Below are 223,620 nucleotides of genomic sequence, written 5' to 3' on the forward strand. Positions count from 1 at the left end.
CCGGTGATGACATGCTAATTACCTATGCGCGGAGGGCGGGGCGAAACAGTCTGGCCCCGCCCCTGCTTAATGAGGGGGCGGGGTAAAGCAACTCTCGCGAGATCTCGATGCGCAAAACATAACGACGGGAATTACCATCCGTCGAATCCCGGAGATCTCGCGAGATCTCAGGGCGCCCGCTGGTCTGAGGGGTCGGGTGGCTCGAAGTCCCGCGAGATCTCGGGAGGCCGCGCGCCTGAGGGGCAATGGCCGCCCTTGTGGCCGTGGGGGGAAGCGGCGAGGAGCCGCCTCAGGAGCCGCTCTGTGCCCTCCGGCCTCTCCCCAACAATCGCACCATGGGCGTGTCTCCCAGGGCAGCCCCACCGCCCTCAGTCACACCTCCAGCCGCGCTGGGGCCAGGGACCAGCTGTAGCACTGTATCATTAAGACAACACAAGGGCAGCGGGCAGGGCAGAAAGTCGGAGAAAATCCTTCAAAATAATGGATGCGGGAACTCGCGTGCACTTAGGCTCACTGGCACAAATCTCCTCAAAAGTAGGGTTGATTGCACTGAGACAAGGTATGTTTATTTGGAGTGGCTACAACGAGCGGGACGGAACAAAAAAACCACTTTTCCCTCACAGATTTCACGCTGCTCCCCAGCCCAGGTACACGTCAAACTCATTTCACTTTGCTCACAGGAGAGAAACACACTTTATAGGACAAGGCTTATAGACCTAATTCTGTAAGCCAACACATAATTGTTATTTTCTAAAATAGAAATCCTCCTAGACTAAACAAGCATTTAAATGATTTCTTGGGAAGAAATAAGCTTATTTATCAGATGGAGATGTAAAGATCACACCCCTCTCCTATGGGTGACTGCACCCACATAATACCCAAAAAGTACCCAAAGTAACCACCCATCTTGTTAGTGCTCAGCCAGCTGTATTTGGTATCTTAAAAAGAATAAAGCCAAGTAGGTTTGTTTCTTTTTTTTTTTTTTTAACCAAAGCTCCTTTAAACACCTAAAAAATAGCTCTTAACGCAGAGTTACATATCTTTGCATACTAAACTTCATGTGCTGAGCTTTCCTTTGCGTGCCATGAAGCTGCTGCGTTGTTATTTTCAAAGGAGGAAAAGGTGGAGAAGGTTGCTGGTCTTTAGGAGTTTTTCTGTGGGATTTTGATTGTCACCTAAAGGGAAGAAAAAAATAAAAGAAGAGTTACAAGTTTGGGGTCCAGGATATCCCAGTCAGGGACAGGTTTGGAGACTGGGAAAGCTGGAGGAGAGGGGGAGCTCAAGGTTTGGGTCACAGTTTTGCCCCAGTTCAGTTTGAACTCTCAGCCCAGCCCACACCAATGGCACAAAGATGATCTGGGGTTGGGAAGGCTTTGGATCCAGGGCTACTCACGTTTTTCACCTCCACATAAGCCTCCAGGCCGTACTCTCCCAGCTCCCGCCCGTTCCCAGAGGCTTTGTAGCCCCCAAAGGGAGCCTGGGCACCAAACACATCATAGCAGTTTATCCTGGAATGGAAAGTGAGGATGAAAACACCTGGAGCTCAGGGAAGAGCCCCCCTGGCAGCACAGGGATCCCTGAGCTGTTCTGAGGGGGATTTCTGGGCAGGATTCCTGTATTTGTCCCGACAGGATGAATGGACACTGGGATTTAGCAGGCAGGACACAGAACATCATGGAATCCACCCCCATCTCTCGTTATCCCAGGGCCAAGTGTCCACTTTGCCCCCCTCAGCTGTGACTTCCAGGGATCCAGGGGCAGCCACAGCTTCTCTGGGCACCCTGTGCCAGGCCCTCCCCACCCTCCCAGGGAGGAATTCCTTCCCAATATCCCATCTAACCCTGGAATGGGAAGCCATTCCTCCTTGTCCTGTCCCTCCGTCCCTTGTCCCAAGTCCCTCTCCAGCTCTCTTGGAGCCCCTTTAGGCACTGGAAGGGGCTCGAAGGTTTCCTTGGAGCCTTCTCCAGGTGAACGCTCCCAGAAAACCACTCTCATAGGAGAGATGCTCCACCCTAAATAAATTAATATATATATTAAAAAATACACCTAAACTTCACCAAGTCCCCGTTACACCCGAAGGTCTGACATCACACTGAGCAAAGCACAGGCAAGATTAAGCCCAAAGGAAAGACAGGCTACCACAGAACAAGCCCAGAGAGGCAGGGCAGTGCCCAGGGAAGCCCCCAGCAGCTGGGGGAGGCACTGAGGGCTCACCAGACTGTGCCAGCCCGCAGGCTCTGCGACACAAAGTTGGCTTTGTCCAGGTCCTTGGTGAACACGGCGGCTGCCAGCCCGTACTTGGAGTCGTTGGCTCTCTCGATCACCTCCTCGATGGTTTTGAACTTCAGGACCTGCATGACCGGCCCGAAAATCTGCAAAATCCAAGCAGAGCATGGGAAAATCTCTGTGAGATTTTTTTTTTCTCCCTCACAGGGAGGCCGTGGGTGATGTGGGGCTGTGTTTGTGTGTGCTGAAAGTCTCACAGGATGTCAAATTCAGCGTCACTTCCCCTGTTATAAAGGGTGTAACCAGAAGGGAAGATAATGTAACAGTGAGAAACCTCGAATTTCACAAGTCCTGAACAGCCAATGCTTGTAAACACCTGGGGGTTTTGTGCATCAAGAGAGGGCAAAATGGGAAGGGGCCGGCCAGGACATGCTGCAGGACTCACCTCCTCCCTGGCAATGGTCATGTTGTCCTGCACATCCCCAAAGACAGTGGGCTGGATGAAGTAGCCCCTGTCTGCAGCGGGGTTGCCACCACACAGCAGCTTGGCTCCCTCCCGCTGCCCGGCGCTGATGTAGCCCAGGATCTTCTTGAACTGCTCCTCATCCACCTAAAAAAAGCCAGGAGGGGACACAAGTCAGCTCCACCTGAGAAAAGATTCCACTCCCACCTGCTGAGCTCCAGCAATTCCTTCTTTCAACAGGCTGCCAAGCAGTCTCCAAAGGGAAACGATCATTTTTAAGTGCCAGCATCAAGCTTTGGAATCATCCAAATGGTTAATTAACTCCTCCCTGGTGCACCAGTGATAATGGGCACAGCTCCAATTAGGTTAATCAATAGACCCAAGGATACTCCCATTCACAATGACTCAAGATTGGGACTGTTATAACAGCTCAGGGCATTTCCTGCCCTTACCTGAGGCCCCTGCTCAGTTTTGAAGTCAAAGGGGTTTCCAACCACCCTGGCCTTGGCCTTCTCCACACTCCGCTCCACAAACTCGTTGTAAATGTCCTCCTGCACGTAGGTCCTGGACCCAGCACAGCAGCACTGCCCTTGGTTGAAGAACAGGGCAAAGTGGGCTTGATCCACAGCCCAGTCCACTGGGAAGAGGGAGAGAAAACAAATAAACAAATAAACCCAATCAGAGCCTGTGATTTCTTTAGGACAGTTATCACAGAGACTGCTGGGGATACAAAGTCCTTTCAGTTGACAGCATTTTGCCATGGGTTGGTAGGGCAGGGGTTACAGACTTAATTCTTTATTAAAGCACCCCAGACTAGAGAAGAATATCTAACCTGAGGCAGGTTACAGTTCTCACTGGAAATTATCAGGTATTAAGAATGAATCTTCTTCCTTAGCTGCCATATAAAAGCATATGTTGGCTCATCAAGGCCAAAAATGAGTTTATATGCAAGGGATGAGGGAAGCAGGACTTCATAGAAGAAAAAAGTGGTGTGCTCCAAGAGAAGTGAAAAAAACTGGAGCAAGGACTGAAGCTTTTTTTTTCTTTTACTAACTGAACTACCCAGCACTGGGAAAAGAACTGGGAGTGGAGGAGTTCTGATACACAAATGCAGCAGCTACAGAGTGGTGATGTCAGGGCTAGAGCCTCACACAGGGAGAACCTTTCCCCTTCAGCTCTGCTTGGAAGAAGCCAAGGTAAAAGGCACAGATCAAACATTGCCCAGCAGCTACTCACTGTCTGCATCAGACATGATGATATTTGGGCTCTTCCCTCCAAGCTCCAGGGTCACCCTCTTGAGGTTACTCTCTGCTGCAGCCTTTTGGATCAGGTGTCCAACCTGCAGGGAGAGCAGAGCAGGTGTTGGAATTAACACCCGCACCAGCAAGAGGGCTCTGGGTTTACACCTCAGTCAGCATTTAATGTTAATCCTCTCATTGTCAGGGCTTTGAGTCTGCCCAGAGTTTCACTCCAATAAGAAGCAGCTCAAGGGAAACAATAGGAAATATTCTAAAGAATCCAGTCAGAACAAAAGAGTCTTAGGTAATGCAAATGCACATCTCACACCCTGGAATCAGCTTTAAATGAGGTGTGGAAGGCAAAAGCACCTGCAGTATTTCATCCAGCCATGAGATACTCTGTGGTCCCAAGGGCTGAGGGTGCAGGTGCTCCCTTACCTCGGTGGAGCCGGTGAAGGCCACTTTGTCAATGTCCATGTGGGAGGAGATGGCAGCTCCTGCCGTGGGCCCATAGCCAGGGATGATGTTCACCACGCCCGGGGGGAATCCAGCCTGGCAATTCCCAGCAGGACACAGCAGCGTTATTCCTTCTGCAAACCAAGGCTTTCACTCCCCTCCTCTGTTTGTGACACTCAGGAGACCTCCCACCAGCAACAACCTTTACTCCTTCGAGTTCTCCTTTGATTTCCCAGGGCTTTATTTTAATGCTGTTTGCAATAACCAGGACAATTCCTCTTCTCACCCCACGTCCCAAGCACAATTTGAAGGCGTATACACACATATAAATACAGATATATGTTCTCTTTCTGATCACCCTGAAGTTCATTATCTAATCAAACCTCAAAGAGTCCTTCCCTAATCAAGACTTGCATTGTCTCCACACACATTTACATGAAGAAGGGTTTTGTTGTTTTTTTTTTTTTTGCTAAATCAGCTGCTGAGAGACCCAGGACAACCCAGCCTTCCCTGCTCCTGTCTCCAGCAGTGATGGAATCCTGGCCTTGTCCTCACCTCTTTGATCAGATTGGCCACGTAGAGAGCACTCAGGGGGGTTTGCTCTGCCACTTTCATCACAACCACATTCCCAGTGGCCAGGGCAGGCCCCAGTTTCCATGCCTGCATCAACAGTGGGAAGTTCCACTGAAAAACAAGGAGGGATTTGCTGGCGTGAACTTGAAAGTTTCTGATTAGTCAGTTACTTAACAGTGAGCTCCACTCAAATCAGCACTTGGGGAAGAGCCTTGGATTCTTTCTCATCACACAAAATTTTGGGGGTTGAGTCTAGGTAGTAGTTTAAACTTAAATGGGCTTAAAGCCCGCCCCCCCCCTTTTTTTTCCCCCAATCAGCAGGTATGAAGTAAACCTTACTCAGAGCCCGTGAAATCAACAGGCAGCTCTGCACTGCCAGAGTGAAGTAAGAGCCCTCCCAGCTGGTGCAAGCCCAGCTCTGTTTACCCCGGGAGGAAGAAGTGGTTGGGAAGGGAGGGGAACTTAAACTGTAACACTGAATTCTTGCAGTGCTGCAGGAACTGCTGTTACATTTTACTCACCGGGATGATTTGTCCACAGACTCCCACCGGCTCGTGTCTTGTGTAGCAGAAGAAGTCTCCATCTAACGGGATGGTTTTGCCATGGAATTTATCAGACCAGCCTGCAAAGTATCTGGAAACAATAACAATTTGGTTACTGGAATCGCTGGAATTAAAATAACAAGTCTGCTGCCAACAGAAAATGAGAGGCTTTCTCTTTTTCAGTCACTTCAGACACAACTCAGTGCAGGTATTTCCCAAACAGGTGATTTAAAGAATGGACAGTAAACAGAAATATAAACCCTATGTGTCTGCCACTGCAATTTCTATGCAGCAACAGATCACCACCATTTGTGTGACCTCGGGAGGTCAGCAAAAAATAAACCCAAAGCGTCTGATATGAAACCATCAGCCAGATCCAGATCCCACAGCACCTGAACCTGCAGAGATTCAGTACCACGGGCCAGCCGTGGCCTCCAAACCCACCTGAGACATTTGACCACCATGTCCAAATCCACCAGGTAGGAGATGGCGTAGGGCTTGCCATTATCCAGAGTTTCCAGGGCCTGCAAAAGACACTGAGGTTTCCAAAAGAGCCAGGGGGAAGTCACGTGTACAGCCCTGAGTCAGTTCTCAGTTTGCAGCCTGCATCGGTCCTGCTTGTCTGCATTTTGCTCCCAGCTTCCCCAAAGTCCTTCCCCGCCCTTTGTGAGTCTGTCCCCAGTCTGAGCTGGGGATGAAGCCCAAAGGACACAAGCCCCCCGTGGTTCCCAGTCCGGCACTCACGGCCAGGTAGGCGCGGTCCCTCTCGATCAGGTCAGCCAGACGGTTCAGCAGCTTCCCCCGGTGAGATGCATCCATCCTCCTCCAGGGAGAGCCCAGCTGGAATGCTGCCTTGGCTGCCTTGACCGCCTTGTCCACATCTGCCTGCGGGGGAGCCCAGGCAAAGGGTGAGAGAGGAGCAACCAGCCCCCACTCCCTCTCTGCAAACAACAAAAGCTCTCCCTGCTCTCCAGGAGAAATCAGCCTGCAGCCAGGCAGCACAAGAGGCTGCTCCTGCCAGGTTTTTGAGGGAAGAACCTGCAGCCTTGGCAGCTGCCCCGCTCCAAGGCACTCCTCAGTCCCAGGGCAGGGGAGCACATGGGTACAGCCCTGGGCCACCTTCCCCATGAGCACCAACCTCAGCACAAACACTGCGAGGACACAGCTTTCCCACCCAGGCTGCATCCCTGAGGAGGAAGGAGCAGAAATGGCAGTGGAGCAGATGGGTGCAGCAGCTGTGCAGCCACAACCTCTGCCTGTGCTCACCCTCTGTTTGTTCCAGCTACACAGAGTGCAAATTTCATCAGGTTATTTGTGCAATGTCACCTGCTGGGTTAATATTTGCATCCTAGAACAAGGCATGGAAAAAGCTCTGGAAGTCTACTTTTGGCACTTTTTCAGGGTCCAGTCTAAAGGAGTTTTTTCCTTGATCAGCGGTCTCTGATCCATGATTTTGTCCTGTCAGGGCATTTGCTGGTTCTTACTTGGTTCTCTGTCCTGGCTTGCTGCAATGGTTTCGCCAGGACAAGCCAGGCTGCCCCAGAGAAGCAAACAACAAAGGGTTTCCCTCACTCACTTCTCCCTTGGGGAACACACACAAGTTTCCAGACTGTAGGAAAAACCCAAAATTGCTGAGAGACACCACCTCAGTTCGGCCACAGACTCCCAGGAGGGCCTTGCATAAGGCAGGTGATGATTACGTGACTTTATCCCCCACCATTTTTTTTTATTAAAAGCGGTAGTCAAGGAAGGACACAAGCAGCACTTGCTGTGGTATTTGCATAGATCAGACACTGCTGCAAACACGGAGCTGCCCAGGTGAGACACGGGGTGGTGTCTTCCTCTGCAACCCCTCTGGACCTGCTCCCATGGAGAACAAACCCATCTCATCCCCACGGCACTTACCTTATCGCCCTCAGCCACCTGGCAGATGACTTCTCCCGTGGCTGGGTTGATGGTAGGGAAGGTTTTCTTGCTGATTGCATCGTGCCATTCGTTATTTATGAAAATCTGCAAGGAAAAAGCCAAGCAGGGCTGAGCCTTCAAGCCAGATCCCAGGGAAATCAGGGGGAGCTTTGGTTCTTTGATGGCATCTGAGGAGCCTGCTTAATTAAAAGGGCTTAACTTGACTTGTGTGGGCTCCAAACCTGCAGTAATATGAAGGAGACACTTTAGCCTAAAAGCACACAACACAGCCTCAAGTGAATAAAAGAATTCACAGCTCAGCAAACAGCACATGAACTGGAAAAGGTTCCCACCTGGGTAGGTCCCTGCAAAAGCTGGAAGCCTGGCTGGAGCTGTGCAGGGACACTGGGAAGCTTGGGAGACCAAAGAGCGGGAAAATGCTTTAGGCATGGACAGTACAGTGAGTTGATTTTGTCCACAGCACCAGAACTTTTACAGCATTTCTTATGAGTCTTAAGGGTCTTTTCCAATCTAAATGATTCTATTATTTCCCAAATTAACCGATTTTAGGTTCAACATGCGCCAGAACCAGCCGCTAACGGCAGCTTTTTTCACCAACTTTTTCTTTCTAAGGGTAATTTTTTTTTCAGATCTGTGGCAAGAGAATGGGAGTGCAAAGATCGCTGTGCTCGCCAAGAACTTGCAGAACGCTCAGACAACCACCAAGAGCCTGGATACGGCCACCGGGGAAGGAGTGGCCGGGTGCCTTGGAACGCTGCCTTCCACCAGCACCTCGCACAGGTGATCCCACAGGATTTTCCTGGAACAAGGGTCTGGTCTCTGCAGATAACCAGCCAAGCACCTCCCCCTCCCTTCCCCAAAGTTTTTTCCTTAGGCTGCTCGCAGCGATGCGGGGTCGCTGAACCCACCGAGGGGAAAGGGGACAGAGCCCAGTGGCGATGGGACACACACCCTGTGCCCCGCACTGGCGGCTGCACCCAGGGCTGCTCTTTTCCAAGGCTCTGGGCCCAAACCCCCGGCTGGTGTGGGCTCAGCCTCGCCCCAGACCGGCCCAGCCCCGCACCGGGCTCGATCGGCGGACACGGGAGCCCCGAACCCCCCGGCGCAGCGCGGCTGCCCCGGGCTCCCGGCGCGGCCCTACCTTGTTATAGGCGATGTCGGGACGAGGGTTGGGCGCCGGGATGGGGGAGGCGGCGGCGGCCGAGAAGGGAGCCCGGAGCAGGGCCGGGCAGAGCCGGGAGCCGCGCACCACCGCCCGCAACATGCTGAGCTCAGCTGGGCCGGGCCGGGCCGGGCCCCGCAGCTCGGGCCAGCCCCGCTCCGCCCTCCCCGCCCGCCCCGGCACCGCTCGGCACCGCCCACCTCGGCTCGGTTTGGCTCGGCTCGGTGCCGCTCTCAGCAGCACGGCACCAGTGGAACCTGCTTGGCGTCCTTGGTTGGTATGGAATAGGCTCGATCCAGCTCGGTTCGAGCAGCACGGTTTGGCTTAGCTCGGCTCAGCACGGTCCCGTTCGGATCAGCTTGGTGTGGCTCAGCTGGGCTCGGCACAGCTCAGCACCGTTCGGGTCGCTTCAGCTCAGTTCAGTTCAAATCAGGCTTGGTTTGGTGCCTCATCCGTGTCCAGCACGGGCACTGACTGTCCCTGTTCCTGTCCTGGTCCCTGTCCCGCCTCTGGTGTCTCCCGGTCCATGCCCAGGGAACTTTGTGCCTAATTGCAGGCAACAACCAGGGAAAAAGAGAGAAAAAACCCCAGAAACATCTCCACTGAGCTGGTTACTTTTGCGAGAAGGTGATGAGGGAGAATTGGGAGACCTGGACTCGCGGTTGCACGGATGTGGCACCATTACCGTCCACCCAGGCACCCAAAAAACCCTCCCGTGTGTAGGGGCAGTGGAACAAAGCCAGGGAAGTGCTTTCACAACAGGGAGTTTCTGGGTGAATGCAAATGAGAGGCTTTGTGAAATCGCTCCCAACAATGGCTAAAGGGCTTTTTTTTTTCTGGTTTGTTTTACATGCCTTGTGCAACTTCAGCGTATCCAAGAGCAGACTCACGTGCAGGGAACAGAGGTGTGCTCGGGTTATCTTCACCATCACTAAGGAAGCCACAGACCAAAAATAAAAAGAGTTTTTAAGCTCTAAAAAGAAAAAAAAGACCTGTGGTATTACCCCGTGCAAGAGACTCAGTGAGAGGTCTGTGAAGGATGAGAGGGATGGCTCTGGTTTACTAAAGGGGACAGAAAAATTTTAGAATATGTGAGGTCAGGAATAGTTTCACATGCTGTCCTGGACGATCCAGGTCGCTGGAAGTCTCTCTGGAGGTTCCTGGATTTGCACTTTCCGGGCATTTCTCTCAGCAGAGGGGAGGATCAGCCCAGTTGTGCAGGGAGGGACAGCACAGCCCAGAGAAGGCAAAACGCCTGCCCGAGGTTATCCTGCAGGACACGGATTAGGCCGTGTGTTCCCCGGATCAGCTGAAAAGAAATCCTCTTGTGCTGGATCTCAGCCTCCCTCATCCTTGTCCGCCCGTATCCCTTGAGGGGTGACGGATTCCCGGCCAGTGGCTCCCGGGCAGCCCTTTAGAAAGTGGCACTTGGCAGGACCTCTTGTTCCGACGTGTTCTCCCTCCTGTCACAGCCCTGCGCGTGTTAAACCACCAGTGCGAGATGCCAGACCTGTTCTACCTGCAGAGATGTGCCCGTGTCTCCCAGAGGGAGCGGCTCAAGGCATCCCCAGGGCACAGAGCTGAGCTCCAGCTCGGGGCTAAGTCCTCTCCGTGCCTTCTGCTGATCCCGGCATGGACAACGCATGACACGGAGCACTAATCCTGGGTTAATAAAGCTTTTGGTTCTCTCGAGCAGCCCCTTCCCTCCCCTGGGGCTTGGAGGCAGATCCAGCAGCACTAAAAACCTTCGGTGCAGACCCGGCTCTCAGCCCCCTGAGCCCGCCTGAAGGAGGTGGGAGGTGCAGGAGTCAGGCGCCTGCTGGGAAACCATCCCAAATGCCTGGCCTGGACAGATACGGGCTCAGCTCCCTCCCCCTTCCACAGCAGAGCCAAATGCCTGAGGGTGAGGTGGAATTTCACCCTGGAGCTTGGGAGAATCCAAGGCTCAGGTTACCGGCTTCCCTGCAGCCTCACGGTCCTTGTGCTGAGAGCCAGCACGGCTCCCCAGGGCTCTTCGCAGCGCCCCGTGTGCCCCTGAGGGCTGGGAGGTGGTGGCCACCCTGGGCAGATGGGCTGTGGGGCTGCACCCACCCCGGAGGAGCGGGAGAATCCAAAGAACCGTACCCATTACTTTAATATTTAATTAATACAACATATAAATTGTTCATGCTCATGAAGTTAGCAGGGTTGTTCGCACAGCTCTCCCCTTGCTCTGGCCTCTGTAAAGCACTGAAAGCTCCCATTGATCCAGTCTGCGTCCTCCATGGTCCTCAAAGAGACCCCACCACACTCACGGGACCATGGAGTCCTCCCAGTTTCTCCCAGCTCCACAGGGCAGGCCCTGCCTCAGCTGCAGAGTGTCCCCTGAATCCAGAGACTTCGAGGACTGGATTCAGTTCCTTCCACCACCAAAGACTCTTCCAGCATCTGCAAGTTGCTGGAGGTTGTGCTGAAGAAAAGAGATGTGCTGAAGGAGGAGAGACATGCTGGTCCATTCTCTTTATTCCCAAAACCAAGCCTTGCACCCCCAGCCAGGTCACTCCCAACCAACTCTCCCTGCTGCAGTTGTGACTTCCTGCAGCCTCATGATCTAAGGATGGACTTTGCCCCTCATATTGAGCCAGGTAATAAAAGCACTGAGCACAGATAGCTCCAAACACCACTGGAATTGAGAAGCTCACAGGCTGCCCTTAGCACGGTCTGTCCCATGCCAGAGTGGCTGGTTTGAGTCCCCATCTGAGGTTTCCCAGTGCTGCAGCTCCTGGCTCAGCTCTGGTTTGGAGAGTCCTGTCCTATGAACCCCTCGGGATCCTCAGCCAGACGTGGAGCTCAGGTCCAATGGAAGTCTGGGCTGGGATCTGCATTGTGGAGATGTTTTTCTCCAGAGACCTGTGGGAGAGAGAGAGCAGAGCCCATGTGGGCACAGAGAGGGCTGCAGGACCAGGGCAGGATGGCAGCAATGTCCCAGAGCCTTCCAAATGCCCTGGGGAACCCGGTGCTGGGGAAACACCCTCACTGGGGACCCCACAGCAGGCAGGAAAAATCACCCCTCCTGCTCACAGGCCCCAGACTGCAGGGGGGTGGAGGAGGCCCCAGAAGGGAGGGGTCTCAGTGTTGCTCTTTTTGGGTCAGGGAAGGCTGAAGCCTCAGGAACCTGCTCACCTTGGTGCCCTGATCCATGGCAGCCATCAGTGCCACTGCCTTGGTCCTGGCACTTTCTGCCTGAGGGAAGAGGATGAGACACATCAGATGGTCAGGTGGCCCTGGCGCTGCCCCTCTGACAGCCAGCCACAGCTCTGAAGGGGAAACTGAGCTTCCCTCTCCTCCTCTGGAGAGGATCTCCCAGGAGAGCTGCAGGGACAGGCAGCCTTTGGGATCAGTGTGTGAAGTCCGCTGGCTCCTGGTGTGGGATGAAGCAGGATCAGCTGAGATCCTGCCCTGCTCGGCCAGGAATGCCTCAGCCAAGGGCATCTGGCTGCCAGGCTCCCAGGGATGAACCGCTCCCTGGCAGTGCCAGCTGGCACGGGGCAGCCTTGCCCTTGCCCTTGGCTGTGCCCAGCTCTGGAGCACTGTGGCAGTTCCAGGCTGGGAATATTTGGCTGTGTAACAGCCCTCTGCATTATCTTGCTGTTGCAGGCAGCAAAACTCCTCCCCTGGCTTTCACAACAGACTTCCACAGCAAAGGCTGACAGTTGCAGGGATGATGCCAAGGGAAAGAGCAGTGGGATGGATGTGGAGGTGACAGGGATGAGGGGGCTCTGTGCTGCCACACACCAGGAGCAGCACCTCCACAAGCCCAAGGCATGGAGTAGCAAGGGTGTGGCAATCCTGATGTTTGGAGACTTGGCAAAGATGAAGGTTTCGAGGAAGGGCAAGGAGATCTGCTCATCTCAGCACCTCCAAATTCCCCACAGCTGCTGCTTCCCTGCCCTTTCTACCTTCTCAGTGGATCAGCTGCCAAGTGCCCTGACATGCTGGCATTTGCTGGTTTCTGCCAGAGCGCAAGGAAACACTTTGGAAGGGCACCTGGATATTTTTTCTGGCAGCTGAAAGGAGGTTAAGTAACCCACTAGAACCTGATAATGCCACTAGAATAATTGAGAATATAATCTTGGTAGCAGCCCAAGGGTGGAGCTGTTTGCTTCCACTCACACTGTGAATGGAAGCTGGGGGGGTGCAAGCAGCTCCCTGCCCTGTCTGAGGAACCTCCCAAGGGAGCAGCAGAAGGACACTGTGAAGGGAATTAACTCAGCCTTTCCCAGAGGGAAACAGGAGTGAGGCTTCCCTGGACAGGGACAAGTAAGGAACAACTATTTCTTCCTGGACTGGCAGAGTTGAAAAGGCCAAGCCCAGCCAAGCTCTGGGGACACCATCAGCACAGATGGCAGGATCTTGGGGGAGCAACCACGGCTGGACTGGTGCTAATCTGCTCCTCTTGGAAGGGAGTGCCAGCTTCCAAAATCACTGTTTCCTAGGATACAACCTCTGTTACAGCCATGTGAACCCAGCCCTTTTCCTCCAAGCCACTGGGCTCCAGGAGTGCCAAGTGTCTGACACGATCAGGGGCGCCACAATCCCCACCCTGGGGCAGGCGCAGCAAAGCAGCTTCAGCACAGATGTCTCACCTGCAGTTCTGGCAGAGGACGTGGAGTCCCTCTGGAATGGGAACTCGGAAAGCCCCATTGGACGCCCATGTGTTCCATCATGCTGCAAGGACCCTGGGCCATCCCCAGCAGGCTGCTGGGGGGAGTGCCCAGGGGGGCTGTGGGCACAGGGGCTGCCCCAGGCCGTGCCCGGGTGCTGTAACTCCTGCTCGGGAACGGCCCTCGCCCGGCCCAGGTGCTGCAATGTCGTGCGAGCAGCTTTCTTGGGGGGAGGCTCTCAAACACACGGAATCCTTCTTTGATGGCAAAATCCCAAGCCAGCTCAGCCACAAGCTCTGTGTCCTTGGGGCTGCTGCCACCTGGAGCTGGCCTCCCTGGGGACAAAAGAACAGGACACTTGTTTGGAAGAGCCTGTGTTACATAGTCACATCACAAACAGCATCAGTCCTCCTTTGGGCCAGCCCAGCAGGACTCGGGGAAACTCCTCTCTCAGGGATGTCAAAATAACATCAGATTTCATTCTGATAGAGGCTCCCAGGCCACACCTGCCGTGTGCAGACAAACAGCACCGAGAGTTCCCACCACCTCCCTGTGAGTCCCTTGGCAAGGGCCGGTGCTGAGCTGGAAGGTCTGAGAGCTCCATCTGTAGGACACAGCTCCGGGCTCCCAACTTTGGCCTCTGCTCAGTTCTCCCAGGAAAGGAAAGAGCCCACAGCACAAACAGCAGGCAGGACCAGGCTGTGCTGGAGCAGGGAGGCAGCTCTGTGCCCATGGCTGTGCCCTGGCCTGGTGGGGCTCCTCACCTGCCAGGGAGCCACGGTGACGTCCCTGCAGCACCACAGCCAGGCGGAAAAAGGCAAAGGCCAGGTAGAAATTCCAATTCTCCGGGCGCTCCACTCCCATGAGGCCACAGTACATCTGGGAATACTCCTCTGCTGTGGGAATTCCCAGGTGTCCCAAGTCACACTTCCTCAAGCCTGAAAGATGGGAAGAGGTAACAATAAGCCAGCTGACAGCAGCTCAGAGCTCCCTAGGGATGGTGTGAGCTTTGTGGCACAGCCAGGCACTTCCATGGAGACACCTGCACCCTCTAGGACCTGCATGGCTGCTGAGCTGGCTCCTTCTAGAACTCTGGGGTTTGGCACCAGCCTGTGCCCCAAAATGCACATGGGGCAGTTCTCCTGGTTAGGGTGAAACTGTGACTGACAGAGATCTCTCCTAAATGACGGAACCTCTCCGTTTAAGCCTATATTTAGTGCACAAACCACTCCTGATCTGCTTCACAACTTTCCCACCCAAAAGAGAGGGGAAAATAATGCAAACCCAGAGCCCTTTCCATCTGCACTGAGCCCCACTGCCAGCTGAGCTGCTTGGGCAGGAGCTGATCTGTTCTGAACTCTGGTTCCTCTGCGTGTGCCAAAGGTGACTGTGCCCCCTCTGTACCTCTGCGAGCACCAAAGTGGGCTGGCAGGAAGAAGCTCATACAGTTATTCGCCAAATCACACATGGGATCTCCTAGAGTGGCAAACTTCCAGCCCAGCACAGCAAGGACTTCTGGCCTGTCTGGATGAAAGACCAGCTGGTCCATCCTGTATCAGAGGGAAAAAGAGATCAGAAAAGTCTCCAGAGGAGGGAAATGTCCCAGTGCTCAGCAGCAGTAGGTGCTGCTTTCAGTGCTCTCCACTCTCTTCAAAAATTGCCGAGTCCTTTGGAAGGCAGCACAAAAGTGAAACATTAATTTCTGCAAGCAGAGGATGGAGGTTACTCAATATTGAACTCCCTGGTTAATAACGGACTAAACTGTGCTTTGGAGAATGAAACCAAGTTAGTCAGAGCCTCAGATCAGCAGCAGATGCTACTGGACAGGGTAACCAGAAAGTGAAGCAGGCAAGTCTTTGTCCAGGGATCTCCAGCTCATTTCAAAGGCACAGCCCTCACCAGTGTGAGCCCCATGAGAGACCAGGAGCCCACCGGGGAGCAACCAGAGCAGGCAGTGATCCTGCCAGAGTGCAGAGAGCTCCTGGAACCTCGGGAAAGGAGCCTTGGTCCAGAGCTGGCACTGCAGCCCCACAGCCCTGGCAGGATCCAGGAGCTGAGCTCTAGCAGCACAGAAGCACCAGTGTCCCTCCCCTCTGTCCCAGCCAACCCACTCCTGCAGGACTTCACCTAGAACACTGTCAGGTTTCCACCCAAACTCCTCCAGCACCCAATACCACTGGCAAGAAGCACCAGGGCTGATTCCTGAGTATTGCAGGGAGAGCTGATGATCCTCCAGTGTCAGACCAGCATTTGCAGCTGCTGGATGAAGAAACTCAATCTCATTCTGTGGCGATGCTGACCCTCACCCAAAACTCAGCTTTTGGGCTGCTTTGAAGCTGCTGGCCCAGCCCAATCAGCACCTTTTGGAGTTTGTGGGTCATTTCACACTCAGTCTTTGTTTCCTGCCTGGGATGTGCTCCAGGGCAGTACCTGAAATCACCGTGCACCACTGTTGTCTTCTGGGATTCAGGAAAATGCAGAGGCAGCCACTGGATGAGCCTCTCCATCGCTGGGATAAGGTGAGTTTCCACAGCTCGATACTGCTTTGTCCAGGTCTCAACCTGCTGCTGGATGTAGTTTCCTGGAACAGAGGAACGGAGACTCCCAGGGAAAGGTACAAAAAGGCTCCAAAAGGGAGACAGAAAATGTAAAACAGTCAAGCAGATCTCAGTCCAGAGCCCTGATTTAAGCTCCAAGAATTTAATTGCAACTTTCAGGGGTCTCATACATTCTTAACTGGGCACTGGATTTAATATTCAAGTGGAAATAATCCAGTCCTGGACAAAAATGTAACTTCTCCACCAGCACCAGGAAGCTGAGCTATCTCTGCAGAGGGACAGGAGGGGATACTTGGGGATGTTTGGTCAGAGATGGCAGCAAAGAATTTACTCCTGTACCCACAGTGGGCAGAGATGGCAACAAACACAGAAGGAAGCTCTGGGAGGTAGGAAAACTTTGGGAACTCATGGGAAAACTGGATTTGAAGAGCTCTTCACACCCTCCCACCACACCTGGAGATTCTGGACTGCTCACCTTCACTTTCCCACCTGTCCCAGTTTTGGTTCATCCTGCCTATCCCTTGAAATGCTGACACACAGGAGAAGAAAGGATCCAGAGGCTCCTCTCACCGTGCTCCCCAAGGTCCTGCAGCTTGGCAGCTCCGAGGTCCAGGCTGTGGATCCTGGCCAGGACGTTTGCCATGGCCCCATACCAGGCCCTGCGCCGGCACGGCGGCACCGCGGGCAGCGACACGGCATGGTGGATGTGGCCAGCACAGTGCTCCAGCAGGTAGAAAGGAGTGCCAAGGATGCTGGGGAACCAAACTGGGGTCAGTGGGGATGGATTCAAGCCTGCTACCACCCCTCAAATCTCAGCTGCACCTTGGATGTGCCCCTCAGGCCTCACCTGCGTGGGGAGGTGAAGGGCAGCCCCAGCAGCACTTGGTGCTCAGTGGAGCTCAGCTCAGGCTGCCTGTGGCACATGGCTGTGGCATGCTCAGCCCTGGCCCCTCCAGCCCCAGGAAGCTGAGCTTGGAGCCAGGCTCCAGCTGTACCCCTGCCCCCTGCAGTGGGTGTGAGCTGGGCTGTCAGTGGGCACACAGAGACTGATTCCTGCAGGAGCAGAGATCTGAGCAGGCTGCAGGCCTGAGGGGTGTCCCGTCATAGATCTGCTGCTGTCATTGCTGTCTGAGGTCTAGCAGTTGGAAAAATCCTTTCTTTATTGCAAACCTGAGCACTCTGAGTCAGCGGGAAGCCCTACAATATTGCTTTAGAGCTGCTTTTCAAAGAGAGCTTTTGGATTAATTGCTAAAATGGGACACACCTAAACCAAGCCAAATAAAAGTGATTCTGTCCTTTGAACTTGTAGAGGCTGCTCCAGCCCCACACTGCACAGATGGTCATTAGATCAGAGCACTTTGTGAGCTCTGCTTCCTTCTCTCCTCATCTTTGGGAGAACCTGGCTGCAGCTGTCAAGCACAGAGTGAAAGCTGAGGGACAGGATTACCTTCTGTCCTCGCAGAGAGCAAGCACAGGGGGCACAGGAACACCAGCCTCAGCCAGAGCCTTCAGGACCCTGCCAGAGAGGGAGAGAGGCACAAGGGCATCAGTCCTGGAACTGCAGTGTTGGAGGCAGACACCCCACATCACTGTGCTCAGTTTTAAATACACTAAAATAATGTGGCTGGGGGAGGTGAAAGGAGCACACCCACATCCTCCCATGGCTCGGAGCTCCCAGACCTATCCCACACTCTGGAAAACAAGGGGAGGTCATAAATGATCCTCCTCCTGCTCCTCTGCTGCTGAGGCAGCTCCTCTGGCACAGCAAAGTGCGGCAGCACCCCTCTCACCTGTATTCCCTTGGGACAGAAAGGCCCGAGGGGCCATCGGGAGCCTCCTCCTCCTTCTTCAGCACCAGCAAATGACCTCCAAACTTCACCAAATAGCTCCGGGTGGAGTCTCCGTGGTCAAACTGCCGTAACTCCAGTGGGGCTGGGAGTTGGGAGCAGAGGGTCAGCACTTCTCCAGGTTTTCCATCCCCTTCCTGCACCTGGGGCTGAGATCTCACTCTGTCCCAAACCCCAGGGAACATGGCAGTAGCTCACAGAACAGGAATATTCCTGGCATCTCTTGGGCAACTTTTGCTCAACCCCTCCCAAAATGAGGAAGTCCTAAAATGTTGTTTCTTATTTCTAGAAAAGTGATGGATCACTGCAACTGGAATGGCTGTGCTGTTTGCTTGGAGACTATGAGCCTGTCCTTAATATTATTTTTCAATCCCTATGTCATATGGAAAAAGCCAATAGCTCCAGAATACCCAGGTTTTCTGATGGAAGGGCCAAACCCACTGCAATACCTGTTGTGTGGGCACCAAGAACATCTGCAAGGTACTTTTGCAGACGATCCTTTGGGATTTCCATGCCTGGTCTCACTGAACGAGTATAGGGAACAAACCCTCTCAAAGGGAACCCCAGATGGGTTTCCAGCTCCTTGAGTGCTGCTTCTGGATCATCAACCTGAAAGCAGGAGGGAGAGAGCAGCACTGGGTGACAGCCAGAAGACAAAATTTCCTGGGAAAGAGCCTGGTTGGGATGCATTTATCTGTGAGTCCATCAGCACTGATCCACTGACACACAGGAATTCATGGATCATTCCCTGCCAACACAGAGCTTCCCACCTTTACTCTGCCCTGGAAAGACCTGTGATGGTGGCACAGGCACTATGAGCTTGGGCTGGGATAAGAGCTGGAATTCCCTGTGTGCAGTCCAGGGGAGTGGAGGTCACTCCTCCCACCAGTGCCACTCCTGTTCTTTCTCCAGTGGTCCCCAAAACAAAACCCCTGTGCTCACTGACCCCAAAGCCTGGGGCTAACCTGTCAGTCCCCAGATGACTCATCCATGAGTCCTCAGACCTTCTGAGAATTCATTAACTGGGGCTCATTTTCTGGTGCAGTTTCTCAGCCATAAGGATGGGGCTGTTTCTCCAATAGGGAACAGAAGAACAGGAAGGAGAAGACCCTGAGGTTACAGGGGTTTGGAGCCACGAATGAAACAGCCCAGAGCAGACTTTGCCAGTTATCCCTGCTTTAACCCCAGCACATCCTGCAGGGACAAGCACAGGCTGGCACAAAGAGCTTGGCAAGAGTCGGCCACTGCCACTTGAACGTCCTGAGCCATTCAAACCAAACAGCTTCTGGATCCCAAATCCATCCCCAAATCCCACCCTGGCTGTGTCACTTTGTACCTTCACTGTTTTCATGCCAAGCAGGGCTGCTGCCCTCAGGTTCTGGCTGCTGCTGTCCAGCAGGATGGATTGCTGGGGCTGGACACCCAGGCGCTCCAAGCACAGCTTGTAGATCCCAGGATCTGGCCTGGGCATCCCTTCCTGGTGTGATTCAACCACCTACAGCAACAACAGATGGATTATGCATGAGCCTGCTGTGACCACAAACATCTGGGCAGTGCTGGAAATGGAGGTGAGAGGGTGGGAAAGAGACTGGTGTAATTAACATGAGAAATAAAGGATGTGGAGCTGGGTCTGCCATGGTTCCAGGGACTGCGTGGGCGCCAACTGCTTTGGCCGTGGCTCCTCAGCTCAAATCAGGCAAACAGGATCAGCCAGTCCTTGGATGGAAGATATCCAATGAGATGTCCCAGTGTGGGAGACTCACTGGGTGTCCCAGACCAATTGTTCAGTGCTGTCCGAGGAAGCCTTGGATGGCAGCACCTTCCAAAGGCTCTGGAAAAGCAGCGTCCTGACCACTGCACCCACCAGCCACCCCAAAGCCATCTCCACAGCAGCTGTGTTGACCTTAACCATCCACCTAAAATCTGGACCAAAAAAGCATTGACTCAGTGTCTGAACACTCCCACTGCCCTCACAGCCATGAACAATCCCAGCAGCCATTCCCCTGCTCTGGTAACACTCCAGGAACAGCAATGAATCTATTGGATGGATAATGGAAACCCACATTCAATTATCTTTCCCCCACTAATTGCTGTGCAGGGCTCTTGCTCCTGTTCCAGGACACACCAGAGAGGCCGTGGGTATTGGAGCCTTGAGGTTCCCGGCTAATCTGTGTCATCTCTGCAAAGGTGAAGTGTGTGGGGAAAGGAGACTCTGCTGGGAGAGGAGCATCTCCTCTCATCTCACACAGGTCAGCATGCTGGAGTAGTGGGGATTTTTGTATTACAGGGGGTGCATGGACTCTTGGAAGAGTCCTAACTCTTTTAAAGCTATTTTTTGTTTGTTTTTAAAGCAGGCAGGGCACTGAATAATAACATTTATTTCTAGTCTGGTGCTCCAGCTTCCAAGTCCTTTATCTCCATCGCTGCCTGTGCCTGTTACACAGAGACTCGTGGTTGTGTGGGCACTTTGCAGTGGATCTGCAAATGTCACTCAGCCCCTCTCCAAGTGCCTACAAGGAATTGTGTCAGGAAATGTTTTCCCAGGCTGATGTCAACCAAACTGTGCTGCTGCTCGTCTGCTACCTGCACTTAAACAATTTCAGTTGCTGCTTTCACAGGTGGAGGAACAGAACCCCATTTGGGATCCATCCAGACTCACCACATCAAAGTGCTGTTGGTCCAGGGGCAGGAACCTTCCTCCATCCCCCAGGCACAAGCTGTGGCTCAGCAGAGCTGTCTTAAGCCCCTCTGCCCGGATACACTGAGCTGCTTCTGCCATTATGGGGAGCTGTTTTATCACCTCATTTCGGATTAAATCCCAGAGAAAGGAGTGCACTGGAACACGGACATTGGCCTGAGAAACACAGAAACCCCAAGAATTATAATGGGCCAGAAATGGGCTGAAAATAAGAGTGGCTGGGTAGGTAGGTTGTCTGATCATCCTATCTTGCTGTCCTGCTGCTTCTGCAGCAGAAGGTGGGCAGGGAATCTCTCAGCTGAACTGCTTTGCCCAAATAAACAAATGTTCTCACATTCCTAATTCTACAGCAGAGATAAAGGGCTGATTTGGGGAAAGAGAATTCACTGGGGCTGTGCCTGCCATGGGATCAAGGCAGGTTAGAGACAGATACTGACAGCTCAGCAGGCAGGAAAGGAATCTGCATTTTAGACTGAGATGTTTAGAAAGGACTTTATTCCAATAGGAAATTCAGGAAAATTAATCTGCCTGCCCTGCTCAGGAACCAGGATAATGGTGAAAATCTGCTCTGCTCTGACAGCAGTGCTTCCTAGATGCAAAATCCAGACCCTTCAACCAAAGAACTTCTTTTTAAAGCTCCTCTTTCCTCACTGGACCTGTTTCCATGCAGTCAGGAAGCACAAGGAGAGCAGGGGGGAGTTGGCTTACAATCTCAAAGCACTGCTGTCCCAATTCCTGCAGGAACTCCACAGCTGTCAGCTCTCCTCTGGAATACTGGAGAGAGAGGCTGTTCTCCCCTTCAGACAGTGCAGCTCGCTGGATGGTGCCGGCTGGAATGCAGCTCCGGGCCTCCCAGTCTGCATGGAGAACAGGAGGGAAGCCAGGAAAGAGCATCCGCAGAACTGGGAAATCAGCTTGGAATCACTCTGAGGTCAATACACGGCCCAGCACTGTGAGAGTGATGTGCTGGACTGCGGTGATGGACCCAGGACAGAGGGAAGAGTTTGGGCATTCCGGGAACTGCAGCCCCTCATCCCTGTTTTCAGTGTGGAGGATTCCTAAAGCTGCTGCAGGACTGCACCAGCCTTGGGTGGGATCAGGTGGTGGCACTACAGGACAGTTTTGTTACCAGAGGGGTTCAGGGTGGTCATTGTTACTTCTGTGACTTTTGATGGCACAACAGGTCCCACCATCACAAGTTCTTGGGCCTCTCACCAGAACCAGAGACAGCTGAAAGAGGCACCTGAAATTTATTTTCCCTCCATGCCCAGGAGCTCTGGTGACCAGGGATCAGATCCAGAGAACGGCTGGAGCTGTGCCAGGGCTCAGTTGGGCTGAAATACCAGGGAAAGGTTCTTCCCCCAGAGGGTGCTGGGCACAGCCCAGGCTCCCCAGGGAATGGGCACGGCCCTGAGGCTGCCAGAGCTCCAGGAGCATTTGGACACCACTGCCAGGGACAGGGCAAGGATTGCTGGGGTGTCTGTGCAGGGCCAGGAGCTGGACTGATGATCCTCGTGGGTCCCTCCCAGCTCAGGACATTCTGTGGGATCGGGAATGGGAATACACACCTGTGGCTGTCCTGTGAGGGGCTGGGAGCAGCACCCCGCTCTCCTCAAAGATCACGGCTTTGTAAGAGAACCCTCGGCATTGCTGCTGGATCAGCAGCAGCCGCCGGATCCCGGCACACAGAAGGTTCTGGGCACGGGCAGCGCTCCTCAGGTACATGCTGGGAACCACGGGAGGGGCCAGGGAAACTCACACCTCAGCCAGGGAGAGAGGCTGGAGCACAGCTGTGGAATTACAGGGGGAAATGTTTATTTACGCCCACAGAATCATGGAATTGTTAATGTTGGAGAAGACCTCCAAGATCATCAAGTCCAAGCTCTCCAGATCCACCAAACCCTAGGGCCAAGGGCCACCTCTGCTCATGCTCTGAACACTTCCAGGGATGGTGACTCCACCCTGGGCAGCCACTGGAGTGTCCCAGCAAAACCAGGGACCCCTGAATGGGGCTTTACACGGGGCCCACATCCCTTCAGGTGTTGGGGACAATGGGATCACTCATCACTAACACACACTAATTACTGCTCATAATCAGGGACAGCAGCCATGTGAGGGTCGGGCTCTTCTCCCAGAGAACAAGGGACACAACAAGGTGAAAAGGCCTCAAGGTGTGCCAGGGGAGGTCCAGGCTGGACATCAGGAGGAATTCCTTCATGGAAAGGGTGGTCAGGGATTGGAACTGCCCAGGGAGGTGGTGGAGTCCCCACCCCTGGAGGTGTCCAAGGAGGTGACAAGGCGGGGATGGCTCAGGGGCTGGACTCGATGATGCCGGGCTCTCTCCCCCTCAGAGACCGCGGGCCCCTCACACCCCCCGGCCCGGCCGGGGGCAAGGCTCCCGCTCTCGCGAGAACCTACCTCGAGCTCTCGCGAGAAGCAGCGGCCGCCCCTCGCAGCCCCCCGCGCGCTACCGCCGCCGCCGCCGCGCCGCCTGCTACGTCACCGCGCCGTGACGTCACGGGGTCAGAGGGGAAAGGTGCGGGAGGCGGAAGCGGCGCCGGTCCCGGTCCCGGTCGGCGGCGGCCCCGCGGAGCTCATGAGCGTGTCCCTGGTCGTGATCCGGCTGGAGCTGGCCGGGACCTCCCCGCTGCCCGCGGGCTTCGCCTACAGCGCGGCCGGTGGGTTCCCCCCGCCGGAGGCACGGGCGGGGCGCGGGGCAGCGCGGCCGGGCCCGCTCCGCACCGCGCAGCTGCCGGCGGGGGCCGTCCCGGTGCTGCCGGTGCCGGGGTTCCGCGCCCCGCGCCAACGCCCGCTTTGTCCCCGCAGCTCCGGACATGGCAGCGGAGAGCACCGGCGCGGTCCCCGCCGCCGTGCCCGCCTGCCTGGAGGGGAAGGGCCCCGGGGAGCGGGCGGCCATCCTGCACCAGCACCTGGGCCGCAGGGAGATGACCGACGTGATCATCGAGACCATCCAGCCGCGGGCAGGTACCGGCCGGCGGCGGCGGCGGTTTGGGGTCGCCGGTGGCCGCCCCGGGGTGGGGACGTTGTCCCGGTGCCGTCACCGGCCAGGCGGGGCGGGGGTGCGGGTGCTGTGCGGTTTGCGAGTCCGGAGGCGGCCCTGCAGTTCGGAAAACAAGCAGAGAAGCTGAGGAATGTGAGTTGGGATGCGGGTGGCAGAGCTGGTTATTCCTGGTGTGCGCCTCCCACTGAGCTCATCCCGAGGGGCGGCCCCGATCTCTGGGAGCAGGGACAGGACCCAGGGAAGGGCTGGAGCTGTGTCAGGGGGGGATTGAGCTGGATCTAGGGAAAAGGCTCTTCCTCAGAGGGTGCTGGGCACTGACCAGGGAATGGTCCCGGCCCCGAGGCTGCCAGAGCTCCAGGAGAGTTTGGACAGGCTGGGATCGTTGGGGGTCTGTGCAGGGCCAGGAGCTGCCCCGGGTGATCCTCGTGGTCCCTTCCCCTCAGTAATGGGGAAACTTTGCCTTTGTGAAAGATGAAGCCAAAGCTGCCATGGAAGGAAGAAAATCATCGGAGGCTGCTTCAGCTGAGGACAAAACTAAGCAGGAGGATCAAAGCAAGGAGTGTGAGGCTGCTCCAGACTCGCCTTCCAAACAGCTCCCAGACCAGATTTCCTTCTTCAGCGGGAACCCCTCGGTTGAAATCGTTCATGGAATTATGCACCTGTACAAAACAAAGTAAGAACTCCTGGTTAATGGTGGCTCAGGTGGGAATGGCAGGGTGAGTTGGCCACCCTGGGGCTGTGGCTCCTAAGTGGGGACAAACAGGAAGGGTGACTCGCTCCTGGGAATGCAGAGAGTGACTGATGTTAGTGGTGGAGCTTGGGGCTGGCCTGGCTCCCTCAGCTGTTGGTGACACCTGTGACAGCTGTGTGTGACACTGGGGGTGCTGAGGGCTTGTGAGAGTGCAAGACAAACACGGATTCAAAAAAAAGACATTTGAAAGCAGCTTTCCGAAGGATCCCCCAATTAAATCCTGATCTTTGTGGCCTTGGTGACAAGCCTGGGGAGCTGTGTGAGGCAGGAGGTCTCATCCTGTATTCCACAGGGGTTACAATTCCACACCACTCCCCTACAATTGTGTGAGAATTCCCGTTTCAGGTCTTCCCAAAAGCCACCAGGAGCCACCAGACGGGCACTGGGAATAGTAACAAACATTGCTCAGTTGTTCTGGGAATAGTGCTGCACATCTGGGGCTTGCCAACTTCAGCTGTTTTTACAGCAAAACAGCTGTCAAACCATTCCTGGCAATCCCGTTGTTCTTGGAGCTGCCCAGGTTAATCCTTGGCTGAAGGATGCCTGTTTGTGGTCACTCACCGTGACAAAAGAGGGTTAAAGTCTGACAGCAGAGTTGCTGTGACTGCGTGGTTGGGGCTGCGTGTCCAGCTGCGTCCTGCTGTCCTCCTGTGGGAGCCGAGGCGCAGCTGTGTCCCTGCTGTGTCCCCAGCAAGATGACGTCCCTGAAGGAGGACGTGCGGCGCAGTGCCATGCTCTGCATCCTCACCGTCCCCGCCACCATGACCAGCCACGACCTCATGAAGTTTGTGGCCTCCTTCTACGAGGTGATCGAGCACATGAAGATCATCAGAGACTCCACCCCAAACCAGTACATGGTGCTCATCAAGTTCAGCTCCCAGGTGAGATGCTTCCAGCCTTCCTTGGCCACAGGAATGTCACACAGAGTCACTCTTCAGGAGGGTTGGGTGGCTTCACTCGGCAGCCCTGAGACCCTTGGAGAAACAGCCCTGTCCTCTTTCCCAGAAAATTCCCAGGGCTGCTGAGGTTAGTCCCACACCTGGAAGCAGTGGATGCCATGTTCTGGGGGTCCTTTTCTTTTGGCAAGATATTTTTTTTAAAAATTAGTCCATTTTCAGAGTTCTCTGCTATCTCTCAGCTTGTTCAGAGTCTTGTGCTGTGCTGAACAGAAGAGACCCAGCCAGGGGAGCTCCCATTGTTTTAAGGAAGACTTTTCCTGCTTTTCTGAGGAGCTGGGTTGTCTCACAGCCGCTACCAGTGTGGAAAGGACAGAGCCCCTCAATCTGAGAGCCAGATAACACAGTTTGCTCCTTTAGGCCCCTCAGACTGGGCAGCTTTAAATTCCTTCCTCAGGTTCCTGTGTGGACCCTTTCACTTGGACATCCTCTTCTCTCAGCTGCACAGGATTTTTTTAGGGGGGGTCAGGGAGAGATTTCCCCCAGCTGTGAATTCTGCTTGAGAGATTTCTCCAAGCTCTTTGTGCAGATGGAGGATTTGTGTGAGTTTTGTGTTAATGCAGTTGTTACAAAGATGGTTTTATATCTCTCATTGCATTAAATTACTCAGGCAGATATTTAGTGCTAAACCGGTATTGCAGCAAACTAATAGCCTTGCAACAAATCCCTAAACTTTTGCTCAATTCACGCTGAAGTTCCTGTTTCTCAGGCAGTTCCCTGAAGCTCTGTTGACCCCTAATGGCTGTGCCTGCAGGTAGCAAAACAGATCTCCAGGTTCTTTATGCTCCTGCCTGGAATCACCAGGAGAATGAGAATGTGGCATTCAGCTGATTGCCTCAGTCCAGTGTGGTGCTTGTGGAGAAAGAGTTTGGGAAGCTCCTGAGGGAAAAGGGACAATGGGTTTGGGTCAGTTCTGCCTCTTTTGCCCTGGAAAGTGCCTGGACTGTGAGTGGTGAGTGGATTCTCTCCCACAGTTCAACTGCTGCTCCTGTCCCTGACACCAGCCTGCAATGTGCCCCTCTTACATTTGTGTAACCCAAATTTGCTTTGCTAATGCACTGAAATAGCTGACAAAGGGTGAAACAGGTGCTGAAGGGGAGTCCCCAGTTCCTGCTGAATGCTCCAATGTCAGTGTGCTGTCACTGCCCTGAACTTCACTTGTGTCTTCCAGAGATGGTGCCAAACCCGGCGCCAAAATGCAGAGCCTGGAGCTGGCTGAACCCCCTCCTCTGGTGTTCCAGGGAGGCCATGGGAGGTTTCCCCTCCTCTCCCTTGGTTGGATGAGCTGGGATTTCTCTGTTTTTAACCAGTTTCCCCTGCTCTGTGCTCAGGCTGATGCAGACAGTTTCTACATGGCCTGCAATGGGCGGCAGTTCAACTCCATCGAGGAGGACGTTTGCCAGCTCGTCTATGTGGAAAGGGCTGAAGTCTTCAAGTCAGAAGATGTAAGTTTGGGTTGTTTTTTATTTTTTTTTCCCCTGCACTTCAGAAGGTTTTAACAGGATTATCTGGAGAATTTAGCAGCAAAAAAACCTTAACACATCATCCCCAACTCCATTTCATATTCCAGTGGTCCTTGGAAGAGTTTGTGTGGTGACTCCATGGATTTTGTGAGCTAAACCTGCCTTGGGTTGTAATTTAGGGAGTTCACAGAGCACACTGGGGCTGGTTGCAGGTGCAGCCCCTTCACTGAGCCCTGGCTGTGGCCCTTGGAATGTTGGGGATCACTTTTTTATCTTTGCAATAAATTCCCAACCACTGTGAGGCCTCACAGCGTTCCTGTGTCAGTTGAACCCTGGTGCCAGCAGTGATGGGAAGTTGGAGTTAATTGCTGGTGATGGGAAGGTGCTGAGCAGTTTCTCTGTGCCTGATGCTTGCAGGGGGCCAGCCTGCCCGTGATGGACCTGACGGAGCTGCCCAAGTGCACCGTGTGCCTGGAGAGGATGGATGAGTCTGTGAACGGGATCCTCACCACGCTGTGCAACCACAGCTTCCACAGCCAGTGCCTGCAGCGCTGGGAGGACACCACGTGAGAGCCTGGGCTTTATTTCCACCTCTGAGGCCCTGCTTGGAGCGCTGGGGGTTGTGCTGACAAAGCTCTGCTCGTCACTGTGGGGGCAGGAATTTACTGCAAGTCCTAATGCTCAGGTTTTTTTCCCATTAAGGGGCTCCCAGAGAGAAATCTCCCCGCCAAAAGTAATTGAACAATGATTCCCCAGGGCCTCGCTGCTGAGGCAGGGAGGCAGTTGTGGAGGAATGCTGATTATTTCAAAATACTCCAGGAGAAAAGTGCTGGGCTAAACAGGCCTGGCTGCACACACAGCCCTGCTTCACTCAGCCTTGGCAGCTCGGCCAGGCCTTTCCTTGGCACTGCAGATGGATCTGCTCCTGCCTGGAGCTGAGGGGCCTTGTGGGGAGCCCTGCAGCCTTCTCTCCTGCCTGGATGCTGGGAGGGGAGGAAGAGGAGGTGTGCAGGGGCACGCTGGGAAGGGGAAGGCAGGGGAAGAAGGGGTGATGACAAGATGGCTCAGTAGATCAGGCAGGGGAGGCTCCTGTTGTTCCAGGTGAGTGATGGGGACTCGTGTCCCTGGCACAGGGAGACCCTCCATGGCACCGGGCAGGCTGGACCTGTGTCTGTCCTTAGAGCAGCTGTTCTTGCTGCCATTGACCCTTTCCTCTTGGTGCTCCCAGCTTCCCAAATCCCTGTGGAGTGGGATTTGGGTGTGCCTGGAGCCCTCAAGTGCTGCTGTCAGCTGGGTGTGTTTGCCATTCCTCTGGACACTTTGCTGCACCTCAGGCAGGCACAGATACTGCAGCAGGAGGCTGCAGATCCTCCCTGTGGCTGCTCCATCCCTGCTATCCCAGTTCCTGGATTGTCTGATGGAATGTGAGGAAGACTGTAGCTCTCTGTGATCTGCCACTCCTAAGTGTAACAACCCAGTGAGATGAATCAGATTTGGAGCTGTGCAGACTGATGGGCTGCTTTGCTCCATAAATCCAAGCCAGTGGAAATTTGGGGCAGTGGAGCATAGCCAGCACAGGAGAGAGATCCCAGATAGCCCTAAAATATGGAATGTACAATTTTAGCAGAATTTATGCTCCCAGTCTGAAGAAATGACAGAGACAAACCCCTTTTCTCCTTGCTCACGCACCACGGAGGCTGCAGGTGCCTGAATTTGTCTAGGAACTGACTGCAGCCCAGTTGTCTCTTCCCTGGGAGATTTCTGGGGCTTGCCCAGCAGCTAATGAAAAATACATAAACAGTCCTGGCAGCAGCCTCAGTTATCCATTCCTGAGCTGAGCTGCTGCTGCTCCAGGGCTGGACACAGCTTCCTTCTGGTCTGGGGTGTTCTGTCCCTGTGGCAGCACCAAGGGAGTTCCAGAAGAGAGGAAAGATGTGGGTCTTTGGTAGATCCAGAAGGGATTCCTGCTACTGATTCTTTTAGGGAACAGTTACAGGATGTTCATCCTGGGAAAGCTGAGATTGAATCCTTTGGGTTGGGATGGGATTGAAGCATCTCCTCAGGATTGTTTTAAGGACTCAGGGGTGTTTGCAGAGTGTCACTTGGCTGCCCCCAGCAGTGTGTAGTTCCAATGCCCTTCCTCAGTGTGTAGCTTCTGTGTAAACCCCTTGGACTGCAGCAACACCAGATCCAGGTGAAATGGCTTTGGGAGAACTGTTCTCTGTTCAGTCACCAGCTTAAAACCATAACTTTGTGTGGAATGAATTCAGGTGGGGTCAATGTGAGCTGATGGGTGATACAGGGAACATCCTGCAGGCGTTTCTCTGGAGCTCTCTGGCTCTCTTTTCGATGACTGGGATGTGAAGTTGTTGATCCTTGTGTCTCATGGCATTCTTGTTGCCCTCCAGGTGCCCTGTGTGCAGGTACTGCCAGACTCCAGAGCCCGTGGAAGAGAACAAGTGTTTTGAGTGTGGAGTTCAAGAAGTAAGTAGGTGGGTGGATGGTGAGATCTGGCCTAGATCTGACTGCACAGCTGCTTGGGTTGCTTTGGGGCTTAATTCTCAGGCTGATTTTGGGCTGGTTTTACCAGCCAGTGGGGTATCAGCTTTCAATTTGAGTTGCATCCGTGCTGGGAAGGGATGTTACCTCACGGGTTTCCTGTTCTGACAAACCTCTGCAATTCTTAGAAAGAACTGTGTGACAGCAGGGGGCTAAAGCAGCCTGATGGTGGTGGCCCTTCCAGTCTGTGCCCTCCAGAGCTTGCTGAGATCCCTCATTCCTTAGCCAAGGCCACTCTCCCATCCGGGTGGGATTCATCCAGCCCCTGCAGGGCTGTAACAGCCTTTGATGGGCAGGGCGAGTGGGAAAGCAAACAGTGCTCGTTCCCCAGGGTGTGCCTGGCGTGGGTCAGGCTGTCTCTGGGTGCTGCCGCCCCCCAGATCAGAGGTGCCTTTGCGTTGCAGAACCTGTGGATCTGTCTGATCTGCGGGCACATCGGCTGCGGGCGCTACGTCAGCCGCCACGCCTACAAGCACTTTGAGGAGACGCAGCACACGTACGCCATGCAGCTCACCAACCACCGCGTCTGGGACTACGCCGGGGGTGAGCCTGGGGCGCCCTCCGGGGCTGGGCATGGACCAGGTGGTGTCTGGGCTAATCCCTGACTTTGGGAAGCAGCCACCTCTGCTCTAACGGTGGCTTCCTGGTGCTGGAGGAGGGAGAAGGTGACTCTGTCACGAACCAGGGTGGTCCCACGGTGTCCCTGGAATGTTTGTTACTCCGTTTCCATCCATCCATGTTACTCCTTTCCCAATTTGCCCTTTTCCATCCTTTTTCCATGTCCCAGAAGGTGGCTGGGAGGAATCTGCTAAAGAACAAATCCACGTGGTGTTGGCTTTGTGCCTTGCCGAGGGGCAGGGTCCGGGTGATTTAATCCGTGATCGGGGTTCCTCAGATCTGATTTTCTGGATTTTCTCTCCCCAGACAACTACGTCCATCGGCTGGTGGCAAGCAAAACTGATGGCAAGCTAGTTCAGTATGAGTGTGAGGGGGATATGTGCCAGGAGGAGAAAATTGATGCCTTACAATTAGAGGTAAATATTTTCACTTTTTGGAATCTGTGTTGTGGAAGTGTTTCCAACCCCGCCAGGACCACGGTTCAATCCCGTCAGCTGAGGCAGCAGATCTGCTCCCAGCCTGGAGGAAATTGTCTCCAGGCAGGAGCAGGATGGGTTTACTGCTTTTTTTTCCTCTTTAATTTTTTTTTTTAAGCCTCTCCCTGGCTCTGCAGAGCCGATGCAGCGCAGTGAGCTGGCTGCAGTGTCTTCCTGTGGTCACTGGTGATTGAAGAGGAGCTGCTTGTGCTGCTGCAAACAGGGGGCACTGGAGGGAGAAGGGGGTCTGAGTCCCTCCCCAGACCCTTCCTAGTGGATCTGTGGCTTGGGTTCAGAGGCAGGATCTGTGTGGAACTGTCAGTTTGGGTAGTTTTGCTCCCAAATCGAACGAGGATGCAGGAATCCACAGCTGTGGGCTCACCTTGGCGAGCACAGAGAGCTGACCGTGTGATGCCAGCTCTATTCTGTTCCCTTCCCTTGAACAGATAATGATTTATTTACTTTTTGTACCTGTTGCCCAGCTTCTCTCGTAACTAAAGGAGAGGAGCTTGAAATCCCTGCTTCACTGAGCAGCCACTGCAGCACGATTTCAGCCGCATTAGACACGAGGGTTTGTGAGGAGGAACAGCCCACAGAGACCAGACTGGAGGAGCTCATTGCTCACATAAATATTTGGTTGCTTTTCAGTGAATTTTCTGAATAACACTTAGATGTTAAACCAGCTAATTTTAACCCTTTTTTTTTTGTGAGGTTGTTGCTTAAAGCATGTAAGATCTCTCTTTCTTATGAGATTGAAAGATTGAAGACAGAATGCATTTGGCAGAGTGTTTTGGCACTCAGAAATTACTGAGAGTGATCAAGGCTCTGTGCATGTTTAATTCTCTAGTGAATGCCTAATTTGATGCTTATTAGCCTGATGAAAAGGAGCAATCACCTTTTTCAACCTTCTCATGACTCATTTGCAGAACTAAAAAGGAAAAGAAAGGGATGTAGGGCACAGATCCTTGCCATACATGTTGGAGAAGAGTAATTGGGAATAGTTATGGAGAGCTAAGAGTGCTTTCCCAGAAATCTTTCAGGAAAGCTGGATATGTGCATTGATCCTACTGCACTGGAGTTTGGGTTGTGTTGGGGAACTCTTCCCCTCAGCCTTTGGAATCTCAGACTCTCAGGACAGGGATGGATGATGCTTCATTTTCCTGTAGACATTTATTGCTATTCCCATGAAAAATCTGTCACCTCCTTAAAAAGTTCTTGGCTTGATACTTTTACTTCATTGATCCTTGTGATGTAAAGGCTTTTCTTCATTTCAAAAAACCCCAAAATCATTTGTGAAATCAAACTGGTGAAAGCCATCAGCTGGATCTGCAGCTGGGATGTGTGTCCAGAACCTCCTGATTTCATCTGGTTAAATTGACTTGTGGATTGGAACCCTTGGGGCTCCTTAACCGGCAGGGCCACCCTGACTGCTGCGTGTCTGTGTGTTTGTAGTATTCCTATTTGCTGACGAGCCAGCTGGAATCCCAGCGGATCTATTGGGAAAACAAGATTGTCCGGATCGAGAAGGACACAGCTGAAGAGGTGAGCTCTGCCCTGGGCCCGTGGGAAGGGTCCTGGCCCTGTTAAATGGGAGAAGAAGGAGCTGCTGGATCTCTGGCTCAGCCTGGATGCCACCTGCCGCAGCCTGCTCCGCTCCCAGCTGGGAGAATTGGCTCCAAGATGGATCTGTCCCTTATCTGGCTGCTCCCAGGGAGCAATTTGCTGCTCAGTGGTGCAGAAGCAGGTAGATTGCCACAGAGATTGCAGCTTGATTTAAATGTGCTGCCAGGAAAATGCAGCAGTGGTGGAAGGCAGCGTGTGGTGCTGCAGGATCCCGGAGCCATCCGTCTCTCCGACACGGATCTCCTGGGAATGTTGGTGGAGCAGAGACAATATGACTTTAATTTGCTCGGCTGCAGAAGGTGGAACTGTCTCTCTGCTCCAAATGCATATTGATTTGCCCTTTCTTTTTGATCCCCTCTCTCTCCTCATCACCCTTTGGGAAAAGTTCAGAGTCTCCTCCTATAAAGCATCCTGCAGGCAGGACTGCTTCAAAATGTCACCAGGAAAAATCCAGGGAGGATATTCTACTGCTTTTTCATTCTACATAGATCCTTTCAACCAGGTTTAAAGTGAGTCAGGATTTAGAATTAAGACCTTAACTTTCTTCAGGACTTCTAATTAACCATTTAAGTGTCTGCAATTAAGCAAAAAGAGAAATTGTGGCCGTTGAAATGGTCGTCATTGACCTTGTCCTAAAGAACAGTCCCAGGAATCTTACGGAGAGCCCTATAAAAGGAAAATATATATCAAAAATCATCTTGCAAGTGGCCAGGAGACACAATCCTCAAAGCAGCTTTAAAATCAAATCACTCTGATCCCTGCTCCAAGCATGGTTTCACGTTTAAAGATCCCAATAATTTTATCCATGGCACTTACTCCATGTAAGCCTTGTCTGGATCGGTGCCACCATGCAGTGTATTCCATTATCAGTGCTCAGGGAAGTAGCCTGAGCTCAGGGAAGTAGCCTGATTAACCGTCAGTTGCACAAACATTCCCAGATTAGGACTGGAAGGCTTCACACCTGCTCTGCATCCATGTGTGCTGACACTGACATTTGTCCAGACTGCTCCTCCAGGAAAGTGTTTTCCATTACTTTCCTGTCCCACTCCATGTGAGAGTGCTGGAGGCACCAACAGAAGGGCAACGAGAATTCCTAAATTTCCTGTAAATCTCATGCTGGAGGTTTGACACCTGGAAGAGAGGTTGGCTTTCTCCAGGAGCAGCAGCTGGAATGGGGCAGCAGAGGGAAGAGGAAGGCCATGGCCAGGGTGTGTTTGTGTTTGTGTGAGGGAGATATTGGTGTCAGTGGGTCAGTGCCTTATGGCAGCACTGCTGAGTCAGCCCCTGTTCATCTTCACACTCATTCTCTGAGGTTTAGCTCAAAATGAGCAAAAACCCGGCCTTGTAACGCCTCGAGGTAGAAATCTGAGTCTGCTGCTGGATCCAGAACCACGAGAGAGTGGCCGAAGGAATGCTGGATGCAGGCAGGAAGAAGTTAAAGAGCTGTTGCAGCTTTTGGCAGTGCCTGGCACGGATCTGCAGCCGGAGTTGCTGTTCTGTGGGAGCAGCTTCCACGGCAACGTGGCTCCTTGTCTGGGATCTGAGGGTGACATGGGGGGTCCTCACCAGAACAAAGCCTTGGCTCCAAGCTTTCCTTACCTGGGCAGAGGAATTGGTCAAAGTCTAGGAACGCTTTTGGAAAACCGAGTGTCCTGACGAAAGGGCAGCGGACTTTGAGCTGTTCTGTTGGAAATGCCCCTGTGTTTGTTTTTACAGATTAACAACATGAAGACCAAATTTAAAGAGACCATTGAGAAGTGTGACAGTCTGGAACAGCGGCTCAATGACTTGCTCAAAGAAAAGCAGTCAGTGGAGAGGAAGTGGGTACCGCTGCCAGGTTCAGTTCCATGCAGCCATTAAAACACCGTGCACTGACATCCAAAAAGAAAAAAAAAAAAAAAAACCCCTGCTATTCCTGGGCAATTTTCAGCTGTTTAAGCTGCAATACTGAGAACATGGCTTGCTTTAAAAAAAGCTCTGATTTCTGTAGGTGTTCACAAATGGGAAGTGTCTGAGTGAGCACAGCTTTGGGGCCCTGAGCTCCAAAACACGCTCTGCATGTTTAGCATTCAGGGATCCTCCTTCTCTCTGCTCTGAGGGAAATGCCAGCCTGTTCTGCCCTTGGTGGGTGCATCCAAAGGGCTGAAAGGCAGCTCAGCAGAAGCATCACCCAGCACAGAGGAACATACAGATCTTGGGTAGTGCCTGAAGGAAAGATGTCAAGCCTGGGAATTGTGGATCCATGCAATCCTTAGGTGGGACTGTGTCCCTGTTCCTCCCGGCCCATGGCCTGGAGGAGGGAGCACAGGCACTGAGCTCCTTGCAGCTCCCCTTCCTGAGTGAAAAAAGGCAGAGGAAGGTGTCAGCAAAGCGCCAGGGCAAAAGCAGAGTTTTTGGGAGCAGGAAGCCCTGTGTGTGAATCACAAGGCTGTAACCCTTGTGGGAGCATCTTCCTTCTCAATGAAATGGTATTTTGTGTGTCTTGGAGCGTGGCAAGAGGCCCCTGACTGCCCTCAGCTCTCTCAGGGTCCCCTGTAATCCCTGTGCCCTTTTTGGCACTCATTCCAAAAGCTGCAGGTGCGTGTCCAAGGTCAGTTCCATCTCCCGGGCACATCCTGCCTGTTGCCTGTGCTGTTGGCATCTGGCATGAGATGGAATTGCCTGACCTGAGGGGGATTTCAAGTTCTTGTATTGCCTCCCCTTGTCCGTCTATGCTGGAAAACCACATTCCAGGTGGGGTTGGTGGGCTGGGGGTCAGTTATCCAGTGAAAAGGCTGTGTTTGGTCTGGGTGGGCAGTGCTGCTGTTCCTGACTCGTGCTTCTCTCTCCAAGGTGTTCCCAGCTGAACAACAAAGTGGCAAAACTCTCCAACGAGCTGAAGGAGGAGCAGGAACTGAACAAGTGCTTGCGAGCAAACCAGGCCTTGCTGCAGAACAAACTGAAGGAGGAGGAGAGGGTGCTAAAGGAAACCTGTGAGCAGAAAGACCTGCAGATCTCCGAGATCCAGGAGCAGCTGAGGGATGTCATGTTCTACCTGGAGACACAACAGAAAATCAACCACCTCCCAGCTGAGACGCGCCAGGAGATTCAGGAAGGACAGATCAACATTGCAGTGGCGTCTTCTGCCAGCTCCTCCACGGCAGGCACGGGCAAACCTTCCTCCAGGAGAGGCCGTGGCAAGAGAGGAAAATGAGAAGAGGAATTCTCTGCTCCCACCCTGGAACTGGCCGTGCCAGCAGCAGGCCAGGCTCACCTCGGGACTCGGGCTGGAAACACCCAGCTCACTAAAAGCTCAGCTAGAAATTGTCTCCAGAGCTGCTCATAAAACTGGCTGCCAGTCAGTGGAGGTGTCTGTGGTATTTAAAAGCATTTCACTGCACTCTTTAGCTGTTTTTAGGCAGATCTTGGTGACCATTTTGCCTTCCCTCCTTTTCAGAGCCCCTCCTGTCATGCATTTGACTTTCTTGGAGAGTGTTTTTGGGGTGGGGGAGGGTGTCCATGTCCAACATCCCATTCCCTGCGGGGATGCTGTAGAGTAGGCTCAGCCCAGTGTGTAAGGCTTCTCCAGTTCTCCTCCTGGATTAAAAGTATTCTCAATTAAGAACTTATTTAATAAACAGTGTAAATTAGGTTATATACATCTCCTTTTTTGTGTGTGCAGTCCTGACACATTGCAGAACTGCCTGTGCAGGAGTAGAACTGTAGTTTGGAAAGAAAAAGGAGTGAGGTGTGGAAAATAAACCATCTTAGTGGTGTAAGAAACCAGGCAAGTCCTAAAGGCCAATGGTCTGGAAATTTCAAGGCTTTAAGGGGCTTTGCTCTGATCTCTCTTCATTTTAAAGGTGGCCTTTGAGAGGCCAGTGGTTGCTGTGCTGCCTGTGGGGCAGAAAGGGTGGAAGTTTTGTGTTCTGGATGCTTTTTAATGTGGGGTTATTTTATAGGTATTTCTACAAATTCAGTGGAGTCATCTGTGAGTTAGGGAACACATTCCCAGCATTCCGGTGCTCCTGGAGCAGGGTGCTGTGTCCCTGGCCAGAGCTGCACTGGGAGTGTTGGTGTAAGCTCCGGAACTGTTCTCCTCTGAGCCAGGTGAGGAGAGGGACAAGCTCAGCCTTTTCCAAACTCCTTCCACATTCCCGGAGCTGTCAGTGTCCCTGTACTGGATCCTCACCAGGAGCTGCAGCTCTTGGTTCCAGTTCCTGTGCTCACCAAAACGTGGCACTATCCACAGCCTCAGCTGGCAAAGCTTCCATGTGACTTGCCCCAAAGGGACACAGGTCCTGGAAGGGAATTTTGTGCACAAATCTGCTTTGGTTTGGCTTTTTTGTTGGTTTTCAGTTAGGATCTAAGACTCGATGCTCTGGGGTGGGAGGTTTTCCCCTGGAGAAGCGACTGTCCTGGTTGCTGTTGTACTCAGAATCAGAGCATTTAAAGGCTGATCACCTGTTAAAAATGGCAGGGGAGTCCTCAGTTGTCTTTCCAGGCCACAGGATCATCGTGGTCCTTGTTGGAACAATCATTACCTTAGTTTTGGAACACTGATACAGCTCAGGCTGAGCAGGTCCAGCCTGGAACACAGGCATGAAACAGCCAGTCCTTTATTGCTAGAAGTTGTTCTTTTTTTGGCCCATTGAAAGGGACAAGTCCCAGTCCCTGGAATGAGCCCGGGAAGGCGGGTGGTTCTCATCCCCTCCCTGGCTGCGTGGACAGAGAGAGTTGAACTTCCTCACTGGAATTACAGGGCTGTTAGTGCAATCTGGGCATCCCCTGTTTGGCTTTGGAGATCTGCCCCCACCACCTGGAATTTGGACCTTTTCTGACTTTGTAGCAGGAATGTACACTCACTTTCCCAGTGTGTGGATTGTACTACCAGGCCTTTGCCTTCTGTAAATGACTCTAAGGACCTCGAGATGTACAGCACGGCTTGCTCTCCTAGAGAAACTATTTTATTTAAGATATATTTTTACACCATTAAGATCCTCTGACCTTTTGCTGAAGGCTTGCTTTGTGTAGAACACTAAAGATGCTGTACTGTATCTTGGAATTCATTTTCAAAAAATGTGATGGAAAATTAAACCAGTGTGCAGTTCTTTCTCTGTGTATGTTCCACTGGAGGGGAGGGAGGAGGTTATTTTGGAAGTCTGATTGTTCTTAACTCAAAGGCAAAGCTGTCCAAATGAGCTCTTGGTCTTCTTTGGGCTGGGGATGTTGGGCTCAGCTGAGCTGATAGGAGCAGATAAGGCTGGGCAGTTATCTCTGGGCAGCTTGTGCAGAAAAAACAAGAATTGTAGAATGCTTTGCATTAAACCAAATAACTCTCAGTCCTCGAGTCCCCTTCAGCTTTTCCTGAAATCATCCCAGGTGAGCAGAGAACCTGCAGTGTCTGTCAGGGTGTTTATTTGCTGCTGTAGATCATGGAGCTCCCCCAGGCTTCCCTCCCTTGGGAGACTTCCCACAAGGAAATGGGGCTTGTGGTGAAGGGAAAGGTCCCAGCTCAGGCCGGTCTGTGACTTTTCCTTACCCCTCATCCGGACCCACAAGTGCCTGGAAAAAGCTTTGGCCCTGTGGGACCTCAGCCTGCGGTCAAGTTTGGACATCAGCAAGTGGAGCAGCAGGTCAGGCCTGGCTGTGACTCACTGTCCCCACAGCAGGAGGCTGCAGCAGTGCTGGACAGCTGAGATTGGCCGAGCTCCTGCTGTGGTTACAACCCTTGAAATAGACTTTTTTTTAAATTTGGAAATCCTGAAAGGAACACACCTTTCCCCAGCTGAGCAGCACGGGGGTTTGCTGGCTGTGCTGGGTGGTCTCCCAGGGAGCTGTAGGACACAGCCTGCCTTGGCACTTGCCACATGGGCTCCGAGGAACAACGGGGAGATATTCCTGCAGGAGCAAGAAATGAAGGACCTGCTCTCCCCAAAGCACTGCTAGTGGCCAGCACCTGCTGCGAACTTCACTGGATCCTGCTGTTCCCTCTGGAAAAGGTCACTGCTTCACCTCCTGGCAGGCAGGGAGCAGGACGGTGACCAGGAGCCTCTGCTGTCACCGCCGTGGGGACAGCACACCCAGCTGCCCGAGAGAGGAGGTGGGCAGGGGCTGCAGCAGAGGCTGTGGGGCTGCGGTGGTCAGGGAGAAGCCCGGCTGGAGCGGGGTCCCAGCCAGCAGCCGCACGGAGCTTGGCAGAGTCTGGAGGATGCTGCGATGATTCACTCCAGCAGCTGCTCCCCAGCGAGTGCAGGGAGAGGCGGCTCCGCCGGCTGAGGGAAAGGCAGGCACAGAGGGCTCTGCTCCCCTGCTTGGGAGGGAAGTTTTGGGCAGCTGGGGGTGAGCTGGAGCCCAGGGCTGGACTGTCACTGCTCCATGACGGGAATGTTCCAGCAGAGCCGTGGCAAAGCTGGATTGGCGGTTTGGGGTGACACATCTGATATTCTTGTTTCTGGTTTCAGGGTCTCGTTCATTTTTTGTGCCTTGGGAAGAACCTGTCCCTTAATACCAATTAATCCCCTCCATGTCACTGTTCTGCAGAGAAGCCAAAGTCCTGCGTGAGGTGACATCTCTGGCTCGTGCCCAAGGAAAACTTCTCACAGTGCTGTGAGCAGAGTGGACATTGAGTCCCCTCGAGGCACAGATCCACAGGTGTCCAAGCTGGAGCCCCCCACGGCCATGCCCTCCAAGGGGCTACTCTGCTGTCCCACCACCTGCTCTCTGCTCCCTTCACCTTTCCCCTGAAGCCAAATTCCCTAAGGCCCACTGGAAAATTCCTGCCTTGATCTGCACCAACTGACTTGTCTGTTCTCGCTTGAGCTCTGAGAAATTCACATCCATTTCACCAAAACCTCCTACCCCACACCTTTTTTTTTTTTTAACATAAATGGACATTTTGGTTTAACAATTGTGTTTTAAAGGCAAACTCATCCAGCTGCTCCAACGGAGATCCCACACCAGTACAGACAGTGGTGTTTGGGGTGTGTTTTGCAGCACAGGAGGGATATTTGTGTATTCCTCCTCCAACCTGAATTCCTGCACACATTTCCCAAGGGTTCACCCCAGAATCTGAGGAGCAACAGTAAAATAGGGACAGGTTTTCTGGGAGCAGGAAGCAATCGGAGATATTTGCTTTCATTCCAAGTGGAAGCCCCACACCTACGGCTTCCTGCCCCTGCACCACCCCTGAGCAAACATTATTTATAGCAGCAAGAGCAGTTATAGCTTTGCCCCTTCTTGACCTGGAAGTAATTGGTTAATTGAGTTAGACAACAAACCTCAACACACTCGCATGGTTTCCTTCCACCTTCTCCCAGGGAGCTGGAGAGTCAAACTCCTTCCATCCCAAGCTGGTTAAAAACATCAAACACCTCCGGGAGAACAATGTTTACTTCCTCACCAGGAAACTGGACCCTGTTGAACATTCTTCAGGGCCAACAGCTCCTCCAAAGCTGCTGCACCTGAGGGCTTGCTGCCTTGCTGGAGCTGGAGCTGGGGTAGGTGGGGGCTCTTTGGGGAGGGTTTCCTGGGCTGTGTTGAGGTTGGGAAGCTGTGCAAAGCTTTGCTGCTGCTGCTGCTGGCAGCTGAGTTCACCAGGAAACTGAGATTTTGGTCTTTGCAGGTTCAGTAACGTGCTGATCTGGTGGTTGGAGAGGTTTTCTGGGTTTGTAGACCTGAGGGCAGTGGGTGAGGATGAGCTGTGTTAAGCAGCTGTGTTTGTTCCCTGCCTGAGATCCTGGGCTGTGCTGATTTTTCCTGGAGACAGGCTGCAATGAGCTGGTTTCTTTCCCAGTTTTCTGCGTCCCTATGTGGTGGCAATGGCCTTGGAGGACAATGTCAGTGTGGGACAAACCTTGGTCTTCTGAATGCAAAGACAATGGGTTTGATAACAATTTACAGGCCACTGCCTTCCAGTCTCCTTGTCCCTCATTTATGCATTATTTGTGATATTTATCAGTCCCCACTGATGTGGGACATGGGACATTCTTTGGGGAAGAAGAGCTTCTTGCAATGTACAGCAGAGGGGTTTAAGCAGGTGAAGGAAACCCACCTGGGCGGGTTCCTTTTTGAGGTGCTGGGAGACCCCCACTTACAGGTGTGAATGAGATCCAAAGCAGCTTCATAATCTGTGTGTCAGAGTTCTGTAAAACAAAACCAAACCCACAATAAATCCTTTTAGCATCTACACCAGGACTAGATCTCCCAGAACAATTCCTCTGCGCTACTGGGAATCTTAGCCCAAGCAGAACTAACTGAGGCTGGAGAAACTCCTGGTGCTGTTGGCTGGAGTCCATGGTCTGTGTGGAGTCCCAGTTGCAAAACCTTCTGTCAGGGCTGGAGGAGCTGAGTGGGAGATGTGGTCAAGCGAGATGGGTGAGCTGGAGCTCTCCACAGGAGACAGAGATGCTGCTGCAGCTGGAGGCCCCGTGCTGATGGAGAGGATGGTCTTGTCCAAGCACAGCTGTGCCAAGAGTTTCCTTCTGCAAGTACAGGAGTTGCACAAGGAGCAAAGAGGACTTTCCCCAAGCAATTCTCCTTGACAGCTTTCAAATGTGCTCTGGCTTCTGGTGAAGAAGAAATCCCAGCTGCATTCTGCTTGTGCAGTGAAGGAGCACCAAGAGCCAGGTGCTGCCCTGGGATCTGAGAGCTCCTGGCCTCCAAACCCTTCCTGAAAAAAAAACCCTCACTTTCATCACAAGGAGCCAAACACCTTCTCCTCCTTCCAAAAAAATCAATGTGGAGGGATGATCAATGGTGTAAAAGCTGAGGCTTACGTGGGAATGCAGGCAACACTCTGCAATCACAGCGTTTTCCTCTGCAGTGATCGAGTCAAACTGCAGCAGCAGCTAAGAGGATTAGATATTTTTGATCATATTTGCAGCTGTGCTTGCTGTAACTGAGAGGAGAAATCCAAATGTCTCGCCTTGGGAAGTGACTGAGGGCCTGGAAGGGAGTGCTCCCTCGGGACCCTGCAGCCAGGGTGTGCTCAGACCCTGCTGCTTCCCAGGGGCACGAGGAGCTGTCATTCCTGCAGCTGGAATTGTGGGACTTGGCTCCCTCAAAGATCCAGGCTCCAGTGGAAACCTCCCTGTGAGCCAGCCTGGATGCAGGGCTCTGAGCTGCAATGGTGGCTCCAAAATCTCAGAAGGCTGAGGTTTCCCAGGGTGCCACAGCTTAAACAAGGAATGCTGTGGAAGCCGTGCCAGGTTCAGAGCCAGAGGTGAGAGGGGAGATCCCTCCCTGGACATCACCAAGGATTTCCAGCACTGCAGTGTTAAGTAAGGAAAACTAATTCCACTGTGCAGTTAAATTTCAGCATTTAATTCTCACACATTCAGCACTGTTGGAGTCCAAATAAAAATACCTGATTGTTCCCTCCAAACCCATCCCTGCAGAGATGCTGGAGATGCACTGCCAGCACTGCAGTAGGAAGCTCCTGTTTTTCCCAAGGGACACTTCCAATAGGCCCTTGGTGCCCAGGGTGGGCTCAGGGGGAGTATGGAATCCATTCATCCCTTTTTCCATTCTTAAATAAAAATGAGGCCAAGGAAGAAGGCATCACTCTTTGAGCCATGTGGTTGCTGAAGAGCTTGGCCCTGCTCACAGAAGCTTCCTGGGCTTTCCCTTCTCCATGGATGGAGCCTTGGATGATGCCCCCGTCCAGGAGAGGCAGGTTCCTCCTGAAGCCAAAACCCCAGATCTGAGTCCCAGGTGAGACATCCCAGAGGAGGGGAAAGTTTCACGTCTCACTTCCAATTTGCCCGATGGTTTTAGCACAGTGAACAGGGGAAAGAGCACCAGAGGTAACAAATTCAACCTTTTCCAAACACAGTCATGTGGTTGTCATCTGCCAAAAACATAAACCACAATAATAATCCTAAATTTGTCCTTTGAATGTACCTGTGCCTGCTCTGTAGTAGTTTCCTTCTAATCCCCAGGGATTAATCCTGAAGTGCATTGAAACATCTGAGGTGAAGGGCTACAGTGGAAATTCCTTGCAGGCTGGTAATAACAACTGAAAGCTGCTCTGTGAAGCAAACCTGAGGCTGACTTGGTTTTTAATGGACATCTGTCTGTAGGGGGAAAAAATGCCATGGCAACTGGCTTTCTTGTTGGCACGGCAGCCTCAGCAAAGGGCTGGGGAGAGGATGGGTATGGGAGGGTCTGTGTGGCTGTGCTGGGAAACCTGGAGGTACAGCTCGGCCAGGCTGGGAGGCAAAGGTTGTTTATGCTCTGTGAGCACCAGATCTTGAGGGATTTAACAGCTAAATCTTGGCATAACGATTGCCTTGTGTGCTGCTGCTGCTGCTTAGCAGGAGCCAGCCTGGGTTCCCCCCTCCCTTTCCTAAAAATGTGAAATCTGAAGGCGTAAAGCACCTGGTTGGCGATTTCTTGGCGCTTTGCTGGGCAGAGTTGCTGTCTCCCAGCTTGCAGCTCTGTCCCAACAATTGCTGCAGAGTCATGGCTTTGTCAGATGGATCCTGGAGCTTTGCTGGGTGAGGAAGGAAATGCCCTTGTTGTGTCTAAGGCCTGTGGAAATTGAGAGCAAGGGTCATTCAAGTGTTGATTATGGGTGCACAAGCTCTGGCACTTCCATGCCACCCTCCAGAGCTCCGTGGACATCAGCATTTCCCTTCATCTCCTGCTGGTTGCAGGAGAAGCAGCTGGATGCATGGCCCAGCAGGGACATCCATCATCCATGCCCTGGCTGCACTGAGCTGCAGGGCTGAGAATTGGGAAGAAATGGCAATAAAACTGGAAGTGCAGATCAAAAACTGCATCTGATGGGGGCTGGTCTCTGCCAGGAGCTGAGCTGTGAATTTGGGAGCTGGAGGCAAGGGGAAGATCAGTGTGGTGAGGGGGGAAAGGCAGAGGTGGCAGCAGCTGTCCCACGTGGTTGGTTTGCAATTTGGGGTTTGGTTTTGCGGTTGTACCAATTCTGGCCTGGCCAGGGGTGTGTCATCAGTCAGAACTGAGGGCAGCTTTGCTGACGAGCTACATCGTATCTCTCCGGGAAGTGCCGGCTGTCACAGCACCTGATTTGTTCTCTTAATATCCTTCCAATTGTTTGGAGATCGCCGTGCTCTCAGCACTGTCCACAAAGCTTTACCCTCCCAGAGGAGGGGTGGGGAAAATGGCACTGAAGAGCTGAAGTCTTCAGGGAAGAGAAAACACGTGTGTGTGTGGAAAAGCTCAGTTCTCTGAGCTTCTCCAGCTGCTGATTTTGCCTAAAGCAAACCCCAGTGCCCGTGCTGCTGTCCCCGTGTACCCAGGCGGTTTTTGTCTCGCTCGATGCTGTTGAGGATCACCCTGGGTAGCTCAGGGAAGGGAGCAGAAGACGAGCAGCAGGTTAGATCAAGGAAATGTTACATCACACGGCACTTCCTGCTAAGTGCTGCTATTATCAGCCTCATTCATCTCCACATGCAAATACAGCCTGCACATGTAGTCACACATCTGGATGGAAATAGCAGTCCTGGAAAGGAGCAGCTCTAACCTGGATCGTGGACAGGAGAGGCAAAAGGGAACGTGATTCTCCATTAGGAATTGTTTCTTTCTTTCTTGACTAAATCCTGAATTTTTCTCCAGCTAAATCACCACATCCACTGTTGGCTGTTCTTTGTCACAACGTCAGTGACATCCAAAATGTCAGCTATAAATGGTGGGGAAGAGAAAAAGAAAAAAAAGCATATTCAGGGAGAATTAAAGGGAATGATGTGTCTTAACAGCAGTATAACCCCATCACACTGGGAATTTGGGGAGTTCACTGCAGACACAGGAAGAGCAGCGTCCCCGGAGAAGCTGGCTGCCACTGGAAACCACCCTGCAGCTTCTCTGGTGGTCGTTGCTGAGCTATTTTAAATGATCACTTCTATATTTACTTTTAATCTGCTTTTTTATAAAGATGCTCAACAAAGAAAAAAGGGAGGGCACAACAAAAGCCAAACAGAGCTTAACAAAACAAAGAATACATTGAAGGGGAAAACAAGTCAAACTGCAACTGCTCTTGAGTCATTACTGAGGATGTGAACACCACCCTACTCATACCCTGCTTTCTGAGCACATAATGCCACCCTAAAATTGCACTTTAGTGTGCCCATGTCATGTCTTAGAAACTGTCACTGCCTGTGGCACTTGTTTCTGTATTTTTTGACATTCTTGACTATCAAGGGCTCCATCTTTGCCCCACAGCCCCTTCAAACTGCTGCAGGTGCTTTAATGGCTCTTAACCCTCAGCCACAGAAAGAGTCACAAACTGCTGTGAGCTGTGAACATTCCAGGCTGGAAAAGCACTGAAGTGATGTCCTCTAAAAACCCCACGTTAAGTGACCTGGATGAGCTATACTGGGTCTCTTATCAGACTTCCTTGTGCTTTTTATTAACAACTTCCTTTTCAAAGTTGCTTAAGGCTCAGGACTAACCAAAAGCTGTAGCACCCTAAAGAGGTTGGTTGACAGAATCATGGAATATCCCGACGCATAAGGATCATGCAGCCCAACTTCTGGCCCTGATCAGACCCTTCAACATCTTTGTAGCCTTTTTTGGCCACTCTTTAACAGTTCTACATATTTCTTATATTTTTATATATTATTATATACTACTATTACAACTATTATTATTGTTGTTATTATCACTACTACTGTATTGTTATACATTGTCTTATATTGGTAAAGTGATTTTCCATGCTAGTGGGCTTTACACAAATATATATAAAGGATTTTTCTTAGCTTCTCTGAGGGATTTATTTATCCCATCACATATAGTGAACCAGATTTGTGCTCTTACAGTAGATGCTCCCAAAATCGGTGCCAGTGGTAACCCTTGGCTCTGCCGGTGCTGATGTCTCCCACAGAAACCCCTGGGCTTCAGAAATCCTCAGTGTCTTTCTCACTCAGTTCCGTGGCTGTGAAATAGTGAAGCATCTTGTGAGTTCACTAAAAGGATCAAAAAACGTAATTTCCTTTAATCACCAGCTCAGTTTAGAGTAGTTTCAATGGGAAAATTCTTCATGCTGAGCCCATTTTGGTTAGGATCTGTCATTCAGCTCATAAAGCGTTAACCACAGGGTTACTTGGGCCTGTGAGGTAAAACAAAACAATGAGTTTAAAAGGTAAAATGTAAGGAAAATGCTAATTTAAGAAAGCTGTTCAGTATTTGTTATCTTTTTACCATTGTGTGCTGCCGCCCACAACTCTTCCAACTGCATGGGAAAGCTGTTGCTTTAGGAGCAAGGTGTATAAATAATGCCTGCCTAAGAGCACTGCTCCTTTTTATTCCATTGGAATCCTGTGGGATTTCTAGAGCATTTCTATGAATAGATTAAACTCTGAGCATTTCGAGTAACCATGGCTATAAATCAATTTAGCTCTTGGTTTTCAAGTTGCATCTGCTCTTACTAATCCTGTATGTGTTTTTTTGTGTTTTTTTTGTGTTTTTTTTTTTTTTTTTTTTTTTTTTTTAATAGGACAGACCAGGCTTTATTTTTGTGTATGGGTTTTGGTTCGGTGAAATTCCCACTCTGCACCAAGCAGGCTCCACACACAGCCAGTGCACCCTGGATTTCTGCAGGGAGCCTGGTGATGGTGGACAGGTAACACGGGAGTGAGGGGAGAACTGGCATCTTGAGCTTAAATATTCCATCCACCAGCGCAATGCAAATTTACATTTCTTTACTACGAGGGGAAGCCCTAACTGCTCCGAAATGTGTAAGATGGAGGGGCACTGCAGGGGAAGCAGCCATCCTCCGGCCCCATCTTGCTTTCCCCCAGGAGCAGGGATGTGTTTGGCAGCGATGGCTCGGGATCTCTGCCGATCAGAGCGGCCGCCGCTCCGCAGCTCGGCAGGGCCCGGCGTCCTCCACCGGCCTTTCGCAGCCGGCCGGGGCTCGGCCATTTTTCCTCCATTTCGTTGTCTCTCGACGCTCGGTTTCTTTTGAACGATGTGCTGCGGTCCGAACCCGCCGCCCTCCCACTGCCGCTCGCTGGGGCCCGGGGAGGGGCGAGCGCGGCCGGGCCCCGCCAGGCCGCGGCCTGCGGGCCCTCAGCGCGGGGAACGCCGCCCGCGGGAGCCGAGCGGGGCCGCCCCGCCCGGTGTCACCGGCGGGCGCGGAGGGGGCCGAGAGGGCGAGGGGACTCTCCCGACCCTGCCGGGGCCTCACGGCCGGGCCGGGCGGGCGCTGCCGCCGTCCCGCGCCGCCGCCGCCTCACGTGTCCCCCCCCCTCCCTCCCCGCCCCTTCACCCGCCGCAGCACCGCCGCCGCGCCCTCCGACTTCCCGTAAAGAGTCCGCGCCGCCGCCCGCCCCGAGCCCGCCGCCGCAGCCCCGCCGCGCCCCGCCGGCCCCGCGGGGGTGCCCCGAGCCCGCGGGCGTGGCCGCCGCGGCCCCCGGCCCCGCCGCTGCCCTCACCCCGCGGCGCGGCCCGGCCGCCGCCCGCCCCCCCCCGCGGATCCCTCCGCGCCGCGCTCCGCTCCCTCCGCCCCGCTCGCACTGTTTGGGAGCAACCGGCCGAGCCAGCGGCGCCCCGGCCCCGCCAGCGCAGCGCGGACCGGCCGAGCGCACCCAGCCCGGCGCGACCCCCGGCGCTCTCCCTCTCCCTCCTCGCCATGTCCCTCAAGCAAGCGGCGGCGGCGGCGCAGCCCGCCGGCAACAACCGCAAGCCCCCCGGCGGCGGCGGCCCCGGCCTCCCGTCAGCCGCGGGGAGGCAGAACATGGGCAGGTGGGTGCGCAGTGCCGCGGGACCGGCCCCGGCTCCGACCCCGGGCCCGGCGCGGGCGCCGCTCGCCCGCCCCCGCCGCCCCCCTCCCCCCCGCCCTCGCCCCGCACCGGCCTCCATGGGCGGCGGCGGCGGCGGCGGCGGCGGCCGGGGAGGGGGGGGCGCGGGGCCCGCAGCATGGCGGGGCCGGGGCGGGGGCCGCGATGGCGGCGGGCGCGGCGCTGGCGGCCCCGCCGAGGGGGTTCCGCAGTGCCGGGGCGAGGCCGGGCCGCGGCCGGTGCCCTTCAGGCGCGGGGAGGGCACGGCGCGGAGGCTCCATTTCGGCCCCCCGCGGGGCCCGGGGCGGGGGGCGCCGCTTCCCCCGGGCCGACGTGACCCGCCTGCTGAGGAGGGAGCGGGGGGAGCGGGGGGCGCGGGCCGCACGTGTCGGGGCCGGCGCGGGAAGGGCCGCGAGCGATGGCGGCGGGGCCGGGGGGCGGCCCGGGCGGGGAAGGGGGCGGCGATCCGGCCCCGCGATGGCGGCGCAGCGCCCTCGGCTCACCCGGGGGTGGGGGGTGGGGGGGGGTGGTGGTGGTGGTGTGGGGGGGGGATTTTATTTATTTATTTGGTTAAATATCTAAGGGGTCGTTATTATTTTTAATATTTTTTTAAAAATATTTTTATCCGGATTTTTTTTTCTTTTTCTTTTTCTTTTTTTTTTTTAATAATGGAAATCGCAATAAAATTCTCGCGGGAAGGCGGGCCGCGCCGCGCCGCTGGATGGTGGCTCCAAGCGCGGCCTCGCTTTCTCGCAGATTTTTGGGGCAGGAATCTTGCAGAGGCTGAGCCCTCTCTCTCCTCGCCTCTCCCCCGCCCCACGCTCGCTGCCTCTGGAAGATTGATCCCCGCTCCTGCTCTCAGATCGTTAGCTACGCAAATCCACTCGTATTTTCTTCCCCCTTTCTTTCCCTCAAATAATAAACTCTGTAGTGCTGTGAATTTTTCCGGGGCTGTGGGGCTCACAACAAACGATGAGAGCAGGACGGTAACTGTTCTGAAGGTCACAGTCGCTCAGAGCAGTTTCATTTCGGGTTTTATTCATCTTCCTCTTCAACTGGACGTTTATTCCCACTCCGTTTTGTGCACTGGCAATAAAACAGAATTTACAGTGGCCCCATTGTTGGACATCACTGGAAATAGGGTTTTACTTTGTTCCTAGCCAGTGCAACTGGAAGCGGAAGAGCTTTGGAAGGGTTCAAAAGGACAAAAAAAATAACAACAACAATACCTCAGCAGCTCAGAGCACCGATTTAATAGTTTTTACATATGGCATTAGGTGGGATGTCATGTTTACTGGGCTCCGTCCCTGCCAACACACAGTGGCACTGTAGAGGTTAACGTGAAGGGCAACAAAACCTCCAACTTATTTTTTGAAATTCAGCCTGATGGCAAGCACTTGCCTCCATAGATTTGGGCATGAGAGCTTCAAATTCTCTCCCAAGTTTAAGATTAAAGCCACTGGATTTCTCCTATCAGTGTTGCCCTTTTGGGTCTATTGGATAAATTCTACTTCAGAACTCCTTAGGGAGTTCTGGTGGGGCTGCTGAACAACTGCTGTGTTCCCTCAGAGGTGTTCATGCTCTTTCTTTCTTAATTTTTCAAGTTATTTCTGAATGGAGGGTCTGTAAAACCACAGTCCCAGGCCTACTGGTGCCCCATGGAACACCTTCAGAGAACCTCCCCTATGGCTGTCCTTGGTCTTTTGGGGTGGGCAAATTCCAAGATGATTCATGCTGTAAATCTGACCATGTGAATGAACAACTGAGTGGCCTTTCTGTTCAGAAAAATGAAAATTTAGGTGGCCTGCATCTTGGTATCAATTTGATGCACTATGTTCTTTAATAAAAACTTGAACATCTCCAATTTATGCCAAGCTTTCTGGCCAGCAGCTCCTTTCCCTGCAGCACTAACATTCCCATGCAGAAAAAAAATTAAAAATGTTACTTTTCATGGCTAAGTTGCTCTTAAAAGCTTAGTTAGGGCAGAGAACTCTTTGATAATTACCTGTCCTGGGCCTAATTCTCTGCTGTGGGTTTGTTACTGGAAGAATTGGGCTGAGCACTTGTCCTTCTACCCCTGATCACAAGGGAAGGGTCAGCTCTGCTCACTGCCTTGCTCTCCACGGCTTCGTGCTGGTGCACATCTGTATTTCAGATTAGAGAAGGTAAAATCCTGCGTGAACAACCAGGACGCTCCAGTGGTTTTCACTCTACTATTAATTGCTTTTAGACAAAGGGAAAAAATCAGCAATGAAGGCATCCTTGAAGGTGTTCGAGATAAAAAAGGAGGATTAATACCTTTGTTATACAGAGGCCCCAAGTGAAGTGCTGTGTTTGTTTAATGTGCGCTGTGGCAGATGGGTTTGGGCTGCAGGGGAGATGCCAATAGCACAGCGAGCTGTAATTAGGAAAAATGTAGACTTGGTTCACAAACTTGCTCCCTGTACCATCAGAACATTATCTAACATTACTTTCTGTGTTTTGAGTGGAGTTTTGCTGTTATGCAAGCAGAGGAGGGTCAGCTGTCCTCTGGCTGCAAGTTGCATCTATCCCAGCCTTCCTCCATCTCTTCATCCTTTTTTTTTTGTTGTTGTTGTTAATTTTCTCCCATTGTTATTTTATCTGAAGGCAAAACAGAGTCGGGGTTTGGATGTTTCTTGTCTTGTTACAATTGTGGCAGGAGGGTTTTTTTCATTTTGGTAACTTGCTTGCCTAACTGAGCTTGGGGGTCCTGTAAGAATACATTGAGTTACTGTCCCTTAAAGGGGCTTTTTCCCCTCAAAAAGTTACAACTGAAACCACCCCCATGGTTCAGTCTCAAAAGCAAACGACACAAACTTCTTGCCTCCTTTTATTTGCCTTCTTCCTTGACATCCCTTTCTTGAGAGCCTAGCTGAAGGCTTAAGGATGGCGACCATCCTGTTCAGAGGGAAGTGAAGGGGAATGTTGAGTGCCAAGGTGCTGGAATTGAAGGGCAGTGACTGTTCTGGAGGTCTGATCACACGTGCCAGTCAGAGATTTTTCTAGCTGGCTCTGACATCTTTGTGTGGGTTTTAGTGCAACTGTGCTAAACTGCTGAGCAGAATGACTGCTTCACCTGCAGGCCTCTTTCCTTATCACTGTGAATCCACTTCAGGGTAGTGTTATATCCCTGGTTTTGAGTAACTTTTAATTTAACAACTGATTCATAGCAATGTCTGGGAAGGTTCTTCAATGACTAAGCCCATCAGCAGGTTCCAGGTGTGCACTGGGGCCAGACTCGAGTCGGGTTGTTACATACCCAGATGCTGTAGAAGATGTCACCTTGTGTGGTGACAGGAATCGACATTATTGATGCCCATATTGGGGGAAAAAACTACAGAAAATAAAGCTGCAGGACTTCTTGCATAATCTTCATTTGACACCTTCGATTCATTTGACTTTATAGAGCCGAACACTGCGCTGAAATAAAACCTTGCACTTCAGATTTCACCCTTAGAAGAAAAGCTTTGCCAGCTCTCTACGCTGAAGTTCTTTGGAGTACCCTGTAAATTTGTTTCCCAAGCTGCAACAATGTCAGTCAGTGCTCCAGAGACATCCATTCACCCTCTTTAAATTCGAGTCTTTGTAGCTGCATTTCTGCTCCAGACATTAATTGCAGGGTGGCTGCGTTTATTTTCTTAGTTTCAAAGTGAAGATGCTGCTGGAGAGAAAACTGGAGACTTTCTTTCCCATCCAGGAACAATTTTGTTTCCCTTGCATTAACTGGGAAAATACAAATGTGTGACCTTGTTTTGCTTATACAAAAGCTCTACTTGGCATGTAAACATTAAGGAGGGAGGTGAGGGATGCTAAGGAAATACTCATAAAAATAGAAAAAAATGTGCAAGTTGCTGCTGGGAAAAAACATTTATAGTGCAGCTTTTGGGCCTTGCTGGAGACTTTGCCTCTTGGGGTGTAAGTGCTGGACCCAAGGAGTTTGCACTAAGTGTAATCACTCAGTTGTTACTTTGTCCTGAGTTTGTGACTTTGCTACCCCAAAGCAAAGGGTTTCGAGCTTGGATTTGCCAGGCTGTCCTGCCTTCACCCAGGTTTACCTTTAACCACATATCTGCAATGCAAAATGGATTTTTTTTATTATTATTATTATTATTTTGCCATATTTACCCTAATGAAAATGGGGTTTTGGGTAGCATTGCCAAATTGCTACTGAGCCTTCCTAGATGCCCCCACCTCCATTTCTTTGTGTTATTCTCCTGTTCCAGGTTATGTTGAACATCTGGCAAAACCCCATCTACCTTTTGCTTTTGTAAAGATCCTGAGTTGTTTTTTTTCTTTTTCATATGTTGCATCAAAGATGTGCCAAATGATAGTTCAGACTTGAGTCTTCACCTATTGGAATGTGAAACTCAAGTTAATGGCCCTGGTTTTAGCAGAAGATACAGTTTTGGCTAAATTGTTGCACTGGTAGGATTGGTAAATATATTTCTTTTTTCATCTTGGTGAATGTGTTTTGTTTGGTTTTTTTCCAGTGGTTTGTGATTAACAGTTGTAGCTGGAAAACAAGAGGTCAGATCTGTAAAGAGACCTGATAGATCAGAGAATTTCTGCTTTAATTCTTGGCTGATGTAGAGCTTGGGACTTCTTGCTGATGTGGATGTGCACAATCAGTTTGTTTCTTGGGAGAGATGTGGGCAGGAAGAGTGAATTTGGAAACGTGGTAAGAGATGGAAAATCTGGAACACTTGGGTTGATGCTTGGAGGGAATACTCCAAACTTTCTGCCCAGTGAAGCAACCCAGTTATTTCAGGTCTAAGAATACTTTGTCGCTAAAACTGGGAGTGGTTTCCCTTGCAAAGACACGAAACTCTTTCACTTTTGATCCATAGCTGATGAGGAAGGAGGATCTTCTAAAATCTATGAGAGCAGCAGACGGAACTGGTGAAATTGTTTGACTTTGGCCAAGTTCCGTGAGCGACCGTGGTGGTCACATTTTTGGTTGTAGTAGAAGGACAAATCAAACTGGGCTGTGCCTCCTCTGTGGGGGTTCCACATCTGGTGAAATGACTTTCAGAAAGAGGAGGGTCTGAATATTACGCAAAAATGCTGTTCCAGGTTCACAAGGCTTCAGTTCTCTCGGAGGCCATTTAACAAATTCGATAAATGGTGAGATTTGCTCCAGAGCAAGTCTGATACTGTGAAGCTGCCCTATGGAAAGTTAAGGCTGATGGGTAGTTAAATAAAGGTTATTTGCATTAGAGGGTTTTTTTGATGAGATTAACACTCTGCAATAGCCTGAAAATGCCTGCTGGGCACCCCAAATCTGCAGCTCTGCCATCAGCCAATGCCCCCAGCATGTGTGATGCTCTGAGACCACAGTTCTGTTGCAGAAGCTTGTTGGAAATGAGTCAGGTGATAGTTTAGTGGCTTTTCATTTTTTTTCCTCATTAAGGCCTTTCATGGCTCTCTGATGGCTTTGCTTATTTCGGCAGAATTTATTGAAGGGTTGTTTATGTTCACTGAGAGAAGTTCCTTTGATTTTTTGACTACCCTGTGAGCTCTCTTTTATAAAGGCCTGTTATTTGTGGGTGGGGGGGGTAAGTTGTATTCAGACCCACCTTGGTGTTTTTAAAAGCCTTTAAATGCAGTTGGCATCTACTGAAGATGTTCAGGAGCTCTGAGCAGCCTGGTTTAGAGGGAGGTGTCCCTGCCCATGGGATGAGGATGGATCTTTAAGGTCCTTTCCAACCCCAGCCATTCCATGGTTCTGTGACATCCAGTTGGATTTAGATTTCAGTGTTGTTTTTAGGTAATAGCAGGCATGATTCTTCAGGTGTCTTTATTGAAATGGTTGTGTGTCAGTAAGGTGAGTCTATTTTAAAAATTGAGGGTTTTTTTAATAGAACAGAAGGTTTATTTTTGCCTCACATTACAGTGAGCGCTCCTGAAGTCATAACACAAATCTAAATCACTATGAGGAGTATTTGAAACTAGGACTTCTTGGTACAAGGGAGGAGCTTGGAATTAAGACACAGCAGTGGAGTTGAAGAATTGGAGCTGTTGGGGACTTTTTTAGCTGCAGGGGTGCTTTGGGGCTCAGGTGCCTGGGGTGAGGGCTCAGACTGACCCTTCTCAGTGTGCGGGGTGTTCTGAGCATCCCCAGGTGTCCTGGGTGCTACACAGTGACACACTGGCATTAGGAGGAGATGGTGTTTTTGGGGCAGTGGACAAGAATTACTGGGTTTGCAGGGTTGTGAGAGCAGTTAGAAATAAGCTCTGTAGTTAGAGCCCCACAGTCACATCTGGGTGGCCCAAATCTGACACTGTGACAACATTTGGAACCTCCTGGCTCAAGGAAAGGAGCCTCTGCTGTGTAGGGCTTGAGCCTGATCTGGGTCCTGGTTTTGTGTGCCATAAAGTTTTGGAATTTGCTTTAGTTGCAGGATTGTTCTTTTATTCTTACTCTGATTTTATAAGCTTAGTATTTTCTTCATTTTGTCCTTTAATTTCTCAGAGGTGACCCTCTGCCTGCTGATGGCACTCTGTAGATCAGCAGGTTGGAGATAACCCCAGTGGGTCCTTGTTAGGCTCTGCTCTCTGGGAATGCTGCTTTTCCCGACCCCATTCTCAACTCTGAATTAAGATGGGTTTGGAATTCTTGCTTGGTAGGAAATACAGCAGTTTTTTAATCATAAACCGTGTGTGTGTTTAATTGCAGAGGCCGCAGCAGTGGCAAAGGACCACCTCAGCCTACGGTGAGTTTGTGTTTCCTCCTCTTTGTGCCAGTGCAGAGCAGGAGGAAACAACTTACAAGAATGGCAGATACTGGAATATTCTCTCCATTTTTTTCCTTGGGATACCATGGTGGGTGGATACTTTAGAGTGAGATACAATTTTCTAAAGAGTAGCATCTCACATTCATTTCAGTCTCCTGGGAGAATGAGGAGAGGAAGGTTCACTTAAACTTTTGACTGCACTAATATAAATATTCTGCATTTTCTTGCAATTACAGCTGTAAATATAAATAACATTTAACTTAAGGCAGTGCTTTTTGAATTAGTTCCTATCTGAAAATTCTGACATTGGCTTCACCCTTAAACAGATGACAGTTAAGGCAGCATTTAATGAAATAAAAATAACCACTTTGTTTAGCTTTACTGTAAAATTGCTGAAGCATTATTCTCAGTAGCCCCAACATGCAGCTTCAGTTGTTCTCAAGGCTGTGTGTTGTTGGAGTATAGACGTGGCTTGACTTGCAGAACGTCATTTTATCAGAGCTAAATACATGGATCTCGATTGAAAGAGTGAATCTTTGAACTTCACTAATCAAATATTTGCCAATTTGTTGCTGGCCTGGTTTTCAAAGATGCCTATTTTTGGGGAGTGGAGCAGAAGCAGAAAGATTTAAAAGGGCTGCAGTTTGCTTACATAAATGTTTATTGAAGATACCAAGACACTTGAGGAAAACTAAAGAAGCTTTGAGGAAAACTGGTGGAAAAGATCATAGGCAAACACGAAACATCCCCAAATACTGGTCTCTAAGTGCTGGGTGCTGAGTGCTGAGCACAGGAGTGTCCCTGAACTTGTCCGTTCAGCTCAGGAAAGTGGCTGACAGTTGAAATTATGTTTTTAGTTGAAAATCTGAGAATGTGGTGAGACCCCATGAGCTGTTGTAGCATCTCTTATGAAGAGATACCAGGTATTGCAACGAAACACCTGCAGTGAGGTGAACGTGTCCTCCAGCAGCCTGGGGACACCTGCCCAGCTCTCCCAGTCAGGATTGCAGGTCCTGGTGCTGCACTGAGTTACTTTGGACTAAATTAATGACAGGGTTAGGGGCAATTTAGCACTCCACAATTTGATGGCTTTAGCTCCTGTTAATGTGTGTAATCAGGGCTGGGAGATGAAAGGATGAGGTTGAGCAGGCCTGAAAACACCTTTTTGCTTCTGCAGCACTGCAAGTGCCTTATTCTCTTGATGGTTCTTAAAACCAGCAGGGCTTTTTTTTTTTTTTCTGTTTAAAAAGAAAGCCCTGCTGACATCCCTTAAATCTGTGCATATCAGCTGCACCCAGCCAGCCAGAGAATTTCCTAAATGGATTGACATTAGGGGCTCTCCTGGGATTTTTAGCTTCTTTGGGAGGGTTTTAGATCTTTAACTGGTCTGAGAAAAGTCAGGGGCCCCCTGAAAATCTCCCCTGGCATGTTTAATATTAATATTTAATGACAAACATTCCATGTGTCTTGCCTGAGTAAGACTTTTACCCAGTGTTTCTGAGATTTTCTATGTACTGGTGAAAGCCTGGGTTGGGTTTTGGAATTTCAATATTGATGATGGCTTTCTTATTTTTCAGATTTCTTTTGATGGCATCTATGCAAACATGAGAATGGTTCACATACTCACATCAGTTGTTGTAAGTCTTCATATTTGGAAGAATGGCTCCTATAGTGACAGGGAATTGTTAACTAATTCACTAATTGTAATATAAAGGAGGGAATATTAAGCTTTAAACATTTTTTTGCCAAGGCTGAGCTTTAAAGGCTCACAGAAATTTTTGGGCTTGGAACGGTTTAGTTCACAGAGGTACAGCAGATTTCTTAGGTGCACTGGTTGTATTTTGAATTTCCTGTCTTTAGAGAGGTTCTGGATAAATAAAATGAGTCCGTGTGCAGGGATTAGAAACCTTTCTCCCAAGATTTTTGGGGAAGCCCTGACATGGCAAAATGAAGTAAGGCAGACTGTCCCACATCTGCTTGAGGCCAGGATAAGCTTTTATCCTTATTTGTACCCACACAGGCACAGATTTGGGGTTTGCACAAAACCTTCTTTGTGTGTTTTAACTGGTCAAGAGTCTTGTGAGAACCAAATATTCTCCAGTGAATATCTTAAATCCCTTCAGAACTGCCCATACACACCCAGCTATTTGAATTTGCAGAGCACAGCAGTGTAATTATAAACGGGCAGATGCTGAATGAGGAGATTGGGCTAAAAATTGAGCTGTATTTTTATACTTTGGACCTATGCAAAAGCACATGTTTGAGAAAATCACTGTAATGTCATTTGTCACGTTGGTAGAAAGTTATAATTTTGTTTTTCTTGCATTCTAGGGATCCAAATGTGAAGTACAGGTGAAAAATGGTGGTATATATGAAGGAGTTTTTAAAACCTACAGTCCTAAGGTAATTTCTTACATTTTGACTCTTTCCCATTTTGAAAATTCCTAATACCGAATCACCAACATTTGATTAAAATTCGAATATTTGCTGTGAATTATTTTTACTGTTTGTGCCTAGATTTACACGAGCAGACTGTAGATACCTAGTTTTTTGCAAATATGTGAAATTTTGGAGGGGATGACCGTGCAGTGAAGCAGTGCCTTGTGTTTGTATCTCCCACAGTGTGATTTAGTGGTTGATGCTGCTCATCGGAAAACTGCAGAATCCAGTTTGGGGCCAAAACGGGAGGACATCCTAGAGAGTATCTTGTTCAAGTCTTCAGACTTTGTTATGGTGCATTTTAAGGATATGGATACCAATTATGCCAGAAGAGGTATATTTGTTTTAATTTTTTTTTTTTAACGTTTTAAGATTATAATTCGAGGTTTTTCGAAGTAGATGCTTTAGGATCCAAATGCTGAAGTTCCTATTTGGATTCGTAGTTCTTCAAGAGTGCAAAATTTTAGCACCTTGGGAAATCAGAAATGTATAAATTAAAAAAATTTTTGAGTAGCTGGTTTAGTGTCTGGAAAGCAAAGCCTTAGCGTTTTTCCAGAATATTTTATAGATTCTATGGGAGGCAGACACATTTTTTGTAAATGTCTTTCTAAATTTCTCTGTTAAGTGTTGTACAAGAGTCATTGAATACAGAAACACTTTGGAAAAAAATTATTTCTCAGAGTCGAGCTATATAGAGTCTATACTGAGGTAACTTCTGTGTCTAAGCATGCATTCATAGAAATATTCTATAAATACTCCTGTAAACAAAGCTAAAAATTCTTTGAAAATCCTCTGTTTGTGTTTTCATTTCTCCTTTAATTCTTGTAGACCTTTAGGTAAAGCTCTTCAAAATACAGAGAGGTGACAGACAAGTCTTAAAATCTTGAAGACATTGAAACTGTTCAAATTAAACAAATCTCCGGGCAGTCTTCTTATTTTTAATGTCTGACCTCCAAGCCCCTGATTACTTTTCTGGAACCTAAGAGCTCATGAGTCAGTTCTATTCCTTTGCAGATTTCTCTGGTTTTGGGCAGCAAATCTCCAGAATCTTTATGCTTAATGTTGCTGATTTGCTGGGATATGGAATAAAAGGAAATACACAGGTTGTTATGCCACGGGGTGAAATTGTCACAGTGTACATTTACAGGTTTGATTAACAACTATCACAGGAGCTCGGTGGTTATTGGAACACAGGTTTTATTCCCATTAGCAGGGGACTTAGAGATGTGTAGGGACCTGAGGACATTTAATGAGAATTTCTCTCTTTACCTTGTACCTGTGGATGTTCTTGCCTGATTTAAAGCTGCAGAACGAGAGGTTTGTTGTTTCAAGGAATTTTTGCTTTTCCCAGATGATGATGCATAATGTCAGAGCAAATGCAGCATTGAAATGCAGATAAGTTCCAGGTTCTGGATGGGACTTGGAATTTAAATTACATGAGAGCTGTTTTATAATGGCTTTGGTATGAGCACCACTTTAATGTAAATGCAAACTGGGCTCTCCCTCACCCAATCTTTATAGATTTTGAGCTGACTGAATGAGGAATATACTACTGCTTCTAGGAATAATTGCTCAATGGACATTTTCTAGAGGGAAATGACTGTTTCAGGTTGAGCAGTCCCTCAGTTCACTTTATTAGGTGGAATGACTGAGTCTAAATCTCTTAAATACTGGAGAGCTGAAATAAAGCCATAAAGACTTGGAGCAAGATAAACTGGAAGGCTGCAGAACTTGATAGCTCAGAGTGGGTGAATTAATCTGCTTTCCATTTTGTCTCAAAAATACATTATCTGGAAATGACACTTGAAAGTGTAACTCAGTCTCTGATCACACCTTCAAATTAGAGCAATGAGGGACTTTCCACTTCCTGGGAAATGAAATAAGCAAGGATTCAAAAGGCTGGAAGTTTATGAATGTGCATGGAGGAACTGCTGGCCTTTTATTCCTGTAAATAAACCCAAATCTTCGTGGTACTGGATGATTTAGAGTGAAAACTGACTCTGAACTCCTGCCTCAGGAGTTGGTGCTCCTTGTTTGGGGAATTGTCCCTCCTTGGTGCTCTGGTTACACTTACCTAGGAACAGAGACTTTTAAATTGTCTAACCCTCAATGGTTTTTGGCTTTCACAGATAAGTGAGGAGAATTTGGAAATACTTGATTGGAAAGGCTTTAAAATCATAATTAAATAAAAGGGTTTTTCATGAGCGCTCCATTGGGAGGCTTACCTGGAGTAGGGATGTTGGGATCTGATGATCCTTGTGGGTCCCTTCCAACTCAGAATATTCTGTGATTGTCTCTGTGTAGTTTCTTGCCCTGTAGGAGACTTCCGGACTTTTGTGGAGCCCTTGAACTAAATTAATTTCTGCAGAAGATCCTGCTTTGAAAGTTTTAATGCATCCTGGTCTCCCAGTTCAGTATAAGTATCCATGGATTTCATTCTGGCATTTGGTCCCTGCTGGGCTGGAGGATGTGGGCAAATGGGCTCCTGGCTGTGGGTCTGGATCTTCTGCTCCATCCTCAGGTTTGAGTAGCAGAGATGTTCTCTGCATTGTGGGAAAAAGTGACTGGAAGAGGAATGGGAAAGAGCAGCAGGCGGGGAGAAAGGGAACGGAATGGAAGAAAAGAAAGAAGAAGGAAAATAGAGTTGTGTGCGGAAAGCCTCTGCCAGAGCCTGCCAGGCAGCTCCCAGTGCTGCTATCACAGCCCTGCAGCTTTGGGGCAGGGAGCTGATAACCCACCCAGAGAGTTCAGGGGAGGAGGGAACACCAGTGCAGGCCTGGGGGGTGGAACTGGGAGCAGCACACGTGGGTTTGTGCCAAGCATGACACTGCACCTTCAGAGGCATCCAGGGAGAAAGCCTGGGGTCTGCCCAGATTGCAGAAATTGGGAGGTTTGGGAGAAAATGGGTAGGCCTGTGCAGACAGGGGTGTTGCGGCTGTGAATGTTCAAAAAATCAATGTGTCCCTGCTTCCTGGGCTCAATTTGCAGCTCTGTCAGTCTGCACAGACCTTGCAGCTCCTGGAGGTGCTTGTTTGGCTTCCAGAGGAATGGGAGGGAGTCACCTGAGGGTCTTTCTCTGCAGAATTGAGGTTTGCTGCAGTACGGGCAGGCTGATGAATGAAACATACCCTGCAAAACTCAGGTGAAGCTGTATTGCAGCCATCATCCCCCTTTCAGACTGTTCTGTCTGCTTTTAAAGAGGGACTGACACTGATTTCTCTATGTGCAGTGGAAATCAGCTGCTAAAAACCCACTCTCAGTGCAGACTGAAATCCTTGGCGGTACATTAATATTATCACATCTTTTTGCCTCACCTTTGAGTGCTGAGATCTTGCTGCTGCCGGGTGATTTGGGCTCCTGATTGATGCAGGAGGTTCTCTTTCTCCTGATTCTACACAAGAAGTGTTTCCTGGAGCCCTGAACGCTGGTCAGTCCACAGAGCTGGTTTGCATGGGATTCAAATTTCAGTAAGGCTTTGGAGTTGCCTTCTTGGCTTCTCGTTAAAGACAAGACAATTCAAACATCATAACTTACTGGTAAAGTAAAAGACTCCTGCAATGTTTTTATTGTTCTTTGGCACGCTGAGGAAAATCCTACAAATCCAATGAAAAGAAAGGCAGAGGAGAATTGGCTATTTGAGTTTTTCCTTGAATTAGCTCTGAGAGTGGCATCCTTCCAGAGAAAGTGTTGCAAGGGGAATAGCAGAAGGCATCTTATGAACAAAGGAAGGAAATGTTGGCTTTGCAGAGCCGGTGGTAACTGGTTTTAATGTTTCAAATCAGTAGGAAGCAGTTACAAAACAAATCAGAGTTCACTGTTGAAACCTTTAAGGTGAAGCCTCAGTTTACTTTGACTTGATCAAAGCTTCAGTCAGTGGCATCAGCACCTTTGGCACGTAACACTGATTGGTTTAATGGCATTTCAACTGCAGACTGGCACTTAATTGCACATTTGTGCTCTTCACCAAAATCTGTTTGTGAAAACAAGCATGTTAGACATTGAAATTAATTAAACCCGAGCTCTTAATTGCTCTGTTCTGGCACTTTTTTCTTTAACTCATTTAGTAGCGCACACTTGAAGAATTTGCCCCAGCTGAGTTTTTCACAGAATGTGTCTTTTTAATTTGTCTTAATATGAATTTCCATTGCATAGAGTTCTACTTGGGATTTTTTTTTTCCATTCATGAAAAATGATTTCATCATTTTTTACCAGGCTTTAAAAGGAGGTCTTTGACACCCAACTCCTCTGCTTAGGAGATGTCACATTAAGCAGGTACAGAGGCAGTGGGGGCTAATTGAGTGTTACAGCCTCAGCCCCTTGTTTCACCAGGTTCCATTTGATCTTTAACTCGGGTTTTACCATGTAGAAAAGGGATTGATTAAAAATTTGGCCGTGTCAAGGTGTCATGTGAATTGCTTGTTCAACAGCTCAGAGATAAGAGGCACCAGATAAGGGGGAAGCTGAGCCTGTGCAGTGTCTTGTCAGTTGTTGCTCTGCCACTCAGCACTTGTAGCAGCAGCTCATGCTTTACCTTCTACTTTATTAATCATCTTAAGAGCAACATTTTTGGTTTGGAAGCTGTTACTTTTAGAGCTTTTTACATTCATTCTCAGTTTTGTTGCTGATTAGTTTTGGTAGAAGCTTTGCTGGGTTTTTAGTTTTGCTCTCCTGAGTGCCTGCCCTGCTGTTTGTTCCAGGGAAATACTGATCTGTGCCTTGAGGTACCATCCTGCTGCATTTAAACTTTGCCTGGATGCTCTTGAGACCACATTGTCTGGCTGGGAGTGCCTTTGTAGCTTGAATTTCTCCTGTCTTTGGATTTTCTTTGAGTTGTAGAGGTTAAACAGGCACAGTCTCTACTTGTGACTTTAATTGTAAAATGGGAGAGGAACGCAGAGCAGTGGAGCTTCTTGTGCCCTGTGATATTCTGGGTTTACTGAGAAACTCAGCAGTGACTGCACACATCCTACTGAGACCTGTAGCACTTGCTGATAGTGGAGTTTTTGTTTTGACTTGGGTGTTTTTTCCATCTGTATCATTACAATAACAGCGCTTCTGAATGTTTATCTGGCTGTTTAAATAAGAAAATTAGTGGGTTGAGTAGATGAGTCTTGTTAAGCTGGTATTTTATTCACAGTATCCAAAATGGCACAATTGTGTGGAGTTTGCCTGGAGGAATTTAATAGAAATTAAGGAAACACCCTTCTGAATACACAGATTGCCTTCATCAGGTGCTGCCATCAGGCTCCTCATTCATATTTATCTAATCTCACTGGAGAGGAGCTCCCTCCATTCCCAGAGATGCAGAAACAAATTTCAGCTTCCTAAAAGACATAAACAGCTTCCAGCTTGGATTTGGTGTAAGATGTCCAATCTGAGCAGAAAGAAAACATGGAATTAACGATGTTTGAGGCACTGGTTTATCTGAGTTAAGCCATGGGGTATTGATAAGGTAAACACAGAGTTTCCATTCTTAAAAATTCTTACAAATGTGCTCTTGAGCTACTACTTAACTATGGGTTGTAGCACTGTGTTCCTGTGTAGTTTCAGATGACATTTGAACACATCTCTATAGTATATATTAAAATGAAGTCCATTTTTAAAGCTGTTTCTGTGAGCATTTCATGGGCTAGTGCTGGTTGTTATTAGAGACACCAAGCACAGTGAAGTTTTCTCCAATATATGTGCAGAATTTCACTGAGATTGGGTAAAACAGGAATAATAAGCAGTGTCAGCAGTCTCTCTTTAAAACATCTTCAGTGATTGTGTAAAAGCTGTTACATCAGTGGCCAACTTCATATGTTGGGAATTCTTTTCATAATAGCTTTAAAGTTCATTTTATTTTTTTTTTAGGCAGATTTTTAGATCTTGCCAGAAGTTAATTTAGGCCACGTTTTTCCTTATCTGGCACTGCCTGGTGGTTTGATTTCATCTTTTCTAAAGGTCTGAAATGTTTGCTCCTTATTTTATCAGTAGAACGATGATAGGAAATTCTGGATTGAAGACTTATTTATTTTAGGCTGATTTATTTATTTATGAGCTTATGACAAGCTTATTTGATTTTTTTAAAGTCCTGTATGTAGTTCTGAGATCTGGTTGCTTATAAAAACAAAAGCTTGGCTTCCTCGGTGAATGGCTTTAGAAATATTTTTACAATAATACTCTGGTGTGATTCCTTCTTAAGTCTGGCTTGAATGAAACACGAACAAATCAAAATACATGTTTGGGATCTTCATTTTTTTGATGTTTTTATAATTTTTATAAACAATAGAAGAACCTTACTGGTTATTTATTCTCTTACGTTGTTGAGAACAAAAAGTAGAGAGTTCCTGGATTTTTCTGTGTGATTTGGATAAGCTGCTGCTTGGAAAAACTCTGGCAGGAGAGGAGACCCCTTTGTTCATGTCACAGGAAATGGGAGCACCAAGCTGATGGATAATTGCTTCTGAGGAGTTGTGGAAATAGAAGAAATTCGGATATTTGAAAGGAAAATTGTATTTTGCTCATTTAGGGAGTTGCTTTCCTGCTTTTTTTGCTATTTGCACACCACTGTGGTGTGCAGTTGTGTGGGCTGGTTGGAAAAGAATTTTATACAAGTCTTGGGTTTTGTAGAGGAATAAGGATCCTTGTGTTGTCTTTTTTCTCCCCCAAATATAGATGTAATTGTAGAAAACATTTTGAAATAAGCAAAAATAACTCGTATTTTCTGATACGGGAGAAGTTAGTCTGTACTTTGATAGTTACTTTAAGTCTGGAGCGGGAACCTTTCTGGTGTCCAGCAGCTCCAGGAGAAGGGGAATGATGATATTGTGCCTGTGATTCAGCTGCATTTGGGCTGCTCCTCAGATAAGAACCAGTGTGCCAACTTACCCAAACTGGTCTCACTGGTCCCATCCCTCCCCACTCTTGTTGCAGATGCTTTTACTGATTCAGCCATCAGTGCTAAAGTTAATGGAGAACACAAGGAAAAGGATCTGGAACCATGGGATGGAGGAGAGAACACGGCTTCCGAGGAGCTGGAGGCGCTGGAGACCGATGTCGTAAGTGATGCTTTTTATCATCTCTGCTCATCAGTAGAAAATGAGCTGTTTCCCTGGACATGCCTTGAAATAATTCCTTAATTTCAGTCCAGTAATGAACTTTGGAGGAGCAAAATTGCTGTCCTGCATTGTGCTGGTGGGTGTTCAGCCTTTGCCAGCAGCTGCCGCAGCCCTTTAGAACGATCTGACTGAGAATAGCTGCCTTTCAAATGGCACTTTTGGTAAATTCTGATCAATGGCAGCTGCTGTGGTGAGAGCTGTGTTGGACTCCTGGAGCCAAAAAGCAGCTTTTGTTAAGGACTCCAAATCCAGCAATGCCCCAAAGTGATTGATGTTTAATCAGAGCATTCCTGTCTGACTGTCATTGCACTTGGAAATTATGGGGAGATTGTGCCCAGCTAAGTGTCCCTGGGCTGCAGATGGAGGGAATTGATGGAAGCCTGACCCAAGCACAGGAACAGTCTCAGATTATGAATCATTAGATGAAGAATATGGCCTCAAATGCCATGTCCTCATATATCACAGCTTTTCCTCAAGCAGAAATTCTTGTAGCCAGGTATTCAACCTGCAGTAGTGTTCAAGGAGATATTATTACTGATTAGAGCATATTAACTCTGGGTAGAACAATTCTCCTGTCAGTTTTGGTGTCCATGCTGTAGAGCTGAGATTTATTGGTGTACCCAAATATTCTCAGTGCCTTTATAAAATATTCAAACCATTTATTGTTGTGCTTGAGTGCTGTGATAGCAGTTTTACTAAAGTGAGGGAATTGTGCAGATCAACAGGAGTCTTCTGCCTGTGGCACCTCTCAGGTGATCCATCAGTGCATTTGAAAAGTTTCACAAGTGTTAATTTACACTTTTTGGAAAAGACAAAAAAGATGTTAATGTATGTATGTCTTGCTAGCCAGTAGTCTTCTAGTACAGAGTGAGCATGTACTTAAAAACTCATAAAAACAATACAAAGACTCACAAGAAACAAAAATAAAAGGGATTTTGAAGGTAGAATCTGTGCAGCTGATGAACAGAGCTCCCTGAAATAAACTGTGGCATTAATAACTTTGTTATCTGGACAGTGAATTCATAGGCCCAGGAAAAAGGGCAGAAGGTTTAACTTCTGCCATCGGCCCTTAATTTGAAGGGAATGTGTTTCCAGTGTCATTTTGAAAAACAAGCATCATTTTCTTCTAGTCTAATGGATGGGATCCCAATGACATGTTTCGTTACAATGAAGAAAATTATGGTGTAGTGTCAACTTATGACAGCAGTTTATCTTCTTATACGTAAGTTCCGAAATATTTTGTTATTAGATTTGTATTGAATGTTCTCCCTGGTTTGACAAACTTTATATTCTGCAGCTCTTTTTTGCGTAGTTCCCGAAGTTGTGGAATCGAATAACTGCAAAAGCAATGAATGAATGGTGCCTAAGAAACCTTGCCAGCTTTCTGTGAATAGTTAGATGTAGAAATCTTTATATATTCCCTTAAATGGGCACAGCTCATTCCCATTGCAGAGTTTTCTGAATTTAGCCATGCAATAAGGCTTGTTTCTTGCAGAAACTTCCAGGAATAGGGTGGAAAGCTGTGAATTAGTCTGTATGTAGCTTCTATACCTATAGCTTTTGTTTAACCTAGCAGAGCAGTTTGGCTAAATCCTGATTTTATTGAGACAATTGATCTGGAAGATACTGGAATGCTGAAAAGCTGCTGATAACCAGGGTGGGGGTTGCGTGTGGGGATGGCTTGTTTAGCAGACTTGTGCAGCTCCAAACTGAAGTTCTAGTTAAATATAATAACAACTGGAATATAGAAGTAGTATAAAGGCTGCTCTGGCTACTCTGGCAGTGATTTATTCCCCGGGGTCTGCAGCTATAATGTTCACTGCAACTGCAACACAAATGGACTGCAGATGTTCACAGCCATTGTGAAATGGCTTCAGTATTTCCCCACTCTTTTAACCCCCAAAGCAGAAACTTATTTTTTTGGAGTATCAAGGAATCACAGGGAATATTTTGATTATTTTCTGTGTGTGTGTATGTGCACTTGTCTGCAGGTCTCTGGTTCAACAATCTGATTCCTCTGTTTTGTGCGATTGGACCTGTAACATGGTGATAATCAAAGTGTCCTAATCGGCTTATGTTTGAATCCTGGGGAAGCAGTTCTTTCCTTCCCTTCACTGCTCTAAGTACTTTTTGTACTTTTGAACTTTAGTCTTCCATCTTTCTGCTTTCTGGATATTAATGGAAGCAGATTAAAAACATGAAGGTGGCTTTAAATTAATTCCATTTTTTTCACCCCCCTCTAGTCAAGCAACTTGCTTTGCATATCAGTCTGCTAAACTGGGAAGCTCCTTTCCTGATTTTCCAACTCTGGGATGAGCAGCAGTGTAGTTAAATGCTTAGATATGCACCTGAAGGATTGTAAAGGATTTATTGTTTCATTGTTTTCTCTTCCTAGAGCTAAGCAGTAGCAGGTATAGTTTGTCAAACTGCATCAAGGTACAAGTTTGTGTTCCAGCAAATGTATTGATCATCTCCAGGGTTCTGAACAATGTCATCCTGTCCATCCCCACTCTCTCATCTTTAATGGCCTGTTAGAAAACATGAGATCATTCCCTGCCTCTGTAGGTTGCCATACATCCCTTCATTTTTTGCACTCACTTTAAATAAATGAGGATTATTGGCTGTTCTCCTTCATTGTGTTACTAACAGAGGGGCCTGGGACCAGGTTTGCATTCACGTAAATCTTATTTGAACCAAAGCTTTATGCTGAGGGGTTTTATTGAATATTCTTGCAGTTACCATTGATAAGGCCAGTAAATGTTTAGACTGGCTGAAAATGTGGGGAAAAACTTGTGCTGCAGTAGCTGAGTGCTGGCTTGGAATTTGGCAAAGCCACTTGTTTTCCTTGTTCTGCCACCAACCCTTGAGCAACTTTGCATAAATTATTTTATACCTGGCTTGTATCTCCACCTACTTTCTTTGGTTTTCTACTTTATATTATTCAAAATATGGGCAATAATGGTTCTATAATGCCCAGCAGAGCATGGGCCAAGCCTCAGCTCTGTTCCCTATTTTTATGTAACTGATTCTGAAGGTTGGTGGACTTGAAGTTATAGTCAGGGGGAAAAAATTGTTTTTTAAAACCTGACATAAAAATTACGACAGGTAAACCCCAAAAATGGGTGGCAGAAGAAGGTGCAAGGTATGATCCCATCCTTGGTTGGGTTTTTTTCAGTGTTTTAGTGCTCATGTATTGAATTTTGACTTGGTGGCTTTCCTAAGGGATGATTTTTGCAATATTCCACTGCCTGCCTTAGAGAGAGACATGGAATGGATGGGAGTGATGTCCTGGCACTCACAGATGAGACAGGAATTTCTGGTCCTGTGCTCTGAAGTGTTCCATCCATCCTTTCTGCAGCTCTTCCTAGCTGGGGGAGCTGAAATTCTATGGCTGGAATTAGCAAAGGATTAAGGATGTCACTTTCTAATTTCAGTAGGATTGTGTCTGCTGGCAATGTGCAAATTGCTAAAAAAAATTGAAATTTGGGCTCTTGGAGTAGTTTCCTATGTAACCAGCAGTTTGAGGCTTTTTATGCCTGATGTTCTCAACCATGTTAAAAGTTGGAGCCTTTGCACAGCTTTAGGGACTGGGGATTTTACAAATCCTCTGGAAGAGTTCTGCACTCTGACCTCAGCTCTCTAGGCAGGTAAATGACCCTGAATTTGTCTATAATATCAAACCACTCCAGAAATTTTGTATTAAAAAAAAGACAGCAAGTCTACTGGCTTAGAAGCAAGATTTATTTTTTTTCTTCACTCTGACTCGGTTAGAACTAACACTGTGTGATTTTTGTAGCTCCTTTGTGCTTTTGAATGCATTTCAGAGATTCTTTTCCTTTCCATTGTCTTTTTAGGGTGCCATTAGAAAGAGATAATTCAGAAGAGTTTTTAAAACGGGAAGCCAGAGCAACTCAATTAGCAGAGGAAATTGAATCAAGTGCCCAATACAAAGCTCGGGTTGCCTTGGAAAATGATGAAAGGACAGAAGAAGAAAAATATACTGCTGTTCAGAGAAATGCTAATGAAAGAGAAGGACATGGTGTGAACACTAGGTACTTGAGTACACTATGAATAGTATTTTTATTTAAATTATGGAGGTATTTTGGTACTGTAGCGGTTTGCTCATTGATACTGGGCTTTTTCAGCGGGCCTGATTAGGTTTGGAACCTTGTGTAAACAATCCTGTGCTGGTTTTGGCACTCAGGCTGACTTGGACACCTCTGCCTGGCCTTGTATTATCTCTGTAGTGAAACAAACTTCCCCATTCTGACCTGTCACCGTGGTGAATTCGTCCCAAATTACAGGAAAGGGCAGCGGTTTCGGTGTGTCCTGGAAAATTTCAGGCATTACTGCTAAATCCTTCAGTGCCTGTGGGCTCATAAAGTGGACTGTGTGGCCACTCTCAAAAGCCAATTCATAAGGTGACTGTTGGGTCAACATCTGATACTATTTAGACTTTTCTCCTTGGCTTGATGGGAGAAAAAGAGGTAAAATGGGGGTGCTTTTTGTTGCCTCTCAGTTGTGTCTCATCACTGATAGAAGTTTGCTGTGTTTCAGAGAAAATAAATACATTCCACCTGGACAGAGGAACAGAGATGTCCTGTCCTGGGGAAGTGGAAGACAAAACTCACCGAGGATGGGCCAGTCTGGATCAGGCCCACCAATCTCAAGGTCTGGATCCCACACTTCAGAATTCAGCCCTAACTCTGGAGCAGATCAAAGAGTAGTTAACGGAGGCAAGTATCTGAAATCTGAATGAACGTACCTCATAACACTGCAGATAATTACCTCACTGTGCTGAAATGGTGTGGGATTGGGCTGTGTGTTCCATAAACCAGGTTAGCATTCATCATTTAACACAGAGGATGTGAGCTGGATTTGGGCTTAGCTTACAGAGGAGCACTCATTGCGCTGCGCTGCCTGTGGCTTTGCAGAGCAGAAATGACATTTGTTTTCCTCCTCAAACACCTCTGTCTTAGATGATGGTGCGCTGTGTGGATTTAAAGATGAAAAACTGCATCAGCACTGCAAAGCTCTGTGTGGAGGAGCAGCAGTGCTGACACCTGGTGAAAGGCAGTGGCAGGAGGAAGCTTCCCTTCCTTTCTGGAAAAGAATAAAGCCACTTGCTGATTTTATGAAAATGAGAGGGGGGGGGAAACAAGAACAATGTTAGAGAAAAGGAATCCAAAGCCTTCCCCTCCAAATGGGTATTTGAGTATTTTCTGCTGGACACATGGGTAGTATTTCTAACCAGGCATCAGTAGACACTGCATGGCAGGAATTGGTGTCCCAGAAGCCAAACGCCATTTCTGGAGATGGATTTCAGCAGTGGCCTGTCCTCAAGGCATTCTTTTCAGAATTTAAAAATACTATTATAATAAATTTCTATGAATAAATGAAAAATGTGTAATACTCAAGTGATCTATCTGGAGAGGAAGTCTGAGAAGCATCTAAAGGTAAGTGAGACTTCCTTTCTAAAGCCAGAGTCAGCTCTATAAAGGATGGACAAACTGAGCCTTGCCCAAACAACGCTAACCTTGAAATTTGTCTGTAGTATTTGTGGTTTCTCTCACCCTATTACTCTGCTGAATCAACATCATAGGCCTAAAATATTCAGAATGGCTTGTAAATTCAATTAATTCTGCTTTGGAAACCATGAGCCCTACATCCTAGATTAAAATCCTCCATTAATACCTCAGATAAGTGATAAAGGCATAAATGTCAGGATTCAGACACTGAACACCGCTGGTTTTTGTAAAGATCCAGCTCCTAGATGGATATTTACTCATCATTTGGTTTGAAAGTAGCAGTTTGTGTGGTCAGTACTGTTTGTGAACAGCTGTTTGAGAACCTCTGGTAGCTCTGTTAAGGACCTTGTGGAGTGCTGGGTGCTGTGGAGCATTGGTATGCCAGGCTAACAGATCAAACTTTACTGTCTATTCCTTAGTAGTGTTTGTAGATCCTAATTAACCCTTTGGGGAGCCTGTGACATTCACAACTTCAATTTGACCCAAAACCAAGGCAAACCCAACCCTCCAGAGACTTTTATCTCCTCAATTACCTCCTCGATCCGTCCCCAAAGGGTTAAACCGTGGAAAAAAACAAAAAACAAACAAAAAAAAAAATCATTTTGTCATATTTTACTTTTTTTTCTGTTGACCTCCCCTTACCCCCCTCCCTCCCCTCCCCTACCCCCCACCCCACCCCCCATAATTTTTTTCTTTAGTTTTTATACTTTCCTTCATATCATTTGTTCTGTCAGGTGTTCCCTGGCCATCGCCTTGCCCATCTCCTTCCTCTCGCCCACCTTCTCGCTACCAGTCAGGTCCCAACTCTCTTCCACCTCGGGCAGCCACCCCTACACGGCCGCCCTCCAGGCCCCCCTCGCGGCCCTCCAGGCCCCCGTCTCACCCCTCTGCTCATGGTTCTCCAGCTCCTGTCTCTACTATGCCTAAACGCATGTCTTCAGAAGGTACAATATACCAGATTTGTTCATGTTTTTTTTTTTTTTTTTTGTTTCGTTTTCGTCTTTGTTTAACTCCTCCGTGAGTTTTTTTCTGAGTTATTGACCAGTTGTTTTGGTTTTTTTTTTTTTAATTTTGTTGTCGTCGTCGTTGTTTTTTTTTTTTTCCTCTTCATTACTTAACCTGTAATTTGTGTTTAACTTTAGTTTATCAGACTATTTCTATTAACCTTTTTTTTTTTTTTGTTTCGTTTAGTTGGTTTGGTTGGTGGTTTGTTGGTTTTTTTTGGTTTTTTTTGTTTTGTTTGAAGAGCTTTACAAAAACGAAAGAAAGCTGTGAAATTTCCCGAGTTTGGTATGAAATTAAACTCAGCTTTGTAAACGCTGCTCAGTGTCTTAAATTAACCAACAGCAACATGCAGGACCTGATAACTTTAGAGAGCATTTTTAGGACTATAAATTTATATAAAATACTAATTTTAACACAGTTGCTCCAAAAAAACCATAACTAAATCATTGAATCACCTCTCGTAAAGCAACCAATGACAATAATGATAATAAAAATGCTGTATTCAGAGAAGTAAACTGTGGAGTGGGGTAGGATGAGCCATTTCAAAGGTGAATTTGCAGGAAATTTTTATTCAGAACACTAAATCAGCTCCCTTGCAGTCAATAATATGCAGAGAAAGGCTGACCTGTGAGTCTTTGGTAGCTGTATGCAGAATTATCCCAACTAAATTTTTCCTGGGAGGGTACAGTAAGGACCATGGTTTAGAATTTTTGTTTTGAGTGCACACTTAAACCCTGCACAGCATGGTGTAGCAAACCTAGAAAATGCAAAGTGGTTGTGCTGAGCTCCCTGAAAACTTGCAGTGGGTGCTGTAGCTGGCTCCACTGGAGCCGTGGGAGAGAGAGGAATGATCTCTCAGACCGAGCAGGAGCGCTGGGAAATGCTCCTGACCAAAAAGTGGGTGGTAGCCACATCTGTCTGGCCTGCTGTCCATTTATTTGGGGTTTTTGGGGTTTTTTTCTGAAGTAAGGAACTGAGAATCTACCTGCAAACTGAATTATTTCTTAGCGCTTGTGGTTGGTTTGTGAGGCATGCAGTGAACTGCTGCTTACTGCAACGTTTAATTCCTACTGCCGCAAGATTATTCCTGGGAAATGTGTGTTCTTTAAAATAATCACCTGTGTGAAATTTGCATTGAAGTGGGCTTCAGATGGTTAAAACAGAGGCTGACATTTAAAGATTTATGTAACCAGGAGAGCTGCTTGGTATTTTAGAAGTTTTTTTCTGAAACATAAAAGCCATTATCTGAACCTGACCTTGTTACTGACCTACGTTAAAAATGAACTGCCATCAGCCAGATTCTGTTCACACACGGTTTTTTTCTTTTTGAAGTATCAACATTTGAATCTAATCCTGTGAAGAAAATGTTTATTAGGATGTAAGAACTGTATTGCTGCTTAGTTTTGAGCATAACTGTGGTGTGGCAGCTGTACAGGCTGTGCAGGATTCCTGTATTCACTTATGACTTTGGCTTGTGGTGTTAAACATGCATGACTTGAACCTTGGGATAACAATCCCTTGTTTAGTTGCAATTTTTGCTGACTTGTAAATGAATTGTGACCTGCTGCAGGCAATTCAGCCTCGCTGCAGAGAATGCTCTGCTGAAATTCCCCAAGAGCATTGGTCAGCCAGTGGTGACTATAAATGGTTGGGATCACTGACCACCTGACAAAAGCGCTGGGAATTTTTTTATTTTTCTGGAAGAATGTTTGATAGCCTGGAACTGGGCTTATCCAGGGGCAGCTGCACCACTGACCTTTATGGCTTGGCTTGTACCTGGCAGTGGTGGATGCTTGCATTGAAATATTTTAAATCCAGACCTTGCACACCTAGTTCAGTGCTGATAAAGCCTCTGAATACCCAGCAGCTGCCCTGGGGAGGTGATGATTCTTGGCAGCCTGGCTGGACCAATGACTCGGCCTTTTTAGGATATCAATGCCAATTGCTTGATTTTATTGCTGCTTTATTGAGAATGTTAAGATTTAAATGCAGTTTTAAGAAGAGACGTTCGGGTTTTTCCGTGGTGGACGTCAAGCACTTATTGTGTGGGGTTGTCTTTTTTTCCTCAGGGCCTCCACGGATGTCTCCAAAGGCTCAACGGCACCCTCGAGGTCACAGAGTCTCTACTGGTAGGGGTACAATTTCAAGTGGCTTAGAATTTGTATCTCATAATGCACCTGGGGAAGCATCTACTGCTGCAGTGGCACGAGGCAGCCCTTCAGGTGGGACGTGGTCATCAGTTGTCAGTGGGGGTAGGTAAAGCTTGGCTTATTGCAGATGGCTTGCCAGGGGGATCCTTAGAGTGGGAATGCTCAGCAGAATCCTGCCTTTCCAGGCAATTCAGGCTCTCTGAATAATCAAATACTGGGCTAAGGTTGGAGTGGGAGAAGGATGTTCCCAGATAGCTGAGTGAGAGTTGGTGCAGTATTGTCCTAACTGTAGAGTCAGGTGCTGTGTGAAGGGAAAGGAAGGGAAAGTGTAGGAATTAGTTGTTGGAAAGATTCATTTTTTAGGGCATTTATTGGAGGAGTCAGGAGGAGTTAGAGATTTGCCACTGCATCCCTGAGTTTGGTTATGGCAGCGTGGCTGGATTGTGGTTTACAAATGAAGGAGGTGTTTGGGTAGAGGGAGGTTGGTGTTAAAAGATTAAATAATACTCCAGTTAAGTTGGATGTATTTCTCCTTTAAAATTTACATGGATTTTAAGTGGTGATGTTGTTCTTGGCTACTGCAGGAGCATTTCTAGTGAGTGTCTTCTTAATCAGTTAATATATATTTTTTAATATTTGACTTAAAAGTTAAAACTCAGTCTTGTGCCACAGGTCTAGTCTGGAGCTCTTGAGTTGAGGCCATGTTCTGGTGGGCTGTCAGCAGCTGGGTGTTTCCTTGAGGGCAAGAAAACAACAGTTTGATCCTTTTTAGGTACCTTTTGGGTATTTTCTTGCAGTGCAGAATTCTAGAGGAGCGTAGTGGGAACACATTTCTCAGAAAGAAGGTGTAAATTAGACCCACATTGATTTGTTGCCTTGTGAAAAAAAAACCTTCAACTTTTCTGTTGTGGCATTATTTGTGATTCACCTTCCCTGTTTATGTATTATTAACAAATATATGTAATATATTAATATATATTATATATTAATATGCAAGTAGGATTGTTAAACCACGTACCTGCCTTTCTGCTCACTCACTGGGAGTTAAAATGTAACAAAAAACACAAGTGGGATGAGCAGGAAGCAGGAGCTTCAACAACTTACTGTTCAAAGAATACACAACTCTCCTTGCTGCTTTAGCACAGGGGCAAAAAATATGCCTAAAAGCACTCTTTTTTTCAATAGGCTGTGTTGTTTTTCTTCCAGCTGGCAAACCTCCAAAAGAGGACACTGTAAAATGGATGTGTCTTTTCAGCCCTCTTAAAAAATATTTTACATCTGTTTGTGTGGAGACCTGACCACCTTTTGTGTTCTGCCTGAAACTGGGTTAATGTGAGCTGTTGTAGTTGTACTACTGGGGATTTGGGGAAGCATTTTGCAGATTCTTGCTGGGATTAGAGGGCAGTGCTAAATTTTGGGGGACAATCTGCAGAGAAATCACCCCATTATCTGAAATGCTGCGTTGTAAAGAACTAGGAGATGTGCCTGAAAGGTAAACGGGTTTTCAGTTACTACCTAATGCCTCACAAAGTGGTTTCAAAGCATGTTTTTAGCCATTTTAAAGCTAAAGCAAACTGCTGAGCAGATGGGGAAGCTCATCCTATAACTGCTTTTTCCTGTTTGTTTCTAGTTCCGAGATTATCCCCTAAAACACACAGGCCTAGGTCTCCAAGGCAGAGCAGCACTCCCATGGGACCAGCTCTGCCTTCTCCTCAGCCTGGTACTATTCCCACTGAATCTGTTGCCATGCCTGTTCCAGCTGCCTCTCCTACACCTGCCAGCCCTGCATCCAACAGAGCAGTCACCCCTTCCAATGAAGGTAAGTGGCCCTCACTACCTTACAAATGCTCCTTTTCCCTAATTCCTGACAAGGAATGTGCCCAGGCAAGAGCAGAGCTGCTTGCTGAGTGATGGGAAATCTTGGGATGCATTTAATTCTGCTGTGAGTTCCCATTTCTCCAGCTTTAATCTAAGGTTGGACTCAGAGAGGCTTTTTTTAAGGGCCTAATTTCTTGTGCCCTTAAGGAACATGGGTTTATAGGTGTCTGACTTAATTGAGGGTTTCTTTTTCCAAACCGAGTTTTTGCCTCTTTTCTATGTTAAAGAAACCCAGGCCACTGGCTTCAAGGAACTATTTTGAACACAGCAAAAGGAGTGGGGAAAAAAAAAACCATTCAGGAGCACAGTCAAATGTCTTAAGGACTCTCAAATCTTTGTAGCATTCTCTGCGAAGAGCTTGGACTGCTGCAAGTAATTGACTCCAAGTTTATAGTTTGTTCAGCCTTGTTAAGGTTTGTGTATGATGAGAGGGATGAGTTTAATTGTGGTTTTTTTTCATTTGACAGTAACAGTAGGATGGGGAGGGAGGGAAGATGATCCTCCAGGCACCGACTGGGTAGCAGGAAATGTCTAACTTAAAAGGTTTTTCAAGCTAAAAATGGTTAAATCTTTCTCCTGTTTCTCTCTTGCCTTCTGTCTTTGGTCAACTGGGGTTGTGTATAAGAGAATAACTTTGGCAATTTCTTTTCCAGCTAAAGATACAAGGCTTCAGGACCAGAGGCAAAATTCTGCGACTGGAAACAAGGAGAATATAAAGCCAAGTGAGACTTCTCCTAGTTTTTCTAAACCTGAAAACAAAGGTTTGTATCCAAAGCTTTCACGTACTCGAGTGATGTAGGAATTGTGCACACTAAACCTGCTGTCCTGGCTGCTTTAGTTGGCATTTTGAGGAAGGCTTGGAGGCAGTCTGGTGTTCTCCAGTGAAATTTGGTCCTGCAGTTGTGAAGTGGCACTTTGAAATGTTGTTTGTGACTCATTCCATCAACACCAAATGTAGAGATGCTCGTGTGGATGGTGTGATTTCACTTGGTTTTTTTCCTTTTTTTCCCCCCCCCTTCTTTCTTTCCCCTGCTCACAGAGCTGCTTTTTAGCTGCCTTTGGACTGAATGTGTTTCTGCTTAGAGCTGTGCTCACAATACTTCTGAGCATCATGGTCAGCAGAGCTTTTCTAACTGTGCTTTTTCCTGTTATGCCTTACATTTCTTTGTCTCTGTGGCGCTGTTTGTTCATTCAGTTCTCAAAAAAGAAAAATCTTTTCATGTTGTTAAACCGAGAACCGGATTCATTTGCTCTCTCATTGGAGAGACCTTTAGGATGAGTCCAACAATAAAGCTCACCTGGATCAGTGTTTCTCCTTCACTTGCTGTGTTTTGAGATGCTGGCACAGGCTGGGTTGGGGGTTTTGTTGCATGTTCTTTGTGTTCAGTGAATTCTGCAGTCCCTGCACCTCGGGGCTTCTGCCTTGGTGTGGTGCATCAGAACTAAAGATAAATCAGTTATGTAATGCTCTGCTTTCACAGAGGCTTTCTGTGTGCTCATACACGTAGGTCATGGAATTGTACCAAATTAAAACCCAAAATAAGGCACTGGGTTTCATTTTTATATCTGCAAAACCGTTTTCTTTCTGCAAAACTAGTAATGTGTATAAAACTCGTATTAGAAATGCTTGGACAATGTTGATCTTGTATTTGGCAGGTGTCTCTCCAATTGTTTCAGAGCATAGAAAACAGATTGATGATTTAAAGAAATTTAAGAATGACTTTAGGGTAAGTTTCTCTCTGTTAATGGTGTTGTCATTCTCACGTGCATCCAGATTATTTTAATGAATTGAACACACTGCATATGTTGACAGGTCTTTATACTTTCGCTTAATTTATGAAAATATCTGTAAGAATTCACGTTAGGTTTTGTAAAATCAATGCTGACTCTTGTTTGTACAATTGCTTAGTGCACAAAGATGTGAATATTGACTGTACACTGAAAGCAGGACTTGAAACCTGTTTGATCATTAGGCACGAATAATTATCTCGCACTCCATATGGAGGAGCTGTTGCAAAATTAAATGAAGAGTTTTGCGGAGGAAAATTGAAGATGAATTCATATTACTTATTTCCTGGTCATGAGGGTTTATTAAATCAGGTTAGCTTTTCAAGTGGTGCTGTTAAATCACTCAGGGGATGAGTCCAGAGGGTTGTCTGAAGCTTTCCTGTCACTCCCTAATCAACATACAGGTCACTTGAGTGGCTGAATAGCTCCTTACACAGTGCCAGCTTAAACACTCTCAGTGCCCATGGATTTCTTTCCTAGTAGAAATGGAAATGGGTGTTTTAAAAGGTCATTTCCAGATGATTGTGGATTGTGGGACTGCGTTTTACTCTGTGTGTGTGACAGCGTTAGATGGTCTCTCCTGAGTTTTGTATCAATTTACTGAATATATCCCTTGGGTTTTTTTCAGTTACAGTCCAGTTCCTCTTCAGATGCAGTGGATCAGCTGCTAAACAAAACCCGAGAAGGTGAAAAATCAAGAGATGTAGTTAAAGAAAAGACAGAATCCACCCCTAAAGAATCTATCATAGAAGCTGGCAGTAACACCAACTCCAATGGTGGCAGTAGCAAACCCAACAGTCCCAGTATTTCTCCTTCCATGAGTAACAGCTCTGAGCAAAAGCGAGGGCCTGAGGTGACCTCCCAAGGTGTACAGACATCCGGGCCTGGAAGTAAGCAAGACAAAGAGGATAAAGAGGAGAAGAAGGATACTTCTGAGTGAGTAATTACGCCTTTTGGAATAAGCACATCTTTACGAACATCAGGCCTTATGTAGAAGTCATGGCTGGGTGACACATTCCTGGCTCTAAGTGCTGTTACACAGGAGGAACAACAGGGGAAGGGACTGCCCTGGAAGTCATCTCCTGGCTCAGTGCAGAGCTCTGGTCCTGTTGATGCCTAGTTCACATCTAAAAGCTTATTTCAGTGTTTTCCTGGCTCACATGGGCTGTGGTATCGATTGGAAAACTTTTGTAGTAGGAGTCCCTCAATGAGAGGAACTCGATGAGAGTGGATTTTTGCATGCCATGAGGTGTTTGACTTCTCAGAAATCTGGCTCACAGATGGAAATGAGGTGTTTCTGAAATTATTAATTGCAGATACTCCCGTGAAAGAATAATGCCCAACTTAATTTTTTGTTCTTTACGTTTAGGCAAGTTAGAAAATCAACACTTAATCCTAATGCTAAAGAGTTCAACCCTCGATCTTTTGCTCAAGTAAGTGCTTTGCTGCTGTTTAACAGTGCCTTTGAGTAGATCTTTATAAGCCAACTTTTTCCTTGGAGGATGCTCAAACTAACCCTGCCATATCCATTGCTCACCTCTGTTTGTAGCCGAAACCTTCTACTACACCAACCTCCCCTCGTCCTCAAGCTCAGCCCAGCCCCTCCATGGTGGGGCATCAGCAGCCAACCCCCGTGTACACTCAGCCTGTTTGTTTTGCACCAAATATGATGTACCCGGTTCCAGTGAGTCCAGGCGTGCAGGTAAAGTGCTGCAAACTCCTCAACACTTCACAGAGATCCTCAGGAAGCTGAGCAGATTTAGGAATCATAGAGTGGGTTGGGTTGGGAAGGACCTTAAAGATCAGCTTGTTGCAGCTTGGGAACTCTGAGTTAAAACAGTGAAGTAGTACAGCTTGTATTGCTCCCTGTAAATATAAATCACCTTGTTGTTAAGTTTTGACTGTGTAAATACTGACTTTTCCCAGTGCTCCCTCAGTCTGGATGTTCAAATAATCCCAAACGCTTGTAAATGCCAGCAGCCCACATTTATTGTGGATCCATGCAGGTTTCCTCCCAGTCCTCCAAGCATAGTCTCACTCTCTGCAACCATTCCTTTGTTTCCAGCTGTGTTCTTCTGCTTTTTGGTTGTTGCAGGGATCACTGGGTTTTCAAATCTAGCTCCATTATCATAGAATCCTGGAATATCCTGAATTGGAAGGGACCCACAAGGATTTTCAGCCCAACCCCTGTCCCTGCACAGACACCCCAACAATCCCACCCTGTCCCTGAGAGCGTTGTCCAAGCGTTCCTGGAGCTCTGGCAGCCTCGGGGCTGTGCCCATTCCCTGGGAAGCCTGGGCAGTGCCCAGCACCCTCTGGGGGAAGAACCTTCCCTTAATACCCAGCCTAACCCTCCCCTGAGTCAGCTTTACACCAAAAAGCTGCTGTGAGGCTGTCAGGTTGAGCCCAGTGCCTGCAGTAGCAGCAGTAGCGTTCCTGGGCTGGTTGTTGCCAACCATCTGGTCTTAGTTGTGTGTCCGTGCAGACTTAATGACACTGATCCAAGAAAATCTCATAGGTTAGGCAGAGTTCACTAAACCATGTAACAGAACAGAGGGAAACACATCAAAGCTGAGTGGGGCCCCCACCCCAGCACACGCTGAGGTTTTAAAGAAATATCATACCTTCAACTTTTTCTGTTTCAGCCTTTATATCCTATTCCCATGACGCCCATGCCAGTGAACCAAGCCAAGACATATAGAGCAGGTAAAGGTGAGAATAATACTGCCTGTTTGGTTCTCAGTCTGCATGCAGCATGGCTAAATGACAAATGTTTGTGTGTTTTCTAATCCATGGTAATTTGGTTTCAATCGATATTTTAAATGCTATTTTTAATGAAGGGAAGTAAGTGGAAATACTAACGGATTTTTAGATAAACTAATTCAGCCAAAACATGCCAGGTTTGAGTAATGGGGGGTTGCCTGGTTTGGTATCTGGTTTGACAAACAGGAAAACATCTCTGTTATTTGGAGCGTTAGAGTGAGCTGATCATCTCCTATATTACATAAATATTGCAGGTTTGTTTAAAAGGAACTTCTCTGCTGGTTTTCTGTATTGGTTTGCAGCAGTGCCCTAGCTGATGCTTTAATAGAGGTTTTTTTAACAGCATACAGAGTCACTGTTTCTTCAGGAAGAGTTTGCTCTGCTGCTCTTCTGGAAAGAGCTGGTTCCAGTTTGTTCTTGTTCGTTCCTGCTGCCCCAGTGACTGAACAGCTGGACTAACAATGACAATGCCACGTGTTTAAGTGACACCCGTGGCTGTGGAGTCACAGTGGGTGGTGAGATGCTCCCTGTGCTGGGCAGGGCAGTGAGGGAGCAGAAAGTGCTGCTCTTGTTCTTGTGCTCCTGTTCCAGGGAATGCTGTAACTGTGCCCAGTGAATGCTTCTGCAGTGGCAGCCAGTGCTGCAGGACAGCACCAGCTCTGCAGCTCCAGTCACTGCAGGAGGAAATTGTTTCCTGCTGTTTAGAAATAAACAAGTGGCCTTTATCAACCTAGGGGAGACAAAACCCTGCAATGTATTTCTGTGTTAAAGCACAGTAACTTCACTGTGGCCTCACCCCTGAAACCTTCTGGTTGGTAACACTGATTTCTGTTTTAATCAGAAATACATTGCCGAGTGCTCACTTGCTGGGTGAGGCAGCTCCAGTCCTGAATTCCTTTTTTAAGTTCCAATATTTTCTGCATATCCATCTGCATGCAGCACAGCCCTGAGGGAGCTGCCTGGGTTACAGCTCTGTGCCTTTACACTGTTCAGGTTGCCTCCTGTATTTACTTCTTTCTGTTGTTGATCTGCAGTGTAAATAAAATCATTGAGTGAATTTACTGATGTTTTCAACATTTCCCTCTCCTCTCCCTAAGGGATTGGGGAATTGCTCCTGCAGTGGAGTTTAGAGGTGCTTGAGATAGCTCAGTTAATAGTTGCAGCCTGACTGCAGGAAGCTGGAGCTCTCCTGGAGCTCCCATGCCCATGCTTTGTAGGCTGAATTAGTTTGTTCCAAGTGAGTGGGGTGGTCACCTTCCCAGGAGAGCTCAGGTGATCCCACACTGCTCTGCTCTTTTCATCATTCTTCCCCCTTAATTATTCCTACTCCTTATAGGTTTTGTCTCCCTCAGTGTTGTCTGTGACCTAAAATGTGCTTTCCTCAGCCATAAGCACGAGTTATTTTAACATAAAGACTCAGATTTCCAGCTGATGGAACAGTGGCCGAGTCGTTCCCATAGAGGGTGAAAAAGCCTTTTAAAGGGGACAGGATTAATTGGTCAATGTAGGTATCCTGATACAACCTTTCTCTTCCACTTCTGATTCTTGTCAGTCTTTCTCTCTTTCCACCTTTATTCCTTCACAAAAAAAGGCAGGGCTGGGTTTGTGGCTGTGTACATTGGCTGAAGGCAGTGATGAAAATCATTTGTTCCCTGGAGAAACTCTTCTTCACACTGTCCCTTTCTGACAGAGCTCTAACCCATGGTTAAAGGTGTGGGGTGAGGGTATTCCATGTGGTCCCAGTAACATTACTATAATGTAGAACCTTTCAGGAAGCTCCAAATTTTTTTCTCTGCGTCTCTAACATGAGACAATCTTTGTTTTCCAGTACCAAATATGCCCCAGCAGCGGCAAGACCAACACCACCAGAGCACCATGATGCATCCTGCCTCAGCAGCAGGCCCTCCAATTGTAGCTACTCCACCTGCTTACTCTACACAATATGTTGCATATAGCCCCCAACAGTTTCCTAATCAGCCTCTTGTGCAGCATGTGCCACACTACCAATCTCAGGTAAGAGTCCTTTCCACACTCCTGATCAATCCAAGCACAAATAATGAAGTGGTTCAGAGCTAAATAACCCCCTTGTGTCCAGTCCTAAGTCACCCTGAAGAGTTTCTGTGTTCTGGAGCACACGTGGTGATCTTGGAATGTGCTTCAAAGCCTGTAACAAATTTTAAGGTCCTAATGAATTTTAATGTCCTAACGAATTTTAAGGTCAGTTTACAAGTTGGCATTTATTATTGATATGGTTTTTTAGCTCTTTGAAGAATTTCTTTAGGTCATGGCCAGCACATCTCCTGGTTAAGGGCCCTAAAAATAACTTTCTTGGTGGACTGCTCTTACTTCAAAAGCTGTTAAATCTACATGTGTAATTGGATAAATGTATAAGCTTAATGCATTATTAGAGTGGCAAAAATTGCATATGCCAATGTTTTCTGTCAGTTTCTAGCCCTTAAATTTTGGGAACAACCGGGGCAATCACAACAGTGCGAAATCCTCAGCTCGCTCTGCGTTTGAGCGAGGCCGAGCTGCCGCTGGTTCAATCACGACTGTTTAGATGACAAAAAAGCTTCTTTGGAGTAATTCCCCAATTAACTGTGTGGTTTTTTTTTCCTTTGTTCTGCCTGCAGCATCCTCATGTTTATAGCCCTGTAATACAGGGCAACGCTAGGATGATGGCCCCACCAGCACACGCACAGCCGGGTTTAGTATCTTCCTCTGCAACACAGTACGGTGCGCATGAACAGACACATGCTATGTATGGTAGGAAACGTTTTGTGTTATATGTAACTTTTTAAGTCCTTACCTTGTGCAGGGGATGTATTTAATCTCAGCCTTCAAACGTGGGTATCGTTCAGTAGATGTGGTTTATATTTCATAAGATGATGATGATGATGAGCAGAGCGTTGAAAACTGAGCCAGCTGGTTCAAATGAAAACTCAAGTGTGCTGATTTCGGTAGGATGCCAGTGACCAAGATGAGATTTCAACCTGGGAGCTGCTAAAGAATATCTGCTGAAAGAAGTTTGTTCAAGTTCTCTTGATGCTCTTGATACATCATCCCATGTTTGTTCCTTGATTATAATTAGTACTTGTTTTATTGCAAGGTTATGACCTCAGTTTCAAACTTGACTTTAGTTCTGGCAACTAGTGAAATGCTGTCTTTATGATACTACTGGCATTATTAACAGTATGAACACTGCTGTTTAAGCAAAATAAACCATGTGTTGCTTACCTTTCTCATTTGGTAAGTCAAGAATAAGTAAATGGAATAGCTCATGTATTGCTCTCACTTGGACAATTAGTCTCTAGCATTATCAGATGGGCATTTTTCACTTACAGTGAAGTGCTGAAAATGTGGGTTACCTTGTGACAAAAGTGAAATGTGCAAGAACTTTCTAAAGCATTATAAATGTATGATAAATCAAGGCCCAATTTGGAGGAAAAAGAGCTCTCTGCAAAACATGCTATTGAAAGAGGTAGAGTCAAGGTTGTTTAAGGCTTGGAAATTGTCATAAAATGTCAAAACAGCAGATGGTCTCTTGAAAACATGGCATTTCAATACTTGTTATAGCATCTGAGGAAAAGTTTTATTGGGTCACGTATATTATTGACTTAGATTCTAATAAAAGATTTTCTGTACCTTTAGACATCCTTGTATGTTTTTGGGTGCTTAGTTTTACACTGCTACTTAATGAAAGTCCATGACGTGTCATGAAAAACTTACAGAGAATCTGGAGTTTAGTGGGAAATTAATTCTGATTTTAAGAGGTGTCTTACCCGTCTGAAAACATCCTGTCAGATCTCTGCAGTTGTGTGGTAACAGAGTTAAGAAACAAAAATAACTTACTTTGACACTCGGAGGAAGAACATTTGAGCTCATTTGCGCTGAAGCAGAAATGGAAGTTACTTGTAGAGATTAATCTTTCTCTCACAGGTCCTTGCTAATTGTGTTACTTTGATCTTTTCAACTCTTGTGCTTGAGGTGTCCATGTAAACAGGTCTTCTGTTTGCTTTTTCATTAGATTAAATAGAATTCCGATAAAGCGAATGATCAAAGGCTTTCAGACCTTTATTGGTGAAAACCCTCCTCTCAAATTCTAATTAAAATAAAACCAAACATGAGATAATCTGAGATTTGATTCAGAATGGTTGCATGTGACTTCCTAGCAATTTCCCATTGTGCACCATCCTTATCTTCTGTAATCAGTGGGTTCTGCAGCGCTGAAGTACAAGCCCGTTGCCTTGCTTGGCTTTGATCAGATGTCTGTATAGGTTTTTTTTTCACTGATACTCTAACTTACAACTGTTAGATCTCATTTTGTGTTGGTTTTGCAGCTTGTCTGTTGTAGATATGTGACTGCCTGCCAGTGCAAACAACTAAGTTGGGTCAAACTTGAGAGTTCTTTGGTATTTCCTGCCATGTAATTAAATATTACTTTCCCAAGAGCACCTAATTTAACAGAAATGGCCTGTCCTCCTGTGTTCTTTCAAGTAGCTACTTGGTGACTCTTCCAAATATTCTCCCACCTTCCAGTAAATGATGGAGTGCTTGAAATTCTTGTTACTGAAACCATTCAACCCAAGAGGATCATGAACTCCATGTGGCAGACCTTTTTTAAGGGTGTGTTCTTGCCCCTGTGCAGACGTGTTTAGTGAACATGAACTGTCTCGAATGTACCCTTCACCTTCCAAGGTGACAGCGACACATGGAATGACTCCTGATGTTCTGCTGCAGCACCCTCTCAATTCACATTTTTGCACGTCTTCCATGTGCTGAGTGCCTGAAGACCTGGCCCAGATGGACTGTGCTTCCTCAAAGTGTGTCCAGCTGTAACGTGTCCACTTCAGCTTCCATTTATCCATGTGTGGGAAAAGGCAGGAATGCCAGAGGTGACCAATCTGAGCTGCTTATGGAGCTAAGGAACATCATGTTGGAATTGCTCACATCTGACTGACTCTAAGAAAATATCCATAGCTTATGCTCTGTCTTTTGGGAATCTTAAGTTTACCCACATTTGAACTAAATATACCTGTGCACTTTGATTCTGGTCCTCTCTTAAAAAATAATTTGAAAGTACAGAATAACAACTTCCTGAGAAACAACCACCGCCGCTGCTTTTGATTTTGCTCAAACGTTCTCCCTTTTGGCTCTTTAAAATTGCTATCTGATTTTTTTAAAAAAATATATTATTGCTTATTTTTAGCACTGATATCAGGATTCAGTGGGCCACGCTGCCCTTTTACCCTTCAAGGTACTGGTGCTTGCTTTCAGTTATTCCTGAAAAATTCACTCAGTTTTTCTCCTGCATATGTGGTAGAGAGAAGATGTCTGCAAGAACTACTGTGCTGAGACCTGGGGGTTGGGGGGGAGACTGCTTATCGAGTATTCCTAAGGTGTGAAATGTTTTCTGGTAAGATCTGAAACTCCACCTTCACTAATGGTTTGGGACGAGTTGAAAGTCTGTGGCAAATAGTAACAACCTGGCAGCCAAGAGAAATTCCTGTTGATTTGAGGGAACCACCCTCACTGCCAGAAGTTTGGGGTTGTTTTCCTTCCTGTCTTGTGAAGAGCTAGCTGAATCCAAAATACATACAGTGACCTACACTTGGTGATAAAGCACTCTTCCATTTGAAAGAAAAGTACTTTGGTCTAATGCTGTTTATTGGGATATTCCTGCACTTCTGGGATTTCCTTGCCAGTTCACTGTGTCACAACCCCTCTGTTGCCAAGAGAGAGAAGCAGAGCTGCGTGGTCCCAGTAACCCCAGCTAAAGACAGGACAGAGGAGTGTTCAGATCACTGGGGTTTTCCCCTCAAAATGGGGAAGGACAGTGTCCAAACAACTTTCTTCCCAGCCAGACGATAACAACGTCTGTGACGCCTCAGCTGCGGAGCCGTCCGTGCCCAGGAGAGTTTGAAATGTGACACCTTTACCTGCCACACAGCCGACCTGGAGGTGTCATCCTTCCCCTGCTCAGCTGCACCTTGGGTTCAGAAGGTTCTGTGTCTGTCTGGCAGCTGCTGGCTCGGGGTGGCCTCCAAGTCCCTGTCCTTGGGCTGCTGGAGTTTGCTGGCCACGGTCCCAGTTTGGCTCCTGTGTCACACAAAGCCCAGCCCAGGCTTCTGCTGCTGGTAGAAAATGTGGTTACTGAGTAGAGGGTGGTTCTGTCCAGTCCTGTGACAATGGACTTGTGTCAGTTTTCCGTGTGGCTGAATTGTTTCCAGATAATTGGAGTCCTCTGAAAAACTTAACTTTGGTGTTCAAGAGCTTGTGTAAAATCAGACCTTGGTTTTACACAGATGCATTTCATGTTTTTTGTGCTCTCATTCCTGTCCCCGTTCTCCCTTCCCCTTCTCCTTTCCCTTTCTGCATATGTTTTACTGGTCTGGTGTTGTCTCTAACTTTATCTGGTTTCTGTCTCAGCAGTAGAGTAAATTCTATTCCCCTGATAGTACAATGGTGGATATAATATAAACTTCAGAGGATTCTCCAGGGACTAAGAGTGAACCAGTCACCAAAGTTGTCTTGGAACTGTTCAGAATGGCAGTGCTATAGCTGAAAAAGCAAGGGGCAGTTTCTGCTCCAGTGTAATTGCATTTTAACCTTCTTGTTACAGTGGACAGTAATAGACCATGAATTGACATAAAGTTTCTGTTTGTGTTAATTAAGAAGAATTGCAGACCTCAGTGTCACAGTTAAGAAGGAAGGCTTACTTGTGTTTCTTCTCCACTCATTTGTAAAATGAAATATCTAGCTCTAATAGCAGCTAAGTAAATAAAAATATCTGCATGGTTCTAGAGTCTTCAAAAAATTTTTAAAAATTTTAAAACTGACACTGACCTTTCCAGAAAATGGGAAGTATGCACGTGGCAAGAGGCTAATTTACCTTTCTATTTCCCAAATTCAGCATGTCCCAAAATACCATACAGCAAGGAGACAGGCCCTTCTTTCTACTTTGCCAGTGAGTTGGGTTTTTTGTACTAATTTTGATTGTACAGAAAAGCACTTTCTAAAGAACCACATGCTAAAAGAATGGGACGTGTTGAGGGAACAAGTTTCCTTGCACCAAACCAGGATGTGGAAAACGCAGGAAGGTTCCTCTCAGTGGGCAGGGAGTGGAGCTTTGGAACAGGTTTATATGATCACAGGAAGCTGAGTTGTCAATTCTTCAAAAATTTGTTTTGAATATGGAATAATCTCTGACTTCGCTACCCAGTCTTTTCATCTGCAGCCAGAAGTGGGCTCTGAGAAATCCTTCCCTGTGAGGGTGGGCAGGCCCTGGCACAGGGTGCCCAGAGAAGCTGTGGCTGCCCCTGGATCCCTGGAAGTGTCCAAGGCCAGGTTGGACAGAGCTTGGAGCAACCTGGCATAGTGAAATGTGTCCCTGCCCATGGCAGGGGTTGGAACAAGATGATCTTGAAGGTCCCTTCCCACCCAAACCACTCTGTGATTCTGTAGCCTCTCCTTTAACCTGTAGGAGCTGCCTTGCTCCCTTTCATGAGCCAAACAGGATTTTTACACCTGACGAGTTACCAGCTGCCTAAAAGGAAAAGTAACTTGGGCCCCATCCCTATAAAAAGCGGTGGCTCAAGTTTTGAGCCCCTGGGAGGAAATAGCTGGAGCTGCAGCCGAGGTGGAGGAAGTTTTCTGTAGAGCTGCCACTGAAGGAGTGCTGGGAACAATTTGCGGTCATGATTGTGTGACAGGGATGAGATGAGGGCTCCTTGGCAGGTGAACTTTCTCAGTTCCGTTCCCCGGCTCAGGTGGGGCTGTGCTGGTGACCAGCATCACTGGAGGCACTGGGAGAGGGGCTGGTGCTCTCCGGACACAACAGCCTGATCCAGCTCACCCACACTTACCAGGAAAGGCAGAGAACTGCAAAATGCTGCCTCTTCTGCTGGTGTTCAGCAGCTGCTTTGAGGAAGCTGAGGTTTGAGGGGGGTTCTTGCAGGATGAACTCTCACCCAGGACGTGGCAAAGGAGGAGCTGCAGTTTCAGGGTGTTTCTGTTCTTGCTCCTGTCCTGCCGTGGCACTTGTTGCTGTGTCTGTCTGTAAGTCCATGCAGCCCATGCCAGGCACTCTCTTGGTTTTGTTGTTTTGTTTTGGTTTTTTTTTTTTGGTTTTTTTTTTTGCATTAGCTCATGCAAGAGGGATGTGAGAAAACCCACTTGTTCTCCAAAAATCTCCTCTGGAGCAGATTTCCTGTGTTTCTTGTGCCACATTGGTCCTGCCTGAGCAGGGGCTGTAGGCTGCTGACCTGTGCTGTGTTCATGCCTCTTGGTTTGGTGCACTGAAATCACTTCAATAACCTCGTTCCTTTCTTAGATTATCTTTGAAGTGAAGTCCGCTCTACCTGTGTAAAATGACTTCTTGAAATGTTTGTGTGATGAAAGAAACATTTGCTATTTCTTTGCTTCCTACCATTCAGGTCTTTTAAATGTAGTTACCCTCACCATCTTACTGCCTCTGGCAATAGTTTTGAAGTTTGTTCACTGGTCAGTTCTTGAAAATAGGCTCTTCAATGCATCTTTGGACCATGACCAACGCTGACCACCATTGGCACCATTGAAATTCCGGGGAAAATACAAAATTACAAAATGACACAATGTGGTTTCACATATTCCCTTGTAGCTGGGAGTTCTGCTTGATTTCTGCTGCTCTGACCTCTTTTGATTTCAGCTCCTTCTGTGGGTTCTGTGGCTGACTACTTCTTGTTTGCTCTCAGAAATGGGGTGCAGTTCTTAGAGTTGAATTCAGTAATTCAATCCCTGTGATTTTTTTTTTTTCCCCATTCCGTGACTGAGTCTCTTCCCTCCCCGCGTGTCCCTGCCAGGTCAGTGCAGTGAAATATCTCACATTAGAACCAGTTTGATCAGAAAGATGGAGAAGTGAAGCAGGGCAGCCCAGACAGAGGAATTTAGGGCATAAAAGGTGAGAAACGCAGTGGATTTGTGCTGGAATGAGCTGAGGTGACTTGCAGCAAGGTGTGTCCTTTCCTAGAGCTTTCCTGGCACATTTTTAGATAATAGGTGGCCATTTGGAAAATCTCCAAAATACTGACAATTGGGGAAAACTGTTGGATAATGGGTCTTTTTTTTTTTTTTTTTTCCCACCTCCTGTCTTGTCTTTTATGCTGTTAATTTGTGGAGTGAGCTGTTTTGATGACCAGGCATAAATTCCTTTAAAAAATCCCAGGGAAAGTGTTTTAGTTCTGGCTGAGCAGGTGAATTTTTCGTGACTTTTACAAGACTCCTTTGTCAGCCCTGCTGTTCTCAGAGATTTCATTGGCTTGGCAGGAATTACTTGCACTAACTAAACATGAAAAACCATTTACACTGCTGGAGTTGGAGTCTGAACTCTGGTTTTGAACTGGGAATGCATTTCAGACCTGCTGAGTCGTTCTTGGTTTGTGTGCAGGGACTGGCCAGGATTTAGAGAAGTGCCCAGATCACATTTTTTTGAAAGGCACTTTTAACATTACTATTAAAACATAATTTGCAGCAGCATCTGAAGTAGTTTTAAGCTCTACAGATTTGGTCATTAGGGTGATCTGCTAAAGACAAAATGAAGGAGAGGAGAAACTAGAGAAATAAATGTTCTTCAGTATAAAAAGAGTCCAGTGCTTAAAATCCAAAGCTATGGATCAAATATTAGGTGGTTTTGGAAGAGCTGCCACTATGACAAAAACCTGATCCTCCCTCTGGTTTATATCTATTCTTTAGGGTGCTGTTCCTTGGTTTAACTGCTGTCTTAAGAGAGAAATTCCTTATTGTAAAGTCTTACTGTCGAAATATCAGCTTCGGAACAACTGAGTTTATGATTCTCTTGGCCATAAAGAACCAAAAGATGAATTGCACAAATGGTTTAAGGGAGTCCCACATTGTTTTGGGGACTCTTAACAAGTGATGTGGGAAGCCTTGAGTATCTTACCACTTGCAATTAAATTTCATATACATTTTAAAACCTCCTGAATGGAGTTGGAGTTAATTTGTAGTCAGGCTTGCCAGCTCTGTGGCTCAGGCGCTGGGAGGGTTGCTGGTCTAACGTGCCCTTTGGCAAGCAAGTAATCCCTCCTTCCATTTATCTCTATTACTTTGACAAAGATAATAATTTCTGGCCTTCTTCAGAGTGTGCATAATAATGAGGTTGAGAAATTTTCCTCTTGTAGAAAGCCATAAGCTCGGTACTGTAAAAATCATCAGTGTTGCCATTGAGAATTTTGGTGTTGTCAGAGATGTCTGAAAGTCAAGTAGGAGCATGGCAGGGATGCTGCTGCAAAATACATTTTAGTAGTGATACCAAAAAAAAAAATCAAAAATACTTGGATTTAAAGCATAAGAAAATGCTGTGGCAGAAGATCTTGCTGGTTTTGACAGTGTGCTTAGAAAATATTGAGGTGTTTTTGAAACCCCTCTCAATCAGGAAGTCTCAGAGTGTACAACTGTGCTTGCACACGTGGATAAGAACATTAGGATCGACTCCAGGCTGCAGGAATTTAGTTCATCTGCATTAATAGCCTGAAACTGCTCATCACTGCAAGGCTGTTTGCTCAGTGAAGATTTAATGGAGCATGCTAGGGATTAAGTTAAATGTGGCAGGCAGTTATTTTCCAAAGGAGGAACCTGCAGAGGGGAGAAAAACCTCAATTAGGCAAAAATATCCTGGCTTTCTGTATTCTGGTGAGTTGGAACGTGTTAGAACTTGGATTTGTAAGGTTTAAAGCAAACCAGACTGGAGGAAAACTGCAGTGGCCATCAAGTTCTCATATAATACCAACCCCATTAAAATACATATATGTAACCTGGTAGATACTCATCAGTAATTAACTTCAGAACAACCAAAAGGCACCAAAACAAATAAGGAGCAGTGGAAGGAAATATTGAGGAACAGGTTGATAGTTTTCTTTGGCTGTTTGCTTTTTTGGCACTTTGGCAGCAAAACTCCCCTTGGTCTTTCAGGCTGTGACATCAGGGGGATTAACACGTGTTGTCACACACGGAAGCAGCTGCAGACACGGCCTGGTGGTTGCACAAGACCTAAAAGAAATAGGGGAAATACCCTCATTTTTAGGGTCCTGCTTTCCCATTGCATGCTTTGTGTGGAAAGGAAGACTTCTTGTCATTGTGGCTTTTCATACTTGCTTAGGTTCCCTCAAAAGTTCCAAAAAAAAATAGGATTTAGTGTGGCCTATTTGAAGCAGGACAGGGCAGGATCCAAGAAGGAACTTGGTGTTTGTTGTTGGAGACTGGCACGGCTGTAGCAACAGATGTGGCTTCACCGGGGTGAAAGTTTTCTGTTGTTGTTCAGTTTCTTCCTTTTTGGGAATTTTGTACCTTATTTGCTGCAGTTTCAAGGAATGAAGAATTCCGTGGCAGTGTTGGGGAGCTCACAGGATGGTGGTGATCCAGAACAGATTGGCCTCCAGGGCAGAGGCAAAATGGGTTATTTTAGCACAAGAAAGTGGCTTCAGCAAAAATTTGATGCTCGAGCAGCCTCAGTTTTCTCAGCTGTGATGTGTTTATTTACTCTGGAGCACACAGGCAGAGTTTGTGCTTCCCTCTGACTGTTCTGTGAGCAATTTCCAGAAGAGTAGCATGGTGAGGTTAGCCAGGTATAAGGCCAAAGAATTTTTTTTGGATGGTGGAAATAAAAATGGCTCGTAACACCTTTGAAAAGTCTATCTCAGGAAATCCTATATTGTATGAAAATTATAAATTTGATCTTTGAAACTGGTCTGTTTGACAAAACAAAAGATAAAATACTGCTTTTCTCTATGTACTATCTGTTACATTGTCAAGTTAGGGAAGATGAACTGTCTAATTATGGTTGTTTATAGACTTTCCTGCCAAACCAAACTGCACAAAAGCAAGGTAAGATCATCAGCTCTTTGCAAGATAAATATATATGTAAGTTTTTTAGAAGGGGGAGGGAATATATTTACAGACTGAGTCATAGTGAAATCTTCAAGTGCAGACGGTGACTTTATGATAGAGGTGCACGTCCCGTACGTGGTGTTAAACATTCCTCTTTTTCATCCTAGTTTCCACTGGCTCACTTGCTCAGCAGTATGCCCACCCTAATGCCACCCTGCATCCGCATCCTCCGCATCCTCAGCCTTCTGCCACCCCAACTGGCCAGCAGCAAAGCCAACATGCTGGAAGCCACCCTGCTCCAAGCCCCGTGCAGGTAACACAACCCAGGGCCTGCAAATGGTGTGGAATTGTGTTCGAGGGATTGCAGCCGACTGGTGCTTGATGTTGATGTGCTCGTTTCTCTGAGAGGAAAAAGGGGTGGCATGGAGCAGAGTCCCAACTGCTCGTTTCTCCCTGTTCACAGGGGATAGGGGATGTTGCAGTTTAAGGGTTAAGGAAGGATCATGATTGTGTCAGTGCTTTCGTATGAGTGAAGTGGAAATAGCAGATAAATGCTGAGAAGTGTTTGACTGGATTTCGGAAAACAAAGCAGTCCTTGGAACAGTGCTGCATTCCTTCATTCCCTCCTGGGAGTAACTCTGGCTGCAGCTGTGAGGCACTCCCAGCTCCAGGTTCTCCATGGTTTTACCTGGCAGTCTGGGTTCTGTTTGCCAGCAGAAGCTGAGCCTGGTGGGGTTGTAAAGAGTTTTGCCACGAGCAGAGGTGATCCGTAGATTCGCGATTGACGAATTCAGAACTGGGAGCACTTTCCCCCTCCTTTCTCCTTAACAGGACGGATGCAATGCCTGAGCCCTAACCTGAATGATCTGTGTGTTTTCTTGCAGCACCACCAGCACCAGGCTGCCCAGGCCCTGCACCTGGCCAACCCCCAGCAGCAGTCGGCGATTTACCACGCAGGTCTAGCTCCAACCCCTCCTTCCATGACGCCAGGCTCCAACACGCAGTCTCCACAAAACAATTTTCCTACAGCACAACAAACAGTCTTCACCATTCATCCCTCCCATGTTCAACCTGCATATACCAATCCGCCACACATGGCCCATGTCCCCCAGGTAAACACAGTTTAACAACCTTCAAGACTAAATGTCTTAATGCCACAAAAAGTTAGGACAGTCGGGCCTGCTGAAGTGATTGCCAATCTGTCACCTCTCAGCACAGACTTACCTGTTGTTGTTATTTAGGTTTCTGTCTGTACATTGCCTTTATTTAGGATTTGGCAAGGTGTATTTGGACCTCAGCTTCCAACACCTAGTGCATCTGCAACTGTAGTTTAATGAAGACATCTTAAGCTGGCACTGCTACTGAAATAAATTGAGCTCTCTTCCCAGTTCCTGGCTCCCATCCTTGTCCCCGCCCCACCACTCTGCTCACAGAACTGCTTGGCCGTGGAGCAGACCAGGCTGGGGACACGATTCAGCTGAAATGTGCCTCCCCTACCCCCTTTTTAGGCTATTTCTTGGTCAAATGGGTTCCCTGCTCAGTCAGGTGCCTGATCCCAGGAAGAGCTGGCATACAGAAAGGTTGGAGGTGGGAGCTGAGTGCAGAAAGGCTGAATTGCTGCTTTTGGTGGCAGTTTCAGGCTCTGCATCGTAGACAAATTTTATACAAATACATCCAGAAAAGGACATGACAGGTTTTCCAGGGAGAAGCAAGGCAGTGCAGGGAGTGAGGAGAATGTTAAGGTGGCTGCAGGACAATCCTTGCAGAAAGAAGCCTCTGTGTGTGTGTGGTGAGTGTGTGGGGGGTGTGTGTGTGGTTCTAAATGAACTGCTTGTGCTGAAGATCCCCAAAGATTGTTGGGCAACCTAAAACAACAGTCTTTGCTTCAGAATCAGAAACCCACTTCTCTTAACTGCTCTCTTGTGGTCAGCTCCCTGAGAAAAAGGGTTTGGGGAAGGGAAGCACATGATAGATTAATCAAGAGCTCCGTGTAAAGCAGTGTGACAGAGATTTTCTGATGTTTACTAAATCTCCTGGATTTAGTGTCCTTTGTCAAGGAGCGGGCAGTTCAATCAGTAATTTGCCTGCACAATTTCTTCTTCAGACCAAGAACTTGGTGTCTGGTTTCTGCCTTCTCATACAGGTTAATAGTAGTTTTGGGATATGGTGACTAACTGTGATTAGGGATGTTAATCTGACAGGTGTCCAGTCCCTTGCAGAATTCTGATAAAAATCTTTGCTTTGGTCCCTGGGACAGTCAGTGAAGCCAATAAATCAGCAGTTCTTTAGGAATCGTTTTACTGATGTTGAGTTTTTAGCTTTTTGATTCTCTTAGGCTTTTGATTTCTCTGCTTTTTTGAGGGGGAGGATGAGGAGAGGATGGCCAAAGCTGATGATTGCTGTGGCATCTTGGCACGTCCTCCCCTTCTCTGGTTTCTGCCAGAAACAAGACTCCTGCTCTGCTCTGGTGTGAAGGCACTGCTGTGAATGCCTGGGTTGTGTTTAGGGCTTCTCAGAGGGGTCTTGGCTTAGTGGCATGTCCAGTGCTGTGATTTGAAACACGAAACATTTGCTTGAAGGCCATGAAGGGGTAAAGCTGTGCCTGAATTGTGCCCTGGCCAGGCCAGGGGTGCAGGATGTGACCATTGCCTTCCTTTCTGTGTGCCAAGCAAACCAAATTAAATGAATCAGATGCAACTTTGAGTCAGAACTGACTGCTCAGGCAGGATTTTTAGCAATCACAGACAAAGCCTGCCTTGCCCTTGATTTTAACTTGTGCAGTCTCTTCTGCACTTTTTTTTTTAGAATGAAAGCTGCAATTTGTGATATTTACACCAAACTAATTGACTTTCCCGATGAAGTAGTTCCCTCAAAAATCTCTAGTGAAGGCATAACTACAGTTCTGCCAGAAATTTTAAATGCATGTGATTATTCCATCGTGGGGAAACTAATCACTGGATTTAATAGGTTTTTAGCAGCCTCATTCCCAGCTTCTAAACACAATTCTGAAATACCACGTAGTAAGAATTTCAGTTAGGCCAACACAGGGGATCAGTCCAATTTCCCTTCAGGTTATCAGATGAATCCTGAGCTGGTAGATATCTCACTTGAGAACCAGTACTTTAAAATTCATTACAGAGTGCTGTCAGCTGCCAGTTTGCAAAATGTTTGAGCCACAGCAGAAAAATTTTATCCACTGTGTGTATTGACTCCAGCTGCTCTATGAATAGCTGCTTTATAATGATGGCTTCTACAATAGCATGTTTTGTCAAAGTCAACGTGGAGCCAGTCCTGGGAGATATTTCTGTTCCACAACCTGATCTCCTAAACCTTTTTTAGAGCCAGAGTGAGATTTGAATTGCAGTTCCTGCCTTTAAAGGCTTCTGGGGTGCTACTAACATGTGCAAGTCTGATCAAAGAGTTTGGGGAATGTCTGTGATGAGTCAAGTAACCCTTTTTGTCTTTAAGAAATAAAATTCTAGCCACTACCTGCTATCTGTCTTTACTGGCATGGGAGATTTGTGAGGCTGCAGTTCTGGGATATGGTAGAAGGACAAAGCAAACCTTAGGTACAAATGATGGGGTTTTTGGGGTTGTTGTTTTTTTTTTTTCCCCAGGAGAAATCCACTGAGAGCTCTGAGTTCCTTGGTGCTTTTGAGAAATTAATGCTTGCTAGCTTTTTAAATAAAATAAATTGCTGACTTCTAGAGACATGAACTGCTCTGAGCTAAAAAACCCCCCAAGTTCCTGAACTTGTTTGCCCGAGGTGATCAGCCATGGGAAGGATTAATCTCCTTTTCCACTGAGACTTAGTCCTGATTGCTCAGATTACACAAGAACTGCGATGAGCTGAACTGGAAGCAGAACAAAGCTACCCCGAGAGTGTGAAGGGATGAAATCACTCATGTCAGGAGGGCTTGGCTGAGCACTGTGTGGGCACAGGTCACTGGAGAGGACAGGGAGGTTCCCAGGGCAGGGAGCCAGGAGAGAACGTGGGGTTGTGCAAGGAGAGAGCTGGGGAAGGGATGCCAGACTCCCAGTGCCTGTGAAGTTCCTATCTGTACCCTCTAGGAAGTGCTTTGATGTAGCTGACTTAACAGAAATGTTTTGAAGATTTGTTGCTGAATTGTTGTGTTTTTTTTAATACCCCCCCTTTGTTTAATGCTGGCAAAATGGCTAAAATCGAGAATGCAACTCAGAGCCAGCAGTAAGGAATTGAGCCCTTTAAAAAATTTTTTTTTTCCTTTTTTGTTGTTATATTTTTTTCTTTTTTTTTTGTGTTGCAACCTCTAGTTTAAAAAATAAAAAAAAAAAAATAAAAAAAAACCAGCAAAACAAACCAAAAATGAAGAGTAGACCTCCGGATTTGCAGCCGGAGCAAACTTTCGCCAGTCATGTGGCCAGGAGTTGCTGCCTCCTTGTGACCATGATACTAAAGAGCTCTTTGTTTCAGGCTCATGTACAGTCAGGAATGGTTCCTTCTCACCCAACTGCCCATGCTCCAATGATGCTAATGACGACACAGCCTCCCGGTGGTCCCCAAGCCGCCCTCGCTCAAAGTGCACTACAGCCCATTCCAGTCTCGACAACAACACATTTCCCCTATATGACCCACCCTTCAGGTGAGGAGTGTGTGCCCGGGAGACCTGCACCCTAACTTGAGCCAGGTCGAGGAGTGAGAACTGGGAGAAACCAGATTTTGGGGGAAAAAAAAAATAAATTTATAAAAAAAAAAAAATAAAAGCCAACCAACCTTATAAGATGTCCTTGTATCTCGCAGCTGCGCTTTGGCAGCTTAGAGGAGCCTAGGTTTAGCTGGTGAGATGTACCTAATTCAGGGGATGTTCCTGCTTTTTCTCCAGCTGGTGTAGAGAAAAGGATAAGTGTGAGACACTGGCACTGTGGGACTGAGTTTTCCAGGTGTTGCCGTGGATTTGCCCTGGGGGATGGACTGTGTGTAGTTTATAATGGTCGGAGGCTTGATTAAATCTTGAGGACAGGAGTGAGATGTCGTGTGGGGGTAGGGCTGCTAGGCTGCTGTTAAAGTAAAGTGACAACTGAAATCTAAACTTTGATTCAGAGTAATGTTCTGCAGCTTTACTTTGGGGGAAAAGCAGGAGTTGTGTGACTTCTTTCCGCTTTAAATGTAACCTTGTTTTGGCTTCTTTGATTATTCAAGTTCAAAAACAGCCTCTGAACTTCTGTAGTGATGTAGTTTTTACCTGATGTTTCCTGGGGAATGTGTGAGCAGAGCAAAGCTGCTTTCTGAGGGCTTAGGTAGGGAAAAAGAAAAAGAAAAAAAAAATCCCAAGGACATCTTGATGTGTAGGGTTTTGTTTTGTTCTCGAAAAAAATAAAAGAAAAAGAGAAAAAATAAAAATAAAAGAAAGTTGAGCTCAGTAGTTGTCCTGTGACCACTTTACTAGCAAACTGTTGTGTGGCTTGCCAATTTATTATTTACATTTGAACTTTTTTTTTACAGTACAAGCCCACCACCAACAGCAGTTGTAAGGCTCATCTGGAATAACTGAAAGGCTGGATACCTTTTGTAGGCCAAATACCCTCCTTCTACTGCTTCTGCCAACTGGAAGCACAGAAAACTAGAATTTCATTTTATTTTGTTTAAAAAAAAAAAATTTTTGATTTCTTGTAACATCCACTAGGAATGCTAACAGTTCATCTTGCAGTGGGAGAGATTCGGACTGAGTAGAGGCATTTAGGAACTTGTGGGCTATTCCATAATTCCATGCACTGTATCTGAGTCCTGCAAGTGCCCCAACTCTGCTTGCTGAAAACTGGAAGTTATTTATTTTTTAATGACCCTTCAAAGTTATGAACTCGTCAGCTAGCAAAAGAAGTAACAAGAGTGATTCTTGCTGCTATTATCACTAAAAATCAAGACTTGGAGATCCCTTTTACTTCTAACTAAACTTGAAACAGGTTCAGTAAAAAAAAAAAAAAAAATTCTAATCGTCAAACGGATGAGTTATTATTTATAAATCACGTTTGATGAGATAATCACTATCGTGAGACAGTGATGTAACTTTTAAGTTAAGAAAACTTTTACTTTGTAGATAATATAAAATAAAAACTTAAAAAAAAAAATTAAAAAATAAAAAAAGTTTTAAAAACTGACCCTCCTTGGTGTTTGTGTGGTGATTTTTTGAGTCTCTTCCCGTACCAGGTGCTCCAGCTTCAATCCCAGCGGGAGCCAGGATTTGCCCTGAGTCTGTTGTGTGCTGCTGCTGCTGCTGCCGCAGGGGCATTGCAGGAAGAAGGGAAAGGTTTGGGAATCACAAATTCAGTAGTTTTCTAACAAGGTTTTGTGTCCAGGTGATTTTGTGTTCCCGATCCCTCGGCCTTGGGCTGCTCCAGACGGTGTCAGGAAAGGTCCCGGATGGGCCCTTAAGGTGATGAAAATACAAAAGTCAGTGGTGCTGCTGGAGAAGGAAAGGAAGGGTAAGAATTCCCTGGCAAAATGCCTTAAAAAGATGGGGAGACAGTTATCCCTGCTCCAAGTGCTGTGTCCTGCAGGCATCGTCCCTTCGGGACAAACCAGAGGATTTTCATGTCCGAGGGAGCGGTTCTGCCTTTTAGCATCCAGTATCTACCAGAACAACATCCAAGCACCCGGAGAGAATCAGACTGAAGACTACAAGTGAGAAACAAGTTCTAAAAACAGTTTATTAAGAGCAGATTTTTTTTTTCTTTTATCTTACGGTAAAATTGCATTATTCAAGAATAAGTTACTTGTACAGTACATACAGAAACAATATATAGAAAAAAAATTACAAGAAGAACTTTTCTGTGCAGGTGAAAAGTAGAACTTTCAAATTAATACATTCCAACAAAATTGTTGGCTTTAATCGTCCTGCTAAAGGCTGAGTTAGGGAATACACAGTGGCCTCCCTGCCTCTGGGAGCTGCTGGGGAATGTCGGGGCTGTTTGGATCAAAGCTAAAAAGTTTGGAATGCTGGGTGACACGGGTTTGGTGGCCCAGATGAAGAATGAGAAGCTTTGGCTTCTCCCTGGATCTTTTCCTGGAAGTTTCACCTCATAATAGCTTCGATCCAAAGGGATGGGTGAGGAATGGTGGTGTCAGTGTTCGGTACCTGCTGGTGCTGTTCCACGGGGTTGGGATGTGGGAGGGAGGGAAGGAGGGACAGAGACATCAACTGCTTCATGTCAGGAGCTCCTTCAGAGCCTGACACCCTTGGGGACACCGAGCAGGAGCAGCTGTCAGCAAACAGCAAGAGGAAGAGGAGGGGGAGGAATTCTGGCCGGACCCAAGTCTTGGGCTGTGCCCTAAACCAGGTCCCTGCTGTCACAGAGCAAAGGCACTGGCTGGTTTACATCTTTATTGCTAAAAACTGTCCTGAGTAGCTGGATGAGATGGGGCTCCCCAGCCCCAGCCTCTCCTGGGGGAGGCCCAGCTCCAAGAGCTGCTCCTGGGGCCCCTGGCTTTGTTAGGTGGGATCCAAACTCGTGTTCCACGTGTCCATCTCCAGGGCCAAGGCACAAACTGGTGGCCACACCTGACTTTATTTCTGAGGAGGCTGCACCTTGGTTTCCCCTTGTCCCAAAACTCAATACATAAACATCACTAAAAATCCCGCAGGGCCTGGGGAAGTAAACCTGCCTCGCCCTGGGCTCTTCTCTCAAGTCACAAGAGTGATAAAAATCCTGCAAAATGTTTCTATTCCACAGGGTGGAACGGCTTAATGCTCTTTGCCCACTGCTAAAATCCAGAGGAGTGAGTACCTTAGGGCTGGAGTAACGTGCTGGCAGGAGCAGAGTCAGGCTCTGACCTGTGTCACAAGCCAGATGTTTTCTAGGAGAAATGGGATTTCAAACTCGGTCCCCCGGGAGCTTGGGAAATAGCCCCAAAACCCCCTGAGGTCCTGCAGCAGTGGATCTGAAATGAGGAGATGGAGGAGCTGGGAGGGCTGGACAGCCCTCGGCTGCCTGTGGGTGAGTTTGGGGACGGAATTAACTATTAAATAATCAGAGGCACTCTCCAAACTGCTCACTGGTGGGGAGAACAGGAGTTCTCCCCCACTGGAGTTTGTTTGCATGCGGGAAGTGGCTGACGGGGAGATAATGAACCCAACGTGTACTTTACTAATCAAGCACAGCAATTTCCATTTAAACTGCGGAGAACCCCCTTGTAATTAAACTGCAGGTTAAAAATACCACATGCACACGCATGTTTCAGTTCTGGCACCGGAACAATAAAGTCCTGGCGTGCCAAAACAACCCACCCCAGCAGCATCTGATTTATCTGGCAAGGATTTCTCTGGATTCATCTGGCCGGGGATGTGAATAGCGCTGCCTTTTCCCAGCCCATCCTTTCTTTGCAGACGGAGGGGAGATTCGGGTGATTCCACCTCGCCTTTTGGGGGAAAACCCCCTTTGAAAGCAGCTACCCTGGAGCTCAGTGGGACTAAAACCAGGAATCTCAGCAAGATTTAGCACATCCCTGTGTTTCCCAAGGCTTTGGGAAGCAGGCAGCAAGCGAGGAAAGGAAACGACCACTTGTGCTGTGCTGTCCCCCCCCTTCCCTTCCCCATCCCTATAAATGCAAGAGCACGGGGAGTTATTTATGAGCCTCGGAGGGAGCTGCCTTGCCTGGCACAAGCCAGCCCTGGGGATGTGCTCCTGCCTCTGGCTGCAGCCTTTGTGCTGCTCCAGGGAGGAGAATGGGATGCGGATACAGCTGAGGAGCCCAGCGAGGACAGGGCTGCCTTTGTTTCTCCATCAGCCTCTCCGGGGCTGCAGGACCAGTGCAATTTGCTCTTAATGCTCCAGTTTCAGGCACGAGTGTAGAGAAAGCGGGGGGGCGAGAAGCCTTTGCCTGCTCTAAATGCACAAAGCCCAGGAGAGAGCAAGAGCAAGCAATGCGGAGGCACAAAAGAAAAACCTAAATGATTTCTCCAGTTGATGGTTCCCATTTGTCCCAGCCTCATACTTTGATTTATAAACCCAGATTTGCTCTCACGGCTGCTTCCTGGGCTGTTTGGCCCCAGCTATTTTGGCCTTGCCCTTCAGGTCCTGACCTTCTCTCCTTGGATTTCGGGCTCACCCAGGACCTGCTTCACACCAAAGCCTGTCCTAGAGGCTGGATTTTTGTGGAATTCCCTAACTCAGCCCAAGCAGGCTTTGTGTTTGCTGGTTTTCAAATTAATTGCTAAATGTTAATGCTCCTGAGGGCTCCCACCTCTATTGTAATTTCAAGGAAAATAGAAGTAAAAAAGCTTTCTGTAAGGCAATCTCAAGGCAAGTTTTCATCTGAAATCCCAGGGAAGGCTGCGCTGGGAAATCTGGAAGTTGAATGCTGTGAACATCCCCTCCTGTGTGGCGCAACGGCTCCAGCCCTTCCTCTTTCCTAAAATAATGGCAGCTTCTCAGAAGCGCTTCCTCTCTCACGGCTGCCCCAGGCAGGTGAGGCAGCCCTGGGGGCTCAGGAGCAGCAGCAGAATTTGGGGACAGTTGGGGATCAGAGGATGCTGAGACCCAGAGATTTGGGCAAGTTTTTCCTCCAGGTGAGGAGGTGTCCCCAGGGACCCCCATCACGTGCAAGAGGCCGTTGTAGAGCTTTCGATGGTGACAGGGTGGGTGTTTTAGAGGGAAAAAGGCAAGTGAGAGTAGGGAGGGGGGGGTTCTTCAGGGTGGAAAACTGACTTTGGATTTGTGCCTAAAAATCACTGGGATAAAACGGTTCCATCACTGGGATAAAACTGCTCCGTCACCAGGATAGAACTGTTCCATCACCGGGATAAAAACGCCTCCACATCACCGGGATAAAAAACCCATTCACCACAGGGATAAAAAGCCTCCATCGCCGGGATAGAACTCATCCATCACCAGGACAAAACGGGATAAACCCCTCCCTCACCAGCAGGAGTGGTTTGTGTCAGTCTCTGTGTTAGTTCTCGGCTGGTGCCGTGGCTAAGGATGGAGCAATTAGTGTTCAGTCTCAATCAGCCGGGAGAGCAGGATGAGGATCCCTCTGGCTGGCGCAGGGAGTGACCACAGCTGTGCTGGGTTAAAAAGGAAAAGCAAGAAAAAGCCAGTTTTTGCCTTAGCTAAAAAAAAAAAAAAAGGAGCCCAAACCCTGCTCATCACCCTTCGTGGGAGCTCAGCTCAGGTCGGGCTTGGCTGGTGGGTTCAGCAGCCAGGGCAGGAGAGCGAGGCTTGGAGCAGCAACTTGGCAATGAATTTATAATCCTTTTTTATCTTGTTATCCTGGGGTTGTTTTTTTTTTTTTTTTTTTTAACTTTCTCCAATTCCGTGGGTGTAACACAAGCCCCTGGTTCCTTGGCTTGGGCGCTGCCGTGTCAGGGACAGGCGGGACACCAGGCCTGGCGCAGGCACGAGCGGCGTTGTGTAAACAGTAATGAGAAAGCTCTGATAAGAACAACAAAAATAACAATAAGAGGCCCTTTAACAGGCCAACGAGAGGGAGCACACCCGTACAGGAGTGAAAAATTACCCCCTTCCTTGCAAAAAAAATGCAATAATAATCCCTAACCAGAAGGAAGAAACAGGTACATTCTTTCTCTCGATGGATCCCCCGGAAGGTCTCCAGGATTTCTCCACCCGAAAGTGCATCCCAGTGCCGGCGTGGTGCTGGTCAGAGTGGCGTGTACTGGTTGTCGATGGCACGGACGTGGCCCCGCCCCGGTGCCTCCACCTCATAGTCCGAGTCGCGGGGCCGGGCCGTGGTGGCCGTGGTGGCCGTGGTGGCCGTGGTGGCCGTGGTGGCCGTGGTGGCCCTGGCCGGGCGCAGGCTCTGCGCCAGCTCAGCTGGTGGTGGCACCAGGTGGAAGATCTGCTCCGCCGGGGGACCCCCGGGGGGCTCGTCGGGGCAGGAGGAACCGGCGGGGACGAGGCTGAACTCGGGGCTCCAGCTGGGAAAGGGCAGGGGGAGCGAGACCGTGGTGCTGGAGCCGGGAGCTGCGGGCAGAGGGAGCAGATGCTGGTCAGGGGGATGCTGCCGTCGCCTCCTCTCTGGGACTGCATCCCATGACCCGCCCCCCCCCCCCCGCAGTCGATGGCTGGGAGCAGCTTCTCCTTTCTCAAAAGAGGAAGTTGGGAGCCTGGGAGTCACCTTTTTTACCACTGCCCTGGGGCTTCCGCTTCCCCACTCCACGAGCAACCAAAGGGCCCCGCTCTGCCCAGCCCCGGGGCAACCGCACCCACCCCGGGCACCCTCCATCCCCCGGGAACATCTCCCCCCTTCTTCCCGCACACCTTGCGCCTGCGGCAGGACGACGACGTAGCTGGAGAGCCGGACGTCGCAGGCGGTGCCGCATTCCAGCGGGATGGGGTAGCGGTGGAAGTGGTGCAGCATCTCCACGATGGAGGAGAAGCGGAGGTGCTGGACGCGGCACTGGCCCCGCTCCGTCAGCGCCAGCCGCAGGTGCTGCGGAGAGGAGCAGGGACCTGTCACCCTCCCTGCTGGAGGACACGGTGGGGACACGGGGATAATTTGGGATGGGGGACACAAATGCCTTCAGCACGGTGTGCTGCATCCCCAGCCTGTGGCTCCCTGGGGATTTTCCTATCCCCGGGAGAAGGGCACCAGCCCACTGCAAGCATCGGGGCAGAGACCAGGAGAGCATCTCCCTGGGGTGGGATGAGGTGGGACAGGGGCTATCCTGCAGCAGGGGGGCTGCCCCAGGGGCTCCTGCGAGATTCCCCTCCCCACCCCAGCCCTGTCCCGCCCGTACCTTCGCTCTGCCCTGGAAGTTGAAGGTGAGCACGTACTCGCCGCGGCGCGTCTCGCTCTGCCGCACCAGGAACACGCCGTGGCCCTCCAGCCCCCCCAGCTGCACCAGCTGAGCCGCCTTCACGCGGGAGATGGGCCCGTGGAACCAGGGGCAGGAGGAGAGGAACTGCTCCATCTTCGGCCCCGCCGCCTCCCCCGGGCACCCTGGTGTCGCCCCTGCCAGGCACAGGGATGAGTGTCCCTGGGAAATGGGATCCCTGCCCATTCCTCCCATCCCCTCCCCTCTCTGTTCCCCTCTCATGCCGTTTGGGAAAGGCCAATCAGCCCAGCCATGGCAGGACGTGGGGTTCTCTGTCCCCGGGGTCCCCTGGGTGTCCCCAGCTCACCTTGGCTGAGGGCGTCAGTGCTGGTGGTGGGGCTGGCGGCTGTAGGGTCGGGATGTCGGCACGTCAGGAGCTCAGGGTCACCCGTGTCACACCTGCTGGGGGTGGGAGAAGCCAGGCTGAGTGTCAGCAGTGGGGACACAGAGCCACTGTCCCCATGTCCAGGCTCAGGGACACCCAGCGGGAGCTTACCCCCTGCGCACACACTCGTGGATCTCGGCCGTCCAGCAGCTGAGCTGCTGCTCATCCCCTGCCTCAAACAGGATGTCGGTGGCATTGGTGACCTGGGGGACATCAGAGAGGGACACGGGGTTTTCAGAGAGATGTGCATCCCCCACCCACCCACCCACCCATGCTCGGGACCCCAGCAGGGACAGCGCAACCCCTACCCTACACCCCACATCCCCCTGCGCATCCCCTCCCCAGATGGGAAGAGGAACTGAAATTTGGCACGGGAGCTTTTGGGAGCCACGTGTGCCCCAGAGGATGGGAAAGGCTTCAGGGGTGGCTGCAGAGCCTTTGAGCAGGTCCTACCTTGAGGACAAAGGTGTGGAGGTTGTCGGGCATCTCGAGGCGTGTGCACCTCCGCACCTCCTGCACAGCGGAGCAGGCGACGAGCAGCTTCGGCTTGGAGCCCTGTGAGGGGGAACACAGAGCCTGAGCTGAGCCCCAGCTCCCCCACACCCCCAAAACACTGCCCCACACCCCAAAAACACTGCCCCACACCCCACTGCTCTACCAGGACCAGGAGCCACCCGAGGCACAGCAGCCAGCAAGGAAATACCCGGCTCTGCAGGGAAATATCCCACCAGCAAGAAAATACCGAGTGTGGTGAGGAAATACCCCACTGTGGCAAGGAAATACCCCCCATGGCTCTGCCCAGTGGCTGTGGGGCACCCCAGGGGGGCTGAGTGACATCCAGACCCATCTCAGAGGTCCCAAGGATCCTGCAGTGGAGGGATGGGTGGAGGAGAGGAGGGAGCAGGGGGTTCCCGGCACGGCGGCACGTTCCAGGGATGTGGCACCGATGGGGAATTTGGGGTGCAGGCAGGGAACATGCTGCTCATGGGTGCTCATGGGTCATTGGCGTGCCAAGAGCTCCCCGGTGGGTTTGGCACTGACACAGGCACGTGACAAAATAATGCTGAGCAAACACTTCCACAAAGGCTAAAATACCCCTGCGGCAGCTTTCGGTTCCCTCTGCTGCCCTGCTGACTGCCAGGAGGCTGCGGCACGTGGCACAGGATCCAGGGTGCCAGGGGGGCAAAAAATTTCCTGAGCACCCCTGCATGGGTGCTGGGTGATGGAGCCAAGGCTCCGTGCTCAGCCCCACGGCCAGAGCCATCCCACGCATCCCAGGCAGTGCCACAACGTGCCAGGCATGCTCCTACCCCTGCGCCAGGCTCGCCGCACCACAAAATTTTGGCTGGCTGTGATTCACTCAGTGGCTTTATCATGCCATGAGATGCTGCTTGCAGTGGCCCTCTTCGCTCCACAGCCGCTGTCCCTACACAGGGACAGTGTCTCTACTTCACCCCACAACAGCATTTGCCAACCAAACTGCCCAAATCCTGCTCCGAGCTTGTGATACTCACGGCAAACCCACCCCCACCATGCCCCCAACCACCCGCATGACACTCAGAGTGTCCCCACCGGACACTTCCTCGGTCACCCAACCGCACCGTCTTCAGCTGTGCTGCTTTTTTTCCCCACCTCCCCCTCCTTCCTCTCCCCCTCTCTCTCGGCCGAGCACTCGGTGTTCTCTGGGGCCGGAAACGCAGCGCGAGAGGGATCAGCGCTTATCAGCACCGAGCTGCACCGAGAAGAAAGTTCTTAGAAGTCGCTCGTGTACGGCGTCATGCACAGGGCTGGTGACACCGCGGTGGCTCCGGCACCCCCGGGGCCCGCTGGTGACAGTGATTGCAGCTGTGCTGTGCTGCAATCACTGTCACCGCCGGGCTGCCCCGAGGCGCCGCGCTGCCGCCGCGCCGCCGGGGCTTTATCCCGAAGGAATTCGATTTTTTTTTTTTTTTTTTCCCTGCCACCTTTGGAACGCAACCGTGCCCCTGTGCAAAGTCCCGTGTGGGGAAGGCGAAAGGATCGCTCGCCCTGGCCGCTTTCCCGCACGGGGCTTGTGACGTGCGGCGTGACCCTGACCGCGTTTTATCAACATCCCGACCACAGCTCTTGGGGTCGGCTTCTTAGGAAATCGGGAAATTCCAGGAAGAGGGAGTTCTGCGGAGCCCCCTGTGTGTCTCTCGGCGTGGAGAGCGCAGCTGGAGCGTGAAGGGAGAAGGAAATGATGCAGCACAGAGATACGGTGCCCGAAAAACCAGGCTGGCTTCGGAGAAGCGCCTACCGCAGGCACGGCGCCGCACCTGACCGCAAGATGCCCTGCTCGATGCGGCCGGTACCGGGAAAGGGAGTTCTCAGTAACCAAAAGTGCACACTCAACACACCCAGGGTTCACCCACGGGCTCCTTCTCGGCAAGAGGTGCCCCAGCAGAGCTAGCAGATGGGTGACGCCCGCTGCTGCCTGGCTCGGTGTGCTCAGGATAGGGTGGAATGTTTAGGGCGTTACAGATGTTGCTCCAGCTCAGCCCCAACTCCACCAGCATCAGCTCCCACACAGAGATTCACCGCACTGCTCCTAAACGGATCCCGTGCAAATGGGGGAAAGCCCAGCATGAGGTTGAGCACCCCCCAAAATCACCTGGGTTGTGACACCCCATGAAGCTGCACTCCCGAGTCCCCAGGACAGAGCTGCCAGCCTGCCGTCGCTGTGGCATTCCCAGTCCTGGCACACAACACTGGGCATCCTGGGCTGTGCCATGGGTCATTCTGCAGCCCTCAGGGCAGTGAGATCTGGCCCAGCTCCCCCAAACTCCCTCTCCCTGTGGCTGAGCCCTACTGGGAACATGTGGCCACCTATGGAGATGACGGTTCCATAGGATGGGGACAGAGGAGATGCGCTGGCTCACAGCACCTACTGGAGTACACCAGTATTTTTGAGTTTTGCAGGGAAATTTTCCACGGTTTTAAAAGTACAAAACTTCAGCCAGACCATGTTCCCAGTGCCAGGGGGCATGGGGTAAACTGGATGACAGAGGAAAATGCACTCAAGACCTAAATATTCTCCTGTTCCCTGCCCTGAGCATCCCACCAGAGCCCGCTCAGTGAGAACACCCCACGGCACCCCCTGTGTGTCCCCACATCCCCTATCCCAGACACCCCACAGGGTGACACAGGAAGCACTGGCACAGCACAGGAACAACCAGCATGGCACAGGCAGTGCCCCCACGGCCACGACATGCCTGGGCAGGGCAGGGCAGCCAGCAGAAAGTGGGGCTTGCCAAACCTGGGAAGGAGCCTGGCGCCAGCTCGGCGCTGTGGCTGTGCCAGGAGCGTGAGCAAAGGTCAGGCCAAGGTCACAGCCTGCATTTCCTCCTGGAAAACCCCGGCATAAGCCCTGGCACGGCCCTGGCACAGCTCTCTCCTCGCTCCCTGTGTATGTGGCACCTGCCACTGGCTCCTTCCGTGGTGACATTCCTCCAGCAGCTCTCCCAGCACACCTTCCCTTGCCTGTGGTGGGGAAATCACTGCCTTGGCACAGCAGGTCCCTTACAGATCTCCAACAAGGATATTTGGGATTTGTGGTGTTTTTCACAGCAAAGTTCCTCCCAGCTCAGCCAGCTGTGCCGGGAATGCTCTCCCCATGATGCTGTGAGCTGCTGCCATAAAGGAGCACGTCCTGGCTGGATGCTCTGGGGACACTGAGGGTGCTGGGGGAGCTTTTTCCACTCAGGTCAGGTGGAAGGCGGCTCCCCAAGAATGAGAGTGGTGGCACAGCAACGATGGCAGTGGCGTGACGATGACAGCGGTGGCATGGTGACAACGGCAGTAGCGCAGTGATGAGGGTGGTGGTCCGGCAGTGGCGGCACAGCGATGACAACAGCAGCGGCATGGCAGTGACAGCAGAGTCATGGTGACGGTGGCGGTGGCACGGTGATGATGGCATTGTCACGGTGATGAGGGCAGTGGCTGGGCCACCAGGCCAAGTTCATGCAGAGCAAATCCTTCGAGAGCACCAGGAGCTGCCCCCAGCCCCTCCACGCTCCGGGGGTTTCCCCACGCCGGCTCTCGCTTCCACTCTGAGTCACCCACAGGAGGTGGGGAAGTGCCTGAGTCCTTGTGCAAGGTCCCCAGCAGATACAGGCGAGATTTGTCACTTCTCGTAAATCACAGATCTCTGTGTCCCTTACGCAAGGGACGAACCTCAGCCGGAGCTGCAGCGCCAGGCCTGGCTGTGCTGGATGGACGCAAAACCATATCCTGTGCCTGCAGCCCTGGGGGAAGTTGTGAAGTTTTCCGGGAGCGTGGAGACACACAGCTCTTTTCCAGGGAATGCTGAGCGAACTGGGTGGGAAATATCCCCTGGTGCCAGGGCAGGGCAGGGGAGGCAGCAGGGCCCTGCAGGGCTGTGAGGGATCCAGGGGTCCTGCTGGAGAGTGCAAAGGGTCTGCTGGAGCAGCCATCGTCCTCAGGAGTTTGCAGCAGGGGTAATCCCAACCTTCACCCTCAGGGACTTCGTGTGGCAGGAAATCCCCGTGGTTTCCCTTGGGAGTTTCACCACAGTTAAACCCAGCGCTCATCCTTGAGGAGTTTTGCGCCATAGATAATCCCAAAACGTGTCCTCGGGGTTTGCACCACGGCTAATCCCGGTGTTCATCCTCAGGGATCTGCATCACAACCATTCCAATTACTCATCCTCAGGGATCTGCACCACAGCTAATCCCAGTGTTCATCCTCAGGGATCTCCACCATGGCTAATTCTGGTATTCGTCCTCAGGGATCTGCAGGGTGACTAATGCCTCTGCCCTCCAGCAGCTAATCCCAGTGCTCTGGGCGAGTTTACAGCACAGTTAATCCTGGTGCTCCTCCTCGGGTGTTTGCACCCTGGCTCATCCCAAGGGGAGAGGTCCACCCTGGACAGCCCCTGCCAGTGCTGGTTTTGGGACAGGGACTGGAATCTCGCTGACTGGGACCTTCCATGCCTGCTGCAGGGAGGCCTAGCTCAGCTCAGCTCCCCCCGGCCTCGGGGTGACACATTCCCAAAACATTCCTGCCTCTCTGCAGGTGGAGACTGCACATTTAGAAACCTCCGGACAGTCCTGGGCTCTGTTCTGGGCCTGGGGAACTGGAGCTCAGAGGTTCCCCGACTGTCAAACAGGAGCACGGGAGGTGATTCCCGCTGCCGTGCAAGCTCAACATCCCCCAGCCCTGCTCACCACCTCCCAAAAAACCATCTCTGCCCACTGCAAAGCCCCGCCAGCACCCTCAACCCGACACCAGAGGCACAAAGGAGTTTCCAGGACACGCTGTCTCCGAGCATCCCGCGGGCCGTGGCAGGGGACAGAGCCGTCCCCGAGGGGACCGTGCCCAGCGGTGACAAGAGGCACCGTTGTGCCGGCCTGAAGCGCTGGCTCGGGGGCGGCCGGGGCACAAAGATCCCTCTGTTCCCATTCCGGGCGGCTGCCGAGCGCCGGCGAACGGCGATGGGAGAAAACACAGCCCCGACCCCATCGCCCCCATTTCCTATTAAGTTAATCTGGGGGGCAGCAAAACAGCACCCCAAGAGCTGTGGGGTGAGATTTGGGGGGGTCCAGGCAGGAATCCCCACCCATCCCTGGAGCTGATGGCTCCTCCTTGTGCATTGATAAACCTCCCTGCTCTGCACAAATGAGCCAACATCCCCAAACTCCACAAACTGCTGCAAAGCCCCCCAAAATCCTGCAAAGCCCCCGCAAAACCCTGCAAAGCCCCCGCAAAACCCTGCAAAGCCCCCCCAAAACCCTGCAAAGCCCGTTGGCTCCCAGCAGGGCTGAGGGAGATGGGGGCCATAAACAGAATCTATAAACAGTTGGCATTCGCCAGCCCCTTGATTTTTTTTTTTTTTAATTTATTTTATGCCAAATTCGGTTCCAGCGTGGGCTGCTTTAATAATTTCCTGGAATAAATAACGAGCATGGAAAGTAAACAAGGTGTCTGTGTGCAAGTGGGAGCTGCTGCAGCCAGGACTGAGCCACCCCAAACCTCAGCCCCAGAGGGATGGGGGGAGCCCAGCACCGATTCTGCAGGCTCCCCACAGTCCCTGGGATTTTCTATCATCCCAAGGTTTTGCAGGATGATGGAAAAGGTTCAAAAGCCCACGTGGGAGCATTCAATCCTACTGGATGGGTATTTTCATTCCTGTCCCTTGCCCGGGGCTGGAGGAAGTGATTTTGCCCAAAATGCTCGTTTTTAACACAATCCCGAAATGACACTGAACATCACAGTGCCCATCACAGACACTGGAGTTGGGACCAGCTGCCTGGTGGGAAGGAGCAGGGTCCACCCCAGCTGAGCCCCCACCACGGCTGGGATGAGTCCTTGAATCCTTCCAGACCCCGAGCTGCCTGCGCAGGCTCTCATAAATATTTACCTTTGAAAGAAGCAGCTCTCAGCCTCGAAACAACCACATCCTGGGCCGTGAAAAGAGAAAGGAAAAAAAAAATAGAAAAAAAAAAAAGAAAAAGAAGAAAAAAGGGGAGAAAAAGAGACAACCACCAAAAAACCCCACTAGGCTTCTCACATCGGTTGTGGGGACCCAGCACCCAGCAGCACCCACAGCTCTTCTCACTCCAGCTGTGGGGAGCTTTGGGGGAGAAGCGATGCATTCCCTGAGAGCTTTCCCAGCCCTTTTTCCTGTGGTTTGCTCAGTATCTCCATTTTTTTGCCCACTTCTCAGCTGGCACGTGGTGCCTTCCACCCCGAGCAGCCCCGCAGCATCCCTGTGAGTGACGCTCTGATAAGCAGGGAGGGCACAGCAGCAGAACAACATCCCTGGGAAAGGCGGATTTTAAAGGATGGGGTTCAAAGGATGGATTCCTTCCGAGCCCCAAACCCCAGACTTCAATGAAGCAGAGGCTGGGGTCCATCCTGCACCCTTCCCCTCGCACCCAGGCCCCGCCAAGCCCCATCCCAGCAACAGTTTCCAAAATAAGAAACTCCGCTCTTCAGCAATTAGCGCCGGGGCTGTGGTTACGCTGCTAAAAGTGTTTTTTCCGTGCATGACCAAGGATGGAAAAAGTTGTGGTTAATAAATGACAAATAACCTTTGTCTCCTCGCCCTCCCTCCCATCCCCCCCCTCGATACCCAAAAACAGAGCCCGGGGGGGGGGGGAGGGTGAAGAGAGCAAAAGTCACCACCAAAATCTCACAAAGCCCTGAGGCCGCCCAGCCCCGGTGCCTTCGAAGAACAGAGAGAGCGCCCGCCCTGCCCCGGGGAGACGCTGCCCGAGGGTTTTGGGGCAGCTCCGGGTGGCTTTGGGGGAGGTTTTGCCTCTCCCATGGGATTTGCAGGACACCCAAACCCCTCCGACTCGTCATTGCAACAGCTTTCCCAGCTCCTGGCTGGCTGTGTGGTCCTTGGGGTTGCCAGGAGAGGGATGCGATCCTTGAGGATGCTGGGAGCAGGATCACAGAATAATTTGGGTTGGAAGGGACCTTCAAAGGCCACAGAGCCCAACCCCTCTGCAATAAGCAGGGACGCCGACCAGATCAGGATACAGCCCCTGGGAATGCCAAAAAAGGGATGCAGTCCCTGGGAATGCCAGGAGAGGGATGCTGGGAGCAGGATGCTTGGAGAGGGATCATAGAAGCAAAGAATAGTTTGGGTTGGAAAGGATCTTGAAAAGACAACGAGTCCAACCCCCTGCAATGAGTAGGGACATCTTCAGCTGCATCGCGACAGGATGCAGCCCCTGGGGATGCCAAGAGAGGGATGCAGTCCCTGGAAATGCCAGGAAAACAGATGCCAGGAGAGATGTGGTCCCCGGGGATCCATAGTGACGCAAACATGCCCTTTCCTGGATCAGGGATGGGATGATGGGACACTGAGGTGCTTCCCATCACTGGCAAAACTCTTCTCAAGGTGTTCCGGGGAGGAAAACTCCCCCTCCACCACTGCCCTTCCTTGGCCGAGTCACTCAGGCCACGTTTGAGCAGCTCCAGGAGGAGCAGGGATAGGGAATGGGCACCAAAACACCGGGATGCGCCCCATCCCATGCCTGACCAGCTGCCACTCACAGCCCCAAGCACCAAAAATCGGGGACAGGAACCTGCTGGCTCAGGAGGTGGCAGTTCTCAGAAACCAGGTTCAGGTGAAAGGGGTAAAAAAAGGAAAGAAAAAAAAAAAAGGAGGAAAAAAAAAAAGAGAAAAAAAAAAAAAAAAAGGAAGTCAAAGCAGCCTCACACTGAGCAGAGATAAAAATACTGCTCCTCCCGTGGCTTCAGCAAAGATGTTTGAGCTGTGGCAGAGGCTCCAAGGGCTCTCTCCGGAAGGAGTCTTCCCGGCTAGTCCCGGCGTGCCATCAATTTACGGGATGCGCTGGATTTCATTAAAACGCTATAAAGAAAGCAGCACAAATGCAAATCCCATTTCCCTTCCCCTTCCTGTAAAAACATCTGGTCAACAGAAACGGCTCGGGACATTTCCGCTGCGAATCACTGTATTCACGGAGTTTGGGATTTGGCCATGGAAGAGGTATTTGGGGCTGGGGCTCAGCTGAGGAACGGGGCAGCGCCCACGCTGACAAACCTGGGTTTGCCAGCTTTGGTTTAAAGTTATGAAGGTGGGGAGACCTCAGAGGTACCCAGTCCTAAAGGTTATATGGGATTAAATGGTGTGGGAGAGGAGAAATGGATGTCTCCAAGGAAATCAGGGAGGACTGGTGAGCGTTGTTCTGGTAAGAGATATCAGAGAATCCACCTGGGCTGCAGTTCCAGGACCATGGCCAGGTTCTCCTGTGGCACAGATATATACATACAGCCATATTTACAAGCACTACAGGTATCCCAATATCCCTCTATTCCAGCTCCTCTTCCACACGGCATCATCACCTCACACCCCAGCACCCTCCAGAATGTCCCCAGGCTGGGATTGCCCCCCAATCCTCTGCCCCGCAGCCAGGCAGTGACCCTCACCCAGGAGAGCTCAAAAACCCATCACCTCCAAATCATCCTCATAATCCCATCACCCTCCTTTGCAACATCATTTTCCCAGTGCTCCGGGGAGGAGGGAGAGGTGCCAAAACCAAGCCAGCTGTGGCTGTGAGCACGGGAAGGGGAGCTGCTCCCTCTCCCAAAACCCTCATCTCCTCTGGCCCATGCCTGGGGCAGGGGATGCCCACTCCAGGCAGTGCTGGACTCTCCAGCACAGCTCCCTGACCCCTTCACCCAGCACAGCCACCCAAGCAGTAAATGGGATCAGGGCTCTTCAAAGCCCCCACTCCCTTTGATGCCGGGCACGTTATGGGATTAAGCTCAGAGGCCCCACTGGAGCACCAGGAGAAAGGGGGGGGAAATTAGATAAAAGCTGCCAAAAGCAGCAGGACCCCCCCGCTCCTTTCTCCACACACCTGCCTTTTCCAAGGTCACTCCAAGGGGATGGATATTCGGGGGCTTGGCTGGATGCTGTAAAGCCCTGAGGCTGAGATGAAATTTCAATTGCATCCTATTATTTACAGGGTGGAAAGGGGGAGGAAGGGGGAAGGCAGAAGGGGAAGGGGGAAGAAAGAGGAGGAAGAGGGAAGGAAGAGGAGGAAGGGGGAAGGGTGTTTCCAAGGAGACCCTGAGGGTGACCAACCTCACAGTCCAGAGATCAGCTGGCGCTGAAAAATCCCAAGAACTGGTTTTACAATTGCTCACCTAAAACCATCAGTTTTCTCTGGTGATCAACAGCATCCTCAAATCAGGAACAGACCCATGAGATGGGGAAAAGGCAGTGGCAAAAAAGGCAGGAGGATAAAGGGAGGGGGCTCCTCACAGCCATTCCTGGGGGGTTGTTGAGTGTTACTTAGTGATTTTAAAGGAAAACAATCCCCCAACAAACTGCTCTGTTCTCACTGCTCCGTGGTTTGCCCCCGTGCTGGGTTTGGGGAGTGGGAGCCACCAGCACCGCGGGGGATTTTCCACCGCCCCCGGAATTCAACCGCAGCCACTGGGAAAGGATCTGGATTGATTGTGCTGTAAAGGAGACGGGAGCTGGCCCTGGCCCAGAGGATTGGAAAGGAAGGAACCGCCCTGAGAATATTTGCACAGGAAGCAATTTAATCCAGAGACTTGCAAAATCCAGCAAGGAACATCCCCCCACTTCCGCAGGCCTGGCTGAGAAACCCGCAGCTCGGGGCTCTGGGGACCGCGGGGTCTCCGGGCTCGTGGTGATGTGGAGCACCAGGAAATCTCCATCCCGTGGAGACTGCAAGGAATAATGCTCAGAGCACCAGGGGAACTTGGTCAGGGGTCCTGTTTGAAGTGTCTCCCGCCCCTGGGTCAAAGCTGAGCAGGGAATGTGGGGAGAGGAAGAATGTGCTGGGCTTGCTTCCCAAGGGGGAGGGAAACAAATAAAGAAAAAAGGGAGGAAAGGAAAAAAAAAAAAAAAGGTGGGGGGGGATAGGGAGAAAAAGATGGGGGCAGAATAAGAAATGGGGGGGAATTGAAAAAAGAAAAGGGGAAGTGAAAAAAGAAAAAGGAAGAAGAAAAAGGGGGAAGGAAAAAGAAAAAGGGATTTTAAAAAAGGATTTAAAAAAGAAAAAGGGATAAAAAACAAAAAAAGAAAATGGGGGGAAAGGGAAAAAGGCAGTGCTATCCAGCTGCTGGAGCACCCTCCAAGTGCCCCAGAGCGCCTCTGACCTCCCTGTGCCCCGGGATGGGGACACACACTCCCACGGGGACAAACAACTGCAACCCTTGACATGACGGAGCAAAACCAGCTTTTACTTTCAGATGTTACAATTTTGATGTTGTTTCTTCTTTCAAATATTTAATATTGGAGTCATTCGACGGAAATAACAGGAATTCAGCCAGCTGCTCCCTGACCCTGCTGCCCTGAAGGCAGGGACAAGGCTCCAGAGCTCTACCGGAGGTTTCCTCCTTCCAAAGCACAAGTTTGTCATCAAAGTTAAACGAGAAAAAAAAAAAAAAAAAAAAAAAAAAAAAGCAGAGAAAATTCATCCCATCACGCCTGTGCAAGTCCTGCCATGTGGAGGAACTGTCTTTTTGCAGATTAAACACCCCAGCTCCCCCCACATCACTCCCTCACATCCTGCATCATCTCCGCTCCAGCCACGTCCCAGCACCACGGGAGCCCCCTGCAGCAGCCGAGAACTGAACTTCCAGTCACAAAACTCCTCACAAAAAGTAAAACTATGGGTCCCACTGGGAGCAGAGAAAGGCACAGAGACTAATTCTTATTTTCCTTTTTCCTCTCCCAGCTTGCCCAGGCTAGCAGATGCTCAGGCTGCTAAAACCACAGCACAGGGGACAGGGTGAATTCGGGGTTGATCAGACTGGGTTGCCCCTCACCTTGGTGGAACGGGTCCACGAGGCTGGGATGAGTGGGATGGAGGCCATCACCTCTATCCTCAGCTCAGAAGGCAGGAGCTCTGCTTCCAGCTGGAAAACCCAGTTCTGGAGCCCCAGCAGGGAGAAATGCAATGACATATTGACCAACTTCGGCAATTAGCACGCCTTGGTCTCAGCACCTCTCACTCCCCAAAGATGACCCAAAGCTGGGATGGCTTTGTCTCCTTCTCAGAGCTATTAAATAAACAAGGCCCAGCCTCGTGTGGGATGGAGAGCAGTGGCAAAGCAAACCCATCTGGGCCCCTCACAGCGAGAAACCCTCGTGGTGCTCGATGCAGCGTGGCCCTGCTCCTCCCTGTGGGATGCTCTGGCACCCAGACATCATCCCAAGCCCAGGGACGCGCAGCGTCACCGGCTGGAACAGGCAAGAGGCGGCAGGTCCTTACCTTGGGCGGGTCGAAGAGCTCCAGCACGAATTCCTCGGCCTCGGGCGGCCCCGCTCGCCGCAGCACCAGGCGGCAGCGCTGCCAGCGCGTCCCGCTGTCCAGAGAACTCTCATCCAGCAGCCCGTACTTGAGCAGCCCCTCCTTGCGCACCTCGGGGGGCTGCTCCCGCGACAGCCCCCACGGCAGGATGCGCTTCCCCAGTCCCGGCTTGAGAGCCGCCTCCGCCGCCTCCCCATCGCCATCCGCGGGGAGCGCATCCGAGGAGCGGCGTCGGAAGAGGCTGCGCCAGCTCCTGCGGAGCTGGCTGAGCGAGAAGGGTCTCCTCGCCGGCCCCGCCAGCTCCTCCGAGCTCCAGGACTTGCGCAGGCCAGAGGGAGCGGCCTCGGGGGCTCGGACGGGCTGCTCGGGGCGGGCACCGGGCTCCGCCTCGGCTTTGGTGGCCGCCGTGCCCAGGGAAGCGTCGGTGTGGCGCCGGTGCGTGTCCCGGTAATCCCGCGCCGGGCCGCCGGGCAGGATGCGGAGCTGGTTCATGGCGATGCCCTCCTTCACCTCGTGGCAGAAGTACTGCTGGAAGAGGTCGGTGAACTGCACCGAGAAGTTCTCGGCGGCCAGGAGGTCATGGTGCGGGTGCTCGGTGGCGAAGCGCAGGTAGTGCCGCGCCAGCTCCTTGGCGGTGCTGATGGCGTGCAGCTCGCAGAACTCATGCCAGCCTCGGGGATGCGCTGGCGTGCCGGCCGGCAGCGAGTGACCATTCATTGCCGAGGCTCCAGCGAGGCGGCCGCGCTGCAAGACAGAGCACACGGCTGCTGAGGGCAGGCCCAGGCGTCCCCATGTGTCCCCCACCCCGGCAACCCCTGGCTGGAGCGGCCATACCCCACTCAACGTGTGGCCACAGGGCCTGGGGACTGCTGTGGTCAGCAGGGTCCCACTCAGAGCTGCCTCATTCCCAAGGATACATTGGAATTTACCAGGGGACAGCCGCTTTCCCAGTGAGCAGCAGGGCCATGCGACCAACCGCTGTGGCCACTAGCGGCAGTGGCCACGCGGGACCCCGAGCCCCGCCGCCGCTCCTTACACGCCCATCCCCACCTGGCAGGGCCGTGCCTCAGTTTCCCCACCTGCGTGGTGGGGAACGGGCAGGTCCCGGCACGGGGCGTCTGCACGGCTTCCTGCCAGCACAGCTGCCTGCAGCTGCCCGCCGCCCGCGGGGACGCCTGGCCCGGCCACATCCGCCCGGCTCCTGCCAAGGCTCCGCAGCGCCGATGGGTTTCCCTCCAGGGACCGATTTCAACGGAGCTGATAAAACTGGAACGGGGGCGGGAGGGGAGGAAACAACATGAAAAGCTGCAGAAATCCAGGGAGGGAACCGCTTCGCTGCCGGATCCTCCCGGCCCCAGCGGCCGGGGGAGAGGCGGCCACGCCGCCGGCACTGCCCGGGGTGAGCTCGCGTTCCTGCGGGGATGCTCTGCTGCCTGTGGGACCGGGCTCTGGCAAACCACACCGTATCTCTGTTCCCAGCAGATTTCGCTGCGAGGCCAATCTGGCGGCACCGTGGCTGGCGTGCAGCCGGCCCGGCGTGCCCGGCTGAGCCGGGAGTGGTGCTCCCCAGGGCCGGCCCCGCTGCTCACCAGCGAACCTCGTGCTCTGCCGGGGCACTTATCGGGGCCGAGCACTCCGCTCAGGAAGGAAACATCGACCAACCCACCCGGATCCTGCCGTGCCGGCACCGCCGCCTCCTTGAAACTCCAGCTGCAGCACCCCGGCTGCTGGGAGGGGAAGAAAAGCGGATTGCATTTGTCAGGGGGGAGGAAAAATTTTGAAGAAAAAAAAAAAAAAAACAAACAAAAAAAACTAAACAAAAGCCCTGAGGGGCCAGGAGGAAGCGAGCGGGCGATGAGGAACGTGCGGGCACAGGGGATCGTGTTTGCAGCCGGGGCGGCGATAACGCCGGGAAGCGCGGCTCTATCTCTGCCCACCCGCTGCCCCGCCGAGCACGTCCCGCCAAGGTTGCAGGGGAGGGGAGATGTTATCTGCCCCCCGCCAGCCTCGCCGGGCCCGGCTTCTCAGAAGAGCCGCCCAAAACTCGGGGCCGTCCGGCGTCCCGGCAGTGCGGGGCATGCACCCGCCGCAGCCCGGCCGAATCCCCCAGCAGGGCCCCGTCTATCAGCGGCACCAGCCTGCCCATGACTCAGCATCCTCCGCCGCGCTCCCGCTTCCTCCCGGCACCCGGGAATCGCCTCCGCACCACCCACGGCGCCGGCACGCTCAGCGGGATGCTCCCGCAAAATGCGGAGGGGAAGAGAAGAGCTCGTGAGAACGGCTCCTCGGGCAGGTGGGAGATTCCCAGGGCAGGGAATTCGCCTTCCCAAGATTTCAGGCTCGCTTCGCGCCAGCTTCGGGAGAGGTTTGCGGCGCGGGAAAAGCGGGACTTCGTCTGTGCCACGCGGTGGGAAGCAGCCGAAGGCCGTCTCCAGTAGCAACGTGCTTTTCCAAGCCGACGACGATGGGAAATACTCCCCAGCGCTTCCTCCTCCCAGCTCTGGCGCAATGCCAACCTCACTGCTTCTGCCTGGCACACTTCCCACATGGAAAGAGCTCTATCCTGGATGAATCCGTGCTGGAGTTACCACAGCAGCCTCCCACTCCTCTGCTCAACCCCGGGTTTCAGTAGCAAAATCCACAGGGATGCGAGTTCCTGCTGCTGGGTGAGCCTCTCCCTGCTCCAGTCCATCGTGCTCCACAAAGCTGGAATCCAGCAGCCAGTGGCTTTAAGGCAGAATTTACATTTTATTCCTCATATGTTCCCGTGAGGAGCTCCTGGCCATCCTGCAGGTCAGATGAAATACTTCTGATCGCTTTCATTTGCTCTGAGTGGAGAATCCAGCCCATCCTTGGACACGCCATGTTGGGATGGCAGGGTTTCCATCCCTACCAGCTGCTGGAAGAGCTGTACGTCACCAAGCCCGCCCCACCTCGGGGCTGTTTGTGGGTGCTGAGGTTGTTTTGGGGTTCTGGGATTGTTTTGGGGTGCTGGGTCAGGATCTCGAGGAAGAGCAGGACAGGACAGACCGGCCACGGTGGCTTCGATGTGAGCCGGGACAGCGAGCTGGGGCTTGCGCAGGATCCAGCCCTGCAGCCCAGCCACCCCCAGGAGCTTCCCTCTTGCCCAACCTGAGCGTTGCTGCGGCAGCGGTGCCACCACCGACCGGGACGGGAATCCACGCCTGGATCCTGCAATGGGTTATTTGTCCCAGTAAATGCATTTGTTGTTTAATTGCAGCCAGAGGAGCTGGCAGCACCAAGCAGTGCCAGGGCAGTGCTGGGAGCCAGCGTCGCAATCCTGCCACCCGCTCCAGGAGGATGAGCATTCAGAGCCAGCTGGCCTCGCCACGGAGGAGCTGCCGGATCCAACTCGCCACCGTCCCAGCACAAAACAGCTATCCAGGGGCTGTGGCCACACGGGAAGGTCGCCCTCCAGCAGCCAGCAGCACAGATCCAGCCCTGAGGGGAAGTGTGAGGGAGCAGAGCCCGTCTGGCTGTGCCCGCTGCCCTGCTCACACGCTGTGCATGTGCAGCACCAGCACCCGAAAATAAAACCAGCCCCAGTTCCACGCCAGCAAAACGCACACCAGGGACATGAATAGGAAATGTGATTGAAGCGCCGGCTCTCCCAGAAATAACTGTTCCCAACCGGAGGAGAAGTGTCCGGAGGCATTTGCAGCTCCCTTTATAAGCACGGCACTGTTCAAAACTCATCCCAAGGACTATTTTCAGGAGAGGATGAAGCGAGGGGCTGGGAGACGCCCTGGCCGGCCCCGCAGCTCCCCGCTTCCTGAGTGGCAGAAATACAAAGTTCCCACAATCCCAAGAGCGGGAACATTGTTCCTTCCCAGGATGTCCTCCATGAAAAGAGCTATTCTGAGCCGGCTGCAGCCTTTCTTGGCATGGCCCCGCAGCCGCTCTGAGGCGGCTATAAAAGGCCAGGTTACAATGAACGGCACTTTTCAATGGAACAGCATCTGGCACGGCGGCTTCGGGGGGATGCAGGTCCCTGGGGGGTGGGCTCAGGGGGATGCAGGTCCCTGGGGGATCCAGCCAGCCACAGGTGGGCTTGCAAGGGCTGGGTGATTGCAGAGCATCCCCCCAGGATGGGGATGGTGCAGCCCCTCTCTGCATCCCGATCCCCCAGAGATGGCGGGTGCTGGAAGAACATCTGGACACACCCCTGGATTGAAGGGTGCTGCAGCCATTTGGGGGTGGGCATGGAGATGTTGCCACTCAGGAAGGTAGGAGGGGTTGGTGCAGGGGGAGAGGTGAGGAAAGGTTCTGGCTGCAGCCTCGGGATGTGGGATACACCCACATTTTTACAGCATCACTGTAAAACAGCCAAAGCCAGTGCCAGCACAACCCACAGCTGAAACTGCCCAGCACTGTCCTCCTCTTCCCTCTGGAGCAGCTCACTGTGATGGCGAGGATTCTCTGCGTCTCATAGAGGGTGATGGCACACCACCAACACTCCCTGTGACCCGCTAAGGTGTTTCCACACAAGCTGGAGAATCCCACGGGGTCTCGGGAGGTTCCCTCACTCCCTTTTGGCTGAACCAAACCAGCAAGTTAAAAAGCAAAAAAGGAACAGGACAGCGAAGTTCCCCCAATCCACACATCCATACAGGTCGTAAGAAATCAATTTAAAAGCCAGTGTGGGAAGGCAGACTCTGCCCTCCCTCTCCCCCTTTCTCACAGGACACACTCCTCCAATTTCACCTCCTGGCACTACACAACTTTCTATATTAAAGACCCAAACTGGCCTTAATTTACAGCTCTGTGTGGGCTGAGCAGCGCCACAGACCTCTGGGGATGTGGGTGATGTTACAGCACTTCGGAATTCACCTGTTTGGCTTTCCCTGGCCACTCCAACAGGGCAGACAGGATGGAGACAACTCAAATTCATCTCAGGTCAAATCCAAGCTCCACACTGGCTCGGCCCAAGAGCAGCTCACCAGCACAAACAGCTGTGGCCAGCCCTGCTCCCCAAAAACCCTCTGCCTGCTTCCATACCGTGGCACCTGGCACCTTGCAGCCTGGTTTACACCATCACACTCTCCTACACCCACTGCCTGAGGGGAAAAGCCCGGCAGCGGGGTGGCCTCTTTCGACAGGGCTTGTTTTGTTGCCTGAAATGAATCGCTGCTGTGTAGGCGTGGGAGAAACCGGGTGCGGGGAGCGCTCCCGGGGGAGCGGCTGCCCGGGGGTCCCTGGGGACAGCAGGGAGCAGCTGACACCTCAGCTCCCAGCCAGCCTGGCTCTCCAGGCTCTCCACAGCAGCCCCCAAGGGATTGCTGGACTTGGCCCTTTTTCCCTTGCCAAGCTGCGGCAGCGCCGCCAGCACCACAAACCCCACCAGCGACGAGCGATTGCACTTTCACTTTGTGTCACCCACTGGGATTTGTCCCGACACCTTCACGGTGTCCATCAGGCCCACGGGTGTGTGGGTGGGGAGGATTTGCTCTGGTGGAGGATGGAAGATCCCTCAAAAGCCACTGGCACCCCGACCTCTCCAACACGAGACAGGGTGCTGGCAGACCCGCAGCCCTGTGGGCTCTGGGGAAGCCAAACCAGATCTAACCAGAGGCAATAAATACATAAACGAGAAAATAGAAGACGCTCTGGGGAGGGGAGAATGCCCAGGGATGAGTCTCTCCTGCCCCAAAAGCAAGTTAAAAAGAAATCCAAAGCATTGTTCTAGCAATGTTCTAGTCCCTGAACAACAAGTTGAAGTGAAACCTGCCACTAATTCCACAGGCCCTTAAATGCCAACCCCGTTTCCTGCCAGCAAATCCAAGTGCAGAGACGACATGCAGGAGCTGGCAGCTCTAGGTCCCCACACAGGCCACCTCTTCCTCTGGCTGCAGCCCCAGAAAGTCCCTAGGCCACCAGCCCACAACTCCAGCACATCTTGAATCAATTTACAACAATATCGAAATCGCAGCTCAACAACTCATCCTGGTTTCCTTGACAGTAAATCCCAGCCTGGGCTGCAATGACCGTGTCACTGCCATGAGCCAGCGGGTCCAGGCTCTCTGTGGGGGACCCTGATGGGCTTTGGCACTGGCAGGACTGGGCAGGCTGGCAGGGCATGGGAAGGCCGCGGGGATGCTGACCGCTGGTGCATCGGCCTCGTGCTCTGAGCCCCTGCCAAGCCACGGAGCCAACAAAGTCTGCAGGGAGCAGAGAGTCAGAGGAGCTGCTTGGCAGGCTCCAGGTGGCACCTCTGCTTGGCACCCGCAGTGGGCACGGGGGCAGAGGCAAGGCACGGCCCCCTTGGGCAGCACAGGACCCCACAACATGGGGCAGGTGGGCATCACCCCACCGGTCCTGGACCCTTCCAGAGGGGTCACCCCCATGGAAGCGGCTGCAGGAGTCTGGGGGGAGGCAGAGGAGAGGAGCAGGGCTGGTTCCCTGCATGCTGCACCCCCGGCTCTGGGATCTCCAAAATACGGATGCTGGGAAATGGGGGAAGTCGAGGGATCCCAGAAGAAGAGATGCTCTGGGGTCCTGTGGTGCTAGAAGGACGGGGGGCCCCAGGATGGGGGCACCCACAGAGGAACAGAGAGCGCCCACGAGGAAAACGGGAGCTGGGAGACCACGGGTCGCCAAGGGTGAGCAGTCCCTGGAAAGAAGCGGCCCGAAGAAAGTGCAGGGATAATAATCCCTCACAGAAATGGGATCACGATCCCAGAACGGGCACACCGGAGTTCCCCGGGGCAGAGAATCCAGCCCGGGGCTCCCGTGGAAGCTCCGGGGGCTACACAAGAGGAGCGGCCGCCTCGCTGCTTCCTCCCGCCGCTACTTTCGCTTTGCAGCGGCCGCTTCTCGGAGCCGCCCGTCCCGGTACAGCCCAGCCCGTCCCGGTGCAGCCCAGCCCAGCCCAACCCGTCCCGGTACCGCCGCTGGTTCGAGGTTACCTGCAGGAGAAGGCGTCCGGCTGCCGCTCGCCCATGATGGAGCGGCGGAGCGCCCGGGACGGGGCGGGCGGGACGGGGCGCACGGCTCAGCACGGCTCGGCTCTGCTCGGCTCAGGCAGGAAACCGGGGCAGGCGGCTCCGCATTTCCGCCGGGCGGAGGCGCGGGGAGCGGACCCCGGCCCCGGACGGGTTATGTAAAGCGGAGCGGAGCGGCCGGGGGCGGAGGCTGCGCGGGGGCGGAGCGGAAGGGCCGCCCCGTCCGTCCGCCTGTCTGTCCGTCCGCTGGTGCGACTGTCCCTAAGTGTGTGTGTGTCTGTGTGTGCGTGTCTGTCCGTCCGTCCGTCCGTCCGGGCCCTGCCGGCGGCTCCGCGGGTGCGCCCGGCTCCGCGCAGCTCCGCGCCGCCCCTCCCCGCTTCTGCCTTTATCTTATCGCGTCCGCGCCCGCGGAGCCAGCGGCATAAACAGCCCGGCCGCGCTCCCGGGGTGGATTTATTTATATTTTTTACACACATATATATGTATATATATAGATTTTATGACTTTTAGAATGTTTTCTCCGTGGTTTTGGGGGTGTCCCCCCCAGCTCCCCGGGAATCGGGAGGGAGCCCGAGCGTGGGGCTCTTGGAGGAAAACACCCCCCTTTCCTGTTCCTGCTTGGCCACGTCTTCCCCAACTCCGCGGCTGGGACCCAAGGGAGCTCTGCGGTGGCAGCAGTGGGCCAGATGCCGTCTCAAACCCCATTTCTCATAATTTTCCAAATTATCTTGTGGCGAAAGGCACCGCAGGCTGCTGCCCACGTCCAGCCAGAGCGGATCAGGACACAGGGCCCACAGTTGTCCCACACTGTGGGCGAGGGCTCCAGCTGTGACAGAACGGTCACAGTGTCCTTCGGTCCCAGGCAGGACTGGGCACTGGTGTGGGTGGACACGGGTCAGGCTCTGCCATCCTGCTGCCATCCTGGTGCCATCTCATCCCAGGGGAGCAGGGGCCCCACGGCAGAGCTGCAGCCACCCACTCTGGCATGGGAAATGGAGGGAAAATAAACTTCCACCGCACCTTTTTCCAGTAAAGGGCTGGGCTGTGGTCTGTACCGTCACGTCTGGCCCATTGACATCCCCCACTCATGCTGCTGGTTGTGCCAAGAGCTCCTACAAAGCCTTGTCTGGAATGGCAGCAGTGCCAGGAACAGCGGGATGGATCCCCACGCAGAGGCCGCTCACAGTGGGCAGGCAAAAGTCACGGCAGAGCAGCCTTGGTGGTGCCCAGGGTCTGGTGCCCACCCAGCACACCAAGCCAAGGAAGCCCAGGGATGTGGCAGCTGGGATTTTCCAGACAGCACACAATGGATTTATGGGTGTTGGGAAGGGTGGAATTTGCAGGAATTTGCCCTTGGAAAGTGGGCTGAGACGCACGGCGCGGTTTGGGAACAACACCTGTGTGTCACCCTCCATGGGGTCCATCCTCAGTGGGGCTTTAAATACACCTCAGTTACTCACCCCATCCATTCCCAATCCATCTTCCAGCGAAGAAAAGGCTGAAATGCAAACTCCCGGCTGGTGCTGTGCCACCCGTGGACCACAGCCGGTTTGGACCCAGCCCTGCTGCCCTCCTCCAGCCTCAGCAACCCCCCTGGATCAGATTCGGGCCATAACCCCACAAACCCTTCGGGCATTGCCAGGGATCCAGGTGACTCTGCGTCCAATCAGCCCTTCCCAAACCCCACAAGGAAGAGGCTGGGAGCAGCTGATATGATAAAATCTTACCTTAAAATCTGCTTTTTAATTCCTGCTGCCGTTGCTTTATGCATAATTGCACCTTCTGGCTCTTTTCCTGAGAACGGAGGAGCGGCCGGCGGATCCGGGTGCCTGCCCCCCTTCCCGCGGGCGGCTGTCCCAGCTCCCAGTGATCACACTTTTCTTTATCAACTTCATCTATGTCAGAAGCGCCCTCTCAGCGTCCTCAGCTCCACTGGCCTGAGATTTCTCTTTTGTTTTGCTTCCTGTATGGATTTTCTCAGTCCCCAACTGCTAATTCACTACCCCCGACTTCTGCTTTTTTTGTTGTTGATGTTTGTGCATGTGGAGCTGCGCAGATGCTCTTACACACACACACACACACACACACACACTCACTCAGGCGCTGCTGCTTCCCTTCCGCTCTGCACTGCCCTCAGCTTTTAACCATTGCTGCTCTCTTCTCCTGTACAAAAACCCTTTACTGGCTTCCAGCCGTCCTTCTCACTTCCCTCCTTATTTCCCTCTGCTCTGGCCCATTCTCTTTTCAGGATGGGTGGGGTGGCTTTGGAAGTGGCTCATTTGCGTTTCTCAAGGTGGGATGTGATGGGTTTTAGGTGACCTCTGCCATCCCACACTGAGGTAATGTCTCTCCCAACCTGCCCGGAGGTGACGACATCTGGAAATGTTTGGCTGTGAGGGTCTGTGCTGAGCCGGAAAATACCCCCCAAAATCTTAGCCTGGCTTTCACGTGCCCCTTCCGAGGGTTGGATGAGGATGGAGGCGCTGATGGAGGTGGTGATTTCGGGATGATTGGGTTGGTTATGGAGAGGGTGGTGATGGGCAGGGTGGTGATGGGGAGGGATGGAGGGAGTGACTGAGGCTGGCTGCCCCCGCGTGCCCGCCGAGCCCCGCAGCGCTCCGGCCGCCGTGGCCGGGCTCCCGCCGCCCTCTCCCGGCCTTTCCCCGCGCTGCAGCCGCCGCCTCCGGCCCTTCCCCGCCCGGCCCCGGAGCGGGGCTCACGGGGCAGCGCGCCCCGATGCCCGGCTGCCGGGCTGGAGACGGCGTGGGACGGGGAACCCCGCGTGGGAGCGGAGCGGGGCAGGTCCCGCACCTCGAGAGGCGCCGGGGAGTGTCGCGCCCGCCCCACGCCCGCGTTTCTGTGTCAGTCAGGACTTGTTCGCCTTGAACGCCAAGGCACGGGCTGGCATCCATTTGGGGGACGATTCTCCGCCGGTCGCTTTGGAGACTCGTAGTCCTTCTCCTCCCTGTGTCGGCTGGGGACCCGCACAGTGCCGGGTGTCCGAGACCCCCCGGTAGCGCAACACCCCAAGATTCCCGGCACTGGGGCTGACTCAGAGCTCCCGTTCACCTCGCTGACAGTCCAGCACCCGCCGCTGTGTAATCCCACCAAGTCACCAGTCATGGGAGCAGCAGGAAGTAGGGACCAAGGCCATCCCATGCCCAGAAATGTCCCTGACACCCCCTCACCTCCTTTCAGAACCTTTTCTTCTCCCTTTCGCCTGCTGCCAGGCAAGCTTAGCGTGGGAGTTCATTTTCCCATCTTTCCCATCAAAATTTGACAGGGGAAACTGAGGCACGGGGTCTGGGCTCCTTGCTGGGGGTATGCTGGGGGACAACAGGGAAAATACAGAGCTGCTCAGAAGGGGAAGTCCTGGAGCTTGTGCAGCAACACGCAACTGTCCCAGGAGAGACCCAATGGGAAGCAAAACTCCACAGGGGAATTTTGTCGGTGATTTTGAGGAATCAGGGTGATTTTCCAGAGCAGCTGTGGAGAAGGAACAACCTCTGCAAGATGAGAACGTGGCTTTCGAGTCCCGGGAAAGGAAAGCAGAGCTGGGAGCGCTGCTGCCTTTTTCCAATTACCCTAGCTGCTCTAATAAAGATATTGCTTCTCCCCACGGCCCTTCCCTTTCTAATCTTTCCTGGTGAAAAGGCATCTCTCAGCAAGGCAGGGAGATAAGCAGCGCAGAGACCCGACACTTCCCACCAGTGACCTTGAACAGAGCTGCTCTGCTCAGGAGGGAAGATAAAGCCCAGATGGTTTTACTGCTGGTTTGAATCCCTTTTTATAGCCTGAGAGTGAAAGTCTGCAGGTGACAGGGAAAACCCTCAGAGAACTGGAAACCTCTGACACAAGCAGAAAATTGCAAAGTCCTGAGCAGTTGTGCAGGGAAATGGGGACTTCTATGGGTGGGGAGTGGATACAACCTGTGGCAAAGGTCAGCGACAGTAGGATTTCTGGGATGGGGACCTGTGAAATGGTTGCCAACGACTTGATTGCTAAAATCCGCACATGGTTGTGGAGCAGAGCAGGGGGATGGAGAAGCTGGAGGAAAGGGACAGTGATAAGGAGCTCACATGCTTGACGCTGGTGTTTACTGGGACATGGTGAGGACAGCAACACTGCCGAGGTGGTCCTGTGAGCCTGGAAGGACAACCAAGAGCAGAAGTCAGACTGGAGGCTTATCCCCACTCAGCTTCTTCTGTCTCTCTGCACTGAGGCCACCTCACACATGGCTGTGGCCCAAGGATATGGCTGGAAAGTCAGGAGAGCAGTCAGGACTTGCAGCCTGGTCCCCTGCAGCATCCCCCACCCACACAGGACCAGCCCATGTCCTGCCACCAACCCTCCTTGTGGGGCTCGTGTCGTCTATCCCATCCACCAACCTCTGCCCCTTCCCTGCCGGATGCTCCCAGAATCCCAACTCTTCGCCTCCAAAGTATGATCAAAAATTCAACGTTGCGCAGCCACCTTCAGGACTAAACTCCCGGGTTTCCCACACACGTGCACATCCCTGTGTACATCCATCCAGCCATCCCGGGATGTGCATACCCCCTGCACCCTCCAATGCAGGAGACTGCATCTCCCCCCCATTCCCCACCTCGCTCTCCCCGGTGCTGCCCGGCCCTCAGTCCCGGTGTCCGGAGCCGTGACCTGCGGCGGGTTTTGGGCAGGGAGCTCCTGCCCCGGGGCCGAGCTCCGGAGCGCTTTTCCAGCTCCTCCCTCCCCGCCGCGGCCGCGGGGATGGGCGGTGGCGGAGGCGGGCGGGAGGAGCGCTCCGCCCGCGGGGCCGGGCCGGGCCGGGGCGGTGGGAGCCGAGGACAAAGGTGAGCGTGCGGGAGCCGTGCCCCAAAGCCCCCTGGCGCCATCTGACCCCGGATCCAGCGCCCTCACGGCCGCCACGGCCCCGCACGTGTCCTTGATGCTGGTGACCGCCGCAGACCGGAGGTAGAGTCCAGGTGGGTGGAAAGCCTGGCACGGCGAGGCCACCAGCGATTAGGGGACAAGAGGAGGGGTGGCCTTGCCCGGGTGACAGGGTTCATGGCCACGGCTCTCTGGAGCGGCAGCCAGATCCGCGGCGCCGGTCAAAACCTTCCCGGCTCGACACGGAAAACACGGCGCCGGCGGGAAGGTCACCTGTCCCAGGTGACGTGAGGCACCGGGGCAAGCCCTGCCTGGGGCTCCTCCGTGGGAAAACACTCTGCTGGGGGGGACGGGGTGGGGGAGAACCTCATCCCCAGTCAGCCCGGGGGAGCCACAGCCCACCCGGCATCCCCCGCACTCAGCACCTTGTCTGGGAGCGGGCTTATCCCGCCAACTATCGCGGGGTTGTTTATCCGCCAGCTCCATTTCCTGGGCGCCAGGGCTGCTGCCAGCAGGAACAAAAAGCCGATGGTTCGTTTCCATGCAATTAAGGCGCAGCGCTGAGCACCCTCTGTCCCCGCAGGGCGCGGAGCCATGAAGCTGAACGAGCGGAGCTTGGCTTTCTACGCCACCTGCGACTCCCCGGCCGACAACGCCGGCTTCCTCTACAAGCGCGGCGAGCGGCACACGGCCTATCACCGCCGCTGGTTCGTGCTCAAGGGCAACATGCTCTTCTACTTCGAGGAGCGGGACAGCCGGGAGCCCGTGGGCGTCATCGTGCTGGAGGGCTGCAACGTGGAGCTCTGCGAGTCAGCCGAGAGCTTCGCCTTCGCCATCCGCTTCGGCGGCACCAAGTCCCGCACCTACGTGCTGGCGGCGGAGAGCCAGGAGGCCATGGAGTCGTGGGTGAAGTCGCTGTCCCGAGCCAGCTTTGACTACATGCGGCTGGTGGTGCGGGAGCTGGAGAAGCAGCTGCAGGAGATGAGCCGGGGGCTGGCCGGAGGATGTGGGGGCTCCCGGGAGCTTCCCGGCCCCTGGAAGCCGAAGCCGTCGGGGCTGGAGCAGTCCCGGGATCGGCTGCCTCCTGTGCCCGCCATCCTGCCGAAGGAGAACGGCTGTGCGGTGTGGAACAACGTGTTGGGGGCGGCCCGGCTACCCGACGCCTCTGGCTGTGGTGGGCACGATGAGGAGGAGGGGAGCCCGCGGCCGCCGCCGCTGCCGCCGCGCCGGCGGGTGTTGAACGGCGAGACAGCGAGCGCCGGGGCGGCTGTGGCAGAGAGCCCGTCCACCTTCTGGCGGCTCCACGAGCAGTACAGCCGGGAGGTGGCCCGGCTGAGGCAGGACTGGCAGCAGAAGCGGCGTGGCCCCCGGCCCTGAGCGGTGGCTGAGCCCTGGGAACCTTCCAGAAACTGGGGCAGGGTGGAAGTGGTCATCCTTGGTGCTGGCCCTGTGTGCAGACCTGGCTGTGGTGATGGTGGTGGTGGACGCCTGCTGGTGGTGCCAACGAGGGCTCGGCACCAAGGGACACCAGTGCTGCTCTGTGATGGTGAAATGGGCACCCCAGGGGTGCCCTGCAGCCATGCCCCCATGTGGGTGTGGGGTGCTCCACTCAGCACAAGCAAACTACAAACCGCTCGCTGGCTGAGGCCTCCTGGGAATCGACCACTGCTCTGGCTCTGCTGGGGCCCCTTGTTGCTCTTGCAGTGGGATCACACATTTGCAGCTCCTGGAGGAGGATTTTGATGGGATCTCACCCGCCTGAGTGCTCGTGTTCCACAAAGGAGAGCCTGCTGCCGACTTCCCCTCCCGGCCCGGCACAAGGCTGAGGTCGGCTGAGCTCTGCCAGATCCCTCTGCTCCAGCAGGATGTGGTTTGAAATGAAAATATCAGTGAGTGCAGCCCTTCCTTAACTGCAGCAGCAGCTCCGCACGCTCCGGGGAGCTGGTGACACCCAGCCCCGGGCATTACACAGGGAGCAATTGCTGCTTGCAGCCTGGATGGCAAATGTGGGGGGGTCAGACCCTGGGGGAATTCAGCAGCTGCAGGCACTGCCTTGCTGGTGGATATTTTGGGACAGCACATCATCCCCGTGCCAGCTCACTAAGGGGAAGCATTGCTCGTGGTGGCAAATGGGAACGTGTGTGTCAGCAGCAGAGCGTGAGGAGTGATTCATGTGCCAAACCAGAGCAAAGTTGGTGTCTCAGGCCTGTGTTTCTCTCTTACTTCCACAACAGACTCTCAAGCTGCTGGCCCAGAGGTGGGGTGACCCACCCTGGAATAGGGGGGAGCAGTCAGGGTCCCCTGGCTTAGGGCTGGGTGCCTCCCGCTCCCTTTGCTCCTTTGGGACAGGTACAAGGTTTTTCTACAATAAAAGTTGTTTCAGTACTTCCCTTCCATCCATGGTTCTTGTTTGTACCTCTGAGCCTCTGGGGAGGTGAGTCCAGGTGGGAATTAATGCTTTATTTTAGTCCTCCTCCTGTCCCCACCATGTCTGTGGGGCTGGTCAGGAACTGTGTCACCTGAAGGGGACATGGTCAATGCCAGGGTCTTGCAGTGCCCTGGAGCCCCATATCTGCCTGCAGGGATGGGGTGAGATGGGATGGGGTCACCTGGGAACATCAGGACACCCAGTGCCAGGGTGGTCCCATGGCAGAGATGGATCTTAATCAGGACAAAGTATCTGTCCCCTTGTTGATGCTACACAGGCACCAGGGACTCTGCCCTTGTGAAAGTGGCCAGCACATCCCCCTGTTCCTGCCCACACGTCCCACCTGCATGAATATCTCCAGCTTCTCTTTAACACGGCGTCTGGCAGAGGTTGGGCAATCACTTCTTGGGGAAACTGAGGCACAAAGCCAGCCAGGGCCACCCGCTCACTGAGAGCCCTGAAGAGCATGGAGCCTGCTCCTGGCCAGGCAAAGGATCCCCCTGTGGGATTTGGCGACTGGAGCAGTGCCAAGGGCAGCCGGGGTGCAGCTGCACCCGGAGCACCCAGATGGTTCACGCGGCTCCATCCTTCGCCGTAGGGGAAGATTCCGGTTTCCATGGCAGCTGGCCCAGCTTCTCCAGACGTTCAGATATCCATCAAAAATAAGTCCTTCTCAACATGTTAGCTGACAAACAAGCTTAAACAGATACGCAACATATGGATTTATTAATTCATCAGACACAAACAGCCCTGCCTCGTGTCAGAAGCTGCCGGCTCGCCCAGCAATGGTTGGCTCCAAAAAAGAGCTGTGCTGGGGCGTGGTGCTGTCAGCAGTGCCAGGTTGGACAGGGTTTTGGGCAACCTGGTCCAGTGGAAGGTGTCCCTGCCCATGGCAGGGGGCTGGAATTAGATGATTCTAAAGTTCTCTTCCAACACAAACCATTCCAGGAAAGGATGGTTTTAGGATAAACCAAGCTGAAACTCACCCTGGAGGATGCTGAGCTACCCCAGGGGCAGGAGCAAACCTGCAGCAGGGATAAACACAGGAATTTCATGGGGCAGGATCACACCTGGAGCTGGACTAATCCCATTTAACACCCTCCTTTTTTATCCCCCAGTCGCTGGGATAATGAGAGCTCTTGCCACAATCCCAAAGCAAAGCTGGGGTGCCAACACCAGGCACCGGGCAAGTGTGAGAGGGGTTCCCATTCCATCACCTCCAGACAAAACACACCCCAAGGCCAGAGTCGTATCCAACTTCTGTATTTAGTGGCTCTTTACAGAACTTGTTCCTTCCAAAATTGTTAAACAAAGTTCATCGATCTCATAGAAACTTTTGAAGTACAGAACATGAGCCTAAACAAAAACGTGACCGGTGTGTCCCGCTGGCTTTCAATACAACAGGATTGCTGTGCTCAGGACTATCCTAAGTGCTTCCTCAAATCCCATTCCAATAAAGCTCCCTCTAGCACACAAGGGAGAAGGCAGTCAGTGGTCACACCTCCACCTCCCACCCCATGGTGGCAGAGCAGCCACGGGCATCCTGGGGCTCGTCAGGGCAGGGGAGGCAGGCAAAGAGAGCCGTGCCCTCACCCAGCATTGCTCGTCCACTACCACCCGAGTATAAAAATACCTTCTATTCTGATAAAAACGTCTACAGTGGAAAATCAGTCAATGTGTCGCCTGGGAGCCTGGCAGGGCCTCGGTGGGCGATGACTGATGCCGTGTGGGCTGGGCAGGGGATGGGGCAGAGCAGCCAAGTGTGGGACACTCCACGTCCTTTAAGGGCATTTCGTTAGTAGAGGCCAGCTGGAGGTGGTGGGGTCAGGGAGGTGACAGGGAGCACATCGGGATGGTGCCACCACCGTGCTCCTGTGTCTGCACAGGATCGGCCCTGGAAAGCCAAAGCTCAGTGATGCTTCGCCCAACTCAGGGCTGAGCTTGCCCAGTTCAGGCAGGAGCCTGATGTAATATCCCAGAGCTCATCCTGGCATCACTGACATCCACCACCTGGGGACATGGCTGCAGGAAGGGGATGCTCCTCATGCCCAGGTGCTCTCCCTAAAAAAGTGCTTCAGCCCCAAGAGCTGGCTGTGATGCTGGAGCAGCGCCGAGCAGGCCTCAGCCTGCGAGTGTGTAGCTCATGATTTTTGGGCGCTCACTTCAAGCACAGCTGCCCCGAGGCCAAAGCTTGGAGGCTTCATCTTTTCCTTTCCTGAAAGGACAGGGAACGGGGATGCCACGGGTGTCCATCCCCAGGGAGCTGGTACCATCCTCAAGCATCACACCCAGGTACATTTTCCCATCCCACTCCCAAAATCCCAAGCTCAGGTTGCTTCCTTTGCTTTTGCCTCGTTTTCTCTCTTCCTTTGGGAGCTCCCGCCAGCCGCACCGCTCCGGATGGGAGCTGCCACCGGCCTCCGGATGGAGGAAGCGCGAGGGACGGTGTTGGGACCATGCTACATCTTGTTCCAGAAGGCTATTGCAGACATTTCTACAACATATACAACCGCACGGGACATTCTGTGTTACAAAGGCTTCCAAAAACATAAACCACCAGAACTAAATACATACTCGATGGCGTCGGGGGCTTTAGAGTCTTCAGGGACTAGGACGCAGTCTCTGGCTGGGGCAGAAGCGATGCAGTGTCTTACAGACAGGGGTGGAAACTGCAAAAGTTTCTCCGATTTGGTCAGTCTCATAGTGCTTCTTGATGGCTTTGCTCAAAAAGTCTTTTTCTGTGGGTTGGGGGGTTTTTTTGTTTGATTTTTTTTTGTTGTTTATTTGTTTTTAATCTCATCCAGTGGCAAACTACAAGACTTCAGTGTACATTTAATGACACGACTGCTACATCATCTTGATTTTATAGCTATCTTTAATATCAAAGCAGCTTAAGCTGTTAATAAATTCCAAAGTATCCTTTTATTAAAATATCTAAAAGAGGTCTATAAATATTTTTTGATTTTTTTTTTTTTTGTTTTGTTTTGTTTTTCTTTTCTAAAATTGTTCCCAGTTTTTCACATTTAAAACAAAGCCAGAGGGGTGGGGTGGCTTCATAGAGGGGGGGTCCCCTCTTTTCCACGGGCGCTCTTCTTCCGCGGCACTGGCCACTCGTCACCTCTCAGTGCACACTGCATTTATCAAAATATATATATATGTGTGGGGGTGTATATATATATTTAGGGTGGCGGGGGGGGGGGCTCAGAACTCCCACTCCAGGGCCTCCTCACGGTTGGCAGCCCGCTCCAGGCGGTGGATGATGTTGTTGAGGTTGGCCATCTTCTCGTGGCGCCGCTGCACGCTGGTGCTGAGCCGGGGGCCAGGAGCGGGTGGAAGCGCCGGCGAGACCGGCCCGGCAGAGGACGGTCCTGGTGAGGCTGAGCCGGTGAGGCCGGGCGAGGAAGCTGCCGAGGGTGATGTTGGGGAGACCACCAAGCTGCAGCGGGATGACCCCGTGGAGGACTGGGAGCTGTCGGGGTGTGGCGGCGGCGGAGGTGCAGGTCCCCCGGCGGTGGCACCGGCGTGGCCTCCCCGCCGCGGGACGCTGCCGGCGCTGGGGGTGGCGGCGTGGGGGGCCGCCCCCCGCTCCTCCTGGGGAGGTCTGGTCCCTTCGGCCGCTGCGGCCGGGCTGCGTGAGTCCCGCCGGCGGCTCCAGCCGCCCGGATCCCCCTGCTCCTCCTTCACCTTCACAGGCACGGCGGCGCAGGGGGGCTCGCCCCCCACGAACACGGGTTTGTGATCCTCGGTGTCCGAATCGGGGCTGTGGGGGGCCCGGCGCCCGGGGATGGCTGTCCCACCGCTCTGCTCTGGGTCCGTGTCATTGTCCTGCGTGCCCTCCACCAGCATCTCGCGGCGCATCCGTGACCTGCGGGACACAGGCACGGAGGAGTGGCAACAACCACCCACTGCCCCATGCCACGGTCACCGCATGTCCCCAGCCAGTGGACAAATTGTCCGCTACAATCCCACCTAAGGATGAAACCTGCGCTGCTCCCCAGGGCGGGGCTGCTGTGGGGGTGGATCTTGTGCTCCAGCAGCCTCCGTAAGGCATTCCCTCCCCCTTCTCAGAGCTCCCGCTCTGGGGTGAGCAGGCGGATGTGAGCATGGAAACCTCTTCAGATGCTCAGCATGACTTGGTCAAGGCAGCCAAAACCACCCACCAGCCTGGGGTGCAGCTGGAGACCTCCAGGGGGCCTGCACCTCCCATCTAGGGAAGAGTGACGGGGAAGGCTGGAAGGGGAACAGTGGCACCCCCTCCATGGCACAGCACCATCAGACCCCCAAAGCCCGGGAGCACCCGTACCTGTAGTTGTGGAACCAGTTGATGACGGTGTTGGTCTTGAGGTTGAGCTGGAAGGAGAGCAGCTCGATGGTCTGTTGGGAGGGGTATGGCTCCAGCTGGTAGGCTTTCTTCAGGGCTTCCTTCTCCTCTGGCGCCAGCACCACCCGCGGCTTCTTGATCTGCAGCAGGCTGAGGTCCTGCGGCGGCGCGCTGGGGCTGGCGCACTCGGAGCGGGCGCTGGGGGACTCGCTGTCCGAGCCGGCGCTCATCAGCCCGTACCGGCGCTTCAGGTAGGCTGCAGGAGAGGACACCCAGCTGGCACCGCTTGCCCCCCAGCCCGGGACCCCCCTCAGCCAGCACCCCACACCCGTGTCACCCCGTCCCTCACCCTTCTTCTCCAGCTTCTTCATGTCGCGCAGCTTCTCCACGTTGTGGGGGTCGTTGAGCCAGAGCTGCATGCGGACGAAGGGCTCCCTCCCCTTCAGGCTCAGCTTGTGCCACGGCTTGGGCCTGGAGAGGAGATCGGACACCGAGCCCTGCGTCAGGCCCAGGATGCTCTCCCCAAACAGCCGCTGGCCTGGCGGAGGAGAAGCAGAGGTGGTTAGAGGGGGCAGAGCAGCGGGACGGGCGCTGCAGTCCCCCTGCAGAGCAGGTGCACCCCATCTCCCAGCCAGCATCCTCCTGGAATTCCCATGAGCACCCACAGAGAAACATCTGGGAGGGGGTTGCATCTACAGGAATTGGGGTGCTGGATCCAGGCAGTCTCACCAGCAGCTCCCAAAAACTTGGGCAGAGAGAGGATCCACACCTAAATTGTTGTCCGTCAAGACCTCCTTGACCTTCTTGGTGATGGAGTAAGTGTCCAGCTCGGGGGACATGGCGACAATCTCCTGGATGCCCACGGGCCCCTGGCTGTTGGGATACGTCTTCCCGCCCAGCGCAGGCGTCGAGCGGCTCTCGGGCTGCTGGTTTTCCTTGCTGCTCTCCAAGGCCAGGGTGAGGGGCTCCTGGCAGCCCTTCTCGTTCTCGGCGGGGCTGGGGGGCGGCGAGGGGGACGGCTGGGGTTCCACCGGGCTGGCTGTGCGACACCAGGGCAGAGGGGTCAGCGGGAGGGGACAGGGCAGGGACCCAGCAGGAGCAGGAGGGGCATTTGGGGGATTTTCCCTCTAGAGAAGAGGGATATCAGCCAAGCTTCTCCAGTGGCTACAGCAAAGCAGGAGGCGGTGGAATAATTAAAGAGAGAAAATGCCACCAATATAATACCAAAAATCCTGTTACTGCTTTAGGTCAGGCACAAAGCCTAAGATTTTTGAGCTGGCTTTCCTTCTATTTTTTTTTTTTTTAATGAAGGGGATTGGGGATGAAAGGGGCTTCCCAGGATCCGGGTGTTGGTGTTGGAGCTGGCAGGGACAGCTCTTCCCAGCTGATGTGGGAGCAGGACAAACTCATTGGGATGCAGGGGATGGACACAGAAGTGGTGGGGACACTGCTGGCACATGGGGACCACGGGGACAGTGATGTCACTTACCCTGGGAGGGTGTGGGCTGCTGGCTGATCCCCTGGCCCAGCTGGTCCGTCAGCCACAGCTGCATGCGGATGAAGGGCTCCCGACCTTTCTGCGTCAGCTTGCTCCATGGTTTGGGCCGCGACAGCATGTCACTCACGCTGCCCTGGGACAGTCCCAGCACCTGGGCACCACGCAGGTGTCACCCACCAAAGGTGGGGTGCACTCTCCCCAGCGCTGGGAAGCTGCCTGCCCTCCACCCCTGTGTCAGGGGAGGGGGAGCAGGATGCCACCCACTGCCACCCGCTGCCCCACAGCACGTCTGGACCCTCTGTCCCCTGCCGTGGGTGCCGATGGTGGGTCCCCCTGGGATACCCAAAGGGCTCGGCTCAAGGGACTGGGTATTTTTGGTGGGAAGTGCCACTGGGAGCATGGGGTTGGGTCAGACCTTGAGGACTCAGAATCCTCCAAGGGAACACACACCATGGGCAAAGGAAGACTCTGGAAGGAGCTGGTGAAGGCCAGCCATGAGCCCCAGGCTCTGGGTCATGGAGCAGAGGGGACACCAGACCTCCCTTCTCCAGGCTGGTACCTTCTCTCCGAAGATCCTCTGGCAGATGCCGTTCTTGGCCAACTTCTCCTTGACCTGCCGGGTCAGCTCCAGCGTGTCCACCTCTCTGTACATGTACATCTCATACTGCTCCGGCGTCAGTGGCGGCACCGTTGGCTTCAGGGTCCGTGGCACGTACGTGGGGTAGTAGGACAGACGCCCACCAGCTGCCGGCTCCGCGCCGGCTCCCTCCGCCTTCATCTCCGACAGCCGCTGGGGCTCCTCATCAGCCGGCTGCAGCTCGTCCTCGTTGGTGCCGCTCTCGCCGGGCTCGCCGCGCGGCCAGCCCCGCCCGTTGGCCATGCTGGAGTAGCTGGAGGAGGAGGAGGACAGCGAAGGCGACACGGAGGTGTAGGGCCGGCTGAGCAGGCTCCGCTCCGACGCCCAGTGCTGGTCGAAGTAGGAGCCGGCGTCGCCGATCTCCGATTTCACCTTGCGGATGATGCTCTGGACAAAGGCGGCGGGGGAGAGCACGGCCAGGGGTGTCTGCGGCGGCCCGGGGCTGGCCCCGCTGCCCTCCTCCTGCTTGACGTAGGCGGGGGCGATGTTCTGGCTGACGGTGGCCAGCGTGGAGCGCTCGGCGGGCGCCGCGTCCCCCCCGCGCCCGCTGGCCCCCGACTCCATGTCCAGCAGCGCCTGCTGCTGCGCCTGCATCTCCCGCCGCGCCTGCTCCAGGATGCTCTTGATGGCGTCCTCCGAGCTGCTGCCGCCCGCTCCGTTGGCCACTGCCTGCGATGCCGACGGCGTTTTGGGCTCCCCTGCAGAGGAGAGGGGTGAGGGCAGCCCCGAGGGGCAGCACACGTCGATTACTGTGTGGCCGCAATTCCAAGTGTGGGAGAAAAGTGGTTTAATCCCGATCTGGTTTGGACCAGCAGCACCCGCAAAGCAGAAGCTTCGACAGCCCAACTCAAAGCCAACTTCTTTTTTGATGATGGCAAAATAAATCCCATTACCAACAATGCGATAGACAAACATGTTTGTTTTCCCTGTCTGTTTTTCCACCGTTCCCGTCTAATTTAATTCTCCGGGATTCTGCTTTCTCAGCAGACTACCTGTTTTAATGTATTTCATTTCTTGTAATTGACTGCGAGAGCAGCTGCTTTAATGATTCCTCATGCCAGATGGATCTGGAATACTCATTTAATCATCTGGTTTGGGGCAGGGGGGAGGAAAAAGAGTCCGTCCAAAGTTTCTGAAAGCCTAGATCTGAACTCTGCTGCACAGGGACTCTTCCATCCCACATGGTATTTCTTTCCAAAGTGCCCTAAAATTCTCCATGGATGCCAATGGGTGAAACGCTCCCAAAAAAACCCCCATTTTTGGGACGGGACCCGTAGACACAGAGCACGCAGCCACTGGAATCCCTTTGGGTCCTGCTGCCATGGGGCAGAGCAGGGACCCACAGACACCCGCATGGCAGCACCTACCTCCCTTCTGCGACTCAATCTCCTTTTTTGCCTGCTCCAGGATGCTTTTGATGGCGTCGTCGGAGCCAGTCTCCGGCGTCCTGATCCGTGGCGTGATGCTACCTGATCAAAGAGGCAGGATAACAGCTTTGTCACCGGCGCTGGTTTTACAAGCTCCACTTGTATGTCAGGAAATATTTACTGCTCCTCATGTTCGGTTATTTTTAGGGATGCTGGTTTGAAGACAAATGTCACTCCCGATTAGTCGCTAGCGGAGCACAGGGAGCTCTGGTAGCCCTGGCTGCCAGCTCCTGCCTCCGGCACGGCATCTCCCACCACCTTGCTCATCCCAACCACGGGCACCCTCTCCCCACCAGGAGCAGAGACGGCACAGGGACCACGTCCCCACCCCTGGCACAGTGCCCTCGTGGCTGTGCAGAAGTGTTCGTGATGGATCACATCCAGGGGATAAATCAGAGCCCTCCAGGCTGAAACCAGCAGGTGCATGGACCGTGGGTGTGCACTGTCCAGTCCTAGTGACACCACAGGACTTGAGTGACCAGCTGCATCTGCTGAGATGTCACCAGCAGCCACTGTCCCCAGAGATGGGAATCGCAATTCCATGGTGGTGCCAACACGGCGCCAAGGCTCCGCAGCGCTAAAACTTCATTATTTTAACGAAATACTCCCGAGCACATTGATTCATACGGCACAGAACAGCCTAATGAATAATTAAATGGCACTTGTCAGAATAAATGAGTAAAGCACGTCTGGGGATGCAGCTTCCACAGCCATGGGTTGTTGTTAATTGCTGCCGTTTGCCAGGGCTCATCCCACCTGGGAAAATCCTTGGTGGGACCAGAGTCCCATCCCATCTCGCCAGCACATCACGGTCTGGTGAGCCACCCTGCCATGGCACGGGGAACCCAGGGCGCTGCCAGGGTGAACTGGGGTGCACTGGGAGGGGATGCCACAGCATCACTTGCAGCACCCCAGGACAGGACCCATTGGCCACCCCAACCACTCACCTCTCTGGCGCACCTGGATAGTCCTCAGGGCCAGCACGTTCTGCTCGTCGGAGAGGAACTGCTTCATCTTGATGAACGGCTCCTTGCCCTTCACCGTCAGCTTGTGCCAGGGCTTGGGCCGCGCCAGGATCTCGCTGACGGAGCCCTGCGACAGCCCCAGCACGTAGTGCCCGAAGACCCTCTGCCCGATGTTGTGCTTCAACAGCTGCTCCTTCACCTGGAAGGCGATTTCGGCCGTGTCCAGCTGCTCCTCCTCGGCGGAGCTGCCGGCGCCGCCCTCGGAGGGCTCGCCGGGCGGGCTGGTGGCACTGGTGGCCGGCACAGGGACGGAGTGCACGGTGCTGCTTTTGGCCCCGAAGAAGGAGGAGGGGAAGGGCGGTGCCCCGGTGCCGCTCTCGCTCTTGTAGCTGGGCAGTGGGAGGTGGGGGGCCTTGGGGTCCCCTGAAAGCCGCTCGCCCCCCGGGAAGGGGGACAGCGAGAAAGTCCGGGGACCGTCGGGGGCCATGCCGGGGCCAGGCAGCGGTGGGAGGGGAGTGGGGGACACGGGGTCATCAGCCGGGGCGTGGTGGGGGGATGGGTACGGCTGCTCCATGCCCAGTGGATCCTTCCCTGACTCGTCTTCGGAGTGATCCTCCTCTAGAGATGAAGGAGAGAGAGGGAGACACACTAGAGCCCCCACGGCCGCGGCTCTGGCACAGCCCTGCAGTCAAACAGCTCCTGCCTCAGTTTCCCCAGGCGACACTCCACCCCCTGTCATTCTCCCATCCCACCATGGCCAGGGCAGGATCTGTCCCCACCTCCCACATTCCCATGGATATTCCCAGCTGGATGCCACAGAATCCAGGGTCCCTACCAGTGCTGGCCAGCAGGCTGGGTTTCTCCAGTAGGTACTTCTGGGAGGGGTAGAAAGCCTCCTTCCCCAGCAGCAGGGCCTCCTCCGCCTTGGAGATGCTCTGCAAGGAGCCAAGCCGAGATGGGGACAGGCGGCGGAGGCACCGTGGGCAGGGCTGGCACAGCCCGGCCAGCGCCTCGGGACACGCCGCGGCACTTGCCTGGGGGAGGCTGCAGCCAGCAGAGGCCACCTTCATCGCCTTCAGGATGCTGGGAGGGAGACAAGGGGGTGACACGGTGGCCACGGCCGAGTGGCACGGCTGTGGGAGCGCACCTGGCCAGCGGGGATACCGGCAAGGCAGCCACGGGTGCCAGTCACGCCATACCTCAGCTCCGTTTTGATCTCCTCGTAGTCTGCCTGTGCCTGCAGCTTCTCCTCCAGCTTCTGTGGAACAGAGATGGGCAGTCCTTGCAGGTGGCTCCCGGTGGACACCCGGCACGGCCCAGACCCGTGTCCCCCACCCCTGGCACACCCCAAGCCCCCGCGGGCGCACCTCGATGGCCTCGTTCTTGGCGGCCAGCTGCCCCTCCAGCTCGGCGATCTGGTTGGCAGACGACTCCTCCAGCTCCTGCAGCGAGCTCTGGAGGTGCTGGACGTCCTTCAGGAGCCGCAGGATCTCCCGGTCCTTGGCAGCCAGAGCTGCTTCCAACCTCGACCCTGAGCACATGGAATAGTTCACTTTGTCCTGCTGGGAGAGGGGACACTGTCAGCTCCCGGCTGCCTAACAAGGGGACAAGGGCCACCCTCCCCATCGGACATGTCCCCATAGCAAGCAGGTGAGCCCAGGGCTCAGCCCGGTGCACTGGGGACCCTGATGACAGAGCCCTGGGGAGGGACAGGCCTTCCTTCTGCCCTTAAAGGATTCCCAGGTGCATTTTGGTGCTGTGGGGGTGCTTGTCCCTTTCTCCATGGGAGGCTGAAGGGCACAGCCAGCACCACCACCTCAGGGTGGGAACACTCCTCGGGCATTTTGGGTGCTCCCAAACACAAAAAGATGCTCCTGCACTATTGGGGTGCTTCCAAGTGCAGCGGGATGCTCCTGGCTATGAGAGATGCTGCCAGCTGCAGTGGGGTGCTGCTGATCCCAAAAGATGCTCCGGGCCCCAGGGCTGTTCCTGCCCTCAAAGGATGTTCCTGGCCCCGGGGATGCTCTCACCCCCGTGGTGCCCGTGGGGGAGCAGCAGGCCAGGCGCAGGGAGCTGTTGACGGCTGCCAGCTGCTCCCGCAAACTCTCCACTTCCCTCTGCGCCGCCTCCGCCCGCTGCGAGAGAACAGAACAGGAATCAGACCAGGCACATCCCACCCCACACAGGGTCCAGGATCTGCCCCAATCTGTGCCTCTCCTGGGCATCCCACTCCCACGTCCAGCATCATAAGACTGGCCCAGGTATTTAAGCTCCCCCCATGGATTGAATGTCCCCATGTCCTAACACGGTTCCTGATCCCAATCTTTGGGCACTGGCTGCAGACCATCTCCAGGACACCAGATTTTTTTCCACCCAAAAGGCTAGTTTAATTTATACAAATTGCTCTTTAGACCTCTTTTATCATCCACATGCATTTATTTGTACCTACATTTTCAGAATTAAATAAAACTAATTAAGAGGAATGGACAGGACCAAGAGTGATTACACCGGAATCTAACACAGGAACAAGTGTGGGTTGTGCCCTAAAACACCCGTGAGAGGCTGGAAGTGACAAATGCCAGCTCCAGCAGCCAAACGGAGCCTGGCAGAATCCCAAACACACCCTCGACCCCACACATGGGGCAGGGGTTCCCACCAGGGGGAGGAAATCTGAGCTCTCCTTTGTTGGGATTCCCAATCCTGGTGCCTGTCAACCCCTTATCAGTTTTGGGGACAGACATCCCGGCCACACAGATGCCCGGGGTGTGTGCAGCACCTCGGGCTCTGCAGGGCCAACCCCACCGGCTCCTGCAAAGTCAGCTCCTGGCTCACCTGGTTGGCTTTTTCAAGGTTGGTCATGATCATGGCCACTTCGTCTGCCCTGTGACAGAAAACGAGAGTGTGGAGTCACAGACACAGCCCAGAACACGAGCAGGAGGCCAGGGATAAGGACCCCGCTGTTGGAAATGGTACAACTTCCAAAATTCTTTTGTAACTTTAGTCAGGGGCTTGTTGGCCTTTGCCCAGGGGGAGGGGAATTGAAGTTTCTCTTCAAGAGACTGTTCACCGGGGAAGAACTGGGAGTAGCCAGGAGATAAAAAGGAGATAAGTGAACATTAACGAACATTTCCCCCCTGATGAGTTGGAGACACCTGGTCTGGGAGAAGATAGGTAAGAGAACCAAAGGATGATGACTCAATTAGCATCAAAAGCGAAGGGAATGATAACAATTAGGAGATTGAATACTAGGAATTGTGTCATTTGAGACCAATGAACCTGGATTTCTGTGGGGTTTTTATGTATAAATACGTGAAAGGTCTGGTAAAGAACCACGTGTTGAATGATTTTCACCGCACAACCCGGGCACGCGTGGATGAAATAATTTCTGTTGCACATCCTGGCCAGAACCAAGTAATGCCCTGGTTCTCCAACACTTAAAAGTTGTTGGAGAGTTTCTGTTTTTCCAGCAGTTTCGGTGACACCGTGACTCAGGATGTTCCTGCAGTGGCCTGAAGTGTCTCAGCTCCTCAAGTAGCACCGAGGAGATGTCCCAGTGCTGCCAAAAGTGGCTCAGCTCAGCTTTGAGCACAACCCAGCCCTGCTGGGGACTTACTTGGATGCCGCTTCCTCGTCGTATTTACAGCGCAGCTCCAGCAGCTCCGTCTGGGTGGCCTTCAGCGCTGGCGAGAGGAAGAGGAGGGTGAGCTGTGGGGTGGGGGCTTGGCCCTCCGTGGTCAGCAGCCCCTGTCCCGGCCCCACTACCTGCGTGGAGCACTTTGATCTTCTCCTCTGCCTCCCCCAGCCGAGCGGCCAAGGTGACCTGAGCTTCCTGCAGGCCCCTGCGAGAGACGGGCACCAGGGATGTACCGGGGGCACCGCGGCCGTGCCAACCCCACAGCCCCCCAAATTCACACAGAGACCCCTCACAGCGTCCCCTCCTCTACCCCATCGCTCACCGAAGCCAGGAAAGACCCAACAGTGGATACCAGGATGTGTTCAAGCCACGTTACCTCCCCGATGTTAGGGGGTTCGTTGCCCCAAGTGTAAAAAAATTCACTTTGGGTTGAAAACACTCCCTGATTTCTGAGGCTGAAACCCCTCTGAGGGGGGTATGGCAGCCCACCCCCACCTGTAATTAACTGGAGGAGGGGGAAGCAATCAGGGAAAAGTTATTCTGCATTATTTATAGCCCGCACTTGCCAGGAACTTACTCGCAGAGATCTGCAATTTAGGGTTTAAAGATTCTTCATTTGTTTCCCGGTGCAGCGTGTTAAGGAATAACAATGAAGGCACCGAGAAGGCCGGGAGCCTCAAAATTAAAAGGTCACCTAATGAGGTTCATCCAGCGCCCTGGATTCAATCCATTAGTCCGAACAAAGCCATGTGCCAGTGATAACACAAGGGGACAACAGGAGGGACCCGTCCCGGCTGTGCCTGTGCCTGCTGCTTCCCCAAAACCACCTGGGACTGGGCATGGACAGACAGACGGACACCGGGAGTGTCTGGGACGGTGTCAGGTTTCTGAGCAGGATGTAACCGCTCCCAACCGGACAGCAAAGGGAAGGAGAAGGGGAATGGACAAACACCTCCGTGCAGCGCCGGGGACAGAGCCACGCGTCCTCGCAGCGCCCCGAAACGGCCCCGTTCCCGGCACTCACGTACTTTTGCTTGTCTGCCTCATTTCGCTGCAGCGAGGTCTCTGTGCTCGGCTTGCCGTCGAGGCCGGGGAGCGGGGCCTCGGCTGCCGGCGACTTCCCCTCCCTGCGCTCTGCGGGGGGACACAGTCACACGGCTGCGGAGGGGACAGCAGCGGTGGCCGGGGGGCACGTCCTGGCCCTGGGGCACACCCTGCATTCCAGGGATGCTCAGAGGCGGCACACGGGGAGCACCGCGGCTGCCACCCTTCCCCAGCCGGGCGGTACCTTTGGTGCTGACGAGCTCCGTGTGCTTCTTCCAGGGCCGGCTGAGATCCTTCAGGGGCGGCGGCGGCTCGGGCTCGAGGCGCTGGAGCTGCTGCAGCCGATCCTCCAGGCTCCGGGCTGCCTCCAGCACAGGAGCGGGGTCTGCGGGATGTGGGATGGGCGGTGAGCAGCAGGGATGACCCTCCACGGGCCCTCTCCCACCTCCCCATGCCATGGGGACATCCCGGGTCCTGCCTTTCCCAAAGCCACGGGAACACACCAGGTCCTGCCATTCCAAGAGCTGTGGGGACATGCCAGATCCTGCCTCTCTAGGAGCTGTGGGAATATCCTGAGTCCTGCCATTCTAGTAGCCATGAGGATATCCTGAGTCCTGCCATTCCAGGAGCCATGGGGACATCCCTGAGTCCTGCCATTCCAAGAGCTGTGGGGACATCCCTGAGTCCTGCCATTCCAAGAGCCGCGGGGACACGCCAAATCCTGCTTTTCTAGCAGCCATGGGGACATCCTAGGTCCTGCCTTTCCGGGTGCCATGGGAATATCCCTGGCGTCCTGCCTTTCACTGCCAGCCCCGAGGCACGGAGGGACGGGCAGGGGGCATGGGGGACATCACCTCCCGGCACGAGCCGGTGGCACCCACGGCACCGGTGGCTCCGGCAGGGCCGGTTTGGGCGCAGACAATGGAGGTTTGTGCCGAGGTAAGCAGGTGCATCCGGAGCCGTCCGTCTTCCCTCTGTCAGCATTACACCATCATTAGCTAGTGTCTGCTCAGCGGGGTGTGCCATTATGTCTCCCAGGGCTGATGTAATTATACATTGACATAATTAACCCAGCAAGCCCATTAAGCAGGCCAGCTAAAAATTCATCTATAATTATTTGTTGTGTGCATGCTAATGAGTCCATCTGCACTGCCATTGTACAACATGAACAAATTAATTTACAAGTCTGGATTTTTTAATAAGTTCAAGAAAATGCCTCCTATTGAGCCAGGTTAATATAGGTTTGGGTTTTTTTTTTGTTGTTGGTGGTGGTGGGGTTTTTTTGTGGAAAAGAAGAGGAAAGAAAATAGATTTGAATCCTCCAGGGTCAAAAAGTTAGGCAAACAGGGAAGTGGGATGGAGTTGGGCATGCTACTGTACGGCAGGCACGCGTGGCAGGCATCCAAGGGTAAAAGATAATAACAGTGATGGAAATAAATTCCAACAACTGGCTGCCTCCACTCAGAATGGGACACAGAGCAGCTCTGCTGCTTGGCAAGTGCCTGGCTGAGATGGAAGTGGTGTGGGATAAAGGAGGCCACGTCATGGGATTTGAGGGTCAAACACAGCACCAGATGACTTTGGGGTGAACCTGCCCAAAAGATGCAAGATTTGGTCCCTGCCCACATGGATGCTCCTTGCAAACGAGAAATGCCAAGACACATGCTCCTCCGAATGGGATTTGGGGGTCTGTCCGCCTGCCTCACTGCTGCCCTGCCATCCCACAGCATGGCACCCCACAGCACCCACCACACAGCTTCCACCCCCAGGATTAGTGACTGCCTGACCAAAAGCTCCTGGAGCATCCTCCACAGGGAATGTTATCCCTTCTTTCTGCCGGGCATCACAAAGACCCCATGGATGGGTGGAATAAGAGGTTTGTGCCAGGATTCTGGCCACGAGGATCCAGAGGCAGACGCTGAATGCTGCCAGCTTTGGCACTGAAACAGGGACTTGGCTCCAGCTGGGACCCTCCTGGGATGCTCATGGCATCCTTCAGCTCCTGGCCTGTCTCAACTCAGCGTCCCAGAGGCTGGTTCCCCACCCAAGGTTGTGGGATGGCAGTGATGCAGCACAGCCCCAGCCAGCCTGGATGCTCCCACAGCCATTAATAACCCCCATAACTACATGAGTGGAGATAAGGATGTGGATAATTAAACCCTGCACTCTGGGGGCTGCAGGGATCCCCCCTACACTCCCCAGCCCTGGGGGTGTTGGCAGGAGGCTCCGTGACAGCCTGCGAGCTGCCTCCATGGAGATAAACTCTGGGACAGGCCCTGTTCAATCCACGCCGGCAACTCCTCCTGCCTCCAAGATGAGAAATAATATGGGAAAAATGGGTCTGAGCGATAAAGCACCAGGGATTTTCCTCAGGTCAGCATTTTCCTTCCCCTTAGCTGCAGCCTCGCTGGTGAAATACAGCAGGGGCGATGCCCTCACGTGCTGTTACCTATTTGGAGCTGCCAGCCTGGGATGAAATGGTGGGAGCAGAGCCTTGGGAAGAGCAAACCTTTACAACAGCCAGGGCAGTGCACATGCCGAATTCCCAGCTGGAATAACTACACTGAGCTAATGCCACACTGCCCATCCACTGGGAAACGCCATCCCTGGCTGTGGGGCCGGTTCTGCCACCACACGTGAGATATTGAGGTGCAGTCCCTTGCTCCGTGGATCACATCTTCCACTGGGACAGGTTAGACCTGACACTAGCCGGCAGCACAGATGGGTGACAGGTGACATGTGAGACCTTGTGGCTAAACAGGACCTGAGGGCACCACACGCTCTGGTGCAGCATCACCCATCAAAGGCACAGCCAGCTCCCCTGGGAAACTTTGTGTCCCTGCCCTGGCACGCTGATCTATCACTCCATACCCTCACCCACTATATACACAGTTAATATATTATATATATACGGTTTATATACGTATCATTTAAATAAATAAATATCTATAAGTGCCACCACTAGCTGGCGTCATTGGCCGTCCTTTAGTGGCACCGGCAGTGCTGCAGCAGGATCACAGAATCACGGAATATCCTGAGTTGGAAGGGAGCACGAGGATCCAGGAGTCCAACCCCTGGCTCCGCACAGACACCTCAACAATCCCGCCTTGTGCATTCCTGAGAGTGCTGTCCAAATGCTCCTGGAGCTCTGGCACCTTGCCCATTCCCTGGGAGCCTGGGCACCCTCTGGGGGAAGAACCTTCCCAAAAATCCAACCTAACCCTGTCCTGACACAGCTCCAGCTGTTCCCTGGGTCCTGCCCCTGCTCCCAGAGAGCAGAGATTTGAGATGCCCCTACACTGCACCTCGTGAGGATGCTGTGCGTGGGGGTGAGGGGTCCCCTCAGTCTCCTCTTCTCCAGACTGAACAAATCAAGTGCCCCAGCTGCTCCTCACAAGGCTCCTCCTCCTCCAGACCCTTCACCGTCTCCACGGCCCTCCTTTGGATGCTCACTAACAGGGACAGGGGCAGTTCTGAGTGTTCCCCACCTTCTCCTGAGCAGACACAGCTCCAGGCAGCACCTCTATCCCTGGGGTTCACCAGCTAATCCCGGTGCCAGGGCCATTCTACCCGGCCGACGTTCCATGCTGCTGCTGCCTGGCTCCAGGAGGAGCACGGGCCACCCGTGGGTGCACTCACGGGACACCCACAGTACCTCCATAGCATTGTCACCTCTCCATCACCATGGCCTCTCCTCTGCCACCCCATCCCAACCTGCTCAAGCACATCCACCAGCGCCCTACCAATCCCTCCACGAGTCAAAGTCAGCCTTAAATCAAATCATCCCCAACAACAATGACATTAATTATGCTTTTAACACATTTTACTGCTTCCCCCCCTTCCCTTCACGCCACATCTGTGTGAACAATATCCAAAAGATTTACGGTTTTCTCCCGTAATTACAGACACACAGCCAGCTCACTTATCAAAATACTTGCTGAGCAATCAGGCTCTGTTACAGTCTCTGCCAGAGATTTGTGTTGACAGCAGCCATTCAAAGCAAAAAATGTCGAATCAGGACTTATGTGGAGCTTGGAAAGTATTCCACAAAGAGTTCGCCTGTCGAGAGACATGTGGACATGGAACAGACGGGGATGAACCGTGGGAGGGAGGATTTGGGGAGCAGGAGAGGAGCAAGGGACGATGCTGTGGAAAGCAGAGAGAGGAGAAGAGAAGGAGGAGTGCAGAGAAGCAGTTTTGGGGCGTGCATGTGTGTGCATCCATGAGCAGGCGTGTGCAGGCGGGAGGAGCCGGCGGGTGAGCGCGGGGAGGTGGGGAGGGAAGATAACTGGGTTCTGCAAACCGAGCTGACATTTGGTTCTCGTAGCACAGGAGAAAATTTAATGAGGACAAAAATATGTCTCCCTAATTCCCCCAAGAAATCATTAAAACATTTTGTTATTCCTAAATGTCTGGAAAATGAATTAGTGGCCCTGCAGGAGCCTTTCCGTGCATCTTCAGCCGTTTGCAGCTCTCAGTCCCCGACGTGCCGGGGGACGCTCCGTGCCTGGCGCACATGAAACCCCCCGAAGTGCGGAGCAGCAGGAGGGGGCTCCCAGCCCCTCACCTGTCCTCAGGACCAGCTCTGCCAACACAAACCTCAGGGCTGCCCCGTGCCTCGGTTTCCCCCTCCCAGGATGGCATGGCGCCCTGGCCACAGGGTGACAGAGGAAGGATGTCCCCGTGGCTCGTGCTGCCAGCCGGCGCTCGGCCGTTTCGGTCAACTTACCGTCAAACAGACAAGTGGGAATAGCCGCAGTGTTACTACACGGGCTGAGCAAATGTATTCCTTTCCTAATGTCAAGATGCATTTGGCTCAGGGGCTGAAACACAGCGATGGCAAAAGCTGCTTCCTCTCCTCTCTTCGGCTGGGATCTCCAGAGCACCATGCGCCGGCCGCGGTCGGCGACGCTGCCAGCCGTGCCGGGGACGGTGCCAGCCGTGCCGGGGACGGTGCCAGCCGTGCCGGGGACAGTGCTGTGGTCCTCGCTGGCTCCTCTGGGCACCGGCACGCGACTCGTTAGGCAGCCAGGTCGCCACCGCGCTGCTTACCTGGAGCTTTGAGCAATTGCTTGTAAACGCTGAGGAAAGCCGTCTCAGCCTCCTTGCTTCTCTTACTAAGTGCAATCACCTGCGGGGAGAGGGATAAAGGGGTCAGGGATGGGCTCGGAGGAAAGAGCCGGCGGAGCCAGCGGGATCGGTGCCGCCAAAGCCGGCACACGGGTCCCCCCGGCACGGCTCCGCGCCCCGCGCAGCCGCTCGCTGCCTGTGGCTAAACTCCTCGTGCCGCTGCCATGTCACGTCGCCCTAAATCATTGATGTGCTCTGAGTAAATGAAAATTATAATTTAATGTCGGCGCTTAAATAAGAAATAAAGAAGCCTGCCCGTTGTTGTGCCTGCCGGGCCGGATCCGGCGCACGGCTTTCCCCAGCCGCCCTCCCAGGATGGTGCTGGGGGTGGAAGTGATGCTCACACTGGGACTGGGAGATGTCATCCTGTCCCTGTCCCCCTCAGCTGTTGGGGTACCAGGGTGCTGGTGACACTCACACCAGCCGCAATAACCCAACAACAATAATCTGCTGCGTGTTCCCATCCAACATTTATGAGCATGAATCATTTACTCCCTTTAATTTTTCAAGGTACAATGACACCTCGGGGCAGGGGCTGCTGCCCACCAGGCCCCCTCGGTTACCCTCCACATCCAGCCCCACCTGGAGCGGATGGGATGGGGCACCAGAGGGACATGAATGCACAGGCATCAGGGATGGAAGTGACCCCTTCCCAGCTGGAAAACCTCCAGCTGGAGCCAAACTGGGCACTCACACCAGCCAGCGATGGAGGAAGAGGTGCCCACCCAGCACATACACTGTTGTGACAGGGGAAATAATCAATTCAATTGCTCTTAAGCCACCGATGGGCTAATTATGAAACAAAGCCTGAACTTTGGGCCTCTGTCTGGTGGCAGCTCCCACACCGGGGCATTTTTCCCTGCTCCGTGCCAGCCGAGCTCCTGGCTCACCCCACCAGCCCGGATTGCCATCGCTTGTCATTCCAACCCAAAGCAAACGGCTCATTTGTAATCCAGCAGCCACCTGAGCAAGCCGCCTTCTCCTCCGGAGCTCGCAGGCACTGGAGCACAAAGATCATTTTTCTATTGTTAAAATTGTATAAGCCGGGCTTTTTATAGCGGCTCGTACACAAACCTACTTTCTCAGCACCGCGGTTCCAGCAGAGGAGGAATTTGGGGGCTTTTCTTCAGCGTTCTGCAAAAATGCTTGGCTTCAGGGTGTTTTAAAATAATAATAGTGAAGAGGGGAAAGGAGGGAGGAGGCGGCCAGGAGCCGGCACTGCCCGTGTGCTGGAGCAGAACAGCGCCGTGCCCGCCGGATCTGCCAGTGGGGTGAGCCCTGGGGGGGGATTTTTAGGGATGTGGGGACACAGCAGTGCTGAGGTGCTCGTGGCATCAGGCCTGTGTGATCTCCCCATTCCCAAACCCTTAGGAGCACACAGGAGGGGAGCTGGGGTGGGGGCCGTGGGGATGCCTGGAACCTGCCCCAGCTGTTCTGAATAGCTTCATCTCCCCTGGGCTGCCATCACAACCAAAGGGTGCAGAGCAAAGATGCCTGTGCCTGTGCATTCCTAACCCATGCCACGGGCAAAGAGCTGGCCCAGGCTCCAAATCAACCTGTTTGCACTGCATTTCATTCCTCAAGTCATATTGTGGAGACAAAGCATTTTTCAAGGGGAACCTTTCCCTCTCCTCAGCAAACCCTGTGGAGGTCTGAGCACCCCCCCTGTGGGGTGGGAAGGAGCCTGCAGCATTCCCTGCACTGGGCTCCAGCACATTTCAGCCCATGTGGGTGCCAGGGCACCCTCAGTGTGGGCAGCTGGCAGGATGGTGAGCCCGGCACCCACTCGGCTCTCCCAGAGTCTCACTAAACTCCTAGGAAATGTCAGTAGGCAAAAAGACATTTAACATTTTCAGCGATCTTTTCTGGATGGAGGATAATTTACTCAAATGCCAGGGGAGATTCCTGCTGGAGCAGCTCTGAGTCCCACACAGGGATGGCTCACCCAACACTGAACCTGCTGTAATTCCTCACACCGAGCTGAATAAACACCTATGAAAAGCCCACACTAGCCCTAAAATCGAGGTCTTATAATTAAAACACCTAAGTTCTCACTTTTTTGAGGCAGAACCAATCCCTGCGTCCACATCCAAGAAGGCAACATCAGAAAACATGCTAAAAAGAGGAAAAAATGGCTAAAAATGGGGGAGCTGAGTGTCCCTGGGAGCAGCCCTGGTTCAGTGGGATCAGGTCGGCACCATTCCCCTTCTCCCCATCACCACGATGCCCATCAGCGACACAAACCCACCGCCCGCCTGCAGAGCCCTCGGTGCCCGCTCTGGGTGAGCTCTGCCTCCGCCTTAAACATCCAGGTACTCCTGATTCCCACTTTTCCCCCCTCCATCTCCCTCCGCAGCATCCGTGGGCTCAAGGTGAGGCGCGGCAGCGGCGCGGGATCGCTGATAAATTACATTTACGCGCCGGGTCCTTTTCATGGCTGGTGACTTTCCAGCAAAGCAATTATCACTGCAGAATGCGTAATAGCCTAATTAATTACTATTGTCAGGCTGGCCTCTGTGCCATGATTATACCTTCCGAAGCCAACTTTTTAAACATTTGGAAGCAGAAATATTATTATAATTGACTGACAAAATGGTAAAACTCCCCCGGGCGCAGCCGGTCCTCCTCCCCGGCGCGGCGGCGAGCTCGGAGCGTCGGAGCATCCCCGCTCCAGAGGCGCGGGATTTGCATCGCACCGGCGGAGAGTTTATTCTTACATCCACGAGATCAAGTGCAGGATAAGTAGTGGGTTATTTCCATCTAAATGCTGGTGGCAGTAAACCACAAATGAGCTCTTTTTCAGCCTGGAGGAACAGCTGTTGGGGGGGAGAAAGCGGCAACAGAGACCCCAAATGTTGAAGAAAAAGCGATGAAAAAAAAAATAATTCAAGCCTTTGCTGTTTTCCTTGGGTGTATTTTTTTTTCTCTATTTTTTTTTTTTTTTTTTTTTTTTTTTGCTGATGTGTAAAGAAGTTGAGGAGAGAGAGAGAGGGTGGCAAGGAGGGGGAGATTAGGAAGGAGCCACTGTCCTGGGAGAGCTCTGGGTGATGGGGCTGGACCACAGGGAGGAACCGGACACGTGTTGGGATCCTTTGGTGCCTCCGTGTCCATCCAACTCCTTAAATCCACCACAGGTGTGCACAGAGCCATTGTGCACTCACAGATTCATCCCACACCCCCACAGATCCATCACAGACACACAGAAACCCCTCACACACATCCACAGACCCATCACACCCCACCCAAACCCATCATGCCCACCCAGACCCCACAGCCCCCCCCCGCCCCATTCCTCCAAAGGCAGGAGCAGCTCCCAAGATTTTCACAAGGCCAAAAAGCAATTCATGTCAAAAAGATCAATAATATAAAAATAAAGCCTGAGAATTCTAGTTAAAGGGAACATCACAGAAATATGTTGTTCACGTTCATGATTCGGAGATTAAAAAAAAAAAAAGGGGGGGGGGAAGAAGAATCAATATAAGTTCTTTAGATGATGTTATTTCTAATGAGAAATACACCAAGACTGCTGCAGATAACTGCTTAACGGGGAAAAAAAATGCATTAATAATTTACTTTATAAAGCGCGGGATCCCGAATGAGAGAAAATTGCTGCTGGTTCTTAATTTTGTTGTAATATTGCCTGACAGGTTCGACGATATTTTGGCAAAGTTCTTGAGAGCGGAGACAGAGAATACTCAGTTCATTAGGTTATGTTTCCCCCCGTCTTTTTTTCCACATCATCCCGACTCTGCTGGCTCAGGGAGAAGATGCCCAAGCTCTTTCTTTCCTGTGCACCACAGCATTTCTTGGGCTGAGCCCCCACATCAGCAACAGGGAAAATATTTCAAGCTTATGCACCCTCCCCACCATAACCTAATCCATGTTTTTTTCACTGACTGTTCGAGCTGGTTCTTTCCTTCTTCTTTTTTTTTTTTTTTTTTTTTTTTCCCTCCATTCTTTCTCCCTGAATTTTTTTTTTTTAGTGCATTTGCTGACAGTTGGCAGCTCCGAACCATCTGCCACCGACACAAATCCCAAAATCAAAGTTTTTCAGCATCCAACCCAACGAGGAGCAGGCTGATTTCTGACCATCACCAGGAAAAGGTGCTGCCTGGGCAGGTTCATTCCCCAGCAAGGCTGGATTTCTTACAAGCCCCCCGTAATTGTTTTCCATGAAAAACATTTTCCTGGAAAGTTATGCTTGTGGAAAAATATCTTCCTGCAAAAATAGGCAAAATTCCCCGTGTGGCTGACAGCAGTGGTCCAGGTGGGTGTGGGATAAAGGCAGGGATGCTCAGGCTCTGCATCCCTGGCATGGATGATGGGGGGTGATGAGGGGGTTCCCACTGATCCCCGGATTTGGGATGGAGCTGGGATGGAACCAGGCTGGCCCCGCACCCCGAGCATGGCAAAGTTTCACCTCCCACTTAGCAGAACAAAACTTTTAATTTAGATGTTTTCATCTATCTATCAGAGTAAAAAAAAAATAAGTTTAAAATAATGACTGTAATAAATGAAGGTAATTAATTGTAGTTTGTTCCTTTACTGTCTAGTCAGCTTAATTTTACCTTTTCATCTAATAATGAGAAAATAATTTTTGTGCTCTGAGGGTTAATGATATGTAACTGCAAGAGCTGCTAATTGCATGTTGCAAACTATTCATCAAAATCCCCATCTGCGCTACTTGATTATGTTTGCTAAATTATTGCTTTGAATTATCTTTCATAAAGCAACTTTTGTAATTAGCAGGGCTTTCGCTCTGCTCTTTTCTCCGGCACAAGGATATTCAAACTTTGTCCCTCTCAAGCTGTTGCCATTAAACTGCTTTTGGGGAGAGAAAGGAGCTGCCCTTTAGTTGAAGAGGGGGGAAAAATAAAAGCTGGGTTTATCCTCCGTGGTTACAATTTCTTCTCCTGGTCCTGCTACGCCTTCCTCGTGGAAAAAAATTATGTAAGACCCTAAATGTTTAGGAGATGTGTTCAGGAACAGGAGAGAGAAAGGGCCCAACAAGCCTATCCACACCCCTTCGGGTTAGTATTTAAAAATTATCTTTTTTTTCCCTTTTTTTCCTTCCCATTTAGAGGAAGGAGCAGAGGGGCAATGTTTGCCATCCATCTCCCCGAGTCTATGGGCTCCTTCCTGTGATGCAGGTGATGGAGCACTCAGCTCTCCCCTGGTTAATATTCAAGGGGAGAGAGGAAAAGAGGGGTTTGAGGGGGAAATATATGGGATGGGAGAGGTGCAGGTTTTCAAAAATTTGAAAAAGAGGAAAAAAATAGGAAAATAGAGGAAAAAAGAAGGAAAAAAAGAAAGAAAAAAGAGGGGAGGAAAAGGAAAAAAGAAGGAAAAAGAGGGGGGGAAAGGGGAAAAAAGGGAGAAAAAGGTAAAAGGAAGAAAAAGAAAAAGAGAGGAAACAAGGGACAAAGAGGGGGAAAGAGGGGGGAAAGAAAAAGAGAGAAGAAACAGAAAAGAGGAAAAAGCAGTTAGAGAGATAAGAGAGAAGAAAACGATGAAAAGGAGGAAAACGGAAAAATATTTGAAAAGAGAACTAAAATAGAGAAGGATTAAAGGGAAGGGGGAAAAGGGAAGGAAAAAAGGGAAGGGAAAAGAGGGTAAAAAGGGGAAGAAGAGAGTCCTGAGCCCCCTTAAGCCTGGCTCCAGGAGCCGCAGCTCCTCACTGGTGTCCACCCTGCACCTCCTGGCACCAAAGCGGCCCAGAAACCCAACCTCAAAGGAGCAGAATCCACCTTTGGGGATAAAATCCCCCAAAAGCCTCCTGTGGAAAGCCTCCCTAGTGGGAGGAAGGTGGCAGAGCTGGGGAAGCAGCTGCTGCCGCCGCGCTGGGAATCGCATCCTGTTCTCCCTGACACCCCCATAAATCCGGAGCCACTTGGGCGGAGGGGCCGGCTGGGCTTCCCGAAGGACATTGCTCATACTCCCGGAGCGGATCTAATGAAGGCTATTGGAAAAAAAAAAAAAATGCAGTATTTAAAAGACTGAAAATGTATTCCCATTGTTATCACTCTCTTTTATGTGTTTATGCACAGTGCATCGGAATGAATCAATACTGGATTGCCCTATAAATAAATGAGCATATCCGTAAACCCAGTAATAAAATGAAGTGATGAAAAATATGGAAATCAGTCACATTTGTGTAAATCCACTTATTGTTTACTTTAATATTTTCCTATGCAGTTCCCTAGCTCCAAAGAGACAGATTTAAAACCAGGTAATGCTCAGCAGATGACAGATCCTAATGTGTCGCTGCTGGCGAGCTCGGAATACCAGCAGCTCTCCAGGGGTTTCCATCCAAGCACATTAGAGGAGCAGAGGAAGCAGCCCCTGAAGAAAACACTAAATTTCCAGGGAGAAAAGAGGTGTCCTGAAGTGCCATGAGACTCTCGCCAGCATCAGGGACCAAAGCCAAGGCTCACGTGGACGTGGAACACCTGGGGCTGGATGGAGAATTCTTCTCTGGGAACAGGATGGGCTGGGATTGTGTTGTCCCACCCCAGTGGCTCGGCTCCTCCTCAGATCCCACACTGCAACCTCATCCAGGGGATCCTGGCTGTGCCACGGCATCTCCTGGCCGTGCCACGGCATCTCCTGGATGTGCCACGGCTCCTCCCGGCCACACCACGGCCCTTCCCAGTCCCATCGTGGCATTTCCTGGCCATGGCACCTCCTGGCTGTGTCACTCTGCCTCCTGGTCATGCTATGGCAACTCCTGAAAAAATCCTGGCATCATCTCCTGGCCACACCCTGGCACCTCCCGGACACACCTTGGCCCCTTCTGGCACCTCCCAGCGCCAGCGGCTCCTTGCCCTGCCTGGAAGCCCGGTCCAGTCTATCCCTCCCAGGGCTCTCCCCATTTCAACCCCCCAAAAGCCAACAGGAAAGGTGGGAATAGCCTGGGATCATCCCCAGGGCCGTGGGTGGTGAGGGCAGGTCCTGCCCCCATTGCCCAGCTCTCCTCTGAGCATTCCCTATAACGCTGCCAGTTTTCCCTCCCACCCAGCCAGGCTGGTAGAAACACCCCTCCCTACACAGCCTCCAAGAAAAGCTATTTTAGAGTTGCTCTTTTTTTTTTTCCCCCCCTCCCTCTTTCTCGTCTTTTTTTAATTCATTTTTTCTAACAAACAACCCATCTCCCCCCATCTGGGCTGCGAGCTGGGTGCCAGCAGCTCCGCGCCGAACGCTCAACGTTTGCTTTTTATAAACGCCTCGAAACCCAAAATTCCCTCCCGCGCTGCTGGGATGCATCCAGGTGGAGACTGCATCCAGCAGGATGCTGCACCCCCCCCCAGAAGCCCCTTTCCCCCAGCTCTGCTCGCCCAACAGAACTACCAGAGGTGGCGAGAGCCAGAAATCCCCAAACCTCGAGGTTAGGGGCTAAAATTTGCCTTTGTGGCCAATTAACTCTCCCTTTTGTTAGCCACTCACATCCACAGCTCCCAAAAAATCTCGTTGCTGGGGAGGGAAATCCGCCGTCCTGCCGAGTTAATTCCCTAACAGCAAATCTCCTGAACCTCAGGTACATTTTTTCCTAAATTCCCAACCGAGTTCAATTAAATGTTTATGAGACTCCGTGCTTTCCCCCCCACCACACTGCCAACACCGAAGCAACTGGCAAGAAGCTCCTTCTGGAACAAAACAAAAACAAAAGGTGGACAAAAACAACAGGAAAAATAGGCGGGGTGGGGGGATTAAAATAAAGGGGGTTTAGGAGGGCTGGAGTTTGAGTTTGAGGAATGCAATTCCCCCGGACCAGTTTGGCTCGGTGTCGCGCTGGCAGTATCGACAAGGGGGTCCACATGAATAATTGAAGGAATTCTGTATTGCCCGCAAAAGAAAAGGCAAGCCGAGAGGGTTGTTGAGATAATCAGGAGCTGGCTAATCAATATTCCCAGCCCCAGCCTCCTCCTCGCTCCTCCAAAAGGAGCAGTGCCATAAGCTCATCAGTAACTGTAAAAAAAACATCGCACTCCGAGTGTCAAAATAGTCAAGCACAGCATATTGTATTGCCAGATTTCCCTCCCGGTCCACCCCGGTGCCAGATTCCATCCATCAGCGGGGAGGGAAGCCGTCCAACGATGGCTTACTTATGCTTAAAGTGTTCATAAATAAGGTTTTTAAGATATAGATGGCTTTTTAATTTTGGTGGAATGTAGGCAAAAAAATAAAATCGAATAAAAATGATGGGGCGGATGAGGTGGGAAGAGACCTCTTGGGTGCTGCCTGGTAAATTCCACAGCCCGGGGGATGTCCTGGTCTCTATCCAGCTTGTACTGTGGTGAAAATAGCTGGAGAAAAAATTAGGTTGGCACCATAAACTGTGGCAAAGGCTTTGTCTGGTGGGGAGATGCGGCGAGAGGACGTATTCCCGTTACGGAAACTTCATTAGACAGACTCTAATTACTGCCCTGCAGTCGGGGGGAAGAGACAGACACCGTAAAACCTGGGCAGGGTGGTAGCCATTAATTGCTTTTTGATAAATTGGGGGGCCGAGGTGCTGCTGGCTGAGGTCAGGAGGTGTCTGCCTGGGGCTCAGCTGTGCCCCAAGCTCCAGCTGCTGGTGATTCAGTCCCGTCCCCAACCCACCCATGCTGTTCCCAAAATGGGCACTTTTGGGGCAAATTTGGTTTGCGATGGAAGCAGCCGCCTCCCCCAGGATCAGCAGCTGGCCCTGGCCTGCAGGACCTGCAGTTTGCTCCATCTTCATGTCCCAGCTAAAACTCAAAACTCCCATGAAACCAGCCTTGCACCCCAGCCCCGTGAGGATTTAAGCTATGCCTGCCTGGATCATGAGGGATTTGCCTCTTCCCTCCCTGGCATCAGCAAAACCCTCCTGGCTGTGCCAGGATGGGATGCGGGGCAGGAGACCCAGCACGGGGAGCCAGCAGCCTCCCCTGCCAGCCAGGCCACAGCCAGGGGGGTGACCCCGGCCATCCATCGCCCCCTTCCTTGTATGTAAATCCCTGATGCCAAAAGATGTATGGAGCCAATTACCAGGGGTCACTGCCGGGTGGAAAATTCAGACAACGAAGCTCCCGGTCTCCGATGAATTTGGGCGAGATTGCAAGTTACTGCCTTTTATTGGACAATATAAATATTTCACTGTTATATAAAAAAATATTGGCGAGAAAGCAGATAAAGCCGGGTCCTGTGTGTATACAGAGAAGCAGGGAGTGAAAAACGGCCGTCAGCATCTTTTTAACGGCCTCCGGTGCAGCACAGGAATGCCTGCAGAGGGGTTGGATGACCACGGTGGCACCACAGGACTGGGGGATCTCAGGGACTCCCAAGGCTACAGTGGGAATGGGAATGATGCTGGGATGAGCCCAGACACACAGACAGTGGTGTGGTCAAAGGGGTTGTGTCCTGAGCCAGCCACCATGGAGAGCAACACACGGGATGCAGACACGGAAACCTTGGAGGCTCAGCACCATTCCCAAGAAATGGATGTTGTCCTCAAGCCCGTGCCTGCCACAGAGGATGCCCAGGAGGGCTGGGTTAGGAACAGCCTCACCATATGGATCAATCCCAAACGCATTTTCCTTAGTCTTTCCCAGTTTGTCCTTCTGGAATCATGTCTGTCACCACCTGCAGACCCCGTGCCAGCACAGGACACCCTAATTTCATGCTCACCAACACATTCCCTGTGACAATGAAGCCAGAGGAAAGAAAAAATAAGAAGCCTATCGGAATCGATACCTCTTTCTCTCTTTCCCTATATTTTATTAAAAACTTCAGCATCAATATTAATGTTTAAATCCTCACCAAGCTGAGTTTAATTACCTGTAAACTGCATCCACAGCTACGTGGACTTTGCTCCTTGCTGCAGTAAATACAGCTGAGGAGGAGCAGTGCCAACACCTCCGAGCAGCCCCTTCCCATTCCTGCAGGAGGGGGTGTATCCAGCACCCCCCACCCTCAGCAGCATTTGGGGAGGGGATGGTGGGTGATGGAGCCAGAGCCACGACCCCGTCTGAGCGTGGATGGAGCTGAAAGGAGCAAGGGGGAAGATGAAAGAAGGGAAAAATTGAGATCCCGGGAAGAAAATGATGCGTAAATATAAAATATCTGGGACTCTAGCTGCCAAAAGGATTCTGCTTCCAGCCACTACATGAATCACAGTGGCGGGGGGGACGAGGGAGAAGCAGTTGAATGGAGTCCATTAGTGGCTGAGGACGATGAATAACTCGCAGGCAGCAGGAGCCGCTCCGGAACGCGGCGAGGTCATGGATGGCTGGCATGGAGGGCTGGGAGCTGCCAGGGAAACCGTGAGGGACTGGGACCAGATCCCACTGAACTCCCACCAGCAGCCACCTCCTCCCTTTGCCTGCTGTGCCAGAAAAGAGGAATACAAGCTTGCTGTGCTTTCCCGACTGCTCCAGCCACGTCTTTAACCCCTGGCACGTGTGGGCACACAGCAAACGGCACAGCAGCAGAGGGAGCAGGGAGCAGGGATCGGTCCCCACTGGTGCCACTGGTCACCCCAGGGCCCATCCCACGGCCACAGATGTTGAGAGTGAGGTTTCAGCATCTAAAATGGAATCGGGATTTACAGAGTGTTATCAGAGGAGCCGTAATGGGATCTCGCAGAGGGCAGGGATTTGAGACCTGCATCAGATTCCCATTCCCAGGGAGGCAGGAACAGGCTGTGTGTTTAAAAAACCCATCTATCAAGGGATGCTATCACATGCTCTGGTGTTCTGCTGGTGCTCACAGGCAGCTCCAGAGTTTTGCCACCCTGCTCCTTCCAGAGGCCAAAGAAGGGCTGATGGAAGAGCCCAGCCTGATGCAGTCCCTCCAGACCCCACATCCTGGCAAATCCCCCACCAGGCTTCTCCTGCATCCCACGGCCTCAGCTCCTCCCAGCCAGCTTCTTTAAGGCCCCTTCCCTATTAGATCCATCCCAGGCAGCTTCCCAAGGCCAAGGCTGGGACGGCAGCAGCAGCATTTGAGGGCTACACTCCCACAATAATATTCATTTCCATATTCATTCCGTGTTTATCTCGCAGATGTACGGATCCGTTACAATGGAGAAAAAAGAGAACTCAGAATTTGTTCTCAAAAGATATTCAAATTAGTTAATCAAGAGTCCTTTTATCACGTGTCTCCTGTACCAGCAGCAACTATCCATCGAGATAAATGATCAGCTGCTAATAACTGATTACACTGCAGCAAGTGTTTTCTTATCCCCATTACCACCATGTTTAAAGACATTTTATAAATTTCTAATTATCGTAAATTGTTTCTCCTTTGGAAAACATCTTCCCATAGTCATCAGCTGTCAATTTGCCCTGAAAATCTCTCTCTGAAATGAGCTCGTTGCAAGATGCTTGGGAAGCAAAGAAAACCCTTCCAGGCTCCTGGCTGGTGGGATGCATCCTGGACACCTCCACCCCGGGACACTGGGGGCCCAGGACGTTCCCCCATCCCTTCACAAGTGGATCAGATTTGAAAATAAAATAAAAGCATCCATAACTGGGATCAATCCTGGATGAAGGTGCTGCCTTTACCTGGCTCACAATGCCAAGGAGCCACATGGTGGAACGGGCTGTGGCTCCAGATGGATTCACTCTCCAGCGAACCATGGAACGATAAATAAGCCAACAGTTCATAAAACAGCTCTTGGCAAGCGCCAGCTCCTTCCAGCACCAGCATCTGAGGGCAGATCTGGGCTTGGGAGGGCCCTAAATAAGATCCTGCTGGTTTTCTGTGTATTTTACCAATGTAAGCTAAAATAGTGGAGCGGGTTTGAAGCCAACCAGGACTTTAAATCCAGCGGTGGCCTCGAGCCGCCGCTCCGGCTGATTTCTGGGCCCCATTCATTATTGCAATCAATCAGCTTAAAGAAAAACAACCGCATAAACAACAATAAACCAACCTCTAAACTCTCTCAGGCACTTTAATGGGTCCTTCCATCTTCCCCAGCCGTGACCACAGGGCTGGAGCCGCCATCCATGGGCCAGGATACAGCTGGGAAGAGGACCATGACGGCGAAGGCAGAGCATCCGTGCGCTCCTGGATACAACGAGCTCCCCTGACACCCAAAATTCCCCAAAAGCACCAGTCACACTGTGACTGCCACCAAACTCCGGCACCTATTGTGCCCTGCTCCCAGCTTGGGTGATGGTGGCTCCGCTGGTGACATTCACTGCCTGGGGATAACCAGGACAGTCACATCCCAACCGTCCCCCATGGTGCATCCAGACCTTGGAGATATTTGCCAGGGTTTGGCCAAGTGCCTCCATGCTGGAGCTGATCGAGCCAAAGCTGCTGGAGGCAGAGGCAACACAGAGACACAGGATGGGAGGAGGAGGAGGAGGTGGAGGAAGGCTGCTCAGCATAAGCTCCCTGCAGAGGATCAGGGTGTCCAGCCAAGCACGTTCTCCAGGCAGAGCAGGGCCCGTGGATGCCAGGAAAAGGAGGAGCAGCCGACGGGACGCGGAGCCTGGCACGGAGCAGCCAAGGTCCTTCCCGGCTCCAGGGGGGCTCAGACCAGGGGAGGAGACGCCGGAGGCACCAGCCATGCCATTATACGCTTTATTGATGCTGTTCTGAAGAAAGCTAATCAATATATTAGATTTCCCAAAGAAAGAAAACACCAGCTGCCAGCAGCACATAACTCCTCCGCCGCCGCTGCCGCGCCGCGTTTTTCCATCAAGCCCCGGAGCCGCGCGTGGCTGCGCAAGATGAGGTCACGTTCAAGAGGAGACCTTCTGCTCCTCTGGCCACCAGGTCAGAGCCAGGGCCACGGCCACTGCTCAGCCACACGCCAAAGCCCACAGCCCCTGCCTGGGGTTGAAGTTAAAATGTGAGATTCCCCAAATATCTTGCACCAGCACCAAGTGCGGGATGCAGGGAGAGAGCCCAGCACCCAGCAGGACAAACCCAGCCTGGTCCAGCAGGGCTCCCCAGGGAACTCCCTGTCCTGATGCCTGTACGGACTCACAGCCCCCATTTGCAGTTCACAAGGGTTCCCCAAGAGCTTTCCCCATTGGGAAGAGTCATTAAGAAACTGCCCTTTCCCAGCCACATTTCCCTGTAGAGACATTCCCACAGCATTGATCGGTCCCAAATGTGGCCACTCGGCCACACACCAGCACTGGAGGGAAACTGGAAAGCACCAAACCAATGGATGCTCCTGGATCCTTGCACACAGACCCCTGGAACACCAAACTGTGGCACGTGATGTGCCCCGCTCCCCCCTGCCCACTCCCCACCACCGCTGCTGGTAGTGGCCATCCCTCGAACCATTAAAGCCGGTGCTGTGGCAGCTCCAAAAGCCATTTAAAAAGGACAGGATAAATCCACGTTGGACAGGCAGGAAAGCAGACTGACGTCACAGGGAATTGATTAGTGCTTTAATAGAATTGGATCATTGGGAGGGCTGCAGACCCTGTTTCAGAAACCCAAATGTTATGCAGATTCACATTGAAAACCCTAAACCAGGGCGCATTTATTTAACCAAGGCAGAGTAAATGTCCCACATTTCCCCAGGATTATCTGAACCATATCAGATATAATCCAATGATCTGTAAAGTGATTATACCCAACTGAATATACGAGATCTCTCCTGGTAATGCAATATTTCATCCAGCTGCAGACATTAGGAGGAGGCAAACAAAGGAGGAGATTTAATAAGTGGAAATAAAACTATAGGCAGAGATAGTTTTAAATTTTTCTTTTTTTTTTGTATCGCATCTAATTGCAATCAACAACAGACATCTGACACAGTGACAGCATCAGCAAAATTGCTGCTGAGAGCACAGAATCTTTGTCTAAAAATAATCAGACATTCAGCGCACCACTGTTTGTTATAATGGTAATCGATGCTGGAGGCTTTGAATTCCATCAATTTATAGATCTGCTCTGTTCTGCCTGGTGATTGTGTTCTGCACACATCCCCTCCCGCTCGGCGCAGGCAGCGCCGGGGCACTGTGTGATTAAGATAAGCTCAGATTCCTTTCATACATTCCTTATCAGCTCTAATTCTCCACCAGGCAGAGATGTTCACAGCAGTTAAAGATTAGTTCAGCTTCTCAGACGCCAAATTTGAGGGTATTGATCAATAAATCAAATCACGGCAATCAATCGCCCGATCCAAGTCTAGCCGATGCATTATTACTGGCGCCTTCCAAGCCGAGGCTTTTTCATGGGTTTCATCAAAACGCGGCTTCCCTGGCTCCCCGCCAGCTCCTGGGCTGCCTAATAGACTCCGCAGCAGAGGAGCTCCAGCCCAGCAGAAGAGCAATAAATCTCTCATCAAACAGCCGATAGAGAAACAAGATGAACATCTGTTTTGCTGCAATGAAACTCCTGTGTTCTTCAGAAGCTGCAAACCAGGTCTGACAGACCACCCCAAAGGCAGCTTTGCCTTCAACAAAGCAGCAAAGCAGAATATTTGCCGGTTATTTCAATCAGGTAATTTAAGAAGACTTTGCATTCTCCTCTCTGCAGCTGCCGGAGCTTTACAGACAGGATTCCTGCTCAGTCGATAATAAAAGCCATCCTGGGACCCTGTACTATGAAGGCAATTTTATGATACCCATTATGTGGCAATGTAACTTCATTAAAAGCTGTTTATTCCCTCTAAGCATTTTAAGCACTTTCCTTCACCCATAAAGAAGAGCCTCTTGGTGCACTGGGAAGGTTATTTGTGCCGGGAGCTGCTTTTGGGGATTTCTGAGTGGGATGAGGGTTGTGCCAGCAGCAGGATCCTGGCAAAGGGGCTTCTCCTCCCATCCAGCAGCAAGTCAGGAGCTGCTGAGAGGCAGCTGTATATTATTTTTATGGTACGCTCCAGATGAGCTGCATTTACTGGAGCTCCATTCAGGTGACATTCATTATTTATTTCTTTTATAAATTAATATGGACAAGAGCCCCAAAAATCTGCCTTCACTGCAAGGACGGGCTGGCTCCCCTGAGGGTTTGCTGCACAGTGATTTGCTCTTCCATTTGGGATAATGTGGGGTGTCTCAGCCCTAAGAACTTAATTTTCTAACCCGATGTTATAATTCAACATCCAAGGATGGAGCTGTAAACCACGGCAAAGCGAGACTCAAACCCCATCCTGCAGCCAACTGCATTCAAAGAGTCACCTCGCTCCAAAGGAGGGACGAAAGGAAATCCTTCAAAACAACCAAGCAACTCCTAAATCTCCAATTTAATGCTCCTTACTCCTGCTGGTAAATCTAGCCCCCTCCAAAAAAAAAACCCAAAACCTGACAGTTTGCTCCCATCCTGGTGCTCAGCAAAGTGTTCATTTATTAAGTTCATTCTTGATAAGCATACTGATAGACGGGTTGTTGGACGACTCTCCTGAAAGCTGCCAAAACGTGGAGCTGAAGAGTTAATGCCCCATGGCAGGGATTTGTCTCCAGATGGGATTTAGGAGCACCTCCACCTCTCCAGGCTGAGGAGGGTGAGTGTTTGAGCTGCCAAGGTGGCCACCAGCAAGTGAAGTGGCTGTTTGTGCTCAGCTGACATTCCAGAGTCAATGAAACCACCCAGCAGCCACCTCCCGGTCTAACGAGGCATCCTCAATTAGCCAGTGGCCTGGGAGAAATTATCCCTACAGCAGGGCAAGCCAGCCCAGATTTCTACATGGTACTTAAAATAATGTGAATTAAAGAAGAGAAAAGGCAGGGAATGAGAGAGAGAGAGAGAGAGAACGGATGCCTCAGATAAAGGGGTGAATCCCCCATTCTTTTGCTCCTGGCATATTTTCTCCTCCAGCCACCCAGGTTTTTCCCATTGCACAAAGACAGTCATGTTTTTAGGGATTGGACTGAGAGGTTTGTTTAGGCAGGATCACCACGCACTGCTCCCACATCCTCCTGAGTTAATACTCCCCGAAAAACAACTTGGGGAATGCGCTCAAAGGATGTGGCTGCATCTTCACCAACAAATAAATAGAACAATCTTTGGCAGGAATAGCCATGCTTCAAGGAAAAGAAAATTCCCTCCTTACTACCTTCAAAAACCTGCACCTTTCTCCAAATAAACGGATGCAGAAAGCTTGCATGGCTTGTGGGAAGAGCGCGGGACAGGACAGGATCCTGAGCTCATCACTGAGCACCAAACTCAACAGCAACAGCTCAATATTCTCCCATAAACACACAAACAAACATGTGGAAAATGCTGTTAATGGCTCAGTATTTCTTTAAATAGAGTCGCCAAGGAAAAATAGAATTACTAGAATACATTTTAATTGATTTACAACAGCACTTAGTAACAGTGATAAAAGAAAAACTTGTTTTATTGGACCTCCTGCTAATTAGCTGGACTGACTCTGGGTTGGAAAAGCGTTTTCCTGCAACCTGGCACGACCTCGACCAGCACCTTACACCAAACAGCTTTTGAGCACAGAAATTTCTTTAGGAGAATCAGAACAAATACACAGGCAAGTGGTCGCTGCCAAGTGGAGAGAAAAGGGCTGCTCCAAGGATGGAGCCACTGAAGAGGATACACCAACCCCTCCGGCAGATTCCAGCATCCTCTTCCCATCCATAAATATGCCTGTATTAGGACTTTGACGTATCCTTCCCTTAACGACTTTTAAGGGCACCAGAGAAAGTCGAAAGAAGTGCACAGGCAACAGGCAAATGTTTAATATTCAATAAATGTGTCAATTTTACATACAGACGCAAATGGGGCTTTATTGAAGAATTGGTAAACTTCCTTGGAGGAAAGTAAGTGCGTTTTAGCCTTCAAGGGGTCCCCGAAGAATAGAAATGGAATGTGATTTGTGATAAAACTCAGCTGCTCTATAAAAGACGTTAAATAAATGTTGCAGTTTCACTGGGGATATACAGAATTGATTGCATTATAGACCCATTGGAAGGCGCGCGTTCCCCGCCAGCCACCCGCTCGCTCCGCGCAGCCCCTTTCCATCCTCTCATGTTGGCTTCTTAATTCCAGCACAGAATTTTCTGGAAATGCTTTAAAACAGCCTTTGCCTGTGGCTTTGCCTGCCACGGCACCCCAGGCATCAGCTGGGTTGGATCTGGCCTGATTTCAGGGAAACACCAGGCCCTGCGGTGCAGGGTGAGAGCCACCACGGGTCAGAGATTCATGGAATGGTTTGGCTTGGAAGGGACCTTAAATATCATCTTGTTCCAACCCCGCTGCCATGGGCAGGGACACTTTCCACCAGACTGAGCTGGCTGTTCTTAATCCATCCCAGGCTGTTCGATTCCTGCAAAACCCCAACATTCCCCCATTTTTGCGTCACCAGCGCGGAAACCGGAATTACCATTAAACGCAGAACGGGGGACGAGAAACAATTAAAACCGTTTTCACCACCGAGACAATGCCAAGTCCCCTGAGCCTCCTCTGCTCCCAGGGCACCCAAGAGAGTGAGGAGCAACACCCGAGAAGGGCGAGGCGAACAAACCAATCTCCGACAGACAAATGAGAGGCCAACGGTACCACCGCGGCGAGCACAAACTGTGATATAATTGTGCTGCTGCTACATCATCTTTAATCAATAACATGATTGTGCACAGCCCAAATCTCAGCCTCCGCCAAGAAACAGCATGTTGTTAAAAAGCCCAATAGCTTTTTTTTTTTTTTCCCCCGCTAATAGGTGGCTCATTCCCTCAACCCTGCTGATTTTTTAAATAAAGCTGAATTCCGATAATTGTTTAATGTTTATTTTTTTTAGTTTAGCTCTGGTTCGCCTACCCTGGGCTCTCTGTGTCAGAAATTGGTATTTTGCTCCTGTGACTGGGGAAAAAATAAAATAAAATTAGGAAACTGGTGGTTATGTCTTGTCATAGTTAGACTGGGGTGTAACTGCAGTTTGGGGCGGCCTCCTGGGTTGTCAGAGGCTCTGGGCTCCCTAAATTTGTATTTGCAGTGTTTCCCGGGGATCAGCTTGCCCCAGGATCGCTGGGCTTCCAGCAGACAAGGACTTTCCCACAAACATGTGATTACTTTTTCTTCTGCCTAATGAAAGCCTGGATTTAAGCCCAAAGGAGATGTCCTTGCTTTTCAGGTGGATTCATCCCTTTAAAATCCACCAGTGCCACACAGCAGTGCTGCTGCCTTCCCGTCCCCCACCCCGAGCGGGGTTGAAGGTGATCCTGGAAAAGTACAGGAAAGCTACAACCAATTCCTTTAGGAGATCCATCACGTCAGATTAGCAACTTAGTTTCTTATTAGCTATTTTCCATCCTATCATATTAATATTTGTTTTCACTATACAATGCAGGAGTCTTATCATATTAGCAACTTTCACATCACATTAGTGAAAACAAATACTAATACAATACAATACTAATATGACATGATCTGATGGGAAATTGCTAATACAATAAGACTCTCCTACCATATTAGTACAGAGACATTGTGTGTCCCACTTACAGCTCTCTCTGAACTGGGTAAATACCTGGCATTTCCAGAACCAGCCCTGCTCGTGTCCAAAGGTGCCCGTGTGGGATGGGAGGATGTGAAGGGTTGGGCACTGAGGACTCTGCTCTGTCCCCATGGTGCAGAGGACCCACAGCAGATGCATTAAATTGCAATGAAATTCCCGATTTAGAAGTGAATCAGAGACATTTGGGTGCTCTCACCGTGGGACTGTGTCCTGGCCAGGGATGGAGGTCCAAGGCAGCCACCACAGCCTGGGAATGCCACGTGGCTCCAGGAAACATCATGGCCTGAAAACTTGTACAAGCACTAATAATTTGAAGGAGAAGCCAATTAAACCAAGAGCCTGATATGTAGTTCCTGCATCAGCAGCTGCCTCTCACTGAGTCCCCGATGCTCCCTGAGTCCCCAGCTCACGGCAGTGCCAGTGGGAGGAATTGCCCCACGGAGCTGGGAACTGTCCCAAGGAGCAGGAGACTCCGTGGCCAGTTTGCAGCAGGAACTGGAACGGGGAACCCATCTGAGATACCAAATGTCGTGGGGCAGAAATGTCATGAGGAGGATGTGGGGATACAAAGCTGACACTGAGGGGAAAGCTGGACCATGGGAAGCCCCAGTCTGTGTCCCCAAGACGGGGTGTTCCCCTGGAACTTGGGGAGCTCACGCTTAGCACCAGGCCAGGAATGAGACATGATCCATGCATCAGGAGAAGCAAACAACTCAAAAGCACCAGCTCCATCGGGAGTTCACCCTCCCACAGCAGCTTTAGTCCTCCCTTTCCCACCAGCACCTGGAGCCATTTTCCTGCTCTCCTGCTTCAGTTCCCACACACCTAACATCTCCCAGCCCCTGGCCACAAGTTTCCAGATCGAAAGCAAAGAGGGATTTCTCTCCCCAGCTCCATGGCAAAGCCACCTCCAGAGCCACTCTCTGGCTCATCTCTGGCACTGACACATCCCAGGATGCTCCGTGTCACCCTGGCCAACTGTGCCACAGCCGCTGTGGAAAAGCTCTCCAGCACGGAGCGAGGCAGTGCCTCTCCTCCCAGCCATGCCCAGCTTCGGCACGCTCAGCAATTTTCTATTCTCTCAGCAATTTTCTGTTCTACTGAATTAGTAGTTTGTATTGAATTAGTATTCATTTTCCCTAATATGATATATAAGCATAATCATGTTAGTGACTTTGATATCGCATTAGGCTGCAAAGCAGGAACGCATCCCGGCCCCCGCAGCGCCGGCGGGGAGCACCGCGGCCAAGGAGGAGCCTTCTGTGGGAATATTCCAAATGTGGGGCTGGATCCGGCTCTCACCAACCTCCCCCAGCCCCATGGGGCCGAGCCGAGGTCTCTGCCGCGGGCAGGATTCCCCTGCTCGTGATGGCAAACCAAACTAAAGGATGCTGCATCCCGAAGGAGTAGCTCCATCTAAAACACGAGATTCCCAAAGGCAAAAGCAGCAGGTGCAGAGCAGCAGCCAACAGCAGCCATCCCCAGGGACGTGTCCCTGGTAGCACTGGGTGTTCCTCACCTCACAGAGACAAGGAAATTTGGGAATTAAAACTGAGCCAGCAGCAGGAGGCAGGCAGGTAGATCGGGGTTACGGCAGGGATGGGGAATGCTCGCTCGGCTGGAGCCAAGAGCTGGCATTCTCCCATGGGAAAATCCCAGCCAGCGCTGAGCCTGTCTCAGTTTTCCCACCAGGATGACACCAGGGCCCAATCCTTAATTAACTGATGAAACTGTAATGAGCAGAAGCAGCAAGAGGGAGCTGGGGGGGACAGGGAAGGTCTCTGCCCTGCAGGGAACAGACAAATCAGGAGGGAGAGAAGGGCACCAGAGCCAGCATAGGGACACTGAGGGGCACAGAGTTCATCCTGCACAGCTCCAGGAGCCTGGCAGCAGGACAGGAATGGGCTTTTGTGTCGGGATGAGGGCTTCCAGAGCTGCAGCACCAGCACACAGCTCCCTGCTGCCACGGCCCCAAGAGCTCCTGTACGGATTCAAATCGTCTTCACATCAACATGAAATCGTGGGGAGTTTTTTTTAATCCACAGCCCACAAGGCTCCGACAGCACCACACCTGTGCCTCTGACCAGGATTCCATCTCCCACCAGAGGCACGAGCAGCACTGGGAAGAACCAAAACAACGCCGGGGCCGGAGCTGAGCTGCCCAGTGAGCACCGGCCAACATCAGAACAGTCAGGTTGTAAGAGCTGAACTTTCAACATGCACGGTCTGTATTTTAAGATTTATCTTTGTGTGAGGTAAATAGATTTAAATATAGGAATCCCTACCTGCTGGTGCCCACGCAGACACCCCTGGAGAGCTGGCAGCTCTCGGCACCGAGCACCCAACCAAGAGCCCCCGAGTTCTCCAAGGAAAACGCTCCGGGCCACGCACAGATGTGCACACACGCGTGCAAACACACGGGGAGGCATCTTTTAAAATCCTAAGAAAACCCTGAGTCTTCACTGTCAGTGCTGTATATCACTTTGAGATATATACCATATTAGCAAAAAGAACTGAATTATATTGCATTCATGATGCAATTAAACACTTCACTAGGAATCAATGTAAAACTGATGAGGCCTGAAAGTAGTGCATATGGCTTAGAACATTATAAAACATTACCTTCACTCAAATCCTTTTCAGTAGCAATTTAAATCTTCTTACAGTTACTGCTGCCAATGGTAAACCATCTACTGATTCATAACAGTGCATGGGAACGAATGAATTTTTTTTTAAAAATTTATTCAACTACTAAATTACCCATGAAACCGGAATAGCTGACAGAAGTAATCTGAATTATTATTAGCTCTGCAAGTATTCTGCATTAGCCAATTTAAAACCACGGCTCACAGGCAGAAACCAGTTAGTACAGGCAGGGTGTTAAATGACTGCCATAGTTCTTCATTTTACTGCTGCTTACGTTTAAAGGTCAAGAGATAAAAATTACATATGACTGCAAACACAGAAAGGGTGTTTATCTTTTTTTTTTTTTTTTCCCTATGAATCAGGTCAACCAGAAACTTCCAAAACATTTGGAGAGATGAGTGTGTAAAGCACGATGCTGCTGAACTACCTCAGGATTTAGGAGGGGGTTGTGGAGCTGCAACAAAGGGGGTCATTCTTCCTCCTCATCCTCATCGCTTTTCATGGCAGAAAAAGGGGAGAAGATGGGTGAGATGGTCCTGAACTCCAAAACGTGGGCACAGTGTCTTGACCTGACTGCCAGGCAAGCTGTGCATGCAGGGATGATGATCCTCACAGTGACTGAGGGTCCTGGGTGAGGAGCAGGGATGGCCGGAGGGGCTTTCCAACCCCTCTCCATCAACTCCAGCACCAGGAACTGCTCACAGGAGGATGAGCAATTCTTCTCCAGCTGATATCCCTGCTGGGCTCCTAATCCAGGGGCTGATTAATCAGAAGGCAAAACTACCTGGGGATTTGGGCACCAGCTGCTCCTGGCAGTGTCAGAGCCTGGTGCTCCTCAAGCGAGGGCAGGGGGTGGCATCTGAGGACAGGTGCCCACTTGCCATAAACCCTCCATTTATAAACGCCCTCAAGGTGAAAGCAGCCCCTCAGATGCCAAAATGCCACAGTTTCATTTACCTGGGGAGGGATGGGCTCGGCACCCTCGGTGTCCCCACGCCCATCTGGGGTCGAAGAACGTGTCTGACCCCTCGAACAAAAGCAGTGATGGGTAAAACAACGCCACAGCCCCATCCCACGAGGATCTCACGGTCGCTTTGCCCATTTTCCATGGCTGGACAGGGCAGGCCGGGGCAGGTGTCCAGCAGAAGCCCCCGGTGCCGGCGCGGAGCGGAGGCGGTGTCTCTTTGCCTGACCATAACACTGCATCATCCTTTCCCTTCCTATTTTCAGTTTTATTAGCAAAGCAGCGCAATGTTTATACGAGTGGGTATTACATTTGCCAGAACAATTACGCTATGACAAATGGCACATCAATGTAATCCATCAACTCAGCCCAGACAGGAATCCTTTATCCCGGGCTGCCATTAATTCCCAGCCAGGTCTCTGGGGTCCCATGCGTCAGTAACCATGACAACCCGGGGGACGCCGGGCGGCGATGGCATCTCGCTGGGAGGGACTGGGAGGGACGGGCACCTCAGCAGGGCACTGGGGTTTCACCTTTGGGGCTGGCACAGCAGCCTTGGGATGGGACATGGGTGAGGCATTTGCAGGGCGAGACGCCTCTGTGAGGGGAACCAGGACCAGGCAGGAGCCCAAAGCCAGCGTGGGGACACCAGGAGAAGCTGCAGTGGGTGGTGGCACAGCCCAGGACAGGCAGCTCCCAGGGGGATTCTCCAGTGTCCCATATGATGACTGTGCTCACATCCCCTCTCTCCACCAAGGACAATTGTTTAAGGTGCTTTTCTCCGGCCCATTTCCGTGGAAATTTTTGGAGCGTTTCTTAAAACACATCACCAGTGACCGAGTTAAAATTAACCAAAGGAATCCAACATTGGATCCATGTTTGGAGGCAGGCACAGGGGGACAGGGCTGGCACGTCTCATGGGACAGTGGGATGGCCACCATGGAGCTCGCCATGGTTGGACACAGGACCGGAGCTCTGACAGGTGGGAACCAGCAGCACATCCCACTCAACACAAGCACTGGTCCAGGGGTGTCCAGAGGGCTCCTGCACAACCTTCTGCCTAAGGCCACATCCCTGTCAGCTCTGAAAACCCCCAAGGATGGAGGTCCCAGCATCTCTCTGGTCCACCTCTCCATGTGGATGAGCTTTTCCCTTCCATCTGCATCCTACAGGATGGAGGCCCATGCCCAGCACAGAGCCCTGGGAGCACAGGTCTTTAGGGAAACACATGCTTGGCATGAGCTGATGGATTTGGGGTCTGAACAGCCAATACAGAGCCCTCCTCTGCTTCCCACTGACGGTCTCTGGGAGAAGACTGCAACTTCCACGAGTTCCCACAGCCCTGGTGGGTTTGGAGCCACGAGCAGATCTCCAGCACGAGCCAGGATCACGTCTGCTCCCCAAGCACTGAGTTTGGAAGTACCCACACATCTCAGGTCCCACCAGGGCGACTCCCAAAGTTCATTATGAGACAAGATCCGGCGGCACCAAGCCCTTGCCAGAACCACCTGGCCCTCAGCCGACACATTCCTGGCTTCCCAAATCCACACCGGGAGAATCCTCAGTGCTCCCCCCCATCTGTGAACACACAGCTTGGCCACTTCATCACCAAAAAATGAAGACAAATTCCACCAGGCAAAAATTCCCAGGATTCAGCACATCCCCCAGAGCCAGCTTCTGTCAGACAGGAGCCAAAACCAAGAGGAAAAATCAAACCCTCCCCATGGCCACGCTCCCTGAAGAACCGAAGGGTTTCTCCTCCTCTGCCAAATCAATGTGGCCCTGACCCAAAGGTGCATGCAGACATCCTCACCCATCTCCCCTGCTTCATTAATCCATTCCCAGAATCATCTCATTCCCATTTATAATGTTCAATACATGGTCTGAAGACTTCTCTAATCCAGTAATTAAATGCAAGGCTTCGAGGGATGAAATTGGGAGGGAATTTCGCTCAATTACACTGTATTTTCCAAGGGTCTGCCCCGATTTCAACCTCCCAGTTCCCTCCATCTATGCCCAGAAACAGTTCAGCTCACTTTTGGGAAAGCAGATGGATTTGGGGGGTAATGTTACCATCCCAAACTCTTCAGCCTGGTTGGGATTCCCCCCTCATCTCAGCACAGATTCAGGAATATCCCTGGAGCATCCCCACCCAGCACAGGGCCATCTCCCTTCCTATCCATCCCCAAGCAGTGCTGAGCGGAGAGGAAAAGTGAAGTTTTCCCCATTTTTCTGTAGGTAACACCCTGACTGCTGCAGCTGCCACAATAAAAGCATTTTCTCTCCAGCCTCTCCCACGTGCAGGGCCAGGAGACGGCTTTATGCCCCTGAATCCTGTAAATCATCTCAAAGCCATCCTTGCAATTTATAGGGAGGACATTAAACATTATGGCCACTGACGGCATCAAATTACGCTTGAAAAATTGAGTTCTGCCCGGAAAATGAATTTAAAAACTAAATTAAATTAAAACCTAACTAAATTAAAATTAGGTTTCTAAACTAAAATGACTTTTTAATATTTTCAGGAGAAAAAAAAAAAAGCAACAAAAAAACCCCCACCACCCTTCTGTCAACTAATAAAATTTGCCAGTGTCTTTTATAGCTGACAAGTCTTGTCTGAGAGCAATCCTGGTGATGCTGCATAATAAATAAATGGGATAGGGAAGGTGGAGGAGGATGGGATGATCAGCTGTGCCATCTCAGCTCTTTCAAAGGGGGCAGGGAAAGAGCAAAAACACCCTCAAAGCAATTAAAAGCCATCATAATTAACACAATCCCGAGCAAACACCTGGACGGGGCAAATCCAGCTGCGACCACAGCGTTGTGATGATGTTGATGCAGCCCTGGTACACTTGGGATACCCGGGGATCATCCCAGCCCATGCATTGTGCATCATTCCATGAGGACACTTGGCTAGGGGCGTTGGAGGAAGGCCTGCTGATGTGGGATCCAGGGATTCCATTCATTAGGAATGAGGGCATTTAGGTATCTTTTCCTCAGGTCCGTTCCTGGCAGATCTGCAGGGACCCTTCACATCCCACAAATTTTGGTCGCTGTCATGAAGATGGAGAACATGGACCAGACCACCCCAGCGCATGGGTGCGCCATCCCGTGAGGACACTCAGGCAGGAGTGTGGGAGGGAGGTTTGGGGGTGCAGGACCAAAGGAGCAGGGAAAAGATACCTCTAAATGCCCTCACTGCTAGGTAGGAATTTCCTCTGCCAGATCTGCAGGGACTCATCCAACCCTACTGTCCTATGTTCACACAGTTTGGTTTTTTGGTTAAGGGAATATTGCCCTGCTGGGACCTGGGACTTTGCTTTGGAAAGGACAGGGACCTACCAGGGACCAGGTTTTGGATTGGCATGTAGTTTTGACCACTCAGAAAAAAAAAATCTATCTGTTTTACGTTTAAGTCGGGCCTGTTTTTGCCTTTTTTCTCCCAAAAATCCTATCTCCCAGCTAGCAAACAAAACTCGGCAAACATGAAACCACCACACGAATGGTGCCGTGACTCAGATACGCAAACCAAAACCGCAACACCTACAAATCTGGGTTGGTCTCACGTGGATGGAGACCACGGACCACATCACCCTGGCCTGAGAACAGCAACACCAACACTGCAGCACCGTGAGGTGCCACCTATCCTACTTTTCTCCCACCGCGAGCCACCGACCCACCAGCCGAAGCTTCCTAAAGTCTCTCTCGGGTCATTAACGGCGGTAATTAATTCATCCCGCTCTTTAAGGAGCGCTCGATGTACGAGCTGCCCGCTCACATCTCGATCGGGGGCTGTCAGGGCTGTGACAGAGGAGCTGCACACGCAGCCCGGCCGAGGGCACCCATCCGTCTATCGATCCTGGGGGCAGGCACGCGGAGCACCAGCACCGTAACAGGCCGTGGCCAAACGAGCTTTGGGAGACGGGAGAGATCCAACAGCTCCGCCAACAGCCCCCAGCACCCAGGAAACCACCGGGATTTGGCCTTGGAGGAGCACCCGGAGGAGTTGCACCATGAGGATGCTCCGCGTGGCACGCCATCCTGGCAGGCAGGGAAAAGGCTCGGCAGCGCCGCAGCCCCTTTTAAACGTTCTTTTTAATCTCTCGATATTATTTATTGCTCTGTTAAATTGGCAGCTCCCTCAGTGGGGGACTTTTTTCCCTCCCCCCCTCCCCTTGACTCGCTGCTGCTTCCCGAGATGCCAGACTGGGGGCCAGCCTGCGAGACGCCAACCCAACGGTCCTCTTTCAACAGCATTAATTATCTCGAGCTTTCCATAACAAAAAAAAAAAAAATAATCTTGATCCCACTGGCTGCCAATAGTGGAGGAGCTGGCGGAGGAAAAGGCTTTTATCTCCACATCTCAGAGAAGAGCCTCGTGTTTGATCAGTCGGGGTGTTTTTTTTTTCTTCCCTCTTTGTACATTTTGAACTTTATAGACTGATTAATTCCTCCTATCGCGGTAAACTGCTGTGTATACTCTCGAGTGTTGACTTGATTTTCTTTCTATTAAAAAATAAATATCTTCATAAGAAATTAAAAGAGCTGAGCACATCTTTGCTCCGTAAGCAAGCTGGGGAGAACCTCAGCCTGGAAGAGCGGCATGGAGGAGGGGAGAGAGGCGAGTTGAAAAGATTTCTTTATTTTAAATTAAAGTTTAGGATTAAAGGCATCAGGCTTTCAAGAGTTATTGTGAAAGCCTTTTTAAAAGTCCCAAGTGCATAGTCCATAATCTTCTTTTAAATGGCTAAATTTAGAAGCAGAAACCCTCCAGCCTTCCGAACTCCAGCCCTCCACGTCTGGCACACGGCACCGGCGAGGGCTCGGAGGCTTTTTTAATATGATCCCTGTTTCACAAATACCAAACAAGATTTACACTATTTTTGTAAGCCCTGGCTCCACAAAGCCCAGCCTTGCTGGGCTCAGTATCAATCGGATCACAATCAAATGCCTGTCCCTGCTGCCCATCAGCACAAGGGATGGGAGTCAGGAGAAAAAGATTGGAGCCGCTGAGTTCAAAAGTTAATTTCTCTGGCTAGGCAGGGAAGGCAGAGCCAGGCACCATCCCAAATATCGACAGGCCACATCAGAAATCCCATTTATTGTTATTTAGTCCCTACTTTTTCGCTTTGCCAAATCATCTTAACCCTTGCCTCTTATCACGGATCAATGGACCAGCTGGCAGAAACTCTGGGTTGGTCACAGAAAAATAAGGTTTATGTTTTGCTCTTTTACTTTGCAGTTCCAGCCCTGTAATTGCGTCAAACACACAGAGGGTTTGACTGAGTTTGCAGCTATTTGGGTTAATAAATGCTTCCAGATTTATGGTAGTTACTCATGCAAGGACCACATTACACGTAAATCAATACCAGAATGAACTATTTGCTAAAAATACAAATACCATGTTTAGGCTTCAATGATATTAGTAAAGTGGGATTGTTTGAGGGCTGGATGTAAAATAACTGCACCTGTTGGAGTGATCAAGAGGGTCAGAACAGTGCTCGATGTTAGTCCACCCTAAAAATAAGAAATACCAGCAGCAACTGCTCTTCCAGAACAGTTCCCGAAGCCCCAGGGGGCTGGGAGACTGCTCTCCATCCACTTGAATGCTCAGTCACAGAAATCAGAAATAATTGCAAGTAAATAAAAATAATTTGCAATTAGATGGCAATTAATGCGTAAATAAATGTGAAAGCTGCTGCAAACCGACTTGCAAGGAGACGCCAGCCTTTTTTGGAGACCTGACCTCTCCTGCCCATCCATCCCTCCCCCCCATCCCAGTGCAGACCCACAGGTGGCTTTTCCACTCCAGCCTGAGCATCCATCTCTTCATTTGGCTGATTACAAGCAGAGAATTGGGGTTTATTTTCGTCCTTTGGTTTTTGGTTTTCCCTCCTCAGCCAGTTCTGGGCATCCCCGTCCCACAGCGAGGGTGTGCCACCAGCACTGGGGCAGGCTGGGTGTTGGGAAAAGGATCCTTTCCCACGGGATCCAGGGCTGTGCTGAAGAGAGACATCTCTCCCTGTAACTCCATAACTCAGAATAAAAAGCCGAAGCTCGAACACGGCGCAATTAATGCAGGAAGCATCGATTCCTGCGCGGCACCAAGCTGGCTCATTAATCCCAGGTGCTCCTACAAGCCAATTCCAGCAGCGGCCTCCCCGCAACAGGAGCCAAATGGGAGAACATGGAAGGCTGAGATTCCTCCATGCACTGACCTTTTATCAGCACGGGGCTTCAAACACCACGCACTTCCCAAAACCACGTCAGTTCCTGGTGCTGCGGAGCTGCTGTCCTGGGAAGTGCCAGCCCAGGGCTCTGGTTCCAAGGGCAGCATCCCTCCTGCCTCTGCCAGGGCCTAGGATCACACAGGGATGCCTTTTTGGATGTGAGGGACAAGCCACTTCCACTTCCTCGGCTCAGCTCCTGCTACAGGATCCTCGCAAAATCCCCCTTAACCCCTTGGTCTGCCCAGCAACACCTTCTTCCCGCCAGCAAGGATGGACACAATGGATGGGGGAATTCCCAGAGCTTTTGGGAAGCAGCTGGATGCCACTTAAACCCTGCAAACCATCAGAGATGGAGGTTGCTGCTCCAGTACCACCTGGCCAGGAGAGCATCTCCCCACTCCAGGAGCCTGCTGACTCCCACAGCCCTGGGATAAGATGTCCTGGATGTAAAAACATGGCTCAGACAGAGGAAATAAAACCCTGAAGCAGAGAACAGCTGCCATTCTGACCCAAACACCAGGATCTGTGAGGCTGGAACCTGGAAACCCTCTGGAAGATGCAGGGAGAGAGAGAGAGGGGAGCAATCTGGCTGGATCCAAAGCCCCCAGCACCCAGAGCATCCCCAGGCAGCACAGGGGAGCAGGTCCCTGCACGGGGGTTGGATGCAGCAGCCAGCAGGGAAGGCAGCAGCATCCTCCCTGCTGGAACAAATGCCAAATCTGGTTTGCACTTGACAGAGCCTGACAAGAGCAACAATCACAGATTAGTAGGAAAACTTCTTGCTTTTCAACAAAGGTTAATAAATAGTGACAGCATTAAGTCTCTTCTGATTAACTATGCTGAAAGATATTATTGCCGTTTGGAACACGGAATCATTATTGGATTAACCACAGTGTATAAAAATGAAATGTGAGTTTTAATCTCTGGTGCAGGCCGGGCAATGCGGAATAGCTCCCTCCTATTAAATTCCCCAGCCCTGGCTGTGGAGAGATCCCATCTAAACTGTGTTGCCTTTCCAGGTTTGGGGTTTTTGTTTTTCCTTTCCTCGACGACAATAAAGCCACCGTGACTTGACTTGAGGAGCATCTGAAAATGAGCCACATGTTCTGGCTAAAATTAAGCTCCAAATCCTCTGTCACTTCCCAATCCAGCATCTCCTGCAGAGGATTTCGCTCTGCTCCAGTCTCCTTGGCATGGAGCAGCCAGGGAGGAGGGCAAGGAGCAGGAATTGCTGGTCTAATTAAGGAGGCACTAAATTAAGCACTTCTTGCCCACGTGTGACTGCCCCAGTGCTTCCTCACCACCCGGATTTGGGCTGGGATATCTCAGGACAGGAAAGGGACAGCTCCTCACTGGGGTCACCGGTGCCAAGTATCCCAACAGGAATTAACCTATGGAGGGAATTCCACAGTGACAGTCAATGGAGACAGATCCAAGGCAGGGATGGGATCACTGTCCCCAGAGCCCTGATCCCAGGATGAGCTTCCCAGTCCCTTTAGGAGAGGGCACATGGAGCCATGGTGTCATAAGGGACATCCCACTCCCAGTGCCAGGCTGTGCTTGCTGCACCAGTGCCTGGAGCGGGACAACAACTCCCCACGGGAGATGGGGATGGGAGGCAGGGATGGCTCAGCCGGAATTGACCGACAACAAGCATCTAATCCGAGATGTTCAAAGAGAAAAGATTTTCTAAGGGAACAGTTAAAAGGAAAACTCCCAAATCCAGAAGGCTGAAGGCAGTTCCCAGGCTGACCCCGCTTGTGTCCAGACAGGAGAGAGGGAAGTGAAAATCCACACATAAACCTCAGGATTTCCTGTAACTTAACAATTTCCATACATCATATCAATTCCCTTCGGCTGCTCACAGGGCATTTGTGCCCAAGCTCAAGGCTCAAAATACAGAGAAGGTGCTGCTGTATTTAATTAGACAAACTTGGGGCAAACCCAGGCATGGTCCAGCCTAATGCCAGCAGAGTGATGACAGGAAGGAATTTTACCCATTTCTGCCTGAAGTTATCTACTCAAAAAGAAAAGCTCACGACTGAGAGTTTTGTCAGCCTGCAGGTGTGTTTGGGATTCCTCCCTCCAGGCCTCCCACCAGGGCTTAAAATACCTCCAGGCTTGGCCAGGGGATAATATAATAAATATCAACTTATAACCAATTATGGGTGAAAGCTGGAGGGGAAAGGAGGCAAAGCCACATCCCATCCTCAGAGGAAGTACGGATGGGAAGGTGGGGAAAGCCTGCAGATCCCACCACAGTCCCACTGGAGCTGTCCTGGATGAGACCATAGGACAGGACCCAGCATCCCACTGAAGACACCAAACCCCAGAGCACCCAAAAGGGCTGCCTGCCTTCCTCTTCCTTAAAGAAACCCCAAACTAGAAGCAGAAGTGGTTATTTTTCACAAAACTCCACCGCTTTTATGAAAAGCAGAACAAATTTTCTCCAGAAAAGGCACCTCTGAAGATGGAAATACTGGGGAAAAACAAATCCAAACATCTGTGGTTTTATTTTAGGAGGATTCTCTCCCATTTATCATTCCCACTGTTGGCTTTACACCCACCTTACTTCACTGCACAGCGCCAGGACTAGTTTATAACATGACACAACAGCTCCACTATTCCATTATTATATTTTTTTCTTATTTTTATTTTTAAAACCCTTAAGAGAGCAGCTGCTACTTAGCACCAACTGAAACCCCTTATCTCCCTTTCTGGATGAAAGGGGGGATCTGTTTGTTGTAATAAAACCAGTTTGCACCTAGATCAAAGCCTGCACTGTTTGCATCTTCAGGAAAGTGTTTGACACTCGTGTCAAAGTGTCAAACTCTTTCATTACCACGCAAAGAGGAGACACTTTGACTAGAGGAGATAAGATGTTGCCGTCAATCAGCATCCAGAAACAGCCTCCCCGTGATGATTAAAAAAAATATATATAATAAAATAACAAGGTGGTTTCAGCCACAGCATCCGAACGGCGGCTGTGCAGGGAAGACATGGAGTAATAAATAATAGGCTGAAAGCAAAGCTCAACTGCAAGGCACGAGCATCCCACTACTCTCCTTCTGGAGTCACCAGCCAAGGAGGAATTCCACCTGATAAATGGGAAAAAGCAGGGAAAATAAAGAATCGTTCCCCCAAAGGGGAGAGGAGATGCCGGTGCTGGCTCATCCTGCCATCAGCCCCAGTGTCCAACGTTTGAGGATGGAGTTGGGGGGATATTCCTGGTCTTACGGGTGGGAAAAGATGAGTCAAGCCTGAGAAATGTCAGAAAGTCTAAAAACAACCCCATACTCTGCCCACAGAAAATCCACATAGGAGCTGTCGGTGGTTGGAAACACTTGGATGAAACATCCCGAAGATCTGTTCCTCCCTGTTTCTGCTCATTCCTCCCTAATCCATCTCTTAGAGTGGGGGTCCACGTGGTGAAATGCAGACCTTGGACACTTGTGCCTGGTGCCAGGAGGTGGCTCAGTCCCAGCAGTGTCACCGAGCTGTGCCAAAAGCAATAAGCACCCTGAAAACGGGATCTTCTTAACACTGGGTGCAATGAATGAGTTTGTTCAAGGGAAAACAGAGCTGGCAGCAGCATCCAGCCACGGTGGAGATTAGAGAAAAGCCTGCTTAGACCAGCCACGTTGGAGGAGCTGTACAGGAGCACTTCATCCATATGTAAACAGTGCCACCAGAATTCCAGCACAGCTCCCGGCTCCGAGACCGGCAGAAGTTATCAGCTGAGCAAACTCTGCTTGTTTAATTTTCTACTGCCTTCAGGCACATTCACCTCACCCAAACACTCTGCCTGGAGGAAGGAGACATTCCTCGGGCTCACCCTCCCATAGGATCCACAGGGATTCACAGAAGCAAGAGGAGAGCAGCTGTGTCCCGCACTGAGGGTATTTCCCAGGTTAATTCAGGTCGAGCTCCGGGCTGGAGCGAGTGCAGATTCAGATCCTCTCCGCTGACCTCTTTGCAAACTCCTCTTGCAAAACTGGTTTTTAGCAAAGCCACTTATCACCTTAACCATCTATTGATTCCCTGACTCCTGGCCAGAGCTCCCGGGGTCCAACAGCACGGGCAGCAGGAGCTGAGGAACACAGCAGCAAAAGAGGGAACCCCAACATGGGGCCAAGGCTCAGGGGGGACCTTCTGGGTTTCCACAACTCCCTGACAGGAGGGTGCAGCCAGGGGTGGGGTCAGGCTGTGCTCCCAGGGAACTAGGGACTAGAGGGAACAGCCTCAAGCTGCGCCAGGGGAGGTTCAGGTTGGATATTCAGGAAAATCCTTTCATTGAAAGGGTGGTCAGATATTAAGACAGGCCGCCCAGTGCAGGGGTGGAATCACCACCCTCGGAGCCATTCAAAAGGTGTGGCACCTGGGGACGTGGTTTAGTGGCGAGCATGACAGTGCTGGGTTAATGGTTGGACTCGATGATCTCAAGAGATCTGTCCCAACCTTAACGATCCCACGACTCAATCCCACCGCTGAGCCGGGACCTGCCCGAATCAACCAGGACACCCCCCCACCCCGTCCCTCCCACATGGCAATTGTGAGGAGAATAAACAAACAACACCCTCCCCACGAACATCCCTCCCTGGGGAACCTTCCACATGACACCTGTGCCACCTAAACCCCACGGAGACAGCCAGGAGCGGCCGGGAGGAGCAGCTCCAGGACACGGCTGCAGCAGGAGCTCGCCGCCTCCTGCCTTTCCCGGCACTATCGATCTCCCAGCAGTTACAGCCAGTATAATTTTTGCTTAGCTTCAAATACCTGGCCATCATGAATTCTTTGGCCACAAGGTTATAAAGCATTCTCTAAAACATGAGGAAAAGATTAAGCCTGCTTATAGTTAATAATATACTGTACACTGTCTATCAAGCTGGCTGTTTGCTATTGAGAGCCTACTATTAGACACTTATTTAAAAGGCCTTTCAAGGCTTCCTAAGAAAGTGCAGTTATGCATTTTTTTTTTTTCCTGGCAAGAACTACTATAGATAAACATCAATTCGCTCCTGCGGATCACAGTCGCAGTAAATAAATTTTTCAGGAAGCTAAGTTCCATACAAAGCCTCCTCAAAGCTCCCATTTCACACAACATCAATGTTTTGGCCTCTAAGAAAGAAAAAGATGGAAGGTTGCTTTATCCAGAGCTAAATTATCAATTGCGGCTGCTTAGGAAAAGAAATTAAAAAGAATGTGTTTCACTGAGAAATCAGGGTGGGAGGTACACAGCACCACGGCTAGATGGTGATGCTGGGTGGAGACAAAATGAGGAAAGGCAGGGATTTGCTGGGGATGGATCTGGACCCTCTAGGATGGCACTGGCAGCTCCGAAATCATCACTGCAGCTCCACATCTCAGTGATGAGGAGGGAGCAACGAGTTCAGGGCCAGCTCAGCAGCCAAAGCTTGCTCTCTGTTCTTTTATAGCTTTTGGAAGTGGCAGTCTGGGATTAGCCATTAAAATGTGTGTCACCAAAAAGCCCCACTCGGGCTGTAGCCGTAACAGCCGCGGCTCCTCGGATCGCTCGCGGCGGTGGGACACAGGGACAGCTCAGCCCACGACATGCCAGGTGTGCCAGCTCAGCAGCCCCAAAGTGCCTTTTGAAGCAGCTTCCTGGGGTTCAGCCATGGGATAGGAAAGAGGGGCAGGAAAAGCCTCTCAGCTCACCCCTACCTAACGATGCCCTCGTAATTTTGGCGTCCCACGGCGTTGCCACCCGCTGCCCACCCAATAACACAGTCCTTGGGGGGCTCATCCCAGCCCTGAGCTCCAGGAGCTGCTGGCACTGTGGGACACAGGGCCATGCTAATATCCAGAGCACTCCATCTGCTCTTTAAATAAAGAGATGCTGGGCTCTGTTATTATGGTTTAATTATTAGCCTAAAAAAAGACCGGAACGCAGAAACCCTTCCAGGCTCAGGTTAGGCATCCTGGTGGGAAGGGGATTCTTCAATAAGGGAAGGGATGGGCAGAGAAGACCACCGCTGTCAAAAGGTAAATTTGTATGGTCCCCACAGTGAGACCTAATGAACCCAAAGTGCCTGTGGTGCCTAAAATTATTGCAGCATCATACTTGGCTAAATGGCTTTAAAAAAAAAAAAATGAGGAGGAAAGAGGAGAGGATGGTTTGCAGGTCTTGGTAACTCTGGATCACATCCATGCAGCTTTGGAGTGACACACGGGGTTGTCCCTGGGACTGGCTGGGGTACAAATTCATACACCCCAAATAAATCATAGAATAAAAACCGCTTTGGGCTGGAAGGAACCTTGAACATCATCTCTTTCCTCCCCCTGCCGTGAGCACGGGGACCTTCCACTATCCCGGGGTGCTCCAAGCTTTGTATAATCTGGTCTTGAAAACTCCCAGGGATGGGAAGCCTGGAATAAACCCTGAGTTGCAAAGGAGCAACCCCCTTGCACGGCCTCAAGGTGCAAAGGAAGCAGCAAAGCACCTTTTCCAGCCCCTCCTGTGCTGTTTGCTCACACAGGGCAGCAGAACCAGCCCTGGAGCTGGTTTGGGTCAATCCTGTCCAGAGCAATGACATTAAAACCCACGCACCCATCAGCAATACATTTACTCATCTGCTAAACACAAGGACAGTTTTTGGAGTTAATAAGTTACCAGAAGTCCCTCTACTCTTTGCAAAGCTGTTTTTCTTCCAACTCCTGTCAGAAAATAAACAGTAGATGCTCAAGAGAAGAAGCACATTTTCCATCACTAAAATAAACTTAATTTGGAAGTCCTGAACTTGTGACACCCGTTGCTCTCTTGCAAATAAACCTGCCAGGGATGATATAATCTGCATATTTAACCTCCTCACAGTGCTAATGATCTTAGGAGAGGCTGATACATCACCTGTGTCCGCTGAGAGCAAACACCCGTTACCTGCAGAGTTATTTCCAGGTTATAGGAATCAGCCCTTGGGATTTCGGGGCTGTAATAACACCAGGCACTGCAAAGCTCCGGAGGAAACCTGGGTTGTGACCAAAGGTCAGCAAACACAGAGCACGTGGGTGCTCAGCTGGGAGCTGGAATAGCCTGTGGCACCCAAAGGGATCAGGAAATCCATCCCCATGTTCACACCCTCACCTCCAGCACCCCCAGCACCAGCCAGAGGCTTCAGCATGCTTCTCCCAATGCTTAAATCACCACTTGGCTGAATCAACTGTATCTATGAATTCAGAAGTGCACAGAATTTTTAAGAAGGGGCTGCACTTTCAAGAAAGAAATGAAGAAAACCAAAAAAATCTGCCAGGGGCAATTTCTCAGTGCCAGCCATGATCTTAATTGATCCGAGGGAGAATATTTATTTAGGTTAAGGAGACTGCCAGAGAGCACAAGTTTTAAAAGTAAAATCCCAAAGGGCCCAGGGCAAACCCATGGAAATTATCATCCCAATGAGTTCTTATCTATATCGATATCTGCCAGGGACAGAGAGTGCCCAGCCAGAACCATTGTACCCCGCTGACACTCTTCCTAAAGTTACATTTGTGAGATTTTTACCTTTTCTGTTATTCAAAAACAGAATTTGATTTTCAGGGAGTCCTGTGATGGTGGCTGTTAACCACTTGACTGGCTTCAAGCCAAAATTTTGACCCAGTGGATTCCATTAAAAGCCCACTAATTTATTATTAAATATATATATAGTTATTTCATGCACGTCTTTACAAAAAGAGACGTGTAGGGTTTATCAAGATGCAATGAAACACGTCAACTTTGGGGTTTTTTGATGCCCAAGAATCAAAACCAAATAATTTAGAAAATAAATTAGTAAAGCTTTAGTCCAGGTCCCCCGGTCAGCATTTAACTTTCCACAGGGATTCAGCTCTTCTGAATGATGAAATCAAAAGTTATTCCCTCAGAAACTTTGCTCACAGGCAGGAATTTGACCAGGATATTTCTGCATCCCACCAGGGTTCGTTCCCTGCTCTCCCAGCACCCACAGGCTCATCCTGGTGGTCCTTGGGGAGGGGAGCTCCACACAGGAAGAGCTCAGGAAGAGCTGAATAAAGCACCCCCAAAATGTAAAATTTTCTAAGGTTCGGTGACTGGAAAGTAAATGTTTTCCATCGATAACAAGATAGTTAAATCAAAGCTTCAGCGTGCCCTGAGCAGCAGCATGGATTTCCCACCCAATCAAGTAGATGGATCAAATACCTGGCACGAGGCTGCAGATAATCCCAGCGATTTATTTTGGGGGAGCCAGGGCGAGGGAGGGCGGGGGGGAGGCTCCAGCCCCAGCGAGGATTTGCGTATTAGTAAAAACAAACAATCCTGTAAATAACGAGCCCCTCGTCCTGTCTCCACCACGCTCCTCTTATTGAGTGAGTCAGATGTTCTGCTGATTAAAAATTGATCCATTTCAAAATCTAATCAACAGAATAGGATTCTTTCATATGTTATCAAGGCAGATGCTGACAACAAAAACCAAACCTGTTATTAACCCATGAACCCCGATGACCTGAACCTGGCTGGGCTCTGCAACTGTAAATTATTCAGTAGTCCAAGAGCAATACCCGTAAGCCTGATGAATTTACGCGCCGACCGGAGCTGGTGGGGGTTAAAGCCAATATCACAGACCCAGGGGTCCCTGGGGACACGGTTCATGACACGCTGCCACTCCGTGTCATGCCTGGGAATACATTACTGGCATCTGCTCGCCTTCGCCTTGCAAATCTCTAGCCTTTTTCTTTTTTCTTTTTTCTTTTTTTTTTTTTTGGTCTTTTTTTTTCTTTGTTTTTAAGTGACTTTCTGGCTCCAGCGCAGCCCTGTGGGGAGTGGGACCCATCAGTCCTGCTCCAACCCTGTGTCACCACAGTCACAAATGGTTTGTGTCCTTGCTTCAGCCATAGCCCAGCATAGCTCCTTCAGTGCCTCACTCAGCCCTGAGGAACAGGAAAACTGGGGGGAACAACCGGGATTTATTTTGGTTTCAATCCTAATTTTTAACCCCCGTTGGTATCCCTGCCCACGCTGCTCAGCCCAGCAATGCCACGGGGTGATGCCACTGCTTGGTGGCATCTTGGACTTCCCTTTGTGGGCTGGTGACGTTCCCACCCGGCCACACCAGGGCACTCACGTGCTGCTGACTTGTCCCTGCCCAAAAGCACCCAAAAGATGATGATGCAGAGAAACCCCAGCTCTGACACAAATTCCAACCCAGGATCGCCGCTGGCCGCATCACCACAGCATCGCTTGGTTCCCCAAACCTCGAGCTAGCACCTTTCTCCAAGTTTCGGGGGAAAGCAGCAGTTTTAAGCGTAGATTCTAAAGCTTTTTGAGGCAAAGCCCCCCTGCCCAGCACTGCCGAATCCTTTATTTCCTCCCCTAGACTGTCCAGGTGCTGCCTCAGCCTGGCTGATGCTCCTGTCTGGAAACAGAATGGGGGAAAATTGGCGCCACATAAACCAAGTTCAAAGATAATGACAGCTCCTCTCTTAAATTGTAATATATTTATAAGTGTAATGACTCTCTGACCTCTCCTTAAAGCCCAAATAACCCCTGGGGAGCCCTCTCAGCCTGGCCACGATCGATCCAGGCTGGGCTGCAGCTCCCAGACGGAGGCACCTCCCGGGGATGCTCCAGGCAGGAGGCAAAACCCCTCCTGCTCCCCCAAAATCCCACTGGGTGCCAGCACCAGGCTGTTGTTCTGTTATTTAATAGTGAGGCCCCACCGTCCTTCACCCCACGACATCAGGGGGAGCCCAGCTGGCACCACTTGGCTAAAAACACCAAATATTGGCCTTTTTTTCCTCCATATTAAATAAAAAGGGCTTTAAAAACAACACAGAACACCGCTGGCAATGTCCACAGGGATGCTCCTGGACACTCTGGAAGGGAAGCCCAGGCTCTTCCCCAGCGGGGATTTTGGAGCACTGTGCCCTTCCTGGCACACTGGAGTCACAGCCCAACCCTGCAGCCCCAATATCAGTGCACAGACATCACCTCCATCAGCTCTGCATCCAAAGAGGACCAGAAAACCAGCAGAAACTGAGTGGTTTTGTCCATTTAAAGCCTCCCTAAATAAAGACTCCTGGCTGGACATCCCCAGGCTCCAGAGTCAGAGCAAGTGGGATCCCCCTGCTTCGGGGTACCTGGATCAAACCCCTGGCAGCTGCATCCCCACATCCCTCCTCATGCATGTCCAGCCTGCAGGGATCCCCCCAGCCACACCTCCCCAAGCACAACAGCATCCTTACGGATCTGTGCCCAGGGATAGCAGAGCGATTCAGGCACGGAGAGCACAGCAGGGTTTTGCCTCTTAATAAACCACCTATTCCATAAAATTCCATCATAATACAAGGTAAAACGGGCAGCGAGCCTTGGAGGAGGAACTGAGTGATGGATCCAGCCTGGAGCGGCCCCATCCTGGCCCAGCCAGAGCTCCATTCCCACAACCTGGGAACGACTGCTGGTTTGCCTCATCATCCTCCTCCTCGTGGCCAGGGCAGCCCAGCTCACCCAGCTCCGACCTCGGCTCCCTCCTCCCCATCTCATAATCACACTTGTGCAAAGCCTTTGCCGTACATAAGGAAGAGAGAAAACATCCTTGGAGAGCCTCACAATCAGACAATTTTTAAGATCATGGAGCATTAAACCATTCCCAATAGGGTTTACTAATCAAACAGCCAAATCCTTCATAACCAACCAATCCCTACAGAGCAATTAAATCCTTCCCCTTTAAAACACTTGGCACGCTGTCTGGGGAGAAAAAGAAAAATTTGCAAAATTCATTTGATAAATTAACCAGGGAAAAGAAAGAAGTGAATCAAGCTTTGTTCTTTTCATTTTTTTTAATTATGGAATTCACAATGCCTGAATAATGTTTAATAAGAACTATGAAAATTCCTAACAGTATTACAACACAACACAAAAGAATTAACCTGGTTACCGTGAAAAATTGCATATTTAATTAAGAACAGAGAGTTCAAAACTATCCAGAGATTTCAAAAGTACCGTTGCCTAAGGGGCTAAATTACACGCTCGCAGTGCTGCTAACAGGGCTGGAGCGCGCAATCATTACCCAAGTGTCCCCATTAAGTGACAATGGGCAGATGACATCAAATTCATTTCAAAAGCAACAGGAATTGAAGCATTCGCTTGGGTAGTGGAAAGGAAAGCGACTATCCTGCTGGTATAAACCAGACCCCTTGTTGATAAAGGCAATAATTAAAGAATAATGTTAATTAGCTGCTTTTATTCGAAAGGAAAGCGCGGCGGCAGGAGACGCTTCCTCAGCGGCGTGCGCCGAGCGGAGCCGCTGGCCCGGGATGCCTGGACACGTGCTGGAGCCATGCCCAGGGCACAGCCCTGCCAGCCCAGGCACCCAGCAGCCCTCAGCTCTGCCAGGAACGGGGCTGGGATGAGGTTGGATGGGTCGGCATCAACAAAGCACAGCCCATCTCTGGTGCCGGAGGAAGGGGCGCAACCACAGCATCCCACTCCATCCCATCCTGGCACAACGAACGTGGCCTCAGCGGCCACTCAGGGGGAGACTCACAGAGTGTCCTCAGTTGTAAGGGACCCAAAAGGATCATCGAGTCCAACCCCTGGCCCTGCACAGACACCCCAAAAATCCCACCCTGGGAGCGGTGTCCAAAGGCTCCCGGAGCTGTGGCAGCCTCAGGGCTGTGCCCATTCCCTGGGGAGCCTGGGCTGTGCCCCAGCACCCTCCGGGGGCTGAAACTTCCCCTGATATCCAACCTAACCCTCCCCTGGATGGAGTTTAGCCCCACCATCCTGAGGGATAGCTACAGCACGGGGGTCCCCACCAGCCTTCCTCCTGGAGGGCACCATCCTCCACTCACCCCATGCCAGCCGCCGTGGCGGGCATCACAAGGGCCCTTTTAGCCCAAACTGCGCCCCCACGGAGCCCGCAGCTCCTCCCTCAGCCAAGAAACTGAGGGGACAAGAGGGGCAATAATGACCCAGCTCCCAGGGACGCCAGCAATGTTTGTGCAGCGCTCCCAGAGCCGCAGACGGAGGCAGCTCTCCCCGTCAGCGTGATTAATAAGGAATAAATGTCCTCTGCAGCCAGGCTGAGCAATAACACCCCGGCTCTGCTCCGTGCTTACAGCACACATTACAAGCCCTGCTGCCAGCACCAGGTAATACTTTATTATGTTATCCCGACGGAAGAAAACAAAGGATGCTCGAGGTCCTGACTTTGGTGTAAAACCACGGGAGCGTTACCAAAGGCAACGGCGGCGTGCTCGGAGCGGCTGACGCACGGCACAGCTCCCACCAGAGGAATATTTACCCGGGGTTCAAATTGCTTATTTACTTTTTCGGGAATCTGTGCTGCAGGAGGACTGGCTGGCACAGGCACACGCCGAGAGTTAAATATTAAATCGGCCCCACGGCTCGCTGAAGCCACAGCAAAGTCAGCGCTCAGGGGGTGCCGGGGCAGCTTTGGGGAAATCACTTAGAGCTGCACCAAAGTAGCCAAAAAAAAAATAAAATAATTCAGCAGCAAGGCCGCGTTAAAGAATAAAAGGCATCAAATCCATTTTGGGAGGAGGTGTTGGCGCGTCCAGGGAAGCTCAGCTTAAAAAAGGCACCAATGGTGGGAATATTGAATATTGCCCCCATTCCCCCAAATCCCCACCCAGCACCACAGCCAGGCCGGGAGAGGGGGAATCACAGCATAAAAGGGATTTCCAGCAAACCAGAGCCAGCACGGGGTCCAATCCTGCTTCCCAAATTGTGCTGCCTTGGAAAGACAGACCAAAAGCTGCAGGAAAACGTGCACCACGAAAAAAAAAAAGGTAATTAAATAAAACTCAGTCACAGATCCTGTTGCAAGACACGGGAAAAAGTGTTACAAAAGGGGAAAACTTTTTAATAAAGTCTGCAAGTATATATTCCTCCTTTATCAACCTCAAGATTTATTGACCCAAGGAGCCATATTGACTGAATAAATCTTGATAATGACCCCAGCAGAAGTCAATACCTGCTTATTATCTCCCAAGTTGGGGAATTACATCTTTCGGTAATAGGAGCAGGATGGTACAAAATGTTCTGAGAAACTTCACCGAGGCTTTTTTGGGGGGGGGGATGGATGTCTCTAACGTGCCTTTTCTAATCCCAGAGGGAATGTGCTACACCATGAGCTGCAGTGTGGGCTCTGTCTTGAGGTCTGGTACGGGGGGAGCACACACGGATGGCTTGCAAATCCTAAATAAACCCCATTTCAAGGCAGGCTGAGGGGCAGGATGCTGCTGTTCACCTTCTCTCCCTGCAAACAATGGCCCTGCAATTTCAATTTGTTGCGTTTTGCTGGCACCTCCCAGGATAATTCCCCGAAATTTGGGATGTGGGAATTCCTGCAGTCAGGGATGTGGTGCCATGATTACACCAGCACTCAAGGGAGGATGGGAGAAGCGCCACTGCTGTCCCTTGGGACATGCAGCCACCTCTGGGGATCCAAATACACCGATTTTCTCCAGCCAGCAAAACCAGGAGTGGAAAATGGGGGAGGAGAGGGGCCCCTGGAGCCCCTAAAACCCACAGACAAGCAAAGCCTCCTGCATTTAAAGATACTTCTTTTGCCAACAGACAACTTCCCATTCAACAGAGAAAACAGGAGCCCTGGGACCAGCACACACAACGATTTCCCTGTATTTTCATTCCAGGCCTCTGCAGACAGCAAGAAAAATTAACTGAAGGGAGCAGCTCCTGTGCCAACATATGGAGGGAGATGCATCGCGAGTTCCGCAGGCTCTGCTGAGATTTCCGAGTTCAGCAAGTGCCTCCTGAAGGACTGGCGGGCCGGGAGTGCACTGCTGCTTCATCTGGTCAGAAATAATAATTCAGATCACCCAAGGCTTTAACATTCTGCTCCACCCGCGGCGCAGGAGCCAAGAATGCAAACCCAGGGGGTGATGCCAGGGCCCTGGGAGCGGCTCTCCCCGTCCCGCAGGGCATCCACGCAAGAGGCACCCCACGACGCCCACCCCTCACTGCTGTCCCCCGTCTCGGTGGCCACAGCAACCCTGAGCACTCCACTGAGTCCCCACGCCCCTGTCCAAGCTGGAACACCCACCAGGAGCTGGCAGGGCTTGCGCTCGTCCCTGCAGCCCCCCAGAAATCAAATCGTATTTCCATCCCTGTCCCCTATCTGCCTCATGGTCACAATCCCTTTTTGCCTCCCCTCCTTCCAAGGCCACAGAGACAATCCACTAAACTGGATCAGGAGGCCAGCGTGTACATCTCTAATGGGCTGCAGCACGCACACAATTAATTAATGGATTTATTAATTAGGGAAGAAGTCACTCTCCAGGCTGGAATTGGGGTCACCAGTTTCTAAAGTGAGAACTGTGGTGCTAAAGATAAACTCTCATTTTCTGCAGTTCTTCTTGTCTGGCAGCATCTCAATTATTCAGTCAGAAAAAAAAAAAAATTCACAGGAAAAAAAAAATCAGATTTCACTTCAGGAACTTCACAGTCTGACTTTCCGGCGATGCTCAATACTGACCCCAGAGCAGAAACACGGCCCATCTCCTCCTTCCTTCACATAAAATTGGAAATAGTAGAAATATCAGGTATTAATGAAAGATTTGGGGGCCGGGATGGATTGTCACCTCAGGCTGTCCCAAGGAGGGAGCTGCAGTGGAGGCAGTGAGGAAGGGAACACCGTGAGGTTGTTGATGTCAGCCACCACATGCTCCATGCTCCACCAAATGCTCCAGCTACATTTCAGTGACCAGTTCAGCTGGAGCTTCCTTGGGGGCAGCCGCATTTCCAGCCGCCGCAGCCCTCCACCCCTGAGGACACAGAGCTCCTGGGTGAAGGACAGAAGCCTCACTTGTGTCCCCACCGACAGAGCACAGCCCCGTGAGGAGACAGCAGAGAACCCACCTGAAGAGTTCTGGTCACTGGGAAGCTCCCAGGAGGAGCACGCAGCCATCAGACAACAGCCAAGCCAACCATGAGACAGACATCTGCCGCTCCCCAGCGCTGCCACTGCGCCCAAATTCAGATTAATTGTTCAAACCAGATGATTCTGCAGCCAATGCTCCCCACGCCCCGCTGCACCCGGAGCAGCTGGAGCCACTGGAAAGCACAAACCGCATTCCCAGCCTCACAAGGCTTCTCAGCCAGCCCCAGGCACACGCTGCACTTCCACAAACCCGAAGATTTCAGCTTGGAAAGACAAAAATCCCTCCCAGATGGGGGCACCCAGAGCCTCCTTGGGTTCCCCTCGCTTTCCCTTGGGCACAGTGACCGCAGCCACCATCCCACCCTCCAGCAGGGATGGGGATGGAAGGTGTTGGGTGCTGGAGATGCTGGAGGAAACCGGGATGTCCCACCAGCCTCTCCATAAGAGCCCTACAAGCGCAGAGCACCCGGGGCATTTGCAGAGGTGCAGCTCCTACATTCACAACCCCAGAAGCGCCTCGGCCTCCCCTCAGGTTTATCCTGCTGCTCCACAAGAATGCAGTTAAGTTTATTAGTCCAAGCTCCAGGAATTAAGCTCCAGCCAAGAGGACTGATAGCTTATTTACTGCTGTCGTCTATATAAAGCAGAATTTTGACACATTGTTAAATGATGCACATTTAGATAAGTCAAGCTGTCATATCATTTAATGGATGTCTAAACTCCCTCTGTAGCTGATATGTAAAATTTATGCACTTCAGAATATCATAAGGTTATAATATTTTAATCACATCCACAGTTGTGCTTTTTTTTTGCTTTTTTTTGCTCTTCTCCTTCTCCCCTAAACTTTAAACAGCAAAAACATTTCATCAAACCAGAACCAGGCTCCGAGGCTCTCCACCATCCGGCAGAGCCAACAAAGTTTCTGCCCAACTCCGGCACGCGGAGAGAGCATTTGCATTCCGGGAAATAAAACCCAAGAACATTTTATTTGAGGAGAGAACCAAAGGCTTGGAGCCGCGTAGCCAGAGCTCATCTGCATAATGAGATGTGAAGACATTTATAAAAGATGGCTCTAATCGCTCTCGCTCGCCGTTGTATTTATTACCCCAAATCAGCAGCTCGCAACTCTTGCCCATTTTTTTGCCGTTTTAACGCAGAACGGGTTGGATTAGAGCAGCATCCAGCACACAGAGCATCCCATAAATCCACACAGTACCAACCAGAACGCAATAAACCCCAAGCAAATTAAACCCCCAAAACCCCAGGAAGGTATGAATCCCGCTCTGACTATCACACACAAGAAAGCTGTAAAAAAAAAAAAAAAAATACTGCATTAGTAATGTACACAATAAACCAATCTCATAACGCGGTGAAATACGTCGGGTATTATCTTTGATAGAATTTTATCTCTTCTCATTTCCGCGACTCTCTGCCGTAAAAAGGGCTCAGCGCCGTTTCGATCCCGGCGCTGCCGAGTCGCACATTATCCCTGTGTTTTCCATATGCACACCATTCATCAGGGCGGCTCAAACTCTGCCATTCCCGGCCAGCCCCAGGCCACCGGAGCTGCTCAGACACATCCATTAAAAAGGAAGAGGAAAAAAAAAAAAAAAAGGAAAAAGCTCTTGGAAGAATAATAAATGGATTGCTTGCCTTCCTTTTTTTTTTTTTTTTCTTTTTTTTCTTCCCCCTCTTGTTGTCTTTTTTTTTTTTTTTTTTTTTTTTTCTTAATGGAGGGCATTAGGCCAAGCTGGCACAAGGTCACCTTTCCCAACGTGATCCCGGCGAGGCGGCAGAACTGCTGCCTGGACAGAAGTCAATCCCCACTGCTCCCTCTCCAGCTCCGCACCCAGCTACAGGCACCGGCCAGGCGGAACGGCGGGGAGGGAAGGAAGGAAGGGAGGGAGGAAGGAAGGAAGGAAGGAGAGCCGCCACCTCCCAACCCACCTCTCCCTCCGGCAAAGTTCGCCCCCGACAGACCCACGGCAAAGTAGCTGCCAATATTTATCTTTAAATAAAGGTTCTGCGCGCACCCAGGAAAAGTCATTAGCGCGATTTAGCGAGGAACGCTTTTGTATCCGAAGCGCTTTAGAGCCGTAATCCCTTCCCGGCCACAATGCCAGAACTGAGCAGTCATGGCAAACCCACCGGCCGCGGTACCTGCGGTACTTTTCGGGTCGCGTAGCGCAGATGCAGCACGTAATCTGCTTAAAAGCCAAAATGCATTAAATGCTGGAACTGTTGATCCAGTACCGGAGCCCCATAAATCGCATTTCAATTTGTTTACTCCCCTCCGAAGCACGCTGCATTTTAAACTCCGGAATATCCTACGGGGATAAACCCCTTTAATATCCATGGAAATGCGCGTTTCGGTTGTTGTAGCGGCTCCAGGTTGGGTTTCAACCCATTATGTTGGGAGAGCCATTGTGTTAATTATCCACCTCCTATTTAAGGTGCGTATTTAAGGTCACAAACTGTCAGCAGCCCCTGGCAACCTTCCCCCGCACACGGTAACAAAGGACTTACCGGGAATTTCACAGACCGAGGGTACCACGGTGGGATACGGCGGCCGTGACCTGCCCGGAGCCACAAAGGAGCTGCCGCCCCCCCGCCGCATCCATCCCCGGTCCGAGCAGCACCGCCCGGTACCGCCCGCCTTCCCGGCGCTCAGGGCTGGCCGAGCCCCCGCACCGGCCCCGCACACCGGCCCCGGATAACAATGGGAGGGCGGCGGGGCTCCGGGCAGCCCCGCTCCGCCATCCCCGCATCCATCACCGCAACCGCGCGGCTCTGCCCGCCCCGAGCGCGCCGGGGGATGCGGGGACCGAGCCGCCTCCGCCGCGGGCGGCGCCGGGGACACTTGGCAGCCCGCGGGCACCTGCGGCTCCGCTCGGCGGGCGGGGACCGCCAGAAACTTGGCGGGGCGGCGCGGGGGGCCGCGCTCCCCGCAACTTCATCCCGCGCAACTTCCCTCCCTCCTCTTCCTCCCTTCCCTCCCTCCCGCCGGGGCGGAGCGGCGGCCGCCCCCCGGCCCTGCTGTCACCTCGGGGGCGGCGGGGCGGGGGCCGGGGCTCCATCGCGGCTCCATCGCCGCTAGCGCTGCTCCATGCTCTGCTCCAGGCTCCCGGGCGGGCGGCGCCGAACAAAGAGCGGCGGCGGCGGCGGGGATCAATTTCTGATACCTATCGATGGGGAAGGGCGGGCGGAGGGAGGGGGGCGGGCGCGGGGGGGAGAGGGAGGGAGGGAGGGACGGGGAGAAGCGAGGAGGGGGGGGGGGAGTGATCCGGGCGGCCGCCCCCATCCCTCCCTCCCTCCCTCCCGCCCGCCGCCGCCGCCACCGACCTGGAGCCGGCGGGCATCAAACCGTGTCCGGTATCGACACATCGATCCCACGTCGGCGGCCATCTTGGGGGAGCCCGGTGGCGCGGAGGGGCGCGGAGGGGCGCGGAGGGAGCGGGGGCCGCCCGCCTGGCCGCCCGCCTCCACCGGGGCCGGCCCCGCCGCGCCCCGCCCGCGCCCCGCGGGGAGGAGGGATGGGGCACCCCCCGGGACCACCCGTGTCCCCCCCGGGGCCACCCCCGAGCATCGCCCCCCGCGGCTCCTGGACACCCTTTCCCCGCTCTCAGTCCCGGGAAGGGGCGCGGAATCCCCCCGGGCGATTAATTATTCCCGGCCAAATGAAGGTTTTTAGCTGGGAAAAAAAATCGCCAGCCGGAAGCCGCCGGTTAAACTTTTCCAGGTTTGTTTGGGGATTTTTTTTTTTCCACCTAATCTGACCCTTCCAGCACCTTTGACCTGCTGGGAATGGCTACAGCAAACACGCTCCCAGCGCTCCACAGCCAGAAAACCCCCCAAGTTCACATATACCCCGAATTCGGGATGGTTTTATTTTTAAATTTCTCAGTGGCTCTGAAGAATCCAACCAACTTCAACAGAGGAAGAGAATCCACCCAGCAGCGTCTGGGCACTGACAACAGCTGTCCCAGAAATTCCCTCTCTGCTTCCCCACCAAAAAAAAAAGAGAAACTTCGTGGGTTTTACACACACGTTGCCCCATAGCCTGTTGTACTGGCCACACCAACATCCGTGGGGCTTGGAGAATTAATTAATTCCCAATCCCCTGGGGAAGTGGCACCTCCCAGCAAAGCCGTGCCAGGTTCGTGCTGGAGGGACCCCAGCCCCACTGGCCACGAGTCAATTTTGAGCCGAGAAGAACAGAGCTGCCCCTCGGGTGCACTTTGCAGGCGGGGATTTGCAGACCAAGCAAGTGCAGAGGTTTAATATCCCTGCCAAGGAGCAGGGAACACCCCGGGCTGTCGGCACATCTCTGCTCCTGGAAGAGCCCGGGCACTCCTGCCAGGCTGTGACAACCCCACACCCCAAAATGGGCAACCACTGCCCGCCACCGTCCCATGGAGGGAGTCCTAAAGTGCTTGCAGGGGGTCACAAGGTGCTTTGCCTCCAAAACTGAAGAGACCATGAGGGCAGGATGTTTATCACTGTCCTGGCCCCTTTGTGATACCTGTCCCCTTTGGATCCCTGTGCTCGGAAGGGCTGGAGGGAGATGGGCACCATGGACACCAGCAAAACCAGAAGTGCTCCTGCAGTGGTCGCCTGTAACCCTTCACTGCCCCTAAAACTCTCCTGGCTGCAGCAAATCTTGCAGTGCTGGAGCCTCTCTCTGCACGTGGCTGGGGAGGAAGCAGCCCCTCACTGCCCAGGTACCCACCCTGCTGCTGGTCCCTGCGTTTTGCTCTTGGGATTCCATCAAAAAGCACGGTTTGAGTTCAGAAGACAGGGAAGAAAAGGGACACCCTTCGAACTGCACCCTGCCCTGCAGGTGCTTCTGATTGTCACAGGGACAGGTCTGCTCCTGGGCCAGGAAAATTGTCCTAAAGGGGGAGGCAGACACCCAAAGTGACCTTGGCCTCACACTGCAGCACAACCAGCCAGGAAATGATCCTTTTCTTCTCATCTCTTCCACTCAGAGAAACTCAGAGCCGCTCACAATCCCACAATTGCAAAACGCCTCAGGCAGAAGAACGAGTGAACAGAAAATCAAAGTTCAAAGAAAGATTTGCAGGAGCCGAGGCAGTTTGTGTCAGAGGGAGCTGGGATGCTCCTGCGAGCCCTGCACCAGCATCTTCCCCACCTTCAGAGCTGGCTGGGAAAGGGGCAAATCCTTCCCGGGGCAAATCCTTCCCATGGCAAACACTTCTTGTGGTCTTGCAACAAATGAATTGCCTGGAACTCCAGATGAAAATGCTGAGCTGAACTCCCAACCCTGGTGGCATCAACAGCAAATTCCATGGATGCTCTGAGACCCCAACTGTGAGTGCCAGGGTGCTGCTCCTCCTTGGAGGCACACAGGTCAGAGCCTCCAACTTTGCTCTGGCAACCCAAGCGCTATAAATAGATCCCCTTATCTCCCAAATCATAAAAATCAGGGAGTGGAAACCACTGGGAGTCACTGAGATTTGTAATGAGATTGGGGCTGCTGGTGGTGCCGGGAAGCTGCTTCACCTCTGGCTTAAGGAGGCTGTAATTATCTGGGGGTGGGAGCAGGGGCTGTGCAAGGGGAGATCCCACATGGGAATTCCATACCTCCCTCGGGGTCGCGGGGAGATCTGCTCACAGATGGGTCAGTAAACCCAGGGGGCATGAGTGCTCTTTGCTGGGGGGAGAGCTGGTTCTCTCTATGCCAGCCACAGGGATTGCCCAGCCTGTTGGTGACCAAGGTGCTCCTGGCACCTGCTGTCGGGGACCACCAGGACAGGTCCCAGGCAGGGACCTTCTCCCTGCGCCCACAAAGCTGATCTCAGCTCCGTAAATCACCGCCCTGCTCTGCTGCCCAGGGAACACAGGAGCCTGCTCATAAATCAGGAATAAAACTAACTTGGCATCTTTGGTGAGCAAATTAAATTGTGGGCTTTGGAGGAATGTTTCTGTTTGGCCAAATCATTAATAAATCAATGGGAGCCGTAAGGAAGAGGAGAGGGGCTGCACCCTGTGCCACCTGGAGGGACGGAAAGCTGGGGGGTGGCACAAACCAGCCGTGTCCCCTGTGTCCCCTCAGGTGCTGCCCATGGCCCTGGAGCACCCCGAGGAGAGCAGGGGGACCCAGTGCTGCCATCCCCCCTCCAGAGAGGGCTCACCCGCCCCGGGGAGCGCTGCGAGGCACAGGTTAATAAATCAGTTTGTCTCCAGCCCCGTTTGCTTTGTGCGCCTGACAATAGCCCGTTGTAAATGGCAGCCCCTTGCCTCCTCTCCTGAAAGGCTTTTAATTAAAATATGGAAGGGGCTTTTCTGTGTACTTTAACAAAAAAAAAAAAAAAAAGGGATTTCAGCACACTCCCGTTCCAGGCGTTAATTTATTCCTGCCTTCCTGCCTGTTTGTGATCCACGTAACTCCTTTGTGCAGTGCTCTGGCCCCATTAGGCAGCCGAGGGGCGATGCTGGCAGCAAGAGCTGCTGAGGGTGAACCAGTCTGATGGTGACCCAGTGCTTGTTCCGTCACCTTGTCCCAAGGATGGGCAGAGGGACACCAGGAGCCTCAACGTGGGACACCAGTGCCATCAGAGAAAGCAGGGGTGGCCCTGGGGCTGCCCAAGAGCTCAGGCCCAGCTGCAGCCCTGGGCACATCTCTCGTGGACACCGTGACAGGTGCTGCAGGGGTCTGTCCCCATCCCGTGCAGGGGAAGGCAGCGCAGAGCCTGTCAGCTGTCCCCCAGCAGGTTTGGCCCTGAGGTCCCAGGAGCCCTGGCTGAGGTCCTGCTGCCCTCCCTGTGCCCCCACTGCTGGGGTTTTGTCTCCTCCAGGGCCGTCCCAGGGCTTTTCCCGGCCTCTGCCAGCTCAGGGATGCAGGATTCTCCAGAGCAGTGAGGTACAAGTGAGGTCCCTTCCCACCCAAACCATCCCCTGGTTCTATGACAACACAGAAGCCCATCACCACAGGTGTTGGAGCTTCATGGCCATGGGGCCTCTCCCTGCAGCCCCTCTTCCCTCTGCCTTTGCTCCTGTCCCCATTGCTTCCTTCCCTGCTGCTGCTCTCCCTGCCCTCTCCCTCCATCCCTTCTCCCCCATCCCTTTTCCCAGACCCTTTTCCCAGCCCCTTTTCCCTCATCCCTCTCCTCTCCCCCCGCCCGCCGGGATCGGACAGCGCCCGCTACAACGTCGCCACCTGGCGGCCATATCGGGAGCTGCAGCGCGTCCCCGCGGGCCGGGTCGGGGGACACGGGGGGACACGGGGGGACACGGGGGGACACGGGGGAGCCGCGACCGGTCACGGGGGAGGGACATAAAGGGACAAGGGGAGCACAGGAGCGCAGGGTGAGGCACCTCGGGGGGGGTGACAGCACCTTTTGTGTGCCCGTGGGACATCGCTGAGCTGTGCCCGTCCTCAGCCCCCGCTGCCCCCCGGGCACCCCAGGATGTGCGGGGAGGGTCCTCGGGCCCCTCCACCGACCGCCTTTCTGCCTCGGCTACTTACTGCACGCACGTTTCCCCTACAATTAGCACATGCTCTTTAATTAATTTTCCTCTTTTATTGCTTCGCCCAAATTATCTCAGCCCCGGCGCCGCTGGCGTGCTCACGGCGGATAACGCTGCTATTTATGGCTTTTCCTGTCGATGCTTCGGCTCGGGAGGCCAGGACAGCCGCCTCCCCCCGAGGCCGCGTCCTGTTCTCTGTGCAGGGCACAGCCGCGGGACAGGCCAGAACTCAGGAATTGTCTGTCCTCATCCCCATCCTCAGGCGAGCCACTCCCCGGCTCTGTTTGGCAGCTCTCCCCCAAATTTCTGAGCTGGGCAAATCCTCCTGGCCATAACCACAGTGCTGTAACTTTCCAAGGGAAAACGGAGCTGAATCAGGCAAAGCTGCGGCATCAAATCTGTCCAGAACAAGCTGTTACACGGGGAAACCTCCTGAACACCAAGGGGTGAGTGGTGAAACCCTCTGAAAGCTCCTGAGGATGCTGCCAGCAGAAAGGAGCTGTGGGTGAGTGTGGTGGGCAAGGGAAGGGTGTCCCCAAAACCTGACACCATGGAAACTGAGGCTCAGGGATGTGACAGAGGGCACAGAAACCAGCTGTGGCAGAGAAGATGAATTTCAGCCACCAGCCAGCCCCAGGGCACGTGGATCACCCCAATTCGAGCATCGGGGATGGGTTGACCACCTCTGGCAGCTTCCAACCGCAGCTCCCAGCAGCACAGGAATCTATCTTTCTACCTTTAATATGCTTGCCCCCTTTAAAATAATCATTACCAATAAACAAATATAACAGCCAGTGTATATAAGCATCAAATTAAGTAGCTACATGCATTTGTTATATTTGATATAGCCTTGTTAACTGGAAATTCCCAGGTTTGGAATATGTATTGATTTCAGCAAACATATATTACTTTACTGTAAGTACCCACAGCCATTGTAGTTAATATACAACAGTTTAATTTAAAATGCATTAGTTTAATAAAAATGCATAAAACAGAAGGGAATTGCATTAGCTTCAATAATAAAAAAAAATTCAATTTCATAAATATTATCCAGTGTTAAAATGCATTGATTTCCTGGGAAAATGTATTGGTCAGAGGTAATTTACATTGGTTTGGATGGGAACGTCCCGGAGTGTATACATATGTATTAGTTTAGTCAAATGTGTCTGATCACGGAAGAAAAAAAAATACTGGCTGGAGCAGAGGATATTCATAAGGAACAGGCACGGAGCGGCTTTGGAGCATCCTGGCCCTCTGAGGTGGCTGTGCCCGGGGCTGGCACCCCCGGGTCAGTGCCGTGGATGCTCAGCTCGGGGGTACCGGGATGCTGCCGGGATCCCGGGGACGCGGAGCCCTTATCGGCCCCGGGCCGCGTCTGGCTCCGGCAGAGCACGCGGCCCGCGCAGGGCGGGGGTTAATCAAATCCTTTTGACTCCATTTTTTATCGAGCTCATGAGGGGCTGGCCTATTAATTAGAAAGGCTTTTTCATGTAAAACACAGGCTCTTTTGCAGATAAGAAGGGACGGCGCTTGATTTTGCCACGGCGCAGATCCGTGTGTTATTCCTTGACATCCATTCACAGGCTGCAGCCACTTCCCACAGCTCTTTTGTTCACTGCAGGGCTCCAGAGGCAGGTTTGTGCATACAGACATGTTTAAAGCACTCAGGTTTTCCTGGGGGCCAACAAGCCCCCCAAAAACCGCGGGAGGAGAAGGGTGTGATGTGCCTGGAGGCGCTTCCATCTGCAGGCTGGACCAGGATCCTCAGGGGAGAGCAGGATCCGGCCCGTGCAGCACAGAGGATTTCAGCTGACAGCAAGAAGTGAGCAGTGGAGCAGATGCAACATCTTACAAACCACAGCAGAAACCCTGGCAGCCATCTGCACCCCGTGCCCGTCCTGGATTTCTGGGCCACCCTCAAAGCCCCCGGACACCGTCTCACCCCAACCACAACCTGGGGAGAGACCCAGGTCTGGTTTCTCCCAGGCTGGCCAGGCAAAAATGGTTGTACCTGAAAAAAAAAATAACATTCTGTGAGATCTCCACAGCTGCAGGGTTTCCTCCTGCACCACCAGCCGAGCCCCAGCACGGACACGGAGCCGAGGACGGGGTCAGGCAGTGCCCAGGCGGCGCCGGTGGCTCCGTGGCCACCCAGTCCTGCAAAACCAGCACACATCACTTCCCTGATGCTTATGGATTTTTCCTTAATGCCACGAATTAAGGTAATTGGGCTCGACTGGCCGATGAATCCAGCTGAACTTGGCAGGACGAGGGACCGTCCGTGCCGAGATTGATCCCCCTCACCCCCGGCTGTGCCCGGGGCTGGTCCTGGCCCCAGCTCTGCCCCCGCGGCTTTTTCTCCTGCCTTTTTGCTCACACAGACCCCAAAACACATCCTGAAATCCCTTCCCTGAGCTGCAGCTCCATCCAGACGAGATGGTCATTCCCGGATCAGGAGTTTTTTCTCCTCCACAGGCACTTTTCCCTACACACTTCCCTGCTGCCTCCTGAAATGCTCCCCGTAAATGCCATCCTCGCTGGCTCGGCCGTGGCAGCCGGGCGGCGAGTGCCAGGGATTAAACACGATATTTGTGACCTCCGGGAGAACAAGGGCAGCGTCTGGGCAGAGCCCGGAGTTCCAGAGATCTGGTTTCACAATCCCTTTTGTTCCCAAGCCCTGTCGCAGCCCTCCCCGCTCGCCCACCACCCTCCCCGGCATGCGGAGGGGACAATGCCGGGCAGCGAGGCCGCCAGCCCCCACGGCCACCGGGTCATGGCCATGCCAGGCACCCCAAATCTCGGGGGGCTGATGGGCACCCTTGGGCTGGCAGCACCATTCCCACCCCAGCATGCCCGTGAATCCTCCTCCAGTCTCATCCCGGGCAAGGCGAGATAAAATGAACGGGCTGGAGACAAAAGGGAACCACGGAATAGCCCGGTCCCGGCAGCCACAAATCCTGCTCCACAAGCGCAGCAGACATGGAAGAGGTTTTGTGGGATTGCTGCTGCCTGCCTGCCTGGCCGTGGGTGCCTTGGCTCTTGCCGCAGGAATGCTGAGCCAGAGAGTCCGGGCAGTGTGAGCGTCATCACTGCAGGATGTGTGTCCCCGGGACAGAGCCTGGAATTGGGAGAGTTAAATGTGTGTGTCCCACCGGGACCAGGGCGAGCAAATGTTTGGCTTAAGTGGGTGACAGGTGCCTCAGTGCGGGTGACACATGAGAGAGGAGCTCTTGGTGCCTGCCCGGCCCTGTGGGAGCTCAGCATCCGCCTCCGGCCCCGCCGCAGCGCTCTGGGATGGGGCTGCAGCGGGATGTTCCCCGCCCGGCCACAGGCTGGGTGACCCGGCAGCTTCTCCTGCTCCTGGAGCATCCCAAGGGAGGCGAGCAGCTCCCGGTTTTGCCATGCCAACGCTGCGATGGGGCACCAAGGCTTCCCAAAGACGCCTGGAAGCACGGAGGAAAAACATCCATGTCCCAAGGTTTGGGGGATTCTAGCGCGGGGGGTCCCCTGGGGCCAACCCCTCCCCGCGTGTCCCAGCAGAGGGGACAAGCCCGGCGCCAGCCCGAGTGACAAAGGCAGGTGGGATTGTTCCCGTGCAGTCCCGGGTCAGCATCCCCAGTGTGGGAGCTGGGGCCACCCGGCACTTCGTTAACCTTGAAACCCTCCCGGGCTCACATGTCACGTCAGCCGGTGACAACAACAAGCTGCTATTCCAGATTAGAGAGAGAGGGACAGAGAAAGGCAGAGACAACAGGGTTGGGGGCGGCCAAATTACCTATTACAGCCAAAAGTGGGCATGGGGCTATTTTTAACCCCGAGGGGGGTGTATTTATTGTTCCAGCCGGGGGGAGTGAGGGAGTGGCTCTGGGACACCCCTCACAGTGACACCGGCGGCTGAGAGAAGCCATGGTGAGTACTGAGAGCCCAAAGCTCCAGCAGGGAGAGAGAAAACCCATTCGATTTTTCACCAGAATAGCTTCAGTGGGCAGGGAGCAAAGGAGGCGACAGGGAGTTGAGGGCCAAGGGTCTGGTCTGCCTTGGAAAGGGGGTGAGCAAACTGGGGAGCATCTGGCTGGGTCAGCAGCATCTCACAGGGAACAGAGAGGTGTCGCCCACGCTAGCGGAGCTTTCAAATGAGGACAGATGGTTTTAGGGTCCAAATGCCATTTTTCTCTTTTCCCTTCCTCCACGCAGTGAGAGGAAGGGCCGTTTTGTGCCCCCAAAATCCTCCTCCTTACAGACCCCCATGAGAGGAAACAGCTGCAGTCACAGGCATTGGAATGAGGGATAATGGCCTGGGAGGGACAGTGACGGGCACTTCAGTCCTCTTTGAAACACACATTGACCCATTTCTGGTGGTTTCAAACCTCAGTGCAGGGGGAGGCAGATTTTTAATTAAGCCACATTTTAATATCTGCACAGCAGGGTAAAGAAGCACCGGCCGACCACAACCCTGGTGTGCAACCTCAGCAGTGCTCCCAAAGCCAGGGTTCCAACGGGGATATCTCACCCCAGTGCTGACCCTTTTACCTGCCACTGGGAGAAGTGATTTCATTCCTCATCTTTCCTTGGACCTATTTGGCTAAATTCAACAGGAGCTGAATATTAAGCAGGAATCTTAATGCCCCTCAGTGTCCCAGAGCTGCAGGGAGAAACTACCAAGCCCCCAGGGAAGAGAGCCCCAGCCCAGAGCTCCCACAAAGGAGTCACAGCTAAGAACAGGGCACTTCCATGCTTTTATTTCACCCCTTAAAAAGCCAGCGAGCTAATGGTACATACTTGGACTCCTGCAGGCACCCAAGAAAGCCAAGAAGAGGATTGAAGGTGCTAATTCCAATGTCTTCTCCATGTTCGAGCAGGCCCAGATCCAGGAATTCAAAGAGGTAGGTGGGTTTGGTGGGAAGGACTGAGGGTCCTTGATGCGATGTGACCTTCAGCTCTTGCCTTGGTGGCTCTCAAGTGACAGCTGGTTCACACCAGGAGGCAGCAGGCCCAGTTTTAGGTCGTTTTATTTTAAAAGTGAGAATAACAACTCGGTGACACCCTTAAATCCGGCGTCGCCTCCAAGCTTCCCAGGAGCTCGCATCCCACAGAGGATCCAGCAGCACCCAAGGGAGCTGGAGCACATCTCCCAGCTCGCTCCCACCTGCCTTGCCCCCTGCACAGCAGGCACGTGGTCCGGTGCAGATCCCAGTTCCAGGAATAACTGGCCCCAGCTGGAGGAGCTGATGGCCCAGGCTGGCCTCTCTGCCTGGTGTCATGCTGGGGTGAGAGGGCTTTGGCCAAGGAAAGGGTTTTTCCAGCATTGGGGTTTGAGTTGCCATCACCCCAGGGTGCAGGACTGGGCGGGATTAGGCTGAGTGAGGCCCCCAGAGCCCACCCTTGGAGGGTTCAAAATGCCCTTAATCCCATCAGAGCTGAAGGGAGAAGGAGAAAGGTACTAAAGCCCTTTTGAAGGCTGACAGTTCCCCCTTTCCCTGTGCTCCCTGCCCTGCTCCTGCGCTTCCAGGCATTCACCATCATGGATCAGAACCGGGATGGCTTCATCGACAAGGCGGATCTGAGAGACACCTTTGCTGCCCTTGGTGAGCCCAGCCTCCCCTCCCCAACAGCTTTGCCAACATCAGACCTGTTAACTGAGAAACAAGGGCGAGGTGGGGCATTGAACCAAGCCCCTGTCATTCAATGGATCTCCCACTTCACAAAAACCGTCCTGATCCAAACCCAAGCCTGTCAGCCAGGGAGATCCCTCACGGGTGACCCAGAGCAGCTCCCACAGCAGCTCTGCTTTATCCCGTTGGCACAGGACCCAGCTCCTGGATTACACAACTAAACGCTCCCTGACTTTTCCATGCTTAGAAGCACCTGGCTGTGCCCATCCCACGGCATGCCCACGGGCCGTGTGGGCATTGAGGGGATTTAGGGGATTTGTGGGAGGTTGTGACACTGCCAGCTCGGCTCTGCCATCAGAGGTCAGCATGAATCAGCAATGGAGTTCCAAGGACAACCCAGCCTCGGGGAAAAAAGGATGTAGGCATTCAATCCCATTTGCTTTGGGTGCTGGGGGACAGGGAGAACCCCAGTGCTGGTGGTCTTGACCCAAAACACCTTCCAAGGAGGGCTAAAAGGCAGATCCATGGGGTTGTGAGGGAAGGAAGCAGCACAGCTCAGTCCTTTGCATCCTTCTATTCTGTGATCCTGGAGCCTGAGAAGACAGAGCTGCAGATGATTCTCTCACCTCACTCCTGCTGCCTCCATTCCTTGTCAGAGGTGGCTCCTCAGGGATGTGCTATTTCCCTCCAGCGGGCGAAAACCCCCCAGGGAAGGGCTCTGTGGTGTGTATTTTTAGCCCCCAACAGGCAGAGCAGGACACAGATCCATGACTGACCCATAGCTGCTCTCCCCAGGGCGCCTGAATGTGAAGAACGAGGAGATCGATGAGATGATAAAGGAGGCACCCGGCCCGATCAACTTCACCGTGTTCCTCACCATGTTTGGGGAGAAGCTCAAGGGTGAGAGGGCACCTGGGGACCTGGGAGTGCTCACTGGTGGTCAGTGGCATTCCTATGCCCCGAAACTCCTGTGGATTTGCAACACCAACCATCCCTGGGTCCAGAGATCCAGATCTTATCCCATGTCTCCCCAATCTCTTGGGGGGTATGAGATGGTCTCTGTGCCTCAGTTTCCCCAGCCATTTACAACACCCAAATGGCTGTGCTGCTGCTGTCCCATAGGAGGAGGGGACAGCTCTTGCAGCACCCCTGAGCCTGCTGACACCAACAGAGCCAACAGTGGCCCCCCTGGCTACAGCCAGCCTTTGACCCATCATCCCGTCTGGCTGCAGCCTGAATCACGCACTTAACCCAAGGAATGCAGCCTCCTGCAGACCTCCAAGAGGCTGCAGGGCCCCAAGGGCTGTGCCTGGAGCTCTATAAATACGCTCCAAAGATTAGATAAATGCCGGATGCCGCAGCGGTGGTGACACCGCCTGCTCTGTGCTCACACCCCGACCCTACGGCTGCTCCTCTACATGCCACCAACTTCCCTCAAGTCTCCAGCTTGCAGGGCCAGCATTCCTGCAGGGACCCCCACTTTCCAGTCTGCCCCCCACTTTGCCCCCGAGCCTGGGGGAGGCAGGAGGCTGCAGTTGGCTTCCTACTTAATGGCCATGGCTGTGTCACCCGCAGGTGCCGACCCGGAGGAGACAATCCTGAATGCGTTCAAGGTGTTTGATCCAGAGGGGAAAGGCCTGAAATCTGCCTAGTGAGTGCAGGGAGCGATGGGGGTGTCCCCAGAAGGACCTCCCCAATGCTCACTGTGCTCTCTCGTTTGCAGCATCAAAGAAATGCTGATGACGCAGGGGGAGAGGTTTTCCCAGGAAGAGGTATGATCTCCTTCCCACCCTCTGCCAGCCTCCCTCCATCCCAACAGACCCCAGGCCTGCTCCCAAACCCCTCCCATGCCACCTTTTCTCCCCGGCTCTTCCCTGGCAGATCGATCAGATGTTCGCTGCCTTCCCTCCGGACATGTCTGGCAACCTGGATTACAAGAACCTGGTCCATGTCATTACTCACGGTGAAGAGAAGGACTAGCCCAGGCTCAGGGCTGGGGCTAGCACTGCAAATCACCTCTCTCTAGGTCACACGGGGGTTCCCTTTCCTCTTCCCCTGGAGAGGCATGTGCCTGGGAGTTTGGCACGGGAATGGCATTCACATTAAAGGGCCTTTTGGCAAGAGGAAATCCAGCTGCTGGTGTGAGCAGCGCTTGGGCTTGTGTGCTGTGTCTGTGCCCCACGGGAAGCCTCAAATCCTTCCAGACGCTGCTGGCCCCAGCACCCCAGACCTACTGCACGTCACCCTCATGTGTCCTCGAGTTCTCTGCCTCCCACTCCCACTCCCAGCCCCAAACCGGCCTGTTGCACACTGGGCTGCGCCCATCCCACCTGGTCCCACAGCCCAGGGCCAGCACCGAGCTCAGGTTTGCTGCAGGCAGCAGAGAGTTGTCAGTTTCTGCCAGCTTCTCAGGGAACACCCCATGAGCACACTCACCCCCTGCATCCCACCTGCCAGGCCCTGCCCTCGGGCACGGTGCAGGAGTGGGGCCATGGTCCCTATGTCCAGCTGTGGGGAGTGCATTGGGTTGTGTGACAGGGTTGTCACCCTGTGGTAGAGCAGCTGATCCCACCCTGGCTGCAGGCAGTGTCAGCAGTGGGTGAAGCCATGCCAAAATATCACCTGGTGAGGTTCTGAAGCCCATGAAAGGTGTTGGTCTCCTTCCAGAGAAGGAAGATGGAATGATGTGCAGGATGCAGAGGCTCAAGAATGAAACTGCTTCTTTAATTTGTCCCAGTCCCTTATGGGCTCTTGGTCCTCGGTGGGCTCGGTGTCCCTGATGGGCTCTTGGCCCCTGTTGAGCTCCTTGATGTGAGTCTCCTCCTCCTCTTTGCCAAGCTGGGTGGTCTGCTCAGGTCCTGCTTGTGCCTCTGGATAACGAGCTGACGCAACTGAGCCCGGTCCAGCGGCTCTTCCGCTGCCCCAAGAGAATGGCCATCCCATAATACACAGTTTAACAACCTTTACAGTCCCAGTGGGGCAGGACAGGCTGGAGGGGACGGACTGGGAAGGACATGTGGCAGAGCAGGGGTTGGCCTTGCAGCCACAGGGGGACTGGGGAACAGCTGCTGCCCAACCACGGCCCCTGTCTCCCTTCTCCCTGCTCACCAGTTTCGGGGTCAGTGGTCTCCAGGTCCGGGGGGGGTGGGCAGAGCTTGCTCCTGTCCATGGCCCTGAGGAGACTGGAGGTTCCCTGGAGTGGGCTGATGAAGGTCTGGGAGCGCTGGGCGCGGTCGACAGACATGTAGCGCAGCAAGGACTCCCTCAGCAGGAACTCCTTGATCTTGTTCTCCAGGGGACCTGGGTGGGAAGGAGCAGTGTCCCGCAGTGTCCCTGCACCAGGACTCTGCCCAAACCCACCCCTGGCTGTCTGCAGAGCAGGGGATCCACTGGCTTCCCTCGGGGCAGCCCGACTCCCCAGGGCCAGGGGGCCAAGGCTGGCTCATGGAATCATAAAATCACGGAGTCATTAGTGTTGGAAAAGACCTCCGAAATCACCAAGTCCAACCCCATGCTGAATATCCCCTGCCTGTTAAACCATACCACAAAGTGCCACGTCCACTTTATTTTTGGAACAGGGTGGTGACTCTACCACTTCTCTGGGAAGCTGGTTCCAAAGCTTGACCACTATTTCAGTGAAGAAATTTTTCCTAATATCCAACCTGAACCTCCCCCAGTGCAATTCCCCTTGTCCTCTTGCTGGCTGCCTGGGAGGAGAGGCCAATCCCCATCGGACTTCAACACTCAGAGCCAAGATGAGGGTTTTGGGGTCCACTGGGGTGTTTATACATCCCACTTAGCTCCCAAATTCGCTGGGAATTTGGCACTGCAAATTCACTTTGGGGCACCCATGACTGATGGGACAGGGGGGAAAAAAAAGCACAATTAAAACACAGTGCAAGCAGGTGGTGGACAGGACTTCCCAGGGCACGGGAAGATGGGCAGCCCTGACCTACCAAAAATTGGCACCAAGCTGTCCCCAAGAGGCTTCATTATCTTGGTAGCGTCGCAGTCCATGTCCTCCAAGAGGGTCTGCACACGAGCTTGGATCTGTCCCAGGAGCTTGCTGGTCTCCTCGTATTTGTTCTCATACTTGTCGGCTTCCTTGGTGATCTCTGCTCTTTTTGCCTATCAGCAAAGGTTTTGCCAGGTGTCACACCAGCCCCTCACTGATCCCACCACCCCAGTGCTGCCCAGTTTCAGTCTGGAGACAGAACCACAGGATCCCAGGATGGGTCAGGTTGGAAGGGACCACAATGGGTGGTCGGGCCCAACCTCTACTCAAGCAGGGTCATCTCAGAGCACAGGGCACAGAATTGTGTCCAGACAGTTCTTGAATATCCCAAGCTCCCCATGCTGGACCAGGGCTGGCAGGAGCCCCGCTGTCACCCTCACACCATGCCCTGGGAGCTGCCAAAACCTTTGCAGGGCCTTTTTCTGCCCACACCTCCCCAGCCACTCCCAGAGCAGCGTTTGCAGGACCAGACGCCCTGGGATGAGTGCTGGGACAGGCAGGGATATGCTGCCTTTCCAGAGGGGAATTCTCGGCCACCACACCTCCAGCTCCTTCACCACTTGAGTCCGGGTTGCCTCCGCCTGCTCCCGCTCCGTTGTGATGGCCACCATGTCATCCTGTGGAAACACAAGCAGGTGGAGTGGGTGCTGATGGAATCCTGCCAGGGATTGGGACAGGGCAGGGACACCTCCGGGCCAGGAGGGCAGGGATAACCCCACTTCCCTCTCCAGGCAGCCCCACGCCGCTCGGGGAAGCTCCTGGCTCTCCGGGACACTGCAGTATTTTTGCTGGGTACACGGTGGCAGCATTGAGACACGTTTAGCTCTGAGAACACAGCGGAGTTTCTGGCACAGTTTTGGCAACTCCTCTGCATCCCCCTAATCCTGCCCGGGGGGCTGGAGCCAGGCTCTGGTGCGGGCAGTGATGCCGGACACTTGGGAGAGGACAAACCCACCCTGACCCCAAATCACTACCTGAAAAGGGGAGAAAGAGACAGGAACCGACCTCGATCGCCTGGATCCTCTGACTGAGACCCTCATTCCTGACGTTCAGCCTAATGGCATAGGCAAAGAGGATGAAGAATCTCCGGTCCTTTTCAATGAAATCCTTCAAGAATTCGTTAATGTCTCCGTCCGACAGCTCCAGAAGACGCCTGTAGGCCACTTCATAGCTCTCCTTTTGGCTCAGTTTGGCCCTCTCAGCTGCCTTCAAGGCTGAGAAAGAGACGGAGAGCTGTGGTTGCCCTTTGCAGAGTCTTTCCTGCAGTGCTGTGGGGTTTGGTGCAGTGCTGGGTGAAGAGAGGGAGCAGGGCTGGAGGGGCAGAGGGTGCATCTTTCACCAGGGAGCTAAACAGGGACGTCAAGGGAATGGAGCAAACACCATGGGATCCCCTACCAGGAGGACAGAATGATTAGACTAAATTAGATTAGATTAGATTAGATTAAATTAGATTAGATATCGGGAAGATATTCTTCCCTGTGAGGGTGGTGAGGCTCTAGCACAAGTTGCCCAGAGAAGATGTGGCTGCCCCTGGATCTCAGGAAATGCTCAAAGCCATGCTGGACAGGGCTTGGAGCAGCCTGGGATAGTGGAAGTTGCCCCTGCCCATGGAGGGGATGGAACTGAATGAGTTCTAAGACTCCTTTCCAAGCCAACCCTTTCAGTGGTTCTGTGATAAAAGGAGCCATGGTTGCACACAGGAGCTGCTCCCTGTCCCAAGGGCGCCCCAAGACTCTCAGTCTCAGTCATCACTGTTCAACCCTTTTGCTTGTAGGGTGAAGGTTGAGTGGGGGAGGTTATGGGTAGGGCAGGCATCCTGCCTTTGCGGTGCAATCCTATAAACCACGAGCAGCCCCCTCATCAACTCTGCACACTTCAGGTTTGTGGTCCCACTCACACAAATTCTCCCCTGATACCTTCTCTCTGTTTGGCCCGTTCCTTCAAATGAGAGAGGTCTGCACATTTGGCGAGGAAGAATTTTTTCAGCCTGGTCTCCTGGTGGAAGGCACACTTCCTCTCCAGCAGCCTGATGTTGTACTGGATGGTTTCTCTGTAGCGCACGTCCCGAATGTCCGAGATCCGACCCAGATCCTCCATCCTGCACACAGACAGCAACAATCACACCGTGTGTGTGTGTGTGTACAAGGCTCTGCATTCCTGGCCACTCCCTGTGATGCTGTGCCCATTCCCAGCTCCCATTTGGATGGAGAGGAGTTAGTCTAGAGGGAATTCAGGGCCACTAACACGGCTTTTGGTGGGGTTTTGTACTAAGGCACGACACCCAGCTCAGGTGGGACTCAGAAGAAAGAGAATCCCCCATGGGGCAGTTCATCTCATCCAAAGAAACATCTGGGAGAGATGGAATAAAACACCCTGGAGGTACCAGCCTCCCCACACTGACCAGACACCCAGCCCCTAGCACCCAGATCCAGATGGGAGCAGTGAATCCTCTCTCTGAAGCCTCAGTCAGTCTCTCTGTTTGAATACTCATTGCTGGCTTCACCCATCAGCCCCAAGCTTCACCCAGAGGGCTGACAAGGCCACGTACCACTGCTCGTAGTCCTCTGTGGCTTGCTCAATAGCATCGTTCAGCAATTGGTTCTGCTGAACCAGGCTTCTTTCCAGCTTCCTGTAGGAGTTGTCATAAATGGCTTTCTGGAGCTGCAGGCGCACAGTCTCCTCTCGGAGCTGGTTGTTTCGGGTCATGATGGTGTTGTAACGAACAGTGATCTGGGGAGAGCAAAGCAAAAGGTGTGGAGCTGGTGGGGGAATGGGGGGTTCAGGTTGCTGCTTAAAGACCTTGACCGGGGCAGGGTCAAACACAACCCAAGAGATTTGAAGCTGGCCCTGCATTGTCCTCCTCCCCAAGAGAGGAGAGGCAACAGAAGACCAGGTCAGTCACAACAGAGACCTGGAACTGGCTTTGTCCAAGGCAAGGTGGCTCCAGGCAGCCCAGTTTGATCACAAAGCAGGTGCAGACCTTCAGGCCTCTTGGCACAGCACAAGTGCTGCATTTGGGTCACCAAGCCTGAAGGAACCTTTGAGATATTCTGGGAATGATGAGGCCAGGGGAACAAGCCAGGTGCTTTATGCAGCTTGTGTCAACCAAATGCATTTGCACCACTGTGCTTTGTCCTGAGCAGAAAGGTCCCAGGCCCCCGCGTGACTCCACACGTGTTGTCCAGAAATCTCCAAAATGTTTCCTTACATGATTTAGATTCATCTCCAGGAAGTGGATCTTCTTCTCCAGGTGTTTGTGACTCTTTGCTTTCAACATCCTCCAGGTTGAGTCTCTTTGCTTCACTATCTTTTTTTCCAGCTCTACAACCTGCACACACACAGGGAAAAAAAAACCCAGGAAGTATAATCTTCACCCCTAGATTCTGGGCTCTTGTCAGGACACGGAGCCAAAGAAAATCCCCTCTGTTGACCTGAACTACAGCAACTATAGGAGCAGCTTTAATCCCAAAGGATCCCATCCAGCACACACAGAAACATAAACTGTAACTGGGAGTGGAGGGATTTTTTTGTGTCATGAAGGAAGAGCAGCTGTTTTTGGAGGGAACTCCAGCAGGTGCTGAACACGGCACAGCAGCACTTTGTAGAGTGGAGGAGGCAATGAGGATGGGGCTTCGGTAGAGGTGTTGTGCTGGCCAGGCAGGGATCTGTGCAGTCCTCCCTGGGAATGAAGGGAGGAAAACTTCTGCCAGAAGTGGGGAGCTTCCAGAGGAGATAAATCCATGGAAGAGTGAAGAAGTTGGAGAACAGTGAAGCTGGGGGCAGGTGGGGGAGGGATGACTCAGGCAAGTCAGAGTTATCATCCCTGACAGAAAGCAAACCCTGTTGGGAAAGCTCTGCAGCACCTCCAGCAGTGGCAAACTATCCGAGCATGTTCCCTGGCGTCCACCTTGGGCAGCTGGCTCTGAGGACAAGGCTGAAGGGAACTGTCCCTTCCACAGCCCGCATTCCCCTCGGCTTCCCACCCCACTCCTGCCCAAATCCAACCAGGATGTCCTCAGGAGAAAGGATGGGTCATCCCTCAGATGCTGCTGTTCCTGTATTTGCCGCATCTCAGACAGCACTGTTCCAGTTTTGCTTCTTTTTTAGGAGAACAAAAAAAAACACCTGAAGGGAGGAGAGGGATATTTGTGGCCCCAGGCTGGTGTGTGCCATCACACAGGGGTGTGGTGGGACAAGGTTGAGAGTCCAACCTCACTTTTCCCACTTTTCCAGTCAGTGCTGCTGACTTGAATGGAAGCCTGGTTCTATCCATTTGTCATTGCCATGTGTCACTTGCCAAAGCCTGGATTAAAGGAGTTGTACACTGAGGAGTTTCAGCCACAGGTCTCACTCTGTGTCTCTGTCCTGCTGTGCTCAGGCAGGGAACAGTCCAGGTGCTCTCACCTGCTTGACCAGGTCAGATAACAGGGCTTTTCTTTCTTTGATCAGGGCATCATTCTGCATTCTGGTCTGCAAAAGGCACTGGAGCTTCGTACGCCTTCTGTTTTCCAGCACCACATGACTCGGGGAATAGATCTGGCTCAGCATTAATGTCACATGTCTGTGTTCTTGCTTCAGATCATCTATTGCTTTTCTGTAAAAATGGAACAACAAATGACATTTAGCACATCCCATCTGCCAGGGCAGGTCCTTACCCCTCCCCTTCTCTGCACTGAGGCCCCCAGGTGTCTTTATAAAAAAGAGGGAGCAACCTTTTTACATGGGCAGATGTGATAGGACAAGTGGGAATGGTCCTAAACTGAAAGAAGAGAGATTGAGATCAGATGTTAGGACGAAATTCTTTACTCAGAAGTGGGGAGGCCCTGGCACAGGGTGCCCAGAGAAGCTGTGGCTGCCCGTGGATCCCTGGAAGTGTCCAAGGCCAGGCTGGACGGGGCTTGGAGCAACCTGGGGTGGTGGAAGTTGTTCCTGCCTGTGGGATTCTGTAAATCTGTGATTTGGGCATGGAGGAACTTCCCAAGCTCCAGGCAGCCAAGCAGAGCTGTACTCACTCCTGGGCCTGCATTTTCCGCCAGATATTGGCATCGTAGGATCTCCTCTTGTACGCTTCATGGTGAAAGTGCGTCTGCAGCTGCCTGATGTCCATCCTAGCCCTTCTTTCCTTCTCTTCTGCAGAGAGATCCGGGTCCGCTGAGGGTTCTCTCCTCTGCCACAGACAAGGGAGGGTTTGGTCACTTGAGCAAACACAGCCAGCAGTGGCAGCAGGTGAGTGGCAGCACCAGCTCCAGCTCTTCCCTGGCACCTGGGATATCCATCACCACCCAAAACACGCAGTGCTGGCTGAGCTGGAGCCAGCACCTCATTTCCAGGACAGGGAGAGACCTCCACCAGTGAAGAGGGCGGGTGACAGCATGTTGTCACCTCTTTTATCACCCCAGCACAACAGCGAGGACCACGAGAGTCAGAAGCAGAGCCACTGGTGCTGAGGACAGGGATGAGCCCAGCTGGCTGCCCAGGAGTGGAGCAGGAGTGCTCCTGTCCCCATCCATCAGAAGGTGACTTTTAGCTGAGAAACTGCCCAGCAGGCAAGCACTGAAGGCAGCTAGACCCACCACTACCTGTGTCCTCGGCTGACTCAAACTCCCCAACTCTGCCTCTCCCAACACCCAAATCTCAGTCCAGGGCCTCATTCCTGGCACAGGAGGGCAGCAGAAGCAGCCCCACTGCTACCCAGCACCTTGCAGGCAGGAGCAAACCTGGCTCCCACTGCTGGATGTGTATTTCCACGGGTAAGATCCCCACAGCAGACCCTCCACAGTCCCTGTGAAGTTCAGTTTTAGTTTGTCCTTCTTTTTTACCTTCATTTTCTCCATCTAGCTCTGCCAGTTGCTCTGTAGACGCCTCGGGAAGGGAACAAGTGAAACGCTCCAGGTACAGGATTCCTTTCCAAGGGAAGAAATGAGACAGGAGTAATGTGGCGGTTGTGTCCTCCTGCCCATTCCTCAGCACCCGCTCGCGTGTTTGGCACATGAGGAAACCATCGCAGATGGCTGCAAGAGGAATAAAAGGAGAGAGCATTTCTGGTGATGTCATCGTGAAATTATCGAGTTTTATAAGTAGGGGAAGAACAGATGGTTTGAGCTATTCCACCCCGTGCACTACCTGGGTTTCCATAGAAATCCAGCGAGGCCAGTCCCCCCAACCCTGTGCCAGTGGGCAGAATCCCTGTAGAACACCTGGATTCAGCCCCCCTGTCCCACTGATGCCAGGAGGGCACTAGAGTGGACCCTGCATCCCTTACCCCCAGAGCTGGTCCTCAGCAGCCACACTGCAGTCCCTTGGGGTCCCCCTGTGTCCCCTGACACTGCTCGGCCCCACACAGGGCACCTCTCTCAGCCAGGAGATAGGACCACGGTGGCAGACAGGTATTCCCAAAGATCCACCCCTGTTTCCAGCTGGAAAGCTCAGGAGAGGGGTGAACCTAGAAGACAACTGGTCTCAGTCCCATCCTGCACTGCCCCAGGTTCCGTGGAACAATCGCAGGCCTGGTTGCATGGCAGCATCACCACAATGGAGTGAGGATGGTGTTCCGTGGATCATCAAAATGGATCAAGCAAGGAGTTTCTGGGACCCCAAATTACACAGATCGACGGGGTTTCCATGCCCCAAAACCAGCCCTGAAGCACATCCAACACCTCCCTGACTGCGTGTCCACAGCCAAGAGAAACCCTCATTTGGAACTGACCCATAACCAGACACTCAAAGCCTTTTGCTCCAACAGGAGCAGTCAGAGGTTCAGCATCCCCAACAGTGCTTCAGGATAAGGGCTGCTGATCCCTCCCCATCTTGATCCCAGCTCCACATCCAGATTTTGGCCTTCCAACCTGGTTTTTATCTGTTTTATTCATAAAGAGACCATCACCACTTCACTGCCACTGCTGCTGGCATCCAGAGCAGCGATGGCTGGCGCTGCCAAACTGAGGAAGGAAGGACCCTGGGGACACGGACCTGTTAGGTGGCTGATTTGGGGACAGATTGAGGCTTCATACCCACTTCTTTCCATGCAGGGAAGCACAGAGGAGCTGTGGATTGAGTCATAAGAGCCACGATAATCCTTTCCCTGTAAGCTGGAGCGCGTGGCCAGTTCCCTCCCGGAGCCTGTGCAAACGCTGAGACCCCTGGAGGGCAGGAGCACAGGGGCTGTGCTCTGTAGCTCTGGAGTTGCTTACTCAGCTGTGGGCTGAAGAGGAGTAGATGAATGCTGAAGGTGAGCAAAGGGCAGCCCGTCCCAGTTTGCAGGGCTGCGGCGAGTTCAAAGCCACGAGCAAAATCCCCGACCAGAGCATCGGCTCTTCCCTGCTATCCCGGAGACTTTGATGAGCTAACAGCCCAGCCACCAAGTTCCAGGCTAATTCCCAGCCAGACAGGCTCTGAGGAGGCATTTAATTGGAAATCATATTCATGGCAGAAAGCGGAATGTGGTGTTTGATAAGAAAAATCACAACCGAGGGCAGAGCCATGCTGGGAAGGCACCGGAGCCTGAGGATCCCACCAGGGCTGGAGGGAGCTCCCAGAGCTTTTCATGCTGTTCCTGGATGATCAACAGCTCTGAGGGATAATAACAACAACCTCTCCTGAGGTGAGGTTGTCACTCAGTCCCAGCAGCCCTGGCTGTGTTATGGGGCACATCCCTTCTTTTCACCCTCAGCAGAAAAAGGGCCAAACCCCCAGTTCCCAACAAAAGTAGAGGCGCGGGGGTGAACGTTATTCTTCCAGAAACAATGCCACTCAAAATCTTGTTTTTCCTTGGCTTGGACTAGTCCAGCCTGAAAATACAGCCCATATTTGTCTTTCCTTTTTGTGTTCTTCTCCATGGGCCAATTCTCAATTGTTTAGCAATGAGCAAGTCAGTAAATTAAACTATTCAGGAGGGCTCTGATTTGGTAGAGCCTGTGTCTGCCTCCCTCGTTGCAGAAGCACTGGTTTGACTGAAGAGGACTCTTTTCACCCAAACAATGCCTGACTGTCACACTTGCTCTCAGTGAGGGTGACTTCATTGTCTGGACGGACCTTTCAGTAGATCAGTATTTGGAGCAGGATGAGATTGTCCGTAACATTCAAATCCAAAAAATCCGCAGCTTCTGGGAGAAACAGTAGAAAAGTGACTTTCTATGCAATTTTCGACTTAACCAATCTTGCCTGATTTAACGAGTACATTTAGCACTGATTGACATGCAGAAATTATTCCTTCAGCAGCAGATCTGGGGGCTAATTAAAACTCATTGTACTATATTAAGGGATGAATTCTGATCTGTGCAAGCAGTGTAAACTTTCCCTGATTCCAGCAATGGTTTTCCTGTTCCGCTAGGTCCGTTTCACGGGGGCTGCAGGGGATGGTCAGAGCTGGGCTGGCTCTGAGCTGAGCTCCCAGCTGGGAGCGTCCCACCGACGTCAAACAAAATCTCTGGGGCAAGCAGGAGAATCAGGCCCATATTTTCATGCAAATGTAATACATTCATGTTACTTAATGCCTATTTATAATAAATCCAGAACTTAATTCTACTTAACCCGTCTTTAGTGTTTGACACATGAAATCGGTGAGTCAGAGGGCTATATATGGAACTGTCAAAACTTTCTTTTTTCCCCTCCTCTAAAAGCTTGGATTAAATCATAATCAAATTCCCGTCAGCTCCAGCAGCAGTGCTGGGATGAGCAGGAAGATGCTGACAACTGCTAAGGCAGCTGGTGGTGGGAAAAGATCTTCTCAGGCAACAAATTGATGGCTAAAACCTCGGAGAAAAGGTTCTAAATTCAGACACGTGCTATGTCCATTTGCTGAAATCACAGAACCAGCATGGCTTTGGTTGGAAAGAATCTTAAACTCATCCAGTTCCACCTCCTGCCATGCGCAGGGACACCTTCCACTACCCCAGGTTGCTCCAAGCCCCATCCAACCTGACCTTGGACACTTCCAGGGATGGGACAGCCACATCTTATCTGGGCAATCTGTGGCAGTGCTTCAACACCCTCTGAGTAAATAATTTCTTCTTTACATCCAATCTAATCTTTCCTCTTTTAGTTTATTATCATTGCCCCTTGTCCTATCGCCATCTGCTCATGTAAATGTTGTCCTGTGGACCTGGAGGGATCACTTGTCCTCATGGTGTCACTTTACCAAGACCTGGCTTGTGAATGGTGCCCCATGATCACATTTTCTAGCCAGGTTTTTATTTCTTTCCTCTGATGAATGTTATCTTCATATGTGAATGAATCAGCTTTCAACAGGCAAGACCAGTTTTGGCCCAAAACCCTTATGAACACATTGAGAGTTGTAGACCTGCAGCTTTTTGAACTGGCTTGAGTTTTGCTCTGTGTTTCATAGAGGAAAGGTTTCATTTCAAATATACACCATCTACCCCTCAAATGCTGAGCTGTTCTCTCCCTACACGATATCACTTCTTCCAGCCTGTCCTTCCTGGGTGGGGGCAGAGACATCTCTGTACAGGCAAATGACTTTAAAGTTTTCAGGGTAATTGGTAGAAGCAAGGGGAGAGGAGGCTCTTGGCTGCCTCCTCGATTACAGCTCTTATTTCTCCACACTCCAAGAGGAAATTGTCATCGTAATTTCCTGCAGATGGTTTTCTCCTGAATTGCTGACACCAAGTGAAATGTGATTTCCAGCAGTGAACTGCCTCCTCCGTGGCTTTACTGGGTATTATTTCAAGCGTCGCTTTAGGAGCAAGTTCCCCAAGCTTTGACTTTAGGAAAGTGAAACTCTCCCACGGCGGGCTCCACCACTCCAGCAGAGCCAAATAACGTGGATTTCATCCATCTGTGCTAACTCCCAGCCACCTTTGGCTGCAGCAGGTACACCGTGCTGAATTACTGCTCAAAGGCTGCTCCCACAGGGGCGGTATGCAGGAGGAAAATAGTCGAGGATGTGCTGAAAGCACAGAAAGAGGAGACCTCCAAAAATTTCACTGGGCTGAGGTCAAACCTGGCACGTAACAAGCACACAGACTCTGCAGGATGATTTTAGCTAAAGCACAAGAACAGGGGACTCAAGGACAGAGCCGTCACAGATGTCACTGTCACATGAGGCTGTGTCTGACCTGGAGCAGGATTCTCTGTGCCAGTGTGGGGTGGTGAGGCCCTGGCACAGGCTGCCCAGAAAAGCTGTGGCTGCCCCATTCCTGGAAGTGTCCCAGGCTGGACAGGGCTTGGAGCAGCCTGGGATAGTGGAAGGTGTCCCTGCCCATGGAGAGGGTGGAACGGGATGAGCTTTAAGGTCCCTTTCAACCCAAATAATTCTGGGATTCTATGATCCTATGACTTTATTTTTGCTGTGATTTAGGCAAAACTGCACAAAGTTGCTCTCAGTGGTGCTGCTGATCCCTCGGCAGTTTCGGGGACATCACACCCAAGCAGGAGGCAGGGGTTTGCTCTGGGCTGGGGTATGCAATGCAGCAGCTCTCAAAGTCTGACAGAGCACTTGGCCATGGCTGAGCCGAGCTAATAAATTCCCACCGTGACCTTCCACAGCCCATTCTTCCCCAGGGAAGTCTGTTGGCAAATCCAGACACTGTCCTGGAAACTCTCCATGCCAGACTGAGCTGGGGAGCACTGGGAGGGTGGTTTGTGCCTGAGGAAGCAGCACATCACAGAGAGAATTGGGAAGGAAATTCCATTCTCCACAGACTCCAGCGGCTCCGTGTCAGCTCTGGGCAGAGCTGGGCAGCACAGGAGAGCTCAGCAGGTACAGCCTGGTTTAGAAGAGCTATTTCCAATTAATCATTCCTGATTACAGTTCTGTGCAAAGGCTCCTGGTCAGGACTAAGAATACCTGATTAGTTGAACACGCTCTGGAAGTGGCTTAAGGCGACTGAGGATTTGCCTATAGAAGATCACTCAGGGAAACCGTTCTGAATTAACATTTGAAGTCAATTAATTAAACTGCTGTATGGGTGTTCTGCACCATGTGCATGCCATTCTTTTCTTTTCCAAATCAAATGAAGGCCACTTGATCTCTGGGTTAAGCAAAGGAGGAAAATATCCTGGGGAGCCCACAAACCCCACGAAAAGAAGCACAACTGAAATAAATCTTCCTGCATGAATCTCACCCCCGGGCCAGCCTGCTGTGGGGATGTTGACATGGACAGCTCCAGAGCTTCCTGTCGCCTCCGTTTTGGCTTCATGGGAGAAGTTTGGGCACTCTTGTTCCCTTCCAGCAGCAATCACAGTGCAGGGAAGAAACTGAGCGCACCAACTGCTCTGCTCCAGCTCAGTGACGTTAATGCCTGATTAAGTAGGTGACGATATCAGGCAGCAAATGCTCGGCCAAGCACAGGCAGAGCACCCAGAGTGGCTCAGACTGGCCCTGCCCAAGATTAGCCCGGCGGCTGGAGCAGAGAGCCGAGGACACGGCAGCCAGCAGGTCCAGGGGATGAGGCAGAGCAGAAAGCTCCCTGGAGAGGAGTCAGCCCAGCAAAACCACTCAGAGCCTTTTTGTTTGATTTAGGACATGTCTCCTTGTAATTAGCCCGGCTTGGCCCCGCCGTTTTTTTCCGAAGCAGGATTTCAGACCTGCTCCCGCCAGGAATAGCCGCTTTCCCAGGCTGCTGCCGGCACCACAGCCCTGCTCTGGAGCAGGAACAGATTGTTCTGAACAGTCTGGTCCATTTGCCGTTTCTCCAAGCTGGCTGGGTTTGCTGTTTATTGCCACTCACTCAGCAACTGATCTTTTGCAAGATCCCAGCTATCAGTGCCTCCCCTCCCGTCTGCCGCTGCTCACGGCTCTTGAGGTTAGTCCAAGGCTTTACAAGAGACATCAGCTGATTTTTTGTAATAGTTGTTACTCAAGAGTTCATTTAAATTAGAGCTTCAGCAAAGAAAATCCCAAGGGCTTGGGCTGCATGTTTCTCTTAGCGTAAATTTGAAGCGGCTTCCAAGGAAATGCAGAGGTGACATGAATCAAAGCTGGGTTATAATGAATCCTCCTGGGTGTATTCCCACATTTCTGGGACTAGTTCAAAAGGCAGCCGCACAGCTTGGAAATGGCTTGGAAAAGGGAGCCTGTTTCTAACCCTGCTGCTGAAGGAGATTTATTGGATGTGCAGGGAAGTCATTCCCAGCAGCCAGGAGCGTCCTCTCCCACCAGCCACCAGTGGTCTCTGCTTTTCCCACTTGTACGTTTCCAGACAGGTGGGGGCAGGCTGGGAAAGCCCAGGAGCACTGGGCAGGCCGGGGCAGAGGGATACAGGGATGCAGCCACGGCCTGCTCACTGCTCAGAGGGAGGAGAGGAGCAGGAGGCGGCAGAGCTGCGCCAGTTGCTTGGCAACTCCCTTGCAAATCTCCATCCTGTCAGAAAACATTTTTCCCGGCGAGTTGGATGGGTTTTCACAGGCACAGGATCAGGTTTGGATGATCAGGTGGTTTTAAAAGACCACACATTGTACCTGGAGGGGTTACACGCCTGCTTAGACCAGAAGCTGGACTAGGCTGGTCCCAGCTCAATCTTTGTGTCTCTCCATCATTACAGGAGCGAGGCTGCGGTGGCATCACCCCCCAGCCAGGCTTTCCCCTGACATCCCATGCCTCAGCTGTCCTTCAGTCCATTCCTGGCTTCCACAAGCCTCCAAACTCAGTGGTCAAACCTGACCTAGAAATCCACGTAGCTCTTCTGGGTAGTTACTGTGGCCTTCACTTTGTGTGCAGAGAGGAAGGAGAAGGAAGATGTGCCAGGTTGTTCCCAACTTTTGACAGAGAGCAAGCAAAGCAGAACACTGAGGACCATGCAGGGTTTGGTAGTGGAATAATAAAAAGAAAAATGTAAAACAGCCCCAAATCATTGCCAAGAAGGCTGGCACAGACAGCATCTCTCTGCATCTCTACTTTGCTCTATTCCCACTTGCATTTCCCAAGGGACACGCTCCTGGCTTTGTCACCTTCAAGCTGAAGAGCCAGAGTCAGATGGCAGCATGTCCTGCAGGAGCCCAGTGTCACCATCAACATCACCATCAACCAAGACAGGAAGGATGAGCCACCCAAAATTCCCATTAACCCCCTCTGCACTTCAGCATGAGCCCATTTGTGTGGGAGCTGATTCTTCTGCTCACAGCTAATGAAGGGGGGATTTCCTCCAGGGAAATGAAATGGTCTCAGCCTGAAAAGGCTTTTCTCTTCTGGATTTTTTGGTTGGGAACAGCGGCTGGAATTTTCCTCTCGGCTGTGCTGACACAACCCCTTCTCCTCCAGTGTGGGAGGGGAATTTGGCCTGCTGATACTCTGTGCCAAGTTTAGATCGGGATAATGATACACCATTCGGGTTTCTATAGATTCTCAGGTCACTTTGAAAACATGAACTAATCCTGACAACGCAGCTGCGAGGAAATGGAGGTTTCATTGTCCCTGATTTAAAGAGAGGGAAACTGAGACCTGGGGAGAGCATGGTTTTGGTGAGGTTGCAGAGAAAACACACGACAGAGGCTGGGAGCAAGCCCAGGGTCCCGAAAGCCTTTCCGCTCCTCGCCGCGCTGCAGAGCCTCCTTCCCACACGAACCCGTTCTGGAGCATCGCTTTACACCAGCCCAAAATGTAGCTCCCTTTTTATATTTAGCTCCCAGGTTCTGTAAAGGGACGTTATGTAACAGACCTCAAGTGTGGCATTTTATAATTTACCAGCTCAACTTGTGCTGCTTCTAGCAAGCCGCCTGTGCACTGTATTCCCCGGCTGAGCGCAGAGCCCTCGCCCATCTCCTCCTGAGCTGGCAAAGTATCCCACTGGGCACCCATCTGTGGTTTTAAAGCCCTGTGGTGTGCTGTCCCCACGGCCCCAGCCAGCCATGCTGTCTCCTAAGCAATTAGTGCTTGCCAGCTTCATTTTTGTTGTCAAATTCTCTGCCCCTGCAAGAGAAGGAGAGGAGGCAGATGGATGTGCTGCTCTGGGAAGGCAGACACGGCCCTCGCTGGTGGAAAATCCTCTTTTGGGTAGCAGGATGGTTCAACAGGCTCTGAAATCCCAGAGGAAGGTGGGAGGGCACACAGGAACCTCTGCCCAGCTGGTCCCATCCATCTGTCCGCCCATCCATCCATCCAGTGAAAATGGGTGTCCCCAAATCTGGGGGTTAGTGAGGGTGAGGCCGCTGACAGCCAGCACCATGTGGTGATGCTCTGCTGCCTCACAGTCCCTGTATCCCTGATGCTCTGGCAGCAAGAATCCTCCCTGGGCACACCTGGTCCTGCCAGGGCACAGGAATCTACCTTGGCACAGAGCACAGCAGGCAAACACCAAACCACATGCGCACTGGCAGCCCACAGACCTCTGCCCCATCCGTGTGTGGAAGCTTCTCAGTGCTCTGAACATCTACTGACTGTTTGGAAATACCCAGGGGATTCTTCCTGTTTGGGGCGTAAGGAGGGAAATGCCAGGGAAGCATTTTCTAGGATGCATGCAGGCAGGGAGGCTGCAGAGGTGCACTGCAGGTAAAGCACCGTTGCAGGGCTGACACCTCCAAGGTGAGCTCTGCTGGCAGGACAAACACGACTGACAGCGTTCCTGGCTTCAATCCTTGCCTGCAGGCAGAGGCGAGGAGACAGTTTAAGGAATATTTGCTGAAGTGGCAAAACCCCCTGGCTCACCCCATCTCACCCCTCGGCCCCTCTGCTGCTCCTGGGGCCTGGGACAGGCCAGCAGCAGCCCTGGGTGGGCAGATGGATGGACAGACAGCCCTGCTGTGATCACCTCCAGGCCAGGACAACAAAGAGATCCCTCACTTCTTTCAGCTGAGCTGAGCAATAACGTGGAATGGCCTTAAATCCTCCGTGTGCCTTTTCCAAGTCCTGATTTCTACAATGATATATATAAACTGGAGCTCCCTGGAAGTTTTGCTATAAGCTTGGGTGCCTGGTGCTGACGAGCAGCAAGAGCTCATCCAGCTGCTCACTTCCCTCTCCCTCCAAAAGCCGAGTGCTTGACTCCCAGATTATTTTAACCCTCAACATCTGCCATAAGCAGCAGAAAGGACTTGGCATGTGGCTCAGAGAGGGATGAGGAAATGACCAGAAACTTCAAATCCTGAGCTGAAAAAACAGTTTTACTAAAAATACACATCCAGCCTGTTTCAGCGCATGAGGCTGTCCCCGCCCTGGAGTTTCAGTCACATCTCTGAACATCATCATCAAACAAGTGAAACAGAAGAGCATTAATTAATCAAGCAGTTGATGGCACAGCATTTAAAGGCTGTGCAAGAACCAGGAGCAGTGAGCAGAGGATTTAAAACATCTCTTTGCGCTCCTGCTGCAGCCCAGCGGAGCCAGGGACAACCCTCATCTTGACAGGCACTTCCAGAGCAGGATCAGTGGCAGCACAGGGGTGTGTTCACCCAGCCTGGACAGACATGACAACTTCCATATTAATCAGAGCACAATAAAAACCACCAAACAGGAACGAGCTCCCCGAGTGGCCGAGCTCCCACCGCAGAAGTATCGAGTGTGCTCTCCTGATTCCTGGCCGCTTGTATCCCTGGGATTTCCAATCTCTCCTTGAAGCCCTGGTTTGAAGCCCCGGGGAATTCAGCAGCAGTGCCGCAGTTTCACCAAGTGACTCACACCTCCTCACCTTTAGATTTTATTTGCTCCCTGCTCCCTGCTTTCTCATGCAAATGTTACTCTGCCAAGGTGCTGCGGCTCCCGGAGCACTTCTGGCTGCTGCTGCTGGAAGGAGTGAGTCTGGATGAGATTGGGCAGGTCCCTTCACGAGCTAAGGCTGGGAAGAGAGGCACTGCAATATGCACACTTGATAGTAAATAAATGCATAATAAAAATAAGTTTAACCTTGAAAAAAATAATTAAATCAATTAAAATGTGTCCGCGGTCAAGCAGAAAAGAGCTGCTGCCCTGTACCACCTCCTTGCAGTCACAGCACAAGGGACACTGAGCAGTGTGGGAGGAGGACACCCAGGTCTGGAAAAGGTCCTTTGAGCAACCAAAATTCAAAAAGGTGCAGGAAGAAAGAGGGCACAGGCCATGGTGGCTGCTTGCCTTGTTTTAACCTGTTGCCCGCAGTGCTGTGGAAAGAGAAAGAGAGCAGTGAGGCTCAAGCAGAGAAGTTGTGGCTGCCCCATCCCAGGGAGTGTCCAAGGCTGGGCTAGACAGGGCTTGGAGCAACCTGGGATAGTGGAAGGTGTTCCTGCCCATGGCAGGGGTTGGAATGAGATGAGCTTAAAGTTCCTTTCCAACCCAAACCATTCTGGGATTCTTTGGCTGGCAGAAGAAGCACGTGCAGTGCCAGGACCATCCCTATGGGTCCTCTGCAGAGGTCACGGCTGAAGGCATCTCATCACCAGGGCAGGTTCCACAGCATCCAGGACTCGCCTCTCCCAGGGTCCTCAAGCCGCCCCAGAGCTCCTGCACAGACCCCAATGATGGGCAGGTGTTGGGGGTCACCTCACAGCTTGTGCCCACCCCATCTTCTTTGTCAGCATTGCCCCCATATCCCTGGCCCTGGCATATGCCATGGATTCCCTTTCTTGGCTGGGGAAGGGCAGTGACCTTGCCACAGCTGCCTTGTGTGTGCCAAATTGCAGCTATAAAAGGGAGAAAAGTTCAGCTGAAAAATACAGCTCACCTTTTTATAGAAGAATATGGGATCTGATACATTGCAGTTGAAACCCTTCCAAAAAGCCAGGT

At 51.7% G+C, this 223,620-nt stretch overlaps 9 protein-coding genes and 1 long non-coding RNA gene across 31 annotated transcripts; 4 read left to right on the plus strand and 6 right to left on the minus strand.

Moving 5' to 3' along the window:
• Positions 1-540: 540 nt before the first annotated feature.
• Positions 541-8,708, minus strand: ALDH2 (aldehyde dehydrogenase 2 family member). Its single transcript, XM_066199466.1, has 13 exons — positions 8,566-8,708; positions 7,404-7,508; positions 6,243-6,383; positions 5,943-6,022; positions 5,478-5,589; positions 4,939-5,067; positions 4,366-4,479; positions 3,926-4,028; positions 3,142-3,326; positions 2,672-2,836; positions 2,215-2,372; positions 1,394-1,508; positions 541-1,175 (listed from the first exon to the last, which is right to left on the minus strand). Exons 1-13 carry the CDS (start codon positions 8,686-8,688, stop codon positions 1,143-1,145), a joined length of 1,563 nt encoding a protein of 520 aa, XP_066055563.1. The 5' UTR covers positions 8,689-8,708; the 3' UTR covers positions 541-1,142.
• A 2,362-nt stretch (positions 8,709-11,070) lies between these two features.
• ACAD10 (acyl-CoA dehydrogenase family member 10) lies at positions 11,071-22,081 on the minus strand. The gene is made up of 14 exons (XM_066199464.1): positions 21,901-22,081; positions 21,041-21,189; positions 20,294-20,488; positions 18,971-19,129; positions 18,084-18,243; positions 17,578-17,719; positions 17,235-17,303; positions 16,358-16,539; positions 15,660-15,810; positions 14,634-14,779; positions 13,994-14,167; positions 13,212-13,564; positions 11,749-11,808; positions 11,071-11,475 (listed from the first exon to the last, which is right to left on the minus strand). Exons 1-14 carry the CDS (start codon positions 22,055-22,057, stop codon positions 11,416-11,418), a joined length of 2,157 nt encoding a protein of 718 aa, XP_066055561.1. The 5' UTR covers positions 22,058-22,081; the 3' UTR covers positions 11,071-11,415.
• A 779-nt stretch (positions 22,082-22,860) lies between these two features.
• BRAP (BRCA1 associated protein) lies at positions 22,861-37,005 on the plus strand. The gene is made up of 12 exons (XM_066199768.1): positions 22,861-23,010; positions 23,159-23,317; positions 23,826-24,027; positions 24,797-24,986; positions 26,393-26,506; positions 26,942-27,090; positions 28,933-29,008; positions 29,488-29,626; positions 30,008-30,117; positions 31,630-31,719; positions 33,517-33,620; positions 34,633-37,005. Exons 1-12 carry the CDS (start codon positions 22,929-22,931, stop codon positions 34,991-34,993), a joined length of 1,776 nt encoding a protein of 591 aa, XP_066055865.1. The 5' UTR covers positions 22,861-22,928; the 3' UTR covers positions 34,994-37,005.
• Positions 37,006-42,262: 5,257 nt separating this feature from the next.
• On the minus strand, positions 42,263-45,984 carry LOC136298769 (uncharacterized). The gene is made up of 3 exons (XR_010723365.1): positions 44,569-45,984; positions 43,280-43,435; positions 42,263-42,312 (listed from the first exon to the last, which is right to left on the minus strand). It is a non-coding gene; the product is annotated as an uncharacterized lncRNA (long non-coding RNA).
• A 286-nt stretch (positions 45,985-46,270) lies between these two features.
• On the plus strand, positions 46,271-95,949 carry ATXN2 (ataxin 2). 13 transcript variants are annotated; one of them, XM_066199476.1, is made up of 24 exons: positions 46,271-46,497; positions 53,230-53,266; positions 54,865-54,924; positions 55,619-55,690; positions 55,910-56,060; positions 62,642-62,766; positions 63,957-64,048; positions 66,681-66,878; positions 67,384-67,562; positions 69,089-69,298; positions 71,429-71,611; positions 73,140-73,328; positions 74,041-74,148; positions 75,044-75,114; positions 75,804-76,111; positions 76,545-76,608; positions 76,725-76,877; positions 77,821-77,887; positions 79,767-79,951; positions 80,572-80,704; positions 89,986-90,131; positions 90,703-90,930; positions 94,272-94,440; positions 95,301-95,949. In XM_066199476.1, exons 1-24 carry the CDS (start codon positions 46,385-46,387, stop codon positions 95,327-95,329), a joined length of 3,270 nt encoding a protein of 1,089 aa, XP_066055573.1. In that variant the 5' UTR covers positions 46,271-46,384; the 3' UTR covers positions 95,330-95,949. The 13 variants fall into 13 exon arrangements, with proteins under 13 accessions (XP_066055573.1, XP_066055576.1, XP_066055572.1 ...); XM_066199479.1 differs by having other exon boundaries at positions 77,821-77,881; XM_066199475.1 differs by having other exon boundaries at positions 94,272-95,949.
• A 533-nt stretch (positions 95,950-96,482) lies between these two features.
• SH2B3 (SH2B adaptor protein 3) lies at positions 96,483-123,116 on the minus strand. Of its 5 annotated transcripts, none has more exons than XM_066199494.1 (8): positions 122,510-123,116; positions 113,782-114,564; positions 102,467-102,568; positions 102,125-102,216; positions 101,936-102,030; positions 101,551-101,765; positions 101,072-101,243; positions 96,483-100,774 (listed from the first exon to the last, which is right to left on the minus strand). In XM_066199494.1, exons 2-8 carry the CDS (start codon positions 114,535-114,537, stop codon positions 100,452-100,454), a joined length of 1,755 nt encoding a protein of 584 aa, XP_066055591.1. In that variant the 5' UTR covers positions 114,538-114,564; positions 122,510-123,116; the 3' UTR covers positions 96,483-100,451. The 5 variants fall into 5 exon arrangements, with proteins under 5 accessions (XP_066055591.1, XP_066055588.1, XP_066055589.1 ...); XM_066199491.1 differs by lacking the exon at positions 122,510-123,116 and adding an exon at positions 122,243-122,473; XM_066199492.1 differs by lacking the exon at positions 122,510-123,116 and adding an exon at positions 120,747-120,820.
• Positions 123,117-125,600: 2,484 nt separating this feature from the next.
• Positions 125,601-128,022, plus strand: PHETA1 (PH domain containing endocytic trafficking adaptor 1). The gene is made up of 2 exons (XM_066199675.1): positions 125,601-125,743; positions 126,232-128,022. The coding sequence occupies exon 2, from the start codon at positions 126,243-126,245 to the stop codon at positions 127,023-127,025; it is 783 nt and encodes a 260-aa protein (XP_066055772.1). The 5' UTR covers positions 125,601-125,743; positions 126,232-126,242; the 3' UTR covers positions 127,026-128,022.
• A 1,146-nt stretch (positions 128,023-129,168) lies between these two features.
• On the minus strand, positions 129,169-193,258 carry CUX2 (cut like homeobox 2). 6 transcript variants are annotated; one of them, XM_066199557.1, is made up of 20 exons: positions 193,197-193,258; positions 146,655-146,733; positions 141,847-141,987; positions 141,587-141,692; positions 140,687-140,763; positions 140,538-140,604; positions 139,757-139,805; positions 138,955-139,059; positions 138,292-138,483; positions 138,124-138,182; positions 137,959-138,007; positions 137,760-137,859; positions 136,907-137,542; positions 135,900-136,001; positions 134,455-135,230; positions 133,887-134,046; positions 133,167-133,436; positions 132,747-132,935; positions 132,380-132,653; positions 129,169-131,941 (listed from the first exon to the last, which is right to left on the minus strand). In XM_066199557.1, exons 1-20 carry the CDS (start codon positions 193,236-193,238, stop codon positions 131,278-131,280), a joined length of 4,137 nt encoding a protein of 1,378 aa, XP_066055654.1. In that variant the 5' UTR covers positions 193,239-193,258; the 3' UTR covers positions 129,169-131,277. The 6 variants fall into 6 exon arrangements, with proteins under 6 accessions (XP_066055654.1, XP_066055650.1, XP_066055651.1 ...); XM_066199553.1 differs by lacking the exon at positions 193,197-193,258 and adding exons at positions 146,332-146,425; positions 192,381-192,757 and having other exon boundaries at positions 137,760-138,007; positions 138,292-138,486; XM_066199554.1 differs by lacking the exons at positions 146,655-146,733; positions 193,197-193,258 and adding an exon at positions 146,332-146,596.
• A 7,932-nt stretch (positions 193,259-201,190) lies between these two features.
• Positions 201,191-205,089, plus strand: MYL2 (myosin light chain 2). Its single transcript, XM_066199587.1, has 7 exons — positions 201,191-201,254; positions 202,139-202,228; positions 202,855-202,930; positions 203,753-203,857; positions 204,533-204,608; positions 204,681-204,729; positions 204,839-205,089. The coding sequence occupies exons 1-7, from the start codon at positions 201,252-201,254 to the stop codon at positions 204,935-204,937; spliced, it is 498 nt and encodes a 165-aa protein (XP_066055684.1). The 5' UTR covers positions 201,191-201,251; the 3' UTR covers positions 204,938-205,089.
• A 609-nt stretch (positions 205,090-205,698) lies between these two features.
• Positions 205,699-212,806, minus strand: CCDC63 (coiled-coil domain containing 63). The gene is made up of 11 exons (XM_066200099.1): positions 212,792-212,806; positions 211,985-212,139; positions 211,377-211,566; positions 210,181-210,300; positions 209,521-209,702; positions 208,889-209,070; positions 207,978-208,186; positions 207,515-207,589; positions 206,914-207,085; positions 206,066-206,257; positions 205,699-205,874 (listed from the first exon to the last, which is right to left on the minus strand). Exons 1-11 carry the CDS (start codon positions 212,804-212,806, stop codon positions 205,699-205,701), a joined length of 1,668 nt encoding a protein of 555 aa, XP_066056196.1.
• Between the last annotated feature and the right edge of the window lie 10,814 nt (positions 212,807-223,620).

This window comes from Chamaea fasciata, unplaced genomic scaffold (genome assembly GCF_029207755.1).
Source record: "Chamaea fasciata isolate MVZ Bird 193981 ecotype frontalis unplaced genomic scaffold, bChaFas1.0.hap1 SCAF_18, whole genome shotgun sequence".
In the NCBI taxonomy this organism is placed as follows: domain Eukaryota; kingdom Metazoa; phylum Chordata; class Aves; order Passeriformes; family Sylviidae; genus Chamaea; species Chamaea fasciata.

What these genes read in the sequence shown, in the direction of transcription:
- PHETA1 (XM_066199675.1), top strand. Translation starts at nt 126,243, where the DNA reads ATGAAGCTGAACGAGCGGAGCTTGGCTTTCTACGCCACCTGCGACTCC.
- ACAD10 (XM_066199464.1), bottom strand. Translation starts at nt 22,057, where the DNA reads ATGTACCTGAGGAGCGCTGCCCGTGCCCAGAACCTTCTGTGTGCCGGG. An exon ending in GACAGCAGTGCTTTGAGATT is followed by an intron (nt 20,489 to 21,040) that starts GTAAGCCAACTC and finishes TGTGTTTCTCAG; the next exon opens with GCCAATGTCCGTGTTCCAGT. An exon ending in CCACTTTGGTGCTCGCAGAG is followed by an intron (nt 14,168 to 14,633) that starts GTACAGAGGGGG and finishes CCCATCTTTCAG; the next exon opens with GCTTGAGGAAGTGTGACTTG.
- BRAP (XM_066199768.1), top strand. Translation starts at nt 22,929, where the DNA reads ATGAGCGTGTCCCTGGTCGTGATCCGGCTGGAGCTGGCCGGGACCTCC. An exon ending in TCATCAAGTTCAGCTCCCAG is followed by an intron (nt 24,987 to 26,392) that starts GTGAGATGCTTC and finishes CTCTGTGCTCAG; the next exon opens with GCTGATGCAGACAGTTTCTA. An exon ending in CGTCTGGGACTACGCCGGGG is followed by an intron (nt 29,627 to 30,007) that starts GTGAGCCTGGGG and finishes TTCTCTCCCCAG; the next exon opens with ACAACTACGTCCATCGGCTG.
- ATXN2 (XM_066199475.1), top strand. Translation starts at nt 46,385, where the DNA reads ATGTCCCTCAAGCAAGCGGCGGCGGCGGCGCAGCCCGCCGGCAACAAC. An exon ending in ACATACTCACATCAGTTGTT is followed by an intron (nt 54,925 to 55,618) that starts GTAAGTCTTCAT and finishes CTTGCATTCTAG; the next exon opens with GGATCCAAATGTGAAGTACA. An exon ending in AGCAGTTTATCTTCTTATAC is followed by an intron (nt 64,049 to 66,680) that starts GTAAGTTCCGAA and finishes TTGTCTTTTTAG; the next exon opens with GGTGCCATTAGAAAGAGATA.
- MYL2 (XM_066199587.1), top strand. An exon ending in GTTTGGGGAGAAGCTCAAGG is followed by an intron (nt 203,858 to 204,532) that starts GTGAGAGGGCAC and finishes TGTCACCCGCAG; the next exon opens with GTGCCGACCCGGAGGAGACA. An exon ending in AGAGGTTTTCCCAGGAAGAG is followed by an intron (nt 204,730 to 204,838) that starts GTATGATCTCCT and finishes CTTCCCTGGCAG; the next exon opens with ATCGATCAGATGTTCGCTGC.
- ALDH2 (XM_066199466.1), bottom strand. Translation starts at nt 8,688, where the DNA reads ATGTTGCGGGCGGTGGTGCGCGGCTCCCGGCTCTGCCCGGCCCTGCTC. An exon ending in TGGCCAATCTGATCAAAGAG is followed by an intron (nt 4,480 to 4,938) that starts GTGAGGACAAGG and finishes GGGAATTGCCAG; the next exon opens with GCTGGATTCCCCCCGGGCGT. An exon ending in CCTTCACCGGCTCCACCGAG is followed by an intron (nt 4,029 to 4,365) that starts GTAAGGGAGCAC and finishes CTCTCCCTGCAG; the next exon opens with GTTGGACACCTGATCCAAAA.
- SH2B3 (XM_066199489.1), bottom strand. Translation starts at nt 115,010, where the DNA reads ATGTGGCCGGGCCAGGCGTCCCCGCGGGCGGCGGGCAGCTGCAGGCAG. An exon ending in GCCCGTTCCCCACCACGCAG is followed by an intron (nt 114,565 to 114,899) that starts GTGGGGAAACTG and finishes TCTGTCTTGCAG; the next exon opens with CGCGGCCGCCTCGCTGGAGC. An exon ending in AGCTCTTCGACCCGCCCAAG is followed by an intron (nt 102,569 to 113,781) that starts GTAAGGACCTGC and finishes TCCCCCTCACAG; the next exon opens with GGCTCCAAGCCGAAGCTGCT.
- CCDC63 (XM_066200099.1), bottom strand. An exon ending in ACAGAGGACTACGAGCAGTG is followed by an intron (nt 209,071 to 209,520) that starts GTACGTGGCCTT and finishes GTCTGTGTGCAG; the next exon opens with GATGGAGGATCTGGGTCGGA. An exon ending in ACGGGCCAAACAGAGAGAAG is followed by an intron (nt 208,187 to 208,888) that starts GTATCAGGGGAG and finishes TCTCTTTCTCAG; the next exon opens with CCTTGAAGGCAGCTGAGAGG.
- CUX2 (XM_066199551.1), bottom strand. Translation starts at nt 146,491, where the DNA reads ATGGTGCTCTGGAGATCCCAGCCGAAGAGAGGAGAGGAAGCAGCTTTT. An exon ending in GGAGCTCGTCAGCACCAAAG is followed by an intron (nt 141,693 to 141,846) that starts GTACCGCCCGGC and finishes GTCCCCCCGCAG; the next exon opens with AGCGCAGGGAGGGGAAGTCG. An exon ending in CAGCCTGCTGGCCAGCACTG is followed by an intron (nt 137,543 to 137,759) that starts GTAGGGACCCTG and finishes CTTCATCTCTAG; the next exon opens with AGGAGGATCACTCCGAAGAC.